The sequence below is a fragment of the Sciurus vulgaris genome (genome assembly GCF_902686455.1).
Source record: "Sciurus vulgaris genome assembly, chromosome: 9".
NCBI lineage: Eukaryota > Metazoa > Chordata > Mammalia > Rodentia > Sciuridae > Sciurus > Sciurus vulgaris.
This window is the reverse complement of record NC_136469.1, coordinates 143,764,194-144,007,986: the sequence shown is the minus strand read 5'-3', so window position 1 is coordinate 144,007,986 and position 243,793 is coordinate 143,764,194. Positions and strand designations below refer to the sequence as shown.

The 243,793-nt window shown below is 57.5% G+C and overlaps 4 protein-coding genes across 19 annotated transcripts; 3 read left to right on the top strand and 1 right to left on the bottom strand.

Moving 5' to 3' along the window:
• The first annotated feature begins 4,967 nt into the window (after positions 1-4,967).
• Positions 4,968-101,463, top strand: RGS12 (regulator of G protein signaling 12). 8 transcript variants are annotated; one of them, XM_079154379.1, is made up of 19 exons: positions 4,978-5,238; positions 24,549-26,502; positions 35,098-35,214; positions 54,300-54,344; positions 61,102-61,123; positions 81,688-81,857; positions 82,339-82,431; positions 83,090-83,233; positions 84,156-84,335; positions 84,609-84,762; positions 86,542-86,618; positions 88,310-88,504; positions 88,746-88,819; positions 89,344-89,470; positions 90,784-90,880; positions 92,257-92,336; positions 92,712-92,865; positions 94,334-94,918; positions 101,039-101,463. In XM_079154379.1, exons 2-19 carry the CDS (start codon positions 24,646-24,648, stop codon positions 101,266-101,268), a joined length of 4,401 nt encoding a protein of 1,466 aa, XP_079010505.1. In that variant the 5' UTR covers positions 4,978-5,238; positions 24,549-24,645; the 3' UTR covers positions 101,269-101,463. The 8 variants fall into 8 exon arrangements, with proteins under 8 accessions (XP_079010508.1, XP_079010509.1, XP_079010505.1 ...); XM_079154380.1 differs by lacking the exon at positions 4,978-5,238 and adding an exon at positions 22,937-22,958; XM_079154381.1 differs by lacking the exon at positions 54,300-54,344 and having other exon boundaries at positions 4,981-5,238.
• Positions 101,464-102,930: 1,467 nt separating this feature from the next.
• Positions 102,931-109,698, top strand: HGFAC (HGF activator). 4 transcript variants are annotated; one of them, XM_079154415.1, is made up of 14 exons: positions 102,933-103,116; positions 103,634-103,826; positions 103,946-104,042; positions 104,173-104,252; positions 104,835-104,957; positions 105,067-105,198; positions 105,381-105,491; positions 105,585-105,759; positions 106,014-106,099; positions 106,432-106,687; positions 107,793-107,932; positions 108,162-108,302; positions 108,371-108,519; positions 109,458-109,698. In XM_079154415.1, the coding sequence occupies exons 1-14, from the start codon at positions 102,937-102,939 to the stop codon at positions 109,635-109,637; spliced, it is 2,043 nt and encodes a 680-aa protein (XP_079010541.1). In that variant the 5' UTR covers positions 102,933-102,936; the 3' UTR covers positions 109,638-109,698. The 4 variants fall into 4 exon arrangements, with proteins under 4 accessions (XP_079010540.1, XP_079010541.1, XP_079010542.1 ...); XM_079154416.1 differs by having other exon boundaries at positions 102,934-103,116; positions 103,634-103,766; XM_079154417.1 differs by having other exon boundaries at positions 103,091-103,220.
• Positions 109,699-109,722: 24 nt separating this feature from the next.
• On the top strand, positions 109,723-146,138 carry DOK7 (docking protein 7). Of its 6 annotated transcripts, XM_079154456.1 has the most exons (10): positions 115,554-115,709; positions 115,780-115,825; positions 122,414-122,644; positions 124,353-124,553; positions 132,963-133,082; positions 134,857-134,976; positions 136,599-137,326; positions 140,817-140,859; positions 143,359-143,511; positions 143,839-146,138. In XM_079154456.1, exons 1-10 carry the CDS (start codon positions 115,656-115,658, stop codon positions 143,973-143,975), a joined length of 1,833 nt encoding a protein of 610 aa, XP_079010582.1. In that variant the 5' UTR covers positions 115,554-115,655; the 3' UTR covers positions 143,976-146,138. The 6 variants fall into 6 exon arrangements, with proteins under 6 accessions (XP_079010584.1, XP_079010585.1, XP_079010582.1 ...); XM_079154455.1 differs by having other exon boundaries at positions 143,359-143,958; XM_079154457.1 differs by having other exon boundaries at positions 115,584-115,685; positions 143,359-143,958.
• Positions 146,139-152,488: 6,350 nt separating this feature from the next.
• LRPAP1 (LDL receptor related protein associated protein 1) lies at positions 152,489-166,797 on the bottom strand. Its single transcript, XM_079154487.1, has 8 exons — positions 166,552-166,797; positions 161,556-161,700; positions 158,689-158,813; positions 157,609-157,729; positions 156,883-157,038; positions 155,256-155,338; positions 153,728-153,904; positions 152,489-152,822 (listed from the first exon to the last, which is right to left on the bottom strand). The coding sequence occupies exons 1-8, from the start codon at positions 166,765-166,767 to the stop codon at positions 152,760-152,762; spliced, it is 1,086 nt and encodes a 361-aa protein (XP_079010613.1). The 5' UTR covers positions 166,768-166,797; the 3' UTR covers positions 152,489-152,759.
• Between the last annotated feature and the right edge of the window lie 76,996 nt (positions 166,798-243,793).

Genomic DNA, 243,793 nt, shown 5'->3' with positions numbered 1-243,793 from the left:
TCTCAGAGGCTGCCCCAGCCAAGGAGTCACCTCCCAGTCCGCCTCCCTGACTTCGTGGTGGCCTGAACGCTCTGCTCAAGGCACATCCCTGCTCTGATCCTAACACACCCACCTTGAAGCACTTGCACACTCTGTGAGCTGGCGAGCCCTGCCTGCCACCCTGTGAGCTTCTCTAGGGGGGCCAGAGCTGTCGGTGGCTGCAGACTGGCCCTGGGAGGGGTGAGAAGCCTGAGGCTAAGGTTGGGACCACCAGCACTGGAGGTGCAGAGAGGAGGAGGGGGCAGTGGGGACTGGGCTGGAGGCAACGGGATGTGCCTCCTGGGTGTCCTGCAAGTGAGGCTGGAGCTAGGGTGCTGGCTGGGGACCCCAGAGACAAGTGGGAAGGGAGGGAGATGGCTGAGCAGGGTCAGGGACGGAACGCTGTTGGACTGGGGGTGGCGTGGCCTGGACTGACGAGGCAGACCCAGGGAAGTAGCCGCGCTGTGGGGCAGAGCTGGCCGGCCTGGCCCTCAGGATGTGAGCCAGCATGGACGGAGCGGCCAGGCAGCTGGGGCAAAGCTTTCACAGGCAGGAGCTGGGCAGGCAGTGCAGTGATGGGCCAACTGGTACCAGAGGAGTAGAGCCAGGAGGTAGGTGTGTGGGACTGCAGGAGGGACTGGCCTCCCCACCTGGTCACATCAGCTACCTGGGGTCTCAAACTTGGTCACACAAGGCACCACCAGGGGATCTGTCCCCATTCTGCTTTCTGCTTCAAGGGTCTGGGTGATGAGGGCATTGTGGTCTCCAAATACTACTGGGGCTCCATCGCAAGCCCTTCAGGAGGATGAGGAGAGATTAACAAGCCTCAATGAAAAGAACTGATTTCCTGCTGCTCCTGCTCCCTGTTAAGCGAACCCCTTTCTGTGCATGCACAGTGGGGTGCAGGAGGCCCTGTGTACGGGCCACCTCATCCCAGGGGGAGGGTGGGCACCAGGCGCAGTTTGGCACTGCTCAGATCTAGGTGTGGGCCCCGCAGGGCACACATGTACTGGGCTCTCACGACACTTGCGCACCTCGGGGTACTATTTCCACTTCTGCTTTAGAGGAGAGGAAGCTGAGGCAGAGCCTAGCCTAGGCTAACACCCTCGTGGGGACAGAATGAGGACTTAAAGGCAGGCAGTGGCTCTGAGGCCGTGCAGCTTGGCATTGACTAGGAGCATTGGTCTGAAGGCCACAAGCCTGAGACTCTGGGAGCCCAGACTTACACCCAGAGGTATGCACGTGTCACTCCCCACGTAAGAGGCAGGAAGAAGGGCCCAGTGCCCTGGAGTCATCTCCTGGGCCACTCAGCAACTAAGTTCTAATAGCACAGGTGACCAGTGCCTGTTGGTGATGGCCATGCAGCCCGTCCTTGCCCAGTCCTGGGCAACCAACCTCTGCTCTCTCGGAGTTCCTCTCTTGGATTCCTGAGAGTGAGATCACCTGGAAGCTGTCTTTCTGTGCCTGGCTTGCTTCACTGAGCACCAAGTCCTCCAGTTCCATCCATGTGGTTTCAAAGGACAGGACTGCACTCTGTTTCAGGCTGTGCGGCATGCCTCGCTGTGAACACACCACATTTTCTTTATCCACTCATCAATGATGGCCGCCAGGGCTGGTTCCACATCCTGTTTTCTATGAACAGCAGTGTGTGAGCATGGAGAGCAGGTGCCTCTGACGAGCCCATTTCAGTTCCTTTGGGTCTATACCAGAGCCGGGGTTGCTGGAGTGTATACTAATTCTGTTTTCAATTTTTTGAGGAACCCCCATACTGTTTTCCATGATAGCTGTACCTTGATCATTTTTCAGTACACAGTTCATGGTGTGAGGCACACAGAGTCATGGGACCGTCACCTCTGTCCACCTCCAGAATTTTTTCATCTTCCCTAACTGAAACTGCCCCATGACACACCGCCCCATCCCCCAGCCCTGGCGCCCTCCATCCTCCTCTGCCTCTGTGGACTCCACTGAGTGCTCAGGAACATGCAGGCATGCCATGTGTGTCCTTTTGTGACCCGGCGTCCTCCTCAGAGAACATTTCTTCATGCCAGGTGGCCATATACCTCATTGCTCAAGTGGGACCCCTCCTGGAGGGACAGCAGAGCGGGCTGCACCAAGCAGGGCAGGATCTGAGTCCCCTCCCGACCTAGTGGGGATGGAGTGAAGATTGAGACCTCCAAGTTACTGTGGTGGGGTTCCAGCTGCCTGGTGAGTCCACCTGGCGCATCTCATCCCTGTGTGCCAAGCCCTCCTACCACCCAGGGCAGGGTAGCTTATCTGCTCCAGTTACCAGTTTACCAGTGTGCCAGGCTTTATGGGCTGCCCCTCGGCTCCTGACACTGCCTCCTACCCGCACCTCATCTCAGCAACCAGTGTGATGGGCTGACAGATCTGGCTCCATGAGAATGTTACAGGCCAGACTCCATTTTGCTCTGAGACTCCATGTTACGCAGGAAATAAGTTTCTCCCATGGGAACACCCTGCCTCTGTACCCATCATCAGTTACTTAGTGTGACATGTTTAACAATACAGAATGACAATTCCTATGTAAAGAAAAATTGCTCTCTTTTGATTCCTATTGCTCCTAAACAATGGAACATGTGAACGGTGATTGTGTGGATGTTAGTGACCATTCTTTAGCTTGTACCTACATAAGGATCATTTTGACCCACTTCTCCCTCTGTTGATGATCTCATGATGTTAGTTTGAAATTTCAGATCATAACAACAGACACATGATTGATGTGATTTTTGGTATAAGAACCCCTACAACCCTGTGGTCGGGGCTGTTCTTCCAATAGCCATTTTTTGGGGCATTGTGTGAGACAGTCAGCAGCCGGCTTAATAAAGACTCTCAAATTTGGATTCTCAGTGGCGATCAGTCTGTTCTTAAGTTGCGCCCCGTAACACCAAAGGGGTCTTTGCAAAGTCATTTCACACCTACATCACCACCCCAACTCTGAAGTCCCTGCCTGACAGCTAGACACGTTAACCACAAGGGTGGCTGTCCTCTTGACCTGTCCCCAGTTTCCTGGCCTTCTGCTCAGCAATGTGAATCACTCTGAGCAGCCCAGCAATGTGTGAAATGGTGGTGTCCAGGGCAGCTAATGGCATGCAGGGGACTGTTACTATCTCTAGGGCTGAAAGACAAGGACAGGTGGCTACGGGAAGACAGAGTAAAGACACACATACTGATATGTAAGCCAAATGAGGCAGGTGACAGGAGAGGCTGCACTGAGTGTTTGGGGTGGGCAGCAGGTTTGCAGAGTGGACAAGCAGTGAGTGTGGAGAGATGGCAGGAGATGAGGAGATGAGGGCAAGAAGGGAGGGGCCAGAGGTCAAGCATTGGCTGAAACAAGCAAGATAATGAGGAGGTCAAAGATGGTGGCTGAGATAGGCTAGAGAGTTTCAGGAGAGGTGGGTGGTGGCCAGTGATGTAACTAGGAAGGGGCTGTGGTCTCAGACTGGGTAGGTGCTGCCAACCTGCTCTCCTGCCCTTGCCCTCAGATTTCAGGGGACAGACTGGGTTCTTCTGTAGACAGCTGGCCCAGCGCCCCAGGGCTCAGCAGAGCACAACACGCCCAGCACATCTGCCAATGCAGGCATGGCTTTTGGTAATCGCGGCTGATGCGCAGGATGCATATGACAAGAAGCCAGGCATTTGAAGAGCCGCCCTTGGTGGTCACCTGGGAGCATGGGAGGGAAATATGGAACCTAACTTACACTCATTGATTGTCTACAGTCAGCGGGAACTGAAGTCATGGCATGGCTTGGTGGTGATGATTTAATACACAGTCCAGAAGGTTCTATCTAGCCAGGTTGGAGAGTCGTTTGACTAACTGAAAAGATCAGGACCCAGCCACTAAGGATCCTGGACCTGATTTTTCCCAACATTTAGATATTACAATAAAAAGCCCAGAGGACTGTTTCCTGAAAATACTTTGAGCAGTCACTACAACTAAATGGGAACAGAATTTCCAAAGAACCTGTGATAGCAGAGGAAGAAGACAAGCGGGAGAGGGGATAGGGGTATCATCCACTCACTTTCCCTTCTAGATCTTTGGGTGAACGAGGCCACGTTGTCCTGGACAGGTCAGGGAGAGAGCTGAGAACTCAGCCCCAGCGGTGCTGGTGGCCTGGGCAGCTGCCCACCCCCTCCCCAGGCAGCTGCACGCTTCCTCCCCAGCCGGGGGCACCGCCCCGCCCCGGCGGGTGCACCCAGCCTCGCCCCTGCCCCCTGAAGGACGGGGCAATCGCCACGCTTCTGGCCGAGGAAGAAACCACGCTTTCCGTTCCGCTGCCCTCACTAAAAACTCGAGGGATTCCCGTCGTTTCCGGGGCGCGCGCGTCGGAGCAGAGAAGACCGCAGAACCAGGCTGGAGGCCGGGGAAGGTGAACGCTTCGCAGCCGCCAAAGCGCTCCGCCTCCGCGCGGCGGAAGTCCCACCCCTGCCCAGAGGCCCCGCCCCCCGCGGGCCCTTCCCTCTAACCCCGCCCCCCCGTGGCCCGCTGTCCGTCCGTTCCTCCCCGCCCCGCCCCGTCCCCTCCTCCTGAGGATTTCTGTCCCGGAGCCCCGCCTCCCTGGAGCTCCACCCTCACAGTCCCGCCCCCTCTCGGGCACCTCCCTCGTCCTGTGCCGGAGCCCCGCCTCCCTGGAGCTCCACCCTTACGGATCCTCCGCAGCCCCGCCCCCTCTCGGGCACCTCCCACCTCCTGTCCCTGAGCCCCGCCCCTTCCCGGGACCCCGCCCTCCCGGGCCCCGCCCCTCGCGGCGGCGACCGTTGGCGCTTTCGGCCCGGCGCCCGAGCGGGAGCGAGCGGCTGGCCCGGTAGGTGTGGGGCCGGCGCGCCGCCTCGGCCCTCCCTTCTTTCCCGGCGCGCGCTCGGGTCCCTGCCGCCGCCCGCTCGGCCGTTCCGGGGCCGCTATCCGCGCCTCCTTTGTTCCCGCAACTCCGGGAACTCGCACGGGTCAGGGCGCGCGAGGCCGGGGCGGCGGCCGCGGGCCTGAGTTGGGGGTCCCGCACCACCGGTCCGGGGCGGCTTCGAATTGGGGCTGGTCCAGGGTGGGGGGCCGGGACTGGGCCGGGCGGGGTCGGAACGCGGCCGGGAGCTGGCCGGGCCGGAGCGATGGGGTCTGGATTCTCTGTCGGACTTAGCGAGCGGCCGCATTGTTTGGGCAGCGGCCGTCTCCAGGGCCAACTCTGGAAGTGCACTGCAGGAACGCAGGTCAGCCGCGGCCAGCGATGTCTGGGAACTGTGGCGTGTACACGGAGGGGGCTCAGACTGTGCAGTGTAGGCAGAGGGTGCTCAGAGTTGTGCACTGTAGACAGGGAGCTCACAGTTTTGCAGTGTAGACAAATGGGCCTCAGAGTTGTGCAGTGCAGGCAGAGGGAGCTCAGAGTTGTGCAGTGTAGACAGGGGGCTCAGAGTTGTGCAGTGCAGGCAGAGGGAGCTCAGAGTTGTGCAGTGCAGACAGGGGGCTCAGAGTTGTGCAGTGCAGGCAGAGGGGACACAGAGTTGTGCAGTGTAGGCAGAGGGAGCTCAGAGTTGTGCACTACAGACAGGGGGCTCAGAGTTGTGCAGTGAAGACAGAAGGGGCTTACAGTTGTGCAGTGCAGACAGGGGGCTCAGAGTTGTGTAGTGCAGACAGAGGGAGCTCAGAGTTGTGCACTGTAGACAGAGGGGGCTCAGAGTTGTGCAGTGAAGACAGAAGGGGCTCACAGTTGTGCCTTGTAGACCTGGGGCTCAGATCTGTGTCCTGTAGGCAGAGAGGACTCAGAGTTGTGGAATGTAGACAGAGAGGAGCTCAGACCTGGGCACTGTAGACAGATGGTGCTCAGAGTTGTGGAGTAGAGTTAGTCCCAGACTTTTGGAGTGTAGCTGAGGAGCTGGCCGGCTGTTGGACCATCCGGCCTCTCACCTGCCTGGCCACCTCTTGTGTACCTCAGTTTCATCTTTGGCCTGCCTGTGGGGCTGCTGCAAGTGTGGAGGGGCTGTCCTGCCTGCAGCATGGTCCTGTCATATATTTTCATGGCATCACCTTGCAGCTCTGAGGCGTGGGAACCTGTGGGAGGGACCTGCACTGGGCTCCCTTCCACGTAGGCCTTGCAGGCCTTCCCAGGTTGGTGGCAGCTGGCAGTTCACAAAGAAGAGACTCATGTACAGGGCAGGCTGTGGTGCCTGGTGGCAGGAGCCCACCTGGGAAGAGTTCTAGAAACCCTGAAGGGAGTTGAGACTTGTACCCAGAAGCAATGTGGGGAGGGTAAAACCAGTTCTAACTGGAGGGGCTGTGTTTGCACCTTTAGAAACATTGCTGTCACAGTGAGAGCTTTCTCCCCCTGAGAAATCAGAATAAAAATGTGCACCTTTCCCAGTGGTTTGGGGACCAGATGATGGGTGTCAGGTGCACAGGCCTGGCACAGGACCTGGGTTTCAGGGACTCTTCAAATGGGGAGGCCGTGCTGACTGAGGGCAGGGCTTAGGCAAGGGCAGGTGTGCAGGGACACCTGCAGATGGCCAGGGCAGGTGCATGTGGGTCTGGGTCTTTTTCTTTAAAAGCTGCAAGTCCAGACTTTGCTGTGATATCTCTTGAGGCTGGAACCTGCCCTCAGGCAGGCTCAGACTAGCCTAGGTGACTGAGGATAAGCAGGAACCTTCTGTGACAGGGAGGAGTGGAGGCAGGTGAGACAGGGCAGCAAGGTCGGCAAAGAGAGGGATCAGGAAAGGTTCTTCACTTGTACTGGAGGAGTAGGGGGTTGGGAGAGGGCAGGGCTTGGGTGCCCGAGGGCGCCAAGGTGCACTCTCATGAGGAGGGTCAGCAGGTGAGGAGGGAGGCACTGTACCGGTCCTGTGGAGGGTAGGGGATCCAGGGACCAAGGTTGGCTCACTTTTTGCCCTTTATTTTAGAGTAGGGTCCCACAGAGGGAGGGGCTGTTGCCAGGTTGAGAGACTGTGGGGTTGGATGTTGAGACAGTTTGGTCCTGGACGCTGAGGGCCTGGAGGCATTGGCTGGGTCCCAGCAAGCCTGGCTGCCACAGGCAGGGACCTATGGGAACTCTGGAGGTGGGGGTTGAGGGAGTCAAGGCTGGCTGAGGCTCAGCTCTCAGGGTAAAGGAAGGAAGCAAAGGGCGCTGAGTCTCAGCCTACCTGCTGGGAAGGTTGGGCCTGTGGGTTTCTGATCCATTGTCTTTTGATGTTTATTGTTTATTGGTGCCAGGCATCAAGAGAGGGCCAAGCAAATCGGCCTGCTGAGAGGGAAAGGCTGTGTTAGTTGTTAGTTACCTGGTGCTTTCTGGGCATGGTACAGCGGAGGGCGTTTTGTGTTTTGTTTGAATTTGGTGGAATTCCTGTAAACATTTCATTGACTTTATAATTAGCACTTGTATTAGTTTGCTGTTGCTATAGCAAAGCACCACAAACTTAGTTGCTTAACACAACAGAAACTTTTTCTCTTAGATTTTGTTGGAGTCTGGAGCATGTTCCTGGGCCACTCCCTGACACTGACGGAATCCCTTCTTTCCTCTTCACTGATGGAGGCCGGCCTCATTTCTGGGCTCATGGCTGCTTTGTGTCACACGACCTTTTCTTCTGTTTTCAGCTTTCCCTCTGCCTTGTAATCCAGGATCCTCTCTCCATCTCAGGATCCTTAATTTATTCACATTTGCAAGGTCTCTGTTGTTTTAAGAGAGAACATTCCCAGTCTCAGGGAATCAGGACCTGGGTATTTTTTTAAAATAACCAATTTTATTTATTTATTTTTATGTGTTGCTGAGGATCGAACCCAGGGCCTCACACGTGCTAGGGAAGCACTATACCCTAGACCAAGGACTTGGGTAGCTTTAAAGGCTGCTGTTTAGCTCCACTCATGGCTCCTGATGTCATTTTGAAGGTTCCTGCAGTTTTCCTCATTCTGTGCGGAGGGAGTGTCACCTCACTTGCCTTCTCCAGATGGGTGGGTCTGTCAAGGGCCCTGCTGCTCCTGCACTGTCCTGCCTTTGAGGGGAAGCTGGAGACTTCCTGGACACTGGTGTCCCGGGAAGATAACCCTTGCTTGGGTTGCAGGTTCCAACCGTGAAGGTCTGCGCTACTCTTTTGGAAGGTGGCAGGGACCTTCTCCTTTGGAAGCTAATGAAAACAACCGTCTTTCTTCAGAAATAGATAGGGTCTGCCCCGGGCACTTGCAACTTGACCCATGATTTTCGGGGAGCACTATTTCAGAAGCTTCCCAGCCTCATCTGTGGAGCTCTGGTGCTGGCTCCGGCAGGAAACCTGTGTTAGAGGCCCTTTCCCTGCAGTTTTTAAGGTCTGTGGTTACAGGAATGAGAAAAGGAGTGTGTGGTTCGGCCTTTCTATTTCTCTTTCCTCTTTTCCTTTTCCATCTCCAACCCTGTACTCACAGGGCCATTCTGATGTGCACCCTTTGCCATCTTTCTCTCCTTCATGCAGTCCTCGAGAGACATGCTCACGCATGTGCACACCCTGCGTGCTGCCTACGTAGTTTTCTGTGTGTCATGGAGTAGCTGTTTTGGTTATTCGTCCAGGACACTTGGCAGAAGGCCAAGTTCATGAATTGAAAACCAAATGTTCCGTGTCACTTGCCCTAGCCCCTGGAGGTGCCATCCTGTGTTTTGTTTCCTTGGATATCTACTGGGGTCTGAGTTGCCCTTTTCGACCTTACTTGAGGCATTCATCTTTTGATTCCTCTCAAAGGTGGAGGGAGACATTAACTCTCTGCCCACCCTCCTTTCCCGTGTCCTACCTTTGTCTTATCACCTCTTTTGGTTAAGTCAGCCACTGCCACCCACATTTTCATGACTCTTAAGGACTCTCATCACTGAGCAGGAGCAGTCTCTTCTCACCCAGCTGTTTCATCATATCCCCACACTCGCCCACCACCGCCTGTATTGTTGGAGACCCTTCCTGTTAAGTCTGTTCCCAGCTGTCATCCAGGGTTGTCCTGTGCTCTCTTCCTCTGTGTTGGGTCTCAGTGTCCTGAGATCCTCTTTTCTGTCTTGGCTCACTCATTGTTTTGCTAAAGTTCTGCTCTTTTGATGCCTAAGAAACACCACATAGATTTTTTTCCCTTGATTTTGAAAACATCTTTATTTGACTGTCCAGTTACCTTTTAGTTTAGCTGGGTATAGAATTCTAGGTGGAAGGCTAGCTCTAAGAATTTTGAAAGTGTTGCTTCACTGTATTAGTTGTAGTGTTGCTGGGAAGTCTGAAGCCACTCCACTTCTTTGTATGTGACCTTTTCCCCTCCCTTCCACCTCTCCATGCTCATGGGAACATCTATTACCCAGCATCCTGAAATCCAATGGTTGCATCTGTTTTCCTTCATTGAACGGGGCATTTCAGTCTGAGGACTGAAGTTTTTGTATTATTTGTTCTCCTTTATGTTAGCTGCTTTGAAGTTCTTATCTGCTAATTCTGACATCTGGGTCAATTTATATCGGCTTCTTTTGATGATGGGCTACATCTTCCTGTGTCCTGAATATCTAATACTATTCGATTATATATTGGACATTGGGGATGATCAATGAAGTGACTTACTCTTTTTTCCTGAAGAGTATTGATTTTTGTTCTTGGAGTTAAGTAGGGCTTAAACTGAAATTCTGTTGCAGTTTCTCTGGGTGACCTCAGCTTTCCACCTGCAGCCTTTCACCTGCCTCCTGGCCTTGGAGGCTCCCTGTGCACGGACAGTTTAGAACTGCCTGGGGACCTAGGCAGAGTTTGCATACAGATTTCGGGGGACAGCTCCCCTCCCCCAGCTACCTCCTTTCTGAGGTGCTTCTCACTCTCTGGCTGCCCTACCATCCCAAACTCCAGGCTCCAACTCTTCAAGCTATGGGCGATTGTGGCCTCTTACCTGGGCTCCAGTTGGTACAAACACACTTCTCACCTGGGCAGTCCTCATTTGGAGATACTCCCTTCTAGTCCAGTTTCATAGTGTTCTCGGACCTTTAAGTGCAGCTTCGTGTCACTTAATGGGATCTGTTCTGAGAAGCAGGTTGTTGGGTGACGTGTGCTGCAAACGGAGTATACCTACATTGACTCAGACAACTTGTGTCACTTGGTGTTGTGATCTTATGAACTGCTGTTGTATGGCCTTGTGCTGACTGAGATGTTGTATGCCGTGTGTGATTGTGGTTGGTTTATATATTTTGTCCCTGATTTGAAATTGGTTTTGAACCTGGGAGAATGCATAAAACTTGTGAATTTACTGACAGACCTGTTGGCACTTTGGTTTGTAGGCAGGCCTTGGTCTTTGGCAGTTTTCTTGTTTCTTACCTGGAATGCCACATGCTGGGGACTATGCTGCTCTTGCCTTGAAGAGAGCACTCCCCCGCAGAGCTGACTTCCAGGTCCTCCGTGGGTGTGGACCTTCCTGGGTGTGGGTGGATCTGACTAGTGGCACTGTGTGTTCTTGTCTTCCTTGAACACAAAGTCCTTCAGGATAGGGACTGTGGGTAGTTCTTTGCCTTTCCGGATGCAGACAGCCCCTGGCTCTGACTCTGTCCAGGCTTGCTGAGAGCTGCTTGGGCAAACTACTGTCCCATGCCACAGTGTCTACCTAGAAAAGAGGACAGGCATGGTGTTGCACTCCTGCGGTCCCAGCTACTTGGAAGGCAGAGGCAGGAGGAACTTTTGAGCCCAGGAACTTGAGGCCAGCCCAGCAACAAAGCAAGACCCTGTTTCAAGGGGCTGGGGAAGAGAGGGTTAATAATAAGGTTGCAGTGGGGATTGACTGGGTAGTGGGGATTGAATGGAAGATGGCCAGGGGCGGTGGCTGACACCTGGGGAGCTCTTGGAAGGTTTCTGCTGTGGTGCCCACACTGGAAGTGGGCATGTACCTCCAGGGTGCCTGGGCCTTTGCTGAGCTCACTGGTGTTGAGTCCCTACTAGGCGCAGGCTGCGGGAGATGGCAGTGAGTGTGGGCTGTCCTGAGCTGCAGCCCAGGGAGCATTTTCCCAGGGAAGGACTTGGGCAGGATGAGGTGCCAGAATGCCACTAGCCAGAGCCCCTACTGTCCTAGGCACCTGGATTCCGGCCCTGGGGAGAGTCAGAGCCACACCACAGGCCACTGCTGTGGACTTAGCAGTTAGCAGCTGGGTGGCTTCCTTACCGTGGGGGTGTACAGTTGGTCCTGGGAGGAAGGGCACCCCCCTGAGTGTCCTGCATCTGCTGTCAGGAGGTGTCAGGAACTGGAGGCTTAATCAGTAGAAACTCACCCTAGTTCTGAAGGCCAAAGGCTGAAACCGAGGTGTCCCCAGGGTCGTGTTCTCTCTGAAGGCTCGAGGGAGGACCCTCCCTGCCTCTTCCAGCTCCGAGTGCTTCTAGGTGTCCTTTGGCTTGTGCTTGCACTTTTCCAATCCCTGCCTGTCTCCATGTGGCGTTTTCAGTGTGGTCTCCCCTCTGCCTCCTCTTTTAATATACTTGTGATTGTGTTTAGGGCCACCCTGGTAATCCACGGTCATTGCCACATCTTAAGCCCACCTGAAAGACTCTTTCCAAATAATGCCACAGTTTATCCCATTACCCTGCCTGGACTGGATCAGAGTGGGACAGGCCTCCTGCCTAAGGAGCCTCCTCTGGCCACTCATGTCTCTTGCTTCCATGGGGTCTGCCCCTGGCTGGGTGGCTGGACAGGCTCACAGCTTATCCTGCACACTTGTGATGCCTAAGAGGCACGTGGTGCTTTGTATGTTTGCAAAGATTTTGTTGCTGTCCTGAGAGTAAGATGCTGAGAGCTGGATGAGCCCCTTGGCCTCCTGAAGGCCCCCGATGAATAGCGGCAGCACCCCGTCTTTCCTCTGGGTTGTTAGGGGTGACCAGGTGCAGGCAAACAGGTGAATCGCTAGGTGGCAGGAGGCCTGATGTGAGACCCTTGTGTTGATGAGCACAACTGATTGGAGTCTGTCCTGGACATTCGGGCTGAGGAGAGGAAGCTGGGTGGTGGCTTTGCCTACCCCTCTCCTGTCCTTTGCTGGCCACTATGCCCTTTGTGCAAGGAAGCAGTGTGAGGTGAGTGGTGAGATTCCCCGACGAGTGACAGGAGAGAGGGTGACCTGGGGAGGCACCGCAGCACTGGAACACAGCCTTGACCCTTTGTAGCTGGACTTGGGGGGTAACATCCTGCCACTCACACTTACACTAAAGGGCTACTAGTCATCAATCTGAAATCAAATGTGATAGCATGTCCTGTGTTTTTGTTTGCTAAATCCATCAACTCCACTTATAGTCCCATTTTTTCACAGGTCTGAAAATCACAAATAGAAATAAAGAATGAATGGACATAAAAAGGGGAAAATGAAATAAAAATGAATGGAAAAGTTGAATGGTTCACCTTTCAGTATTTCAAAGATTTTCGAAGCAGTATTTGTTTCTGGGATCAAAAGTAGCACTGTGTCGATAATTTTAGGCATATTTTTTGTAAATATCCTCAACTTGCAGTTTGCGCCTACCATTTTAAAAGAAAAATCCAAACTACTTTCATCTAAAAAAAAAAAAGCACTGCAGTGCCCTCAGCTGTAGAGACTGAGTCCTGAAAAGCAATGGCTTCATGTCTGTCTGCCTATCCCAGAGCTCAGCAGTTGCCAGGCTGGGGCCCAGGCAAGTGTGAGGGGCTGCGGGGTCGGCGCCAGCATGGCCCGGCTGTCTGCAGTGGAGTTGGGGCCTGCTGCGGCCTTTGTGATCCAGGTCTGTGTGCGGCAGCTTCTGCAGGTGGGACCTTCTGCACTTTGTGAGATTCTGAGCCTTGGGACCTTTGTGGCTGGTATCCTGATGTGACCAGTTCCTCTGGTTTCTTGTGGCTGACGGCTCCTGTCCCTGCCCACAGGAACGGGTCCTCCTGCCCTTGAGGGTACCTGTGTGCCCACAGCACTGAGGTAGAGAGCCCTGGAGGCAATGGTTCCAAGCCACGCACAGCGCAGCACAGTGCAGGCCCTGCTCTGCAGGCAAGTGCTCAGCACGGGTGGAAGGGTCTCCAGGAGGGGGTGCTGCTGAGCTGGGGTACTGGGGAAGGAGGAGGAAGGGCAGTTTCAGAAGTCATGCAAATGATGCCCTCCTGCACATCCTTGCCCTAGATCACTGGGCATTATGGTCTTGGCCTGTTCTCTGAGATTCCCAGTGGTGACTGGCCCTGGGGTGGGTCATCCCTGGTTGTCTGTCTGGCGTGCACACAGGAGCCACTCGACAGTTTGACTCAGTGGGTGGGCAGGTAAGTCACAGGCCATGAGGAGAGAGTCCCCATGGGAGGCCTGGGAGGTATGCAGAGGGTGGAGGTGGTCCAAGGGGGAGGGGCTCTGGGGAGGGACAATAAGCAGTGGCTGTTCACCAGAGGGAAGGTGAGGGCAGGTGTAGGTGGCATCAGGTGTGGCCACACTCAAGGTGACGGGTTGAGGACCAGACCCCCTGGGTGACAGTGAGTGCTGATTGCCAGGGGCCCATCGGTCCTCTCCCACTTGCCTCCTCCCCGGTTCTGGCCCATGCCATTTCCTGTTAGAAATTTGGTTGCTGTCTTCCTGTGAGTTGCTTTTCTTGCCTTAAGGGACCCTTTGTGAGTCCTTGGTCTGCACGGCGGTGTTAGTAACTAATGTTACTAACCAAGTATATCATTTGGCTCTCTTGCCTCGGTATCTTTGGGACCTGGCACACTGGAGGGTGCTGCAGTGCCTGAGAGCGTCAGGCTGGCATGTGGCAGGAGGGCCTGGTTTACCCCTGCGTGTGGTCTGTTCCCGATGGTGTTGCCGTCTGACTGAGTGTGTGTGTGTGTGTGAACCTAGTCCAATGTGGCTGCCTGTCCAGGCCTTTTGTTTCTCCAGTCACAAGTGACCTTGCATTTGCACCTCTTTCTGTTGGATGGGGAGCTCGGGTGCGTTTGTTTCCGTGAATTGGTTAGCCTTTGGATCTTGCTTGATGTGAACGTCACATTATAAAGGATTAGAATCACTTGGAGAGATACAATATTTAAATTTTTTTGAATCAGAAAAACAAGACTTAGTAATTGAAGATAGTCTTTTCTGCTCAGTCTGGAATCTTGCCTCCACCCAAAGGGAGGTGCGGGGTTGGAGCTGCTGCTGGACACAGGGCCTTTGCTGGAAGCGAGGCACCAGGAGAGCATTGGGGCCCTGCCTCCACAGACCCTGCCTGCCAGGTCTCCAGAGGGGCCCGCCTTGCTTTGGGTCCTGTGCCGCTTGACTTGCACTTGGGGGAACTGAGCCCCCCCGAGGAACAGGTGAAAGCCACGAGATGTGCTGTCTCCGAGGTCAGAGGGGCTGGCGAGACTTGGCCAACGCTTCCCACTTTCTGTGCGGATGAGTGTGACCTCAATGTAACTGCTTCTTCCTCACTCTGCCCTTTTCTGAATCCCACTGCCCTGAAAGTCACTGGGCTGTAAGGATGGTGAAATGTTCCCTGAGAAGCGAGACCTGCTTAAGGTGGCCTGTCTTTGCTTCTCTGCCTCTGTCATCTCTTTCTCCTTTTTAAATTCATGTTTTCCATGCTTGTGGTTCTGCGAACTGCTTACTGTCTGGGTGAGTTCTCTGTAAACATGAGTCTCCGTGTTGCTGTTTAGCTGTGAAGGGAGTCTTTCTCCCTTTGAGACTGAGACTGACTGGGAGCAGGGCAGAAGGGGCTTGCTCTGGGAGACCAAGCTTGAGGCATCTAATGCACGTGTCCCTGATGCTTGGCCTGGAATATCAAAGCCTCAGAACGGACAGTTTCAGAAGGCCCATGGTGGCCCTGCGTGGTGAATGTGCTGCGCTGGAGCCTGCCTGCTCCCAGACTTGGTCACTTGTGTTCTGTTTGCAGACGCAGATTTGCCAAGGAGTTCAGGCAGACCCAGAGGCACAGGGAGCGATTCCTTTTGGTGGAGATTCTCAGGGAGCTTGGTGCATTTGCCCACGTGCTACCTTCAGGCCTGTTCTGAGCTGCGCTGTGGTTGGTTTTCTCCTTGGCCGAACGGGATGCGTGCTCTCAGCTGGTGAAACTGGTGTTGGAATGGACCAGGCAGCTAGCCAGTAGCACTTCTGGGGCCAGTTCTTCCATTCCTAGTTGGTTTGTTTCTGGTGCATGCGGTGCGTTGTCATCCTATTACAGACTTGATTTTGGGGAATGCTTTTTTTTTTAAATAGAGCTGTATAGTTATACATAGTAGTTGGGTTCATCCCAACAAACTCCTACATGCATGGAGTTCAGTCTCAGCTCATGATCCCCCTTTCCCTTCCCAGGGAAAATGCTTTTGAAAACACCCAATTATGCATTGCCACCTAGAAAGAAATATACTGCTATTTGTATGTGTTTGTAGTAGGAATGGTAGCATATCCAATGGTGGTATGCAAACTGGATGATCTCTTCTATACAACAGATGGCCCACTGACAGCACCTTCCAGCAGCTCGTGCTTATTACCTCACGGTAGTGGTCAGTGAGGCTAGGATCTAGGTGTTGGCTAGGCTGCAGTGGACGGGAGCCCTTCCAAGCTCACTCTGGGGCTTGTTGGCATTGGCAGGAGACCTGCCTCCAAGGTTGCTAGCATCGCTGTTGGCAGACATCCTGGCAAAGGCATCTGTTCTTCATCATGCAGGTGTCTTATCAAGGCAACTCATAGACCTTTGGGTGCGGGAGAGGGTGAGCAAGACAAAAGCCACAGTCCTCCTGTAAGCTGATCTTGTGAGGGACATCTTATCACTTTTGCAGCATTCAGCCTGTTGCTAGGTTGGCCACACCCACTAGGAGGGATGCCAAGGGCAGGACAACCAGGAGACTGGATCATAGGGCAACCCTCTCCACGGCTGGGCCTTACCACTCATATCTTTCCTTCTCAGATGCAGAATCTCTGCATCTGAGTCTGCTCAGGGGTGGACGGGTGCCTGGCTCCTGGAGAGCACTGTATTTTGATCTGTAGATGAAACTGAGGTGAGCTATCAGCCCACCCATCCACGCCCAGGACACAGTCACTGCTGTGACCGTGAGGCTTAAGTGAGGCACAGTGGGAGACCGACAGCAGTCAGGGTACAGGGATCCTGAAATCCAGACTGGCATGTTGGCAGTCCCTTAGGCCTCACGTTTTGTGAACAGTGGCCCCCACTCAACCTCCTAGCCTCCTGCCCTCCTCAAAGAGAGTACCTGTTTGCAACTGAGCTGTTTTCCCAGCTGGCTCTCTGCCAGGAGGATTTTCAGGATCCAGGGGCCACTTTCCTCTTGTGCCACTTGTGACCCTTCACTCACAGCTGACGGTCTTTCTGCAGACATAGTTTTCTCAACAGCCTTATGGGTCTCGCCCAGATCTCCTTGGCCTCGCTCTAATCAGACCGAGCCATGCCCTGGAATCTCCTCCAGATAAACTCTCACCACGTGGCCTCCTGCAGGGAGGAGTTGTGCCGAGAAGCCTGTGAGGCACGCTGGGCTCCTCTCAAGGCACTGGCCATCTCCTTAGCTTGTGCTCACATGGTGCTTTTGCCACCTTGGACCAGGCCTGCTGGAGCACAAGGGACCATTGGGGTGGTGGACGGCTCAGCAGGGTTGGTGGCAGAAGTCGATGATAGTACCATGCATCTGGAGAAGGGTGTGGACAGGAGGAGACATGCAGGTGAGCTTCCTGGGGGATGGAAAACAGGTCTGGTAACAGGTCATCCTCATTCAGGGTCCCCACTGTCCTCTCTCCTGTGCCCTTTAGATTCCTTTTGTGTGATTGGGTTTTAACTGGGGGCTTCTGCCCTGCCTTGCTTATATACTTGTGGCATCATATGCTCCTCATTTACTGGGAAGGCACTGCTGTCTGCACTTGTGGGTCACACACAGCCAAGCAGTGTGGGTGACCTGGTGGGGGCAGGGAGTGGTCTGGTTGTCCGCCCCAGCACTTATGCGCTGGCTGGGAGCATCCTGGGGGTGCAGGTGGATAGGAGCCACCCCTCGCTGGCTGGTTATCCTGGCAGGTGGGCTGGCAGTGTTCATGGGCCATTTGGGTCCAGCTAGGTAGAGGGATGATGGGTGATGGATGGGGTTCGAGGATAGGGAGTGAGGGTGGGTCCTAGTTCCTTTCTTGGAGGTTAAAGGTTCCTGTTACTGTAGGCTCCTGGAAAATGTGCCCTGGTGGGTTTTCATGTCAGTCTTCTCGTGTTTAGTTCCTCCTCCATCCTTCCGTCTTCTGAGTGTGCTGGTTAGGGCTGCTGTGGACTGACATGAGGATGTGGGGTGAGCCCTGTGCTCCCTGCTTCCAGACTCACACCCATAAGGCTTGGGCACCCCCATGGTGGCCACATTGTCCCTGCCCAACCTTCAGTACTGGGCCTTGGCCTTTTGTGAGCCTCCTGCACACAGACCTGTGTGGGGTGGGAACACAACTGAGTTTTATTGTGGCTCACAGTTTTGGAGGTTTCGGTCCATGGTTATCGGGCTCCACTGCTTTTGAACCTGTGGTAAGGCAGCACATCATGGCAGGGAGTGTGTTAGAGCACAGCTTCCACCTTACACATCTGGGAATCAGAGAGAGAGAGACAGGAAAGCGCTGAGGTCCCAGAGTCCCCTCTGAGGACACAGCCCAATGGCCCACTTCCTGAAAGTTCTGCCACCTCCCAATAGTACCATGGGCTGGTGGTCAGGCCTTTACCACATGGGCCTTTGGGGTAAAGGCACATTCAAGATCCAAACTATAACGTGAACAAAAACAATAAGTTCAGACACTTAGAGAAGTCTGTAAGAACATTGCGACTGAACTGGTTCTTGGAACATGCCTTCATCCCTGGCTCAGCAGCTGCAGATAAAGTGCTTACATAGTGCAGGGATTTGCTTGGCCCTCTCAGGATCATGCACTGCTGTGGGGCTCTGTCTCAGAGCCTTTTCTCCTGTAATAACAAAGATACCTGAGGCTGGGAGCTTTATAATTTTTTTTTAAGCTTTATAATTTTAAGAGTCTTATGTAGCTCACAGTTTTGGTGGAGTCTGAAAGTCCAAGTTCGAGTGGCCCCGTCTGATCAGCCTCTGGTCAAGATCTTTTGACTGTCATAACATGACAGATGACAGCATATGGCAAGAGGAAACAGGAATGGGGACTAGGCTAGCTCTATGACAGCCTGCTCCCATGGTTATGGCTAGCTCACTCCTGCCTGTAACCCATCACCTCCCACTTGGCCCCCACCCCTTAAAAGACCCACCACCTTTCAATACCATTGCCCTGGGGAGTTGAGCCTTAACATGAGTTCCAGTGGGGACAAGCCACATTCAAACTAGAGCAGGCCTCTAGAAACCCTGGACCACATGTGTGCGCGCCAGGGTTGGAAAGCCGGGCGCTGTGGTTTGGGCTTGTGGTGGAGGCCGTGCAGACGGGTGGAGAAGGTCGCAGAGGTGAGTGCAGGGGGGCACTGGTGATGTGAGCCCATGTGCTCTGCCTCGCCTGTGGCCTGGTTCTCACTGTCCGCAGCCGTGTGCTCCGCGGCTAGGGCCCTCAGGGCGGGTTCCCCAGGGCGGGCTGTGTCCCTCTTGTTTCCCATGTGCCTGGCACAGAGGAGGTGCTCACAGCGATGTGGGGTGGATGTGGGCACCACAGCTGACTCTGTCATTGGAACCCTCTGGAGTGCTCCTGGACGCTAGGGCGAGGCTGCTGCATTTAGACCCAGAAGCACTGCCTGACAAGAGGCCCTTTAGAAGCCTCTTCCTTCACCCCACAGTTCCAGGTCTTCAGAGAGGCAGGTGGTACTTTCCCTCCCTGCAGGATCTGGGCCCCAGCCCAGCCCCACTGGCTTGCTGGGGTACCGGGAGCTCCGTGTGCTGTGGGTGTTGATCAGGTTCTTGGAGTTGCACCCCTTGCCTGAGTACCTGGGGATTGGTTGGTGTGATCATGAATCGGCAGGAGGGCTGTCCTGGAGACAGTGTGTGTGGGCACCCGTCTGTGACTTCTAAAGGAGGGGCCTGTGACCTGGTTGAAGAATTGGTTCTGCTTCATTTGCTGACGCTTCATCTTCTCATCTGTGAGGCTCATGGGATGGGGTGGGCACTGGCACCCCGCCTCCCAGCTGCTGCAGGGCCCAGCCCTGTGCCGACAGGGCCAGACACAGTTCAGCGTGGATGAATAAGGAACAAGTGGCATCAGTGCGCTTCAGAATGGGAGCGATCTAATTCACTATCAGTAATCTGAGGAGGACAGGTGTGGGCGTGAGGAGCAGCCCGGCTCCATCTGCACTATTACCCTGATGGCCCAGGTGTGACGTGCCTAGGGAAGTGTGGCCAGGCCACACTGTGGGTACTGTGGCCTGGGCCTGGTGTTTGGGGATGTGCAGGGCATGCCCCTGCTGAAGTTTCCTGCCCAGCACTTTGCCCTTTGTATGTGGACGGTCTTGTCTGTCCTTAGCGCTGGGAGATAGGCTGCTACTTTTTGGAGCAACTAGTCAGGCAGGTGTTATTGGGCAAACACTAACTGTCATTCATGAGTTCAGTGGACAGTGGCCCCTCTGTTCTCTGCAGCTGCACAACTCGTTCCTCATGAGCAACCTGCTGTTGCAGGCCTGGTGTAACTGGTGGCTTCTGCTGCTTTTCTGTCCCTGGGACCTTCATGCAGTGGCCTGTATCCCTTGAATTGCAGGGTAGGGTCAGGGAGCCCCTTTGTTTTGGTGGCTACAAAATTCCTCCAGCACTTTGTGGGTTTTTCTTCCTTTTAGCCCTTCTCTCTCTCTCTCTCTCTCTGTTTCTCTCTCTCTCTCTCTCTCTCTTTCTTTTAAGTCAAATGAAGTCAAACTTCCTGCCATTTGCTAGAATCTGGCTTCAGTCTCTGCTGCTGCCAGGTTTACTCAGGGAGAATTTTGTGTTCACCATATAAGCTGCAGTTTAAATCAGACAACCCTACACATCCCTTCCCAGGTTGGGAGCTCTCCTCCTGCCTTTGCAGGTGAACAGATACCTTCCACCTCAGTAATGCCCAGGCTGGTCCTCTTGTTCTCCTGACTTTCTGTGATGTCCCCCTACTGCCGGCTCTGTGCTGTGCCCTTTACCTTCTTGCCCCATGTCTGGATCAGTTAGATCTGTGTTGCACCTGCTTCTTGTTTGGAGGGCCTCTGGATTTTTTGTTTGGTGCTGGGGACTGAACCTAGGGTGCTCTACCACTGAGCCACACCCCCAGCCCTTTTTATTTTTAACTTTGGGACAGACTCACTAAGTTGCTTAGGGCCTCACTAAATTGCTAAGGCAGGCCTTCAACTCATTTCCTGAGTTGCTGGGATTACAGGTGTGTGCCAATATGCCCAGCAATGCTTTTTTTCTTTTTGTTTCACTCTCTCTCTCTCTCTCTCTTCTCTCTCTCTCTCTCTCTCTCTCTCTCTCTCTCTCTCTCTCTCTCTCTCTCTCTCTCTCTCTCTCTCTCTCTCTCTCTCTCTCTCTCGTGTGTGTGTGTGTGTTTGACTGGTTCTGGGAATTGAACTTGACCTCAGGCATGCTAGGCAAGTACTCTACCATTGAGGTTCATCCCCAGCCCAGGACGGTCTCTTCTGGGGACTGTGTCCTCTCACATCTGTATGTCCTCAGGCTGGAGAGTGCTGTCTGGGACCACCCAGGGGCTGGTGCCTCCTCTGTCTGGGGAGATGTCCATCACCCACAGGTGGCATGGGGAGGGAGCATTTGGAGTCATTTGTGCTGTGAGCTGGTAGGAGAGAAGCTAAGGGAGACCTGGCCTTGGATGCCAAGATCCCCAGAGCAAGGAGAGAGCTGGGCCCCATACTAGAAACCAGCAGAGAAGGAGCAGCAGCAAGCCAGGGGAGGAGGTGGCTGCAGGTCAGCATGGGAAGGGCAGGGTGACTGCATTTAGGAGACTGGCAGGGTTCTGGTTGCTGTGAGGTGACCAGAGAAAGGTCTCAAGACTGATGGACTGATGAGAGTGACTTCAGAGGAAACCTAGGGCCCACTGGCAGGATACCCTGCAGCAATATCTGTGCCCAGTGCAGGACTGGGAAAAGTCATGGTCAGTTCCTACAGGGTGGGGTGCCCTGGGTGGGTGCAAGGGACATGAGGTGGATGGCAGTGTTCTTAGAGGAAGCCTGATATACTGGGGCTGGGCAAAGAGGGGCCTTAGCGTGGGAGAAGTAAAAGGGTTAGTGAGGGTCCCCAGGGTGGTAATCAGAAAGCCCATGGGGTAGGGGGCAGAGGCTGTGGTCAGAGAGAGCTGTGTGACCGTGAGCAGAAGACAGGTCTAGAGATGGGGAGTTCCCTGGGGTGAGGAGGCAGCTGTCTGGGTAGGGTGGGCTGTAAGTTAGGGCCTCGGCCAGGGCGGATGCTTCTGGCAGAAGGCCTTGGGTGCAGCTGCCTGGATGAGCAGACACAAGGCGGGCGGCAGTGGGAGAGCTCAGGGCTGGGGTTAGAGCCCAGGAGGAGCTCTTAGGCCTTGGGGGTTGAGTGAGGTCTGAGAATGACTGGGCTGTCCTGGGCCTGGGCCCTGGGGCTTCTGCTGACCTGCAGGAGGCTGGGAGCAGGGGCAGGCTGTTGCTGCTTTCAGGGTCAAGGTGTCGCTTGCCTCCAGGTTTTCCTGGCTGGACTGAGAGGTCTTGGCAGGAAGGGACCGTTTTCTTTGCGTTGTAGGCCCAGGCCTGGCTCGGCAACACCATCGAAGGGTAGGCGGCGAGCCTGCTGACAGGAAGGTGGGACCAAGGAGCTGGGCCCTGGGAGATCGAAGAGGACTCTCCACTGCAGGTGTCTGTGTCTGTAGGGATAAAAGTGTGCAGAAGGCATCGATTGTTGATGGCAGTTTAATGGCCCGGAAGTGGCCTTGATGATTTCAGGATCTGCCAGATCATCCCCTTTGGCACCATGTCGTGGTGTGTCCTGGAAGGTGTGGCCAGGTCTGTCTGGGCCAGAGGACAGGGTAGGAAGAGAGGCTGGGGCCTCAACAATGCTCTTCAGGACGGCCCAGAGGCCTGGGGTTGGGATCCGGCTGCTAGAGGGGGTGGTAGGTGGCAAGACAGCTGGACACAGGGATGGTCAGTGCCTTTCATGTGGGGCACCAGGGCATATGTCTTCCTGTGTGTGTTGCCGTGTGGGTGTCGGGTAGATGGCCAGGTGGATGTTCAGCAGCCCTGAGCATTGCTGGTGGTGGGTGGGATGTGGGTCCCGTTGGAGATGGTGACTTTGTGGCACCTGTGCTGACTGGGCCAGGCTGAGGGGAGAGACCACGGAGGCTGATGGCACCCTGTGTCTCAGGTCCACTGGCTTCTTTGCTCAGTTGACTCTTACGACCTGGTAGAGAAGCAACAGGCCTCCTGCCCCTGGAGGAAGGGGTCAGAGCCTGGACCAGTGTGCAGTAGTGACTGGCCTGCAGCACCAGCAGGAGTGGCAGGACTTTGGTAAATCATGACTGCTGAGCCGACTGGATTCTGGATGTTTTAGGCAGGCTCTTGTATACTGCTCCTGCCCCATCAGGTGCTGAGACAGCTCCCTTAGCTGGTGGCTGAAGCCCAGATCTGCTCTCCTCCAGGGCCCACCTCAGTCTGACCAGGCCCTAGTTGGTCTGGGCAGGGCTGGGCTTCTGCATCCCTGGGCTGGGGCCCATCCTTGGGTCCCTCCGCCTGCCTCAGTGGCCATCTCCTCTGATGGATCCTCCGACTCCCCCTCACAGAGACCCTTGGGTTACACCGGCCTCCTGAATGGAATAACCAGGGTAGTCTCCCCATCTCAGATGGTCACTTGATGGCATCTGCAAAGTCCTGTGGCCATGGGAGGGGATGTTTTTGGGCACAGGCCATTAGGGTATGGACCTATTAGGGAACATTATTCAGCTATCACACTGCTAAAATGTCCAGCGAGGAGGTCCTAAAAACATTTCTTGATAACTTTAATATATGTTACCTTTTTAAATTTTTTCTTCCATTTTCTCTCTTTTTCTTTTTTTCTGCTTCTGGGGATGGAACGTAGGGTCTTGTGCCTGCTAAATGAGTTCTCTGCCACTGAGCCACACCCCCAGCCCCAGTAGGTACGTTCTTACTGATGAATATGAATCCGTTAAAAGTTTAGTCCTAACATTTAAATTACTGATTTAGCACCACTTTGATATTAAGTAATGCAGTATTTATAAATAGATTGCTGTTTTCACACACACGTCTCAAAGGATGATTTATTCAGATGCGCACCCTGAGAGTGTTGTCCCCAGGGGCTGCTCTTGGAGGCGTCTGGTCACGCGCTTCCCACCTCACCCTGCTCCAGCTTCTCTGTGTGTGTGTCTGAAAATTATTCTGACTCTGTTTATGACTGTTTCCGGAAACTTTATCCCAAGATACGAGAATCCCTTCTAACAACAGTTATTTAAAAATCATGTTACTTATTGTTTTCTGGATCTTCATAACATAGCCACTGGCTGTATTGCTTTTTAAAGGGTCTGGTGCAGTGGAGAGTTCTCAGGGCGGTCAAGAGCCGTCTAGGACAGGCTGTGTGCCGGCTTGGCCCCTGGCTGGTGTCTGCACCGACTGAGAGGAGGCCCCTGCGCCTCAGTGGTCTGTGTAGACGGTGAGGTCTGTGTAGACACCTACCCCGCCTCTGGGAGTCTAGAGCTTTGGCACGGACCCTCCAAGGTGCCCAGAGGACCAGCCCCAGTGAATGCCCTGGACACTGAGTCCCTCCTGGGCTCCCTGGTTGGCACTGCCACACGTGCTGCCAGAGCTCCTTGCTGGGGAGTCAAGTGCATCCCCAGCCTCCACCAGGAGGGGCTCTGGACTCCCACCTGGGCTCCTGGACTTGGCCCCATGCATCTCCCACTGCTGATTCTGCTTTGAGCCCCTTTGCTGTGATGAGCCAGAGCTGTGAGGGTGCCTTGTGCTGAGTCCTGGGTCGCGGGCCCAGGGGTGCGCCTGGGGACCCTGACACAGATCTGTTTTCAGTGATATGCAGTAAGTACTTTAAATGATAAAGTCTTGCCTGGAATAATTAAATGAGAATTATATTTCCTTGCTCTTTTGGGTCGTTGTTTTATCTATCCTGTTGTGTGACCTCTGTAGCTTTATAAATTGAGGTTGTGTTCAATCTAATATGTTTTCTGCACACAACACTTTGTTCAAAAAAATTAATTGTGGGAGGATTGCGGGATATGAGAAAACATAAAGTGACCCTGTCTCCTGAGGGAAATGCTTCAAGGGGATTTGTGACCAAATCAAGTATTGGATGGAATGATCTTCAGGGCCTTTGACCCCAGGACAGCCCTGCTGTTCAGCTGGGTTCTGCCACTTGAGGGGTGCCTCTGGACACTTGTGACCTGTGGTGACTCCTGGGACTGCTCAGTGGGGCCTGTTGCTGTCCCCACAGCTGCGCATGGGGCTGCTCTGTGGAGTCCTGCTCATACCTCCCCAGGGCCGAGGTGGCCTCATCCCTGAGAGGTGCTTTCTGCTTGAAGGGAGGGTTCTCTTTCCACTTTGAAGTGCGGCGGATGCAGACGCTGCTCTTCCCTCCCATGGGCATTTACGTGGCAGCTGGGGTGGCGTTCCTTGAGAATCATCTTTTTATGTTTGGATAGTACCTGTCAGTGGTAGAGATGGGCCTACCGGTGACAAGCTGTTTTGTCTTTCCTCCTTAGGGCCTTGTTTCAAGAGGAACTGTGGTAGCCTCGAGCACCCCTGAAGCATGGATCCCCTGGCTTAGCGACATGCTGTCTATCTTGGGAGCGCTTCAGGATGTACAGGGCTGGCGAGCCAGGGAGGCGCGTGCGGAGTGTGGAAGTCGCCCGCGGCAGAGCTGGCTACGGGTTTACCCTCTCTGGACAGGCACCTTGTGTGCTCAGCTGCGTCATGAGGGGCAGCCCCGCTGACTTCGTTGGCCTCCGAGCGGGAGACCAGATATTTGCTGTCAATGAGATCAACGTGAGAAAAGCCTCTCATGAGGACGTGGTGAAGTTGATCGGGAAATGCTCTGGTGTCCTGCGCATGGTGGTTGGAGAGGGTGTCGGCCACCTGGAGTCGTGCTCCAGTGATGAGGAAGGTGGACTTTATGAGGGAAAAGGCTGGCTAAAGCCCAAACTCGACTCGAAGGCATTGGGTATAAACAGGGCAGAGAGAGTCGTGGAGGAAATGCAATCGGGTGGGATTCTCAATATGATTTTTGAAAGCCCAGGTCTTTGTGTGAGTGGTTCAGAGCCCTTGAAACTGAAGCAGAGATCCCTGTCGGAGTCTGCTGCCACACGATCTGACCTGGGCCTGGAGGGGCTGAGTGCGCCACATCCCGGAGTGCTTTCCAAGGAGGAGGTGGCAAAGGTCATCAACGAGGATTCAGTTTTCAGCATGGGGCTAGAGAGTCATGATGACTTTGGACTGGATGCGAGCATTCTGAACGTTGCCATGGTGGTGGGCTACCTGGGCTCCATCGAGCTCCCTTCCACGAGCTCCAACCTGGAGTGCGACAGCTTGCAGGCCATCCGCGGCTGCATGCGGCGCCTGCGGGCAGAACAGAAGATTCACTCGCTGGTGACAATGAAGATCATGCATGACTGCGTGCAGCTGTGCGCGGACAAGGCCGGCGTGGTGGCCGAGTACCCGGCCGAGAAGCTGGCGTTCAGTGCCGTGTGCCCAGACGACAGGCGGTTCTTCGGGCTGGTGACCATGCAGACCAGTGATGATGGGAGCCTGGTGCAGGAGGAGGAGGGCACCCTGCGGACGTCCTGCCACGTGTTCATGGTGGACCCAGACTTGTTCCATCACAAGATCCACCAAGGCATCGCGCGGCGGTTCGGGTTTGCCTGCACAGCCGACCCTGACACCAGCGGCTGTTTGGAGTTCCCAGCATCCTCACTTCCTGTGCTTCAGTTCATCTCGGTCCTGTACCGAGACATGGGTGAGCTGATCGAGGGCGTGCGGGCCCGTGCTTTCCTGGACGGGGATGCCGATGCCCACCAGAATAATAGCACCAGCAGCAACAGTGACAGCGGCATTGGGAATTTCAACCAGGAAGAGAAGAGTAACCGGGTGCTGGTGGTTGACTTGGGTGCCAGCTCCAGCAGGCATGGCCTGGGCAGCGGCCCTGGGTGGGAGGGGGTGGGCGGGAGGGGCTCTCAGCCCTGGGGTGTGCCCTGGAATGGGGCCTTCTGTCGGGACTCTGAGGCAGTCTCCCCACTTGAGGCTGGCTCCCAGATGGACAGGTTCTTGGACTTAAACAAGCATCTAGGCCCACCCTCTCACATGGAGGTGCCCCCGGCCTCCTTGCGGAGTTCCGTCCCTCCTTCCAAAAGGGGTGCTGTGGGTGCTGGCTGTGGTCTGAGCCAGCGGTGGCTCCCGGTCCACGTGCTCCAGGAGTGGCAGTGTGGACATGCCAGTGACCAGGAATCGTACACGGATTCCACTGACGGCTGGTCCAGCGTCAACTGCGGCACGCTGCCCCCTCCCATGAGCAAGATCCCCGCAGACCGCTACCGGGTAGAAGGCAGCTTCACGCAGGCCCCACTGAGCTCCCAGAAGAGGGACTGGGCCAGGAAAGCTTTTGGAATGCAAAACATTTTTGGGCCCCATCGAAATGTTAGAAAGAGCAAAGACGACAAGAAGGTAAGCCTGCTGGCAGTAATGTAGGGCAGATGCACTTGGTGGCGTGGCTTTGGCTGAGGCTCCTGGCAGGTGCCACGGGGTATCTGCTCTGCCCCATGCTGCAGACTGCCTTGCCTGGAAGCCCTGGCTCTCCATGGCTCTCATTCTCCTGCTGCCGTGCGTGGCCCTGACGTCTGGGTGGGCAGGTGGGGTGAGAGGGAAGGCAACTCTCAGCCTGGGCCAGGTCCTCCCCCTGCTCCTCCCCATGGGGGGCTCCTGGCTGCTTGGGGCCAGGGCAGGATAGAGCAGAAGCCCTGGCTGGGCTGCCTGTGGTGTGCTCTCACCTGAGGCCCCTCAGCTCTTGGGGCTTCCTTGTTACAAAGTGCTTCAGAGAGGGAGAGGATAGGTCTGCAGTTCCACCTCTCCACAGTGACCCTGCGAGTGCTCAAGTGCTGGTGTATCTGAGGACGGACCTTTTTTTTTTTTTTTTTTTTTTTTAAAGAAAAGCAGTTGTAATCCCATGGATTTCCAACCTGATTCTTTTCTTTTTATTTTCTAAAGGTAAAATGAAATGTATGTTTAATAGGTTGTTCTAGTGGGGTCTCACTTTTATTTTTCATGTTCCTGGCAGTTCTAAACCCCAACTGGGCTTCTCAAGGAGGGGTCCTCTTCCTTCCCTGTGGAGCCCACCCTGTGGAGGGGTCAGGAGCACTCTCACTCTAGCCTGGGGGCTGTCTTCATTGGGCTGGTCAGGGGGTAATGGGCTGGAAACTGTTACTTGAGATGGGACATTTGTGGTCTCTTGAGCACATATTTAAGAATGTGTTCTCTCCATTGTCTTTGTGTAAGTAGAGAAATACCCAGATCCTCCTGGCTCTTCGGGACTGTGGGGCCCTCACCCACGTCCCATGAAGTGTGGTGGCCTGGGCACCGTACAGTGTTGTGCTTTGCATGATTTACGGTGCTGGTTTACAGTCCTCAGGATGCCTGGGAGGCCCACAGTACCTTTGTCTGGTTAGCAAGTGAACTGACTGACCCTTGAGGATTGGTGATGTGGGAAGTTCAACCCGTTGGGAATCAGCGGGTCCTGAACTGCTCCTGGGGCTCTTTGTAGTGCTGTCTCCACTGAGGGCCGTTTACAGCCACAGCCAGGCTGGAGTGGGGCAGGAGGATGGAGTGCCCCTGGGGAGCTGGAGCATCAGTGCTGGACAGAGGCAAGCACCCGCTGCTTTATGACAGCACCAGGGCCCGATCTCACCTTGGCAGGCATTCTCCATGCCATCAGGCAGGTGACTTTATTTCTGTTTTCCTGGCAAGGAAGTGAAGCTTCATGAATGTCAAGAGCCTTGCCCACAGCCAGGTGGCAAGTCAGTGCTGGCAAGTCGCCCCCCAGGGACTACCCTACCATGAGGCAACAGGACCAGTTGACCTGGCCACAGCCCAAGTGTCCTGTTGTGGGAAACAGACTGGTCAAGAAGCAGCAAGCAGCACTCTGAGAGGAGAACTCGGGCAGGCCCAGAGGAATACAAAGTCCAAAATGTGAGCCCCCATCCACAGTTTCTCACAACATTCAGAGGCTATCTCTGCAGCATCATGAACTTTCTAGTGTGCCTCACACGTGGTTGTGCACAGGGTTTCTAACAGGAAGCACGTCTTCAGAAGCAGAGTGCATAATGGGAAAGAACTGGCTCTCTAGCCTTGAGTGGGCAGGCACTTCCCAGGGGAACTGATCTATAGTCCAAAAGGTAGGGACCCCTGGCCAGTCAGGCTTCCTGGAGTAAGGCTGAGCCAGGGGAGGGGACTGACCAGGTGACCAGCTGGGCTGGCTCCAGGATCAGAGGCTGGGCAAGGAAGGGAGGCCAGGCAGTCGGTGACTGGCATGACCCTCTGTTTGGCTACATGGTATGCATACCCCCTTCTGCCCATACTGGGTCTCCTATACCACAAGAGTGGCCCAGGTGGATCCCCAGACAGGACCCTCATGGTGAGGATGCTTGCTCCTTTCAGCTTAGTCCCAGCAGTTGGTTGCTGGTTGTTGTGGTTTGTTCTGTGACTTCTCTGAACTGATTCTGTGAAGTGTATTCTGTTATGTGTCCATGAGGTTGGCTAGCCTTGTGATCAGCTAGTGACTGGACAGATGTGTCCTTAGATGCTGACAGTCTCCCAGGCCAGCTGGGGACTCGGTGTGCGTGCAGGGGTGTGCCTTCAGCACTCTGCCCTTCCGTCACTTCCTTCTCAAGGTCGGAGGTGAGAACTTGGGGCCTTCTTAGGCATTCTCGAACACGTGGCTTCTAGATACCCAGGAATATGTTGGGGCTTCTTAACTACCAGGGTGTCTTATTCCCCAGCTTTATCTTGAGCCAGCCATGGCTAAGTTGTCTCTGCTTAGAGTTTATTTGCCTAGTAAATTCCGATGGGTGTTTTATGTACCCAGCACTGGGTAGGGGTGGGGGCAGTGTGGCCAGGACAGACATAGCCTGGCCCTGCAGGGGCTGTAGTCTAGGTTGGATTAGGGATTTTGAATTCTAGCAGTGGAGGCAACAAAAGAAAAAGTATACATAAAGCACATTACATCAACAATCTGAAAGTTGCGTTTATCGAAAGGCTCACCACCTGAGTGGAAAGCGGCACAGGGTGGGCGGCATACTCATGGACAGCACGGTGGGTGCCGGTTAGCCCAGGTGACGTAGGAAAACCCTACACTCTGTGCCAGTGGCAAGCACCCAGCTAGAAAGGGGGGATAGGACCCACACAGACGTTGCTCCAGAGAAGGTGTTCACGTGGCAGCAGCATGTGGACGCACGCTGGCCTCGCAGTCCACCAGAGGAGGACCAGCCCGGACCAGTGCAATGCACGCCCAGCAGGAGAGTGACAGCAGTGGGAGGAAGCACTGCTGGACATGTCAATGGTGTGGCCACCCCAGTGTGGTGGTTCCCTAAGAAATTCAGAGTAGATACCCAAGTGATCCAGCGATCCCACTTCTGACGTGTACCTGGAACCTGAAGCAGACTCGATGGGCCGGGGACACAGCAGCATCAGCACTACAGGTGGGACAGGGAGGTGCCCGGCGTCCACCCAGGGGAAGGAGCAGTGTAGAGCAGCCACCCTACCTGGAGCACCATGGTTCTCAGAAGGAGATCCTGAGGCATGCTGGCAGGATGGGCCCTGAGGCCTTCACCGAGCAGGATGAGCCGCTTCCACACACCCAGGACCCGGAGTCCTTGAGCCCATGCGCAGGGGAGGTGGTGGGCGCTGGTGTTCATGGGATGGAGCTTCCACTGGGAAGACAGAAAGCTCTGGAGACAGTGTGATGGTTGAGCAGCACCATGAAAGTGCCTGGTGCTACCCCAGTGGTCAAGATGGCACATTTTGTGTTATATTCATTACATGGCAGAGTTACAAAAGTATCCCAAAAGCACAGTGCAGTAGTAGAACAAGACTCACCTGTTATCCTAGTGACTCGGGGGACTGAGGCAGGAGGGTCCCAAGTTCAAAGCCACCCTCAGCAACTTAGCGAGACCCTGTCTCTAAATAAGAAATAGAAAGGGCTGGGAATGTGGCTCAGTGTTTAAAGAACCCCTGTGTTCAATCCCTTGTCTCTCCCACCGAAAAAAAAGGATCTGGACTTCAGACCAGCCGCCCTGCTCTGACCTTGGACAGTCCTCTGTGGCTTCTGTTCTCATCTGTCGCCTAAGGATTGGACTAGCTAGTTACCTGGTCACTTCTTGCCCTGCATTGGGGGTCCCAGGGGAGAATGTGTTGTTGGCCCAGAGAGGGGTTGATGGTTCGGCCCCAGGGCAGTGGGCAGGCGTCAGCAGACTAGGTTCCACCCTTACCTCATTTCTAGCTGTTTTCTATGGGGGGCCCGTGCCTTTTGGGCCTCCTGTGTGGTGGGCGACAGCAGAGAGGAGCCCTCCCTGGGAGCCCAGCCAGCACCTTTGCACTTTGAGATGGCACCTTTGCACCAAATGGGTGATTCCTCCTGGGGTCCTTCGGCAATCCTTGAAGCTGGCTGGCCTCCTGCCAACTTGGGCACTTGGGCTCGGGCCTTGTGTGGATTCTGGGCAGTGAGGTGATGTGGCTGCCCCAGGCGTCTGCCTCAGGGTGACTGTGCAGACGCTGCTGCTACTCCTGTGGGCCCTGCTGGCCTCTAAGGGCCTTCCCACCTTAGTCAGTGGTTTGCAGAGGAGCCTGTGTCCTGAGGCTGCTTTATAGGAAGTGCTGTCTACTATTTAGCCCTCAGGGGAGAGTCTGGACTGTGCAGGACCAGCAGGGGATGCCCACCTATCTGTGGAAGTTCACACCTTCTGTTTCCTTCTGCCAGGATGATGGACTCTCAATTTGAGAAAACAACGAATAATGCTGGTTTCCTCTGTTGGTTAATGTCACTTCAGTCACTTGCATTCATTCCCGGAGTTGATTTAGTTCTCTGCAGGAATGTCTTTCTCTTTGCTGGACTGTTAGATTTGTCTTTCTTCTTTCCATTTCCAAATCTCACAACCTGTCTGTGTGTAACTGGGTGCAGGCTCCCCCCTGCCTGCCCTGGGGTACAGGTTCTCAAGCCAATTGCAGCGGGGCGGCTTGGCAGGTGTGGCCATGCTGTCCTGCGCAGAGTCTCCTGTGCAGTCACCTGAGTTTCATGAATTAAGCTTTTTCTCATCACAAAGCCATGGGTTCATTACCCACTCCCCTAACTGCGGAAAGTACTGACTAGCTGTATAATTTGTACAAAATGGAGTCATTTCATACAGAGGTTTTGACCTTCTGGTTAGCGGTAGACTGTGGACGTTTCCTGTGTTCACACTTGCGCTGCGACAAAACCATGCCATCTGCACGGCTGCTGGGCCGACCTTGGACTGGGGTGACTCGCCCCCGCTATTAGGCAGTCAGCCCCCACGTTGTTTGGCTTCCTAAACACCACTGAGCACCTTCTCCTTGGTCCTCTCAACAAGTCCTGGGTGCTGAGCACTGTGCTGGGCGGCAGGTGTGAAAAGGGAACAGACAGAAGCCGAAGCCAGAGGTCCTTGCCGCCCTCATGGATGTGCCGGTCCACAGCGGGTAGGTGCAGATGCCAGCAGTGTGCAGTCTTGGTGGTGGCAGGAAGGCAGGGGAGGGACCCTGGGGAGTCTGCCTCGGTCAGGGCCTGACCGAGTGCAGGAGGGGATGAGGTTGAGGGGCTAGCTGGGAGCCCAGAGTCTGTGTGGCAGGACAGGCCCCACAGCTTCAGCAACAGCAGGGCACTGCTGGAGCCCCTGAAGGTGTGAGCAGGCAGCCAGGAGGGGAGGCCAGTCCTGAGGTGCTGGGCCCTCAGACCAGATTCAGTTTTAGAGTTAGAATCAGCTTTGAGCAAGTTTTTTTTTTGTTTTTTTTTTTTTAGTTGTCAATGTATATTTATTTGTTTGTTTGCTTTTATGTGGTGCTGAGAATTGAACCCATTGCCTCACACATACTAGGCAAGCTCTACCACTGAGCTATGACTTTGGGCAAGTTTTTGAACAATGAATTTCTCTGACAAGTGTGTCTTGAGAATCTCACATTCTTTACTTGATAGCAAGGACCCCAGTGAAGTGACCTGACGCGCTGTTCAGTGTGAGCGCGGGGGGAGGTGTGGACCTGAGTCTGCCTGCAGCTCACAGCCTGCGCCAGGGAGTGCGGGTTCCCTGGAGCCAGGAGTGTCATGTCCACAGCAGAGCTTTCTCGGTTGTCACAGCCAGGCCTGTGCCATCAGGGACAAGACACATGATGAGCCAGAGGCTCACCACCCCCAGCAGGAGGCAGGAACCCATGTCGGTCTGGATGCCTGGCCTCCGAGCACCTGGCGGGAAGGGTGCCCAGGCTCAAGCCTCAGAGATGCTGCCTGTGCAGATGTGCCCTCCTCAGCTGGGGATAAGCAGGTCTTCCCGCACAGCTGTCTTGGAGTGAACCTGTCTTGAGTGGCCATGGCTATGGAGAGGCCCTGTGGTGCTTAGCTCCACCCTGGCCCCTGCTGGTCTTGCTTTTGTGCTGCCTGTAACCGGAAGCCCTCTGGGGGGCTTTCCTCAGGGTCTGGCTGTGGTGGATGCAAAGAGGGTGCCTCTCCACATGGCAGCTGCAGCCTCTGGGCGTGGGGCCCTTGCCTGCCCCGAAGATGGTGCCACCAGCTCCACCTGCATCCAGGGCTGCCCTTTGCTGCTCTGTACCAGAACTGCACTGGCTTCCCAGAGAGCTGTTGCCTCTGCTTCCCCGGTGGGCTCCACCACGGGATGTGGTGGCTGTCCTCTGTGTTCTTGTTGCACCTGGCACAGGAGAGGGTGTCCAGTCTGGCTCCTTTCTGTGCGCCCAGCACATTCCGCCACCCTTTCCGTGGGTGGCACTCATGTGTGTCCCCGTAGTGGGAGGCTAGTGTGTGCTCAGGACCTGCTGGTTGTGGGTATTGGCAGGTGATAGCATGTGGGGTGCTTGCTCTGCACCCCCAGGTGAAAGGCGTGTTCACTCTGTTGGGCAGTGGGATTCTGTGGGCAGAGGTGGACTTGCCCCTGTCCCAGAACCTCATTCCTGGTGGCGTTGACATCTTCTGAGAGGAGGGCCTTGGCCGCCCCCTTCAGGCCCCGCTGTCCTCTGCAGCTGTTCTTGCCCCCCCTTTCCTCCTCCACCCTCCCTTCAGCTTTCCTTTGCTCACAGATCCCCAACTGCCTGTCCATCCAGCTGTGTGTTCTGATGGCCTTCGTCAAGTGTCCCCACAGCGTGGCCTTGCTTTGCCTGTCCCCTGCTCTGCAGCCTGCCTGACTGTTGCTGGGGTTTTACCAGTGCATGTGGGTTTGGGGATGTGAGAAATGGGCTCCCTGTCCAAATCCAATCCACAGAGTGGACCGAGAGGCACGAGCTATAGCAAAAATCAAGGCTTGACGGTCTTGCAAGAACTGCGTCCAGGGACGCAGGACACCCAGAGCCGTTATATCCAGCTGTCTCCTCGTGTGGGGAGTCCCTCCCTGGTTCCTCATTGACTGAGTACTATGGGGCACACAGTCTTCCCGATGTCACCTGGGGCTTACTGTCTCCTATTGGGTTATTTAAAGAAATGTACCTTTGGTTGTTCCCACCTCCCTGTTCTCCTGGTGGGAGTCTTCCTGGATCGAGTGCCCTTGGCACGGACACAGCTCTTACTTCTGTACCTCAGTTACTGTTTCTTAATGGAGAGGTCCTCTCTGTTGGTCAGGCCTTCCTGCTTACCTCCTGTTTGTCAAGGGCTGGTTCAGGGGCATGGGCTTTGGACCCGTCACATCCATAGGCTGGTGCTAAACACTTCTGTAACTTTCCAATCTCTCTATCTCCCCTCCAACTCCCTCATTACATTCCTGTTTTACAGGTAAGGCTGAACACTGATGTCTGAATATGGACCACCAAACTTTGTATTTCTTAGAGGGGGACAGGGGGACTTTGTGTGCAAGGTCTGTGGTGGCCTGTGGCCCTGTGCTGGCTGAGAGGACGAGAGGATGGGAGTAGGGGCAGGGACTCTGAGACTCCAGGCATTGGTGGACTGGAGATCCTGATAAGGAGTTTTGGGTGAGGTGCTAGGGGAAGAGGGTGGGAAGGCAGAGGCTGGTGGCTGGGGGGCATTTGGCATTGAGATGACCGAGGAGGGCGGGGACAAGTGTGGGGCTGGGTGGCCATGTGGGAAAAGGATGTATCCTGATGCTGAGGATGATGGAGGGGCCAAGGGTGGGGTCTGTGCAGGGCGTTTGGATCTCTAGAGACCTGGAGCCAGGAAGAGTATTGGGGCTGGGGGAGCAGCAGGAGGTGGGCCGGGCGCATGGGCCAGCAGGTGGACCAAGGCTGTACTTGGAGGACTCTGGAAGGCCAGAGCCTTGCTTCTTTGCTGCCTCTGTCACAGGTGGGGGTGAGAGGGCCAGTCCGTGGCCAGGATGTCACTCCTGTGTGGCTCAGAGCAAGGCAGCAGTGCACCAGAGTTCAACCGCTAGAGGTTTACAGGGAATTGCTGCAGGGGTTCCCATGGGTGGGCACCATCTTCAGGTGACCCAGAAACAACTTGGCACCCTCCTCCTGCCAGAGAGGGGTCTCAGGTTCCAAGGTGTTTGGGGAATCCCCTTGTGCGACTTTTGTTATTGGCATCGATGGCTTCCATGTTGGAAGTGTCTGGTGTGCTGAGCACCAGGAAGACGTCTCAGTCCACGAGAGGAGGAGCTGCAGTCTTGCCAGCTGCTGTGTCACACGTCAGTGCTGGCTGGTCCTTGGTCGGTGGTGTGTCCTGAAGTGCCGGAGCCTCTGGAAAGTGTGGCCTCTGCCCCATGCTTCCCACTCGCTGTGCGTCCCCGTGCTCTTCCTTTGGCTCTTTTGGGGCAGACGGTCCTGTGCCATCTTGGAGTTAGAGAGTGGGGCTGGGAGGTGTCATCGGGCAGACAGCTGGTAACTGGCAGAGTGATATCTGGAAGTCCTGAGACAACGCTTCCCCAGCTTTGTGTTTCTGTGGGTGTAAAACGTGTGGCGAAGCTCGCCCGGGGTGGCGCCCCGTCTGGTTGTGCCTCCTGGCCTCGCGCTCCTCTGTGCTCCTCTGCAGCCCCCGGGAAGCTGACAGCTCTCTGGGGGGACCTCCTGACACGCCTTTTTCTTTCTGTCTAGGGCTCCAAGTTCGGACGAGGAGCTGGGTTTGCCCAGACTTCTCAACGCGCCTCACTGCGGAGGTCGTTCGGAAGATCCAAGAGGGTCAGCATCACGCGTTCCCTCGATGACCTAGAGGTAGGTGGGTGCGTTCCTCTGCTCAAGGTGCCGAAGCTGAAAGTCGCCCTAGAGAAGCTTTCTGCTCCTCGTGGGAGCGTGGCTTCCCAGGGAGTTCCCCACATGCTGCTGCACCTTTGCCGCCCTGGACGCGCCTGTGGGCACCCCTGCCCCTCAGCATAGGGGTGCTGTGTAGACAGGGCTCGCCGGATCCCAGGGAGCTTCCTAGAGGAGTGGTGTTGGCCCTGAGGGCATATCCTCCTGGGGCCTCTTTTATCTTTTATTTCTTTTTAAAAAAATAGTGAATTTATTTTTCGAGAGAAATTTCGGTTTTACAGAAAACTCGAGTGGAAGTCACAAAGCCCCCACCCCCACCCTGTGCCTGCCCTCAGTCCACCGGTTGTCATCCTTACGTGGCAGGGACACGTGTCGCAGCCCAGGCGCGAGTGCTGTTGACGGGCGCCGGGAGCCGGTTGTGCCTTGGGCGTGTGGATGGATGGACGTCGCACCCCCACCTGGCGGCAGGGGCAGGACAGGCCCGGGGTCTGCCTGCTCTCCCATCTCCCACCCTGGCCCGGCACACCCCCTCTCACAGTCCCTTCGTGGGTTTGAATGCTAGTAAACGCAGCCACGCTACGGGTCTTGTCCTGCCACTGTCCAAACACGGGCCTGAGTGTTCAGGACTTCCCGGCGTGGCTGCAGCTCTGAGGGATACTGCGGGCTAGTGCGGCACTCTGCTTGGAGTGTGCCCAGTGTTTGGTCCACCCTGCAGTGGTGGACACTTGGGGAGTAGGAGCACGCTCTCCACTCCTGCCTGGCTCCCCAAGCACACAGTAGGACTGAAAGGAAAGGCCGCATGAGGGGCTGGCCACGGCCTGCCCGGCTACTCCGACTTGAGGGCAGGGCTGTTGCTGACGGCACCCAGCCAAGTGGCTGGTCTCCTGTCCTCAGGTGAGGCTTCTGCCAGGGAGGCTGTCTGGTTTGTCTGCGAGACGTCCTCGCAGGTCCGTCCCCAGGAGAGGGAAGCCCACGTGCAAAGCTTTGTGCAGTGGGGAGGTCGCAGGTCGCTGTGCCACCGAGAGGGCTTCCGCTGCTCTGTGCTTTCCCTTGCCTCAGAGGTGGTCACCTGGGCCCTGACATCCTCAGCGCTAGAAGGAAGCTGGCTGGCTGGTGCGGGTCTCTTGCCTCCAGTCTGGGGAAAATCCCAGCTGGGGCTTCCGTCCTCATTCCACACCTCAGGTGTGGCAAACCCAGGCTCTCCTGCCTGAGCCTCCTCTTTCTTAGGGGGAAAGGGGGATTTGAACCCAGGGTGCTCTACCATTGAACCACATTCCCGCCCTTTTAATTTTTTATTTGAGAGAGGATTTCACTAAATTATTTAGGGCTTTGCCAAGTTGCTGAGGCTGGCTGTGAATTTGGGTCCTCCTGGCTTAGCCATGCAGTTTTTTTTGTTTGTGTGTTTGTTTGTTTTTCGGTGCTGAAGTCTGGGATCGTGCAGTCTTCTCTGCCACAGCACGAGTGGATGAGAGGCAGCTGCAGGCAGCTCTCCACAGGCTTGCTCAGTGAGCAGCGCAGTGTGCACTAACCCCAAGTTCAGAGAGGAAATTCTGAGAAGTTAAGAGATATTTTGAACCAAATAATAATGAAAATACCACCTGTCTAAACTTGTGGGACTTGGCACAGCCATGCTTATAGCTTCATGGTGCCTAGATTACTGAGGAAAGGAGGCAGAAGTCATCACAAGCATGGACAAGGGCCAGAGTAATGACTAGACAGTAACTGGTCAGAATAGCAGCTTATGCAACAGAAAACAAGCCAACTCAACTCACAACCGAGCTCGTCTTAGGAGGTCACCATAATCTTGGTACCAAAAATCTGACTGAGACTTTAGAAGGAGGGAAAGTTACAAGCAAGCTCACCAACAATAGCCATGAGAATCCTAAACCATACATTAGCAAGTGGAGTTCAGCAGTTTATAAAAAGGGTAACAAACACAGTGTTTATTACAAAGATATAGTATTTTTTAATATTTGAATATCAGTCAATATAACTTACCACATTAGCAGAGTAAGGTAGAAAAAGTGTATGTTAATGTCAACAGAGGCAGGAAAGACATTTGGTAAAATTCAGAACTCCTTTATGGTAAAACAAACAAAACTTAACACAGCAAGAATAAAGGGCCCTTTCTTAATCTGATAAATGTATGGGAAACCCCATGGCCTGCATCCTGTGTCAGTTTGTCCTTGGAGATCTGGAGCAAGAGGAAGGCGTCTGCTCTTACTTTTCAATTTAAATTTTTACTGGAAGTCCTAGTTAATGTACTAAGGAGGTGAAAACAGTAGAAGCCTAGACAGATTGCAAAGAAGAAATGAGAATGTTTTTCTCAGATGATGTGATTGCAACCTAGACAGTCCAAACACGAGCACGAGTGAATTGAGCAGGTTGATAGACAGATGCTGGTGGTGCTGGGAGGAGCCCAGGGCCTCATTGGTGCTGCGCACACACTCCTCCACTCAGCTGCATCGTGTCCTGGAGCTGTGGCAATGCACAGTCAGTTATGGACACAGTTAGAGAATGACTGTATGCATTTTAATCAAAATGCCAACAGGTGTTTTGTGGAAATTAAGAAAATAACTCTAAAATTTTCATGGAAGTGAAAAAAAAAAAAAAAAATTCATGGAAGTGCAAAAAGCTGAGAGTAGCCAAGTAGTTTTTTCCATTTCTGACTGTGGCGAGGTACGCATGACCGGAATTGCCATTTTTACCACCTTTAGGCATCAACTTGGTGTTACGGAGCACTTCACAGTGTGCACCCCCCTCTCCATCCATCCCTAATGCTGTTTCCATCTTGCTGAACTGGAGCTCAGCCCCGTACACAGGAACTCCCTGGCCCTCTCCCTGGCACCTGACAAGCCCTCTACTTTCTGTAAGCAGGGGTTTTGACCATGAGAACAGTCTGCGGTATTCACCTTTTTGTGACTGGCTTATGTTGTGGCGTGTGTCAGAGTTCCCAGTGAACACTCAGATCTCTTCCTGTGGCTGGTGACATTCCTCTGCAGGGCAGACCTCACTCTGCTCATCCATTCGTCTGCTGAGGGAGCCCTGGCATTGTCGTGAACTTGGGTGTCCGACTCTTAGCAAATACGAAGACATAGCAGAAGAAATCAGGGATGAAATAAAAAATACTTAGAGGAAATGAGAATAGCAATACAACATATCAAAATCTCTGGGACTCTATGAAGTCAGTACTAAGAGGAAAGTTCATCGCATTGAGCTCATACATTAAAAGAATTGAAAGTCAACAAATAAATAACCTAACATTACATCTCAAGGCCCTGGAAAAAGAACAAATCAAAACCAAAAGCAGTAGAAGGCAGGAAATAATTAAAATCAGAACCAAAAATCAGTGAAATTGAAACAAAAAAATTTTTAAAAATCAACAAAAATTTGATTCTTTGAAGAAAAAAATTGATGAACCGTTAGCCAAACTAGTGAAGGAGAGCAAAAACTCAGATTACTAAAGTTCATGATGAAAAAGGAAATATCACGATGGATACTACTGAAATAAAGACAATAATCAGAAACTATTTTGAAAATGTATACTCTAATAAAATACAAAATCTTGAAGACACTGACAAATTTCTCGAGACATATGATCTACCCAGATTGAATCGGAGGACACAGAAAATTAAACAGTTCAAATTCAAGCAATAAAATTGAAGACACCATCAAAAGCCTACCAACCAAGAAAAGCCCAGGACCAGATGGATTTTCACCCAAGAGAATTAACACCAATAGTTCTCAAATTATTCCATGAAATAGAAAATGAGGGAACCCTTCCAAACTGATTCTATGAAGCTATTATCACCATGATACCCAAACCAGACAAAGACACATCAAGGAAAAAAGACTTTAGACAAACATCCCTGATGAATATAGATGCAAAAGTTCTTAATGCAATCCTGGCGAAGCATCCAAAAACATATTAAAAAGATAGTGCACCAAGATCAGGTGGGTTCATCTCGGGGATGCAAGGTTGTTTCAATATACAGGAATCAATAAACGTGATACATTACATCAACAGACTTAAAGACAAGAATCACATAATTATCTCAAGAGCTGAAGAAAAAACGTTTGACAAAATACAGCATGCATTCATGTTCAAAACACTAGAGATAGCAGGAACATACCTCAACATTGTAAAAGTTATTTATAATAAACCCAAGGCCAATATCATTCTAAATGGAGAAAAATTGAAAGCATTCCCTCTAAAAACTGGAATAAGATAGGGATGCTCACTCTCACCACTCCTATTCAATATAATCCTTGAAACCGTAGCCAGAGCAATTAGAAGAAAGACATTAAAGGGAATTGAAGAGGAAAAGAAGAACTGAAATGATTGCCAGTGACATGATTCTATATTTATAAGACCCAAAAAACCACCAGAAGACTTACAGAACTCATAAATGAATTCAGCAAAGTATCAGGATATAAAATGAACACCCATAAAGAAATTCTGTTCCTATACAAAAGTGATGAATCAACTGAAAGAGAAATTAGGAAAACTACCCCATTCACAATAGCCTCAACAACAATAAAACATTTTGGAATCAGTCTGTCTAAAGAGGTGAAAGACCTCTACAATGAAAACTATAGAACACTAAAGAAAGAAATTGAAGAAGACCTTAGAAGATGGAAAGATCGCCAATGTTCTTGGATAGGCAGAATTAATATTGTCAGTATGGCCATACTACCAAAAGTGCTATACGGATTTAATGCAATTCCTATTAAAATTGCAATGATGTTCTTGTAGAAATAAAAAAAGCAGTCACTAAATTCATTTGGAAAAATAAGAGGTCCAGAATAGACAAAGTCATCCTTAGTGAGAAAAGTGAAGCAGGAGGCATCACAATACCATAACTTAAATTATACTACAGAGCCATAGTAACAAAAATGGCATGGTATTGGCACCAAAACAGACATGTAGACCAGTGGTACAGAATAGAAGACACAGAGACAAACCCACATAAATACAGTTACCTCATACGAGACAAAGGGGCCAAAAACATACATTGGAGGAAAGATAACCTCTTCAACGAATGGTGCTGGGAAAACTAGCAGTCCCTCTGTAGCAAAATGAAATTAAACCTCTGTCTCTCACCCTGCACAAAACAACACTTAAGTGGATCAAGGACCTAGGCATTAGACCAGAGACCCTGTGCTTACTGGAAGAAACTCTTGATCATGTCGATTTAGAAACTGACTTCCTCAACAAGACTCCTAAAGCTCAAGAAGCAAAATCAAGGGGCTGGGAATATAGGTCAGTTGGTAGAGTACTTGCCTTGCAAGCACAGGGCCCTGGGTTCAATCACCAGTACAACCAAAAAAAAAAAAAAGCAAAATCAAGAATCAATACACGGGCCAGGTGTGGTGGTGCACACCTGTTAATCCCAGTGACTCGGGAGGGTGAGACAGGAAGATTGTGAGTTCAAAAGCCAGCCTTAGTAATTTAATGAAACCCTTAGCAATTCAGCAAGACCTTGTCTCTAAATAAAATACCAAAAAAGGCCTGGGGATATGACTCAGTGGTTAAGCGCCCCTGAATTCAATCCCCAGTACCAAAAAAGGAAAGAATCAATAAATGGGATGGTAGCAAACTAAAAAAACTTTTTCACAGTACAGGAAACAATCAGAAGTGTGAAGAGAAAGCCTACAGAGTGGGAGAAAATCTTTACCTCCTGCACCTCAGATAGAGCACTAATCTCCAGGATATATAAAGAACTCAAAACACTTCACATCAAAAAAACAAATGATCCAATCAATATATGGGCTAAGGAACTGAACAGATACTTCACAGAAGAAATACAGCCAACGAATAAATACAAAAAATGTTCAACATCTCTAGCAATTAGGGAAAACAAATTAAAACTATATTGAGAGGGCTGGGGTTGTGGCTGAGTGGTAGAGTGCTTGCCTAGCATGTGTGAGTCACTGGGTTCGATTCTTAGCACTGCATAAAGGTAAATAAACAAAATAGAGGTATTGTGTCCATCCACAACTAAAGCAAAAACAAAAAGCAAAAAACTACACTGAGATTTCATCTCACTTCAGTCAGAATGGCAATTATCAAGAATACAAGTAACAATGAATGTTGGCAAGGACGTGGGGAAAAAGGTACAACTCCTACATTGCTAGGTGGGACTGCAAATCAGCACAACCACCGTGGAAAGCAGCATGGAGATTCCTCAGAAAACTTGGAATGGAACCACCACTTGACCCAGTTATCTCAATCCTCGGCATATACCCAAAGGACTTAAAATCAGCTTACGACAGTGACGCAGCCACATCAATGCTTATAGCATTCACAATAACTAAGCTATGGAACCAGCCTAGGTGCCCTTGAACAGATGAATGAATAAAGAAAATGTGGTATATATATATATATATATATATATATATATACCCAATGGAATATTACTTAGCCTTAAAGAAGAATGAAATTATGGCATTTGCCAGAAAATGTATGGAACTGGAGAATATCACACTAAGTGAAATAAGCCAATCACCAAAACCAAAAGGCCAAATGTTCTCTCTGATAGGCAGATGATAAAACACAATAAGAGGGGGCGGTAAGGAAGAGGAAGAGTAGAAGTTCATTGGATTAGACAAAGGGGAATGCAGGTAAGAGGCATGGAAACAGGAAAGACAGTAGACAAGTTGGACATAACTTTCTATGTTCATACATGAATACGTGACCAGTGTAACTCCACATCCTAAGAATGGCAAGTTGCTCTCTGTGCATGTGTAATATGTCAGAATATGCTCTACTGTCATGTGTATCTAAAAAGAACAAATAAAAAAATTTTAAAACAAAGAAACAAATGTCCCTGCTTCCGGTTCTTTGGGATCTATTCTAGAAGTGGAATTGCTACGTCATATGATATCGCATTGGAAATTTCCGAGGGACCTCCGTCCTGTTTCCCACTGGGGTTCTGCCACTTGAGTCCCCTCCCACAGTGCACAAGGTTATGGTCAGGTCACGCCTGGCCAGCGCTGGTCATTTCCTACTGTGTGCTAGGAGCTGCCCTCATGTGTGTGGACGGCCTCTCGTTTTGATCTGCAGTTCCCTGAGATCAGTGATGTTGGGCGTCTTGCCTTGTGCTTATTGGCCATTTGAATATCCTCTTGGAGAAAGCCTCTGCCCATTTTTAATCGGGTCGTCCTGCAGAAGCTCTCAGCACGTTCTGGATGAAGCTTGGAGAGATGAGTCTGACAGATGCGAACTTGGGTGGGACTGTGCTGGCAGCTGTGGCCCTGTGCCTCCTGGGCTCCTGCTCGGAGCTGGAGGCGGGTGAGCAGACGGGCGCAGGGCTCAGACTGGGCTGGCACAGGCAGAGTGGCCTTGTGGCCCTGGGGCCCTGGCTATCCTGAGCGGCTGGTGCCGCAGCCGGGCTCCCTCCCGCTCCCCGCCTGCTCCCACTTCCCGGGGTGGATGGGAGGGAAGGCCAGTTGTTAGTTCCTGCTCCTTTCCTTGTCAGGGGGCAGCAGCTAGTCCACAGAGAGAACAGCTCGAGGTATTGCTTGCTAAGATCAGCTTCAGGGTTTCTCTTCCTTTGAACTGTTTTGAGGCTAAGTCCCGGGAGCCCAGAGTCTTGCCAGGCGTGGCCTCCTGGTCAGAGCCTCCCAAGGCTGGACACAGCTTGCTGATCAGTGAGAAGCGCGAGTGCGTGACAGTGCGGGTGCGGCAGCAGGTGTCCTGCGTGTCGGAGGGAGGGTCGGTCTGGGGCACCAACCTGTGACTGTGACCTTGGCTGCGGGGTCCCGACTTGGACTCTGTGGGCTCTGTGGCCAAGAGGGAGGGACACAGGTGACGTTGGGGGGTTCTCCCTGAGTGCTGCAGACACCGCAGCCTCCAGGATGCGTCTTCATGGTGCCTTGAAGACGCTTTCACGTGGCTCTGCTTTCTGGAGTGGGTGGAGAGCCCGAGGGAGGCGGATGGGGACACGGCGCAGACACGGGCCGCAGAGCCGCTCCTGAAGCCTGCCTCGGCACACTGCCACGGGGCGAGGTTCAGCCTGGGCTCTGGTGGCCACGGAGGAAAAGAAGCCCAGCCGTGGCTGTGAGTCCTACGGGAGGCCACTGGCTCCCTTCAGGCCCTGCCAGTTGATGCAGGTTTGGCAGGAGCCATCTTGAAGGCTGGTGGTGGCTCTGAGGGAGCTGGTGCTCAAACAGCAGAATGGGGTCGGGGAGGAACACGGGCCTGCGCAGGCCTGGAGGCTTGGGGACTGCAGTGCAGCCCAGGCTCAGCCATGCAGGCTTGTGCCCCACTGGGGCTGGAACAAGCCCGGGGTCTCCAACCCCTGATCATATTGCCCATGGTTTGAAATGTGGCCTTCTCGGGTTCTGCCAAGCACCCTGTAACAGACAGCAACCATAGCCTATTAACAATGGTGGTCTGTGTACTCACCAGGGAAATAAGCACGGGTCGTACTTACCCTCTCAGGCCTGGCTCCTCTTGAGGTCTCCTGGGCTCCTGGGAGTTGGTCAAGCCATGTCCTGAGAGCACCCCACTGCAGATGAAAGAACCCCCTGCAGAGCAGGCTCCGCGTGGGGTTTTGTTTTACTGCGGGAAGCATCCAAGACCACCCAGCATGTGGATGGCAGACCAGGCTAGCCAGGGCCAGGCTGGTCCTGCTGCTCCCAGCATCCTGCGTCGCATGCTGTTTCTGGGCATGGCAGCAAGGCCTGGGCCGAGGGCCCAGGGAGCTTGCTCCCCAGCTGTGTGAGATGAATGTGCGAACACCTCACAGGAAGGTGTCCTCCTGCAATGGCAGTGGGGAGAGCAGGGTACAGCCAGGAGCAGCGGCAGCCCCTCTGGGCAGCAGGTTACACCCAGCCCTCCATGCCAAGAGCAAGGCCTCAAGATGAGCCCAACTGCCAGGCGGGGCTGCTGCCGTTCCCTGTGGCAGTTGAGTGGTTAAGGCAGAGCGTGGGATTGCCCGCACAGCCGAAGAGGTCTCTCCTGGGTCTCTCCTCAGAGGTTCGCCTGTCCCAGTCTTGGCCCCCATTGCTTCTGCAGGAGGCTGGGCGGCAGGAGGCAGAGCCTGGAACGACCCCGGCCCTCCCCTCCCCTGACTGCTCTGAACTGTTCAGTGACCACCTGGCCCCTCTCTCTTCCTGGCTGAGATGCTCCCTTGGCTTGAGACACAACCCATTGGCCAAGCCTCCTGTCCCTAGGGGAAGCCCACATCCCAGACCCGATATACCCAGCCCTCACTGTCTTGGTCCTTCGTGACCTGGGACTTCATGTTCACTGGTAGATGTGGCCCCTAGAGTATTATGCTGGAGGAACTGGGCTGCTGCTGACTGGGAGTGTGTGTGCCAGGTGCTGTGCGCTGGGACTGGCAGTGGCAGGCAGTGGGCAGCAGGGGGCGCCCGGGCCTTGTGCGTGCTTAGGTCAGAACTTGTCTAGTGCTGGCTGCGTGTCAGGAGCAGTGGGGGAACCTGCAGGTAGAGGGGTGGGGACAGAGGGAGGACCAGTCCTAAGTGGATGGCTTTGACACCATCTCACCTGCTCTTCCTGCCCATCAGTCAGAAGCCCTAGCACAAAGCAGAGAGAACCAGGACTCCACATGAGATGCAGTTGCTTTTCTGCCCCCTGGCTGCTCTGGTTCCTTCTGTCCCTGTCGCCTGTTCACTTCCAGGGCTCTGGGCAGTTAGCAGCCCATTACCTTCTTCGGGGACGAATCTGCATGAACATTTCAAAATGAGCTCTTCTTTCCTTTTTTCTTGAATTTATGCTCTGCTACTCGGGAGAATTTACCTTAGAAGTTACTTGCAGTCTGCTCTTACACCAGAGGGCATCCTGATTTTCTCTAGTCTGTTGACCCAGAGGCACGGGGTAGGATTTCTCACTGCTCTGAGTGTTTTCTCGTGCAGTGACTCTGCTGGGCATCTGTTGCATGCCAGGCATTACTCTGGGTCTGGGGACACAGCAGTGAGCAGAACACCTGTGACCCCTGCCTCATGGAGCTGGCCTCCTGGGTCAGGTTGTAGGAAGCGGGAGGCGGAGGTGCCAGCTTTGGAGCAGCATCATGCTGGGCGAGTGATGGGGTGGCCTGTCACGCTGGGCTGCCATTGGGCAGGCAGGCAGGGGTTCAGCATCACTGGCCATGCAATGGTGAAGTGTTAGACTGACTTTAGTTGTCCAGTTGGTGACACTCAGATGAGGGATGGAAGGTGGGACACTGGGGAGACTTGGGGGCCACAGCAGCCATAGGGGAGTCACAGCACAAGTGCTGGGCTGAACTTCTGGCGGCTTCCTGGCATCAGCAGAGGGGTCCAGGACCTGCATGTAACTTGTAGGCAGTGCTTCCCGAGCATCTTCTGCTCCAGGCCTTGGCAGCCTCCCCCAGTTCAGGCCTCACATCTACTTTGCGAGCCCTGGGCATGTCTTGGGCACAGCTGAGTGTGCTGAGGTCTGATGTCCTCACCAGGAGGTGAGCCTGTATCTGGGGCCACCTGTGTGTCCCTGCATCTGCTGCTCTGGGCTCATCTCCCCACCTTTTCTTGCAGTATGGGGGTTTGAATCCAAGGGTGTGTGCTCTACCACTGAGCCACATTCCCAGCCCTTTTATTTGTGGTAGGGCCTTGCTAAGTTGCTGAGTCTGGCCTCAAACTTGTAATCTTCCTGCCTCAGCCTCTGGAGTCGCTGGGATTGCAGCACTTGGCTCCTCTTTCCTTTTGTTTGGAAACCTCGAGTAGAGCTGTGCCCGGGACTGGGTGGAGGGCCCAGGAAATCCCAGCGAGGCCAGGGCACTAAGGGGCCAGGCCCTCTGTCCAAGGCTAGGGGCGGTGGGGAGATGGGACCACTGCACAAAGCCCAGAATCGAGGTGGTGCTCCTTGGCAGGCCTGGAGACCCCATGCTCACAGGACTCCTGTCTTCACTAGAACCTCTGGCTGGCCCTGCTTCTGGCCAGGCCTCCGGCTGGCTTTGGACACGTCTAGCAGGTTCTCACATCTGTGCTCACCCGCTTCCCACTTGTGATGCCGCCACTTCCCCCGTCCCTGCGGTGCTGGCTTGACCCTTCGCCCACATCCCCAGCTTCTCCAGCCCCCTCATTCCCAAATGCTTATACTGGATTTCCTGGCTCAGGGCAGACCCCTGGGGGGCGGGTGTGGGCATCAACGGCCTCTCTAGCCCCCCAGTGCTCGGCAGGTGCCTCCTCGCTGTGCGTGTTGTAGGTGCTGGCGGCTGGTGCCAGGCCCCCGAGTGCTTGCGGAGTCTGCCATATGGTGGCTTTTACTCCTCAGCTTCCAGGTAGTGGAGTGGGAGGCGGCAGGCTGAGCCCAGGGGAGGATGACTCATACTTTCTGGCTGGCGCCTAGCCCGCTTTCTGAACACCTCCCCTTCTGGTCGAGGCCCACTGGTGCTGCCTTCTGGGGTTCTGTGCCTGAACCGCAGTGGGTTTGTGACTATGAGGTGCCCTGCTGCCTCCCAGGGCTCAGGGTCTGAAGCCCACCTGCACCGGGAAACACAGCCTCCCCATCGGGGGCAGGAGGGAGGCCCAGCAGTCTGTTAGCAGTTTCTCCTGGGCGTGAGATCCAGCGGGTTGCGAATCTCTGGGGCCAGGAAGTGAGCAAAATGGCTTGGGGCTGTGGTGTCACCTCCCTCTCTCCCAAGAAGAGGAGGAGGCCAGGGCAGCAGGGGAGGGAGGAGAGGGACCTGATTCTGAGGCTGTCTGAGGGCAAAGATGAGATCCTGTTTCCTGCTTTTCAGCCCTTGATTAACGTGCCTGGATGCAGGTTTTCTATCTGAAATGATTCAAATGAGTTAAGCTTGGCACTCAAGTGACTCCCCTGGAGGCTGGCTCCTGAGGTCGGAGCAGAAGGCTCCCTGTGCTCACTCGCCGCTCAGGCCCAGGGGGTGTTGGTCACTGGTGGCCGGCAGGATGCTGCTGTCGCTGCTCGGCCTGCAGGCCCCTGTCTCCTCCAGAATTCACAGGCCTGTTGGAAACCAGGATGAGGGAGGGAGATACCCGGGACAGGTCACAGGTCTGCTGACCCCAGGAGAACCAACACTGCCATTCCAGACCTCCAGCTTTCTTTACCAGTGTGTGTGCGTGTGTGAACACTCACGTGTGCCCTGGGCAGGGGAGCTGCAGGGGCCTGGGCCATGGAGGGAAGGTCATGCATGGACTCTGCAGGTTATAGCTCAGCCTTGGGACTCCTTTGGGGGTGGGCTGCAGTGTGGACTGGCTTTCACCATGTGAGGCTGTCTTGTGGGCAGGGGAGGTGACATTGCCAAGGGCCTGGGAACTGTGTGAGATGAGGCTTTCGTCACCCTGACTGCTGTGTGGGACGTAGGCTCTGGCTCATGGCATTTACAGGTGAGGCCCTGCCAGGGAGGAGGACTATAGGCCACTCCAGGCCAGCTGGGCCCCTGTGAGAAGGGAGCAGCTCTGCAGAGGGAAGGGTGGGCCACCGGGGCCATTCTTGCCCACGGCCCCCTGGAGTGTGGCGAGGAGTGCTGGCTGTGGGAGCCGGGCCCTGCTGTCCCTGTGAGCCCAGGCCCCGCACCGTCCCTCCTCCTGCGCTCAGTGAGTGCCCCTGCTGCTCCTGTGTCCACTGGAGCGCTGGCTGCAGGGGTTTGTCATGGTTACCTGGCAGGCAGCCGCTGCAGGTTTCTGCACTGTGGTGTGGGTTCACTCCCTAAATATTCCTGTTGGGGTTGAGCATTTTGCTCACGGCAAAGCACAGGTGTGCTGAAGTGGGCGCAGAGCGCATCTGGCTGGTGGCTTAACTTGCACCCAAGGCCCTGTCCCAGCCCATAGGCCAGTGGCACTGCCTGGCCACTCCTCAGCGTGCCCCCACAGAACAGTCTGGGACTGCGGCATTGCTAGAGCCTGTCCTGACCAGACCCTCAGGCCCTGCGTGGTGAGGGTGGGCAGTGAGGAGGCCCTTGGCGAGCTCCTCACCCCAAGTCCCAGGAGAACAGGAAATTTGCAGGGACACCCAGGTTCTAGAAGCAGTGTTTTTCTTTACTCCTTCCTTTTTCCATCACGGCTTTTAGGTTATTGAGCTGTTGGGGAGGCAAACAAAGCAGATCGCTGAGGGTTTTCAGGAATGTGCAGATTCCGCTGGCCGTCATTGAGGAAGCCAGTGCACGTGGTACAGGCTCATAATAGAATCCGTGGCAGCGGTGATTAAGGTTGCGAGCCGCACCGCGCTGCTAAAAAACAAATTCTCTGCAGCTGTTGTGCTGACTGAGAAATTACCCCTATCGGCCAAAGTGCTATTCTTCTGATTTGGTAGAGGAAATACTTTAAAAATGATCTCACAGCGTGATTTATATAAATGGCCTTTTTTCTGTGCATGAGACAATTGAGATAGCGTCTGAGTCCTTGCAGACCACAGCTTCCTCCGTGTCCCGTTGCTATGGGTTACGGGGGGAGCACATGGAACTTCAGCAGAGACGTCTGAACTTTACTGACGTGCATGGGCATGCTGCGGTGTCCAGGGGTGTATTTTAGATCCGGGTGCCTGACTTGTTACGGAAGTTTTCTTGTCTTGCAATGAATTTGGAAAAGGGGTTGTCACATGAAGCAGACATTTCTACTCACCAGCAGGTAAGTTATTCCGGCTGTTTCTTGCCATTTAAACAGGATTGTGGTAAGAAGGCTTGGCAGCCTGGTTCTGCTTTATTTCAGCCTGTTTTGTGAACAGTAGCTGTGGATTTCTCAGTGCTTTTAAGTACAAATTTGCAACCACTTTTCTCACGTCTGCATCGTGGAGATTGGAGAGAACCCTGGGGAGCCCGTGCAGGGCTCGAGGTCCCTGGTGGCACTGGCAGAGCTGGGCTGCTTGGTGGGGTCCAGCCTCAAGCCCCGGAGCCCGGCTGCGAGCGCTCTCATCAGCCTGCAGAGGGTCAGTGTCTCTTTCCCTGTAATAGATTTGAAAGAGTCCAGTGAGTTAATTTGTTGAGGTGTTAAATTCCAACTAGATAAATACATGGAAGTCATCGTACTCTTTAAATTACTACTCTGTAGCTTGGGTTTTTAATGTATCGAGTCGCTGTGTGCCATGCATTCGAAACTACCAGCACGCCTATTTAAGGATTAATCAGCATATGTGCTTTGTGAAGTTAAATGTGGTATAAAGGGTTTTATAGGGCTTGAGAGCAAATAAAAGGTAAGAAGAGTAATTTTTATTTTCCTTTCGTGACTGTGCCTTGTTGATGTAAAGGTAAAAATTAATTCATGTGTAGATTTTCACCACTCACTGGGTACTAGTTTTAAATTCATTCTTTTCTGGGAATTGCTTCATCTTGATCTTTCCCCCTAACTTCTGATTCAGGTCTTCTGCAGCGATCTGAATGAGAAACTCCTAGTTCAAAAGGGACCAGTGTGGGTGTTGGGTGTAGGGAAATGAACTGGCCCCTTCCCTTAGGTACAGAGTGGGTCTGCTGGGCAGGGTACAGGTCAGCCAGGTGACAGCATACGGGCTCCTGTGGGCTCTGAGTGCCCTGCACCAGTCAAGCTGCCTTCCAGGCTGGTTCCTGGGCAGGAGGAGGTGCTCCTGTGAGTCCCTGCACACCTGGGTGGGAAACAAGGCTTGGAGTTGGACCGTCTTTACTGGACTAGTTACTAGTGAGCTGTTTGAACACATGTAGGTAGCACTTTCATTTCAATAGTACATTAAGGCAAATTCTATGCAAGTTTGTTTTTTATTTTTAGTTAAGAAAAAAACAGTCACTGAAAATCTGCTTTAGTATTTGCTAATGTATATGATTTGGACTGCCTTTTCAAATTTTTGCAAATGCTTAAGACCAGCAAATGAGCTGTTCATGTGAGCGTGTGAAGATCTGGATGCTAGGGTCCTGTTTTAAGCAGCAGACAGTAGCCCCCTGCTGCAGTCAGGCGTGGGATAAGGGTGGTTGCCATGGGGCCTGACTGGGTGTAGGGAAGGGGCCATCCACTGGTCTGGCCCTGAGTGACTGCAGGTGCAAGGAGGTAAGATGGGAAGGACTATGTTAGAGAAGCTCCTGATGGCCGCTCTGTGGTCCTGCGTGAGTTTTCCCTGCCTCCTTGCCCCAGGTGGCTCACCTTTGAAGTTGGGGGCCGGGTCTCGCTGGTCAGACACACTGGCCATGGCTTCCCACCTTATGTAGACTGAAGACATACGTGCTCCTTTAGAGGAATGTGACCCATCAGGATTAGCTGTCACAGTCTTGGCCCCTGGGAAGAACTGCTGGAGGGGACATTAATACCCACGGCCCAAAAGAAATCTGAATTGTCACAAGAAAGCCTGCACGCACCCTTCCAGCACCCCTGAGTCCTTCTTCAGCAGTTCTGCTGTGGCTGGCTGTCTTGGAGAGGTAGGGGTGTGGCAGGGCTCAAGGCTCAGCAGCTAAGTGGGCCGAAGGCAGGCGCAGCCCTGGGGCATCCGGGCTTCCAGCCTGTTCTCCTGTTCTCATCAGGGACTCCTTAGCAGTCCCCAGAAGTGGGGCAGTGGTCTGAGGTGTACAGTCGGCACCAGGATGGGTGGCTGGTCTCTAGGCGTGGTTCGTTGGTGCCTCAAATTGTCCTTTTCTTCCTCACTCATGAAATATAAACCCTGCGGTGTTGGACACCGGGCAGAGGTTTGTTCTCAGGGCAGAGTCTCTCAGTGTTTTGAGGCTTATCAGGCAAAATATCGGTGTGTCTGTTGGGTTGGAAAGTGCCTCGGGGTAGCTAGAGTGTCAGGAAAAGAACCTCCTAGAGGCCACAAGCTTTCCCCTTTTAAGCTTTGGGCTTCTGTGATAGTTTGGAAATAAAGAGGAGTCATGGTGTGAAAGAGAGACTGGCTGTTCTTTTTTTCTTTTTTTTTTTTTTTTTTTTTTGCAGTGCTGGGGATTGAACCCAGGGCTTTGTGCTTGCAAGGCAAGCACTCTACCGACTGAGCTATCTCCCCAACTGGAGACGGGCTGTTCTTTTGGAGGCAGCGTGGAGTCTTGTCTCCTCAGGGCTGGCGGGCAGGACTGTGTGGGGTGACCTGTGGCGGTAGCTGCCTCAGGGCTCCCACCTGGAGCTGGGGATGCTGAGTCCTCTGTGCAGCCACGGCCATGCCCACAACCCAGAAAGGGAGCTTTGAGGCTCGGGGAAGGCAGAGGGCTGGCCTTGGGAAGGGTGGGGCCGAGTGGGGCCTGGGGATTGGGAAGGTGCTAGGGATGGTGGAAGGGTGGCCAGGAGATGTGGGGCTGCTGTGACCTGCGTGGCAGCCCTGGCTTCAACCTCCAGCTTCCCTGCATCATTCCATTGGAACCTTCTGCCCATCTCCTTTCATGGGTTTGCTGAGGGCAGCAGGGTTCCCTCCAGGAGCCAGGTGCCCTCCTTGCAGAGGGTGCCAGCTCTGCATGAGGACTGAGGCTGACAGCAGTGCCGGGTGCCATGGAGCAATGTCATGCCCGTGGTGACTGAGTGTCTGTAGCAGGTGGTGGCCGTGGGACGTGAGAGCAGCAGGGCAGGTGCCCTTGGGGCTGACATGTCTGTGACACCTCTGCCCCACTCTTCTCAAGCCTTTGGAGGCTGAGCGGGATCATGGCAGGTCACTGGCTGCCTCTCCCTTTACTTTCCTGCTCGGGCTGCTGTGGCCTGGAGCTGTGGCCTGACCAGTGCTGTGCTGAGGCCAGAGCACCATGTCTGAGGGTGCTCTTTGCCCCCGGTGTCTGTCCCCTTGGCCTGGTGGGTGCAGCCTCCCATGCAGCTGTCACTCCAACTACCTGTCTATCATCAGCACAGAGTTTGTCCCAGGTCTCTGTTGACCCTGAAACCAGGTCACCTGCTTGCTGCTCCTCCTCAGCTTCTGCAGCGGGCACTCCTGCCCTGGACCCCAGACCTGTCCATGTGTCTTCTCGCCATCTTCCCTTGAACATCCCAGAGGCTGGATGTGTCTGGATCTCAGTTTGATTCCTCCCCCATCTCAGAAAAGGGCAGCCCTGGTCCTTTGGCGCTGGCCCAAACTCCCTGATGCTCTGCATCAGCAAACCGTGGGCTCGACCTTCAGAATCTGCCCCACATTTACACTTTCTCAGTGCTTTGCACCAGCCTCGCCCACACTCTGAGTGCCCACCTTGTCCCTGGAGGCATTGCTCCTGGGAGGGCTTCCTGCCTGCCTCCCAGACCCTGGGTGGGCTGCCCTTGCTGGGCTGCAGCTTTGGGTGTGTGTCCAGAGCCTGGAGGGCTTCCCTTGTGTGTGAGGGAAGCATCCCCCCTCTGCCCATCCCTATGCATGGAGGCCTTCCTGCATCCTGCATCCTGTCACCTCCAGAACCCCGGGTCACACCTGGACCCAGCCAGAGCTGCTGGGGAGGGGTCAGAGGCCTGCCTGATGAGGCTAACTGTGCTGGGAAGTTGGAACAGGTGCTGGATCCTGGGCCCAGGCCTCACCCTCAGGAGCACAGCCTTGAACTTTAGGTCCCTGCACGGGCAAGTGCCTTTTGCACAGGAGGAGACCTGGCGACACTTTCCAGCTGGGAGCGTGCTCAGTGTTGCTTCCTGCACAAAGGCTGTAGGTGGTGGTCTCTGGAGCCCTGCCTTTGGGAGAGCAGCCTTGTGCTGAGACGCTGGTGCAAAAGTCCCGAGGCTCTGCTGCAGCTCACTGCCCCGTCCTCCCTCTGCCGACTCCCATCTTTAAGCTGGGCAAGCCCATCAGGAAAAAAGACTGCACTCTTTGTTTCAACCAAGAATTATCATAATGAGAACAACATTTCAAAGTCAAGATGTTTACACTGAACCCCTAGCCTCTTTGTGGTGGCAGGTGCCACCATGTCACAGTGTCCTTTGGACTTTTAAGTTTCTCAGTGAATCAGCTGACACTTCACCAAGGGCACAGGAGGGGTAGTCCATGTCAAGGTCTTTGAAAGACGCTGTCAGTGCAGGTTTTGCCCTGACTAGTCTCTTGTGTCTTACTGAAGGTTGGAAGCCCTGAGGCCGTGCACACACACTTTAGATCTCTTCCCTCTCCGACTGCCGTGATGCCAGGCTGTGCTGGCCACTGCAGTGCCGACTGCACCTTCACATTGGTGGTGGACAGAACCCAGTGACAGGCATGGCTAGAGGGTGGCAAAGAAAGTTTTACAGAGGACATCAGTGGATCTGGGCCCAGGCTAGGGTGCTCCATGCCGAGGTGGGAAAGATGTGCACTGCAGAGAGGCCACATCTTCCCTGCCATAGCCATCAGAGTCCTTGGACTGTCACCCACAGTTGGGGTCATACACCCTGTAGGACAGGTACACATGATGTGCACATAGACACAAGCTTGGAAGCAGGGTCCAAAAACAGCCCACACCCTGGGATAGTCTTTGTACTTTCTTTCTAGATTATTTGATTATTTGATATGCTGGTCAAGACCCATCAAACTCATTGGCAGCTCTTAGAGAAATGTGGCTGGAGCTGAAGACCGCGTACTCACGGAGCCAGGAGCAAGCCCTGTGCAGAGCCGGTGCTCAGAGCTGGCTGGCTGAGAGGGCAGGGAGAGTGCCTCCTAGCAGCCTCAGCCCAGCCTCCTGGCCTCCTCAGAGGGCCCCCAGAAGCCAGCGAGGAATTGCCTTGACTATAAGTGGTGAAGGGTTAAAAGGTGAAAGATACCCAGGCGAGGTGGCGCACCCCTGTAAACCCAGCGGCTTGGGAAGCTGAGGCAGGAGGATCTCGAGTTCAAAGCCAGCCTCAGCAAAAGCAAGGTGCTAAGCAACTCAGTGATACCCTGTCTAAATAAAATTCAAAAAAGGATTGGGGATGTGGGGTCAAGTGCCCCTGAGTTTAATCCCCAATACCAAAAAAAAAAAAAGGCTAAAGATATGTGTTAGACACAAGTTGGACCGTTTAGTTCTTAAGGCCTTTATCACTTAGATCACTTGTATTTCTTCTCTTTGTCAAAATCTTCCCTACAACTGGGCAACTTGCAGGCCTTTGGTCTCTTCTTTAGGCATATTATGTGATTATTTAAATGTTAACTGTTCAAGATAGGAAATTTTGTCAGTGGCTAAAAATGGAAAATTTGTATTACTTTATATTATTATATACCAAATAATTTTATATTTTCTAATTGTCTTTATCTGATATTACAGGATAAACCTTGGCAAAGGTTAGCTTCATCATCTAACAGTCTTCATGTAAGTCATGGAAAACGTTCAGAACGTTCATTCAAAATAAAAGATGTCCATGGAGCATGTGTGGTCCACACAGGTTTCCTGCCAAGGGTAAATCCAGTTGAGTCTCCACTGAACTACCGAGTTTAGGAGACTGACTCCAAGGAGTGGAGCCTAAGCTTAAATTAGACATCTAAAACACAGTGCTGGACAAGCAGACCCTCCTTCTTCTCCGTGGCCACGAAGCACCTCTGTGACCTTAGCAATGTGGGTTTCTCCCTATAGCCAGCAAGCAGTTCTGCAGTGGACATCAGTTGAGTGTCCTCTATCCAGTCTAGTTCTGACACTACCTGGCTGGAGATAGCATCAGATCCCACAGGTCCAGGGCTCAGTCCCTTGTACTTCTAACTGACCAGCTATAGCTGAGGTTTCTACAACTTCCCTCCTTGGGTTCATTTAATTTGCTTGAGTGACTCACACAACTCAGGAAAACACATATAGTGGAGTTTTGTTTGTTTTATTTTCTGTGTGCTGGGGGTAAGACCGAGGGCCTTGTGCATACGAAGTATATGTGTTTATTATTTTTAGGATGCAGATGAGCCCTAGGGCACAGCATGTGGGGAGGGACACAGCCTCCACACCCTCTCCTGGGCCACCCTCCTGCTGCCTCCATGTGTTTAGCTGTCTGGAAGCTCCCCAAAGCCAACCCTCTTGGGTTTTTATGAGGACTTCACTGCATTGCTGAGGCTAATAGACTGGGAGGGGAACCCAGCAAGGCCTGTCTGCTCAGTTCTTCTTGTCCTCTCTGTGGGTGTGGGTCAGGACCCTCTGAAATGAGGAGGGTCTTATGGCATATTAGATAAGGTGGAGTGGAGAGTTTCTTTATGAGCAGCTAAAGGCAGGGGAAGACTGGGGTTTCTATAGCTGCACTGGGCAACCTTGGATGCAAATACACATCTCTGTGTCAAAAACATATTGGTCAATCAATTGATAGTGCTCAACATCACTCATTAAAACAGAAGTTTATTTGCTAAAGTTCCAATCTTGGAGAAATTTTGAGGACTGTTTGATTATGGTCTGTGTTTAAATCATAAGCACAAAAACATGCTGACTTATTGGGATGCTTTTCATTGGTGCTTTTGTTTTTGTGGCTGTACATTTTTTCTAAGTAAAATGTAGATAAGGAAATTTAGGAAGAATTAAATAAGTATAGTGTAAGGAAAACAAGTTGCTAATGCCAATTGTCCTGGGTATCAGAAAAACATTAGGAATGGTGTGTTTCAGTTCATAAAAATGTTTATAGTGGTCCAGGTAGGCCAAGAGACTGGGGAATATCTAACTCAAAGTCGCATTGAAGAGTCCGGCCTTATCACACTGTACTCAGCAGTCAACTGAATGGGTGAAAGACTTCAGCGTTAGATCGAAGCGGTGACTCCGGAAGAATGCCTAGGGGAGGGCTGCGAACCGTGGGGCGCCAGAAAGTCCAGGCAACAAACTTAAAAGTAAGTAAGTGGGGTTGCACCAGTTAGCAAGGATTCTGCCACAGCGGGCGGTCTGAGAAGGCGGAGAGCGTTTGCTGACCCAGCTCCAGTACGGGGTAGTTCCCCCGATACCTAAGGAACTCGCCCAGTCAGATGGCAAAACCAATAGCCACCCAGGAACTAGCAAAACCACCAGATCCCAAGCCGCGAAGGCCCGAGTGGACATGCTGCCACAGGAGACGCACTGCCCTTCCGGGACTCAAAACCGTGGCCCTGGGGACGTGCAGTCCATGCCCTGATGGTGACCCCTTGCACCAGCTGCGACGGCTGTGTCTACTCTCACAGAGGCAAGCGCGCTAGCAAGAGGGGAGAAGGGCAAGCCCTCACCACTGTCCATGGAGGGACAGGCGGAGCCCCGTGGAAAAGAGCGTGGAGACTCCTTGAAAAAGGAATTCTAGAACTATTAGGTGGCCAGCAGTCCCAGCGCTGGGCTGGGGACCCAGGGGATGTCAGTCAACATCTCCAGGTCACCTGTGGCTCCACTTTTGCCTTGGCGTCGTGCACTAGCCGAGGACGGCAACATCCTAAGTATCTGTTGACAGGGGTGGGTGCATAAAATGCGGTGTGTGCACGGGGGATGGCATTCTGCCTTGAAGAAGGGGGGGCCCTGGTTGGTGACAGCCCCGAGGGCAGCATGCCAAGAGAAGTAAGCCCGGGCAGGAAGCGGAGGCTGCACGGTCTCACACACAGTCAAGGCACTGAGCTCAGGGAGCGGGGGGCCAAAGGTGGCTGCTGGCCTGCAGGGGTCCCGGGCTTGGGGGCGGTGGAGTCCTAGAGATCCAGCGTGTGGCAGGGAGATGGGCTGGCACACTCCAGGCCATGGGAACACGCTCAGAGGATCTCAGGCTCACACGCACAGAGCCAGCACTGAGGCGAGGCGCGTGTCGCCGTCTGACTGCAGATGTATCACTGTGTACATCAGACACATCGGAACAGTCACTACACACCTCAGGTCACAGCCTCAACACCAAGGACGGTGGACTGCCGTCATCCTCTGATGCCGTTCTTCTGTGGGTAGCATATCTTTTTAGTAATTGAGAGTGTTTTTTCCACATTTTGCAATTTTTTTTTCAAATTTATGTATTTGTGATCAACTCTAGAAATTATTTCCCAGTTACATTGTTGGTGTAACTTTTAAAATTGCTCATCAGCAAAGTGTATCTCTTCCAAATTAGACGCAGAACTGCGGGGTGCCCTCTCCTGCCCCTCCAGGTGCAGGAGGCCAGCCTCAGTCATCCTGGCTGCTCCTAACCTCCTCTCCCCAAGGGAGGCAAATCTAGTCCTGGCTGGGACCCGAGGCTGATGGTTAAGTGCCCTGCCGTCCTGGGGGTGGCACTGAGGAGCAGGGCGTTCCAGCCGCCACATAACGAGAAGTCATGCTGGACTGCAGCGGGCCCACTTACCCTCTGAGTGGTGTGTTTAGGGCTCTGGAGTTCCGCACCCCTGCCGGCCAGGCCGGGGAGTGCAGTCCGGCCAGCATCCGCGGAGTGTTGTGCTGACAGGAGTGGCTGGACTGCCGCCCTGCTCCCCGCCCACGTGCTCTCGGCACTTGCTTCCTGCGCCGAGCTGCGTCCTTCCCCAGCTGAGGTGCCCCCTGCCTGCCCTGTCCCCTCGCGGGCACCGAATATTTCATCCACATCACTTCTTGCCCACATGCAGCCCCTGAGATGTTCCTGAGCTGCTTCTCCTGCCCTGGTCCTGGGCGCTGGCGTGTGAAGCCACTCTGGCACTTCTTGTGCAGGGACCTGGGTGCTGGCTGGTGTGGTGCAGGGTGCATTCTGCCACTCCTGGTGCCTTCCCATAAGAAGAACAGAAAGCAAGTGGATGAATGATGAGTCTGACTAGTTTCTGCAGATCCACCTCATCAGGGAGAGCTGCCACCTGCTCTTCTGGGCGTATGTGAGCCTGGAGGGCACAGTGGTCTTCCAGGTGGTACTGGAATATGTCCCCATGAGTTTTCCTTCCAGGTGAAGTCTTGGTTGGGATGTAAACAGGTCCAGGGGTGAGCAGGAAAGTAGGAAGCCGGGAGAAGAGGGCCAGCCACTGACCCCAGAGGCCCTGCTGCTTGTTTGTGTGCCTTAGCAGCAGTTCCTGCAGAGTCAGCTGCTGGATGCAGACTTCAGGGACCCCGAGCAGATTGCCTCAGGGCGCGGGGTTCTTGTGACCTCGAGTTCTCACTGCCCACACAGAGTCCACCAGCCTGTGGCTCCACGGAGGTGGGCTTGGAAGGTGATTCTGGAATATCCACACAAGCTGGGGGAGGGCAGAGGCAGGGCTCAGAGACTTCCAGTCTCCTGCACATTGCTAACAAGACACAGTGACCCGAAGCCTCTTTGGGGACATCCTTGGTGTTCCCGAGGGCTCTCAGGGCTGGTGGGCTGTCCTCCTCAGGAGCTGTCCCTGGAGCCAAGCCTGCTGCTGCTCCCTCCCACAGCCTCCCTCGCCTGGGGCTCCTCCTGCTTGGACTGGCTGCGACTTGCTGCCGCTGCGCTCTGCTGCTCATGCTCTGTTCTTGCCTGTGGGCCTCGTCACTGCTGCCAGTGCCTGGGTTTCCAGCACCGTCTTCTGATTCCCCTGCCCTTTCCTGGACCTTCCTCCCGTTCAGCCTCTGCTGAGGCTTCCCCCTCGGCAGCTGCACTTCCCTCGTCAGACGCCTGAGCGGCTGGCTCCTTCAGACCTGCCCTCGCTTCCCCTGTGGCAGCACTTCTCCTTTCTGTAGTTGTGGTTGTCTGACAGCCGCATGATCTCCCCGCGTCTGGGCTGCATGGCTGCTCTTCTGCCTTCCCTGTGGGCTCCCAGGCGGCCTGCTTCCGTGGACTGGGGCTTTCCTGCCGGAGGGCTTGTGTGTGCTGCTGCCTGGAGCCATGGTCCCTGCCTGGTCCACACCCTCAGGGTCCTTTCGGGCTCACCTCCTTTATACCTGCTCCAGTCCCCTGTCCTCACCGCCCTCAGGGATCACCCTGACTTTTTTTGGAGCAGTAGTCTGCTAAAAACTTGTTTGTCTCTGCATTGTCTTTTTTCTATCTTTCTATAAACCTAGAACCATTTGAAAAAACACAGTTTACAAAAGTCCTTGTGTATCATCACCTGCCTCTGTGGCCCTGCTTTGAGCGCTTCCTGGAGGCTCTGTCTGCCCGTGCTGTCAGGCAACAGTGCCACTCTGCCCTCTTCCAGGCCTCTGGTAGACAGCACACCCCATTGCCCCTCACACCCTGTCCCTTGCCTCTCCTGGGCTTCCGAGTGCCCTCTGACTCTGAGCATGTGCAGGTTTTCCAGTGTACTGTGTTCAGTCCCCCAGAATCTCAGAACCTAGTGTTGCTATAAGGGACAGAAAGTGTCCCTTATTTGGGAAGTTTACATTTGCAGATTTGTCTTTCAGTTGTCGAAGGTGTTGCTGTCTGTGCACGGTGCTGCAGAGCTGCTTCTCTGTCCCATGGAAGCAGCTGGCTTTGGGTGTCGTGCAGGCTTATGCTGTGGGAGTAGGTGGCCCATAGCGGGCATGGAGAGGGCCAGGTTTCAGAGCATGTGTAGGTGCCTGTGGAGGAGGCCACCCGCAGTGGCCCTACTGCCTGCTGGGCGTCTGCTCTTCCTCCTTCCCATCTGACAAGAGGAAAGCTAGAAGCAGACACCTGCTGCTTGCAGTCAGGGCCCAGGACCCTCGGGACCTGGGTTTTTATGTTTCTGAATCAGGACCTGTGATGGCTTGAAGCATGATGGTTTGAAGGCCTGGCAGCCTGTTTTCCATGCAGGGCCAGAGGCAGGGTTTGGGGTCAAATAGGAAATGGAAAGCACCAGTCAATGTGTGGCACTTGCTTTAAAGTTTAAGCGGCGTGTGTACCCTTTGGTCCCTGTAGTGCCGTGGGTGGGGGCTCCTCCTGTTTTTCTTTGGTCTGACCTCCCTCCCCACCCCAGTGGGGGTCCTCAGGCTTCACTTGTTTGGATTTTGGCCTGAGGGGTCTTAAAACCCTAATACGCTCCACTGATTGGGGTGGCCCAGGATGGAGGAAGAGGCCCCACTCTGTTTTGGGCTGAACTGTTGAGTCTGGGTCTTCTTGCCCTCAGCCCTGCTTGCTGCTCTCTGGTCATTTGTCCTGAGTGCCCACCCTTCCCAGTCAAGCCCTGAAGCAGGGATGGCTGGAGCCTGGGAGGCGGGTGCTGCAGGTGGTGGGCAGTGGTGTGCTGGATGTGGCAGACCCTGCGGGACAGCCAGGCTCCCTGGGCCTCTGCCCTGGGCATTCTGCTTCCTGCCCACTCCCAGACCTGTGGCCAGTGTTGGGACTGGACACCTACCCAGGGGCAAGGCCCTACCTGCTGTCCTCCCAGCTCCTTTCCTCCACAGGGATCTTCCTGTGTCCCCCGGATGCCACCTCCCTCAGTCAGGCCCCTCTCTAGGCTCTCCTCTCCCTTCTGTCCCAGTCTGGGCTATCACTGCCTCCCTGACCAGCAGCCTTGGGCGTGGTGTCCTGATGGTCTTCTAGAGCACCAGCTTCCTCAGAGGTGCCTGCCTGGCTGGCCACCTTCCCTCAGAGAACCATTTGTGGCTTGTTTTTTGATGTCTGCCCTTCCTGCAGCACCCTGCTGGCACGACAGCCTCCCTGCATGACCAGCTCTCCTGCCCCAGCTGTCTTTGTCCCTGTCCCTTTAAAGCAGTCCTCCTTGCCTCCAGCCTCACACTCTCCCTCGTTCCCTCCCACACCCCCTCCGTGGAGGCTTCTCCCTCCTGCCTGAGGTGGCCACTCTCCCATGTCCTGGGGCGGGGGGGGGGGGCGACTGGACACGCCTTCCTCCTAGCTGTCACCTGGGGGGCCCTGCCCCCTTCGGCCCAGGTCCTGTCCCACGGGGAGATGGTTCTGCTGGGTCTGGAGGGGGAAGATCCCACCCTGCGAGAGTGGACCTGGAGGCCAGCGGGGCCCTTGGAGCCTCCTCCAGGGGTGTGTCGATTACAGAGCTCCATACTGAAGTGCAAATTGTGGTCACTGAGGAGGCCTTTACCCGGACTGTGATGTCAGACATGCTGGGATTTGTTCTTTCAAATGGAAATGACGGTGACTTCCCTCTGCTGGAGTCAGGCTGGGGCGGAGTTGGCTGGGGAGGTGGGAGCCGCCAGGCCTGACTGGCGGCTGCTGGGCTGGTCTCCACACCTCTGGGACAGGCCTCTGGGAGCCGTCCTGAGTCCCTCCCTGGTTGCGCTCGCTGTTGTGCGGCCTCATTAACTCATGTCTCTCTCTCTTTTCTTTCAGTCTGCAACTGTGTCTGATGGTGGTAAGTCACAATTTCTGATGTATATTCTTTTAACTGAACATTTCAAATTTTAAAAATGTATTTGCCATTTGCTGCACTCAAGAAAGATGTTTTCTTTACCTTTCCTTGTCCGCTTGTGGGAGGCTGTTGGTCGGGCTGGGGGGAGCTTTTAGGTGGCCGTGCCTGTGTTCCGGGAGTGACTGGCCGCAGGCAGCCGGCGTCTGTGTGCAACAGGTTGAAGCATGCCCTGCTGCCTCCTGGTTGTACAACCAGCTGTTAAACCAGCCAGTTAGGGTTTCAGTGTGCTTGTTGAATTTGAGCAATTCTGGAAATTTGAGGGAGACTCAGTAGCTAAACCTCCTTCTGAGAAGTTTAGCGGATGCACCGGGAGCCTGGGTGGAGAGGAATCGAGCACTCGCTTTCTGTCTTGAAGTGGGATTCTTTCAATGTGACTGGTCCAAAAAGGAAATGGCCAGAAATGTCTTGTTTCACTTAAGATTCCTCCCAGATAATCTTGTCATTTTAGTTCAGTGATTTTTTAAAAACTCTCCAAAATCGCCTAGAGAGCATCACCCCAGGCCCCCTTGCTTCCTGTAGTACCTGCAGAAACCCTCCTGCTCACATCTGCTGCTCTTTTCCGTGGTTCTGATCTAATCCTCGGCCTTTGAGAGTTGGGTTGCTGATGTCCCCAAAGGTGTCTACATTTTATGTTCATCTCTGTGCTGGGCACGATGACAGCACGAGCTGCCCACTCTGGGGCGGGTGCGGCAGTGAGGATGGGAATCACAGAGGAGCTACGTGCCATTTCATGGCGACTTCCAGGTGTCCCACAGCTGCTGGCTCCAGTCCTCGGCCTCAGAAAGGGCTGGAGGGCAGAGGTAAGGCTCAGAGGCCGCCCCTGTGTGGTGCTGGTGGCCCAGCCTGTGGCGGGTATCTGGAATGGCAAAGGTGCTAACACTGGAGCCAGGCCAGGTGGACCTGCAGCTCAGGAAAGGAATCATGTCCTGTGTTCTGTACAGGGAGGATCTGGCCACTCGGGCAGCCTCAAGCTGGGAGTGGGAACTTCCTTAATGACAGAAGAGAGGCAGGATGCGCGACAGACTCAGGCTGCACATGCAGCCTATAGGGTCCTCCACCTGGGCTCTGCTCTGCTCTGCTTTGCTTCTTCTGGTGGAAGACGTTCATCTTTGCAGGACGTGTATGAACTTGAGGGGCCTCCCGAGCATGTCCAGTTGAATCATACTGATGCTCGTTTCTGCAGACAGGAACCCTGGGAGTCTTGCTGGGGCACCCTTGCTGTAGCTTTTAGAAGCTTCCCTTCCCAAGTGTGGGAAGTCCCTGGCTTGCAGTCCCATTGCTCCCGGGGCTGTTTCTGGGGAAGTGGTGTCCTAGCTGGTGATGGCCCTCCTGCTGTCCCCTGCTCCTTCTCTACCACAGGCCCTGGGCTGTCAGAACGGCCCTGCTGCTTGGTGGAGGTGCGCTCTGGCCAAGTAGGGCAGAGGGGAGCGTGCCTGGACTTCAATAGCAATGCCACTCATCCATGTGTTTTATTTCATCACTTCTCAAACATGCAATTATTTTTCCACCTTCACTTACTTTTCTGATTATAAGAGTAAAAACAAAGTTGCCTGGTTTAGAATGCTTGTGAATTCCAGAAGGCCTTAGTACCTGCCACTGTTACAGGCAGGGACACTGGGCGGAGCAAGCAGTTGATGGAGGTTCAGACACTGGGGACCCTGTTGGGGCTCAGGCCTGGAGGAGTGCTGCGGGCAGCCAGGCTCTCTGCCTTCCCCGCCCTGGTCCTTTTCATCCTCCTCCTTGGCCTAGGCCTACCCCAGTCGCCTTGCTGCATAGTCCCAAGGCCCCCCACAGGCGCGCCGAGGCGCTTGCTGAGAGGGCCACAGGGAAGTGCTGAGATATTTTTACAGTCCTGGTCAGTGGTAGATTGAGGCTCGTGCAGGGGGCCTGGGAACCATAGTACCACACTGCTTCTGTGGGTAAAATGTGCTCCACGTGCCAGTAGGGCCAGGACCAGCTGTGCAGTGCCCTGCTCACGTGGCAGGGCAGGGCAGGGCAGGGCACCGCTGCCTCCTCACCACTGGCTGTGGTGATTATTGGAGTGCCAGCCAGGCCAGAGAGAGGCCTTGGCTCTGCTCCCGTGGGCCTTGTCCTGTGGTGCGTCCCTTGGGCCCCACCCTGCTCCCCACAGCTCTGCGGCTCCCTTCTAGGAAGGTGGACAAGGCTTTCCCTGCCATCTTGTCAACAAGGGTGTGTTCTACTTTCTCAGACAGAAAGGGGCCTATAAAGTCCACCCCTGAGGGCAGAGACCACCCTGGGGAGGTAGGAGAGGAAGGTGGTTAGGAAAAAGAACAGCACATTCTGGCTCAGAGAAGGAAGAACATTCTAGCATTCAGACGCTTCCCAGTGATCTGCCTTATGAGAAATTATCCAGACAGAAGGCGAAGTCGACCTGGAAGGACATCTTAAGTTGTTAAGAAACATCCAGTGTGTGACCCCGGTGTGTGGGGGCAGTGCCTTGCCTAGCACATGCTGGGCTCTGGGTTGGACCCCAGCTCCGCAGAGAAAGAGGAGGAAGAGAGGAAGAAAAGGTGGGGAGGGGAGGTGGAGGGCCGCCTGATGTTGATGCAAAAGAGAAACTGATTCTCTGGTTCTGGGTTTTAGCTCACAGTGCTGGATTGCCATGGAGCTCAGTCGACCCCAAGGGCTGGGAGTCAGTAGGTGGATGTGGCTTTCAGGGGACCATGGGACGTCTTTTCCTAAGCTCTCCTTGCTGCCTGAGCTTGTCCCTCGGCTCTCCCTCTGAGCCTGTGGCCCCGCAGTCTCCCAGCCCTGGCGTACTTGAGCCCGGACTCTGCCTCGCAGTCCTGGCAGCCCCTCCACCTGGCCCATCCCTCGGCAGTCTCCCTAAGACATTGGCATTTTCTTGCTGGGGTGCTGTTGCCCTGCTCTCCTCTCCAGTGGCCCCCCAGATAGCCCCTACTCTTTCTGTCCCTGGTACCTGCTCCTGCCAACTGCCCCTTGCTCTGAGTTGTGGCCCACGCTTGTCGTCCTCCCAGCACTACTGTCTGTGGCCCCTCAAGAGAGCGACCTTGATGAGGCAGCTCAGGGCTGGCCGCGGAGCTGAGCAAGGGGAGGCAGGAGAGCGGAGCTTGAGGACTGCTGCACTGCGTCAGCCAGAGCATCCTGGTGCCTGGGGTTGGCGCTGGCTCTCAAGAGTACAGGCGCAGTTCCTCTGGTTGGGTGGAGCCGGGCCTGCCCTGGCCCTCCTGGCCATGGCGCCCGTCTTCCTCCGGGCCGGCTGCTGGGGCTCAGTTGGCTGGGGACACCTGTCGGACCTTTGTTTCCACTCTTGGCTCTCCCTGCTTTTGCCCTGGTCTTACCTGGAGTGTGGCTTCCTCATCTGCAGTCAGGACGGGCCCTCTCCCTGGCTAGGGCTGTGTAGCTGTGGGACAGGGCTTGTTGGTTTAGTTTTGGAATGGAAGGTTAGCCGGAATGGAAAAAGAACAATAATGGGCTCACTGTCCTTCCTCATCTCACCCTCCTGCTGCACCCCGTGAGAAGCTGCTCCCTGGGCTTGGCCAGGGCTCTGCTCCAAGCTCCCGAGCAGGTCACACTCCTGGTCTCAGCCCTGGTGACCCCCATCGGGTGCCTGTGACTGTGGGGGTCAGGCTTTGGCCAGTGTGGAAATGTGTGCTTCCTATGCCCAGGCCTGGCCACCCTCCTCCTCCTAAAGGGCAGCCCAACCCTGTCTCTGGCCCGCCTGCCCAAGGCTGAGGCTGTTTACCAACTGCTCCATGTCTCCTGTTCAGCTTTGGTTTTAGAAGTGACTCATCTGTCAGGGGTTTGAGATTTGGAGGTCTCCCCCTTAACTTCTGTCCCTGTACCCAGACAGCCTCCTTGTGGCCCTTGGTTGTCCTTGGAGTGATCTGCCAGCTTTATGCTGGCCCTGAGCTCCTGGACTGCAGTTTAATGCCAGGCTGTGGGCTGAAGATCTGAGCTCCCCAGTATCCACAGCTACGGGCTCAGCTCTGGAGTCATCTCGTTCTGGCTGTGCCTTCCTCCGCACCCAGGGCTGGTGAAACCCTCCCGGCGGGCTCCTGTGGGCTCCTGCAGTGCAGCACCCTGCTGCTGCAGGCCCGTGTGCCGTGGAGATGGCTGCCTGGTGGTGCAGGGTGGCTCCTATTGTGGAGTGATTTTGAGGAATTGAGCGCGTTCATCTTTTCATCTTTAAAACAGAGTATTGAAGTTGTTCATATTTTGGGCAAGTGACTTTACGGTCTGTCAAATTATGAAAGATAAAGGGAGATGTAAAAAGTTTGAGAGCAGCACCACGGCTGTGTATATAGCATTATTTAGTGAATTAACATTATTTTCTCATTAGAAAAACAGTATAGCCTAATTACACACTTTTCAAAAAATGTCTGCTAAGTAGCAGAGGTGGACTGTTACTTTGTAATGGTGGAAGCTTGTTTCCCCAGAGCCCTGCGGCCTGGTGTGTGCACTCCTCATGCTTTGCTTCTGGACTTGACTGGCTTGGCACTCAGCTCACAGTGGCTTGGTCCCCACAGTGCATCCGGCTGGGTTTCTCAGTGAAGTGTGGAGGCCTCCAGCATTTCGTTTGTTTCTAGTTCTACAAGATTTTGGAGAGAGTTTTTATTAGTAGATATCATGAAACTTTTTTTTCAAGAGTAATAAAGCCAGTGAACACGTCCCTCCTTCCCTCCCTCCCAGACGTCATGTCTGCTCTTGGGGCAGGAGTGCTTCTGGACTTTGTTGTACAACACTAGAGTGACTGTGGAGTCCCTCCTGGCTTCTTACCTCAACCTCCTCCCCAGAGACCCCACCTGGATGCAGTGTGCACCCTCCCTTTTCCAAGGGAATTTGTGAGTGACTTCTTAGGGAAAACAAAACAAAGCCCTCCTTCATGAAGCCTTAGGCATGAGAAAGTCGGGTCCTTGCCCAGCAATCCTGGCCTTAGAGGTGGAGAGTGGCTTCCGGGGGACATCAGCTGAGAGGACCTACTTTGGAGTGGTCAGGGAGGAGGTGCTCAGGCCCCTGGCCTTGGCCGGCTCCTCAGGGCCCCAGCTCTGGGCCAGGAGGCACAGACTCCAGGACAACTGCTGCCCGCCAGCCTGTGCTGCCCTGGGCGTCTCCATCCCCTGCGTTTCTGTCACTCTCCTGAGACTTTGTTCTGTGGTGATCGCTCTCCCAGGTGCTGGATAACATGGAGGCACAGGTCCCGGCCTTGCTCTCCACTCCACTGCCCGGGCCACCGGCCTCCGTTCCCAGTGCTGGATGTCCCCCAGCAGGCTAGCCCTAGGGTTTTTCCGGTGACAGTCCTCCCTGAGTCTTGGCCAATTTGAATATGTCAAGTGTAGATAACATCTGGGAAGGAACGTGGATGACAAATGTCTAATTAGAACCCTTAATTTATGTCATTATGCAAATTACACCTCACGTAAGTGACACTAATTTAGGAAGGCCTGTCTCCTCCTCTTGTGTTCATGGTGCTGCCCTGTTTAGACACTCCAGATGCATTCTTGTTAGAACTTCCCTTCAAGCAGTGAAAATAGTTCATGTACTGCAAAGTGCACACACTATCAATGAGCACACCTGCATTGCAGCCCCCGACAAGAGGCAGGGGCCCCCGGGACCCCGCTCCTTCAGCGGATTGCTGGCCTGGGTGCTGACACCAGAGCTAGTTTTCGCCTATTTTTTAACTTAAAAAAAAATGATGCGTTGCATGCTCTCCAGGGTGTGGCTTCCTTCACTTAGCATTAGGCTCCTGGGCCGTGTGCACATGCATGAGAGGCCATTGGCCCCCATGCCTGTGCCCTGCTCACTGCTCAAGCAGTCAACTGTGCGCGTACCTCCTGGTGGCTCTGCACTGCGCAGGTCTTGGTGGTCATCTTTGGCATCTTCTCTGTGGTTGGCTGAGCCACGGGGTCATGTGGAGCAACTGGATTCTGGGCAAGCCGCGTCCCCCTGAGTCTTAGCATTGTCTGTGTGCACTGTGGCCCTTCAAATGTGAGTATGGGCCTTGAAGTGCTTTTTAGATTTGCAGTTCTCTGAAGACTAGTCCATTTCCACATGTCTCTGGCCATTGAAAGCCCCCCATTCAAGACTTTTGCTGGTTTTCTTGCAGACTGTCTGTCTTAGTGATTTGTAGAAAATTTAAAAATATAAATTCTGGAAACGATTTTTGTGTTGGGTTCACATAGGTGGGTAAGCCCTGCATTGGGGTTAAATGCTGTTCTTCAGCTTACCTTTTGTTCTCTTGGAGAGTGTTCTTTCCATGACCAGAAGTTCCTAAATAACCCCCTGATGGTTCTCCCTCCAAGCAGAGCTGGTATCCCTTCTGCAGCATTCTTTGGCCTTCCCAAGAGCACAAAGGTAAAACTCTTACTGCTTCCTCTTTCAAGCATGAGCTGTGGATCCTCCCGCAGTGGATTCTGTGCCTGACGTGAGGCAGGGAAGGATCGTTTTTTCATGTGCCACCAGTTGCCCAGTTAGCTCCCTTTATTGAAAAGATGGTGGTCCTACTCTACCGACCTGAAGCCGCACCTTGATCAGGCGATCTTTCTGTGGGTCTGTGCTGGCCTTCCTGGTTCATTTGGTTGGTGTCCTGTCTGTCGCTGGTCAGGACTTCCTTCATGATCACTGTCACTCTGTGCTGCACCTGCTACCTGCTGTGGAGCTTTGGCTCACGCTTCTCCTTACAGATTGTGGATTCCGTTTTTGAGTTCCTGGCAGCCTCTGGAGTCATCTGCTTCTATGAGCTGGTTAAGGCATAGTCCTTTTGGAATATATGTGTGTTGCTTTTACCAGAAATGTCATCACAAGCCGCAGGCAGCCACTGATGTAGGACAAATGGGTTTCTAAGATTGTGTAATGGTACATCCATAGTCTTCACTATGTAGCCACTCACCATCTTACCCTCTGCAAATCCTGAGGCCTGTCCCCCAGGAATAAATATTAAATTTGAATTAGTTTGTTCCTGTTTAAAAAAAAAAAAAAAAAATCTCTTCAAGATGAACAACCTCTGTAAAAACCTGAAACCAGCATGAACTGAATATATTTTAGGCCAGGTGTCACCCTCTGGTAGACTCTGGCTGTGGAGTGAGAGGAAAGTCAGCAGTGGACCAGACTCTGCAAGGGCTTGCTTTAAGGGGTCCTGTCACGTCCGGGAGAGGTCTGGGAGAGGCCTTGCAGGCATCTGGGTGACTGAAGCAGAGGGCGGTGGTAGGTGGTGCTGGGAGTGAACTGTAGTGAGGGCAAGGCAGCGTGGCCCAGCGGAGCTACAAGCAGAGCCAAGAGCTAGGCCAGCCCCGCCTGAGTGCGGAGATGGGAGGAACAGGAGTGCCAGAGGAGCCTGGGCAAGAGCGGCCGTGTGTCCGCGGTCGGACAGGCAGCTGGGGCCAGGCAGGAGAGTCCCCAGTTGGGTCTCAGCCTTTTGGAAATGCCAGGCAAGTGGGGATCTGCTGGGTCACCATGTTTGCAGAAATGACAAGGACCAGGACCAGCAGGGGAGAACTGGATGTGGCAGCCACGAGGATTCTGCCTCTGATTTGTCAGTCTTAGTTGTTCGTCCGTCTGTGTGGAGGCTGGAGACTGGCTGCAGTCTCTGCCTGGAGGTGTAGGCTGAGGGTCATCGAATGCCAACGAGATGGAATGTGCTTGTAAGCGTGGGAAAAGGCGAGTCTGAAACCTGTGAGGTGCCTGGAAAGCCAGGATGTGGTTCAGTGGCGGAGGGCTTGTCTGGGCTGCACAAGGCTCTGGGCTTCTCCAAGGCACGGGAAACCAGCAGAAGCCAGAGGGCAGATTAGAGAGTAAGATGATGGAACCAGCTCTGCTGCTTGCTGGTACATGCTTCAATCCCTGCCTCCGTAACACGGGCTACGGGATTCCACTGTCCTGCTCACCTGTGAGGATACAGGCAAGGTGCTGGGAACACCCCTGGTGCCTACAGCTGTGCAGGCATGGCTCTCAGTGTTACCGTTGCTGTTTTAGTTCATTCCAAAATAGTTGACCCGGGATGGGGAAACCATTGCCTCGAGAGCATGGTGGGTGTCGAAGAGAGCCTAAGACGGGGCCTGAAAGAGGATGACAAGGTCAGCGGCAGGGCAGAGGTCACAGGCAAGAGACAGGCTCATTAGCTGGTCAGAAGTCTTCTGGGTGTGGTGGCACACGCATGTAATCCTAGCGCTTTGGGAGGCTGATCCAGGAGGATGGCAAGTTCAAGGCCAGCCTCAGGAATTTAGTGATGCCCTATCTCAAAATAAAAAGGGCTGGGGATGTAGCTCAGTGGTAAATTACCCTGGGGTTTCATTCCTGGTACCAAAAAAAAAAAAAAGATTGTCCAAAATCCAATTTTACAACAAAGTAACACAAGAAGACTAAAGATAATTAAATGAAAGAAGATACAACAGGGAGATGTGGAAAAAGAAAAGTGGCATAGAAGTATTAATATCAGACAGAATCATCCAGAGTGAATGAGCAGAGCAAAGAGCCAAGCAAAGAACAGAGGGACCAATGGGGCCCTGCCTGACCGGGGTGCCAGAGGACACTGGCACTGGTGGGGGCTGGCGTGCAGCAGGCAGCAGCAGGCAGCAGACTTCCCTGCCAGTGGAGAACATAGTGTGTTTAAAGGCAAGTGGGACACTTACCAGATTTAAAGAATATTTAGAGCATGCAGATCACATCTTCTGATAGCAGCGTGATTACATAGATACCAGCCGCAAAAAGACATCAAAAAAGACCCATGCGTTTGAAAGTTTATAACCCACACATCTAAGTAATCCATGGTCAAGGACAAATCAAAATGGAAATTCTAGTGCAATTAGAATTGCTTGGGAATCATAGCACTTCATGTCCACACCAGTGGAATATAGCCAAAGTGGTTTTCAGAGAAAATTTTGTAGCATTAATTGTATATATTAGGAGAAAAGCTTGAAAATACTGGAAATAAGCATTCAACAAAAGGAGGCAGGAAGCCAGGCGTTGTGGCCACCCCCTAACCCCAGCTCCTTGGGGGCTGAGGCCGGGGATGCAAGGCGAAGCCAGCCTGGGAGACTTAGAGAGACCTCGCCTCACAAGGACCAGCGAGCAGCGGACGTGGCCTGGGGCAAGGACTTGCCTGCACACACAAGGCCCAGGTTCCATCCCCAGCCTCCAAAGAAAAGGAAAGAATGAAGTGAAGAGAACAAAACATAGCCAAAAGCTATGTCTTTGGCAGTTAGGAGTATGAAAATCAGGGAGAAGACAAAGACAGTACTGACTGTCCTCAGGACGAGTGAGGAGACCAGGAAATTCTGTGAGCAACCGCATGCTGACACACCGAGGCCCAAACGGTCGGCGGCTTATAGGAAAGCAGCTTATCAGTCGGCCCGGGACGCAGACCTGACCCTGCGGCAGCAGGCAGCATGGCGGGCAGAGGCCCTCCCCAAGGCTCCCTGCCCAGGTGGGCTGTGGCACGCGACATTGCAGAAAGCAGCCATCCCTACCTGTGCTCCAGACAGAAGCCTAGTGCGACTTGGTTTTCCTTTCCTTCCAGCGTTTCCCCTTTAGGAGCCCTGCTGTCGAGCCTGTCTGGATGGGATACGTGGGTCTTGGGGTGACGTGGCAGAACAAGACGAGGGTCCCCAAAGCTGCTGCTCTGCTGCAGCACATGGCGTGACAAAGTACGTGGTGTGCAGCCTGGCCTTGGGGCAGAGGGCAGGGTGAGGCCCACAGAGGACCAGCAGATGCCTTCGCTTCTCCTCAGCATGGAAGGCCGGGAGCTCGGCTCGTTCCACAAGGCTGCTGGTGTCTGGACTGAAACTCGATGGCCATGGCACAAGAAAATCAAGTTCCTGCCAGTTTCAGTACAAACAAGTATGGAAAATTTCTGAATGAATATTGGCAAATCGACCCCACCAGTGTTTTGAGCAGCACGTTCCTCAGAGCCGTGGGTCCCATGAAGAAGGCGAGTGCAGCTCGCGTTAGGAAGTCCTCCTTTTTGTCTTCACGAGTTTGTTCAACAGTTGTTCCTACTTCGCTCTGAAAACTGCTGTAGACCCCAGGGGCAGATGGGGGAGAAACCTGAGTCCTGTCTCAGGGAGCCTCGCTGCAGGGTGAGCAGGTCCCCACACAGCGAGGGGGCAGGCTGGGTGATTGTCAGGGGCCGTGAACTTGGGCCCTCGGTGGGAGGTTGGAAGCACTGCTGTGAGAGTCAGGAACAAGACTGTCGTGGTCTCAGCGACTAGCTAGCCCTGCACCACGGGAAAGGACCAGTAGGCAGGTGGACTCCGAGCTTGGAAGGGGAGAAACAGCCATCACTGTCCACCAGCAATGTTATCCTCCAGCCCCCAGAGCCGAGCCGGCGGGGCCCTCGTGCAGCCGCAGTGGCTCTCCTGGTGCCGGCTTCTGGAAGTGGATGAGTTGCAGTGTGAAAAGACACTGGGGAAGATCAGCACCAGATTAATAAGCTGGGTCTCCCTGGGGATTTTAGATAGTGATCAATATAGATTTTAGATCTATGTTAACTTTATTTATTTATTTATTTATTTGTAGTGGTGCTGAGGATCGAACCCAGGACCTTGTGCTTGTGAGGCAAGCACTCTACCAACTGAACTGTATTTCCAGCCCAGTGTTAACTTTTTAAAAGGAGAAAATGTTTTTTGAATATGTATCAAAGCTGCGAGACATAGGTAATTTGAAGTTGTGCCTTAGGCTTGCTCTGTCTTGCTAGCTGGTGTTTGGGACAAATGACCTGCTTGTTAGCTGACATGATTGAGTGCCCTCTGCGTGTGGATGCCGTCTTCAGTGTGGTCACGGCAGGTTTTACAGGAGGCCGCATAGCTCACTCGCAGCCTAGCAACCAGCAGCGTTCCCGCCACATCCTGTGAGGTCCCAGCGTGCTGTTATTACCACTCAGTCCTTACGGAGCCCTGCGGGTCAGTGTCCATTATGACCATGTTCCATAGGAAGGTGGCGTGACCCCCCCACCTGGAAAGGAGGATCGAGGGACTCAGAGCCCACATAATGGCCACCTGCTGGGCCAGGGGAACTGGCAGGAGAACCCAGTGCTTTGCACAGTGCTGACCATGGGGTAGATGCACTCGGTGGTTCTGGAAATAAGGCCTGCTGCTCGCTCCTCTCTGGCTCCCACCAGCGCTGGGAAGGACGGAGTGGCTGGCTCCCACCTGTGCAGCTGCCACAGAGCCCACTCCAGATCCAAGGCTTTGCAGCTCCTCACTCGGGGCACAGGCAGGCAGAGAGCCAGCCTTCCGGGAGCCATCAGACTCAGGCAGTAGGTCCCGGGTAGGGAAAAGTCACCAGTGCCCTGGGCCAGGTGACACAGGACTGGCAGATAGTTAGAGTTTTGGAACCCCCATTTAGGACAAATGACTTACATTTTATGTTTGACATTGGGAGCCATATGAAATGTGGCACATATATGGAATGTGCCAACAGCCGAGTGCAGGAGCACAGGCCTTTAGTCCTAGCTACTTGGGAGGCTGAGGCAGGAGGGTCTGGGCCAGCCTGGGCCACATGGCAAGACCATGTCTCAAAAGGAAAACTGGCACGAGGCTCACATTTCAGTCTTGTTTCACACCTAATGTGCAAAGTCATAACCACCCAGAAAATCTAGGCCCAGGAAGGCCATCGCTAAAGGTGCCAGAGTTGACCAGATATGCAGGAGGGTCTCTTTCATCTTAAAGTCGTGGCCTCTGAGAGTGGCCCTGATATAGGAGTCCCTCCCTCACAGGCAGCTGGCTTCGTGGCCTGTCCTCCCTTCCCTGTGGGGACACACCTCCCCTCCCTCCTGCCAGTGTGCTGTGAAGGGCAGGCCTCACGGCCACGTGCTTAGTTGCCTGTGCTGTGGCCACCCTTGGCTCTGGGCAGGGTAAAGACCACTGTCAGTCTTCCTGGTGAGCCAGAATTTGGACTCCTGGGCTTCTGCACTGGACGGTGTCCCCCATGGGGCAAGTTGTGCCCACAGAGCTCAACTTCATGTGTGGCCAAGGAGAGGGAATGAAAGGAGGATGTCTTCCCGTGTCAAAGCCATTTTATTCATGGAGACAAAAGAAGTCAATTTCATAGAGGAACCACCTGGTCAGCGAATCACGTAGTTCTTTTCTGTTCACTGGCAGAAGTGAATCTGGTCAGGGCTCGTCTTTGAAGTGTTCTGCCTCCTCTGTGCACGTCCAGTGCCCTGTGGTCAGATGCCACTCGGTCTGCCAGCCACGCATGGTCATGGTCACAGTTGTTGGCTCCGAGCCTGGAATCCCAAAAGTGCGGTGTGACAAGTGACAGATCTGTCTCTTCCCTGCGCGACACTTCCCACACTGACCCTTCTCAGTTCCCGCTCTGCCCACTCTGGCGGCCCCAAGCCCACAGCATTCGCCCATCTGCTTGCCATTTCACTCTCCAGAAGGGGTTGGTGTCGCGTCAGCACAGGGTTTGTTCCGCTGGGCTCTGCCAGACGGTTATAGATCAGACGCTCTGGTGCTAGCTCAGGACAGACCCAGGATAGAGTCCCCTACCTGGGCCTGTGGAGGTTTCATAAGTGTGTCTGGTTGTATGTCTTCCCGCAGGCTGTGAAGGCTGGCCGGTCCGGAGCTGAGTGAAGGGCAAGCCCCCAGGGGAGTGTGGGGCTGCCCTGCTCCATTCTGTCACTGTCTCCACCTCAGGCAGGTTGGAGGGTTTCCGAAGACCTCAGCAGCTTCACCTGGAAAATGGGCAGGTTGAATTCGACCTATGGTTTCTACGCTGTGTTCTGAAGAGGTGCTGTAGTGTTCAGAAACATTTCTTTTTAGTTACTCTCTGGGTTGTGTAATTATTAGCAGAGTTTTGTTCAGGTGAGGAGCTGGGTGACCTCTTGGGCCTGCCCTGACTGAGGGGGAGCTGGGGCCTGTGGGCTTTGCTCCAGTTTCCATCCTGGGTGAGCCTATACCAGTGCCCTCACCAGAATTCCTGGAAGATTTTCGGGGGGAAGGTCTCTCTGCTTTAGATATGAAAAGCATCACCCAGTCAGTAACTGGGGAGTGAAGTGGGTGCTCTTAGCCCCAGAGGGTGATGTTGGGGGAGTATGTGATGGGATTGGATATGAGTTGGTGAGCTTGGAGCCCAGGGAAAGCTCAGGGGACTGGGCAGCCAGGACTGCCCTCCCTCCACCTCCAGGTTTCCATGCAGAGCCCGGGCAAGGTCCAGATCTACATCCAAGCTGGCCAGCTGGTGTGTGACGGGGAAGGGGAACATATCTGCTGTGGTGCTGCATCGAGATGTTGGTAAGGGGTCCTCCTCTGTGCTCCAGCTCCGAGCCCCCAAAGTGTTGGTCTCTCCCTGATGAGAAAACCAAGGCATCAAGACGTGTGATGTGGTGTGAAGGGTCAGGGCCAGTAGGACCTGGGGCCTGGGCTCCATGGGCTCTCCCAGGGCTGAGTGTTGCCTGTGGCAGGCCTTCACACTTGGGACAGAAGTCTTTTAGATTTCAGATAATTTTAAAATCTGGAATATTTGCATGTCCATAACAAGATAGCGTGGGGATGAGCCTAGAGGTGATGTTATACAGTGTATTTGTGCATCAGCGTCTGAGTGTGACCCGTCACATGATGTCAGGCATGACATTTTCTGCTGTGATGTCATGTCCATGGTCAGAAAGTCTGGATTTTGAATTGTTTCCCATTTCAGATTTGGGAACTAAGGATACTCGACCTATAGTACAAGGGGAGAAAATGAGGGTGCCCAAGCCAGGACCTCTAGCCGCACGCTGGAGCAGCAGCCACCAGGGCGATGAACTGACCTCAGGCTCCTCCCAGGAGAGGTGGGAGCTCGCTCTGCCTCGCTTCTGGGTGCTCCCGCCAAATCACAGGGAAGCACCAGGCAAGTCCAAATCGAGACCTTCTTGAAAGATCACTGGCTCCCCTGAGGTCTAGAACAGAGAAGGGCTGGGAGCCCCGTCACGAAGGCGGCTGGAGACTGGAGGCTTGGGGAGACTGGAAGGCTCTGTTCGCTGGCCTGGCCTGGATCCTGTGCTAGCTCAGTGGCAGTAGGCAGTGCACGCAGGGATTCAGGGGTGAAGAGACATGCAGTTCCCAGGCAGCTTGGGATGCTTGCACCTATGGGTGTGTGGGGAGGTGGGCTGAGAAGCACGGGGCCAGCAGTGCCAGCCGTGGGCACAGCAGGCCTGCGGGGCTGACAGGTTCCTTCCACCACTCTTCTCACTGAGCTACAAGTTAGAGCTTGTCTCAGCATACAAAGCTGCCCTGAAAGCATGGCACAGACTGCCTGAGCAAGGGCCAGTTCCTCTGCGGGGGCTGCTGTCCCTGGCCCCGCCCTGGCTTCTTAACTCTGCCTCTGTGCCCCTCTTGCACCAACTGGGACAGGTGACTTGTGCTTCACTCATGTGGTCCCCCCAGACCCACAAGACCTCTGGGGACTTTGGGACAGAGTGCGAGTCCCCACAGCCAGCATGGGCCAGCCCTAGAGGGGGCAACCTTGGATCCCTGCGAGCTGTGAGTATATTCAGGTGCCTCAGAAGCTGCAGCCAAGAAGCGCGTCCACAGGAAGGAGTCCCCAGTGTGGAGACCGGCTCAGCAGCTCTCGATGCCGACACAGAGCTGTGTTTGTGGAGCGGGCAGGCAGTGTGCGGGTCGGCATCTGCCACGGCCCGATCCAGGCCAGTGCCACTCTGGACGGTAAGGCCGGATTGAGCACAGTCACCCCTCTCTGGAGTGGCGGGACTGCTCTTGTAATTGCAGAGACCTCGGCCCAGAGAACGGGAGATGGTTCTTGCCTGACCCTTCACAGAAGAATGTCACCATGTTCTCGCCTGCGGTGTTGTAGGGAGAGTTCTGACTCGAAGACCCCAGAGGTCCTCACAGGGGTGGACGGGGCCCTGGGCAGTGGGGACGGATGCGCCAGAGGCACCCTGGGGAGCAATGGCCCTGTAGACTGGCCTTTGAGCCGTGCCACCACTCCGCATATGGTGCTTGGAGAGTGTCCCTTTGGTACAGGTGCTTCCTACCTAAGTGAACACATGCTCTTCAGGAGGGCGTGGGTATGACCTTCTCGTGGAAAAGATGGTCTTGTGATCGTGGGATCAAGCTGTTTTAGGAAGCATACGTCCAGGAGTGAGTTTGACACACCCACCTTGAGCAGCTCCAAGTGCTCCTCTTTCTCCTTCTTTGCTGCGCATTTCATGGAGAAAAAATTGCGGAAAGGGGTTCCATCCTCAGCGCATACGCTGACTGCACGGTCACTGTCCCTGTGCTCTGCCAACCTAAATAATTCAGGCTGGGCTGGCAGCGGTGAGGTCTGGTGTGAATTATGCATGCAGGTTTCTGAGGCTTTGTGTGGCCAGCTCGGCCTCCTCTCAGGAGCCCGGGAAGGGCCAGCACTGCCTTTGTCAAGCGGCTGCCTGGATCCCTGGAGAAGCTGCAGTAACTTGCCCTCCCGGGAAGCTGAGCTAAGGAGCAATGTCCCCACGTGTGGCCCGAGTCTTTGCCCTGGGCCTCAGGGGCTGTGCCGGCTGACCCTGGTATGGATTCAGAGGGGTGGTTTACAGTGAATGGTTGGAAGTATTTGGTTAAATGGCATCACAGTGGCTCTTATCAGCTCTACCCAGGTAAAGTCCCTCATCCGTCTGTCACCTTGTCATGGCTGTCAGGGCAGGCTGACCTTCAGTTTTCAGGTATGTTTGCTGTGGGGGAGGGGGTCGCGTTGGCTGGTGCAGGGGCCTGCAGGTGCACCTGTGTGGTGATGGGCTTGGAGTTGAGATTTGAACATTTGCGGAGTTTCAGTTATGGTTTGGGTGATCCCCGGCGAGATCGTGATGGGCTAAGGCACGAGTTGTAGAATTAAGTATAAATTTGAATCTCAAGGTGTTACTGGAATTTGTAACATGTAACCTGTGTGTTTAACCCCCAATAGGAATGTGGTGGCTTTTTTGGTTTTGATAGATCTGAAGCAGGCTGTAAAACTTTCTTACCAGGAAAGCATTTCTTTACCAGACTGCCAATAGAAAGAGAAGCCACAGAGGTAACAGACACCAGAGGCTGCAGCATGCGTGTGCTGTGCAGGTGTGCTCTCCCTGGCTCAGAAAGCAAGCGGGTGCCTCCCCCAGGCTCAGCCCACAGGCCCAGCAGGTACCACTGGGCGTGGTGCGAGAGCTCCTGGTCTTGTGTAAGGGGGAGGCACGGTGTCCTCGTGCCCAAGTGCTGCTTGGTGCACCAGTCCAGGCCTGCATCCCTTCCGAGGGATGAGGACAGTTGTGGACTGTGGCAGTAGGTGTCAGCGAGGAGCTTGGCGTGTGTGGCCGAGCACGTGGTGCGTATGTGCTGGTGGTGGGGCTCTGCTTTCACCCGGGGCTCTTGCATTCTTCTGTAAGTCACAGGTACACAATTTGTCCAAATAGAATAAAAAATTTCAGTGTGAGCTCTTACGATTACAGGAGTTCTGCAGGAATCTTTTCATTGGGGTGGTAACTCTCTCTGACTTTGCACTCCACGCACGTGTGGGATCCTGGAGAGGTGCTGTCAGCACACAGTGGCCAGGCTCTTGCCCGGCTCCCTTCTGACCATCTCCCCTGAGGCTGTGATGCTGGTCTTGAGGCCCGTGCCCTGTTGCGCTCTCACATCAGGGGGATTTATAGAAGTGGTTGCCCGGTGAGCCAGTGCCTGCTCTGCCCTCCAGCAGCACTGGGGGCACCTGCCAGGGCACCACAGCCCTCCCCAGCCCTCCTGGTCCTGGTTGTGGTTGTGCAGCTCAGTGACTGCTCACCTAGGCAGGTGCCCAGCCTCATGTGTCTGCACCCTCGGACAGGATGCTGCCTGCACCCTTCTTGTGCCATGTCTGAGCCCGGGAGACCCCAAGGGCAAGGATAGTTGCACTCAAGTGTCCCTGCATGTTCCATGCTGTGGGGTCCCTTGGTGAACGTGAAGCCCAGTACACCAGGTGATGAGTGGTTTGCTTTTTCAAAAATGTTACCTTCTTTCTCAGTTAAGCTTGCAAAGTGTCAGTATTGATTTGTGAGTCAGACAGATACTAGTATTTGCCAAATCTCATGAAAGTGAGGTGAGTCAAGATGGGGTTCTCTTTGACCTTGGTATGAATCAGCCTGCATTCACTCATTCCCAAACAGCACATCTTGCACTCAGCACTGGGCTATGGCCAGCACACCCCAGCTAGCTGCACTCGTGTTGAGGAGCGAGGACAGGAGCCTGGACAGATGAGGAAGTGATGGGTGCTGAGCTCCTGCAGGCAGCGGGGAAGGACCGCAGTTCTTCCGTGGAGGCTCAGTTGCCCTCCGGTGGGCCAGCCCACCCCCACGCTTCCCCTGCTTTCCTGTCCAGGTCCCCAGCACCTCAGCTGGGCTTGTGCCTGGGCAGCCCCCAGCTCACCCTCCAGCTCACCCTCCAGGGGAGCCACAGGAGCCTGTGGTGAACAACAAGTTCCTTGTGGCACTCTTATCTGGGTGACACCCCACTGCCTAGGTGACTGGTGCTACCTGTGCTCCTGCTCCTGGAGCGCTGGCCTCCGGGGCCTGGTGGAAATCACGTACCAGTTTCTTCTGCCACACAGCCTCTGCACACGTGCACCCTGGGACAGGGGGCTCTTCCTGGCTCCCGGGATTCACTCTGTGCCCGCCTCTATTCTTAGTTCAACCTTTATGGCCTAAGGGAAGCAGGCTAGAGAGAAAGTGTTGGGCCACTCACACAGCACAGAGGGCTTTAAAAACAATGTGCGTTTTGTGAGGGTTACCTCTTTGATCAGCACAGAAGAGAGAAAGCGGGCGATGCCATCACCCCCATTCTGCTGGGGAACTGAGCTGCTGCAGGCCACACGCCCTCAGTGTGTGAGCTCTAGTCCTCCTCCAGGGCCTTTGCCTTTTGGGTTCTGGTCACTCCTCTTCCTGGGTTGGTGCTCGTGGAGCCCTGTAGAGCCTGGACACCACTGACCCCTAGTCCTTTGTGTGGTTTTTGCCGATCTTATTTTGTTTAAAAAGTAGTCTGTGCCCACAGGTCAGGATGTACACGGCAGGGTTCCTGTGGCAGGGTATTAGTGTCATTTCTGTCCCTGGGCGTGCAGTCCAGACTGCCCCTCTGTCATACCCCCTGGCCAGGAGTCTGAAGCCTTCATCTTTGGATGCCCTGTGAGTGCCTCTGGCTTAAATGCTGACTGGAGTGTGGGGACATTGCTTCTGTTACCCTTTGACGAACGGCCCCCAGCTATCGGCTCCTGCTCCCCGAGCACGCAGGCTGGGCTTCCGTGCACAGCCTCACTGAGCTCGTGCCCTTGGCCAGCCAGGTCTAACGTGATCCACCTTCATAAACTGCCATGAGGCCGGGCCTGTGTCCACTTGTCCAGGAGCCTTTGCCTACTGAGCAGCCAGCTGCTCTCCCATCTCCTCTTCCTGCCCCTAGGTGTCCTTATAGGGAAAGGAGTGAGCCCGCGGTGTGGGGGAGCCCACTGTCCCCCGCAGCTTTGCACCGTCCTTCATCTGAGCTTGTGGCTCTCCTCGTGCAGACTCAGATGCCAGCACAGCACCGTGGCTGGGTCTTGTCCGACTGGGCACCCTGTCTTCCCTTCAGGGCTCTTCCCAGCCGGGCATTTCGTCTCCCAGGCTCTCCCTCTCCGAGTCCATCCTTCGCATCTAAGTCTCTGGGCCATGTGGGTTGGCTTCAGGGCCTTGGAAGGATGGAATCCATCTTGAGTACCTCAGATGTGGACTGTTCCCCAGGACCTGACCCTCCTGCTGGCCCCAGGGGGCGTGGCATGTGCCGTGGCCGGTGGAGCTGGCCTGCCTCCTGGCCCTGCCTGCTTTGTGCCTCCAGCTGTCCACATGCAGTCCGGCATAGGCGTGGGCACACACAGCCTGTCCTAACTGATACCACATCCGTTAGGAAGTTTGGGGGATCACACCTGCATTTGCTGGACACGGGCCACATGTAGCGGGCCAGCCCTGCCAGGACCCCAGCCCCAGAGAAGGGTGGTGTGCGAGTGAGCTGAAGCCAGTGCATGTGCTTGTGCCCACGTGTGCGGGCAGAGCCTCCGCGTGGGAGCCTTGGCATTGGGACCCTTGGAGCGTGGCAGAGAGTGGAGCATAGCCACAGCCTGCTCGCCCTCGCTGCCAGCACTGACTGCCACCCTGCCAGCGTCCCTTGTGGTGAGCCAGGGCTCACGTGCCACGTCCCTGCTGCAGGCCTTCCCTCGTGTCTTTGGGAGCTCCGGTGGCCAATGCTACATGGATATTTATCTCAAAAATAGCACAGACAACATGATGGTTAAAAAAACTAAAATTGTGTGAATGCTGATCCTATTTCATAACTTCTTTTGAGCCTTTTTCTGTAGCAGTATAAATTACATGACTCCTCTTTGACTTTTTCTTTTCTTTTCTCATCTCGCTGTTGGTTGAGCTTCGCTGACAAACCCCAGCTTTGCTCCTGCCCTGGAGTTGTTTCCTCTGAACTGCATCCATGGCATGGCCTTCTCAGGCCCGCAGGCCCTGGGCTGAGTGCCCAGTGGGCTGCAGGCGTGGCAGGTGTTCTCCCTGGGGCTGCAGAGGACTGTGCAGAGGTTGGCGTCACCACCGCCCCTGCTTTCCCCATGTCCCGCCCCTCCTCCCACCTCTGGCCTGTCCTCCCCAGCGAGGGCATGTCAGTGTTGCCTTGGAGCTGAAGTCCATTAACTAATCCCAGGGAATTCAGCCGGTGGCCTTGACTGTGTGGCAGGCCAGCCTAGATGGCCTGTCCTGCATCCAGACTTGTAGTTCAGAACAGATGAGGAGCCACGTCTGAAGGACAACCTTTCGTTGGGCTGTGAGAGTACCGAGGAGGGTCCCCGAGTTAGTGGGCTTCGCTACACTGAAGCCCAGGCCTCCCAGAAACAGTGCGGTGGTGTCTGCCGCCGGGTGCCTGTGGCTCCTGGACATGGCTCAGGGCTGGGCTTGCCCGCCTTTAGGTCAGCTCCCTGTGGAACGCACCTTGCCTGTAGAAGGGGCACTTGCTGTGGCAGAGTGTGCGAGGCTGCTCCAGGGGGTACCGGGGGATGGATGGGGGCTTCCTGGGCACCTTCCGTTTGGTATCACCAGTCAGTGAGATGTCAAGTGACATGAAACTGAACACGCAAATCTGGACGTTGTGAAAGCTCCAGGGTTTTCTACTGAGCGGCAGCGGAGTGCTGTGGCAAGCATCTGCCGGTCAGGCTCTGCTGCAGGAGCCCTGTGTCTGGCCAGGACCTCACCTGGTGGACTTGGCACGTCCCCTCCCTGCTTTTGCTCCATGGTGCATCCTTCAGGTCTGCCTGCACGTGTCTGATTGCTGTTCTCATGCCCTGGCGTGTGTGCACCTTGTGTCACTCACAGTTGCACTGTTGAGGGTGCAGGTGTGAGGGCTGTGTGCAGCCCCTGGGGCCGCACCTGCTCTGCACCTCCGTGGGTCCAGTGTGCAGGTGCGGGGCGTGTTGCTGACCGAATGAGTGTTGTGGAGAACAGAGCAGGTGCAGGTGCCGTGGTCACCCAGGTGGGGAGCGTCTGGGCAGGAGAGGGCAGGGGTGCAGGTGTGCCTGTGCTGGTCTCACAGAGTTGACGGGCGCCGACCTGAAGGACTGTGTCAGCAACAACAGCCTCAGCAGCAATGCCAGTCTGCCCAGTGTGCAGAGCTGCCGGCGCCTGCGGGAGAGGAGGGTCGCCAGCTGGGCCGTGTCGTTTGAGCGTCTGCTGCAGGACCCCGTCGGTGTTCGCTACTTCTCCGTGAGTAGGGGCATCTGCACTCTGCTGAGGCTGCATGGGTGGGACCCATCACCCAGGGTTCGGCCAGTTGCCTCAGACCCCAGAGAGTTCACCTCCCTGCGGGTCCTGAACACCCCCCTGCATGTGTCCCCTCATTCTGGCCCAAAGCGGGCTGGATGCAGGAAACCAGCCCACCTGCCCTCCTGCTCTGCCCTCCTCCCCCGAGACCCCAGGGTCTGGGGTGTCCCCTCCCTGCCTGAGACATCTACAGCAAGGGGCGTGGGGGTGTCTGAATGCTTGGAAGGCACGTGTGTGGCTAGGTCCAGCCATAGAGATCCACGTGGCTCCCCGGAAGGTCGCTAAGGACCAGAGGCGTGGTCCTCGAAGTGCCCAGGGCTCCCCAGTTTCCTCTCGAGGCCCTCCAGTCTGTGCGAGGCCAGGCCAGCGCCGAGGGGAGCCGGCGTGTGCCCTCCCACCCGCTTACCCCCACTGTCTTTCTTAGGATTTCCTAAGGAAGGAGTTCAGCGAAGAAAACATTTTGTTCTGGCAGGCCTGTGAATACTTCAATCATGTTCCCGCACATGACAAGAAAGAGGTGGGTCCACAGCCGGGGGCTTTGCCGAGGGTGGGCTGCAAGGGTTGGCGTCTGAGGAGGGAGTGTTTTCACAGGATCTGGAAAAGGCCACTTCTGCAGAATGAGATTTTAAGCATGTGTGACATTTAATTCGCCTAAACACGCTTTGCACAAAGGCCTTGAGCTGCGAGCCCTGCCACAGATGCTCTGCACCCATGTGGGGCGGTTGCAAGGAAGGGACATGCTTCAAAGGGGAATTTGAAGGGACACTTGCAGCAGTGCCTTCGCGGGCAGGCCCAGACCTGTGCCCTGGTGCCCTTTCCCGTGTGGGTGAGGGTCACCTTACTTGGAGGCCTGTGTCTGCTGCTGGCACCCTCCTGCTCCACTGTGCCAGCAGCTCCTGGGCAACTCCCACGTGCCATCCTCAGGGTGTGGGTCCCTCCCTGGAGCCACTGAGGCCTGGCGCCCTGAGAACAGCCGCTTGGAAGCTTACAGGGGAGTAAATTCTGAGGCTTCTCCTGGCCTGCCCTTTATTTACTTCCTCAAGCCAGAAATACTGTTGGGGCCCAGGAGCATGGATCCTTGTCCCCAGGGCTCCTCAGGCCTCGGAAGTGCCACAGGGAATGTGGGAGACGCTTGGCAAGTGCTGTCCTCCTGCTCAGGCTCTGTGCCTTCTCAGCTTTCCCACAGGGCCCGGGAGATTTTCAGTAAGTTCCTGTGCAGCAAAGCCACCACCCCCGTCAACATCGACAGCCAGGCCCAGCTAGCTGACGACATTCTCAACGCACCTCACCCAGACATGTTCAAGGAGCAGCAGCTCCAGGTGATGCCACAGGGCCCTGTCCTGGAATCCTGGCCAGGATCCCAGCCAGCCCGGAGGCAGGGGCTGTAGCTCTTGCCAGGGGAGCTGCTGACGGGCCTGGGTGTGGGTGGGTGGCTTTGGCCCCAGGGGAACACAGGTGGAAGTGGCGGATTTCCTTTGGGCCATGAATTAAGAAGTCTGCAGCACAGAGGCCTGGTGCTTACACTTAGGCCTGTGTGCGTGACGCAGCCAGACACGGCTGACCGCAGGGTCGAGGCCTGATAAACCCATGTGAGTGGAAAGCCAGCCAGTGCACCCCACCTGCTGAATGCCTGTATTTGGCCGCACAGCACACTGAGGGTCCTTGGCCGTTGGCCTGTGACGGTGGGGGCAGACAGGCGCTGCAGCTTGCTGCTGCCATCCAGCGTCCAAGAGAGGATGGCGCTGCAGGCACTTGACTCTGGAAGCAGGTGGCTTGAGCCCACCTCCCTGGAACACAGCTCCCTTCACATCATCACAAAGTGTCACCAGGCCACCCTTCATCAGCTCGGGAGGGTGTGCGATGGGCCCCGGGGTGACCCAGCTGTATGCTCCCTGGTGCTGTCAGAGGCTGTGCGTGGGGTTGCCGGAGTCCTGTCAGAGACTAGAAGGAAGCAGGTCTTCTCCAGGCAGCTCTCCCTCTGTGAGAGCTCCAGCTGCCGGCTTTACATGGCCTGTTTTGAGAGTGAGAAAGGAAAAGCTGTCTTGGTCAGAGTAGGAGTGAGCTATGCAGGAGTACTGGAGAGTCAGCCTGGAGCGCCCTGGGGGCCTGCGCGCTTGGGCTAAGATGCCACCCTACCCAGACCGGGCGGGTGGTGGGTCTGGGTTTGTGGCCACCTGGGACCTGGTCAGGGATGAGCATTCAGTTCCTTCTTTAACTGTGTGACAATGCATTTGCTCACAGATTTTCAACCTGATGAAGTTTGATAGCTACACTCGCTTTCTGAAATCCCAGCTGTACCAAGAGTGCATCCTGGCGGAGGTGGAAGGCCGTGTCCTCCCAGACTCGCAGCAGGTCCCCAGCAGCCCAGCCTCTAAGCATAGCATCAGCTCTGACCACTCCAGCGTGTCTACGCCGAAAAAGGTGCTGGGACCAGCCTCAAGCCATTGGCGCATGTCCTGCGAGGGGCTGTTGTGTAGGAAGTGAGAGTGAGGCCATGGCTGCCTGGCCCCTCACCAGTGGGAGTCGTGGTGACGGACTCCCAGGGCTGAGTCGGCTCAGACCTTGCCCTGCTGAGGGACTGAGACCACTCCGTAGAGCCCTCGGGCTTATCGCTCAGTCTTTAGCCCCTTTTGCATTTCATGCAATACTAAAATGCTTTGCGTTGTTTTAACTGAAGTTTCCATTTGCTGACAGTTAAGTGGAAAATCAGAATCGGGAAGACCCCTGAGTGAGGACGTGGGGGACGAGGACAGCGAGAAGAAACGGAAAGGAGCCTTTTTCTCTTGGTCAAGGAACAGGAGCACTGGGCGGTCCCAGAAGAGGAAAGAGCAGGGGGACCATGCCAATGGTGCGTGCGTGTCTGAGGCCTGCAGTTGCTGTCTGGAGCGTCAGCCCTCGCGCCACACAGCGAGGGGCTGGGCTGGGGGCGCAGGCCTGGGTGAGGGCCAGTTCCAGCTCCGGAATTTGCAAAGATTCTGTGTCCCTCCCCTGCGGCTTCTTGCCATCAGTGATAGGTGTTTTGGTAGGAAATTCAGAAAATACAATCACGTATGAAGAGAAGCCAGGCGTGCTGTCCTCTGTCCACCCAGTGGCAGAGACTTTCTGCCCCGCCGTCTTCTAGGCCCGTGCGGTGAGCAAGAGCCTTTCATGTGTGTTAGGGACGTGAGGCCGTTTAATGTCAAAGCACTTTCCAGTCATAGCTCTTGGTCATCGTGGACCTTAAAACTCACCCCTTCCAATCGCTTTCACCTTTGGCTTTTCTGATACCTGATGAGATTCCTGTGGCCACTGGAGTGTGAATGGCAGGTTCATTGATGCTGGGTGGCCTCAGAAGCCTGCTCTGCTACTGGCTGCTGGCCACGCTCCATCCCTAGCACCATGGACGGGCAGGCTAGGAACGCCCCTGCGGGAGGCAGAGAGAGGTGGAGCTATCTGTGCCAGGCACAGAGGAGGCCAAGAGAGCTGCCGGACCCTTCCCTGGAGTTTTTTGAGAAATGGATAATTTTTCAGGAACCAGGGTTCTGCCTGAAGGCACGGGGCTGGCAGTAAGCCTTCGGACCCTGTGTCTAAACTGGGCAGTAGTTTTGAGTGAGCCCAGGGAACAAGACAGAGTGCCCGAGGGAGACCACAGGAAGCCCCTGTCCTCTGCAGCTATGCCAAGTGGCCGGTGCACTCACTGCCTCTTCCCTCAGAGCAGCTGCCAGAGCTGCCCTACATCTGTTGTTTGGAAGACTCTGGCAGGGTGCAGACCTGGCCACCCCCAAGTTCCTGGTCCTGCTGGGAGGTGGCCTTTTCAAAGCAAAGGCAGTGGGACCTCAGCAAGGGGGACAGATGCTGTTAGTAGGTGGTGCTGGGTCTCCTGGGTTCCTGGGATATGGGGAGTGTGTGCCCCATATAGTCCATTGCACACCTGTCAGGCCGTAGAACCATCTGGAAAGGGCTTTTAAAATCCTGGTGGCTTGTACTCTCCAGAGTTTAGACATTCTGATTCAGCCTTGCCGGGGCCTGAATGGAGCCTGGGAGTCCACTCCTTTGGGGTCAGCCAGTGGCTCAGGGGTCTCTGGGACCCACTATCTTACTGACCTCCAGCCCTGACAACCCTCGAACCTGTGCTCAGCAGCCTGACTTGGGCGCAGGGCTGGGTTTCGAAAGCCCTCTCTGTCTACTTACCTGGTGCACAGGTCAGTCTAAGATGTGTCAGTGCAGGTTAGCCACAGTCGGTTCTTGGCTCCATGGGACTTTTGCAGAAGATGTGAAATGAGCCACTGGTGAGACATGGTGGCGGGTGGGCAGAACTGCTGTCCACAGGGAGATCCATTCAGGCTCAGAGCTACATTTTGAGAGCTGCCCGTGTTCGCATGTAACTGAATGCACCTGGCCTCTCTGCGGGGTGCCTGCCATGAGCTGGGCATAAGCCCTGGAGCAGGGCACAGTGGTGTCCCCACACCACTGGGGGGCTGTGTGACCCTGGCTTTCACATCTGAGATCAGGAAGTGCTGGTATCCCCCTTCTGTCCCGCTGTCATCTGTATGGCCTGTAGGCAAGGGGTGGAAATGGGATTTCTGTGTTCAGTGAGGAAAACAAACCTGTGGCTTTGGGTTCATCTGAGTCTGTTTCCCTCGTCAAGATGCCCTTCATGCCAATGGAGGCCTGTGCCGCCGCGAGTCCCAGGGCTCTGTGTCCTCGTCAGGGAGCCTGGACCTGGTGAGTTACCACTGCCCCTCGCCGCAGGGACACAGGCTGCGCCCACCAGTTATGGATGAAGTGTGTCTCATGAAAAGCCCAGCAGCCATCTCATGAGCAGGCACGAGGCTTGTGCCTCTGCAGAGCATACAGCAGCGAAGAGCTGGCCCAGGGTCCCCCAGGGTGGCTCCAGGCCTCATGGCTCTCCAACCCCAGTCTCAGGCTTCTGGAGGCAGCATGGGACACTTTGGTAGATGGGAGGAGGGCTTCTGGAGGACTAAAGTCAGCCTTGGTGTTATTTCTCAAGTCCTCTTGTTCTAACTTAGTTCACACTTTTTGAACTCCCACGAAGAGCAAGCCAGCTGCTTTGAATCCAGGTGCTCTGCTGCCCTCCCGTTAACATCGTCATGCCCGTCTGTGCCTCTGCCTACAGGGTCCCCAGGGCTCTGCTCCCCACCCCACCCAGGGAACCAGGCACAGCCTGGGGCCCCCTCACCCTAGCTGTCCCTCACACCCTACTGATGTGCTCCGTCTAGCCCCAGGTTCCTGTTGTGGAGGGCGCTGTGTGGCATGGGGTTAGGACCTGCTAGTTTCTTAGCTTCTGTCTGATAAGAATTTTGGGAAACCTGGGCTGGGGTTGTGGCTCAATGGCAGAGCGCTTGTCTCATGTGTGTGAGGCACTGGGTTTGATTCTTAGCACCGCATATAAATAAATGAAAACATAAAGGTTCATTGACAATTAAAAAAAATTAAAAAAAAAGAATTTTGGGAAACCTTATTGGTTGCCAGCATCCTACCATTCAAAATCATCAAGCAGAATTAATTAATATAGACTATCATTTCTTCTTCAGTTATGCTAAACACGATTTAAGTTAGCAGTTGCTGCCAACCCAGTGGTTGAGACCAAGAATCGTTCATTACTATGCTGTGTCTGTGGGTCAGCTGGGTGGTCCTGCTGACCTAGCCTCGCCTCACAAGTCTCTGGTCCCCTGGCCTACTGGCCGGAGCTGCTGATCACAGACGACCGGACTCTGGCCCTTGACTGGCTGTGGGGGCTTATGTTTGTGGTCATTCAGCAGCCAGCCCATCCTTCCTCCTGCGGGGTTTCCGGGACCATGAACGAGCCGAGCAGGGAGGGCCCTGGAGACCTTGATGGAATTGGTGCTGTTGGTCCTGCCCCATTCTGCAAGCCCTGGTTCCAGGGTGGTGGCCCTCTTCATGGGAGGAGCTGGGTGGGTATGGGGAAGGGAGTGGCTCAGCAGTGACCCCAGCTAGCCCATGTTCTGAAACAGTGCCTAGGTGAAAGGGACTGGAGGGCCTGAGGCCAAGACGGTGATGATGAAGGGATCAGGGCACCTGGACCGGGTCTGTGGGGCACGCTGATGCAGAGGGCCTGTGCCCTCAGGCCCCCTGTCCTCATGACTATTGCCACACATGTGGCTCTGTCGGCTTCTGGGTCAGGATGAGGTGTGGCCAGTGGCCACATCCATGTGGAGCCCTGTGTCTGCACAAGACAGTCTTGCTTAGATTGACAGGCTGTGAAGAGCATTGCCCATGTTCTGAGAGGTTGGTGCCCTTCCCGCCTGTGACCAGAAAACCCAGTAGCACAGTAGGGGTCAATCCTGTGGTTTGCATGTGTTGGAGCTGCACGTGGGATGGACAGGGGGGCTGGGTCAGCTCCAGGAGGTGCTGCCTGTCTCCCTGCCCTGCAGCCGGAGACCAGCAGGACCTCTGCCCCTGAGAGAGACAAGGCTGCCAAGCACTGCCGTGTCCACCTCCCAGATGGGACATCCTGTGCCCTGGCCGTCAAGGCAGGCTTCTCCATCAAAGAGGTCCTGGCCGGACTCTGTGAGCGACATGGCATCAACGGGGCTGCTGTGGACCTCTTCCTGGTGGGCGGGGACAAGGTACAGGCCACGTGTACCCTGGGCTCCTCTCTTGGACAATGCGTGTGGTGGGCTGGCTCTGCCCTGGGCGTGTGTGGGAAAGGCTGCACGTGACCCGGGCTTGTGTCTGGAGAGTGCCATGTACCCCGTGCGGGGCTGTTTCCGAAGCTGCTCTTCTGCTCTGTCCAGCTGTGTGCCCACTGCACATGGTTCTGTGCTCCGGGCCCACATGCTCCCACTCCGACCTGGTCTCTGTCCACAGCCGCTGGTGCTGCATCAGGACAGCAGCATCCTGGCCTCGAGGGACCTGCGCCTGGAGAAGCGCACTCTGTTTCGGTAAGAGAACACGCGCATGCCATGTCCACAGTTCTCTGGCATTCAGGGCTTTCCTCACAGTCCCGGCCACGCTGTTGGCCTCTGCTCCTCCCCACTGGATGTGCCGCTGTCCTGACAGGCCACGACCGTCAGGTGATGGAGGGGTACGGGTGGGGGCGCTCTCTCTTCCTGTGCTGCAGATGGGCTGCTCTGGCTGGCTCGCAGGACGAGAGCTGTGCTCCTTGCCCGGCCTGGCTCTGCAAACAGGACGGTGGGCTGGGCTGGGGCTCTGTGGAGCACTTGCCTACATGTGCGTGGCACTGGGTCTGACCCTCAGCACTGTGTGAAGATAAATAAGTGAGACAAAATTGAGTCCATCTGCGAACAAAAATAAAAACAGAGAGAGAGAACTGGGGCCTGTGTCCTGTGGGCCCAGTGGCCAGGGGCCAACCTGCATGCTGTCCTGGTTCTGCACTCATGCTCCTGAGATGCCCCAGCAGGGACAGATGTGAGTCTTGTGAGAATGTTTTCATGCTCCTCCCCAGGCTGGATCTCGTTCCAATTAACCGGTCGGTGGGACTCAAGGCCAAGCCCACCAAGCCCGTCACGGAGGTGTTGCGGCCAGTGGTGGCCAAGTACGGCCTGGACCTCGGCAGCCTGCTGGTGAGGCTGGTGAGTGCAGGCCTGCCATGGCCTCTGGGAATTGCTCCTTGGTGACGTGGGCAGAGTGGCCCATCTGGCCTCCCGCTGTCTTCCCTAGTCGGGGGATGGTGCTGGTGCTGCTGTGGTCATTTTGGAAAGGTTTGATATTTGCCCTGTGGTCTTACTCCAGGGAAACCCAAACGAGAGAGAGACAGACACACAACCACCTGCAGGTTTGACCAGAAAGCAGAGGGCTCCTGCCCTGCCGGACCACGAGACCAGCCCTCTGCTAGGCGGCAGTACATGGTCCCTGTCCCGTCTGTACCTAGGACAAGGAAAACTCCACCCGCCCCATTATTATGTGAAGGAGGATAGGAAGGGAAACACTGGGCAGGGGGACAGCAGCACCCCTTCCCCAGTCCTGTCCCATGGACGCTTACTGGCCAGCAGCAGGGTCCGTGGGCTGGCTGTGGGGTGCTGTGTTGGTGAGTGCTGTGGTGTGGGGCAGAGTCTGCCTCCGTCTTTCCAGGCCAGGCCGCGGCTGGGGCTCACAGTTAGCCCATCATGCATTTGGCGCTCTCCGTGCTCTCCTGCCTGCAGGAGTTGGGAATGCCCAACTTCAAGCTCAAGTGCCCTTTTGTAAGCAGTGGTCTTGGTGGAGCAGAAGAGTCCTGGCCAGAGGCGAGAGTTGGGGTCTCTCGGGTTGGCTCCTGTGGTTGCCTGTCTTCACTTCCTGCTTTGCAGTGAGTGCTTGCTGCTTTCAGCACCCAGAGCGGTGTGTGGGGATCAGCCAAGTGGTTCTAGGTCAGCATGCAGGCTGTGAGTCGTCGTGTTGAGACTGAGGCCAACCGAGTGTTGTGTTGTTTTTCTTTTTTTTTTTTTTTTTTGTGGGATTGAACTCAGGGGCACTGGACCACTGAACCACAGTGCTATATTATATTTTAATTTAGAGACAGGGTCTCACTGAGTTGCTTAGTGCCTTACTAAGTTGCTGAGCCTGGCTTCGAACTCACCATCCTCCTGCCTCAGCCTTCCAAGCTGCTGGGATTACAGGCGTGCACCACTGTGCCCTGTGTCAAGAGTGTTTCTCGGGTACTGACAAACACTCCAACTGTGGAACAAGGTGTTCCAGCATGTGCCAGGGGTTTCCTGCCTCCCCTCTAGTGACTGGTGGGCAGAGCCACATGCTAGCTCCTCAGGTACTGTGCTCCCATGTTCTACCCTGACGGGCAGCCCTGACCCCAGGGCCCCTGGAGCAAGAAGCTGTCAAGTCTGGGTCAGAAGCAACTGTCCCCAAAAGCCCCCATCTGGTCAATTATCCAATGCACCATCTCTGCCTCTAGAGTGGAGAGAAGGAGCCCCTGGACCTTGGTGCCCCGATATCAAGTCTGGATGGACAGAGAGTTGTCCTGGAGGAAAAGGACCCTTCGCGAGGAAAAGGTGAGCATGGGCAACATGTCACCAGCCTACTGGACCCCAGCTGCCACCCAGCCGCTGAGCACTGTCGACTCTTAACGCTCCCACCTGGTCGGCCCTAGGCTCAGGCCTCCTGGGCTGCTAAGCCTAACACGGCAGAGGACACTTATGGCAGCTTCTCCCAAACTGAGGCTGGTTCAACCCACTGAGGAGGAGGAACAGACCGCTGGAGAAGGCCTGTGGCCTGGGTGCATCTTCTCAGCTGTAGGAAGGGGTGACGGTCCCTGCCCCCTGCCCCAGGATGCTCATGTGTCAGAGCACTTTAGCTAGAAAGGGCTAGAGGGTGCGCTCTTCCTGGGAGGCCTGGGAGTCACTCCAAGACAGGGATGGCGAGGGCCATGCATCCTGGTCTGGGCTTCTTGTTCCTTCACTGAGTGCCTGATCTGGGGCCTGTCCCTCTGGCCCTGCCCAGCAGGGGCTAAGGCTGGCCCTCTGGCTTGTCCTGCTCTGCTGTCTGTATGTGCCATGAGGCAGGTGTTCACAAAGCTCTTCCTCACTGGCACCTCAGTGCCACGTCCTCGCCCAGGTGCCTCCCTCCTGGACCACAGGAATTAATGAAAGCCACTTAGTCCAGGTGGGCGAGGCCTGCTTGTAGCAGCTGCAGGCAGAGGTGTGGCCCAAGGACTGTCCAGATGTGGGGAAACCATGGGTGCTGATCTGGGTGGAGCAGATTACTTTGTCCACAGCTGCTCCAGGCAACTAGGCTATGCGTCCCTCTCTGGGACTTGGGCCCAGGTGACTCCCAAGGGCTGCATCTGAAGTGGGTCACACAGGGCCTGGTGCAGAGCACTTGTCCCCACCCCACGCTGTCCAGGTGGAAGAGGCTGTGGCCTTGGCTGGGTGCTCCAGCCCCTGCCCTAGTCCCTTCCTTGCAGAGGTCCCTCAGTCATCCTGTGCTCTGGAGTGCCATGTCCCTGCCCCAGCCCTGGAGCCAGCTGTGAGCAGCCCCCTGGTAACCCCAGACTCACCTGGTAGGCTCTGCGCTCCCTCTGGGGCTGGGCCACATGGGCCCTGGCATTGCACAGCCGAGTCCTTTGGGGGAGCCGTGTGCACAGAGCAGGAGCGCCCAGGGCGCCTGGGTCATGCTGGCTGCCACTGTGCCCTGCCGCTCCCGAGGGGAGAATGTGCTTGCTGAGTGGCACGTGGGCACGACCTGTGTGGCTCTCTCATTCCGCCACGGCCGGTGGTGGCAGGCCTCCTGTCCTGGCTGCCCCTTACATGAGGGATGTGAGTGCCTCCTGGGCTCTGCAGCTTTGCTCTCAGAGACAGACGCGGCAGACGGTAGGGCGGCACAGGGGCTCTGTGGCTGGTGCCACCCGACACTCACCTCTGATGTTCAGCGTCTGCAGATAAGCAGAAAGGCGTGCCCAGCCGAGTGAGCACGGCCGTGAACTCCAGTCCCAGGAACCACGCGGCTACGGTAATCCCCACATGGCTGTCCATCCCTGCAGCCCCTGCCCCTCTTGGGGCAGCTCTTGGCTCCCACCCCACTGCTGCGCACCTGGCCCCGCCTCTCCCAGAGCCCCCTTGTCACCCTGGCGCAGGCTGGTGCTCAGGGGCCTCCTCCTACCCTGCCAGCCTGACCCACATGCTATAGCAGCAGGCTGGGTTTCCACCCTGTGGTGGGCGGCTGGGCCTCACCGCTGCCTCTCTGTGCTCTGCCCCTGCTCTTGGCCCTGCGGTGCACCCGCGCCATGTCCCACGCACTGTCACAGAGCCTTTACCCGTACCTGATGAATGCTGTGTTGTCATGTATTGGAATGTAAGTAGAACTTTGACTTTCCTTCTAATGCAGGGAGAGGAAAGAACACTAGGCAAGTCTAATTCTATTAAAATAAAAGGAGAAAATGGAAAAAATGCTAGGGATCCCCGGCTTTCAAAGAGAGAAGAATCTATTGCAAAGATTGGGAAAAAAAAATATCAGAAAATTAATTTGGACGAAGCAGAGGGTATGTGTACTTTTTAAAACTTGCACGTTTTTTAGTAAACACACTATCAGTTTCTAGTACAGCCATGGAGCCCACTCTACCCTGTCCACAGCTGACAACTGCAGATCCTGTCACACTGAGCTTTTGCTATAGCTCTGCTAAAACCCTGGTTTTCTCACTGAGAGCCAGGCCTCCCGAGGTGTCAGAGAGGCCCCGTTGTGCCCAACAGCACTGCCTGTGCAGCCTGCTCCCTGACAGCCGGACCCCTGACAAGAACCAGGGTCCTTGCTCGGGCAGTGGAGAAGTCAGCATTGGGGTCCATGTCACCGAGGGTCACCAGGCAGAGCTGGGTGCCAGCGAGAGGGAGGTGGGGTCCCAGGTTGGGAGGACAAAGGGCTTGCTAACCTCTGTTGGCCATTGGAGGCCCCGAGGAAGGTCTGCCACTCCACCCTGGGCCTCCAGAAGAGGCACAGGAGGCACCTGAAGGCAGCCTGGGAGATGAGCATCCCGGGGGGCTTGTCTTCACTCCCAGGGCTCCCGGCAGAGGATGGCTGACAGCGACCACCACCAGCAGCTGCTGTGGGGCCTGAACTGCAGGCTAGGGAGTCCTTGCTAGTCAGTGGCTTGTCCCAGCTTGCTGTGAAGTCCAGCCTCACAATAAAACAACAAAACACGACTCCTTCAGCCTCCATGGACACCAAGTGGAAGACTCATGCCCTTTGAACCTGTGCACTTCTGAGAAGGATGGAGATGTGGGACTTTAAGTCTTAAAGTTCACAAATGCAGGGTTAATTTAAATACTAGAGAAAGCTCAGTTCAGATACCCTGTCTCTGAAAGGTGAATTTGAGTTACAGGAAAAAGTCCAGCCCAACTAGGAAGGTTCTGGAGGAACCAGTGAGCAAGCCAGGGCTGTACACAGACCCTCCACAGAAGCGGGGCAGGGGCAAGGCCCAGGACAACCATCTCTGCCCTGAGCCAGCTTCGGGCGGGACAGGGAGGCCTTACAGTGCCTTCTTCCCCACACTCAGAAGCCCCACCCTCTGCTCAGCAGAGGTGGCCCTGAGAGGCAGGTACTTGGAGGACTGTCCTTTATAGCCACCCGCTGGTCTCAGGGTGTGCAGCTGTAGCTGGGGCCTCTCGCTCTGTTGTGCCCTATTCTGGCCGTCACCTCTGCCTTGTCCTCAGAAGGGAGCTGGAGTGTGGGTGTCCAAGGGCCCTGGACGTTAGCCAGACACCCACAGCAGGGCAGCACTGGCTGCCTGACCCTGGGGAGTGCAGGCTGTGTGGGCAGGCCTGGTTGAGTGGTGCTCAGGGCCCGCATCCTGAGACTGGCTCAGCTACACACCAGGCATTGGCCTCCAGCCTGCAGGGAGGCAGTGAGGGCCGCTGGCCTGTGTCGGCCTCCGGGCCCCCTTGAGCATGCTGTACTGTGGTGTGCATCTGGGAAAACCTCTCTAAAGAGGGTCAATGTGGATTTTCTTCCAATAGAGTTTTTTGAGCTCATTTCCAAGGCTCAGAGCAACCGAGCAGATGACCAGCGTGGGCTGCTGAGGAAGGAAGACCTGGTGTTGCCTGAGTTCCTTCGCTTACCTCCTGGTTCTGCAGAGCTTGCCCTCTCCACCCCAGCCCCTGCCAGAGGCTTTAGCAAGAGACCTGTGGCGGGCCGTGGCCAGGAGCCAGCAGCCCAGCCTCATGAGAGCTGGGAGCCAGCACAAGACTCCAGCGACAGCCCCACCACCAGCCCTGGCTCCGCCCACAGCCCCAGCTCTGCCCACAGCCCCAGCTCCGCCCATAGCCCCGGCTCCACCCACAGCCCCCCTGGGGGCTGTGGGACCACCCCACCTGGGCAGAGTCCTCCTGGAGGGCCCCTCTGTGCCCCCCAGGGTCAGGAGGGCACTGCACAGATCTGGAAGAGGCAGTCAAGGGACGCAGAGGCTGGGGGCATCCAGACGGTGGAGGATGAGCATGTGGCCGATCTGACCCTAATGGGGGAGGGGGACATCAGCAGCCCCAACAGCACGCTGCTGCCACCATCCCCCAGCCCCCAGGACACACCCGGACCTCCGAGACCAGGTACCTCCAGGTTCTGACCCTGCACCTGGTGCCGCCCTGCCTGCTCCCTCCCTGTGTTCCACTCGAGTGTTCAATAGGGAGACAGTGGTGGGACACGTCTGTGAGGCGGCCCTCTCCTCATGTTTATGCCTCCTGAAGGGAGGAACTGGGCAGCAGCCAGGGTCCGCTCCTGACAGGGTGGTCACCGAGGAGACACAGTCCCCTGGTGTTGGGTTGCTCTGAGAGGTGCCTCGGGAACAGCTGCCACGTTCAGTGACGCGCTGAGCTGGGCGGGGACTTCTGAGTGGGTGCTATTTGTAAGGCCGACAGAGCTGGTGTTCCTAGTGTGTCAGTCTCAAGGTAAAGAATGGCCTGAGCCTGTGAGCCAAGGCCCTGTGGCTTGCAAGAGGACCAGGGCTCTGAAGGGCACTCGGTGGGCAGGCTGGGTGCACCCACCACCCCCTGAGCCATTTGCATGTGGGCACCCTGCTTCGAGGTGCTGGCTGCCCTCCAGCAGCCGGCGTCCCTCAGGCGCGGCGTGGAGCTGGGGCGTGTGGAGGTGAGCAGCTCGGCCTGCTGGTGGGATGCTCACAGCTGCGCATACTAGGCTGGAAGCGAGGCCGCTGTCACCCGGAGCCAGCAGGGAGTGTGGGCTGGGCCTGCTGTGGTGACGTGTGCCCACACTAAGGCCTCGATCATGGTCTGTCCTCTGGGTCCCACTGCCCAGGCCAGGACACCCAGGATCAGGTGCTGTCGACCTCTACTGGGGCCGGGGGCAGCCTCCGCGGGTTCCACGTCCGCACAGCGGGACTCGGGAGGCCTGGGTGCTGGGGCTGGGCCGCGGCACTCTGGGCACCAGCCCTCCCTCTGCTCTGCTGCAGACGTCTCTCAGTCCACCTGTGTCTGTTCCTCCAGGAGTAATAAACTCTAGGTCTCTTCGCTGGACTGGCTTGACTTTCCTTTCTTCTTCACTTGAAAATGTGCTTCCACTTCAGGACACTAGAGGTGTATTTTAATCTAGGAAAAGTATTGCACATGTTGAGGAAATTAAGTGGATTTACCTTAACAGACTTAAAAAGATACCATTCACTGAACAAAGCTCCTGAGCTCCTCATGCGTGCCTGCCAAACGTAGCCAGTGACGGGGTGGGAGTGGGCTTGAAGGTGGGGAGGAGCCCACCACCCCACGTGGCCTGGTGGGCAGAGTTCCTCTGCCAGAGAGCCCCTGGTCCTCATGTCTGCCTCTGGCCCTCTTGCCTAGTCGGTGGCGGATGCCAAGTTGTCCAGTTGTTCCTGAAGCCAGAAGCCAGATCCACCCCAGCTGACCGAGGCGCCTCTTCCCCTCCACTCACACCTCGGCGCACAGCTTGGCTGCTGGGGCTGGCTCTGCGCCCCGCGTCTGGATTGTGGCTGGCTGCTGTGCAGGACCAGAGCGTGCAGCTTTCCCACCCCAGGGGGCCATAGCACGGTGCCCGGCTGGGAGGCTCTGCTGGCTTGTCCCTGGTGTTTCATGGCAGAGCGGGTGGTGTACAGTCCATGTAGAGGGCAAGTCCCCGGACCCTGGGGAGAGAGGAACCCAGGGTGACCCTGTAGCAGTCCTGGCAGTGACAACTGCAGGAGAGGGCGTGGGGGACTTTGGCCACAGTCCAAAGGCCTGCAGCTTCCACCAGCCTGTCCCCAGCGGTGCTGGACAGCTGTAGGCACCAACGGCCTGCCCAGTCTTCCTGGGCAATGGCCCCCATCAGGGGGGCCTGGGGCTCCACTCCCCAGTGCCGCCCACTCTCTGGAGAGCCCTTTCGAGCCTGAACAGCTCTAGCAGGGGTGCACTGCACTGAAGTCTGCACTGGTGACGGAGGTCCAGTGTCCTTGGCCTCATGGCCGGGCATCATTCTCCAGTCGTGCCGGGTTGGTGGGGGCGGTTGCAGAAAGGCTAAAGAAGGTCATAGTTTGCCAGGAAAGCTTACAAGAGGCCAGGGACTGCCCAGGAGTTCCGAGGCACAGGCTGACGGCTCCTGTCCCCCACGGGGCTTCTCCATGCAGCTCCTCCTCTCCCTCACCGTGTTGGTGGCTGGCTGACAAGTGACACGTGCCCCCCACAGCGCCCCAGTCCCACGCCGTCCCCACTCAGGGAGGGGCTCTGTAGGTCAGGTGTTGTCAACCTGAGCTCGCTCCGCCTGCTCCTCTGAGTGGCCTCCCGGGAAGTGGCTGTGCTGCAGAACTTGCGAGAAAGTGGCCTTCTCTGTCGCCCTGGGCCCCGGTGCATAAGGCACGTCCTTCAAGATGGTGTGTATCTTGCCCTTATTTTCCCTTCACTTGACTAGGTCTGGAGGATGGAAGGGCCTTGGGACACGGTGTTGTCCGTCCTTCTTAGGGACAGCCCTGTCATCGTTCTCACTCACGGGCAGGTGGATCTGCTCCTAGATCTGACCCTCTTGCTCAGGCTCTTGAAGTCCAGGTTCCACCAAGTGCTCTCACTGATTCTAATGGCTATGACTCCTCTCTTAGTGACCCAGTGGCCATGTGGCCCCCGGGCCCCTGGCAGAGCCCCAGGTCTTACCTCCCAGATCCTGGGAGCTAAGCTAAGCTCCTCACCAGGACTCTCCACCAGCAGGGTATGTTCACCCACCAGCAGGCACTGAGACCTGAGGTCAAGGTTCAGGGGTCATGCCCTCCCCTTGCTCCACCTGGTCACTTCCCTGGCCCTGAGGCCTGTGTGAGGACAGCCCTGCCTGGCTCCAGCTTTGTGGGAACTTCTAAGGGAGGTGCCTCCCTGGCAGACCCTGTCCAGCCACTGTCCCAAGCACTGTGTCTCAGAGAGAGGTGGTTGGTGCCTAGATGGCCCCCCGACCACAGATGCAGAGCACTTCCTGTACCTGAGCCTTGCCCCGTGGTGGACCAGGACCCTGTGCCCACCCAGCCCATTCCAGGGGCTTTCCCATGGGTTCTTAGGGCTGACCAGCTGGGCCACTGTCCCCAGTCCCTGGCCTGAGTTGTGACTACCTCGTCCACTAGCGGCTCCCACTGCAGCCCCTCCATCTGCGTTCAGAAATCCTGGACAGATCCCAAAGTGAGAGACCCAACCTGCCAGCGGCCCACAAAGCCACCTGCCCTCCAGGACATGTGCTTCTGGCCCTGCAGCTGGCCACCGCAGCCCCCTGAAGGAGGCCCTGCCAGAGCTCCCGTCTGTAGCCCCTCCTCAGTGTCCACTGGCAGCCAGCCTGCTGGGTGTCCCCCCTCAGCCACACTGTGCCCTCTCTGCACGCTGCCCTTCAGGGTCTTGCCTCCACACGCTGCAGCTGAGGCCCCTGCAGGTTTGTGAGTGAGCAGCTCTCATCCCGCCCCCTCACTGTCACCACCCGAGGCGGGGCCTCCTGGGCATGTGGTGACCTCGGGAGTCCTGAGCCAGAGTGGGGGTTTAGTGGGGCCTCTCCCACGGGCACAGCAGGAGCTGGCGGGCCTCAGTGAGTGGCTTGCCATGGGAGGGCCCGGGAGGGCCTGGCCTCGCTTCCTCCACTGGCCCTTGCCCCTCTTTTCTTGTCATGAGTGTCTTCAGCCATGCCGAGGCCTCCTGTCCCCTCGGGCTGATGGGGCACATGGGGCACTCGACAGAGAAGGTGGCAGGACCAGGCTGCACAGATGATTCGGACCATGGGAGCAGAGCTGAGGGTAGTGTCTCCTGGGGCAGCGGATGAGCAGTGCAGCTGGACCCTGGGAGAGTCTGGTAATGGAGGCTGAGCCTGCACCCCAAGCCTGCCTGGCCTGCTGCCTGCTTTCCCTGTGAGGAGGGGCCTGCCCAGCGTTGGGCCCGGAACAAGGGGTGGGAGCAACCTAGGGCCAACCAGGCAGCCGTGGGCAGCACATGCCAGGGAGAGCAGAGGGGTGCGGGGCGACACAGCGTGGGGGCTGCCCCATGGGGCTTCCAGGCTCCTGGGCCAGGGCTGAGCACTTCCCCAGAAACTCCCGGGGAGGGCTATGTGGACGACAGGCGGGGCCAGCCCGGGGCAGGGAGAGGTGGAGCGGGCTGCAGGGCTGGTGGCGAGGGTCTGGCACGGCCTTGCTCTGGGCCAAGGAAGTGTGGGCGAAGGTTCTGAGGGGCCCCCGGAGGTCCTCGTGCTGCCTGCCTGGGAGCTCTGAGGAGCCCAAGGCTGGGCGGACCCTGGCGTAGGCTGGTGACAGTGACGGCTGCACGGCTCAGGTGGGCACTGCCCTTGTGCACACTTCCTCGGTCCCTGCAGAAGCTGCCTGTCCTTGTCCTCCCATCCTAGCACACAGGACTGCCCGGGGCCGGCGGGCCCCTCCTCCCAGGGTACACACAGGAGAGCGGGCCTCCTGCTCTGTGGGGCTGCAGGCCCTTTCAGAGCCCAGCAGTGCTCTAGGCAAATGCCCATGACCATCTCCTGACCCTGTAACCTGGCATTTAGATCCATGGGGTCCCGGTGACAGGCAGGGGACAGGTGGGGCAAGGCTGGAGCCCAGCTGGCCCTAACGGAGTGTTGGCAGGACTGGCTGGAGAAGCTTCCGATCTCTGCTCTGCCTCCCATGGGGGAGCCCCAGTGCTGGCATGTACAGAGGCCAGGACGAGCCTCTTCTGCTGCCTCGACTTGTCTGAGAGGAGGGCTGGGCAGCCTCAGAGGGACACACACCCTCTGCCCACAGGCCAGGACTTGCTATGTGAGGCCTTCAGGAAGCTTGGGGCAAGGGTGAGGTGGGCGCTGTGCAATGGGGCAGCACGGGTCCTGGACCTGGGGGCTCCCGTGGGCTCACCTGAGGGCTGGGGCTCCCCCTTCAGGTGACAAGGGGGTCGTTGGGACTTCCTGCGCCCTGCCCCATGTGGCACCACACTGCTCTCAATCTAGGGGTGCTCAGTGCAGGGAGTGATGCCAGTCTCAAACTGAGTCTCACCCATGAGCCCTGTGTCCACCTGCTGGGCCTGGAGACCCATCCTGGAATGATCACATCTCTATCTTTGAGGGACCAGCCAGATGCCAAAGGGTAGCCCCAGGGCAAGGTGGTTGGCAGGGAGATGGGGCCCGCCCATCTCAGGGTCCAGAAACTTCTAAGTCAATATTGGGCAGCCAGAGCCTGCGGGGGTGGGGGTAGGGGCCAGGCTGGGGCTGATTTTGCTGAGCAACTTGGAAGAGGGTCTCAGCAAGGGAGGACTGATGACGTGGGGACAGGGACACTGCGGGCAGAGGGCAGGTGGCTGGAGATATTGGAAATGGCCGAGGGCACTCTGGACCTTGAGGAGTCTGTGAGTGCAGGCTGCCCAGGCACCGGGCTGGCCAAGGTCCCTGTCCACCCTGGCCTGTGAGCTGCCTAGAGAGCTTCCAAGCTGAGCTGTGAAGCCTCCTTCAACCCAGGCCTAAGGACAGGTCCCCAGGAGGAACTGGGGCACCACACTGGCCCCAGGAGGGGGTGGACAGCCAAGGCAAGGTGACAGGGACCTCAGTAGGTGGCCCAGCCTTCTTCCTGAGCTGCCTCAAGGCCAGGGCGGGCCGTGGGGGTGTGAGTGGAGCAGGCAAGACGGTCAGGGTGGGGCTTCTCACGCACACGCCTCCCTCGCTCTGCTGCGGAGGCTGGCTGGACCCAGGGCACCGCCACCCTCTGTGTTGTGCCGCCGTTCCCCCTGCCACCCTAGCCCCACACTGGCTGTTCCCACCTCCCCACTTAGTCCTGGCAGGGGTAGTTCTCAGGCAGGGCATCGAGGCAGAGCTCGGGAAGGTGTCCCAAGCAGAAACAATCCCCTGGCTGCTCAGCTGTGTGGGCAGGGCCCAGTGTGGCCTGGCAGAGACAAGAGTGGGATGCAGGTGTTGGAAGGACCTGTGGGCGAGGACTGCCCGAGGTCCAGCAGCACCCTGGGCCCTCCTTGCAGACCAGCCTCGGGCCCGGCTGGTGCTGCACAGCGCCGCCTGCCTCGGGCATTTACCCTTGCTGCCCACAGGGCCTGTTTGTGTCAGGCTGGTGTACAGAGTGCTGGCAGGTGGCACCTGGCACCCTGGACAGTTAGTCCTGCCCCCAGCCCGGAGGCCCATGGTTGGAGGTCCCCTGCCCCTGGGGTGGATCTTTGTCTGTGCAGGGCCATCAGTGGGTCCTGGAAGTGGGGCAGGTCAGCAGGTGACAGCCTCTCTCCTCCCCATGACAGGAGGCAGGGCCTGCGGCAGCCGAGGCCTCCCAGTCAACAGGACCGTCGACGCGGACCTCGTCACTGGTGTGGCGCCCAGGCTAGGCGGTGGCATGCTGGATCCCCGGAGGGTGAGGGCTGCTGGGCCTCTGACGTCAGGGGCCCCAGCGTCAGGACGCCCTGGCCTGAGCCCTGTCCCAGGTGAGCCGGTCAAGCCCCAGGCTAGCACACACCGAGCCACCTGTGTCTGAAGCTGCCCCTGGCCTGGCCTCCCACGCATGGCCACCACCTGGCCCAGCCGGAGCATGTGCCCCTTGGCCACCACACCCTCGGAGCTGCCCTGGGAGAGGGCAGGGACACCCTTGTCGCAGGGGCTGGCCTCAGACGCCACACCAGCGCTGAGCCCTCTGCCCCACTCTACCCAATAAAGCATCGTGAGGACTCGCCACGTGTCGGCTCTGTGCTGGGGGCTGGGGACACGGTGCCGGGCCTGGGAGCCTTGTTCCTGTGGCCTCCAGGAACATACGTGGGAGATGTCGGGAGGTCGGCAGAGGGCTCGAGAGGGCGGGCGGGCGGTGAGGCGGGCGGCGAGGAGAGGGAGCTTCCAGCACCAGAGGAGTGGAAAGCCCTCGGCCCTCTGATGTGCAGAGAAAGGTCATCTTGGGGCCCCGGTCACCTGTGGGTAGTGAGAAGTGGCCCTGCCACACCAAGTCCCCGTCAGGGTGCCCCGCACCGCCCCTCGCTGTGGGTCCAGGGTCCCCGTGTCTGTCCCTCCATCCCCTCAGGGTGACTGCTGTCCCTCCATCCCCTCTAGGGTGACCACTGTCCCTCCATCCCCTCTAGGGTGACCGCTGTCCCTCCAGGGTGACCGCTGTCCCTCCATCCCCTCTAGGGTGACCGCTGTCCCTCCGTCCCCTCTCTAGGGTGACCGCTGTCCCTCCGTCCCCTCTCTAGGGTGACCGCTGTCCCTCCGTCCCCTCTAGGGTGACCGCTGTCCCTCCATCCTCTCTAGGGTGACCGCTGGTGGAGCCAGGGCTCTTCTGGAGGCTGTGCTCAGCTGACCACGGGGTCCCCTTCCTGGCACACTGGCCCAGTTTCCTGCCATTATTGGCATTTGGGGGTGGCCAGGGGGGCTGCGGGGAAGCAGCTGAGCCTGGGCGCCGGGCAAGTGGGAGGCCCGAGGCCGCGGTGAGTCTGGGCATACAACCGAGGCCCCACCTGGCAGGGCCCAGCGAGGCGGGAGGGCCGGCTGCAGGGGGTGGCAGTCGAATCAGAGGAGCAGTGCCCTGGATCAGGTGGCCCGGGGGAAGTTCCGCACTGACCCTCGGGGAGCCGGAGGTGCCCTGCTGGCTGCTCAGGAATTGCAGAAGAGGTTCCAACTTGTCCAGTCTCTTGCCTGGCCCAGAGACTCCCAGGGACACCTGCCCGCTCAGGTCATGCAGGCAGCCTAGGGGCCGAGTGACTTCCTGGAGGAAGTGCCCAGCCTGTCCAGGAGAGGGCAGGGAAGGCCTGTTCTGGGGTCATTGTTGGTAGCGCTCAGCCTTCTGTGGTGTGGGGACAGTGTTCAGGCCCCTCAGGCGGTGTGGGGCTGGCCACAGCCCTGGGCCTCAAAGCGCAGTGTAAGCGTCAGCTCTCATGACGAGTTCACCAACAGGAGAGGCCAGCTCCATGCAGGTCTGGCCCAGTGCTGGCCAGGGAGTCCCATGTCCACCTGCCTCTGTGGAGATGACTTCTTGGAAGAGACCTTAAGCCAAGGCCTAAGGACAGTGTGGGGTCCAGGACCCGTGCAGGCTGAGTCTGGTGGGGGCAGCTGGCCCCCAGGCAAAGGCAGGGGACTTGGCGGCAGGGTGGGGGTGGGGACACGGGCTCCCTCTGCAGGGCCCGGCACATGGGAGGCAGCCAGGGTTAATCATTCCCACATGGCCTTGACCCCACCTATCCTGGTGGCTTTGCCTCTGCCTCCTGCAGCCCCTCACGCCACCTCAGGAGGAGCCATGGGGCGCTGGGCCTGGGTCCCCAGCCCCCGCCCCTCACCTGGGCTGTGTACCTTCCTGCTGCTGCTGCTGGTGCCTCAGGGGACCCAGCCCCAGGCCAGTGGGGTGAGCACCGCTGTCCCCAGGCAGTGTTTCAAAGGGCTCCCTGAGTCCACTCCAGGCTTCTGGGATAAGGCCAGAGGGACAGTTCCCAGGGCAGGAGGAATGGGGTAGGGGCCCAGGGTGTGGCCTGGGGTGAGAACCGGCCCTGGGGGGCGGGGGTGGAGCGCGAGCTGGCTGGGCGCTGATCTTGGAACCTGGGGAGTTGTTCCTGGAGCTGTGTCGACTGGCCTGGGCCCTGTGGGTCTGGCCCCTCTAGGCCTTGGTGGGTCCCAGTGTTTGCTGTGGGGAGGAGAGGCCTCTGAGGGACTCCGGCTGCCTCCATCCTCCCTAGAACTGACCGGGGTGGTATGCCTGGACCGGACTGTGGCTTGAGCTCAGGATGGGGAGAAGGCAGGCCCAGCAGAGGCTTCAGGGCATCCAGTGTCTTCAGACCCTGCTCCAAGATGCTTCCCAGTACGGAGCAGGCTCAGGACTGGGACTTCCCCACCTACACTCTGCCTGCGTATTTGGTTCCTCCTAGAATGGTACGGGACCCCCAGGACCTAATGCCACAGCCAGCTCCGGGGTCCCCATGATCCCTGTGACCTCTGCGACTCCCAAGACCCCAGCACCGAGTGCTCCGGATGCAGAGGTGGAGGAGGCGGGACCCCAAGGTGCAGAGCTGCCGTCCCCAGCCAGGGTTGCTCCCTCTAGCAGCAGCCCTGGGGGCCAAGGTGGGTTGGGAGGAAGCTTTGCACTGCACCTGGAGGAAGTGCAGGGGGCCTATGGGCGTGGGGTGGGCTGGCTCCGTGGGAGGGTGGAAACAGGGCCTGACCGCCTGCCGCCCCTGCAGTGCTCACGGAGGCCGGGCGGCCCTGCAGGTTCCCCTTCCGCTACGGAGGCCGAATGCTGCACTCCTGCACCCTGGAGGGAAGCGCCCGCAGGAAGTGGTGGGTCCCTGGCTGTGGGCCCTGCCCAGCCTGCAGGGCAGGTGGAATGAGTGACTGGAGCTGCGTGGGAGGCCGGGAGGGGGCCTGGGGCCTGGGGCTGGCCCTTGTCACTCCCAGCATTGCTTCCCAGGTGTGCTACCACTCACAACTATGACCGGGACAGGGCCTGGGGCTACTGTGTGGAGGTTGCCCTGCCTCTGGAGGACACAGGTGGGTGCGGGGTGTGTCTAGGTGGGGCTGCGGTGAGGTGTGTGAGCTGGGGGTGCTGGGGTCCAAGTGCTGAGTGGGGTAGGGCCAAGGGAGGCTGCTGACCTGGGCCGGGTCCTGCCTGGAGCAGAGGAGCAGCTTGGCTCTGGCCCTGGAGATGGCTTTGGGAAAGGAGCCATCAGCCCTGGGTCCAGCAAGGGTGCCTCTTCCAGCAGGGCCTCACCCTCTCTGGGGCCGGGGCGCCCCCTAGTGGTGAGAGCCGGCCCTCTGGCCACAGACAAGCCAGGTGGCCCAGGTGGCCCAGGGAGTGAGCTTGTGGGCCTGGAGGCATGGTGGCAGCAGCCTTGTCCTCCCGGAGCTCTGGGGAACACAGTGGGGGACTGCACTGCCTGGCAGCTTCTAGGCTGCCGAGCACAGAGCCGTGGGACCATTTGCCCAGGTGCCAGGTAGAGGGCTGGGGAGAAAGGGGAGGGTCTCAGGAACCCAGAGGGAGCAACTGGGAGGTGGAGGGCAGTGGAGGTCCTTGGCAAGCAGGAGAGTCATGGAGGGACCCCGCGGACTCTTGCCTCTCCTGCTTCACCCTAGCTGCCCTTGACCCCTGCGCCTCTGGCCCCTGCCTCCACGGGGGCACGTGCTCCCGCACCCAGGACCCTGTGTCGTACCATTGCACCTGCCCCCTGGCCTTCACTGGCAGGAACTGCAGCATAGGTGAGCAGCTCTGGGGCTGTGGGCTGGGCCGGGACGGGAGGGTGGGAGGAGGCAGGGCTCCTGCATGGGGCTGTGGTGGGGGAGCGGGGGCTCACTGCGTGACCCCCAGAGAAATGCTTCGACGAGACCCGCTACGAATACCTGGAGGTGGGCGACCGCTGGGCCCGTGTGCACCAGGGCCGTGTGGAGCAGTGTGACTGCGTGGGCGGCCAGGCCCGGTGCGAAGACACCCGCCACACAGGTACACCATGGCCAGCTCCGGGGAGGCCTGGGCACCACGGTGAGGGGCAGCCATGCCCGTGAGCCCCCACCCAAGCAGAAGGGACTTGCCCGAGGCCACCCAGCAGCAAGGGCACAGGAAGGACTGGGCCCTGGCCCCTGCAGGTGCTGGAGGCTGGGCCTAGCTTCTGGGCCCTTCTGCAGCTTGCCCGAGCAGCCCGTGCCTGAACGGGGGCACCTGCCACCTGATCGTGGGCACCGGGACTAGCGTCTGCGCCTGCCCACCAGGCTATGCTGGAAGGCTCTGCAACGTGGGTGAGTGGGCTTGGCCTTCCTGCCTCGTGAGCAAGCCTGGGGACAGCGTCAAGGTGGCCCACAGCAGTGGCCTCATGCCTGTCCTGTGCTCAGTGCCTGCAGAGCGCTGCTTCCTGGGGAACGGCACCGGGTACCGGGGCGTGGCCAGCACTGCCGCCTCGGGCCTGGGCTGCCTGGCCTGGAACTCCGACCTGCTCTACCAGGAGCTGCACGTGGACTCGGTGGGCGCCGCTGCCCTGCTGGGCCTGGGCCCCCACGCCTACTGCCGGTCAGCACTGGAGGCTACCCCAGGCACCTCGCTCTGAGTGGGTGGGTGGCTCCCAGGACCCAGCTGGGGCCAGTCCTGGGCAGAGAAGCCTCTGCCCAGGAGGCTGCCCTCAGGAGGCTGGGCTGAGATGCTCTGACTATGATCTGCCGGAGGAAGCACCGAGGCTGAGTGAGGAGCCCCTGGCCTGTGTTCCCGAGGGCTCCCCCTCTCCCAGCCCTCTCTGAGTGGCAGTGTGACCTTCCTGTCCCCTCCAGGAACCCAGATAAGGATGAGAGGCCCTGGTGCTACGTGGTGAAGGACAGCGCGCTCTCCTGGGAGTACTGCCGCCTGGCGTCCTGCGGTGTGGGCTCGTGGAGGGGTGCAGAGCACAGCGGGGTGGGGCTGGACCCTGGGATCAGATCTGGGGGCAGCTCCCCAGGTGGCCCAGGTGCTCATGCTGGGGTCTCTGACTCTCCTTGGGTGGGCTGGGTCACGGGCCGCAGGGGAAGGCAGGCGCACCCGAGCGAGCGGGCGGCTTGGCTGTCGTGGGCCTGTGGCTGGGTACTTTCTTCCTGTCCTGCAGGGCGACCCTGAGGCTCATAGGTGAGCCCGATGCCCAGAGCAGGGCTGGGCTGAGGAGGCCCTCCCTGCCTGTGGAACCCTGTGGTGTGACCTGGTGACCTCTGCCCCTAGAATCCTTGGTCAGAGTCCAGCTCCCGCCTCCTGAGGTCCTGGTGACCCTGCCAGAGCCCGCCCTGGCCGGCCGCCCGACCTGTGGCAAGAGGCACAAGAAGAGGACATTCCTGCGGCCTCGGATTGTGGGTGGCTCCTCCTCCCTGCCTGGCTCCCACCCGTGGCTGGCCGCCATCTACATAGGGAGCAGCTTCTGCGCTGGAAGCCTCATCCACACCTGCTGGGTGGTGTCTGCTGCCCACTGCTTCTCCAGCAGGTGAGTGGCCCTGGCTCCGGGCCCACCCCACAGGGCCACTGAGTCCCAGTCCCCCCAGCCCTCGCCCACTCCATTCAGCACTGCACCTGCGCCCTCGCCGGCCTCCATCCATCCACTGGCCCCACCTCAGGCACATACCGGCCTGCCATCACCACATGGCCCATCCTGGGGCTCTGTGGACTGTCTCACGTGTCCTTGTCACCTTGTTGGGACTGAGCACTTGGCCCTGTGCTGGGCACTGAGGCTCCAGAAACCCCGGCTCTATTTGGGGGGCCCTGGGACAGTGGAGGGGCTCCTGCGGAGGCAGTGGTCGGCACATCCTGGCCTCCAGGTGGACCCCCTCCTGGATCCCAGCTCTAGACGGCAGGGTGGGGAGGAAGGAGAGGACGGGCCACACATCTCTCTTGCCAAGGTCTTCAGCCACCCAGCTGGGTGTGGAACCGGGGGCACTGGAAGACACCCTGCAGCCTGTGGGTCTCTGCCAGCCGGGAGACTCTGGCCTTCTGCCCAGGGACACTCAGCCCTGGTCTGAGACCAACCGGCCTGGGAAGCAAAGCTGGATCCCACTGCCCAGCCTGGCGGGGTGGTGGGAGCAGATGGGCCTGAGAGCCACTGATTCTCTCTTCTGTCTCGTCTTCTGCCAACGGGGCCCAGGGAGGACCCTGCTCAGTCCTGCCCTGCAGAGGGACGCCGAGGTCCAGATGGGGCAGAGAGACTGACCTGGGCCTGGGCTCTGTGCCTTACAGGAGTGAGGGCCTGTCTCAGGCCAGGCCAGGCCCCGATGGGAGAGGCCCTCGGGAGGACAGGTCTGCACCCTCCGGACCCAGTCTCAGCACAGGCGCCTGGGCGCCCTGGGGTGTTAGTGGGGTGGCTGGAGGTGGCACAGCACTTTGGCTCCTGGGCCTAGGGCCTGGGGCTGCTGAGACCCCCACCACTCCTGCCCCTTCTTCCTGCTTTTCAATGGACGAGGCCCATACCAGACACCCCGTAGGCCGCTCCCTTGCTGAGTAGCCGTGGTTGGTGGGGCCCTGTCCCTGGTGGGGTGCTGACCGAGTGGCCTGAGGAGAGGCCAGGTCCATGCTGCCACCAGCACCCGGCCCCGCAGTCCCCCCAGGGAGAGCATCTCCGTGGTGCTGGGACAGCACTTCTTCAACCGCACCACAGACGTGACCCAGACATTCGGCATCGAGAAGTATGTCCCCTACTCCCTGTACTCAGCGTTCAACCCCAGTGACCATGACCTCGGTGAGCCCAGTCCCGCGGTGGGCGGGGCGTTCCTGTGCACCCCACGCCAGAGCAGGGCCAGTGCAGGGGCCAGGACCCGGGCAGACCCTGGGGGCGGGAGGAGGCAGGGTCTGGGGCAGGGCAGCCAGGGGGCCTGGTGTGGCCTCCTTTGGCCGGAGGGAACCTGGCCTGTGACTTGGTCCATCCTGGACCCCTCCCAAGGCTGACCTCTGACCTCTCCCCTGCCCAGTCCTGATCCGGCTGAAGAAGAAGGGGGAGCGCTGTGCCGTCCGCTCCCAGTTCGTCCAGCCCATCTGCCTGCCCGAGCCTGGCGTCTCCTTCCCCCCTGGACACAAGTGCCAGATTGCAGGCTGGGGCCACGTGGATGAGAGTGAGTGGGGACAGCCCCAGGGCCGGCCACAGTGGGCTGGGCCCTGCTGACCACGCTGTGTCCTGCAGATGTGGGCAGCTACTCCAGCTCCCTGCGGGAGGCTCTGGTCCCCCTGGTCCCTGACCACAAGTGCCGCAGCCCCGAGGCCCATGGCGCGGACATCAGCCCCAACATGCTCTGTGCAGGCTACTTTGACTGCAAGTTGGACGCTTGCCAGGTGAGCTGAGCTGCCCCAGTGGGCTGGACAGGTGGGGTCAGTGGATCCACTCACCCCTGGGAGCTCAGAGCTGGAGGGGCCCCGACCCACAGGGCCAGCCGGGGACCCCAGAACAGAACTTATACCAGCCCTGTTGGTGGCCGGCACCCCAGGATGGCTGCCTGGCCCCTGTAGGGAGGGCGGGTATCCTCACAGAGCCCCTTCCTCAAACATGGGGAAACCAAGGCAAAGAGACCTCAGAGAGGCCCCTCTGATAAAGCCCAGGTATCAACCCGTGGCTAGCGCTCCACCATGTCAGGCGCTAAAGGCCGAGCCCCTTTGCCCAGATGTCTCTCAGGCAGGCTCACTGGCCAGCCCGCGGATCCCAACAGCCAGGGTCTGACCCCTCACTGCCGACAGAGCGTCTTGGAAGGACTGCTGTGCACACCATTTTATGGGTGGGGAAACCACCCCAGCAAGGCCAGATCACTCTTCCGAGTTTGCCCTGCTCAGATGTGGGGGTGGTCTTGACACTGGACCCCAGAGCTGTCAGGGAATCGGAGGGCTTCCTGGTGGAGGGGGCGTTCGCCCTGACCTGAGACCTGCACCGGCCTCTGTCAGGATGCAGGGTGACCCTCAGTCCACGTGGGTATGCTTCTGGGCAGGAAGGCGGCCAGTGGACAGTTGTGGTGGAGGTGAGGGGTGGCCAGAGGCTCGGGAAGGCTGCGGTGAGGCTGCTCACCTGGCCTGGCGCAACTGGCCCCTGGTGGCCAGAGGATAAGGCCTTCCTGTGCGGCCTCGTCTTCAGCATGCCCTTGCTATCTGTCCCCTGCTGTCGGACAACCTGCCTGGGCAGTTCTGTCACTGGCAGAAGACACCTCGGGGCCCCAGGATCCACTCTCCTTGGAGGTGTTTTGGGATGGAGGGATGGGGAGCCCTGAGCCGTGTCTCTACCCCAGGGTGACTCGGGTGGACCCTTGGCCTGTGAGAAGAACGGGGTGGCCTACCTGTACGGCATCATCAGCTGGGGCGACGGCTGCGGAGGAGGCAAGCCAGGCGTCTACACCCGCGTGGCCAACTATGTGGACTGGATCAGTGACCGGATCCGTCCTTCCAGGCGGCCTGCAGCTCCCTCCTGAAGCCCTTGGGGACACCCACCCTTTCTCATTGCCTCGCTGACAATAAAGACGTTTCTAAGCACCCGCCTCCCTGGAACCCCTCCCAGGCCACACCCTGGGCCAGGGGCTGCAGATGGGGTGGCCTGGCCAGCGGCCAGCAGGCTCCTCAGTGGAGGTGGGAGCCTGCAGCCCCCAGGAGTGGACCCATGGTCCAGCACCTCCGGTGGGGGTCAGGGCCAGAGCCTCACCCACGCCCACTGCAGGGCCTGACACAGGCAGGTATGTGGTCAGCTCCAGGCACCCTGGGCTGTTCCAGGGCAGGACGTGGAAAGTAAGTCCCGGCCTCAGGTCAGGGACAGGGCCCTGGGCCAGTTGGGAGATGCTAGACCCTCAAGCAGACAGGCCACCGACACGCTGCTGGTGCCTTCCGGCTTCAAGGTGCAGCCTGCCTGGGTTTTCCCTGGCCGTGACCCCTCTGAGGGAGCAGGGGAGGAGGGCCCCTATCCAGGTGTCATGGTTGGTGGGCTGCTGCTGGTCCAGAGTTCCTGGCGCTGGCCCCTGACTCCAGCCAGGCAGGACACGGAGGCTTACCTAGTGGCGAGGTGGGCCCGAGACGGGGCGGGCAGGGGGCGGGGCAGTAGGGAAGGAACCAGGCTGTGGGCTGGGTCTGTCCTTGGTGTGAAACCCCCTGAGTGGGGGGCAGGATGTGAGGTGTGGTGCAGCAAGTCAGGGTGGGGTCCACGTGGCCAAGGCTGGGCTGAGGCCAGCAGTCGCCTGGGAACAGGACCAGAGGCCAGGGAGAGGCCAGCGTCTTGCCCCACACCCGTAGCCCTGGGAAGGGCAGCAGATGGTGCTGGGCTCAGTGCTCGACCTGGGCCAGTGCCCACTGGTGCCTGGCATTGCCTACCCTCCTGCGACAGGGGGGCTTCTCTCCAGGCTGCCACCAGGGTCCGCCTACCCCTCGGGGCTTCTGCCCACCCTGCCCTTCCTGTGCTGCAGCCCACCAGCCTGCTCCTGGGCCGGGCCTGCTTCTGTCCCCCAGCGCCGGGATGCAGGGGCCATCTTCTGTGTGCCTCCGCTGCTGTGCCCGGGGCCTCAGGAGGCTCCTGGTATGTCCGATGGAGCCCAGGGGCCTGCCAGGCACCGCAGCGCTGGCCCTGCCTTGGTAGGCCACAGCCAGAGCAGGAAGACAGGCTGGCCTGCTCCGGCAGCAGAGTCCAGCAGTAGCTGCTTGCTGGCCCTGACCTGCGCTGTGCCGCGGGCCATCCAGAGGTGGCGCTTGGCTCCTGCTTGCCTAGAGGGCCCACGGGGCCACAGCTGGCTGCAGAGGAAGTGAGGCAGGGGCCTCAGTGAGCTGGACATTCGCTGCCCTGGAAAGTCAGAGTCCGAGCAGAGGGAGGGTGCCGGCCCTGGGAGGGCCGCAGCGGGGCAGCCATGGGCCTGGGCCTCCTGTGCTGATGAACAGGTGCTGCTGCTGACCACCCCCCAACCTCGTGCTGGCCACGGTCCTGGTGCAGCCGCAATGCTCAGGGAGAGCGGCCCCCAGCACCGCACGGGGTCTGTCCTCCGGGGCTGCCTGCCTGGTGCTCCTGCCAGGCAGGAGCTGCTCTCCTGAGGTGCCTCATGTCAAGCCAGCGTTGCCCTGGAGCGGCCGAGTGGGGCTGCCGGCGACTGGCACCTCACCTCACCTCAGGCTCCCTCCACGCCTCCTGTGCGGGCTCTGCCTCGGACTGACCTGGGGCCAGTGCCACTGGCCTCTGTGCCCTTCTGTGTCCTTGGGGTTGCTGGGGAGCCCAGCAGGAGGTCAGAGGAGAGGGTGTGCTGGAGGTGTTTCCGGGCCCCTCGGCGTTGTGGGTTGGGCTGGGTCTCTGTCCCAAGGCCTGGACTCTGACTGAATTTGGAGGTGGAGTCTTTACACAAATGAGGTCACCAGTGTGGGTCCCGATCCAGGCCCATGGAGTCCTCCTAAGAAGAAGGGATCAGGACACAAACATATGGAGGGGACCATGTGACAAAGCAGGAAGGAGACGGCTATCTGCAGGCCAAGGCCATGGACTGCAGAGGGACCAGCTGAGCACCCGGAGCCCAGCCTCCAGGCCTGTGAGACTGTCCACTGCCCGCACGTCCTGGCAGTAGCTGCAGCAGGTGAGCACCCAGGCTGGCCGCGTCCCTGCTGAAGGCCATGCTGCTCCAGACCTTGTGGCCTCCTCCGGGGTCCTGGACCGGCCAGCCTTCAAGCCTGGCAGGGGTGCCCACTCCTCTTCCATGGCTACCCAGGGTCACCAAACTGTCCCTGTGGCCTTGCCTGACTACACCTTTGTGAAGAAGTCCCTGATGCTCCCACCACACGGGCAACTCACTGGGACCCTGGTGGACACAAGAGGCATCACTTTTTGCTCACTTTTGATTTACTTGTTTTGTTCAGGATTTTGCATTTGTGTTTTATGAGTGAGATTGACCTACAATCTTACATTCTTTGAGTGACTGTTACCATGGCTCATGTAATAAGTTTGAGAGATTCCTTTTCTAACCAGAATCCACTGGGCAATTCCGTCTGAGCCCGGGGTGACTGTCCTTTGGACACCAGAATGCACCTATGCAGTCTCCTGCCTGGTGTTTTCTTTACAGGACGATGGTAACTCCTGGTTCAGAGTTGGAGGGAGTCCTGGGACTATGACACTATTGAACAGTTTAGGCTGGGAATTTCTTGAGCCGGTTAAAGAAAGTGATATTTTTATGAATTTGTCTCGTTTTTCACATGTATTACATAAGGTTGTTCATAGTTGTCTTAGGCAGTTTTCTGTTGCTATTACTGATTCCCCGAGACCAGGTCATTATTTAATAACAGAGGTTTGTTAGCTCATGGTCCTGGCAGCAGCTCAGCAGCTGGCGAGGCCAGAGCCGCATCCCAGCCTGGCACACGGCCCCCAGTGAGACGGGCAAGCTGCCACAGTTCTCTTCTTTCTCTCCTGTGAAGTCATGGAGGCCATGTGGCCTGCGCTCAGGGCCTTGTCCAGCCTCCGTGTGGAGCTGTGCTCAGCTGGCTCCCTTGGCTTTGGACCTGTGGGTGCATCAGAGCGTGGGGGAGCCGCCCGCCTCCTGGTCGGGCGGGGGAGGAGGAGGGGCGGGGGTCCCACCCAAGAGACCCAGAGACCTGCCCCTGGGCCCCACCTCTTAGAGTCCCAAGGCGGCAGGGAAGCTGGAAGGTGAAAGAAGGGCCCCCTGAAGCAAAACCAGGCCCTGGCAGGGGAGGGGCAGCAGGGGAGGAGGGCAGCCCGAGGCACCAGGGAGTGAAATGGGCGGAATTATGCTCCACGTGTGTACCAAGCGACTGCAGTGATGCCCCACTCCCAACAGTGCCACAAGCTGGGGACCAGGACACAGTACATGGGCCTTGGGGACCATCCAGGCCTGGGCTGTGGCAGTTGCCATAACAGAAAACAGCAGGAGTGTGTCCTCGCACGGTTCCGGGGCTGGAGGCCCACATTCGGGGTGCGGTGTGGCTCCTCCTTGCCGTGTGCCCTGGAGGGAGGGAGCTCCCGCCTCCCTGTCAGCTCCGGAGGGCCAGGCTGTGGGCCAGGGTCCACTTGGGACCCCGCTGGCCTTCGGCACCCTCACACTCGTGCTGGGGCCAAAGCACGGACGGATGCGGTGAGGGGACACTGGTCACCCTTCATCTCCCAGGTGACCCGTGGAGAGTGGACAATGGCGTGGGGTGTCTCGCGGCCATCACGACCACCCACTCCCCACTGGCCAGACCTGTTCATGCAGCCTCTCCCAGCGGAGGGCAAGCGGACGGGTGAGTGGGCACGGCACCTGGTCAACCAAAACGCCCATGGTGCCACCTGTCCCTCGAGCCTCCTTGCATATGTGGAGCCACGGTGATTGTGGAAGACCCTCGAGCACACGCCGTCCGGGGCCCCCAGTGGTGACGTCAGCCCGGGGAGGCGCGGCTGCGCGGGGTGGAGGTGCCGGGGCTGGCGTGGGTCCATGCCACAGAGCCAACGAGGCGGCAGTGCCCCCGGCCATGGTCTCGGCTGCAGTGTGCCTGTCCCTGATGGCCAGCAGCAGCGCTGTGGCCATGAGCTCAGCAGCAGGGTGGCTACTCTAGGGTCCCCCCGGCGTGCGGGCTGGGTAGTCATCCTGTCTCAGTGTGACCCTGTCTTCTCGCTCTGCCCCTCCGGAAGCACCCAGTTCTCCAGCTTGCCCTCTGCTCCCACAAGGCCCGAGGCCGGCCAGCCTGTGCAGGGGCAGGAGGGCTTCACCACGTGCGCCACAGCCCTGGCAGCTCTGGGAGCCGAGGTGCCAACTGGGGCAGGAGCCAAGTCAGGGTCGTGTAGGCCAAACAGGGAAGGGAGCCAGCCTCTTCCTCCTCCGGGCAGGTAGCTCTCCCTGCGCAGCAGCCCCCGGCGGCCACAGAGCTGCCCTCGAGGCCACAGGAGTGGGGGAGGGGTGTCTGTCCCCATGGGTCTGCGTTCCCGGGGCCAGCGTGCAGCAGGTGCAGCGGCCAGGCGTGGCTGGGGCCTGGGCCAGGGCCAGTGCTTGGGAATGCAGCCCCTCCCTGCTGGGAAGAGCAAGTGCCAGGCGCCCAGGGCGGATGTGTCCGTGGCTACAGCCCCCGTCTGGCACCTGGCCCGCACGGCTGTCCTGGGCCAGCCCCTGGGGGCCTTCTGGGCAGGGAACGTGAATGGCGCTCTGTGGTCAGCAGCTGTTCCATGGAGGGCGCTGGTGACTGGGGGTGCACAGGCCATGGGGGTGCAGGGCTGCTGCCTGGGCCTACAACCCCTGCTTGCATGAGACCCCAGCAAGACCTCTGGCTGGCTCAGGACCAGCCCTATGCTCACCCGAGACCTGCCCTCTTAGATCCCAGGGGCAACGGGGAGGGGACACCAGGGCTGAGCCCGGCGCTAGGGTGGGCAGAAGCGGGTCCCTGCTGGCTGTGAGCCTGTTTCTTCTCCCCTGTGTGAGGCAGACAGAACCCAGTCTGCGGCCTGGATGGACGAGATGAAGACCCACGGGGTGGTAGGCCACTGTTCGTCCTCGCTCCTACCAGCACCCACCTCCAAGGACGGGGCCCGGCCTGCGCGTGCAGTCCGCGTCTGCTTGTGTGGGAGCGTCCCCTCCACTGCTGTTCCCTGGCTCCCTGCTGCTCCTGAAGTCCTTGGCTGTCTCATTGAGGGGGGGGGTCCCATGATGCAGACCTGCCAGGTCCCCAAAGAACTTGGGCTCCAGAAGAATCTGGGTGAGCATCAAGAGCTCAGGCTAGCCCCTGAGAGCTGCTGGCTGGACCACGGCAGCCTTTAGCAGGCCCAGCTCTTGGACAGGGATTGGGGGAGACCAGACCTGGAGACCGGGGCCAATGAAGTGGCAGAGTGTGTCCTGGTGCTGCTCCCCACCTGGCAGTTACCTGCCCCAGGAGCACACTGCCTGAAGCTCAGCTTGTGTGGGAATGAGTGATAAGGGACAGGGAACCAGAGAGCCCTGCACCCTCCCTACCACTGTCTGGCCAGAGCTCTCTGGGCGTGGGGGAGGCCTGGGGACTGGGGAGCGCCTGGGCCAAGGCGGCCAGTGCTCATCTGTCCTCAGGAGTTCTGGTGATGCCCTGGGTGGGGTAGGAGCAGGTACCAGAGGGGAAGCCAGAGCGGCTAAAGACAAGCTGAAACTGGGAGCAGGCTCCCTGAGTGCCGACTACCCCTTCTGTCGGGCAGGTCCCCCTGCTCTTGGAAGGGAAGCCCCCAGTCTGGGCTTGAGGCTGCCTCAGATGGCCGCAGGTGGCCACATGGCGGCAGGCAGGAACTGTGGGCAGCGGCCAGCAGGGTGGGGAAGCCGCCCGGGCCAGGCTCCACAGACTCCCACCTGGCAGCAGGGGCGCGACGGGGCGCCGCCTGCCGCCAGGTCCCTGGCCGCCCCGCCCGCGGCGCCGAGGCCCGCCCTCCTGGCCCAGCCCAGGCCCTCCCGAGCTATTTTGAAAGTGACCCTGGGCTCCGGCGCCCAGGGCGCAGGGAGAGGGCGCGGCGGGCGGCGGAACCATGACAGAAGATGACCGAGGCGGCGCTGGTGGAGGGCCAGGTCAAGCTGCGGGACGGCAAGAAGGTCGGGGCGTGGTGGGGGCGCGGGGCGGGGCGCGCGCGGGCGGTCGCTCACGCTGTCCTTGTCCCCGCAGTGGAAGAGTAGGTGGCTGGTGCTGCGCAAGCCGTCGCCGGTGGCAGGTGAGCGGGCGGCGGGCAGCGGGCGGCGGGCCCTGCGACCTCACCCCGGCCGGCGCCGCTGGCCCGAAATAGCCGAGTCGCGGTCCCTGAAACCCGGCCTGGCGGTAACTGGAGAGTGGTGCGCGGCGCGGCGGCCAGGAACCTGCTCCCGGGAGCCCGGTGGCCAGGAAGGCCGCGTCCCGGCCCAGGGCAGCCGGGGAACAGCCCGCGGCCTCCCTCGCTCGGCGCAGCGGTCCCTGCGCCTGGGACCTCGGCAGCGCCAGAGCAGGAGCCCCCAGGGCCCCTTCCCCGCCCCAGCGGGCAGGGCGGGCCAGGTGGAAGAGGGCTGCTGTGTCCCAGAGAAGTGGCGTTGACCTTGTTTGGGATGCACGGGCCTCGGGGCAGAGGGGTCCCACGCGCAGCGGCACCCGGGTGAGGCGGAGCCGGCAGGAGCCCGGTCCTGCCCTGGAGGCCCCGGGTCTGTGGGGTGTTGGGCGGGGCCTCGCGTGAGGCCAGCGTGTCTTCCAGGAGGCGGCATCGCTCCTCCCTGAACGCGAGTGTGTGCGTGGGGGGCCAGCTGGTTTTTGCGGACCCTGGATTCCTGCCTGGGCCTCAGCCCCCTTTCCAAGGGGCCCAGCTCTGTGGGCTGCTCATTCCTCAGTCCTTCAAGTGCAGACCTGGTCCTACCCCAGCGCTGCCCCAACCCTGCACTGTCCTCAGGAGCGCCAGCGTCTGGTGGAGGAGGTGGGGGTCTGGGGGAGTGAGGGCCCCCAGCAGACCAGGAGTGGAGGGCCATGGGGTGAAGGCCACGTGGGCAGGCATGAAGGCCTTGGCCAGCTGAGGCCAGGAGCTGGGGCCTGCTGGGGGGACAGGTGCTCCTGTGGCCGGGGCTGGCCAGTGCCTGTGCAGAGTACCCAGAGAGAAAGGAAGTCCTGTCCCAGGCGCCCTCCTGGAGGAGCATCCCTGGGGCACTGTCCGTGCCTCCTCAGACCACAGAGCTTCCCAGCAGGCAGGGCCGGCGGCATGGAAGGGGTACCTGGGGCTGAGGGTGCCTGGGGATCCCCAGCTCTCCCAGTGTGCACAGGCTGCCAGGCTGGGTTGGCAGTCATGTGCCCGGCAGTCAGGAAGCAGAAGGCCCCCGTGGCAGGATGGGAGGGAGCCTGGGGAAGAAGAGCTGTCCCCAGGGGACTGTGCAGCAGGCTGGGACAGGGTGGGAGGTGGTGTGCACCTCTCTGGTGGACCTTGGCCCTGCCCGCTGTCCTATTGTTCTGGAGCCTGGCTCTCAGACACTTTCTGCTCTGGTTTCTATGGCTGCCCTGATTCCCACCCCAGCTAGGTGTCCTGCTACAGATCCCAGCCCACTACACTCTTGTCCAGTCCTCAGTCCCCACTGGAGACTGGGGTCTCCCCACCCCAGCCAGGCCCCTTCCTCAGGGTCCCAGACTCCCCTGATCCTGGCGTGGCGGGAGAGGACGGCCAACCCTGCTTTCTGTCATAAGACATCCAGGGTCCTTCGTTTTTAGAATCGTGACATCCCTGTCAGAAAGGCCGTGAGCCATGGTTAGGGGCAGGAGGTGGGGTGGTGGCACAGGCCTCTGCACTGCAGCCCCTGGGTGCCTCTCCCTGAGGTGGCCCCCGTCATGGTGAGGCTTGTGGGCAGGAGAAAGGAAAATACCTCTTATCAGAGGTGCGTCCGGTGGTGCCCAGGGAGGGGTGGGCCCAGGAGGCAGCAGCACCAGGCCTGTGGCCACAGTTTTCCACAGACGATGAGGAGCTGGCTCCGGCCCTGCTGCCACTTAGCGTGCTGTGCTCCTCAAGGCCTGGACTGCATCCTGGCTCGGGGCTGTCCATCTCCTCTCTGGGCCTCTGGGAGGGGGATCTGATCCAGTCCTGGCTGGGGTCTCACTGAGACTGGGACTGGAGGGGCATAGCCTGCTGCCCGCTGGGCTGCCCCTGGGGTTCTGTCCTGCTTGGAAACTGAGTCCTGGAGCTGGCAGGGCCTTGGGGGCATTAAAGACTGGAAAGTTCAGGACCAGAAACCTGGAGGATCTGGCCCAAGACACGGGCCTGTGGAAGCAACCGGGCTGCCCAGGCTGCTGGAGCATCCACCTGCCTGTGGACTTGGCGCCATGTGTCCCGGGGCCCTGTTCTCAGTGCCTGGAGGGCTGGGTCCCCAGCTGGCCTCACACCCAGGCAGCCTGCCAGGGGCTGGGGCTTGGGCAGAGAGGTTGGGAAGGCCTGCCTGCAGGAGGGCACCCTGTCCACATAGCCTCGAACCCCTGCACAGGAACGAGCGACATTGGGCTGCCTGTGCAGCTCTGCTGGGGACCCCTAGCCTTGCTGACCAGTCCCTCCAGGAGTTGGGGTCTGTGGGCCCTGGGGGTCCTTCTGGAGTTGGTGCCTCTTGCTTTGCTTCTGCACTCTGCTTGCTTCCCTGTGGGGATGGGGTGACACCTCAGCCTCTGGCTAAGGACGGAGTGGGTGGTGGCTAGTCTTCCTTTCCCATGGCAATGACTCGGGATAGGGCCATACCCAGGGCCCGACTTCCTGCAAGCCCCATCTCAGGACAAGGACTTGGGTCTCCTGGGCCCCGCGCCTGCTCAGCTCCCGTGTGCTGTGCCCAGGAGAGCCGCACCCCTCCCCGCATCTTTGTCTCTGTCTAGCAGCTGGGACCAGCCCCTGCCTGGCCTACTCCCAGGTCTCAGGAGGGAGGATGGGGGCGAGGCTATGGGCTGAGGGCCTGCGTGCGGGGCCTGGCGCTGCTGCTACTGTCCATGCTCAGTGTGGTATGAGCTGCAGCGTGGGGTGGCTGCCGGGAATGCAGGCAGGGTGCTGTCTCCAGGGTCAGAGGGAGCGCAGGCCTGGGGCTGCCCTCATCCTGCCCCACATGTCCTGGGAGGCCCCAGCCAGTCTGCCAAGTCAGAGCCCCCGGCCCCGCCTGGCCTCTCCTTGGGCTCCTCCAGGGCGCTGCCTCAAGGTCACTATGACCTCTGGGAGCATGTCCGGCTGCTGCTGCCTTGCCACAGCCTCTAGCTGGCCACTGGTCCCTGTGCTTCTTCTCCATGGGAGGCCACGGCCTGCCTCTCCCTGCCCTCCCGGGCTCTTGGCCCTGGCTGCGAGGCTTCTGTGAGCTCATGACTCCCAGTTATTTTTACATCTCCAGACGCCTGTCCAGCTGCTGCCCCATGTCCAGTGGGTTTCTCTGCCTCTCTCATCCAGGAAAGACCTCCCCCCTGGCTCCTGGGAGCCTCCCCAGGCATCCCTTGCCACCCAGATCCACAGAGTCCCCTTGAATATTTGTGTCCTCCTCTCCTCTCATCCCAGAGGGCCTGTGGCCTCCTGCTCAGAGGGCAGGGGTGAGTGACATGGCCAGTGCTGTGGCTGGTGCAGGCCTCTCGCCCAGAAGGGCAGGAGCCTCCAAGGCTGCACTCACTTCATGCCCATCCTCCATACAGTGGCCACATAGGCTCAAAGACAAACCAGCCCAACCTCTGTGCTCAAAACCCTTTGGGACTCTCTGGGGCACAGGAATCTGACCCTGCTTCCTGCAGTGTAGAACACTCTGCTTCCCTGCCCTCATGTTGCCTGGTCCTGGGGTCCTCCAAGCCTTTGCATTGGTCGGTCCCTCTAATACAGTGTGTTCCCTGTGCACTGCTGAACTGGATCTTCAGTCGTTCCCTCCTGGGACAACCACCAGCCCACGCACACCCTTAGGTCCCCTGTTCCCTCCTCCTATGACACTTTGCTGATGGTTGCCTTGGTTGCTGGCTAGTCTGTCACTCCTGGGGCGACTGGGACACCTGCTGGCTGCAGCAGGCGCAGTGTGGGCAGGGCTGAGCCCACCTGAGGGGCTCTGGGGCCCAGTGGGCAGGGGTCTGCCATCAGCCTTGGGGGCCCACTCAGCCAGGCCCACTCAGCCTTCCTGTCTTTCTTCACTCTCAGCTTCTGCTGGGGGCCCGCCTGTTCCACCTGCCCAGGGCAGAAGTCATGGGACGTGAGGAGCACGGGCCCGGGGTCTGTCACTGGCCATCCAGCCTCGTGTCCTTTGGGCTTTCGTGCCATTACAGGCCTGGCCGTGGCGCTGCTGCTGGCTGCACTGTGTGCTCACTGAGGTGGGGAGGCTGGGGCCCCTGGTAGCAGGTGTGGGGCTGGGACCTGGGCAGCTGCACAGGGGGTTCAGTGGCCTGGGAGCCAGCAGGGGTGAGTATGGGCACAGGCATGACTGAGCATGTGAGTTTGTGTGTTTGCACATGTGCACACGAGTGAGCATTTGTGTGTGTAAGAGTGTGCAGGTGCGGGCATGCCCAGGTAGGCATGGGAGTGTGGTCCTTGGGGGCGTGAGAGCGTGTGTGCCGGCTGAGTGCGTGTGCCTTAAGCCGCCTCCTCATGACAGGCTCGAGTCCAGCAGGGCCAGCTCTGGTTCCTAGCTGTCACCTCCTTGCTGCTCCTCACCTGGAGGGCCTCCCGCCTGAGGCTGCACCTTCATGTTGTCAGCTCTGCCCAAAGCCTAGCCCCCAGTGCCCCAGGGACACACGGATGTTCAGCCCCACGCGCGTGCATCTGTGAGCATGAGTGCACACCAGTGTGGGCGACCCTAGCCTCAGCAGAGTGCCACTGAGCTGCAGGCTGGCGGAGTCTGACCAGGTGGGCGAGATCTGGGCAGTGTGGATGCCGTGTGCAGCCCATGGCCCATGTTGCCAGCTTAGATGTCCAGGGGAGGTGGACCTGCTAGCAGCCAGCAGTGTGGGCAAGTTCCACTCATGAGTGGGCAGATGCCCCTCTCCGGGCCAAGTCCATCACCACCCGTTTCTGTACACAGTTTTATTGAAGTGGCACCGGGACGCAGTCCCCGCTGCCTGAGGCGCGTCTCGAGTGGGGTGGTCCAGAGGAGGCTGAGCACCCATGGTGCCCGCAGCAGGAGCAGGTGGGCACCGCTCTGGCCTGTGACTAGGAGCGTGACTTCTTTTGGACAGAGGAGGAGCTGGTCTCGTGGCACCGTGCTGGCCAGCGGCACCCAAAGCAGCACCTGTCACCGGGCAACAAGTTCCTGCCTCTGTAACCTCCCTCTGTGCCCCTGTCTGTGTCCATGCTTGTCCCTTGACCTTTCATTTCTTGGTGCTCTGGTGCCCTGGCAGGGGAGGTTTCAATGGGAGCTTGCTGGTCGCTCCAGGCCGGGCTTCGTGGCCCCTCTTGCGGGCCTGCAGCTCCCCGGGCTGCACAGGGCAGGGGTATCTGTGGCTGGTGCTCCTCCTCAGACTCCTTTGCTCTTCTGTGGTCGTGAGCATCAAGTCCCAGCCATGGATTCTCAAGTGGGTGGCAGAAGCCCCACTGCCCACAGGCCCCTGTGCTCCTGCAGGGCCTCGTGGCACAGGGCCTGCCACTGGCCAGCGCTGTCCATGGCTCTTCTCCCACCAGGAGGGCACCTCTGAGTCGCCGAGACAGACACCTTGTAGCCTGCAAAGCCCAAACTCTCGCTCTGGGCTGGGACTCTGGTTCTGGTCCGAGGCACTGGGGTGGGAGGGAGGCAGAGCACAGGACTCTCCTGGGTCCTGCTACAGCTCCGTGCGCATCCCACGATGGGGCCTGGGATCTCGTGCGGTTTGCTGGGCCTGTTGGAAGAGCCGCGTCTGCTTGCCAGGGCTGAGCTCTCACTTCACCATCCTGGCCGGGACCCCCTCCCTCCCAATCTCTTGCAGGTGGACGAAGGTCTTGACTGCTTCAGTTTCATGTGGGATTCGGCGTTGTGCCACCCGTGAACGTATTTGGGTGTCTGCACTAGGTCCCCAGGCCTACACCCTCCTCCAAGACAGGGCACCTGGGGTCCTGGAGCTGCAGGGGGCCTGGGTAGGGGGGACCTGGTCAACAAGGCTGGCCACGGCGTGGAGCGGGTGGAGGCCAGGAGCCTGGTGCACCTCCTCCCATCTTGCCTCAGGGCAGGAGATTTGCCCAGGGCAACCCAGGGGCACAGGCAATACCGTGCTGCTGAAGCTGCCCCTGGGGCTGAGTGGGTAGCAGTGTTCAGTGACCATGTCCATGGGAACAGGAGCTTGGGATGAAGACCTGAGGCTTCTGGAGGGGCTGGGAGGTGAGACTTAGGCTTGTCCCTGCAGCCAGGGGGCAGAGGGGCCTGCCACGCTCCATGAGTGGGACCAAGGCCTAGTACACCCCTCTTCCTCCCCAGCCTGGGAGCCAGGAGAACAGGAGGAGGTGAAGCAGGTCTTGCTGTGTCAGGCCCGAGGGTGCAGCACAGGCCACAGGGTGGGTGGGAGGCCTGAGCTGCTGGGCAGGCACTGTGCCCGCTCACCTGACCACGGACCATAGCTTCTGCAGCCTGAATGTGGCCAGGGTGGGCTCGCCTGCCTGGGCAGAGTGGACACCCTGCTGGAGTCCAGGCCCAGCCACAGGGTAGTCAGGTGGCTGGTGGGTCATCCAGGTTGTGCACACATCCCACTTTGCACACAAGACAGGGTGGACGAGTGGCTTTCTTGGGTCACAGCTGGGGCTCCAGTCTCTCTCCAGCCATGTCCTCCCAGAGGGTGCTGGGGAGGGGGCAGTGGGCAGTATCTGGCATCCTGGTGGATGCAGCACAGCCTCCTGCCTTCTGTGCAGATTGCCTGCTCATGCTGGCCTACAAGGACAAGTCTGACCGTGCCAAGGGCCTCCGGGAGCGCAGCAGCCTGACCCTGGAGGACATCTGTGGCCTGGAGCCTGGCCTGCCCTATGAAGGTCTGGTCCACACACTGGCCATCGTCTGCCTGTCCCAGGCTGTCATGCTGGGCTTCGACAGCCGCCAGGCCATGTGTGCCTGGGATGCCCGCATCCGCTATGCGCTCGGCGAGGGTGAGTCCCTGGGGCAGAGGCCTGGGTGAGGGCCTCCCTGGTGGTCTTGGGGCCCCTCTCCCATGTGGACCACAGAGGCAGGTGAGACCCCAGAGCCTCACAGAAATGAAGAGAAGGTAGTGGACACTCCAGATGGTGACCTGCTGGGCCCTGGACTCCGTGCTCCAGATGAGTGGTCAGGGCGAGTGGGACCCTGCCTGGGGTGTTCAGACGAAGGATTGGGGCGGGGTTCTCTGGGCCGTGGGGCTTGGAAGCCCTAGCTCAGCCCTATTAGTTAAAACGGGCCCGGAGCCCAAGCTGCTACCCATCTATCTCCCAAGTTCCCGCCGTGGCTTCCACATGGGCCATGGGACCTGGGCCGTGCAGAGCCAGCAGCCACTGAGAAAGAGTCAGGGCCAGAATGCCTGGACAGGGAGGAGGTAGCGGCTGAGTGGCCAGTGGACAGGCAGGGAGCTCTGTGTGCCAGAGGCAGTAGCTGCCCACAGAGGTGTTCACAGAGCCCGGCCGCCACACAGCGTGAAGGGGTGCGGAGGCCCGAGCTGGGGCCCACTGCCAGGCAGAGGATGGCATGGCTGGGACTCAGCCAGAATGAGGCCCAAGCCTCGGGTACTGGAGGTATGAGTGGTAAGAACAACAGGGTCTCATGCTGTGTTTTCTAAAACATTAAAATGGGTGCCTCCGATCCAGGATGAGCCAACTGTGGGGATGGTCGGTGATGGCAGGCTCTGGCCTGAGCCTGACCTGAGGTTCTTCCTGGGCTCTCTCTGTTTTTAAAATGCCATATGGAGCATCATGGCCCACCTGCTGAGCTAATTGGTTCAGGAGTGGGCTGCTTCCCTCCCTGACCTGAGGGATCAGAGAATGGGGGGTAGGAAGGACGAGCCCTGCCTTTCCAGAACGTTCTCCAGTGAGGTTCTGGCTTGGCTATGCTGGAGCCCATTTATCTGGGTGGGGTAGTGGGGTGGATTCAGGGAGGATGGCCACGGCCACAGCCTGGAGATGCCGGGGACCCTGTGACCGCAGGGGTAGCGATGGAGTGGGCTGGGGCAGGGGTGGGCACGGCAGGCAGGGGGCCATGCACTGAGGGCATAGTCTACCTCCCGAGGTGGGGTGACCTGGGGAGAGATGGAGGCAGGGAAGTGCTCACGGCCATCCTCCACTAAGGGGCTTTCAGGGGAAGGGGCCCAGCCGAGGTAGTGGGAGTCCAGAGCACCCAGCTACCCCCAAGGGGAGCAGGGGAGCCACCGTCCAGAGAGAGGCGTGTCCACAGCCTCCTGAGCACCCTGTAGCCAAGCTGATCTCCGGCACAGGCTGTGCTCAGACGGGGCCCCGCCTTCCACACGCCGAGCCTCGGTTCCCCGTCCATGGAAGGAGCTCCCAGGCTGCCAGGGTGGGCAGGTGCTCTGTGCAGCCCTGACCCAATGCTGACCAGCCCTTGTCCTCCACTGGAGCCCCCTGAGGCCCTGTCTGTGTGGCTGGGCTGGGAGCGGGTGGTCCAAGATCTGATCCCTCAGAGAGCCCCCTCTCCCAGGCAGTCCTGAGGGATGGGAGGGGAGGTGGGGGCCGTGGCAGGCAGCATCCCCACCCCAGCACAGGTGGCCATGTGGCCCACTGGCCAGGCGAGCAGCTGCCAGGGCCTCCCCAGCCCAAGCCTGGGGCCACTTGCCCTGCCTGTCGCGGGTGATGAGCTTCACCCCTGCCACCCCAGTGCACAGGTTCCATGTGACGGTGGCTCCCGGCACCAAGCTGGAGAGTGGCCCGGCCACCCTCCACCTCTGCAACGACATCCTGGTCCTGGCCAGGGACATCCCTCCGGCCGTCACGGGGCAGTGGAAGCTGTCCGACCTCCGGCGCTACGGGGCCGTGCCCAGCGGGTTCATCTTCGAAGGCGGGACCAGGTGTGGCTACTGTGAGTATGCCGGCCGTGTGGGCCGCTGACCCTCCGGAGCCGCGGGAGGCACCTGCACGCTGTGGGCAGCACTGGGGGCACCTGGCCGGGGCTGCTCCCTCTTCCTGGGGCTGCCCGGGAGTGGGAGCAGAGGTCCTCAGTGTCTCCAGAGCGAGGCCCAGCGCCACAGCCGTTCCTGACCTGTGTGGGGGTCACCAAGCATCAGTGCCTCCTGCTCAGGTGGAATGAAAAGCAGACAAAAAGAATAGGCGCGTTTTTGAGGGCCAGTGAGCCCCCGTGGGGCCGACGTGAGGACACACCAGCCTCTGGCCCTGGGCCACTCAGAGCTGCCCTCTGCCTTGGACAGCCCAGTTGTGGGAAGGGCCAGGCCTGGGCCCTGGGGGTGTGAGGCCTGGGACACCTGGGCCCAGATTCTCGCCAAGTGACTGTCCAGGAGGGAAGTGAGGCCAGTGTCCAGCTGCCAGGCCTGGGAGCCGGTGGGTTGTGGGTGCTGCGGAGAGCCCAAGGTACCCACTGGGTGCTGCAGGGACAGGGCCGAGGTGGGCAGTCATGTTGGCACCTGTGGCCCCGCAGCCCTGCAGGAGCCCTGCAGGAGCCCCTCTCCAGAGGGGCTGCTGGTCTGCGCTGGCTGTTGTGAGGCGTGGCCCCAGGACTCGGCCTCCCGTGGGGCCTAGGTGACCGCCGTCAGTGTTCCGTCGGAGGAGCAGGCCTGCTGGCGCCCCATGTGGCGCCTGCCTGTGCCTCCCAGGGCCCGAGTGTCACCCTCTGGGGTGGAGGAGGGGCTGGAGGCTGCCAGCCACCAGCCAGGACTTCGGAAGCCTCTTTGCAAGGGCCTTGACCGAGGCTGTGTGGGGAGCAGGTTGGCGTGAGGCGTGGGTGGAAGGGCTTTGCCCTCCCCTGCTGCTTCTCAGGCTCTGCATACCCGGCTGGGTCCTGGGCTGGTTCACCAGGCCACAGGCTGTGGGCAGAGCAAATGCAGGTGTGAATGCAGGCGGTGCTGGGTGCTGCCCGTTTGGGCCCTGTGTGAGGCAGAAGGCTGGGGGTAGGAGGTGAGTACAAGCCCGTTTGGATTCCGGGGTCTCGGGTGGAAGCCAGTCCTGCGGGGCCTTTGAGGCCCCACAAGTCATGACCCACAAAGGTGTTTGGCAGAGAGGTGGGTGAGGCGGTGGGGGGAGGGAGCAGCTGGTGAGCCGGGGCTGGGGGCAGTGCGATGTGGCCCTGTCGTGAGTATGGCCAGCTCCCATGCCAGCTCTGGTTTGGAGGGAGGGGCCGGCTGGCAGGGGAGATGGACGTGCCGATCCTCTGCTGAGCAGCGCCTGGCCTCAGGAGCAGGGGACTCGGGCAAACCTATGGCTGGGTGGTGGGTGGGGTGCTGGTTCTCCCACTCAGGATGACAAGCGTTGCAGGCCACAGCTGCTCGGCCTCCTCTCCTTGACTTGGGGCTTCCTGGAGCTGCTCCCAGCTTCTGAGAAGGGAGACAGTGTCCTTGCTTCTCTTCAGTGGAGTTCCCAGGCACAGGCTGCCCATGGTCAGGGGTGGTGCTGGTGAGGTCACCCTCCCACGCAGGCACAGGGGACCTGTGTCCTTGGAGACCTGTTTATTTTGCCTGGACAGAAGGAAGTAGGGCTCAGTGGGCAATTTTCCTCTGGGCCTCAGAATCGGGACGCCCATCTCTTGGTGTGGTGGGCTCCTTCCTGCTCTAACTCACCCACAAGGAGCAGCCGCTGTCCTGGGAGGACAGAGGCCTGGTGTGTGCTGCTGTGTTCCCTGGGTGCCCAGAAAGCCAGGGTGAACTCTGAGGGAGCATCACTCCTACACAAGGCCCTGGGTGAGCTCCAGCTGCAGGGATCTGCTGCCACTGTGGTACTTGGTGCCAGGGAGTTGGGCCCGGCTTGGACACCCTTGAGATTCTGTCTCCCTCCAGTGCCAAGCCTTGCTCAGACCTATGGTCGCTGACTGCTGAATGCTGGAGCGAGCAGCTCACCAGCTGGTGGCTCTGAGGGCAGGCTGAGGGCCTGGCTGTGCTGGCCAGCCCCCATCCCTGCAAGTCTGCTGACTCCTTTCTCCTACCTGGACAGGCTTGGTGACAGCTCTGGCAGGTGGGGTTGGGTTTAGCCGGTCATAAAGCCCCTCAGCCCAACCCTGACATCTATGCAACATGGGGTGCTGGTGGCAGCTGAGGGTCGGTCACCTGCCACCCGTGGGCAGACCTAGGCTCTCCTGAAGTCCAGATGAGGGTGGTACCTGGGCAGTGCTACTGAGTCCTGGGGCTGCTGTAGCACACTCAACGGCTTAAAGCAAAATTGTGGCCAGAACAACCTGGCTTTTGTCTTCTCTGTCTCCTACAAGGACACTGTCACTGGGTTTATGGCTCTCCTGGATGACCCAGGATGATCTCCTCTCAAGATCCTTACCTTAATGACATCTGCAAAGACCCTTTCACATCTTTCAGGGGCCGCCAGTCAGCCACGATGTTTCTAGAAATCGGACCATCTTGTCTGTGTCCCTGGAGAACAGAGAGTGGGGGAGGAGGGAGGAAGAGTCATCAGAAAGTTCTGGAAGAACTTGGGGGTTTATAATTAATCCTCTTCCTCTTCTGGTCCCAGCCTGGCCCTGTGCCCGTCCAGAAACATGCCCTCTGATCCCCACCCCAGACAGCAGTTCGGAGGGCAGAGGGGACCCTGACCCTGAGGCTGCTCTTTTCCCACTGCACGTGTCTATCTGTTCCATGGGACTGGGGTGCCCTGGTGGTGGGAGGTTCCTGGCCACTCCCCTGGGACAGGCTTAGTGGTGGGCAGCAGAGAGGTGGCCCCCCCAGGGAGGTGCACCAGTGGGGGAAGGGCTTGGGAGGAGGGGACCTGCGAGCCAGGTGCTGGCGGGGGGAGAGGTTTCTGCAGAGGCCCAGCTCAGGAGCCCTGCTCCTGGTCTGCGCACCCCGGGAGTGCTGCGAGCGCCTCTCAACACCACGGGAGCCCCGCCCAGCCAGTCAGCGCCATCCTTGGATGCGATGTTCAGAATCCACCCACCAGGGCAGATCCCAGGCTGTTCCGAGCCCACTGTCAGAGACACCTTGGTGACCGCCCCTTGGGGACGCCACCCTGACACTCCTCGCCACCTGACTCCTCCTTAGAGGGTCCCCTGATGAGTTCTCTGGCATGGGACAGGGAGTACCTTTAAGAGGACATTTGATCCATTTCCATTTCTAAGTATTGACCCGGTGCCAAGCACCATGTTGCTAGGGTTACCGTCACTTGGGGGTTTGTGGCCCCTTTGGTGGCAGGTTATAAGGATATGATCTGGGCCCTGTGGCCACATGGGACTCTGACATAAAGCACATCTTCGTGGTCTCCATGGGCAGTGCAGGAAAAAGGTAGCCTGGAGGATGGGTGGCTGGCTGCGGCGGGCCCTGCACGGGCCGAATCTGGTGGTGCTGAGGAGTGGCACCAGCAGGTCTGCTCAGGACGCTCGCTGTGGCCCCAGGGCGCAGACAGGTCTGGAGGAAGAGGTTGGGGGCCAGGGAGGCTCTGGTTGAGGTCCAGAGCGAACAGGTGAGGCTGACCCCAGCAGCAGCTGTTGGGGCGTGACGGCCTCATGGGTTCCAGGAACGCTAACCAGGCGGTGACGGACAGGGAGAGGGCGGGTGGAGGGGACGGGCCCTTGCTGAAGTGTGGGTCCAGGATGGGGGCCGGGGGAGGACGATGTGTTCCCGTGGGACCCCCGCCCAATTCTGGTGCTTTGCTCCTGGGTGGGGGACAGGAGTGCTGTGCAAACACCCCATACGAAGCCCTGTCCCCTGTCTCCTTGGACTTGGCAGTGGAATGACACTTAACTGTGGCTCTTTGTGTAGACCCCTGCAGTTTTGTAGAGTAGACCCTGGTTTAGTCGCCCCTGCTGACTCAGGGCCCCTGGGTCTGGACCCCTGTGTTGTCTCCATGTGTGACTTCCCTGCTGCTCAAGTCTCTACCAGGCCTGTGCCTGCCAGGAACTTCCTCCCTTAGCAGACATGCTGTGGGCCTGTCAGTGTCCAGGGAGGTCTTCAGAGCTGCTGTCCTACAGGGCGGGAGCCCAGGCCGGCCAGGGCCAGCCTCCTGGGGCCATCCCCACTGCGCAGACGAGAACACTAAGGCTAGGGCCGCAGTGGAGGGTGCAGGGGTGCTGGCTGACATGGCCGGGCCGTGGCTGCCCCAGGTCTCTGGGATTGCCCTGGAGGCTGGCCCTGGGCCCAAGGAGGGGCTGCAGCTACTGCCCCTTCCCCAGAGTGGCTCCTGTCTGTGGTGAGCCTGTGCTGGCAGGGGAAGCCAGCCCCTCCTGTCCCTCTCGAGGAACAAAAGGCCCTGTTGGGCAGAGTGGGCAGCAGGCCGGGGCTCCTTGGAGCAGGACCAGCTGCTGGCAGTGCGGACACCTGCCAGCTGTCAGTGGCCTTCCCTGGGGCCGGTTGCTGCAGTCTGTTTGCTCTGGGTGGCAGGCAGCCTGAGGAGCAGGCGAAGTGCCTCCCTGCCCTCCGGAGAGGGGCGTGTGTATCTCCCAGTGTGGGGAATCGGGCGCTGGATTTGCATCCGTTGCATCGGCTTCCGTGCTGTCCTGCAACTGATCTGAAAATCCACCGGCTCTCTGGCCTCTCCGAGCTTCACCGTGCCTCTGTCGTGGGTCCTGCAGGGAATGAGCTGTGCCCACAAAGTGCCGCAGGGTCCTAGCCTTACGCTGTGCGGCAAACCCTCCGGCCAGCCACCCTGGGCAGGAATCGAGTCCACTCGGCCCCTGGGCTGCTCGCACTGCAGAGCCACCTTGCAGCTTCCTGGGATTCTGGAGTGGCCCTCGGCGGCCTCTGGCTGAGGGGGTCTGAGCCCCTGCAGCACTCCCACAGCATGGTGGGGCAGGCCCACGGCCTCCGTCCCACTGCAGAGCAGCACCCACCCCTGGCCCAGGGCAGCACCCTAGTCAGAGGGTCCACAGAGGCCTGGAGAGGGGCAGCATGGACTAGGAAATAGGCATGTGAGGCAGGTGGAGAAGGGGCCACTGAGGAGGGGTCTAGCTGGACCCTGCAGGATGAGCAGGGCATCCCTGGGTGGACAGGGACATTGTGAAGAGCCCAGCTCAGGGATGAAGCCGGGCAGCATGGCTGTGTCTTTGGCTGGCACTCCCAGGCTGTGCTAGGAAATAGGCACGTGAGAAGGAGTCACTGTTCCTGTGGGTGTGAGGATGTGCTGGCACTCAGAGGGGACACCCAGCCTTTGTCAATATAGGGTGGCCATTACTACATGTTCTCTGAGGACTGGGACAGGGTGCGTGCCAGCCAGGCTCCTGAGGCCCTGGAGCCTGATCTGCAGCAGAGAGCGCCGGGCTCCCTGGGTGCCCTCCTGGGGAGGAGAGTCTTGACGTGCAGCTGTGGCTTTCTGCTCGGTGTCTCTGGGTCTCTCCTCACTCCGTCTGGCTTCCGCGTTCTTCGCTGTGTGGTGCAGACTCAGTGGCTGCTCCACGGCTGCAGTGATTCTGCTGGCCAGGGCTCTGGGCAGGGCTCTGCAGCACTGGTGTCCCTGGGTCACTTGGGCGGTGGCGTCTGGCTGCTGGTGGCTGGAAGGCCAGGGTGACTGTGGGCTGGCTCAGCTCCCTAGAGGGGCTGCCCCTCCAACACTAGCCTGAGCTACTCCGCAGGGCAGCTGGTTCCAAGAGGCAAGAGGAAGTCACTGGCCTCCGTAAGGCCTCAGCCCAGAACTGGAAGAATGTCACCCAGGGCTGGCAGACTGCGGGGCGGGGGCACGGCCTGGCCTCTCGGGATGGGCAGCTGTCGTGGACAGGGGCGGAGGAAGTCAGTGGCCACAGGTGTACAAAGTTGACATCAAGGCCAGGCTCCATCCTGCCTCCCTTGTGATAACCCAGCAAGTGAAGGGCAGAGGCTGCTCCCAGGAGGGCGGGCGCCTTCCCCAGCAGAGTGCAGGGTCTCTGGGCACTGAGCACAGGTGGACGCTGGGGGACACATACCACTCTGATGTGTCCTCTCCACTAGATGCTTGGCTGGGGGCTGGAACTGCCGACAGACGAGGAGCCTTGTGGGAGGAAGCACCGTGGAGTCCCGAGAGCACTTGGGGTGACCAGCTGGCTTCCTGAGAAGGAACCTGGGGTGGGGCAGGCCTCAGACAAGGGGCAGTCTAGGAGGCCAAGGGGCGTCAGGGAGTGTCCACCTCCTGGGGGTGGTGACAGGAGAGCTGTTTAGGGCGCTCGGAGCCTGTGGGCGTGTGAGGAGAGGGAGCCTGCAGGGTGCCTGGGGTGGTAGCTGTCCTGGGAGGCTGTCCTGGGCTCTGATGGTGCAGGCTGACCAGCCTTGGAGACAGAGGTCCTCCAGGGCCCTTGAGATCGGCCCTGCTGAGGTGGTGGGTAGCACCATATGGGCAGCTGCTGTGCCCCAGGGTCTTCCCAGTGACCGTCTCCTGGGAGCGGGACACTGCAGACGCCTAGTGGGACGCAGGACCGGTTCGCTCCTTCTGTAATGTGGCTTTTTATAGTTGGGGGACTGATTGTCCTGTGGCCGCTGCCAGCTGTCAGTAAGCTGGGGATTAGAGACCGCGTCTTTGCAGAGCTGGCCGGGCTGGCCGAGCCCTTCCCTTGGGTGGGGTGGCGGCGGGCAAAAGGAGCCACGGTAAGGTGCTTCATGTGGGCTGGCTGGCAGAGACGGCCTGCACGTGGCCTGCTTACCTGCCCTATGGGTGCACGTCCTGTCCAGCTGCCCGGCTTGCAAGCCCCACTCATCAGGGCCTTCCTGAGCCAGGCAGGAACCCTGGGTGGGCATCGATCAGGTACCAACCTCCACTCCATGCTGCCGCTGCTTCTTGTCAATGGCAGCCCCCTTGCCCAGAGCAGGACTAGAAGATCGTGGTGCCAGGTAGTGCCCAGTGGGCCCAGCGACCTGGCCTTGAGTCCACCCGGACTGTGTGACTGTGCATAAGTAGCTTGCTCTCTCTGGGTCTCAGCTGCCTCATCTCTAAAGCAAGATGGACACTGTCATGTCTCCTGGTTTGGGGGTGTCATGCTTCCCTCCCCTGCATACCCTAGAGTGGCCACCCTGAGGCATAGCAGCCTTGGCGGGCAGGCCGACTCCCTGGACCCCACAGCCCACATTCCGTGAAGGCAGAGCGTGACTGGGAGGCAGAGCCTTTAACACGGAGGTGTCTTGACCCTCCCTCCTCTGCCTGCTCCTGGACGCTGCCTGAGAACTGGCCTGCATGGCCCTGTGTGCCTTTCTTTGGGCAGTGGGCAGGAGCTCCAAGGGAGGGCTCCTCATGTGCTGACGCAGTGCTGAGTGTCCATCCCCACGTGCCGGCTCAGCAGGTGGGTGCCCCAGGCTGGCCTCCCCATTCACGCGGCCAGGGAGGGATTTCATTCACCCTTGGCCGGCTGGGTGCCTGAGCTGGGGCACGTGGCCGGGGCACGTGGCCTGGGGGCCTCCCTGCTGACTCACTGCCCAGGCTTCTCCTGGGTGTGGAGGCCCGAGGAAGTGCCTGCCCCCAGCCCTCTGTCCAAGTGACCCTGGGCTGGTGGCATGCAGGTCTTCCTTCTGTCAAGTGGGCAGCAGTGGGCAGAGGTGCCTCAGGAGGCACCTGTGACTTCAGGGTGCATCTTTGCATGGTGACTCCAAGGAGAAGGGAGGCTGCCTACTGTGGGGGGCAGTGCTGGCCACGGTGAAGGTGGCCATTTGTGGGGTGGATACCATACTTCCAACATCTGGCCAACATCTGCATGGGTGAGGAACTGAGGTCAGGGCCCCAGGGTGACAGGGGTCTGAGGTGGCCACGCTGGGATGTGACGCCATCCTGGAGACCTGAGGAACCCTGACAGTACCAGCCTCATTCACCTTAGAAGGGCCTGTGGGAAAGGGGCCTGTGGGAAAGGGGCCTCTGGGCTTCTGGTGCACCTGAGGAAACCGAGGCCCAGCAGGCAGGAGGGGACCGCAGGTGGCCTGTGGCAGAGGCACGTGCGGGGCCACCTTGGCAGTGGGATGCACTCTTGGACCGTGTGACCAGGCAGGCCTTGTGGGATGCAGGGTCTCCATGTGCCAGCCACAGAGTGAGGCCTGGACAGGCCCCAGGCTGTAACTGTCCCTGAGCTGCCCTGCCACGTCCTCAGGCATCCTCAGCTGCAGCTGCATCCCCCGTGCATTGGGGAATGGTCCACGGGGAGGCTGGTGCGGGCGTCTGGTGTGGCTGCAGTCCCGTGGCCACTGGCCCATGCATGCGTCTGAAGCGTGTGTGGGGTTCCTAGGGTGCATAGGGGTCAGGTCCAGGACTCTGGGGACGTGGTTTCACAGGCCAGGTGAGTTGGGGCCTGTGGATTCTAACTGGATTTGCACCCCACCCACTCTGCAAGAGCCCGCCTCACCTGTGCCAGCCAGGCTGACCCGTCTCCATCCTCCTTCAGGGGCTGGAGTCTTCTTCTTGTCTTCCACCGAGGGGGAGCAGATCAGCTTCCTGTTTGACTGCATCGTTCGAGGCATCTCCCCAACCAAGGGCCCCTTTGGGCTGCGGCCAGCCCTCCCAGGTTTGTGCAGAGTGTGGCCTGGTGAGGCCCAGGTGGGGTGGCCATGCTTGGGGATGGGGGCCATTCAGTGTCTAGTGGCCACCCTGACTCATCCACCAGTTAGGTGGCTGCTGTTTCCTGGTCTGTTCTGTGACGCTGCTGCTGGGAAGCCCGGGGTTCTGAGGGATCAGCCAGTGTGTCTTGGGGCCTGGCTCACATCCCTCCTGCGTGGGGTCTGAGCCACTAGGACACTCGGGGCTGAAGCCTTCAGGTTGGGGTGGGTTAGCCACAGCTGCCCTGGCTGTGAGTCCAAGGCTGTGGTCTTGAGGCCTCCCCCATGGTGGATCAGGGGTCTCTCCACGGTTGCTGACTTGTGGGCAGCTGACCGACCCTGGCTCTAGGCCCTGCGTAGGGGCAGGAGCAGCCTCGTGGGGTTGGCTGGTGTGTGGGTTTCGGGGTGGGCTGCTCAGCAGGCCTCTTGTCCCGTGTGCTCCCTGTGTTGCCAGGGTGTCCTCTTCAGCACTCTAACCAGGAACGCGGCTGGGCCCCTGTGGCCATGTAGTCCAGGTACTGAGGGGCGCAGAGGAGGGCTGGGCTCCTCCAGGACCTGGCGGGCCTGGGCAGGGACACAGATGAGCTCTGAAGCTCCCCTCACCCATGGGACGGCGCTTGTCCAGTCTGTGGGCAAGCGGACAGGGAGCTCACCGGCTGCTTCCTCACCTGGGCAGGCCGGTGGAGGCTCCCCAGGAGCTCATCGTGCAGCACCAGGTCCTCCACACCCGCTGCCTACCCCAGAGCAGCTGCAGGTGGGGGCAGCGGCCAGGCAGGGTGGGTGCCCAGTGGCCAGAGCCCTTCCTGCAGCTCGGGCCCCCAGACGGTGCAGCAGCGCCACCTGCTGGTGTCCTGCCCTGAGGCTGCACGCCGACCCGAGTGTGTGCTCAGGGCCTGGGAGTGGACGTGCGTTTCTCCCAGAGGGTCCAGCTGTCCTGCTCACAGGCAGCACATGTCTGCCTGTGAGAGCTCTCAAGCCAGTGGACATGGACTTTGTGGCTGCTAGGGTCCTAGTTCAAGAGGGACTTGGTGGTGGCTGTGGGTGGCAACTGCATGGGACCAGCGAGGGACAACACCCTGCATGGATGGGAAGAGGTTCCCGCCTCCCAGGCTTAGAAAACATGCAGGTGATGGCCAGAGAGGCTGCACTCCCTGAGGCAGCTGCCATGTCCTACGGGCGGGGCTGAGGATCACAGGCGACCAGCCAGGCCTTGGGTGCCACTCAAGGCTCAGCCCAAGGACCCCAGCATGGCTGGCAGTGACGGGGTTGGGGTGGTGTTTCACTCAGACAGGGGAGCCCCATGGGAAGTGGGTGCGATAGACCAGGTGAGCAGACCTCTCCTGGAACTGGGGACAGCAGGACCAGAGGTCCAGTTATCTGGGACAGAGCCTGATACCTTGGTGGGGGTGGCAAGGGGTATAGCTGGCTTAGGAGGCTATTCATGGGCAGGGCACCCAGGCTGGAGACTGGGGCTGTCCATGGGCACAGTGGCCCAAGAGGGGCAGATGGAGGACTGTCCGCAGGGACGCAGGATGGGCAATGGGGAACCCATGTGGGGCATTCTGAGTATGGTGCCCAGGAGCTGGGATTGAGGGGCCCGGAGTGCTGGGGTGGCCAGTGGTCACCACTCACCTGAGCACTGCATTAGGGTGTGGCCTCAAAAAGGTGTCCAGTGACATCTGGCAGCATGTGGGCTGGGGCTGGAGGTGGGGAATGTGCACTGACCCCCCCTCTCTGCCATAGACCCCAGCCCCGGGGGTTCCTCGACCTTGGAGGAGCGAGTGGCCCAGGAAGCCCTAGGAGCCCTGCAGCTGGAGAAGCGGCTCAGCATGCTCTCACACTCTGGCAGGCCAGGCAGCGGAGGTAAGGCCAGTGGCCTGACCCAAGCCATGGGGACCAGGCTCTAAACTTGCCATTCCAGCCAGTGGTCAGGTAGCCCTCTTTCTTTCTGTCCTGTGCATGTAGCCATCTGGCCATTCATTCACTTTCCACTCACACTGTCTCCCTCCTGCCCCTTCCTTCTCCCTTTATCTAGCACCCATCCATCCACCCACCTATCCATCCATCCACCCACCCATTCATCCACCCACCCATCCATCCATCCATCCATCCATCCACCCATCCATCCACCACCCATTCACTCATTCATCCATCCACCCACCCATCCATCCACCCACCCATCCATCCACCCACCTATCCATCCATCCACCCACCCATCCACCCATCCACCCACCCATCCACCCATCCATCCATCCATCCATCCATCCATCCATCCATCCATCCATCCATCCATCCACTCACCCATTCACCCATCCATCCATCCACCCACCCATCCATCCATCCACCCACCCACCCACCCATCTATCCATCCATCCATCCATCCATCCATCCATCCATCCATCCATCCATGCATCCATCCACCCATCCGCCCATCCATCTGTCCACCCACCCATCCATTCACCTGCCCACCCATCCATTCACCCACCCATCCACCCACCCATCCACCCATCTATCAGTCCATCCATCAGTCCATTCACCCCGGCCTTCTCCTGCTCATTCATTCGTTCTCTCTCCTTTCACTCACTCACTCACTCATTCACTCACTATTGCACAGATGCTTATTAAATGCTGGCAACAGGCGCTGAAGGGCGTATGATTCAGGAGTGCATTCCACCCTGCCTGTGAGCCACGAGTGCAGGCCTCCTGCACTTCGGTTTGAGGTCTGTGCTCAGACAAAGGCTCAGGGGCGGATGAAGCTGCTGTGGCAGGAGAAGGACAGAGGGGGTTAGCCGCCCAATGAGGGGGGCCGGCTCGGCTGGTGGTCCTACCAGCACCCTCTGCTGCCTGTCTTCTGGGATGCACAGAGGGACAGTAGCCCTCTCTCCTCCAGTCTGGGCCCTCCCCCTGAGCAGGGAGCCTCAAGTTTGCAAGGAAACTTCCCACCCTCCTGGGGGTGCATGCTGGTTCCCCTCTGGAGCCCTGGAAGGCAGGCTGGGCAGCTGAGATGGGAGAATGGAAAGGCAGACATGGCTTCCCAGGGGCACAGAGTCGGGGAGACAGGGGCTGGCCGTACAGGAGGGCAGCAGGGTGGGAGTCCCCTGAATGTCCTTGTCCTCAGGGGACTTCTGGTCCAGTGGGAAGGGGAGGCCAGGAAGGAGGCATGGCAGCGGGGTCAGCCAGGTGCTGGGCAGACCTGTGAAGCTCTGGGCTGAAGGTGGAAGTGGGCTGTCCCAGGCAAGGGCTGGGAGGGCGGGGCCCGGGGGCTGGAAAGGGTCAGGGTGGCTGGGCACATCTCTGGGGGTGGGGGCAGGAGGAGAGATGCCAGGGGCCAGGCCGCAGAGGGTGGAGGACCCCTGCTGTGCCAGGGGCTCAGGGGCAGGGTGATGGGGAGGTCCAGGCGGGGAGGCGGGAGGGTGGGGGGTGCCTGGAGGGCTGCTTCTGCCGACCTGGGCCCCCGGCATCCTCAGAGCCCCCCTCTGTCTCAGGGGACGACCACAGCCTCTCCAGCTCCTCCTCCGAGGCCAGCCACTCGGACACCAGCGCCAGCAGCAGGCTCACCGCGTGGCCGGAGCCATCCTTGTCCTCAGCAGCCATGTCGCAGGAGGGGCTGGGGCTGGCGGCCGCCCAGGCCCCAGGGGAGGCCGCGCTGGGTGCCTCGAGGCTGCCCGCCAAGCCGCTGCGCCCCCGGCAGCTGCAGGAGGTCGGCCGACAGAGCTCCTCGGACAGCGGCATCGCCACGGGCAGCCACTCCTCCTACTCGGGCAGCTTCTCGTCCTACGCGGACAGCAGCCTGGACGTGTGGCGGGCAGGCGGCGACGAGTTCGGCTCGCTGCTCAGCCTGCCGCCGCCGGCGGGCGTACCTGAGCCCAGCCTGTGTGCCTGCCCGCCCGGGGTGGCTGAGTACCAGGTGCCCACCGCGCTGCGGCACCACTACGACATGCCCCGCAGCCTGCGCCAGGCCCCCCGGGACCAGAGCGCGGCCTCGCAGGCTGGCCCTGACCATGGCGCCACCACGGACTTGGGCAGCCAGACATCGGCCGGGTGTCCTTCTGGCTGGCTGGGCACAAGAAGGCGGGGACAGGCGACAGAGGCCCCCGGCAGGGAGGCCACACTGCCCAGCCCAGCCCCCAGCGAGCCCTGGGAAGCAGGCGGGCCCCACCCCGGGCCGCCTCCGGCTTTCTTTTCGGCGTGTCCAGTCTGTGGAGGACTCAAGGTAAACCCCCGCCCTGACTGCGGACCAGCCCCGCTGCCGTGAAGCGGCGGGATTTTGCCCCTCAGGAGAGAAGGCGGAGTTGGCCTCTTTGCAGACAGAGTGCCCTGGGCTATGTTTCAAGAAGCCCTGGACCTGTGGAGAGGGCCCGGGGTGGGCAGCAGCCCCAGGCTGCCCTCCCCCAGGGGGCGCTCTGGCTGCGGGTGGAGGGTCTGACTTGGGTGTTCTAGAAATCGGGGCTCTGGTGGGCAGGTCGGGGTGGGTCAGCAGAGCCCCCAGGCCTGGCTTCTCTGGCGCTGTCTCACCCCGAGTGAGGCCTGAGCGCTGGGGACGTAGGTGGTGCTGGGCCCCCGCTCGGGCTGACACAGGGCTGCAGGTCGCCATGGGCCGGGCCAGGCCTGAGAGCTACTCGTCCTGGCCCAGCACGCCCTCCTGGATGACCACCGCTCCCACCCGCTCCTGGTCGTCTCTGCGGTGCACACACTTCCCTCAGAGTCCACCCCTGCGGCACCTGTGGACACCCAGTTCTGGGGGCCTCTCCTCCACAGGGGAGCTCCCCTGGCACTGTCTTGCGTGATCAGCTTTTCGTATTCACCCCGCGGCACCCACGGTGGGCTCGAGGCCGCACCCCACGGGGAGGAAACTGACGCTCAGGAGGTTCCTTGGCTTCTGGGATCTGAGTCTGTGGCCCAGCCCCACTGCTCCCCGCGGCCGGTCTTCCCTGAGCCCTGCAGGCAGAGGCCAGCAGAGCCCTGGGTTCTTGCGGTTGGCTCAGGCTCTTGAGGTCGGCCTACCACAGGGTCCCTTTTAAAGGTCCGCATGGGGCTGGGGGTGCAGCTCGGTGCTAGAGGACTTGCCCGACGTGCCCCGGGTACTGCAAGACAAACAAACAATAAATGAATCTTAAAAATAAGTGCAAGAATAAAAGAAAGGCTCCCCAGTGCCCTCTTGCTGGGACCAGGAAGCTGGTGGCCAGGACTGGGCAGAGGCGGCTGGGCTCCGAGGACTCCGTTGCTGTGGTCGGACGGCGGCCTTGCCTGTGGGCCCCTCAGCTCGGCGCCGTGGCTCCCCGTCCCAGCTCCACTCTCCAGCATAGGCTGCCTGTGCCCGCCCTCCCTGGACGCCCTGGTGGCTCCATCCTGCGGGCAGCTCGCCTGGGAACCCTGGCCCTGCGCCACCTGTCGGCTGACCTGTTGCTCTTCGGCTGTTTGAAACCTGACACTGTTTGTAATACGTTCTCAGACTGGAAATAAAACTCTTCTCTTACCGCCTCGTTCTCTTCATGTGGCCAGCCCTCCCACCTCCCCGCTAGGCCTGGGGCTGGAATGGAAGCCCGCAGTGCAGCCTGAAGCCCAAGGGTCATGCGGACCACAGGGAAGGCGGCTTCTGACAGCTGGGGCGTGGGCGTGGGCGTGGCACGCGTGCCCGGAGTGTTCCTGCGGGTTCCCTGGCAACCACAGTGGGGTCCTCAGCAGGCCCTTGGCTCAGGCTCGGGGACCCAGCACCCAGGCGAGGGAGGCGCTCGCTCTGGGGCTCCTCAGGCCCTGCCTCTGCTGCTGTCCGTCCGGCCTGCCCTTCTTTGGACGTGGGCTGGGCTCCAGCAGCACGGCCACTGGGGAAGGACAGGCGTGGGGAGCTGAGCTCAGACCACTCGTCGCCCACTGTCGGGGGCCCCACAAGTCACTGCACCTCCCTGAGCCTCAGTTTCCTCTTCCACTTATGGGCCTGCCCTGCTGGGCTGTACTGAGGGTCCAGTGGGATGACAGGTGCAGGTGCCCAAGGTCCCCAGGGGGTCTTCCTGCAGAAAGAACTGGACAGCAGCTCCCGGGATGGGGCGCTGGGGCCCTGGAGGGTGAGGCCCCTCTGTCGGAGCCTCATCCGGCCTCCTCTGCCTCTGGAGCCCCTTCACACATGGCGGGTGGTAGGCAGGGAGTGGAAGTTTGGAACCCAACTCCCAGGACCTCAGTGTCCACCCTTGGCCAGAGGACACATGTGTGTGTCGAGGACCTGGGCAGGTGGTGCTGGGCTGGAGGGCACTCAAAGGAGGGAGGGGCTGCTGACACTTGAGGCCCTTGGAGGCTGCAGTGTCTCATGGGATGGGGTGGCCTAGGAGGACCCAGGTGCCCACTTCAGTTGACCCTCAGTCTTCTTGGGACCAGTGGAGCTCCAAGGCCAGGGCTCTGCCCTGGAGGTACCTGGGGCCAGGGCTGGGGTCTCCGGATGCAGTGGGGACTGCCACCTTTATTCACTCCCTGCCTGTGTGTGATGGGCAGGCCTCTGGCTCAGCCATCCCAAGGTCCTGCCCACTGCCCTGCAGCAGCCCAGACCCCCTGCGGGCTGGGATGGGTGGGCTGGGGCATCCAAGGGGCAGACACTGGTCCCCTGCACTGGTTCCCCACTGAGGCCCAGCTGTGGGGAGCTGGTGGACTTCCTGTACCTGCCCCAGTTGCTCTCTGCCATACTTGGGGTCTGGATGGACCCTGCAGGACTGGCCCCCTGAGCAAGTACCATGTCTGGGTGCTGCTGGGGACTTGGCCCTGCCCGTTGATGGGCCCCTGGGGGCAGGTGGCCAGCGGTCTGCATTGAAGTGACCTCAGAGGCCAGCTTGGGTCCACCTCTCACCCTGAGACCCCAGCCTGCAGCAGGCTGCTGTAGAAGGTGGTGTGCTTGGGCCAGTTGGCTTGGTCAGGGGCACACTTGTCTTTGGCCCCAGCCTGGACCTATGACCACCCACCTGGACAGGCCTGGGCCAGTGCCGAGTGCCTAGGGCCCCTTTCCAGCCCCCGCCACCAGGTTGCCCACTTAGAGGTGCGAGGGTTGTGGGACCTTTCCAGCCACTTCCACCGGGGCCCTGGACTCTGAGGGGACCTTTTCCTGGGGACTCAGGGTGTCTGCAGCTGCAGGCGGAGCCTCTGGTGTGGCGTCAGACGCACCTGCTGGGCCTGGCCCTCCGGCCCCACCTGTGCACCTGCTGCAGATTCTTCCCCGTCAGGCACTGACTGCTCAGGGCTTTGAAGGGGGTGGCCGCCCACCTCACCAGGGGCTCCAGGTGGGCTCTCTAGGCCAGGAGCTGCTGAGAGCAGGGGCCTTGGGCTAAGGCTTCTGTGGACCCTGTGCCTGTGCCACAGCTGCTCAACTCTGCACACATCCCATGTGGCTGATGTGACCCAGTTGTCACCTGCAGCGGGCACTACACTTGGCCTGGGGGCCCTAGCGGGCCAACCGGCTCAGAAGGCCCCTGTCCCTGGGCATCTGCAGCCTCCAGCCTCCTGTGGGCTATCACGTGAGGCCACTGCCCATGGGACAGTCAGGGCTGTGGGCAGCTGGATCTCAGGGCCTGGAAGATATGGAGTTGCTCGCAGGCTGGTTTCCCCCATAGGTGGCCCAATTTCCCCTGACCTGCTCCTCTTGGGGTTTCCGTCCTGGTTCTTGGGGCCCAGGGAGAGGATGAAGGAGTCAGATGCACACACTGACAGTGTTCTCTTTGGCCTAGGGAGCAGCTGCTTCGCCCCCTGGACCCATGATGACCCACCCAGGTAGGCACTGGCTTTGGAGTCCAGCTGCTCCCAGGGAAAGGGGAGTTAGGTGGGGCAGCCGACAGGCCAGCTGGAGGGTCAGGCTCGGCGGCCCTGGACAGGGGGTGAAGTGGGCAGCGGGGAGCTCTTGCACAGGTGGGCAGGGGCCAGTGGGTGGGGCCTGGTAAGTGGCTCCTGTGGCAGGGCTGGGGACAGCCTCTCTCAGTAGCATCTACTGGGGCGGCCAGTGGGCAGCTGGGCCATGGTCTGAAGGTTGGGACTCACAGCCTTGGGGCAGTTGGTCCCCAAGCCCTGAGTGTGGACAAAGCAGACAACAGATGGGGAAGCAATGACAGACTGAGGGGAGGCCATGTGCCTGGGCACGTCGTGGGGGGCAGAGGAGGCCTGGGGTCCTAAGGCTCTAGCCCAGGCCTGGCCTCTTGCAGACTTGCCCTCAGGTCCCCAAGCACTCTCTCCAGGTCCCCTGGCCCCTTCTGCCTCCACTGCCACCTAGCCCTCCTTGCCCTCCACCCTTAGCCCAGTCCCCTCCTCCAGGACCCCTGCCCTGCTGCAGGTAGGCTGTGTCCAACCCCTGGTGTCGGGTGCTATGGGACTATGCTATGGGAGGCCTGGCCTTTCCTTGAAAACAGGTATTGGCTGGCAGGTGGCAAGGCTGTCCCTGGCTCTCCCTCCCCCTGGCTGCTGGCCTCCCAGGAGGAGCTTTGCTTTCCCTGTCACGGAGTCTCTGCACCGCAAATGCAGGGATTTTTTTACAGAAATCCCTCCCCTTGGACCAGAGGTTCTTCTGAGACTGAAAATATCCAGCCCATCCTTGTTAAGCAAGGACGAAGGACGCTGAGCTGCCATGCCAAGCAAGCCAGCTTCCTTATCTCAGGCCCCGTGCAGCTGCTAGGATGTCACGACCACTGGGCAGTGTGAGTGCCAGTGTGTCCCTTCCCTGCACCCTGGAGCAGGTCTCCAGCAGGGCACCACTGTGCTTAGGCCAGGACTCCCTGGTGTTAGCACTGGTGACCAGGAGGTGGCCACCTCATGAATAGCAGAGGGCACCCTTCTCTTGCTGAGGCCCCAGCTCAGCCCAGTGCAGCCACCTCTGGTTCTGACCCAGGTGCTTGGTGCTCACTGCACACACAGGGTGGCAGTCTGCTCTGCGCTCTGTCCTCCTGCTCTCTGCTCTGGGACCCTGGGTGGGCCATGGGCAGATCTCTTCCTTGCTGTCTGGCCCAGGGGTGATGGTCCTCGCTGGAGGCCAGGCCCACCCCCTGCTCTCCTGGAGACCAGTACAGGCTGCATCTGTCTGATCAATACAGCTGGGTGGGGACTGAGGTGCTCGGAGCCCAGGCGTACCTTGGCCCGCTGCCAGTACCGGTGTAAGCAGCCCCTCCCTGAGCTGCCCCAGGAACACACATCCTCCAGCGGGGGCTGCGTCAGGAGGAAGGGTCGGGGGGAGCGCTGGGCTCGTGTGTCCTCCTAAAGGGGTCTTGGCGTCCTGAGAGGTGGTCAGCCTGCATCAACATCTCGGCCACTGGCTTTGTGGCCTGGGGACCTGGGGTCTCTGCCTCAGCCTCCCCTGAGGAGACAACACGCTCTGCCTGTCTCGCTGGGGGCAGTAACCGGGAGGGGCAGGACCCATGTGTGGACTTTCAGGGGCATACAGGGGACTCCAGCATCCCTGGCCAGAGATCGGCACATCCAGGCCCCCTCTGTGGGAGAAGGGTCAGAAACAGGCCAACTGTGGGGGCTTTCAGTCCCCCCGCTGAATCCCAGCACCCACCTGAGTCCTGTGGTGCTGTGCCGTGGGCAGCCACAGCGTGATCTGTGTCCCAGGCCTCACCGTGACTCTGGGCACTGCCCTCCAGGAATGGGCAGAGCGTGCGGCTTCACCTACCACCCCTTCAGGGGTGCGTTGCTCCCCCGACCCCTTGTGGCTGACTTGCCCCACAGGGACAGGTCTTCTGTGGCCAGGGGTCCATCCTGTGGGACGCTGGCCTGTGGAGAGGGGCCAGTACGCAGCTAAGCCTGCTAACTTGGGACTCTACCACAGCCCTGCCTTGCCAGGCATGGAGAAGCCCCTCCGTCCCTGTGGGGACTCACCGTCCAGAGAGGTCCCAGGAGCCTGTGGCAGGCAGGAGGACTTGGGAGGCCATCAAAGAGAGGGTCGATGAGCACAGAACAGGGCATGATCCTGGCCTGGGAGGGACCCAGGAGGAGGAGATGGGTTGCAGGGTTTGGAAGGCTGGGAGGCTGGGGTGAGGGCCGAGGGACCCGCAGAGAGCAGGTCTTGGGGATCCATGGAGGGTGGGTGGTCTCAGGACGGGGCAGTGCCCAGCCAGAGGTGGATGGTCCAGGAGAATGGGGGGGGGGGGTCAGGGAGGGTCCACGACCAGGGGAGGTGGGGGGTGGGAGGCGGAGCTCGGCCATGGTGGGAGGGCAGTTCTTTGCGGACAGCCTTCAGGTTGCACAGCCCTGGCTGCCCCTGGGGACTCATGGCCCTCTCCCCAGGATCGCTGGGGCCCACGGCAGCTGAGGGCCCAGGGCTGGACGGACGGTGCAGCGGCGTGCCTGCCTACGTGAACATCCCGGTCAGCCCCTCCTCCAGCCGCCAGCTGCACTACATGGGCCTGGAGCTCCAGGAGGCCGGCGTGGGCGTCCGAGGTGGGTCCATGGGAGACCCCACAGGGCTGGGGCCACATCTCAGGGCCTTGACCCCAGCACATCAGCCCCGTCAGGGAGCTCCTGCTACTAGTGCCCAAGTGAGAACTCCAAAGGCAGCCCCTGACCCCCAGCGACATCCACTGAGTCCCCTCTGAGGCTGCAGGCCCAGGGCCAGGTGCTGTCTGGCTGGGGGACTGGTGGGGACAGGAGTTGGCGTCAGAGCACCGCCCAGCCCGTCACTAGGGAGGTGAGCACCTGCAGGCTGTGCTGGGCGGCTGGGCAGGTGCCAGCACCTCCTGCGCTGTGCTCACAGCGGGCTGCTCGCAGGGGCCGGCACCGCCCACTACGCCCAGATCGACATTGCGGCCACAGAGACGGCGCATCGGGTGGGGGCCCAGCACGCGCAGACCCGGGAGGAGCGGCTGTCGGAGCTGGAGCAGCGGAGGAAAGGGGCCCAGCAGTGAGGCCCCTGACCTGCACAGCTGGACTGTCTGGCCCCGGCCTCTGTGGTGGTCTCCACCACATCCTCTGCTGGCCTGGCGTCGAGGGTGACTCCTAGCCACCCAGCTGTGGGAGGGCACGGCTGGTCTCGTGCCCCGGTGGCTGGAGGACTCTGGGCCCACGCTGGTTCATTCCGGTTCTCTACTCCTGCCGGGGTCTCCCACCTCACTGGTGCCCAGGGCTGACCCTTTCTTCGGCCTGATCACGTCTCCCTGGACCACAGGCCTCCGAGGGGTTAGGCACCTGACACAGCACCTCCGGCATCTGGGGCTGGAGTCGCCAGGGTGAATTTGAGAGCGGTTTCCACGGCCTGGGATGAAACTGCCCTCCCCCTCCTGTGTGTGACCACCCAGGTGACAGCTGTGTCCTCGCATAAGGCATGTCTTTAGACGGGGCAGGCGACTCCTGAGGCCTGGGCTGGGACGCCACAGCCTCCCCACAGTGTGGCCTCCAAGCTACCCTGGGGCTCCCCCTGCTGAGCCACAATGCCCCGTTCCTTGGGTTGAAGGCCACAGCAAGGACAGACTGTCCCGCCGGTCAGCCACCAGTGTGACTGCTGTGCAGGACCGTGGCTTACCTGAGTCCCGCTTCTCAGGACTCAGGGCGTCACATGAAGTGCAAACGCCCCTGTTCTGTGTTTAACGTGTGTGATTCTCTGCAGGGGTGCGGACGAACCTGCGCTTTCTGCCTCTGGACTGGGTCCGGCTGATGTCTCAATGCTGGGCCTGAGGCTGGGGGTCCTGGGGGCAGATGGAGTGCCGCCCTTGGTGGAGCTAGGTCGGGGTCTCCATGTGGGAACTTCTTCCAGATGCATTGGCCTTCGGGGAGCCTGTGGCAGTTCTGTGGCTCGGACAAGGGATGGGAGGTTTCCGGGTGGTGGGTTTCCTGTATGCCCCAGCCTGGGCTGAGGAAGGCTGGCGTTGGGGGCCGGGGGCTCTCCTAGGCTCCAGCTGCAGACCATCTTGGCTGTTTCTTCTTCCGTCTCCCTCCCCCACCCCAGGAGCCCAAGGGTCCAGAGGGTCCATGCTTAGCTGCTGATGGGGATCAAAGGAGGCTGGTGCTACTCTTCTTCTGGGGTCCCTGGTGTCGGAAGGTTCCAGAATACCCGCCCTCCTTGCTCTGCTGGCCCCACATGTCCCGTGAGCTGACATAGGCTGATCAAGTGTGACTGCGTGGAAACCCAGGAGAGGGAGCAGCTCGACTCTGAGCCAGCTGGGGGTGGGGGCAGAGGCCCCCATGGGAGGACAGGCCCTGGCTGCCCCACCAGTCCAAGGTGGGACAGGTGTCCAGCCTAGCCTAGAAGATCCCCTCTTGCCCCCTTCCTAGATTTTCTTCCAAGCCAAAGTGTGGTCACCGCCAGTCCCAGTGGTGTCCAGGCCCTCCATGGAACCCCTGCTTGTCTGGGGCCCGTCAGAGCTGCCTCCTGGTCCAGTGCCCTCACCTCATCGGTGGCCTTGTGGTCTGGTGGTCACTGAGCGTTGGGCATTTGATTTAAAGTTGTTGACTTTCACCCTTCAAGGCAAGGCACCAGCCCTGATGCTCCTGGACTTAGCAACGTGAATCCCAAGCCAGCAGGAAGGGCAGGTGCAGGCACAGCAGGGCCCCGTGAACCTCTGGGCTGAGCTGGGGCCTGCACCGGGGGTCTGCGTGCACCTGGCCTCAGCACCCAGTCCTCCCATGGCACAGGCTCCACAGAGACCAGGCCTGGGTCTGCAGCCTTGGGAGGGACCTCGGGAAGGAAGATGAGGATAAGGTGACATAGAGAGACATAGCACAGGAGGCAAATGTGGAAGGGCAGCTAAGTGGGTGTCACTGTCAGACAGGCATCCGGAAAGCCCAGGGGCCAGAGAAGCCATCTTTCAGCCCAGGACCCGGAGCCCATCAGTGCCTCCTTCCCAGGATCAGAGCAAAGGCCAGGGCCCTGAGACCGACACGGTCACCTAGGAGCCCTGCCACCACCTCCTCTTGGCTACCAGAACTTTGCAGAGGACCCTGAGGTCAGGTCCCCGACACCCACCCAGCTCTGAAGGGAGGCCAGGCAGTGGGCCAAGTGGCTCTGGCCTCAAGCAGCCATCCTGCTTGGCAGAACTCCCAGCACCCCTAAGTCTGCCTGGGCTGGAGGCCATCCTCCCTGCATAGCTTGGCCTCATGGGAGTCCCTGCTGGAGGCCACGTGTGCCCGGACCTCCCTGTGGCACGTTGGCCAGGTGGCTGAGCCTACCCTCTGGCCTGCTGCTGCCGGGCCGGGCTGTGTGTCACACTCTGCAGGCACAGAGGGCAGGCGGCCCACACTTGGCCGACACCAGGCCTGGTTGGAACCTCTCTTACCTGACCCCTTGGGCAGCACGGAAACTGGCCTCCTGCTCCTTTCCCAGTAGGAACCTGAGGCTCTGGGCAGCCAAGGCCGCAGGGCTGTGGGGCTGGCACGTGCTGCCTATAGGAAAGGCCAGGAGGGCCTGCGGAGCGTGGTCAAGACCCTGGGAGGGGATGGGGGCCACAGCTCTTGCGGGGAGGCTGCCAGGCAAGGGGAGGGTGGGGAGCTTTCTTGGAGCTTTCTCTAACGCACTCAGCAACAGAGACAGGTCCGAAGCGTGTGCTCAGGGCCCCAGAGCCGGCGGGAGTGAGGGGCTGCCTCCTGGCCCCGTCAGCGGTGACTGAACCTGGGTAGGTCCTCAGTGCCATCGTCTCAGCGGGCTGAAAGCCACCACGAGGGCGTCATAAAGGAGGCCCGTGGTCTGTCCTCTAGTGTGGCTGGGCTGCAGCTGTGGCCTGGGCGCTGAGGTGGTTCCTGCTGCAGACAAGGCCGCTGAGCGGAGCCTCCTCACGCTGCCCGTGTGGGCAGGCGGCTCGTGCTGCAGGGCTGGGGAGAGTCCCATCTTTGAGGTTCCTAGATTTTTGCCAAACTCTGTATTCCTAGTCGACCGTAAAAGTGACAGTGCCAGGGTGCGAGAGATTCCCAGAGATGAGGCCAGGGGCGGGGGGTGATTTCTGCCGCCAGCTTTAGGTTCTTCTGATTTCCTCAGGACTGGTGAGGCCCGGCCTGTGTGCAGAGCAGGACTGTGCAACACTCATGGCCAGATGATCTCTCCTGTGCCCTTGCTCTCTGGTGCTGGCCGAGGCCACATCTTTGATCCTGGCAGCTCAAGGGCAGAGGCAGGAGGACCTCAAGTTGGAGGCCAACCCCCAAAATAAGGGCTGGGGTGTAAGTCAGTGGTGGAGCATCCTTGGTTTCAATCCCTAGTACCAAAAACAAAATTAAAAACCAACTGAGCGACCCACTGATGGTTGTGATTTGTCACTGTGCGCACCCTGGCCTGGGGACTGAACCCAGGTGCTTGGCCGCTGACCTGCATCCAGCCCCCTTTCCATTATTCCAGACCACAGGCTTGTCCGCGGCTGGCCGTCAGTGTTCTTAACTAGACGTACTTCTCATGGACCAGGAAGCCACAGGTCTGACCAGTGTGGCAGGGGCCACTCCCCAAGCCCCACCCACACACTCGGTGGCCTCATGGTCCTTCTGGCATTTGCATCTGTCACTACATAAATGTGCTCATGCCCGGCCAGTTGGCCCCTTGGCCGGGTCCCGATCCCTGCCCCCGTGGTGGCACCCTGCCCTGGTGCTTACTGAGCCTCAGCGGGCGCTGTGCCCTCTGGTGCCCATGCTGGCGGCCCCTCCTGGCGTGGCTCTCCCCAGAGCCAGTCCCACAGGCTGCCCTGCGACTCTACTGTTCAGTCTCCTGGTGCCTCACGGCGGCTCCAGGCCCCGGTGGCCCACGGCCCCTCTTGGGGCAGCTTCCTTTTTTGGTGGGTCCCCAAAACTTCCCTTCAGTGAGCACTTCCTGTACATGAGTCTGCGATTGCACACACTCGGAAGTACAAGCCAACTCTTCCCTGCGACCACTGGCCGGACGCTGCTGAGGGCTGGCGTGCATCTGTGGCCCCTGGAGCGCTGCCCTGCAGGCCTGCCGCCCTTGCTGCGAGCTCGGCCCGCCCGTTTGGGAACCATCTCTGCCTCCACTGCTCTTGACCCCACAGCTGTGACTTCACGCCACCTGGGGCCTTGCATTCTGGAAACTTGTTTTCACGGTGACTTGGAATCCACCGTGCAGATGGCAGGCCAGCCACCCTCTGAACTTCACCTCCCCTGTGTGGCTGGCCTGTCTGCAGCACTTCCTGTGTGACGGCCTGCTTACTCTCTAACCTCGGGGCATCTTATTTCTCTTCCAGGCTTTTGAATATCAAGAGCCAACTGTTAGTGAGTTTAAGGTTTTTTTGTAGTTGTAGATGGACAGGATGCCGTTATTTTTTTATTTTTTATGTGGTGCTCCCATGTGCCAGGCACGTACTCTGCCACTGAGCCATGCCCCAGCCCTAGGGACACTGGCTATGGCGCCCTGACCTGAGGACTCCTCGGTTGTGACGTACAAACAGCAACTTCTTCAAGAGATTTGTCCATGTCGTTGCACTAGCAGGTCGTCCACTTTAAAAGACGGCTGGATGGACGTCCAGGCTGTCCCCACTTCTGGCTACGAGAAGGCCGCCACGGTGGCCTCTGGTGTGGCAGTGGACCCCCACCGCTGCACGTGCCCCCACCCAGGGAGCGTCCGGGCACAGCCAGGCGGTGGTGCTGACTGGAAGCACCGCCTCTGCCCAGCGCCTGTGGCAGCGAGTGCCTCTCCACATGGTGCTGGCCACATGGACGTGGCTAAGGGCCCATGCGGTCCTTCTGTCCACCTGAGCATGGGCAGCAGAACCCTTCCGGGAGCCGAGCCCTCAGACACAGGCCTGGAGGTCGTCCTTGTTCTCTGGTTCCCCACTTTCTCAGCCATCTCTCTTGATGAGCAGAGTTGAAGTTTTCATGAAGTTGTTTTGATTTTCCTTTGTGACTGGGTTTCCGTCTTGCTTCCTCGCGTGGCCTGTTGAGACGGCTGCCTACGCTGTCCAGGAGCGCCGCCGTGCTTTCTTCCAGAAGCTCCTGTGAACGCGGCCTCGCCCTGGGCGGTGCCCTTCTTGCATTGTTTCTGGGTATGGTGGAAGTTCAACTCCCCAGGCACGCCAAGTGGCTCCAGCTGCATTTGCTGTGGACGTGTCCAGCCCCGGCCCAGAGGTCTCTCTCTCCCCTCTGCAGTCTAGAGGGGCCACCTGGGCCTGCAGAGCCTCCAGGACGTCCTGTCTCTGTTCTGTAATGAACATGTTCAGCATGATCACGTTCGGAGCCGCCTGTCACCTGCAGCTGTCTTTCCCGCCCGCTCTCGCGGCAGGGCCGGCTGTTCTGTTGTTCTTCCCAACGAGCTGCCACTCAGGACTCAAGAGAAGCTCCTCTGGGGTTTAGGCGAGAACTGGGACACAGACCATTCTTCCAGAGGGTTGTCTGTGGCCACTTTTCCAGGTGGCAGAGCACGGCCAGCCGAGTACCTCCGCTGGGTTTGTGTCCAGGTCCCCTAGGCCACGCGTGACGTTTATCCAGGTGGCAGCTGGGGGCTGGCCTTGGTCAGACCTATTGGGACAGCCTTCTCCCACCAACACTTGGGGGTGAGTGAGGGGTCTGGTATGGACCCTCAAGGCCTGGGCTTCCTATGCACAGGCCTGTCCCTGGACTCACCTGGGGTTGGCTGGGACCCAATGTGCACCTGTCGCAGACAGGCCTGCCAGGCCAGAGCCTGAGGGTGCTTGGATGGGGAGCACCTCCAGAGGCAGGTGCCCAGGCTCCTGCTAAGCCCCACCCCACAGTTCCCACTGCCCCGGATGTGAATCGCCCGCTGCAGCCAACAGCTTCTCCAGTGGGAGTCGGTCCCTGTGACCTGTCCAGCATCGATCCTTCCTGCAGCCTCTGAGGTCAGCGGCCTCCCTCCAAATGCCCCCACAGGTCCCCTGTCCTCGGTGTGCTCCACCAGACACTTGAGGAGCTTCTTAACTTCAAAGATGATGTCTTCTTAAGTTTCTAAAGGCGTCTGTCGTTTCGCTTCAGACTTCCTGAACTGCCTGACGGCCAGAGCAGAGCCGGGACGCGCTCTGCATCACCCGTGCTCAGGCGCTGCACTTCACAGGCACATGTGCCCCACCAGGGCCCCAAGTGCAGAGCTCCGTGTGCCTGAGCTGCAGGGGCCCGGCAGGCCGCCACCCTCCACCCCAAGGGGCCGAGCTCCCATCTCAAGAAGAGCAGCCGGGGACCAGCGCAGGCAGGAAGCAGGGAAGGGAGCCCCGGCGAGTGACAGGGGCCTATGTCCACAGACCCACCAGAGGTGATGTCACCGCCCCGGCCAATCACTGAGAGACCTGGGATGGACTCCTACAAATCCCGCGAGAATGACAGTGGAGGAGAGCGCCTGGACAGCCTCGCGTCCACTTCCACAAGCCGGGCAGAGCCCGGGGCCATCCCTGGCAACACGGCAGGCGGTAACGCGACCTGTCGAGATGCCAGCAAGCTTGGCCAGCAGACCCCGAACACCGATCCCGAAGAGCACCTGGAACAAGGAAGCGCACAGGCGCGGGCGCCGGGGAGGGCAGCTGAAGGCGCAGGGTCAGGCAGGTCTGCCCAGCAGGGCCCCAGACGGTGGCCGGGGAAGCTGCAGAACCAACGGGCCCCGGTGCGTGAGGCGGGGCTCCTGCAACACGTCCACAAGGAGCGTGGAGGCACTGGAGGCAGCGCTGCCTGGTACAGCCTGGATGCCACTGCATGCGCCATCCTGCCAGTCCAATCTTGAGGCCAGAGGCCCAGCAGAGCCTGCAGTGGGGAGAGCACAGCCACCTGGGGTGGGGGCCGGCTTGCCAGCTGCAGGGCAGCTGTCCTGCTCTGGGTGGGGGTCACGCAGGGTAGACCCCAGCTCACTGGCCCGGGCGTGTGGGCCCCGGGGGTCTGCACTCCCTGCCCCACCCTGTTCCCAGGCCCAAGACAGACAGACCACCGTCAGATACTGCTGAACACACCAGGGCTCCCCCGAACAGGCCGCCAGGCCTTGGCCTCAACTCGTATCCCAAACTGTGCTGCTGCTGAAGCAGAAATCCGTACCGCCACTTCGGAAAGCTGTTTAGAATCACCTACCATTTGAACAAATGCACGCTGTAGGAGCCACCAACATCACTCCCGGAGCCAGACAGTGTGCACAGAAAGCCCTGATGTCCAAAGCTGGGTGTCTCACCCGAGTGGAGACAGCTCGAATGTCAATCAACAAGACAAGATTGCACAAAGGAGTAATATAAGGCAACGAAAAGGAACATATTCCTGCTAATGGACAACAAAGATGAATCTCACCAACTCTGACTGTAAGAAGCCAGACATGATACCACACACAGGCACACAACATGCAATTTTACCCGGGAAACCCTGCCTGGTCAAGGAGAGGGGAGTGGACAGCTTGGGGAAAGGGGTAGTGGCAACATTCCACTCACCCACTGGGGAGACTTCCCTGGGTGTGTGTGATGCTGGAGTGCTTTTATGGTTGTGTGCTTTCCTTCGGCAAAATACTTCAGGAGTTAAAAAAAGCACCCAGACAGCCCTGGCCCTAGTGGCAGGGCCACAGGACACCAAACCTTGGAGAAGCAGCATCTGTTTCTCCTACACACTTCAAAGTGTGCCACTGACTGCAGAGGGTGGACTGACCCTGGTGTCCTCTGTCCCTTCCATGCCCTGTGTCTAGCCCTATCTTAGGCCTTGCACCCCCAAACCCTGGACTGTGAACCCCATGAGGGTCATGCTCTGCATTTGGGCCCCTTGCTGGGTACCCAAGTATGTGGCCGGGCACTGAGTGTGGAGACCCTGCACACAAGCACTTCCTGGCCTCAGATGCTGCTGCAGTCTCTGGGTAGTCCGTCACCCAGCTGGGGGACACACCCAGCAGGCCTGGACGGTGGCAGATGCTCTGTGGGTGGGGAGACCGTGCACTATGCGCTCTGCTCTGCCACCGCTGTGCTCTGACTTGCAGGGCACAGAGCCCCTCAGGGTGCGACCATCGACCTTGGTGTTTCTTACGTTGAGGCTGGATGACCCTCCTGTGGGGCAACCTCAGCTCTCAGCTGAGACCTGGACGCTGCCAAGCCCAGTGGGCCTCTTCCAGGCTCAGGTGTGGGAGCCACACTGACCCCGCCTGTGCCAGGCCTGACTGTCAGCTGGGGGTAGAGAAGCCTCAGCAGCAGCGCTTCCTGGGATGGCGAGTGAGTACTGAGGCTGGGGGTGGAGACCTGTCAGGGTCTCCCAAGTCCCTAAAGCTGCAGAGGTGAAAGGAGAAGCCTCCCCTGACCACAGCCTCTGGCCCTCCTCTGCGATCTGCCCTGGAACCTCAACTCTCCAGGCCACAGGGGTGGACAGAGTGACTGCAGAGACCTGGGGGCAGAGGCCATCAGGGGCCAGACGAGGAGAGGACAGGGTGCTCGGGAAGCGCCTACTGGAGGAAAAGTGCTAGCTCTGGTCAGCGTGTGACCACAGATCCCGAGATCCCGAGATGAGGCAGTGACGGGACACTGAGACACCACACTGTGGCTCTTGGGCTCCGTACTCCATGTTTCCAGGGAAGATTCACAGGGCCTTGATGTGGACCCAACTGTCATCTGGACTCCAGTCCTCGCTAGGGTGGTGATGGCCACCTCTGCTTGAGACACAGGAAGCCATTACCCAGAGGCCAGGCCAGATGGTGGGTTGAGAATGCTGGTTCCAATGGGCTTGAGAAACATCCTCCCTGCCACCATCACGGCCAGTCTGTCCTCGCAGGTGACACCACCGCAGCCCCTGGGCAGCTCCAGGGGGCTCTGCCCTCAGAGCTCATTGTGCCGTGCCCTCGAGATCCTGCTGGACAGGTCCTGCAGATGCTTCTTCACCTGCAGATGGAGACACTGGTCAGTGGGCACTGACAGGGCAGGACTGCTGTGCGCCACCGGGACACACTGAAGCATGCCTGGCGCCCTGCCTCCCCTGCTGTAGCAGGTGCCCTCTAGGACGTGCCCCTCCAGAAATGGGGACACTCTCCCCAGCGTCCACTGAGACGCTGTTCTTAGAAACTGTGATCGGGAGTCCCTGGCGGGCTGAGTCTGCAGGGCAGGGCGAGTTTGCCTGGACCTCCACCAGCAGGAGGGCCGCAGGACCCTCCCCGGCCTTCCAGGAGCAGGGCCTGCACGTCCCTGATCTTCCTGCCTCAGACTGTGCAGCTGGGTGGCCGGCACGGGTGTGCCCCACGCCTGGCTAGCGACAGGCTTTCTCAGCCAATGCTGCACTGCTCTCCAGGACGCGGGAAAGCTGGCACTGCACGGGCAGGTGAACCCTCTCGGAGGCCTGCACTCCCACCTCAGACAGGAGCCACGCGCCAGCCGCTAGGTGCTGGCTCCCCCATGCACACTGCTGCCTGTGGGTGCAGACCCCGGATCCCTCCTCCTGGCCCTTCTGCACGACTCAACTCGTCAGGTTTGGCCTAGTTTTGAGGGGACAGTCCAGCCCTCGGGTTTACGCTGAAGGAGGGAAGGCCCTTTCCCAGGCCCGAGCCCCAGCCCCCACCAGGTGGAGACTGCCCACAGGTCTTATGGGCCCAGTGCTGGATCCTCGGCCACAGTGCCCTGCCCCTGCTCACTGCGCTGGCCTGGGTGGCCCCGTGGGAATGGCTCCTGGGGGAGGCCAGGTGCCCACTCTGCGGGTCCACCACCAGCAGTCCTCCACACTGTCCTGGTCACGCCCTGGTGTGGCCACTAGAGGACAGGGTAGTGGCCAGGAGTCCGGGCTCCACACGGCCCACCTTGTAGCCCAGCTCCTGGGTCCGCCCCTGCAGCAGCGCGTGCCTTTCCCTGCTCCGGCTGAGGTGCTCGCTGTCCCCGAGGCTCTCCACGTGCTGCAGCTTCTGGTGCGAGACCTCCAGCTGCTTCTGGTAGTGACTGTGCTTCTCGATCTTGGCCTCGAAGTGTCTGAGCTCCTCCTGGAAGGTTTCCGCACTTACTCTTCTGCAGTGTGACCCGGGCACCCGAGGGCCTGTCTCTGCAGGGATGGTCCTGCCGGGAGCCAGGCCAGTGCAGAAATGGCTCAGGCCACTGTGGCCAATAGTCACAAAACAGCAAGCTTGAGGACAAATGGCGGTGCTACTGCTAAGGGTCTCCAAAGGAAGGGGTGCCCCACCAGGGCCTGACAGTCTTGGAGGACCTCTGAGGACCTGGTGTTGGCCCTGGGCCCCTGGCCACAGTCCGTGCCTCTTGACTGCACCGACCCCCAGCCCCACCTGCAGGCCGACACCTGAGCTCTGGCTCTACCAGTCGCCTCTGCACCTGCCCTTCTCCCTCCCTGTAGCCCCTGCCCACTCTGGGACAGCACCCCACCGGCATTGCTGTCCCAGTTCCTGGTCACCCTCACCCTGTCTTCGACTGGCCAAGGCCCTCTCCAGTTCTGCAGTGCCCCACTGGCCCACTCCCACGCAGGTGCTGACAGGAAGCCCGTGACTCATCCTGCACGAGCTAAGGACTCTTCGCAGGGCCACGAGTGAACACGCATGACCCCTGCCGCTCCCCTCCTCCTCCTCCCAGCCGTTGGCCCTCCCTCGGGGCTCCTGCTGCTCACATCCCTGCCAGGACCCACTCCCTCTGGGCCCAGCACTCACCGGGAGCTCAGGAGGGCCTCAGGCCTAGTCACTCACCCTGATGCACACAGGAAACACATCCCCAGTGTGCAGAGGGACACTGAATCCTGTGGGCCTCACACATCCCCATGCTGCCCAGTTCAGGACCAGCAGCACTCCCAGACTCTGGTCCTCCCGGGCCCATCCTCCACCCGTCAGGTGACACACTGGCATGCGGTGGCGCTGCTAGGACAGGCCTGGAGCCAGGCAATGCTCAGCTTTCACGGCACAAGAGAACCAGAGCCCCTTTCCTGGTGAGTAGCACTTGACTGTCTCTCTGGACACCTGGCCCCATCAGTATCCCACAGCCCCTGTCCCACTGGAGACCCCAGCACCTCCCCTCTCAGTGCCTAGTGGTTCCTCTCCTCACAGCATGGCCAGCCAGGCAGACTGCCCAGGTGCAGATATGGCTCACCCTAGGTGATGGGCCATGCTGGCTTGAGAGGCACGTCCATGTGTGCACACGGCCCCACCTGGCCACCAACCAGGACACAAGGGTGTGCAGAAGTCAGCAGGGAAGGCAGCCAGAGGGAGCAGGTGGGGATGGAGACATGCCTGGGCTGGCTGTGTGACTGGGGAGGCGGCAGGCCTGCCCCACACCAAGCTGGACGGGCCCCAGGAGGCACACAGCGGGGTGCAGTGGGGTCTGGGGCCTCCTTACCCGGAGTGCTTCCAGCTCCTTCTCAGTGAAGTTGGCAGACTGGGCCAGGTCCCACAGGTCAATCACGCGGGGCTCCTCGAACTCTGCAGAAAAGCAGGAGCCATCTGTTCCGTGGGCAGCAGGGCAGTACGTGCCCTGCTGCCGGGCCACCTGGCCTGCTCAGCCCCCGGGGGTGGCGTGTGCCTGCGCACATGACTTCAGGCTGTTGCCGCGGACAGGGCCGCACATGAGCTGGGGATGCATGGTCTGTCTCAGAACCGGCTGGGATGTGGTCTGAGCGAGGCGGCATGGTCCTGAGGAAGGTGTTTCTCCTGGGCTTAGAACCTGGGCCCACCCATGACCAGGACCACCAGCCACTCCTGGCTGCCTGAGGGGCAGCGTGGTAGGGGGCTGTGCAGAAGTACTCAGCACCTGGTCAGAGCTGTCCATTACAGACAGAGGGGGTTGCTGTTCACCGTTTCACTCCTGAGAAGACCGTGGGGCTTCTTGATCCCACTGGGCTCACGTGTGGATGCAGTGAAGCTGCCCAGTGTGGGTCACCGACCTCTGCCCATCTGGCCTGCCTGTGAGCCACAGTGGTGCCTGCTAGTCCTCCCTCGGCTGACCTTCCGCCAAGGACCTAGGGACCCTGGCTGTGGGGAGGGACGGAAGGCCCTGCATCCATCCTGATGGGGCGCGTGGCAGGTGTCAGTGTCGCCACCGGCCACGCTCACTGTGGCCAAGCTCTCTGGCTCCCATCAACCCAGGAATGCCGAATCTGCCAAGTGGTGCCATCACCTCCATGGGAGGCTGAGTTCGGGTGGGGGTGGGAGGGTGACCCAAGGGCACATAAATGGCAGAAGCAGAATACAACCGAGGGAGCTGGGACCTGGCCCTGCAGGGCACGGATGCCACTGTGTCCTGGGAGGCCCTGCAGGTGCTGTCTGGGAGTGGCAGACTAGGTGAGCAGGGCCAAGGTGAACCAGGGCGGCTGACCTATTGCCCCACAGCCCCAGGCCAATGAGCAGCACGAACAGCAGGAGGGGGCAGACCAGACTCGCCAGACTCTCAGGGCACCCAAGAGCGCTGGCGGTTTCCAAGACCTGATTAGCAGGAATCTGGACCAACAGCAGTGGCCAAGCGCTCTGCAAACCCCCAGGCGAGCACACCCAGGGGCAGCCCTGCCTGGTCCCCGCCTCTGGGAGCCCTCTCTGTTCTTCCCACTTGAAGGAATCCTACTCTGCACTCACTCTTCCCTGTCTGTGGGTTTCGTTCTTTGGATTCATGAGGCAAGAACTCAGAATGAAGAGACTGGCGGTGAGCTGCTGGGGTCTGCTGTAACACTGGAGGGCACAACCCCCACCAGGAGCTGCGACTTGCCACTTGACCTGCCCGGGAGGGCTGTCACCTGGGGCCACCGCTCCACTGCCTGAGTCAGGGCTAACAGGGCAGTGGGACAAGCGCTGATGGAGTAGCTCAGGGAAGCGGGCCCTGGCCAGCCTTTCTCTAGCACAGAGGAATGCACATGACAAGGGCCCCCATCCCTTGTGCCCGTCCCCAAGCACTGAGGACACACCCTGCCAGTTTCACTCTCAACCGCCACAGCGGGGCAGACGTGGGCAGGCGCCCATCAGCGTGTGGAGCTTACCGGCCGTGGGGCTGTAGCCCTGGTGGCTGACCCTCCTCAGGCGGTCTAGGCCCTGGTGGATGCTTCGCAGCCTGTCCTTCAGCTCCCCGTGCTTGCTGTACAGGACGTCGTCCTTGACCTGGCTCAGATCAGGGCTGATGGCGTTTTCATAAGACTCTGTGAACCAGAAGCAGAATGCCTGATGAGGGCCTCCCGAGGACCTGGTGCTGGGACCCCCGTGGCCAAGGTGCCCTGAGCTCCCACTGGCCCGAGGCACAGCCTAAAACCACACCCCTTGGAGTTCAAGGATTCTCTCCTGAAGCATCCGCTCCTCGGCCACCTGTGAGGGCAGTGACGGTCAGCTGACATGCCCTTTCAAACAGGACACCTGGGTTCCAAGGTGACTGCAGGATGGACGGCAGGGCACCCCGTGCCCTGGAGGCTCACCCCAGGCTGCACAGCCCCTCCAGCCTCCAACCTGCTCTCTCTCAGGATCCCATACCTAGGGGAGGGTCTGTGGGCAAAAGTCCTTGCCAGTCAAGGCAGCAGGTAACTAGGGGTGAGGACAGAGCTGCTGTTACCAAAGCAACGTTTCATCTGACTGGTGGGTTTGCGCAGTTAAACTACCTGTTCCCATTGGCAAAACTGGGTGGGAACCTGAGATGAGGGCGTTGGGTGGTCCCCCCAGGCAGGTCACTGCGCAGAGCAGTGTGGCGCCAGCCAGGGAGGGGCAGCTGGGCGAGGCACCTTCGGTCCTGCTCAGCGTCTCCAGCAGGACATTGTACTCGGCCACCTTCTCTTTGTGGTGCAGAAACTCTTTCCATAGCTTGTCCAATTCCTCACTGGAGAACTTCCCCGAGGTCTTCGCCTAGGAGGGAAGGGGCTAGCCACGAACACCTCTGGGGGGCGTGTCGCCCCTCTGCCCTCCATTGCTCTCCCGACTGCGGTGGGTGAGCACAGCAAGGCCATCTCCCTGGGGACCCGGGGCCAGTCACCCTGCCGTCCCACCTGCCTCCCGGGTTGGGCAGCACACGAGGCCCACTCCACAGCACCCTCTCCCTTGGCCCTCTTCCCACCTTCCACCTGCCCCCTTCCCCACAACCCGGACAATGGGCTAGTGCAGAACTCCAAGGCTCCAACCCAAATCGGCGTGATCCAGATAAGCTGCTCTGGACCAGGGTGGAAGACAAGGGGAGCCAAAGTGAGGGAGCCTGACACAGGCCAGCCAAGCACCACGTCCTGACATCTGACCCTCCCAGCACCCCACGCTGAGGTCCACAGCCCAAAGAGCACGCCAGGCCCAGCCCAGCATGACCAGACCCAGCAGCGAGAGTGCAACACACTCTTGCGTGGGCATGTTCACACACGCCAGGCTGCAGGCACAACTAAACATCGACACGAGGCAGAGAATCCAGCCGTGGGGTGGTAGCTGCTTGGTGGTAGAGGGCTTGCCAAGCAGCTGAAGCTCTTGGTTCGAGTCTCAGTACCACCATAAATAGATAAATAAAAAGAATGCTGTTTTAACCCTGTGCAACTAAACTTATGCTGCTAGGCACATTCTTAAAATTTGACGGTCTGATAGCTGTAAGCCAAAGAAATCACTTTGTAGAGAAAGCAGGAATGTTCCAACAGGAAGCAGAGGCTGAGTTGCTGGAAGGAGAGAACGATCACCAAAGAGCAGCACTGTCCCAAGAAACCAGAGAATCTCACATGGTGGATGCCGTGCAAGGGAACAGGGGTCCTGCAGGGGACAGCTGAGATACCCACCACCCAAGCCTTCACTCTAGACATATAAGTTCCAGAGGTTATGGAAAAACTGAGGGGTACCTTGTGCCACAGCTTTTCCAGCCTGGGGTCCCCCAGCCCGTCGTCCTGGGTGCTGTCACTGAGTGAGTTGCTGTGCACCAGCTGGGCCTCCTTCCTCCCGTCCAGACCATACCTGGCCAAGATAACTAGAGAGGGGAAGGTTTCACTGAACATGGTTCTTTAAGGGACTGTTGGGAGTCCACTCATCTCAGAGACTCAAGTGCTTACTTTCCAAAATTTTCCTTTCACCCCTGGTTTCCTGGGTGACCAGACAAGATGTAGTGGGAAGAATACAATCCAGCCCCTCAATGTTTATGAACACGCCCAGGGACCTGAAGGGCAGTCCTGGTTTCCACCATGAACACATCCTGCTTGTGTCCTCCTGAAGGCAAAAGTGGCTCGTAGGAACGCCAGGTGTGGCCTGCATAGGCCATCCCATGGGCTCTCAAGGACCAATGGTGCTGCCCCGGTTTCTGACAAGCCCCAGTGAGGACAGACAGTCCACTAGGGGTCAGGCGATAGGTGGGGAGCCTGACAATTCTGACATGTGCTCATCTGCCAGGGACAGCAGTGCCAGGACTTCCGGCAGACTCTGAGGCAGCTGGGAGGAGAGGCAGTCAGCAGCCTGCTGCTGCCCAGCCCAAGGGACACGCTGGCCCTGTGCACCAGTCCTTCTGCACCATGAGGACTCAGTACCTCTGGCCATCAGCACGCAGCAGGGGCAGGCCCAACAGCTGACCCTGTTGTGGATGGGCTTGGTGCTCGGCACGTGAGCAAATGGGGCGCAGGGACTGGTCTCTTCTTGTCCCAGGAAGCAGTCTCCAGAGGCCAGGAATCATCCAGCTGTCCGACAGCTTGGGACAGCCGCTCGCACACGATGACTCTGGAAACTCCCTTCCCCTCTGGACCTCAGGCCCACGGCTCTCACTGTGTCTGGAAGCCTGGCTGCTGGGGCCTCTGGCGCAGGCAGTGAGAGCACTCCTGGCTTCCCTCAAGGGTCAGGTCAGCCTACAGACTCAAGTGCAGGCCGTGGTCAGGAGAGGCCTGCGGCAGGTGGGGGTCCCATGGTGCACACTCAGCAAAGTCCGTCGAACTCTGGGGTAAGGTCTGGATTTCATCACATGCAACTTATCTCTTAAAACACAACTTTAAAAGTCAGGTCCAGACTACTTGGGAGGCTAAGTGGGAGGCTCACTTGAGACTTGGAGTCCAGGGTCAGCCTGAGTAACACAGGTAGGGAGAGCCTGTCTCTTAAAACAGAAAGACACAAAAAGCTGATTTAAGTAAAGGGTGCACAGCCACCCCAGCAGCAGAAGACCAGTGCCTGGCTGTCTCCAAGGTCCAGCCTGAGCCACCCACTCTGCGAGTACCAGGAAGGGCCCAGTCACCCAGGCCTCATGCTCCTGACCCATCTGGACAGCTCTGGCAGTCCACAGCCAGAGAGGGGGAGGCTCAGAGCCGAGGGCACAGGAAGCACCCGACTCCTGATCACAGCGAACGGCCCAGGGCTGAGCTCAGCAACCAGGACCCAGGACCGAGGGGGTTTCTGGATCCTGGGTTCTGCCTCGGGTGGAGTCCCAGAATGCCGAGGGGAGGAGGCTCACAGCATGGAGCCAGCCTCTCCTGAGGTGGCACGGGCTGTGTGGGGTGGGCGTCAGGCGCATCCTGAGCAGACAGCTGCGGAGGCAGGACCCCTCCTCTCAGGATGGAACCACGCGGGCTTTGCCAGAAGAGCCACCGTCAGCGAGGCTTGTGCTTAGGTGCCAGGCAGAGCTGGGGTAGAGGCCCGAGGGCTCCTGCGTCCTGCCCTTCTCACCCCAGCCCCGTCTGTGTGACACAGTCCCCTGGGTGTGCCTGGACATGGCACAGGGGATGGGGAGGAGGGCCACAGACCACACCTGGAAGACAACGGGCCTATACAGCTTTGTGGGTGGCATCGGCGTGCACCCACCTCCTGGACCAGCCCTCTCCAGAAGTGCTCAGGTCAGCTTCCAGAGTTCCACTCAGTCTGCTGCAGGCACCGGAGACCAGTGTCACTCAAGCAGAAAACTCTGCCCTACTTGGGTCATGGGCCTGGACTTGCTAGGCTGGAATAAGCTACTCCCAGTGAGGACACTGGCCAGCAAGAGGGAGATGATCACCAGCCCACTTCTCTGGCAGCTCCAGGACCCTCCATCCTACACAAGCCCAGTTCCTTCTGGTGGGGTGGGGTGAACCCCACACAGGCTCCTGCCCTGTCCATGGGGGTGGCCTCCCCAACATGCTGCATAGGGGTGCAGGTGTCCCAGCTCATCTCAGTGCATCTCCTCTAGCCTGGTGGTGCCCCTCTGCCATGGCATGTGGGTTTTATGTTCCTGATACACAATTTGAACTTGGTCATGTAAAACGGGAGAAGTGAGGTTGGGCCTAAGTCTCACCTGGACACTACACTGAGAGGGGACGCCTGAAGCAGGGAGAATGGACGGCTAGGGACAGAAAACCCCACACAGATTACTCGCCTCCGAGCCTGTCAAGTGGGGACTAGAGTCAGCACTTCAGTGAGGTCTGAGGAAGGGGATGGTCCTGCGTCAGACACAGAAAGGGACCTGCTTCCTCCTCTGGCTGACTGGGTGTACTGAGTCTCCAACCTGTTCCTGGGCTGCGCAGCTCCGGGACTGTCAGACGCCTGAGCAGCTATGTGCCCAGAGCTACGGTCCTGGTCTTCCTACAGCGTGCCAACAGCACTCAGGAGACAGACAGGGCGGAACATGGCCAAGGTGTCCTTGGGGGTGACCACCATGCAGGCCACGACACCCTCTCCCTCGTCCTCGCCAGGAACTAAGAAGCTAGCACTGCGAGGCTGGGAGCCACCTCCCCATTTTAACAGAAAGAAAATAAATAAAAAGCACCATTGAGATTGCGAACCAGCTTTGCCTCTTTCTCCCCGTCCTCATCGAAGCCCTCGATCTTCAGTTTCTTCCAGTTCAGCTCGTCCCTTTCCTGAATCTTCAGGTCAGCATGGAGCTCTGCCAGCTTCACAGGAGAGAGGTGGAGCTGCCCAACAAGAACAGAGCGAAGTGTGACCAGAGGAGGGCAGAGCCCAAGGCTGACGTGGGAGGCGAGTGGTGACTGGGAGACCCTGGAGACGAGGGGGCACGGAGCTGGGGCCACGGGCAGGAGCTCCAAGCTCCAGGCACATCTGGGGACGTGCTCTAGAAACCCAAGTCCCCCGGGAGCCCGCCCCTCGTGGTGCTTCCTGGAGGCAGGCGCTCCTGTGATAGGCATCCTACGAGCCACCTCCTGGCACCTGGTAAAACTCGCCAGGTAAACAGGGCAGCGTGGATGCTGGGCACCAAGGAGGGGCCGGGCCTGGTAAAGAAGTGCATTACATTTTGCACATGCCACACACTATGAAAATAATAACTGGAAGTGACCACAGAGAATAGAAGACTGAATTTACAGAAAATAAAATCTTTATTTAACTTGCCTGTTCTGATGGGCACACAGCATCCCGGCCGCCCGGGCTGCACTGCTTATGACCGAAGCCTGCATTGACTTCGTTTCTGTTTGTGCCACAAAACCCTGGAGCAACAGACAGGTCTGCTTGCACACAGCGCGTCTTACAGGCACTGTCTCACTGGCTGGGCTGTGCTGCAGCAGGGCAGCACCACGGGGGAAGGGCTGAGGCCTCTGGTTTTGCTTTCTGCAGTGAGAGCTGGCAGTGCCCTCACCCCAGATCTGCCCTCTCTGGGGCTGTTGGGGAGGGTCTAGGTGTTCACCAATGGCTGGTTGGTACCTCGCTGGAAGGCAGAGCTGAGGACTGGCTATAGTCTTCCTCCAAGGCTCAAGCAGGGCACTTTCACCTGCAACCTGTGGTGGCCTTCATGCCCCCTGCCCACCTTTCCAGAGCCCTGGGAGAGTCAGTGGGTGAACATGGGAAAGTGTGCTGTGAACTGCAAAAGTAGAGCCACCATCTGCCCCAGAATCACCTGCTCTCAGGCCCAGACCTGGCTATCTAAACCCACCACCCACATCTCTCAGAAGTCACGACATGCCTACCATCCTCTGAGATACTGCTGCCTACAAGCTCAGGGCTGAAGATGCAGAGCCCAGAGCCACAAAACCAGCAGCCATCAGCTCTACTGGGAGGGAGACAAGCAGGTCATGCACAAGCACCTGGCTCCCACTTCCAGATTCCTTTCTCTCTTTTAAGTTAGAAGTTAATGCACCAAGTTAGAAGTACTAGTTAAAGAGAGCCAAATGAAAAAAACCAATCTATCAGGGCAGGGGTAGATGTGCCCAGCATGCACAAGGTCCGGCACTGCAAAAATAATAAGTAAGGCAAAGCAGACTCTGTCAAATATTAAGCAGTTAAGTAAATCACTGACGACCAGGAGACCGGCAGGCAGAGGGGAAGCTTGTCTGGAGCACGGGGTAGCCCAGAGCGTGGAAGGACAGCATGTGTGCTTCAGACCCCACCTCCAATGGCTCTGGCGGTGAGCGCGAACCCTAGGAGCTGCCTAGCTGCCTGCCACCCTCCCTGGAAGCCCCAGTGGCACCCAGGACCCCCTGTATGCCTGGGAGCCAGTGGGACTCTGGAACTTTCCAGTAACCCTTCTCTGCTTTCTCAACCCTCTGCCCCCAGAAACCCAGACCCAGAATGTGTGGTCTCTGGTGTCCACCTGAACCTTGGCCCCTGGGGCCAGGGCTGTGGCCAAGCAGAGCTGTGCAGAGCATGACCACTGATCCAAAGAGTGGCAGGTGAGGCCACGGGCTGGCTAGACCACGTGGCAGCCTTACCAAGTGCTGGCTGAGGCAGTCGCCAGCCAGGCAGCAAGCTGCCGCGGCCCCCTGACTCGCAGAGTCAGTCTCACGCCGCTCCGTCCCTCAATGTGCAGCGACTGTGACCACCTTCTCTCAGCTGAATGCAAGGACAAGAGCAGGGGCTGAGCATCCATGAGGCCATGGGCTAGCTGGCAGGTGGCAGGCACCGTGTGGAGGCAGGAAGGCCATGGCTGGTCCTGTGACCAGCCTTTCCTCAGAGTCCCTGGAAAAGCGTGACACAGGTCTTTCTAGGGACACAGAGAACAAGGAAATGGAAACGCTCGGTAACAGGGATGGGTCTCTGGTGTCCTCTGCTCTGCACACCTGACCTCTAAGGACAAGAACTACTTCTGTCATGTCAGAGGTGAAAGATGTTCATCTGGGTCAGAAATAGGAACTCTGAGCTTAAAGACCCATTTCCCAGGTCGAGGGTGACAGAGTACCCTTGCTGCAGGACCTAGGGGGTCTGCTCCTCAGGAAAAGGAAGAAGCCCCAGGTATCTGCGAGCATGTGGCTACTGCCATGGAAGCACCCCTCCCCCACGCTAAGGACGGCCCTGGGCTCCTTGGGTGCTGGGAGTCTTGCATCTTGCAACACATTGGGTGTGTCACAACACTGCATGGAACTCAGCTTGCTGGGCATGGCTGGGAAAACGTGGATGGGGTGATTTGAGTCAGGGTATGAAGACGGGATGGACTGTCCCCTGGGACGGAAACAGTCTCAGCATCTCCTCAGTCTCTGCCCCACTGGAGAGGTCTCACCTCCTCAAGAGGAGGGTCAGAATGAGGAGGAGGCAAACATCTTCATCACACCTGTCTCTGATCCTCAGATACTGAGACACACTATATGCTATTGTCTGCCATGATACAACTGTATTTTTAGAAAACAAAATGTGAAATGCTTTTGTCAAGCAAATCAGAAAGGACAGAATCTTCCTGGCTGTGAAGGAAGGTCATGAGGCTGAGAACACTGGTCCCTAGAGCTCCCGCGGATTCTGCCACAGTTCTATTCAACGAGATCCCGACTCAAGAAGGGCCTTGCAGTGCCCCTCGCTCCCACCTGAAGCAGCAGACAGGTGCTAGGTAAGAAGTGACATGAGCTTCTGTCCACATCAACAATCCTCTGCAAGCCGACCACAGACCCACCTGTCCCCTGTCCACCCCAGGATCCAGTGCTCTCAGTAGCAAGAGCAGAAGCATGAAGCCCACGTTGGACAAAATGTCCCACTTACGCATTTCTAATAGAGAGGACAGCCACCCAGGGGCCATGCCTCCCCAGCTGGGTCACAGTTCCTACCACCACCATGCAAGCCTCCAGGTCTAGAAGGAAAACCAGCAAGAGTCACTGTGCCCTCAACTACTAGGCTCTCTGGAAGTGGGAAGCCCACCCTGGCAGAACTTCCCACTCAGTTCAGTGGAAAAGGCTTGCACACACGACTGCAGACCTTCAGGGCTAGAGGGACTGGAAAGGTCATGTGAGGCAAGGCCTGCACAGGGCCTAGGGGAGCCAGCACCCAGCAGTGACCACAGACAGTGGAGAATCAGACTGCCTGACATTGAAGTAGATCAGGTGTGGACGGAGCACAGGAGAACCCAGGGATAGTACAGTGCAGAATGTGGGCAGGTGACTGCCAGAGGTCTGAGAAAGGTGCACAGCCTGACAGATGCAGAGGGCTGGCCTGGGGGCAAGTTTAGATGGGCAAGAGGAAGGACTGGGACAGTTCCCAAAGCAAGGGGAGCCTCTGGGCTCATGGGCACCAGAGCACATTCCCCAATACTGCCTCCAACTCAGGCTAGTGTCTTCCTGTTGCCCGACTTCACCCTGTGGGAGAAACACCTGATCAATAGCTGCTGGCTCAGCACACCCATCACAGTAGACAGTGGGGGACAGTGAGGACACATGCTGAGCTCTAACCACTCCTGGTCCCTGCTGCTCAGAGGATCCTGCCACATCCAACCCCAACTGTGCCCCTGGCCCCTTCTTCTAGGAAACCACCTTGCCTGTCCAGCCTACAGGGCTGTCTCCTGTCTCCATCTCTATCTCTGTAGGTTAAACATTATATACTGGGATCCTCTCCAGCAGAACCTCAAGGACACTGGCTGGGAATGAAGCTGGACACAGGAGCACCTTGTGAAGGACTTATAGGGCTATACTCACTGGACACCACTCCCCCTTCCCACAGTGCCCCCTGCAGCCAGCCTTCCAACCCTCTCTCTCCACATTTTTACCTGGGCCAAAGATTCTGCACTCTTCCAAAACTTACTCTTATTTTGCAAATCATTTACTCAGAAATGCTAAAACTGGACTACTTAAGGGAAGAGCTAATTGGACTCCCTTCTACTTAAAGATGAAGATACTGAGACTCAGAGGGGTGGGTCTTGATTTGTAAATAACTATTTCCATAAATATGAGCCCATGCCAAATAAATAAAGTAATCATTATGTTAATGTAGAGTGTGGCTCGCCCAGGGTCATTCCAGTTAGGAAGCTGGCTGACCTTGGGATGCCCTTTCCCCTCTGGGCTTTGGTACCTTTATCTCCAAAATAAAGAGGATCAGATAAGATATCTACTAACTCTCAGTTTTGCATTCCCTGGGTCTTGTGTTCTAAAATGACCTCTCCTCCACCTCTATATCCCTCACCCAAATTAACCAGCAGCAGCCTGCTTCTGGGACTTCTGCTGTCCCTAAAAACGTCTGTGTCGAACATCACCTGTTTCCCCATAAAGGGAGAGGTAGGGTGGGACAAATGGCAAAGTCCTGCAAAAGGCAAAAGCCTAGCTCTGCCTCACTTTGGGTAACTAGCTCGCTGGGCAGAGAAGGCAGGCGGGCGGGGGCCAAGCTGATGGGTATCCTTGGGGGGGGGGCCTTCAGCTGCTCTAAGGCAGCGCAGGCTCTGCACAAGGTCTCCGAGGACTTCAGCAAGTCCCGCTGCCCCCGGGTCCCCTTCCGGCTGCAGGTAAGGTAGGGGTGACCGCCTGACACTTGGGGGCTGCAGTGCCTGCGGGCCGCAGGAACTCGGCCAGGGCAGTGCCAGGCACCGCCGCCCCTGCTCCCCGCTCCCGGCCCCGACCCCCGCTCACCCTCCGGGCCTTCTCCCACAGCTGCTTCAGCTTCTCCATGCGGAACTCCTCCCCGGGCTCGCGCTGCGCAGGCGGCTCGGGCTCATTCTTCTCTCGCGAGTACTTGCCGCCATGGGCCGCCGCAGGCCAGGGCCGGAGCAGCAGCAGCGCCAGCAGCAGCGGCAAGGACAGCTGGAGCCCGCGCGGCCCGGAGACCGTCTCCCTCCGCGACGCCATCTTCCTCTGCGGCTCCCGGCCCCGCCTCGCCGGGCCCCGCCCTGTGCCCGCCCATCAGGGCTGCAGGCCCCGCCCACCTCCTGCGCGGCCTCCTGGGAGCTGCCAGAGCGGCGGGAGTGCGCTGATTGGGCCACACGCGGGCGTTTCCTAGCGACCCGCCGCGGCCGGGCCGGGGTCCTTCGCCCACTGCCCGCTGGAGGGCGGGAGAGCTGGCGGTCGGGCGCGCCCCACGTCGCTCGTCCGACCGGAAGCTGGTCCCCGCCTGGCCCCGGCGTAGCTGGCTCGCGTGGGACCTGGGGTCCTCTCCTCGCCGGCCGGAGGGTGCGCGGCGGCCAGGGGTGAGCCACCTGCCGCAGCGCGGTCTCGGGGCTGCGTCCCTCGCCTTAGTCTCCCCGCAGATTCGTGCGCCTGTCCCGCTCCCGCAAGTCCACCCGCAGCGCGAGCCCGGCCTGCGCGCCGGGGCAGAGTGGGAGCCGGAGGGAAGGAGGGGCGCGGATGACGGGCCCGCGCGGGGGTCTAGTAGGGGCGCCGGCGCCATGCCGACCGAGAGCCCGCAGGAGGATGGCAGGCCTGGGTGCAGGGACGGGGAGGGCGAGCGAAGGGTGGCCTTTGGAGGCTCATTTGTTCAGTGTTAAGCCGCATCCCGCTTCTTTCCGGCTTACCTGTCTTGAGAGTCGTCGTGAATTTCGTGCAGCTGCTGATTTGTTTCGGGCTAGGGGGCGAGTTCAGTCGTGGTCACTCCACGTTAGCCGGGTGTGCTCCAGCTGTTCGCTGGTGCTTCGTGCATGGCCGCTATCACCTCGGTCCGCCCGCCTGCGTGGCAGCAGCCCCGGTGAGCAGGGTGTGTTTCGCTCTAGGTCTGAAAGATGGCGTTCCTGATCAGCCGCGGTTGCCTCTGGTTCTGGGATCCAGGCCTCCCCGTCTTCAACGCACCTTCCAGGACTCCGTCCCACAGCAGAGGGGGATGGAGCATTGAGGGCAGCCTGTCACCGCTGCTCAGAGGGCCACACCTGATGCAGGAGCCTGGGACCGCCCTCGAGCTGATCTCCCAGGGGGAGGGATGTGGGTGTGTGGACACCCACTGGTTTTTATTTTTATTTTTGACTGCCTGACTGAAGAGCTGATCCAAAGTGTTCAGGATACTGTGGCAGGTGGCTTCCCATCAACTTTTTAAGCCTCTCCTTATCGTGAACAATCAGCTAAGGATATTTTAATATTCTAAGGGAAGCTCCTTGTGTGAAAGAGAGAAACCGAGACAGACAACAGCAAAAAAGCAACAGAAACCATGTAGGTAGGGGTTGGGGGTGTAGCTTGGTGGTGAAGTGTTTGCTTTACAGATCCTGGGATGGATCCCCAGCACCACAGAAAACAACAACAAACAAACAAACAAAAATAAACTAAATGAAAAATATACGCAGGGTAAAGAAATTGGGAAAAATAGCCATCATTATTATCCTCACAGAGACCCATGGAAAACACACACACAAAATATATGTATAAAATGTATAATGTTATGCATAACATATAAGAATACTATATGTAGGTTAGAGAACAAGAACCAAATATAATGATAGGAAGATATTTGAAGAAAATGCTGAATAAGAGGATTGAAGTAATGAGATGGTAAATAAGAGAATAGATAAGGACAAAAAATTAGATTTCCATTTCAGGAGAACTATTATATGATTAACATAAGTTTCACAAAGGTCAGATAAAATGGAGAGAGATAAAATATCAAATAAATAAATTATGACATTTCCAGACCTAAAGAGGATGAGCAGCTGTCATGTTGAAGGGACCCACCAAATGACTCACAATGAGCCAAAATAGACCTCCAACACCCGGATATATTATTGTGCAATTTCACAATATTGGAGGCAAAAAGATTTTATAAGCTCTTAAAGAGAAAAATAACTACATGAAAAAGATAGAAATGTCTTTAGGCTTCACAACAGCAACAATTGAAGTGAGAAAGCAGCAGAGTAGTAACTTCAAAATTTGGAAGGAAAATGACTTCCAATCTAGAATTCTATACCCAGCCAAACTATCAAGAAAATATGAGAGTACTTACTGAGAGTCTCTCAATAAAAGACATTTCACACACACAAATGGTCCACCAAAGAAAGGAAACAAACTAAGAAAGAGGAAGATACGGATACAAGTACAAGATCCCATGTGGAATATATGGGGTGGGGAGAGGGATTAAAAGAAATCCCTCAGGGGTTTTGATCCAAGATGGCGGACTAGAGGGAGGCTGCATTCCTTGTCACTCCGTAACTCCAGTTTCAAGCAGAGGATATCTGTTTCTTGGTGAGGCAGTTTTTGCTGCTTATTGATCCCCTGCTGTTTACCCCATTTGTCTGCTGTGATCACCTGCAGTCTGCCAGCATATCGACGCCTTTTTTGAGTGCAGATTGCTCACTGTCAGGTGCCTATCATCCACCATTTGCCTGCCTTTTGCCTGTCCATCACCTGCCTTACACCTGTCCATCACCCAATGCAGGAGGTTCACTTCCCAATCGTCCGACAACAGTGAGCAAACTGATCGCTGACCGCCAGTGGAGCAGCAGCTGCCTGCTGTTGCCTGGAAGTTCACTGTTACAGTACCTGCAGGTTTGATTACACATGGCTGCTGCCATTTTGAGACATCAGCCAGGTCCCATAGGACCCCTGGTCAGACTGACTGAGCCCCGTCTCCAGGATCCCTCAGCCTGACTGATCACTCCCTGCCTCTGGGGTCCTCACATCGGCTGACTGCTCCCTGCAGCCAGGACCCCCAGACCAACTGACTGCGCCCTATCACTGGGACCCCAGAACGACTGCACCTGGCCTCCAGGATCCCGCAACCACACCAAACACCCGACCTCCAGGACCACTGCCTGACCAACTGCATCCTGTCTCCAGGACCTCCAGCTGACCACGTCCACCCCTGAGCTGCAGCTCCCCATTTGCCAACACATTTGGAAGCCAGAGCAGCCATCTTGGATAATCCTGGAAGCCATAGCTCTGATCTTTAGGTGGGGCAAATCCCATCCTGAGACGCCTGCTGGAGACTTGAAGCTCATTGTCAGGTACCTCTCAGGCATCAGGCTACTGAAGACAGTGAGGTTTGAATACTATATGACTGTTATACTGTAGATTTTCTTTTCTCCATATTGAAAAATTTTTTTATTTCTTTACTTTTCTTGCTTTTTCCTTTTGTTTACCTGTTCCCTTAGAGTCTCTTTCTCCCTTCTTTGCATGCTAACATCCAATTTCTTTTGATTACACTCTCACCCTTTCTATTATCTAGAACTTCTGTATATTCTTTTTTTATCCCATTAACAGCCACATTCTACATCCCTCTGCATCCTCTTTGTCCTCCATTAGAAACTGCAGACTTATTGTAAATCTGTTTGTTTTACTGAAGATAATATTTGAACTCATTCTGTTTATTATGACAATATTGTTATTGTCCTCATAGAGGCTATTTGGTCTAGGATTGCATAGTGTCGGAACTGGGCACTGCTAATATTGATCTCCCCTTAAAGAAAAGGTTTTGGAAACCTATAGGGCCACTATAAGCCTATAGGGGAAATCTGCAATATCCCAAATCTGCACTGCTGGAGGGGAAGATACATGTACAACATGAAAAAACAAGGAAAGAAAATGATCCAAACAAATCTAGGTTCTATATTAATAGAATCCAATGACAGTATGTTAGAAGAAATGTCAGAAAAGGACTTCAGATTATACATGATTAAGATGATTCGTGAAGCAAAGGATGAGTTAAGAGAGCAACTGCAGGCAATGAATGATAATACCAATAAGCTGAAAGAGCAACTTCAGGAAGCAAAAGATCATTTCAGCAAAGAGAGAGTCTCAAAAAAAAAAAAAAAAAAAAAAAAAAAACAAAAAACCAAAAAAAACCAACAAAACAACAACAACAACAAAAACAAAACAAAACAAAACAAAAACCAAATGGAAATCCTTGAAATGAGAGAAACAATAAACCAAATAAAAAACTCAATGGAAAGCATCACCAAAAGACTAGACCACTTGGAAGATAGAACCTCAGACAATGAAGACAAAATATTTAATCTTGAAAATAAAGTTGGCCAAACAGAGAAGATGGTAAGAAATCATGAACAAAATCTCCAAGAACTATGGGACATCATGAAAAGAGCAAATTTAAGAATTATTGGGATTGAGGAAGGCACAGAGGTACAAACCAAAGGAATGAACAACCTATTCAATAAAATAATATCAGAAAATTTCCCAAACCTGAAGAATGACATGGAAAATCAAATACAAAAGGCTTATAGAACACCAAATGCACAAAATCACAACAGATCCACACCGAGGCACATGATAATGAAATGCCTAATATTCAAAATAAAGATAGGATTTTGAAGGCCGCGAGAGAAAAGCATCAGATTACATATGGGGGAAACCAGTACTGATAGCAGCAAACTTCTCAACCCAGATTCTAAAAGCTAGAAGGGCCTGGAACAACATATTTCAAGCTCTGAAAGAACATGGTTGCCAACCAAGAATCCTATACCCAGCAAAACTAAACCTTCAGATTTGAAGATGAAATAAAATCCTTCCATGATAAACAAAAGTTAAAAGAATTTACAAATAGAAAGCCTGCACTACAGAATGTTCTCAACAAAATATTCCATGAGGAGGAAATGCAAAACAACAATGGAGGTCAGCAAAGGGAGGAACTACCTTAGAGAAAAAACACTCAAAGGAGAAACCAAGCCAACTTAAAAACCAAAAATAAGCCCAAATGACTGGGAATACAAATCATATCTCAATAATAACCCTGAACATAAATGGCCTAAACTCATCAATCAAAAGACATAGACTGGCAGAATGGATTCAAAAGAAAGACCCAACAATATGCTGCCTTCAAGAGACTCATCTCATAGAAAAAGACTTCCACAGACTAAAGGTGAAAGGATGGGAAAAAACCTACCACGCACATGGACTCAGTAAAAAAGCGGGGGTTTCCATCCTTATATCAGATAAAGTGGACTTCAAGCCCAAGTTAGTCAGAAGGGATAAAGAAGGACATTTCATACTGCTTAAGGGAGCCATAAATCAGGAAGACATAACGATAGTAAATATTTATGCCCCAAACAATGGTGCATCCCTGTACATCAAACAAATCCTTCTCAATTTCAGGAATCAAATAGACCACAACACAATAATTCTGGGTGACTTTAACACACTGCTGTCACCACTGGATAGATCTTCCAAACATAACCAGCCAAAGAAACCATAGAACTCAATAATACAATCAATAACCTAGACTTAATAGACATATATAGAATATTCCATCCATCAACGAGTGGATTCACTTTCTTCTCAGCAGCACATGGAACCTTCTTAAAAATAGACCATATGTTAAGCCACAAAGCAGCCCTTAGGAAATGCAAAAAAAAAAAAAAAAAAAAAAAAAAAAAAATAGAGATACTGCCTTGTGTTCTATCAGATCATAATGGACTGAGAGTAGAAATCAATGACAAAATAAAAAACAGAAATTACTTCAACACCTGGACACTAAATAATATGCTATTGAATGAAACATGGATAACAGAAAACATCAGGGAGGAGATAAAAAAAATTCTTAGAGGTCAATGAGAATGATGATACAACATATCAAAATCTCTGGGACACTATGAAAGCAGTACTAAGAGGAAAATTCATTGCATGGAGCGCATTCCAGAAAAGAATGAAAAGTCAACAACTAAATGATCTAACATTATAGCTCAAAGCCCTAGAAAAAGAAGAGAATAACAGCAAAAGTAGTAGAAGACAGGAAATAATTAAAATCAAAGCTGAAATCAATGAAATTGAAACAAAAGAATTCAAAAAATTGACAAAAGTTGGTTCTTTGAGAAAGTAAACAAAATAGACAAACCCTTAGCCACACTAACAAAGAGAAGGAGAGAGAAAACTCCAATTACTAAAATTCGTGATGAAAAAGGAAATATCATGACAGACACCACTGAGATACATAACATAATGAGGAGCTACTTCAAAAATCTGTATTCCAACAAAATAGAAACTACCAAAGACATTGACAAATTTCTAGAGACATATGCTCCTCCCAAACTGAACCAGGAGGACATATAGAATTTAAACAGATCAATATCAAGCAATGAAATAGAAGAAGCCATTAAAAATCTACCATCCAAGAAAAGCCCAGGACCAGAAGGATTCTCAGCCGAGTTCTACAAGACCTTCAAAGAAGAACTCATTCCAATACTTCTCAAAGTATTCCAGGAAATAGAAAAGGAGGGTATCCTACCAAACTCATTCTATGAAGCTAATATCACCCCCATACCCAAACCAGGAAAAGACACATCAAGGAAAGAAAATTTTAGACCAATATCCTTGATGAATATAGAGGCAAAGATCCTTAACAAAATATTGGCAAACCATATCCAAAAACATATTAAGAAAATTGTGCACCACGATCAAGTGGGGTTCATCCCTGGAATGCAAGGATGGTTCAACATCCGTAAATCAATAAACGTAATCCATCATGTCAATAGACTTAAGGATAAGAATCATATGGTTATTTCCATTGATGCAGAAAAAGCATTCAACAAAATACAACACCCCTTCATGCTCAAAACTCTAGAAAAAATAGGGATAGTAGGAATATACCTGAACATTGTAAAGGCTATTTATGCTAAGCCCATGACCAACATCATTCTTAATGGAGAAAAACTGAAACCATTCCCTTTACAAACGGGAACAAGACAGGGATGTCCTCTTTCACCACTTCTATTCAACATTGTCCTCGAAACTCTAAGCCAGAGCAATTAGGCAGACCAAAGAAATTAAAGGGATACGAATAGGAAAAGAGGAACTTTAGCTGTCACTATTTGCGGATGACATGATTCTATATTTAGAGGATCTAAAAACCTCCTCCAGAAAACTTCTAGACGTCATCAATGAATTCAGCAAAATAGCAGGCTATAAAATCAACATGCATAAATCTAAAGCATTTTTAATATGCAAGCGATGAAACATCTGAAAGGGAAATGAGGAAAACAACTCCATTTGCAATAGGCTCAAAAAAAAAAAACCTTGGGAATCAATCTAACTAAAGAGATAAAAGATCTCTACAATGAAAACTATAAAACATTGAAGAAAGAAATTGAGGAAGACCTTAGAAGATGGAAATATCTCCCGTATTCTTGGATAGGAAGAATTAATATTGTCAAAATGGCCATACTACCAAAAGTGCTATACAGATTCAATGCAATTCCAATTAAAATCCCAATGATGTACCTTACAGAAATAGAGCAAGCAATCATGAAATTCATCTGGAAGAATAAGAAACCCGGAATAGCTAAAACAATCCTTAGCAGGAAGAGTGAAACAGGGGGTATCGCAATACCAGAACTTCAACTATACTACAAAGCAATAGTAACAAAAATGGCATGGTATTGGTACCAAAATAGACAGGTAGATCAATGGTACAGAATAGAGGACACGGACACAAACCCAAATAAATACAATTTTCTCATACTAGACAAAGCTGCCAAAAATATGCAATGGAGAAAAGATAGCCTCTTCAACAAATGGTGCTGGGAAAACTGGAAATCCATATGCAACAGAATGAAACTAAATCCCTATCTCTCACCTTGCACAAAAATCAACTCAGAATGGATCAAGGACCTTGAAATCAGACCAGAGACCCTGCATCTTATAGAAGGAAAAGTAGGTCCAAATCTTCAACTTGTTGGCTTAGGGTCAGACTTCCTTAACAGGACTCCCATAGCACAAGGAATAAAAGCAAGAATCAATAACTGGGATAGATTCAAACTAAATAGCTTTCTCTCAGCAAAGGAAACTATCAGCAATGCAAAGAGAGAGCCTACAGAGTGGGAGAAAATCTTTGCCATTTATACTTCAGATAGAGCACTAATTTCCAGAATATACAAAGAACTCAAAAAACTCTACACAAAGAATACAAATAACCCAATCAACCAATGGGCTAAGGAAATGAACAGATACTTCACAGAAGAAGATCTATAAACAATCAAGAAACATATGAAAAAATGTTCACCATCTTTAGTAATAAGAGAAATGCAAATCAAAACTACACTAAGATTCCATCTCACCCCAATTAGAATGGTGATTATCAAGAATACAAGCAACAACAGGTGTTGGCGAGGATGTGGGGAGACAGGTACACTCATACATTGCTGGTAGGGCTGCAAATTAGTGCAACCACTCTGGAAAGCAGTGTGGAGATTCCTTAGAAAACTTGGAATGGACCCACCATTTGACCCAGCTATCCCACTCCTTGGCCTATACCCAAAGGACTTAAAATCAGCACACTACAGAGATACAGCCACATCAATGTTCATAGCTGCTCAATTCACAATAGCCAGATTGTGGAAGCAACCTAGATGCCCTTCAATTGATGAATGGATAAAGAAACTGTGGTATATATATACAATGGAATATTACTCAGCTATAAAGAATGATAAAATTATGGCATTTGCAGGAAAATGGATGAGATTGGAGAATATCATGCTAAGTGAGATACGCCAATCTCAAGAAACCAAAGGATGAATGATCTCGCTGATAAGTGGATGATGACATATAATGGGGGATGGGAGGGGGACAAGACTGGAGGAAGGAGGGACTGTATAGAGGGAAAAGAGGGGTGGGAGGGGTGTGGGGGAAGGAAAAAATAGCAGAATGAATCAAACATCATTACCCTATGTAAATGTATGATTATGCAAATGGGATGCTGTTACTCCATGCACAAACAGAAACAACATGTATCCCATTTGTTTACAATAAAAATAAATTAAAAAAAAAAAAAAGAAATCCCTCAGGATAGTAATGGAAGGGTGACCTGTGCAGAGATTACTCAAGGGATAGACAGACCAAATGTTGTCATTATCATTATTTTGTATTTTTAAACCTCAAGAAAATGCTCAAGTTGGTCTGGCCAAAACTCTCATATGCATGTGTGCTGCGACCAGCATGGCCCTTAATTCAGAAAACCAGCAAGGGGCAATGGGGGAGTGAGAAAAGTCAAAAATATAGAAAAAGCTGGGGCTCGAGGGGACATTACCCTCTGGTGGAGGACTCATGACCAAGAGCTAGCTCAGCATGTTTATTATGTAGGTTTGTCATCAAAACGTTATTTGTGGGAGTTTCGGCAAAGCAGGCAGACCTGAAGTTCGCAGTGAAACTTGAGAGACATGGAGATTGTCTTGTTATGCCCAGAATTCTCTATCCCTGGGAGTTGTGCCTGAGCTCAAGGTTCAGATTGACAGAGCTCTGCACCTTGCGTGAAGCTTTCTCAGACTGGGTGCCACCAGAGCAACTGGGCCATCTTGACCTGCACCTTTGTGCAGGAAGTTGCCAGCACGAAGGCAGCCGTTAGACACCAGAGGCTAGGCCACGTCACCACTGTCCACACTTGTGTTCCCCAGTTCCTGACGCTTGGAACCTCAGAGGCCACCCCTTTCTCCCTGCATAATACTTTTCTTGACTGTACTCCTGAGAGCTGCAGGAGAAGAGGCTCCAGATTGTCACCCCCATGTGCACATTCCTGCTGACCACCGGGTGCCTTGTCTACACCGTAGTTTACAAATGTCCTGGCTTTGACAGACCCTGTTTTCCCTTTGCTCCTGCTATCTTCAGAAAGGACCCTTAGAAACTCACAGAGAAATGGAAGCCAGACTGGAACCAAAGCCACTTCCTTGGCACCTGGGTCTCCTGGTGGTGTAGGGTCCTGCAAACCCTTTACAGGTACAGCCATCTTTGCATGCACTGCTGAGGATTCCAGAGCTAAGCAATATTGTGTGGGAGACACGGAGGCAGAGATGAGAATGTGCATGAAGCAGGTTGGAGTAGTGGTCACCTGGCCCAGGGGAGGAGCAGGTGTGAGGGGAGGATGTGGGGAGAGGCTTCTGAAGTCCTGCCCATGTTCTCTTTCTTGACCTGGGTGGTAGGTACACGTGTGCATTCTGCTGTTCTTCCAGTTGGATGCTCACATTGTGTAGATTCATTTGTATGCATTTATATATATATATATATATATATTTATTTTTTTTTATCTTAAAAATATCACCTTAGTTAATGAAATGAGTAGAGAGGCCTGACCCACGGCAGGGTCCAGGTGAGGGCCCACGCTCTTCCTGGGCTCATCCTACAGGGCTGAACATTGATTTTCACTTTCTCAATTCAGTCAACTATCCCCAGGCCCCAGCCAGCCCCATGCCCAGCCCCTGCTGGATGCCGAGGATCCTGAGCAGAGACTCTGTGAGTGGTAAGGGGCTGTGAAACAGACAAACACAACCCCAAGGAGTCCTGGAGGGCAGATGGCGAGGCTGTCCATTTTGAAGGAAGGGTCACATGCAAGCAGAGTTTCTTGCTGGAGCAGAGGAGTGGGCTGCGGCCTGTCTCTGGGTAGAGCGCACTGCTCATCCTGGGAAGCGTGCTGCTCAGGTCTGTCCAGGCTGGCTGACTCCAGCTGTCGAAGGGCGCTCAGGCGAGCGGCACCTGATCTGCAGCTCTCGGAAACTCCCAGCACTGGTTGGGGTGAATGAAAACTGACTCTGAATTTCATCGTACTACAGCCAAAGAGCAGTATTTTTTGTCCTTGAGTTTGGAATATAGATTGTCATTCTCACCAAGCAAAGGCAGGGAGGCACAGTGAACAGGTGAGCGCCAGGTGACTACAAGGCAGGTGGTGTGGTGGGAACACAGTGCAGGAAGGCAGAGTAGTGCTAAGAGGCGGGCAGGCCTGGATGAGTCGAGAATGCTGCTGCGGAGAAGACCTTGCTCACAGGAAACGGGGCGTCCTGTGTGTAGAAGGCACAGAGACCAGTGAGAACATGGTGCTGTCAGCCAGGTGGGAGCTGATGGTGACCTGGGTGAGACATCTTGGCAGAAGGTGTGGTAGAGGAACGTTGTCAGCTCGTGGCAGCCGGGGGAGGGGTGGGGTAAGGACCAGGGACAAATATGCTCCAAGGCCACTACCTTGGTCACCCATTCCTCCAGTCATGCTCCACCTGCCTACAGTTACCACCCAGTAGTCCATTCAGCTTCAGTGGATTAGTCCATTTGCTGGATTAAGCCCTTGGTGCCCAAACCTTCCCACTGTGCCCTCTTGAGCTTGTGACCATCCGCGAGCAACCTCCTCACACCCGGACCTCTGAATGTGCCCGTGGCCTTCCTCAGGGCAGCACCCGGCACTCGCTCTTGCCCTTGTGGTGGTTCCAGGCCCTGGGGCAAGCCTCTAAAACCCGGCGTGCTCTGCTTTGGTGATCTTAGCTTCCAAGCTCCTCAGCCATGACCGTGCGCTAGACTTTGTGGCCTGTAACCATAAAACCTGCCGGGAACACTGTTGCACACAGCCACCCAGCAGTTACCACCTCCTTCCTCCACTGTCCTGAATGCCACGCCTCAGCAGTCCTTCAGCTTCTGGGACTGATGGTCACTGGTCTGCTAGACCCCCACTGAGGATCCCTCTCAGTCTTCCTCTCCCCTTCCTGCTGTTATGGTAGACACCAAACACTCTCAGTGGCAACTGCGAATTCCCCCAAGTCTTTTCTCCATCAGACAGACATTCCTGGCCCTCAGTTGTCCCCCCTGGATGGGCAGCACCATACTAGCCATTGTTGTGCATCTTTCTCTGGTGCTTCTGCTCCCGTCTTCTTCCCCCTAGACTGTGTCTTCTCTGAGAATGACGACTGTCTTTCCTGCATCTGGGTCTCCTTTGCCTAGCACAGGGTTGACTCAGAGTTGGTGCTCAATGAATATATGTGGAATGGATGGATGGGCAGGTGGGTGAACGGGTAGATGGGTGGGTGGATGGGTGGGTGGAGGAATGGTGGACAGGTGGGTGGGTGGACAGATGGAAAGATGGATGGACAGTGGGTGGATAGGTAGAGGGGTGCGTGATGAATTCCTCCGTTTCCTGTCATAGTATATGCTGAATCTGCCACAAAGCCTCTGGTGACATTGTGGTGGAGGAATAGATGGTGAGTATCTCACACTGTCCTCAGATTTGGAAGAGGACCAGGAGACACCAGGGAGAGTCTGCTGCCACTGAGGAGGATTGGAGTTGAGGCTGGGGCAGAGGTGGCTCCAGACTTCTCAGGCCAGAGGGCGTCCCTTCCTCATGTTTCTGCAGATAGACACGGGGGTGCCAAGGCACAGGGGTGGGCCTGAAGCCTCCCTGCAAGGTGTGCAGCGTGGAAGTTGTGGTGGCCCTCGCCCAGAAGCCCCACGCTCCTGCCCCTGCTCCCTGGTCCCCGCTGCAGCCCTTCACCCCGCCCAGCATCCCTTCCCCTGGTACAGGGACCATGGCTCTGTATCTCGCCCCTACACAGGTGATTAACTTGTCTGTTATGAACTCCTACTTAGTAATTCCGACATGAAACTCCCACCAGGCTGAAACTTGACACGGAACAGCAATTACTGAAAACACAGTTTTGAAAAAGTTGCTGTCTTTGTAAGAGTTCATCCTCCTCCGCTCCCTTGCCTCCCCCGCAGAGACAGGTATGTGGGTCCTTCCTGAGTCTGACTTCGCGAGCTGCAGCTTAATGAGCTCTAGCAGCCCTTTGCTGGCTGCGGGCAGGGGGGTTCTCAGGCTGTTGCACCAGGAACTGTCCTTGGAGCCCGTGGTGCTGCCCATAGCCCCCAAGCTTTGCTAAGGGGCCAGTGCCCAAGTCCTCACTTCCGACTGGAGTAGCCCAGGTGTTCCACAGCCCCTTTTTGGATGACAGGAGTGACGTTTTGTGGCTGCAGGAAGGTCACATGGGCTTAGCAGCCCTACTGAGTGGCAGTTGCAGTAGGCCCTCTGTCTACAGGCATGGGAGTAACGACAGGTGCCCTGGAGCTTTGGCAGTCTACACTCCGCGGGAGCATCAGGTGAGGGCGGGCTACACCTGCTTCTCGGGGGAAGCTAAGGTTTGAGAGGGGAGGTCACTCCTGCAGGTCAGGAGGCTGCGAACCCCAGGCTGGGGTCAGCGTGGCAGTGTGGCCCTCCTGTTTAGGTCCCATTTCTAAGCCTATCTCCATGTCTCAGGGTTGGGCTGTAGGTCACATTACTGGGCACCTGCTGTGTGTCAGGCAGAACACCAGGAAGGCCCTGCCCCAGGGGCTCGCATGCCAAGGTAAGTATAGACAACACGCAGATGAAGGACTCCACCGAGCAGTGGCCTCCCTTGGCCTGGATGTCATCTCATGGTCCCTGTGGCTTGCTTCCCCTGTGTGTGGGTCTGCTGCAGGTTAGAATGTCCCACTGCACAGCAGAGGCATCTCACCTCTCTCCTTAGGAGTGCTTGAGGTCACCTGTAGGCCATCTGTGACCACCCAGGGCTGCATGTAAAAGCAATCTATGAACAGGTGGAGCCCTGCTTCCTAATACAGGTGAGACTCTGTAAAGGCCCAAGGGTAAATCACTAGATGGAAGGTAACATTAGTAAAATATGTTCCAAAGGGTGGCTCTTGGTTTGGGGCAAGAATTAAAAGGACTATGCGTGGGCCTGGGGTGGCTCAGTGGTGAGCACTTGCCTGGCACGTGTGAGGCCCTGGGTTCCATCCTCAGCACCACATAAAAATAAATAAAATAAAGGTCCATCAATAACAACAGCAAAGAACTACATGTGAAGCCAGGCGCAGTGGCGCGTGCCTGTAACCCCAATGGATGACTTGGGAGGTTCAGACAGGAGGATCACAAGTTCAAAACCAGCCTCAGCAAGAGCAAGGTGCTTAAGCAACTCAGTGAGACACTGTCTCTAAATAAAATACAAAATAGGGCTGCCGATGTGGCTCAGTGGCCAAGTGCCCCTGCGTTCAATTCCCAGAACCAAAAAAAAAAGAAGAAAAAAAGTAACTCTACATGCTTATATAAATCCATGAGCTACATGCAAGATCTAGGAAATAATCACAATACTGACAGTGACTGGTAAGTTAGAATTGCATTTTGAGAGAGGAAGTGACATGCTCTTGAACTAAAATACTCTTTAATATTAAAAAAAAAAAAAAAAAACTATAAATGCTGAGGTGCACACTGGCACGACTCTCTACGGCCTGTGTGGCCTGGCCCCTGAGCCTCTTGTGTTTAGCAAGAGTCCCCAGACAGAAAGGCGATGGGACACCTGGCTGGGGTCCGCACAGCTGCCCTGCCAGGGTGTCAGCCTTGAGAGTCTGAAGCAGCTGCCGAGGGCCCTGAGCCCAGGGAGCCCTGCCGTGCCTGCAGCTGTCGTGGGCTGCTGTGGGCAGTGCCCAGGGCACTCACTTCTACAGGGATGCAGAGTGTCTGGCTCCTCACGCTCAGAACTGCAGGAGCTATTTCTACCTCTGGATGTCACACAGTGTGAACTGGGAGAGTCTCTTGGACCTTCCATCAGGACACAGAGGTGGCCAGGTGGAAGTTTGGCTCCTTGCCCAGAGCACTGGCATGGGACCTGGGCCCAGGGAGGACCAGCAGGCAGCAGGCAGCAGAGGGTCTTCTTAGGAAGGTTAGGGCCTGCCCCAGGCTCACCCCTCAATCTGTCTTGAAAAAAATCTTGAGTGATTTATTCCTCAACGAGAAGCAAGGGGTGGGTGGACCCTCCAGGTTCAAGCAGGTCTTGTCCAGCCCATGGTGACCACGTGAGGACCACGGAGAGGCTCAGCTGTGGCCTCCTAGAAGTGCTATCATAGCAAAGAATACATTCACGCCATGGAGAACACGGTATTGGAAGTGGGCACACAGAGAAAAGCACAGAGCACGTGCGTGCAGACAGGTAAAATAGTGGGTGTGTGCCGGCCTGACCGCCAGCCAGGTGAAGCCTCCGAGCGTCCCCGGCACCCAGGACCCCAACCCTGACTCTCCTGTCCCCTCAGCAGTAGTCACCATTCCAGTTTCTATTGTATCACTTCCTTGTGTTTAAATAGCTTCGACTGCCTCCCTGAGCCCCAGGGTTTGGCTGGAACTTTGTACAAATGGACTCACTCTGCGTGTGTCCTTGATGCGTTTGGGCACGCCCCGCCCCGCCCCCCAGTGCTCTCTTGGTGAGGCAGCTGTGTTAGGTGCAGCTCTGGTCCAAGCACTCTGCAGCCGTGCAGGTTCCTCTGTGTGAGCACACCGCAGTCTCGTAGCCATTGTTCTGACGATGGGCTTTTTATTTTGTACTGGGGACTGAACCCAGGGGTGCTTAATCACTGAGCCGCACCCCCAGCCCTTTTTATTTTTTATTTTGAGACAGGTCTCACTTGTGCTTAGGGCCTTGCTTAGTTGCTGAGGCTGGCCTTGAAGTTGCACTTCTGCTTCAGCCTCCCAGGTCACTGGGATTACAGGTGTGCACCACCATACCTGGCTTTGTTTCTGATTTTTGGAAATTGTCAGCAATGCTGCTAAGAACAGGTTCACATGAGTTTGAATTTCTTCGGGTATTTATTTACCTAGAAATGGAATTGCTGGGCAGTAAGTTTTGCATTTCTTCAGCTTTGACAGTTGAATGTTTTTTTCCAAAGTGGCATTGTGTGGAACTGTCCACCCTTGCTGCCCAGCCTGCTGCCCACTGGGGTTCTGGAAGAGCATTTCACTGTAGGTTAATTTGCAGTTGCTGGTTTCCAAGTCAATGACCAGTACAGCAGAGCCCTTTATCATCTGCGTCACTGGCTCAGATTTGCCCCCTGTGACGTTCTCAGTGACGTTCCTTGGCAGGCTCTCTGTTAGGGCTCCTCCTCTTCCATCAACTTCCTGAAGATCTCCACACATCCTGATCGCCAAGGTTTGTGGGTTGCCTATTGCAAACGTCTCCTCCCAAGGTGGCTTGCTTTGCACTCTTACCAAGGTCCCCTTTGAAGTGCAGACTTGTTAACATACTTGGCGTCATGAGCAGTCTCCTCTCATTGTCCGTGCTTTCCTGTCTTTCTTAAGAAATCAGCTCAGGAGCAGAGTGCGTCCTTCGGGTCTTCTTCGGACACTGCTCTCCTTGCCTTTCCTGTTGAGGCTCTGATGCACTTGACACTGGTTCAGTTCCACTCTCCCCTCCTATCTACAGCCTGTCCACCTCACGGCCACTATTGGAAAGTCCCTTCCCAGAATGGACTCCCGCTGCTGGGTGCTGTCCTCCAGAGGCAGCATCCACGCAGACGAGGGTCTGCTGCTGAGATCTTTACTCTCTCTCTCTTCTTGCTTCTTCTTCCCAGTGCTGACCCCACTGTCTTATTATGGAAAGAGTGTGACATTCTCTGTATTTGACTGGGCATGTTCCCACCTCTTATCTCTTCAAGACTGCCTTTGCTGATCTTGTGTTTTGAAAATGCCCACTTCAGTGGGCCACCTGCTTATTTTGCAAACTGCCCCACCCTGCTAGTGTCCTCAGTCTTTCTCCCATACCGGATGATTGCTTACTTATTGCTTATTGTTCATTGTGTGTCTCACTTGTGAGAATGTGAGCTCCATCAGGTAGAGAACAGTTGGACTCTTCTCTCAGGCACTTGAGGTCTGACAGTCCCAGGACTGGACATGGTGTGCAATCAACGTTGACTTAATTGGACTCATACTTCCATACTAATTTTAAATTACACAAAAACTAGGTTGGGGTTTAGGTTGAAAATTCTTTGGTTTGATAAATCATTTTGGAAAAAAATAGTTTGGGGAATATCTATGTTGAGTCTTCTAATCCATGAACATGGTATATCCATTCATTTAAACCATCTGTAGTATTTCTTAATAACATCTTATAATTTTCCTTATAGTGATTTGGTGCATTGTCTGGGTTTTAACTATCCCCTAATGGCCATGTATTGAAGACTTGCTCAGCAGCCTGTGGAGTCACTGGGGATGGGGTGGGAGGTGGGGCCCAGTGGGAGGAAGTTAGGTTACTTGGGGTGCACCCTCAAAGGGGACATTGGGACCTCAGTTCCTTCCTGTCTCTCTTTGCTTCCTGAGGTGAGCAGGCCTCCTCTGCCATGCGCTCCAGCCACGATGAATTGCGTCACCACAGGCCCAAAGCAACAGGGCCAATTGACCATGAGCTGAAATACATGTTTGCTCCTTATAAGTTGGCTATTTCAGGTATTTTGTTACAGCAATGGAAAGCTGACTAACATATGTGTTTTTCCTAGATCTTTGATATTTTATGCTATTATAAAGTGTCTTTTTGTAAAATTTTATTTTTCCAACATTATTGAGAATACATAGGAATGAACTGAATCATACATATGGATTTTGAATCTGATAACTTTGCTAAACCCCTTGTAAACTCTCATAATGTCTCTATGGATTCTTTGTACACTTTGGTACTCGCAGCCATATCATCTGCATGCAGGGAGTTTTGTTTCTGTCTTTTTCTGTCTTCAGACTCCACTAGCTCACTTGCCATGCTTCTGCTGGGCTCAGACTGACCCCAAGCAGCAGTGGTGCTGCTGTGCATCTGTCTCCTTGCCAAGGTCACAGGTGAGCTTTCAGCACCTCCTCATTAACTACCATCACTTAGTTTTGCTGGCCAGCCTTTATGGAATGAGCAATGTGCCCTTCTCTTCCCAGGTGCCCGAGACTTTTTCTTAAGAAGAGAAATGGGGTTTCATCAAATGCTGTCCCGTACCTGTCGGGATGTTCCCAGGACCTGAGTGCGGGAGAGTGTTTGTGGCTTCGGTGGAAGATCACTGTTTACTCTAGAGAGGGAGAAGAAGAAATACCCAAGTCGCCCTCCTCCCTCCAGCCCCTCTGGCTCTTCCTCCTCCCATGTTTTCTTGGAGTCGGAGTTTCTCTGCTTTGTATCCACTAAGCACAGGCCAGAGTTGCTCTCATCTCTCCAGTAACCCAGAGCCCATGCCCGAACCACACAGCGCGTGCTTCGACTCACACAGCGGCACCAGTTCACCCTGCCCTAGATTCTCCAGTCAACGAGGGGACAGCCCAGTGCCCACTAGAATGGTCCAGCTATGAATCTGAGCTGTTTCTCCGCCTGCCCTGCCTTTCCCCCAGGAATCCCAATGAAGGCTCCGGCCGGTACTTTCTCCTCCCACCCACCTCTTGATGGACTCTGCTGCTTCCCTTGGAGCCCTGTGGGGCCAAGCCTCTCATTTTAGGGGAGCCATGAGGAGCACTAAGCTTTCCCTTCAAATAGCACTGACCTCTGTCAGTCACCTTACAGGTTATGACCAGGCACAAATCATCTCTGTAGCATAATGACCCAAAAGTGCAGGGCCAAAGCTGGCCAGCACCCTGCAGCACCTGGCACCGTAAACCAATGGGAGGGACAGGAAGCCTGACGTAGAAGGTACAGGACCCGATGCCCCTGTGAACCCTGGCGGTTCTCAGAGGTGCAGGTCCTGAGCAGAGGCTGCAACCCCCAAGGACCCAGCAGGACTGGAAGTGGCTTCTGCCGTGGCACACAGACCATCATGAGCGTGCGCCAGGCGCGGCTGCCTTTTAAAAGGAGACACTCATAAACAGAGTCGATCAGGGCTCCTGTTGTTCAGAGTGCAGGGACCGTTCGCTGTCTAGCAAATGGCGTGTATGCTGTGCTCAGAGCGGCACCTGCGGTGACCCTGCTTCCGTGCCTTCCGTAAGGGAGGTAGGGCTGGTGCAGCTCAGAGCCAGGAGCTTGCCGAGCATGAGCAAGGCCTGGGTTTCATCCCCAGAAATGCAGAACTGTCATGGAGATGGTCAGTCTGCTAATTAATGAAAATATGCTGTTTTTTCTAGATTTTTCATGTTTGTGGTATTTGTCAGCTTTTTAAAACGTTTGTCTTAATTTTTCTCATTCTAAACACTGCTAGGCCTAATTTTGTTTCTGTAGTTTGTACAAAACCTGGGTCAGCCTTGCCCACTGCCCGTGCCCACCCCTTCCTCCAGGGTGGGCACTGTGGTGTGGTATGAGGGCTGGGGCCCGGCCGGAGCAGTGGAGTTGCTGGGCCTGGGAGGCTGTGCCTCGGCCCTTTTCTGGGTCTAGCTTGGCACCAGTGACCCATGAGGGCAGAGCCACTGTGGAGTGTCCTGTGAATCCTGAGGTGCAGGAGGACTGGCCCCCATTCTGGAGCATGGAAGGCAGGCTGTCAGAGGCAGGGGGTTGCTCCCTGTGGCGCTGTTTTAGTCAGCTTTTGGCTGCTGTGACTCACTGACCCGACCAGCAGAGGAGGATTTATCTGAGGGCTCACGGCTTCTGAGGTCCCAGTCCATAGAAGGCCGGCTGCATTCCCCAGGGCCAGAGGTGAGGCTGGACATCATGGCAGGAGAGGGTGGCAGAGGAAGCAGCTCACCTGGTGGTCAGGAAGCAGAGACTCCACTCTCCAGGTATAAAATATATACCCCAAGGCCCTGCCCCCAGTGAACAGCCTCCTCTAGCCACACCCACCCTGCCTCCAGTTGACACCCAGTTAATCCCACCAGGGATCGATCCACTGGTTAGGTCAAGGGTATGACAGCCACTTCTCCAGACCTTGCATTTTCTCACAAGTGAGCTTTTGGGGACACCGCATCTAAGCCATAGCAGGCAGAGTGGCTCTGGTGTCCCCTCCTGGGCTCAGTGGGAGGAGGGCAGGGATGCCCACTCGGGCACCAGCTCTGTTACTTCGTTTCCATTGTTGTTCTGAAGGCAAAGAGACCGACCTCCATGCTGTGGGCACACATCTGGGCAGCCCTGTGTGGCCACGGACAGCACCTTCTTCCTTGTCCTGCACAGTGGCCCAGGAGCAGTGGCTGCTGAGGTCTCCAGCTATTTGGACAATTCCCTTCACTCTCCAGTGTTGAGAGCTCCTTGGTACCAGGCGTCCAGAAGCTGGGCCTCGAGGGGGACTCAGGGGGAGGCAGAGAGCACAGGCAGAAGGCCCAGAACTGGCCCAGCTGCCCAGGGAAAACGGCCATCTGGAGAGCTGTTCCAACGGCCCAGAGGTGACTGTGAGTCGGCCACCAGAGCATGCCCCCTTCTCACTCTGCATCTTTCCTGACGGGAACCCCATGTTAGTGGCCTGAAGGCAGCTCCAAGCCGGGCTGGGTGGTGCTCAGAGGGCTGGAGGTGGAGAGGGGTGGCTGGCAGGGGGCATCTCCATCCCTCTGAGGCCTGGGCTGGCTCTGCCCACTCTCAGCTCCCTCTGGCTCCCAGGGAGCCCTGCCTGATGCTGGTGATGTGGGGCTGACTTTGGCCGAGCCTGACCCAGGGAAGGAGAGCTTCTGGGGACGATAGACAGCCCACGGGTCTGTTCTGAGTCCCTAGTCATGGGGAAAAGGGCAAGGAAGCAGTCGGCTGGAAGCCCCCACCACCTTTACTGGGACCAATTGCCCCATCCGCACTGGAGGCTTGGCACCAGGGTCCATAAGACTTTTAGGAGCCACAAAAACATTTGAATTTCCTTTAAAATCAGAAGAAAATACGACACAGCCTGGATTATATTCACCTTTGTACCAGCACAGTGGTGAAACATGATTTTTAATGTTTTTGCACAGTGGGAGGTGCCCTTGGAGGTCACAATACAGCTCAGCCCTCGTTCCTAACAGCCTGGTTGGAGGTCATAACTTGGAACGAAGGCCAGGCTGGCAGCCTCCCAGCTCCAGAGTGGGAGGGACAAGCTGGCCCCAGGTGGGGCTCTGGAGGAGCCCAGGCAGGGAGGGCTGCCCGTGCTGGCTGCAGAGGGAAGTGAGTGTGGCGCTCAGGTGCAGCCCACCCGTTCGCCACCCCTCCAGGCCACGGCGGCCACAGATGGTGGGCCAGAGGTGCAGCAGCAGGAACCACGGCGCTGGGCAGAGTGCCCCAGCTTCCCTGGCCTGTTACCCTGCACCAGCCCCTTCGTCCCAGCCTTCCCAGTGTTTCCCAGGTGTCCCTTGATGCACCAGGCAGTCTCTGGAGGGGCAGCTGTCTGCTGACTGGCCATGGTGTCCAGGTTGGTTTTCCTGCTGTCCGGTTCCGACGGGTGTTCCCGCTGCAAGGAGGGGCATCCGCTCTCTGTAGGCATGGCCTGGCCTGCTGTGGTGAGCACCGGTGCCCCTGGGCTGGAGTAGGGTGCAGAGCTGGTGGGGCTGTGGTGGGGGGGCAGTCCAGGCTGCGTGCTGGGACTCTGTTCGCGGGATGGGGATCTACAGGGGCTTTCCAGCAGGAGATTACTTTAAAAAACCATTTTGTTTTATTTTATACCCTACTTTCTAAACTTAGAATTTCAAGGAGAGCCTGTGAAGATGGGGCAGAGTTCCCCATTCCCGCTCTGCTTGTCCTGCCGTCACCTTCTGTTAGCATGACACTTTGGTCATGCAGACGAATCCCACTGCATGTCTGCAGCTGAGGTCCAGGCTTTGTCCCGGCCTCCTTTCTTGTCCCTAATGTGCCTTTTCCCTGTCCCGCCTGGGACCCAGCTCCCTGAGGTGTCTTCTGCCCGAGATTCCTCCAGGTTGTGCCTGCGCGATGTTCCCTTGACCAAGACCCCCTGGGAACAGCGCAGGATGCGTTCATGTCCTGGGTGCCGGTGTCCTTGGGGGCTTGTGGCTCTGGGCACCCAGCATGGCTAGAGGCTGACCATGCCTGGGGACTCGGGCTGCTCCTGTCTTTGGCATCTGATTGGCATGTGGTTTTCTGGCCTCCAGTCTTAACCCTGCGGGGAGCAGGGCAGACAAGCAGTGAGACCCTGGATCTCCCCGTGTGGCCCCCTCACTTGCATCTTCCACTTTGCCCCGATCCTAGATGGGGCGTTGCCAGCTTACAGGCTGTGCTGATTTTCCCCGAAGAGCAGCCCTCACTGGTCCTTTACTGAGGGTCCGTGGGTGGTAGGTGCTCTTGATAGCTTCCATGAGTCTGGAATTCCAGATGGGCCTTTATCTTCCCAGGACTCCGAGTTGGGACTCCAGCATCTCTGGCTTCCATTGGCTGTTGAGGAGCCACTGAGGATCACCGCTGACCAGTGGCCACTGCTCCACCCTGGGTTCCAACACCAAGGTGGGCTTCACACTCTGGCGCCTCCTGCGAGATCCAGCTGAGGAATCCCAGCTGTGCCTGGCTTCCCCTTTTCTGTCCTGCTTCCCCACCTCCCTAGCCAGTGTCCCCTGGGAGCTGCCCTAACTGGGCACTGCTCAGGACTCCTCCTCGGGGGTGTGCAGCCGAGGAGGGCATAGGACTTGCCGCCCGGACTGCTCTTGATGTGTACCATCCATTACAACTCACTGGACAAACCCCAGAAACTCTGTAGGAAAGGACGCGGACCACTTGCAGACACATACAAACAAATCACTCGGAAATCCGTGGACACGATTGAGAGATGCAGACGAAAGCTGTGAGAGGCAAGCTGCCTCACACCAAGCTGGCCACCAGCAGGAGTGTGACCCGCAGGCGGGGGCTCTGGGAAACGCGGCTGTCCACAGCGAGACATGGCCGTCCAGCCCAGAGGGACCGAGGCCCAGACGTCTGCCGGTCACATGGGCCTTGACCTTTAGCCAGGGGGTTCCCCTACTGGGAGCTCCCAGGCAGCCTCTCTGCGGAAGGGAGGCCAGGCTGCGAGGCACGGCAGCCTGGGGGATCCCAGCTGAGGCCCGGCATGTGGGGTCTGCCTGGGGGAAGCCCTGCGTGCCCGAGATGCGGAGACCTGGGAGCTGAGGTGGTGAGGCCCCAGCAGAGGCCCTCGGGCTGGTGGCAGCGCAGGTGCATCTGGGGGCCACCCTCTGGGAAGAAGAGCTGTCGCAGGCTGGGCCGTGCGAAGGTCCTGCTTCAGGCTCTGATTTTTGCCATCAAATCAGAAAGATCTCAGACACGTCCCCCAGAGTAGCAGGCAAGAGCTTATTAGAAAGGATGGGAAAGGGAAGAGGGACACTCTCGAGGGAGAGAGGGGGCCTCTCAGGAGAGGGACGGCACACCCCTCCTGCACTCCAGTTTTATTGGGGTCCCAGGGAAGTTTCCAGAGAATTCTGCCCAGTTCCACCTCTTGGCTTTAGACTGACAGCAGGGTGACATCAGACTTTCAAGTCCCCACTGCTATGACCTCTCTAGGTCACCTTGGCCCATGCTGGCAAGTTGTAATTGGACCTGTTCTTACAGATTTTATGGTAGGGGAAACATCCTTATCTCTGAGTTTCAGGATCTGGTCTGTCAAGGATCATGGAAGTCCCCGCTGGGGTCACTTGAGTTCCTCTGACGACATTACCTAGGCCTGCATTTCTCCTGCAGGCAGCAGGTAGTTTGCTGAGGAATGTGGCATAGCTTGTCCACTGAGGCCAGGCAGGGCTAAATTGCTTCTTGGGAAAAAAAGCATGTGGGGGTCGGCACAGTGGACCCGGTTTGTAGAACTGTCCCCTTAACCTCCTGTTCCCTCTGCAGGTGGGTGTGTGCATACGCACACTCTACACACCACACACACACCACACAACCTGAAGTACACCCACTATACACACCCCACACACCCACTGCACACTGCACACACCACACACACACACAAACCACACACACACACACAACACTCAGACCATATACGTACACTACACACAGAAACCACACACACATAAATCATATTTTTCCACAAAATACACACATGAACCACATCCTCAAACCACAAACACACTACACATATGAGCCATACTCACAAACTACAGGGAAAAAAAGACACACACAAACCACACACGGACAAACCAAACACACAAACCAGTGCACAAAAATTGAACACATAAGCTACATGCACATAAGCTATCCACATACACAAAATACACACGTTTACCACATACACAAACTATATACACGCTAAGCACAAACACACAAATCATACACACAAACCACACACACAAATGACACCTATACAAGTAATATACACAAAAACAATACAATACAAACCACAGAAACAAACTATATTCGCAAACAACACATGTCACACAGACAGACTACATACAAACTACACTTGCAAACCACACAACCACCACATATAAACCACACACAAGTCACACATAAACTATGGAAACACACCACACACGCCTCACACACAAGCCGCACCTGCTGGTGGACAACACATGTGCGGGTCAGCAGTGGGCAGGCACGCCCTGGGGCTGAGACTGTGGCAGACAGGAAGGCAGGCGGAAGCCCGGCACCTGGGGAGAAGGGTGCCCAGCACCCCAAGCAGCTGGGGCTGCCCTCACTTTTGACCTGTCTCTGTCTGTTCAGAAAATCAACCGAGATCACAAGGACAAAAGCCCTGACACTGAATTCAGAAGCCAAGAAGCTGATCACGTGGATAGGAGGTGGTGGCTTTGGACGCCCCGCGTGAGAGGCTGGGCGGTGTCCGGTCGCCCCGTGTCAGGGCGCAGAAAGGTCCTGGGCCCGCACCTACGTGGAGGTGGCGGTAGGAACTCACGGCCACAGGATCGTTTCCCAGCTCCTTGCAGGGAACCTGCTGCGGGAAGGGTCCCCAGGGAGGGGCGTGGCTTCTGCAGCTGCCCTTCTTCAGGGCCGGCCTCCTTGCAGGGGGCCACCCCCAGACCCCGCGGGGAGAGCACAGGGTGAGCTGGGGTGGGGGAGTGCGAGCTGGCCACAAGGTATTGGAGTGCCACAGGATGGGCAGGGACCCTCAGGACGCCGGCCCGAGCCCTGGGCTTGCAATGGTCAGATTTGGGTTGGAGGTGAACACTGGATGGCGTGTCCTGAGCCACCGGACTCGGGGCAGGAGGAGGACTTCTGTACGGAGGGCCAGGGGTGAACGGTGGGCAGCACGGTTAGACAGACCCCGTTGGCAGTCCCGCCTGGTGATTGGCAGTCAGGTTAGGATGGGTGGTGGGTGCCGAAGTCGGCTCAGTGGTGGCCCAACATGCCCCCTCCTGACCCCAGGACCTGTGTCCACAGGGCATTGCACGTGACGGATGCGATCTGCAGAGAACCTCGAGCCGGGAGGTGATCCCAGGTTACCCAAGTGGCCCAGGGTCATCGCTGGGACCTTGTGACGCACCAAGAGGAGCACAGGAGCAAAGCAGAGGTGTGAGGAGAGGCCTTGGAGAACCAGGGAGGTTGCCAGGACCCCCAGCCCAGCCAGGAGGGAAGGGCCCTGCTGCCACCTCCCCCAGCCCAGAGTGACCCCGAGACACCCTCCCTGGGACCTTGGCTACAGGCCCCAAGTTGGTGGTGATGTTATGCAGCCACAGGGAGTTGACTGAGGCGCTAGACCACTAAGGGAAAGAGTGGGGGCAGGGTATTCGCTGTCCTTGGACATGGGTCACCGGGGCACAGAGGACTTCATGGTGGGACAGCTGGCAGCCCTCCCCTGGGAGGCCATTTAGCGTCCACCATGCAGGCCAGGCCAAAGCCAGGGTCCCAGGAGTGATAAGCTGGGAAGGGTGTGGTGTCCCTTAGGATCAGCGTGGCTCAAGGTGCTTCACCTGCGTTGCGCATGGGGCCATCCCGACTGGACGGTGTGCTCCCAGAACCACGGCCTGACTCCTCCCAAGCTGGCCGTGTCCTTAAAGGGCAGGAGCTGTTCTAAAGTGGAGGAGACCAGCCAGCCCCGATGCTCCAACACAGTGCATGTTCCTTGATGGGGTTCAGATTTTTAAAAGTCATGTTTGTGTAACTGGAAAGGACATTTAAAAAGAATTGAAAATGATCAGGGAAGTTATGTGTGTGTCTATCTCTGCTCACAGACAGTGGTCTCTCAGCACCCTTGGGGGTTGGGTGCAGGAGCCCATGGATACCCAGATCCTCAAGTCCTCTTCCCTAAGGGTGTGGCTGTGCACACGCCCTGCACGCTCCTGCACACTTCACACCACTCCGGGCTACCTAGTACCCCATGCAGTGTGAGTGCTGTGTGAGAAGCTGTCACACCATGTTGTCCAGACAATATGCCAAAGTCTGTGCATGTTCAATACAGGTGCGAAATTAGTTCCCAACATGTTTTTGCACCAAACTCTGTTGAGTCCCCAGATGAGGGCCAGCTGCACGTGTCAAGGGTCAAGGGCAGAGCAGGGGCCCGGGTGGTCGCCGTGCTATTCTTGCCCCTTTTCTCTGGGTTGTAATGCTGAAATGTTCAGGAAGCGAGCTTGGGAGCCCCTGCCACAGACTCTGGGCCCCCGGGACTGGCGCTGACCCTGGTGGGTGCTGCGAGCTGTGCACATCGCGTTCTCCTCTGGGCCCTCCCTGTCCCCTCCCTGTCCTCAGTGTCCTTCGTCCCGTCCTGGCCTCAGCCAGGGATGGTCATAGGATGAGTCGGCGGCCTGAGCCTGGGAGGTTTGGGGACAGGACAGCCAGGACGAGGAGGCATACGGGGGCAAGAGTGCACCTGAGTGCGGAGCTCCGTCCTGGCCTGGGCTTCCACACACCCTGCCACGGCCAAGGCAGGCAGCAGGCAGGTCAGCAGCCTGCACCATGGGCCCCGACCTGAGGAGGAGGGGTGGCTGAGTCTTTGTCCCGGGCTTGGCCAGCCTGAGCACACTGCGTTGCCAGCAGCATGGCTGTGGGGTGCCGCCCCTCTCCTCCTGCTGTTCCTGTGACCTTCCTCTTCCATGGTTTCATTGAAGAGCAAGGAAATGAAAACCTCCACACATCTGTGCCTCAGCTGGAAGGCAGGGCGGGATGTCAGACGGCAGCACATCGATCTACTGCCACTTGGAATTCTTCAAACCAAGCAAACCTGTCAGCTGGTTCTGTCACACCACCAAGGAGCGCAGCAGCCGAGCTGGCGGCTGGCGGCTGCAGCACCCAGGCTTCGACGAGCAGGGCTCCGGGGTCAGGTTCAAGCCTGTGAGCCGGAGGAAAGGTGCTGGCAGCTCTGGCTGCACAGAAGGCTGCCCAATCTTGGGCAGTCTGGGGGCTTGACGGGCCTCCTGACCTGTTTGGCTAGTGATTGGACCAAGTGGGAGGCTGCTCTGGTCTGACTGGCTGGCTGGTCTCTGCCCTCAGCTGATGGCTCGGCTGGAATGCTTGCTTAGATGACCTCCCCGTATCTGGGCTTGAGGTCAGATGGTGTGGCTGCTGTCTCCCCCTGGGGGCCAGCCATGGCATCTTCTCTCCCAGGGAGCCTGCCCCAGGGCGCTGGCGCTTCCCGAGCTTTGTGGGTGGCACATTTGCCTGCACCTAATTAGCTACAGTGACCCACACAGCTGAGCTTCCATCCAGGGGTGGAGAGACTCCGTGCAGCCTGCTTGCCTTCCTTCCTTCCTTCCTTCTTTTTCTGTCTTATGCTGGGGATTGGACCCAGGGCCTAGGCAGGCTAAGTATGCACTCTACAAATGGGACCCTACGTTGGTGTGTGCTTGTGTTGGGAGGAGGGAACCCAAGGCCTGTGCATGCCAGGCAAGTGCTGTACCACCAAGCTACCCCTTTAGCCCTTTGTATTTTATTTTGAGACAGGCTCTTGCTAAGTTGCCTGGGTTGGCCTTGAACTTGTGATCCTTCTCCCCCAGGCCCCTGAGCAGCTGAGATTACAGGTGTGCACCACTGCATCCAGCTGATACTACCTTTTGAGGCACAAAATTCTTAACTTTTCAGAAAGTTCAGTTTATTTATTTGTTCGTTCGTTCGTTTTATTGCCCGTCCCTTTGGTATTATCTAAGAGGTCTCTGCCGGATCGATTGCATTGAGGAATTTAGGCTTCAATTCATGAACCTTTGGGGCCAACACCTGAAACCAGAGCAAGAAGGAGAGGGATCAGGCCCAGCTTGGGAGCTCTGTGCACACATGCAGTGAGCCTTCCGGAGCCCCTTATTGGTGGCAGCCTCTGCTGGCCTGGGAACACCACAGGGCACAGTACAGGTGAGGTGGTGCCAGGACCTGCGGCAGGCGGGCAGTTCTGGCTTCTGTTCCAGCTCTGCCTCTTCTGGCTGCAGACCAGGGCAAGCTCTGGTCGCTCAGCTCCGTCTGGCGACTTCCTGTCTGTGCCCCCGGGCTCTCCCCACCCTTGCCAGGCAGAAGCCAGTGGTCTACTTGCCTGACCTCATGCCGGGCCTTCCAGGGCTGCAGTCTCTGTCCTGAGGCTGCAACCAGAGCCCCAGAGGGAGGCTCAAGCTGACTCCATTCACTAATCTCCTTTGCTGTCGTGATTGTCCTTGATTTACAGCCCGAGGGGCCGGGGAGGTGCCTCGGGCAGGAGCAGGCTGCATCTCTGGTCTGTGAGCCTCCAGCAAGGCCCAGGCAGGGGCGTCTTCCAGATGGGCCCCCTGGGTGGGCTGCAGGGTCAGTCAAGCTCTGGCCCAGGGTGGAGTCTCCCTGAGGTCACCCACAGCCCCTTGGCCTTAGCTCACTGCCAGGAAGCCCCTTCTAACCCTGCAGCAAGGCCTGATGCTGGAGCACCTGGGGCCCAGGAGGGAGGTAGTCGCTGTTCCCACTGCATCCTGGATCTCATGGACTGCTGAGCCCCTCCAAATACCTGGCCCCACTCCCTGACTTGCCCTCGGGCCCAGAGGGAGCTGTGGAGCCTTGCAGTGGCCAGGGCCGCCAGGCAGCGTCACTGCCCCACCTGCTTCCCAGTGGGGCCCCAGGACCTGCTCCCTCTGACAGGCAGCCGTCTCTTGTCATGTGGGCCCAACAACTCCACCCTGGGCGATCCTGGGTCGGCTGCTGCTGTTCGGCTCCAAGTCTGGACAGTGGGCCAGGGTGGTCCTGGAGGCCGGGGGCTGTGGGCTGCAACTCACACAGTGTGATCTGTGTCAGGCCTGCACGCTCGCCTGCTGCCCCGAGAAGAAGCCTGTCCCCTCAGTGAGGTGGGAGTTTGCTGAGAAGTGCCTTGGTTCTGAGGCGAGGTGCCTGAATCTGCCCTCTGCTCACCCCGTCAGAAGCAGCGGGTGGCAGCCCTGGCGGCAGAGCCCTTGCTTAGCTGGGCGTGTGGGAAGAGCAGCCGCAGCCCTGACTGGGCTGTCAGGGCTGGTAGGGCACTGGGCAGGCTCGGCCACTGGCCAGACTCACGATCAGAGACAGGGCTGGCAGCAGGAAGCTGCCTGCCGCTTGGTTCTTCTCCCCTGGGCAGGACCCTCCCATGTGCACCAGACTGCCCAGGCCCCCGCAGGCCCCGCCATGCTCCCCGTGCCCTTGCTGACTGGGCTTCAGCAGCCCCTCTCTGAATTTATCACCTTGTCCTGCCTGAGGCCCATCACGATGCCGTTCCCTGTGCCTTGGATACTGTTCCCTCAGCTCTTTACTAGATTCCCTCTTCTCATTCTTTAGGGGTCGCTGAAATTCCACCTCCTCCTGGATGCCCTCCCAGCTGCCCCGCTCTCGCTGCCTCGCCCCTTGACAAGACAATGGCTGCCTAGTTCTCTGCTTCCCAATCAGAAAGACCCCAGAATCCAGAACTCTGTAAGAGCATCAGGGTCCCAGACGTGGAGCTGGGAGGGAGCTGCCGAGCTGTTGCCTTCCGTGTCCAGGGCCAGTGCTCGCGGCTCCCGGTGGCTGCGGTCAGCCGCTCTGCTGGGAACTGTGTCCTGGGGTCAGGGAACAGTTTGTTCTCTTGCCTGGTGACCATTATCCGGCTCCCTTGGGTCCCGACTCCTCTGAGACAGGACCCTGGCCAGGCTAGATCCCCTTAGGGACCCGCATCAAGCTATTTGCGGCAGGAAAGGTCAGCTGGCTCTCGGGAAGTGTCGGGATAAGTCAGAGCTGGCCCGTGGCAGGGCCCAGTGACGTGTCATTTTACAAGCCTCCTTCCTTCATCAGCCAGGGAGAAACACACACCATGAAGGGTTTCCACAGCAACCAGCAGCAGGGACAGAGTGGCTCCCTGTCTGAGCTTGTCCCGCCCCAGACCCGGGCGGCCAAGGGTGCCGACCCTGGCTTCAAAAGTAGGAGGCAAGTGTCCCCAGTGTGACTCCAGGCACCTGGCGAGGGCTGGCGGGGGAGCCGTCTCAGTGAACCCGTCCGACGGCCCTGCATTCGGAGCAGTGGAAGAACTGAACCCAGAGGGGAGCAAGTCAGAGCAACTCTGCGACAGAGCCCGTGAGAGGGCGCTCAGACGGCCCTGGCCTTCCAGACTGAAGCGTCTTCATTTCTGCCCCAGCCGGCCTGCCCTCATCGTCCATCCGTCTGTCCGTCCTCCCGTCCGTCCACTTACCCACCAGCACCTGTTCACCCGCCAGCGTCTGTCCCTGCACTTACTCAAGTGTCCCTCGCTTGTCTGCCTGTCTCTCAGGCCCACTGTCTCCTTCATCTAGCCATCTATCCACCTGCCCCCCACACCGCCGCCGCCCTTCCTCACCGCCGTCTAGACACCTGCGGGCCGTCTGCCTTTCCTGCGTTCACACAGCCACACATGCTCTCATGTCCCTTCCCACCCGGCATCACGTCCTGGGTGCCTGCCCACCTGCCCGTCACCACTCGGTCCCCACCCACTCATACACCTCAGAGACCTTCGGGCATCCACACGCGTGCGTATCCATGCAGTTGCTCCCAGCTCACCGACCTGCAGGCGGCCCACCCACCCGTCTACACCCCACCCAGCAGCAGTCCACACCTTCCAGCTCAGCTGTGGGATCGCAGTGTCCAGGAAGCATCACCTCACATCTCCAGCGTGTGTCTCACCAGGAAGGTCGTGAGAGTCACAGATGAGTTCACTGAACACGAGTCCAGTAGAGCCCCTGGGAAGGTGGGCCCGTGTGCCTGAGGAACAGGATGGTGTTCTGCCTGTGGCCAAGGGCTCCAGACCCGCCTCCAGACCTGAAGCCCCCATAATGTAGTGTGGTTAGCGTCGCCTCCCTCGGGAGTCCCAGGCATGGTGGGTGGAAATACCACCTGCTGGTATTTCACAACCTCAAAGAACCCTGATGTGCCCCCTGGTGTCTTGGCCGTTTGGTGAAGAAGCAGGTTTGACCTGAAAGGCCATTTGCAGTCAGTACAGGCGGGCTTCACCTCCAGGTGCTGCTGGTCTGTTGAAGGTCGTCTGCTGCTGTAAACAGCTGGGATGCTCCAGAGAGTCTGGGTCAGAGACAGGTCGACCTTTAATTCACGACTTTAAATACACGTAACTGCTTGACTTCGGCTTAGGAATTCCCCTATACTGAGAGTGGAACCCAGGGTGCCCTACCCCAGCCATACCTCAGCCCTTCTTATTTTTTATTTTGAGATAGGATCTCACTAAGTTGCTTAGGGCCTTGCTCAGGTGCTGAGGCTGGCCTTGAACTTGCCATCTTCCTGCCTCAGCCTCCCAAGTGGCTAGGATCACAGACATGTACCACCACGCCTGGTTGGACTCAAATTTTAAAAAAAATGTGTGTATATATATATATATAAAATATATACATATTATATATATACACACACATACATACATATTTATATATACACATGCACATATAAATATATTTATTAGTTGTTGATGGACCTTTATTTTATTTATTAATATGCAGGAAAATTGAACCCAGTGCTTCACACAGGTTAGGCAAGTGCTCTACCACTGAGCCACAACCGAGCGCCTAGACTTAATTTTACGTTGAAATTTCATCAGGTATCTGATGGGTGCTGGACACTTAAGAGAACCTAAGTTCCATCATCTTAGATAGTTACATTTTTAGATTTCTGAGAACTAATTTGGAAAGTTTTGTGAGGCAAAATATAACACATTAGATCTGCTAATGTAATTAATTTTTTGAAAGTGTTTTATTAAGTAAGTTTGAAAGTGGGACTTAATGTTAATGAAAAAACCCTTTAGAAATAATTTTGAGATTTATTAGATTTATACATACAAGAAGATTTGAAGACTCAACTTAATAGCTCAAGGGGAAAAAACACAGTTTTCTGACTTTTTAACAGTAATAAATGAAAATTTAATTTTTAAAAATCCGAGATATTTCTGAATAATCTTTTCTTTGTACAAAAACATAACTTTGAGGACATGCAAAGCCCGCATATGCCCACCCACCCGTTACCCACCCACTTGCCCACTCACCCTCACTTCCCTCTGGCTCCTGTCCACCCACCTGTCCCTCCTCCCCTCCCTTCTCTCCACCATCCACCTGGATGACACTGCTCTGTGGAGATTAAGAGGCCCTGGGGTCCCCATGTGCCTGGCTCATGGCGAGGTCGTGGGACAGCCCTTGGCTGTTGCTATGCTGGGACCACAGCCAGGTGTCCTGGACGGGCTGATCTGTGGGGTGAGGGACACAGCGAATGCCAGACTGTGGGGGTGATGTGGGGTAGGGGGGCGAGCACGCGGCTCTGAGACTCCAGATCCAGAGGCGGCTCTCCCTGCAGCACTGGACTTCCTGTAGCTGGGCAGGAGCTGGATCTGGGGGCAGGGCTTGCCCAGGATGAATGAGCTGGCCTCCAGAGGCAAGTGAGGCAGCCTTGCCCACAGCCTGTGCCTGGTGCGCACCAGAGAGGCCGGGGCAGCAGCCCAGACCAGTCCCCAGGCCAGTGGGCTGGTCTGTTGAATGTTGCCCACCAAGAGTGGCAACAGGAGCAGACACCGCTCACAGGTGCCCACACCTGCTGGATGAGGGCAGGACGAGGGGCCCACCTCCCCAGAGGCCCCAGGGTCTGCTGGAGGGGCGGGCTGGGATCCCCGACTGAAGTGCGAGTGTGCAGGGCACTGGGCAGGCCCCCTGGAGGAGGCGCGCCTGTGCAGCTCTCGAAGGCACGATGTGCACTGAGTGGTACTGCGGCCGCTCGGGAGCGGCCTGGTGGGGTCTCCTTCCCCTCTGGATCTGCAGTCACTGGCCCAGGGCTACCTCAAGGGAAGCCTGGGGCTGAGAGGTGGAGGAGGAGAGCAAACGGCCTACAGGAAGCCCAGCCATCAGGTGGAGGACAGTGCGTGGCTGACCAGCTACCCGAGGAGAAGCCCTGGAGCCCTCCTGTGTGCTGGGGAGCTGGCCGGGTGGGGCAGAGCAGGTGGAGGGCACAGGGCCTGGTGAGGCGGCTGCTGCTCCTGGTCCTCCAGGTGCTCTTGTCCCTCTGAGAGGGCAGGGAGGCGAGGCGTCAGGAGTCTGCCTTCTGCGCTCTCAAGAGCCCCTAGGAAAAGTCAGCCAGGCCACCCTGAAGGAGCTCCCTTGTCTCCTTATGTGGTCCCTGGGACAGCCCTGTGGCCTCTGGAAGGGGTGAGTGTCCCCACAGGGTTTGTGAAGCTGGTTGCCCTGCCCCGCAGCCCTGGGGCTCCAGTCCTCAGAGTGAATATCTCCTTCCCAGCATGAGGCCAGCCTGAGGCCTGCCCGACGGCTGCAGGGCACAGCAGCCACGCAGGGACACCCGCTGTCCTTGTCTATTGCGATCTGTTGACCTGGGTCTGCCCTGTGCGGAGCTGTCCTGCCCCTCGTCCCAGCCTTGCCTCACCGAGTGCCTCCACTCAGGTCTCATAGGTCAGCAGGACAGGGCTGTTCCCACCTTGCATCTTAGCACAGGGCCAGGTCCAGGCCGGAAAGCCGGGCAGCAGCACCTTCCTAACCTCCCGCTATGTGCCTGGGGCAGGTGTAGAGCCGACTGAGCCTCAGGCTCTTGCTTCTGCCAAGGGAAGTGACTGAAAAGCCCCCAAGGGGACCTGGGTCTGAGCTTGTGGTACAGGCCTGGCTGACATGAGATCAAGACAAAAGGGTCCCTCCCACTTCTGTGGCCAGGATGTGGCCACACCTCAGGCTGGAGGGCCTTGTCGGGGCTCCTTCCCCCTTGGCCCCTTAAGAGAAGATACCAGAGGAAGGGGCCTGATTAGACTGGTGGGAGCCTCTGCGTCTGGCCCAGGGACACTGCCTGGCCACCTGAGCTTCCCAGGCACTGTCCCGCTGGCCGTGGTCAGGCTGGGTTAGCATTCTGTGCTCCTGGCCTCCCAGCAGTGCCTCCTGGACGGACTTGCTCTGCTGGCCCCCTGGGACCTGGATTCTCTGGCCATAAGGACTGGGTGGTCTCTCCCAGTCCATGGGCAGAAAAGGGGAGTGTGGTGGATGTTGATTTTATTTTATTGTTGTGAAGTAATTGCAGACACAGGAGGACGGTGGTGTGAACCTGGGCTTCTCCCCAGCCTGGAACCATGCACTGGACCTGAGTGACGGTAATTTCCTGTCTTCCCGTGGCACTGTGACCTCCCGAGCACACGCCCTTGGCGCGTCTCTTTGAATTCTGTGTGCGTGGATTGTCTGGGGTTCTGCTGTGACTCACTTCCTCAGATAGCCTTGGCTGGGGGAATGGATCTCTGGATGCACGTGGCTATGGCCCGCTTGTTCTTGCTGACGTAGGTCGTCCGCCATCATTTGCCTGGCCTGCCTTTAAAACCATACTACCATGAAATCTGACAGTGACCTCCTGCCTGGGTGTGGTGGCTTGCCCCAGGTCCCAGCTCCTCAGAGGCCAAGGCCAGAGGTCCACGGGAGCCCAGGAGGGGAGGCCCAGCCCAGCCCAGGTAGCAGAGTGAGGACTCTTTTGCCTCTCAAAGCAGAGGGAAGGAAAGAAACGCTTCTTCCCAGCGTCCGCACTGCAGAGAGCAGCTCACTGGAGATGCTGAGGCGGAGCTGGGTTTGCAGGGTCACTTGCTGGTGCTACTGGCTGCATCCTGCAGTGGCGGCTGCCACGTCCCCACCCCGCGAAGGGCTAACAGCTACCAGAGGTGCGATAGCACCACGCTGGCCTTTGCTGGATGGTGACTTCTTTCCCGGGGAGGAACAGGGTCTGCACGCTTTAGGCCAGCCCTGCTCACTGAGCTCTGACCCTCAGGTCTGGACCACGTGCAGGGAGCTCGCTCCTGTTCTGATGTGTGTGTCCCTGGGTGCCAACGGGGCTCTGCAAACCACTTATTTTGATGTGCCATTTGAATTTCCTTCTCTGTGAAGCACCTGCTCAAGTATTTTGTCCGTGTTAAAAAAAAATGCTTTTGTTCTTTTCCACAGTGAATAGCTAGGAGTTCTTTATATATTTCCTAAATGAGTCTTTGCCAATTATCTGCACCGCAGAGTCTCCCAGCTGTGGCTTATCTTTTCATTTTGATGCCGTGATGATCAGAAAGAAGCACTAAATTTTAATGTCGTCCAATTAATTCTTCTTTTCCTTCCTGGTTTGGGTCCTTTGTGTTCTGCTTAAGTGATGCTGCCCTCCCCCGAGGCCGTGTGAATTTCTTCTGCATGCTTTCTAGAAGATCTATGCGTTTATCTTTAATCCACCTGGTGCTGATTTTTAGTTGATTCATTGTTTTTTTCCTGGCATTGATTTTTGGGGACAGTGCGAGTAAGAGTCTAATTGATATTTTCCTTCTCTATGGATGATCAGTTCCCCAAAATGATTTTAGGTGTTTGTCCCAATTGTTGCCTCTCTTGGCCAGAAAGTAGTCAAGGTTCTGATTCCATCTGTGTGCAGGATACACTTGGGCCACACTGTGTTTTGTGACAGTTTTATGTTAATTAGACATTTTTTTGCAGTGCTGGGGAGGGACCTGGAGGTTCCCACGTGCCGAGCCCTTGCTGGCCACCCAGCCAACCACCCGCCCTGGCGCCTGCTCGGAAGCAAGTCTTGGGCTCCTGCAGGCAAGCCTTCTCACTCATTTCCAGGAGGGTCCTGGTTATGCCTGGTTTTTTGTAATTAATTCCACAGAAATTTTAGAACTGGTCGTCAAATCCCACACAGGTGCACACACCCACCCGCGCCCACGCCCACGCACACGTGGGTGTGCTCCACTGTGAAGGCCTGCCCTGGCTCTACCCATCCAGGGAAATGGCATCTGTCTCCCCCTCCCTTTCCTGGGTCCCCTGTGGTGACACGCACTCGCATCTGTGTTTCTTCTCTGTGTGTCTTGCACGTGTGCTGTGGGTCTCATGGAGACTTCACGCCATCAGTACTGAAGAAGTGCGCTCTCTGAGGTGGAGTTTATGGGCCGCTTGGCGTTTGGTCAGGATGTTTCTGTGAACTCTGAGCAAAGCACATGGTCGTCTGTCAAGAGGTGGGTCACATCAGCTGAAGGGCTGAAGAGAACAAGGTGACCTCTCCAAGGGAAGAAAGAACCTGCAGCACGAGGGCTTTGGCTCATGGCAACTGTTCCCTGCGTCCCCAGTCTGCGAGCCTTCCCTGCGCAGGCCAGACTCACCACCACGCCACCATCCTTAAGCAACTGCCAGTCTGCTGACTATCATCTATTACCTATTTATCATCTGTCGATCATTTATCCTCTATTATCCATCATCTATTATCAATCTACCAATCATCTATCATCTATAATCTATCATCTATCACTCATCTCTTATCTATCATCTATTGTCTATCATCTATCACCTACTGTTAGCTGTCAGTCCTCTCTCATCTATCATCTACCTACCTACCTACCTACCTACCTACCTATCATCTTCACATCCTGTTGATTCTGTTTCTCTGGGAACCCTGAGGAGTCATTCTGAACTTTGTACAGTTTTTCCTACACATGCATACCTAGGTAGTGTAATTTATAAACCAGGCATAGTTGAGATGAACAGCAATAATAAAATACAGCAATCAGAACAACATCTTGTGATTGTAGTTACATGAATGTGCCCTTTCTTAAAATATCACGCTGCCTGCCTGCCTTCCTCGACACACATTTCTCTCCTTCTTCATGGTTTCACAGACAGACTGGTTCTTACTGTCGACCTTCGCAACCTCAGTTTTTGGTCTTTTTTCTTTCTGTATTAAGTTAGGAACTTTCAACTTTCCACTTGCAGGAAGCAATTTTTGGCTTCTCTTTGGCATGTCTGAACAGCCAACATCTTTGCTCTTGAGTTTTAGGGTCATTATTAGGTAAAATAAGGCTCACTTGGACACGGGGCTGCAACAATTGATCTGATAGCTGAGGTGTGGCCAGTGTCGTAGGGCGGGTGCAGTACACAGCAGGGGTACTGGGAGTACAGATGATTTGAAGTCTGGTGGGATGTCACAGAACATGCTGCTCAGTCAGTGAACAAAGTAAAAATTATCAATTTTTATTTCTGGAATTTTGTATTTAATATTTTTGGAGTACAGTGACCTGTAACTGAAACTAGGGAGATGGCAGTAGTACATGTAGGGTTTGGTACTTCCTGGGCCTTCAGGTGTCCACTGTGGGACACGTCTCCTATTGATACGGGGTAGTGGGGAGACTCTATCTATTTAAACGTCACTTTCTAGCTCAGTGCGGTGGCGCACACCTGGCGTCCCTGCTACTTGGGAGGCTGAAGCAGGAGGATTGCTTGGGTTCAAGAGTTCAAGGCCAGCCTGGGCAACCTAGTGAGGCCTATCTCAAAACCAAAAAAGTCCATTTCTAACAGAGTAGGCAGATGCTTGCTCTGCACCCACCAAGGCCGGTACCTCTTCTGAAGACTGTGCTTCACCTGCAGGCTCGGCTGAACTGTCCTGGACACAAGTTACAGTCACATGCTGATCCTCTACCCCTTCTGGGGGTCCCAGCAATCACGTCAGGCCTCTCCCCTCTCCCCTCGGGCTCCCTGTGCTGTGGTCAGGTGGGGTCTTCAGTTGTGCCCTGCTCCCTCCTCTGCTGTGCCTGGTCTGCAGTGAAATGTGCTCCTTGAGTTCAGTTTCAGTTGTCATGGATTTTCATTCTAGAAGGCTTTTTTGGGTGTATATTTTTTACTTATTTTTGACCTTTTGGTTTCTTGCCCTCTGTGTGTGATAATGCCATTATCCGAAGTTCTTGAGGGTCTTCCTTGGCATTGACGTTTTCCTTTCTGTTGACTAATTCCGGTGTGTTTAGGTATTTTTGATGGCGAGGCACTCATAGAATTGAAATTGTATTTGTGGAAACCCTTTAAAGCCTAGAAGCAAGCAAGCTCAAAGGGGGCTTTGTATGGTCGTGAGGGCTGTGCACTGCCCTACTCCAGGGGCACCGCGAGCATTCACTAGGGCACAGTGAAGTTCTTGGGGTGCAGAGGGATGTGCTTCTCTTCCACCGGTGTCTGCTGAGCTCTGCCATGGATTCTAGGACCATCAAACTCTTGGGAGTCCAGCCTGCTTACCCACTGTGGGACGAGCTTGCAGTTCCTGGTGCTGGGTGGTCGTCTCCCCATGCCCACTGACATGTCCTTGTTCTCCTGGTGGGAATGGGGTGTCAGTGGGGTGGAATGGTGGGGGGATTGGCAGCATGGTCAAGGTCTTAAAGGGCCACACACGATGAAGCTCACTCTTGGTGGCTCTTGTGCACTGGACATTTGCATCACCCCCACGTGCCCGCTGGCACGCCAGCCTCCAGTGGGACCGTGTTTGGAGAGGGGCTGCCTGGACCCTGATCTGATAGGACCAGTGTCCTCGCGGGACGAGGCACCGTTAAGAGCTCTGTTCCTCTGTCCCCTGGGGGGACACAGTGAGAAGGCAGGTGGGAGGAGTCCCCATCAGGAACCAAGTCGCCCGCGCCCTCTGGCCTCCAGCACTCTGGGAAATGTTTCTGCCGCGTTATGGCAGTTGGAGCAGATTGACGCGCCGCCACGCGGGCTCTGGGTTTTGACGACCCCGCCAGCCTTAGGCACCAGCAGGTTCTGCACCCTCAGTCAAGGACCCATGCCGGGAAACCCCTGGAAAAGGTCTCATGGGCAGTGAGCGGGGAAGCTTTATTCTCCTCCTCGTCTCTAACAAACCAGCCTGGCAGCTGTTCATAGAGCAGCTCCAGCTCCTCGCCCAGACGTGCTGGGAGGTGTGCAGGAGGAGGGCGGAGGCCGAGTGAGGGGGCGGGGCCGTGTGAGGAGGGCGGGGCCTGTGTGCGGGGAGCACCTTTTGCACAGGGGCTGGAGCGTCTTGGATTGTGGGTTGGGATCCAGGAACAGCCCCCAGACCCTGAGGGATCACTGGACATGGAGATGTGTTGCTGCCATTGCTGTGGAAACAGAATCGCTGCATTGTCCCCTAGGTTCCCGTTCACAGGTGGACGTTGGGTTGGGCAGTCGCCACAGCAGAGCCGCAGGGACCCGAGGGCTCTCAGCTCCGTGCCTGCCCACGCCTTCTTCCCATTCTCTGTGTGCGCGGAGCTCGGAGCCGCCTGTCCAGGCACAGGCTCTGCTGTCGTCCTGAAGGTGCGGGTGCCAAGACAGTGGGGTAAAGCTTGGGGCAGCAAGGTGGCCACACCCATCAGGCCAGGCCACTCAGTCTCCAGCAACAGCTAGGGCCCTATGGGGACCAAATCCAAGGCAGGAGAGAGGCACACGTCCAGGGAGGTCCCCCAAAGCACAGGGCCCTTAGCAACAGGCAGAAAGCCTGGCCCCGTGACTGGTGCGACCTGGAGTAGGCAGCTTCCATGGCCTCAGCGCTCTGCCAGGGGTGGGGTGAGAGCTGGCAGCCTAGGCACGGACCTGAGGGGCCGGCCGTGACTCCAGTCCTGGAGACCTCCCGCGGCACCAGCTCGCCCAGGGGGCTCCCAGGTGAATGTGGGCAGAGGGATCAAGGCTGCGCTCTTCCTGGGGCCAGCCTTTGTGGCCTTTGACCCTGAGCACGGTCAGGGGAGGAGTGGAGGGTGGGTAGACAGTATGGAGGTGACAGACGCAGAGGAGGAGCCTGCAAAAATTTGACATTGGAAGGAAGAGGGGACAGGGCCACCTGCCTGGAGCTCTTCCCACTCCACGTTCAGCCAGGAGCCCAAGAAATGCAGCAGGGGATGCCAGTCCTGCTGTGCCCGGAGAGGGGCGCTGGCGGCTGCAGCTCACCGTCCCACCTGATCTGGGCTCCAGGCTGCCTTGGCTGCACGGCTTGTCTCAGGCAACGCAGTGTGGCAGCATGGTGGCCTGGCACTCCGCTGGCCCGGGATGGGTATACCCTTGTCAGCCCTGCCCTTGAGGTGGACCCAGGGTGCCTGTGGGAAGTTCTGGAGAGGTCAGGCCCGGAGACCTTCGAGGGGGATGGTGCTGAGCAGCCATGGAGGGGGGCACCAGGTCAGCCCTGGCCACTCTAACCCAAGGCATAACCTCGGCAGCTGTCGCCGGCACGCGAATGCATTGCATTGACTATTTTGGAGACCTTCCCGCAGCACACCACGCCGCAGGCTTCTGGCCTTCAGCCCTCCTTTCCTGCCGGTGGCTGCAGTCTCTTGGCAGTGGTGGCTTCTAGCTGGACCTCCGTCTGGTTTGCTGGATGCCACGACTGTCCCTTAGGTTAGGGGTCTGTTTTATTTAGTGCTATTGTTCCCTGATTCTGTGCATGTTTTTCCTTTCTTGTCGTCCTTCGGATTCCTTTTCCCAGCTGTGTCTGAGGATCTTTAAGCAGCAGAGGAGTAGAAAGTACTGAGTCCTGGCCCCTTGCTTGCCCTGAGGATAGGACTGCCCATCAATCATCAGCACTGCACTTATTTGTGCCCAGTGCATGTGCACCTGCTGCCACGCACACTATGCACACGCACACACCCATGCAAAATGGTCGGGTGTGCTCCACGCCTGACGCCGCGGCAGCGCCTGAGCATTGTGGCTATCAGACACTTTGCCAGCACTTGACACCATCCTGCGTTTGAACTTCTGCCAGCCTGGTGGGCGGGAGGAGGATGCTTATCTGGCTTTAATTTGCATTTCCCTGGTTGTGCTGCGAGGCAGGGTGTCTGGGCGACCTCGTGAGGGGCCATCTGCTCATGTGCTGTCAGCTCTCCCTGCTCCAGCCTGCCTGCAGCTGTCCCCCTCCTCTCAGGTCTGCAGGGCCCACACTCTTGAGTTGTGAGAAGAAGATGCAGATTAGAAGAGTACTGTTTCCAGCCTACACGGGAGGGCCGAGGAGTGTCCTGTGGAACTCTAAGACATCACATCTTTTGGTCTCAACCGACAGAAATGCAACAGATCAACCTGGTGGTAGTGACGGCTTCAGGTGAGGCTTGCTCCAGGGGTTTCGTGCTGCCCTTCTGCAGGCTGGGCTTTGTCCTTGGTCCCTGATGTCCCTGAGCTGTGTGCCAGCACCTGTGGGGGCTGTGGAGTTCATATTCATTCCCACTCTCAAGAGACTGAACTGGTTTGGGTCACCTGGGTGTCCTTAATCTCTGGTCAGAGGCATGAAATGTCCAGATTGTGTTGGAGTCTCCTAAGCCACACAGATCCCCCAGTGGAAAGCAGAGCAGATGGGAAGGGGTGCAGATGGTGGGCTCCATCAACAGATGCCCAGGTGGAGCTGCCGGCTGGAGGCTGGCTGGGCCCTCCTGGTGGCCCCTCGGTCCTTCTTGCTTACTTCTGTGCCTATGCCCGGCACCAGACGGCTGAGCTTCCTGGAGACCTGATCTGGGGAAAATTGGAGGATTTTCCTTAATTATGAGAGAGCGGCAGGGTGAGGGGCACAGCAGGCGCCAGCCTGTGGCCAGGTGGCCCTCTCCTCCCTCCCTGCTGGCCCTCCCTTCTGACTGAGTCTTGGCCGAGGGCTGTGGGCTCCACAAAGATCACTCCTACTCCTTCACCTGCACCTGCTGGACAAGACGCTCCACGTTCCACACCTAGGAAAACCGACGGCCGAGTGTCACCGAGTGTCCTCTCCAGAGTCCAAGTGGCCAAACACCCTGAATCCCTCTTGCCCTTTAAGGGGACCCAGGCGTCCCCAGTGTCCGCCACTCACCGCTGGCTTATCTCCAGCATCTTTACCCAGGGAGCTGCGTTTCCTGCTGGACTCCAGGTCTGGGCCAGCTGGGGTCCACCCACGTTTGATGCTGTTGGTTCTGAGGGCTGGTCCACTGCCCCGTGGCACGGCTCGGCGGCTCCTGCGCCCTCCGTCTTCTCTGTGAGTGGAACTGAGGCCTTGGAAGGCGAGGGTCTCCCCTGGTGACAGTGCCGGGCAGCAGCAGGGCCCACAGCTGTCTCTTGGGCCTTCCCCTCTCCGTGGACCTTTTTGATTGTTCTGTTTTTTCTCCGGCATGGCTCACTGATGCCTCTGTAAACAGCGTTTCTCTGGCTTTCCCACAGTCCAGCCTGTTTCCAACAGTCCGAGCTACCTTCAGATACTGCGAGTGGTGCCCCCTGGGTGGCGTGCGGGCGGGCGGCGCCAGCCCCGGGCCTTCCGAGCCACTGCTGGGGCCCTTGCTCTGCCAGGCGTCTTGCTGTGATCGGCCTCCCCCGGCCTGTGGTCCTGCAGAGCAGACAGAACTAACCATCCACGTCGTGTGGTTCACGTGCCGCCGTCCTGTCCTGGGCACCTCTTACGTCCTTCTGCCTGAGGATCCCGCTCAGCATCCTGGCTTGCTGGGCAGGCCAGGCAAGAGGCCTCAAGTCTGCTCGAGGACGAGTCACTTCCGTTCAGTTTTCGAGCCATCTCCTCACCACCCCTTGCTGCAGGCTTCCCACCAGAGGTCTCTGAGACCTTCCCCAGCTCCTCCTGGCCCCTTCTCCAGGTGGCTTCCTCGTGCGTCCGTCTGCAGTGGTCTCTGGGCTTCCTGGCCGAGACCTGGTGTCCACCCGGAATCACTTCTTCCCCCTTTCTCCCAAGCCCTGCGCTCTTTCCTGGCTGGCCAGTGCCCTGCGTGCTAGAGACCTGGTGTCCCTGGTCTTCCCAGGGCTGCCGCCTCCTTGGACATGGCCACCCTGTGGGTTGAGCCTGCTCTGTCTCTCTTCTCCCCTTGGCCCACCTGACGGGACCTCTGCCCACGCTGCTGATTTTCCTCTGCTTTCCCAGGATTCCCCGGGAATTCTCTGCCTTCCAGTCTCTCCCAGTTTTGGCCTGGTGTTTTTCCTGTGACCTCAGGCAGTTGGTTTAGCTCTCTGCATCTTCAAGCTGAAACTGGAAGTCTCTGTTTAACTTTTCTTTTATTTTTGAAGGTATTTTTGCCAGATTCCAGGGTGATAATTTATTTCAGAACTTCAAAGATGTCACTCCACTGTCTTCTGTCTGACGCAGTCTCCCAGGAGAAGGGAGGGGCATGTTTCTTCCTCCTCTGTGTGTGAAGTTTTTATTTTCCTCTGGCTGCTCTTAGGATTTTATTTTGACCACTTCTATTCAACATCATCCTGGAAACTCTAGCCAGAGCAATTGGATGAAAGAAAGAAATTAAAGGGATATGAGAAGGAAAAGAAGAACTCAAGTTATCACTATTTGCTGACGACAAGATTCTATATTTAGAAGATCCAAAAAATTCCACCAGAAAACTTCTAGAACTCATAAATGAATTCAGCAAATTTAACAGGATATAAACTTAACCCTTATAAATCAAATGTGTTCTTATACATTAGATGAATCCACCAAAAGAGAAATTAGGAAAATTACCCCATTTGCAACAGCCTGAAAAAAAAAAAAATACTTGGGAATCAATCTAACAAAAGAGATGAAAGACCCCTACAGTGGAAACTACAGAACACTAAGGAAAGAAATTGAAGATCTTAGAAGATGGAAAAGATCTCCCATGTTCTTGGATAGGCAGAATTAATATTGTCAAAATGGTCATACTACCAAAAGCGTTATAGAGATATAATGCAATTCCTATTAAAATCCCAATGACATTCATCATAGAAATAGAAAAAGCAGTCATCAAATTCACTTGGAAAAATAAGAGACCCAGGATGGCCAAGGCAATCCTTAGCAAGAAAACTGAAGCAGGAGGCATCACAATACCAGACCTCAAACTGTACTACAGAGCAAGAGTAACAAAAACGGCATGGTATTGGCACCAAAACAGACACGTAGACCAATGGTACAGAATAGAAGACACAGAGACGAACCCACAGAAATACAGTTGTTTCATTTTAGGCAAAGGGGCCAAAAACATACACTGGAGAAAAGATAGCCTCTTCAACAAATGGCGCTGGGAAAACTGAAAATCCACAGGTAGCAAAGTGAAATCAAACCCCTGTCTCTCACGCTGCACAAAACTGAACCCAAAGTGGATCAAGGACTTAGGCACTAGAACAGAAACCCTGCACCTAATAAAAGAAAAAGTAGGCCCAAATCTTCACCATGCCGGCTTAGGAACTGACTTTTGTAACAAGACTCCTAAAGTGCAAGAAGCAAAATAAAGAATCAATAAATGGGATGGAATCAAACTAAAAAACTTCTTCACAGCAAAGAAAATAATAAACAACGTGAAGAGAGAGCCTACAGAATGGGAGAAAATCTTAACCACACACACCTCAGATAGAGCACTAATCTCCAGGGTATATAAAGAACTCAAAAAACTTAATGCCAATAAAACAAAGAACCCAATCAATAAATGGGTTAAGGAACTGACCAGACAGTTCACAGAAGAAATACAATTGATCAACAAACATGAAAAAATGTTCAGTATCTTTTGCAATTACAGAAATGCAAATTAAAACTACTCTAAGATTTTATCTCACTTCAGTCAGAATGGCAATTATCAAGAATACAAGCAATAAGTGTTGGCTAGGATGTGGAGAAAAAGATACCCTCATACATTACTGATGGGACTGCAGATTGGTGCAACCACTGTGGAAAGCAGTATGGAGAGTCTTAAGAAAACTTGGAATGGAACCACCATTTGACCCAGCTATCCCCCTCCTCGGTTTATACCCAGAGGACTCAAAATCAGCATACTACAGTGATGCAGCCAGATCAATGTTTACAGTAGTTCAATGCACAATAGCTAAACTATGGAACCAACCTAGATGCTATTCAACAAATAATGGATAAAGAAATTGTGGTGTATATACACAATGGAATATTACTCAGCCTTAAAGAAGAATGAAAGTATGGCATTTGCCAGTAAATGGATGGAACTGAGGAATATGTTAATCAAGATAAGCCAATCTCAAGGAACCAAAGGTCAAATGTTTTCTCTGATATGCTGGTGCTAGTTCACAACAAGGGTGTGTCTAGGGAAGAATAGAGGTAGTTTGGATTGGACAGAGGAAAGTGAAGCGGGGGAGGAACATGGGGTAGGCAGGAGAGTAGAATGAATCGGACATTATTGCCCTATGTGTATATATAAGGGCTGTTGTGATCCTCCGTCATGTATAGCCAGAAGAATGAGAAGGTGTACCCCATTTATGTATGTCAAGTGCGTTCTACTGTCATGTGTAACTAATTAGAACAAATGAAGAATAATTCAAAATTAAAAAAATTAAAAAAAAAAGATTTTACTTTGATCTTTGCTTTCAGCCCTTGATCACACAGTGCCTTGGTGGGGTGTGTGCCGAGTGGGCCTGTGCAGATAGAGACCCTTGTACCCTGTGGCCCTCTCTCCCCTCTTCCAGAACCCCAGGGGCGCCTGATGCTCTTCCACCTTGGTTGGACCACTTGGCGTTGCTGCGTCTCTGGTTCTTGCCGTCCTTCCTCCTCTTCCCAGGGGTGACCTCCGTCCCTCTGCGGGCTCCCGGGCCCTTCCTCCTGTGGCTTGCCCAGGGCATGCCCGCCACGGCCGCTGCCTTTCCGCTTTGCTTCCTTGAGGGTTCCACCTCACCGCGAGCTTCTCTTCCGCTCACTGCTGGTGACCATCTGCTTTTCTAAGTTCCTTGACAGCGGTTTGGTGCTGTGAATCGACAGCTGGTAACTGCGTTCTTGAGCGTGGCGGTAACGCGGCTTCTCTGCCCCGGCTGCAGCGCCAGGCTTGGGTGTTTCCGTGGACTGTCGGTCCCCTTCCATGCCGTGGGCCACGTTTTCTCGATCATCCACATCGGTGCTTGTGCTGAGGCTGGTGTGAGGGTGCTGCCCGCAGCACGTGGGCTTGACGGGCGAGTCCTGGCCAGGCTCCTCTTCCTGGTGGGTCAGGCGTGTTCCTAGGCTCCGCTGGGCTCTGGTGCCACTCGTCTCTGGGGTCAAAGGTCTGCTCCTCGTGCCTGGCCTTCTGGCTGGTGCCCAGGTGCCCAGCAGTGCCCGGCCCTGGCTGGTGGGATGCAGGTGACGCTCAGCACTGGCAGCCCTTGGCTCTCGGCCGCCTGGGTGCTGTTCCCTGAAGGCCCACCGTGCCCTGGCCAGCTTGTCAGGCTCCATCGAGATGCCGCTCTGTGCAGCACCCTCCTCTCCAGTCCTCTGCCTGCAGAGCCCAGCTGCCTCAGTCTCCCCAGACCCCAGAGAGCGCGGTGGGAACCACTTGCTGGTCCAGAGGGTGGCCCAGGCGGAGATCCGGGCAGTGTGGGGCTCCTGGGCGGCCTCCTTCCGTGGGGCAGGGTCCTGCTTCCTGCTGCAGCTTCTTCTCGTCGCTGTGCAGAGGCAGAGCCAGGCCAAGGTGACGCCCCCCCATCCCCGCCCACGGCTCGGGCCTCACACTTCCCACTGGGCAACCCTGTCCCACCCCAGTGCCGCTGGAACAGCTGGGCCCTCCCTTCCCCACCGCCTGGCCCCTCGAGAGGCTGCTCAGAGATTTACGGGGCCCCCACTGACGGGATATGGCGCCCACATCTGCACAGACGCCTCCGGGGAAACCACACGGCGGGGCACAAGGCCACTGCAGCTCTCGGCTGTGTCCACAGAGCTGGCTGCTCCAGGGGACGTTTGGCTGTGGCCCCGCGTGGGGGGAAGGTGGCTCCTCCATGTGGCTCTGCAGGCTGTGTGGCTGGCTCTGGGCAGGGCCGCAGGGGGCCGGGGAGGGCCTCCTCCAGAGCGCAGGTGTGCTGTCCTCTGTGTGTGCGGGAGGCAGGCTGCGGCCGATGGGCGAGGCGCCTGCGTCTGCGTCCTCTCTTGACCTGTCTGTCCCATCTTTGGTTCTCTGGTTTTCCATCGGCTTTCGATCCCCACCCCTTCTCACCAAGAGATCACCTGCGCAGGGAGACCTGCCCCTTGTGGCATGAACTGCAGGAACCACCCCTGCTTTGGGCCCGTGCTCTGCTTGCTGGCCTGCTCTCCAGTTTTCCAGGCTGGGAGAGATTCACACCTGGCTGTCAGGACCTTCCTCCGTGGCTCGGACTTGGGAGCCACACGTGGGAGGCTTGCCCGTCCTAGGTCACAGGCGAGCCCAGTCCTTGCGAATGCCTCAGGATAATCTGCAGTTTCATTTTCTACTCTTAGTTTCTGATCCTTTTGGAGCTTATTCTGTGATGCGCCATAAAATTTGGATCCACTTTCTTTTCTGGAATGTTTATCCAGTTGTTCTAACAATACTGACCTGAGCCCTGGGCTGCTGGAAACCTCACCCTCTGTGTTCTGGAATCTGCTCCCTGCAAACCTTCCTTTTCCCTGGTGTGACTTAGAACCCACTCACAAGGTCCCCTGCTCACCTGGGACAAGGCCACACACAGACCCTCTGAATTCCTACCCCTGGCCCTAGGTGATTAGCCAGGCTGTGCGTCCCCTGACCATCAGAGCAAAGTGCCTGGAGACCACACTCTTGGGGGCTCTCCTTCTGCAGGCCCTGAGCTTGGGCCCACCCCACCCAAGGACAGCCCCTGAGGACTTCTGGCCTTGGGGAAACCTCTAAGTCCCACCAGGTGGGCATGTGCCCACACCCTGCTCCTAGTAGCCTCCTCTGTTCCTCTCTCTCCAAGAAAAACTGTCCTAACCCCAAGGAGTTTGCGAAGCCCATGGTCAGAGCATTTCCCAGGCACAGGCCCCTCCCCCACTGCAGTGGCCCCTCCCCCATGTCAATTACTCTCTCCTACTTTCAAATAATCCCTTCTCACAAAGTCCTTCCTTATTAAGTCCAGATTCAACCATTTGGTACCATTTATTAAACAGTCTGCTGCATCCCAGGAACCTGAGGTATCCCTTCCTTGTATGAGAAATCCCCTCCCATGGGGCCCTGTTCCTCAGGTCCAGTCCTTGCAATGCACTTCCACGCCCGTCTGCCCCGCATGCTCAGGTGCTGTGCCACTCCCATGTTCCGTTCCTCAGGGTTTCTGGCCACCTCCTCTGCTTTACAAATGAACTTTGAACTTGTCTAGGAAAAGTTGGTGCTATTTTAATCGCAATCGTGTTGAATGTAGGTCTTGGTTTGTGGAGGATCTGCACTTTGTCCACGTGAGTCTCTCCATGCCAGATGTATGATGTACTTTTAATTGTTCAAAGTTTCTGTGTTCACTTGATCATCTTTTTTTTTTTTTTTTATTGTGCTTGAATCCAGTGGTATGTAACCACTGAGCCACATCCAAGCCCCTTTTCCATTTTTTATTTTGAGACAGAATCTTGCTAAATTGCCTAGGGCTGTGCTAAGTTGCTGAGGCTGGCTTTGAACTTACGATTCTCCTGCCTCAGCCTCCTGAGCTGCCAGGATTACAGGTGTGTGCCACCATACCCATCTTCCTTGTTCATCTTTAAAAGTTTTTAAAAGCTTTCCTCTGTTAAACAGAGTTTACAGGAGGCCACAGTTTTGGACTGAGGTCACAGGAGAACAGACCAAACCAGAATGGAGTCACTTTTGTCAAGTGCTACCTCATCAAACTGAACTATGAAATGACCTGAGCTAGAAACTTAGGGTTGCAGAGAGAACACTGAGTCTTAGAAGGGAAATGCTCATAAACGGTTGGAATGCAGAACAAATGGCTCCTGGGCAGCCCACCCCACGTCCTGGTGCCTGCAAGCCTTACCCCACGGCTTGCCAACTGGCTGATGAGAAAGCCACGAATCTGCGAGGTAACCATAGGCATCAGGGAGCCATTCCTTTGCATGCACACTAAAGTCTTCAGTGGCTGAGAAATGACCCCAGCCTCATTATAGAATCATAAGATGTGCACCCCCAGCAGGGCATTTAGGATGCTAATGAGACATGCTGTAGGAAGTAGCAGGATGAGGACAAGCCAGGACCAGGCAGGAGGGCAAGAAAGATGTGAAATTACGTAACCAGGCACCAGTCCCACCTCTAGCTTAGCCCCCAGTCATTGTCCTCTATAAATGCTGAACCTCAGGCCAAGACAAGGTGATGTTTGTGCGCTTTCCCTCTCTGTCCCTGATTACCTGTACTCCCTTTCTCCAGAGTGTGCTTTCGCCTTGATAATAAATCTCTTGCTCTGCTCTACATACCTGATATGTCCTTAGACTTTTTTCTGTGACATGTTCAAGAACCTGGAAGTTCTGAGAAGAGGTCTCCTCTGCTCCTAGACACAACCTCACCCTGTGCCTTGATATCTTTGGCGAGCCAACCAGGAGGTAAATTGAAGACAGCAGACCCTGGTGAGGGATCTGCTGGGTCTTTCCCACACTCTTATAAGAAACTGCAACTTCTTCTGTCCTCTTTCTCTCTCCTGGGCTCTAGAACACAATCTCAGTCTACCTGCCTGCCACATCTCCCCTGCTTGGAGGGTGGTGGAAGACCAGTTCCTTATGCAGAGCGATTCCAGGGTCCACCTGGGTGACACCTGCCATCATCCTAGAGTTTGACTGGTCCCAAGTTGAGTAGGAGCTCACTGGCTCCTTTCCCTCTTTCTTTCTCTGCTCCTGCCTGGCTGCAGATTCCTTCCTCAACTTAGGGAGACAATGTGCATCTGATCATAAAGACACCAAAGATAAGAACATTGCTCCCTTCAACCCAACCGAGTGGAGATGTCAGGGGAACACTTGGGCTGTGCAACAGCCTCATAGGGAAGAGTTCAAATAGAGTGACCCATTGCCGGGCCAGATGGAACTCAATGAGCTCATCAGACAGAACACACATAGGGGCTGATCACCAGTGTCTTGGTCACCCTCACGTTTCATCACACATGGGGGTCCCGACCAAGACCCAGCCTTGGGATGTAAGAAGGCCCCCTCCCAAACCAGCACCCACAGGTGGATCCAAAACATACAGACTACTAGACAATCTGAGGAATGGCATGCAATCCTTCCCTACAAACACTTTCTCAGGCTTGCCCTCTTCCTTCTCTGCTGCAATCCCGACCTCGAGTCTATTTTCAAGGCGAGTTGAGCTCTGCCTGGAGAGCTGGTTCCCTCCCTAACTGTGCCCATATGTTCACCACATTCTTTCCCCACCTATCTCTAATCGCCCCTTTGTCACCCTCTTCCCACGAGCTCTCGTTTGTGGGTTGATGTGGTTTACCAGGGACCCCTCCAGAGCTCCCTCAGCCCTCCCATGTCCCCTCCTTTTTTGCTCAGCCCCTTTATATAGGCAGCCAAGTTGTGCCTCTGCCTTGCCACTGAAGGCAGCCATTTTCATTTCATCCATGAACACTTGCTCTTGCGGAATCATCTGGTTCCACTTTAGAACTCTGCGGAAGGACACGTCTTGTTGGAAATGTCTTTCATCAGCCAGTTGGTCTCAGACATTGGTGGAGAGCTGCAAAACAGATTGTCCAAAGAGCGCACAGGTTTGGGGTAGCCTGGGGGAAGATGCTTTGTGGCTAGCCTTTGTCTCTCTTTAAACAGGGACAGCTGGGCTGATACAAGGACAAGGGGTCACTCTTGCCATTGCCAGCGGAGCTCTTGACCCTATGCAGGTCTTTTTATTCATTCTCATGAGGGACCTACAGCAGGCTTGATGGATCCTGGGGCTCTGGGACACCCGGAAGCAAAGGTGTCTGCCAGAGGTGAGGATGTGTCACATTTCTGAGGCAGGACACCAGTTATGGTAACATAAGTCACACCTGGTGATCAAAACTATACTTCTCTCTCCCTCCCTCTCCCTCTTTCACTTCTACCTCCAGACCAGAGGGCAAGACGTGGTGGAAGAGCATGAACCCCAGATGGGAGCGCTCTCTTCTTCCCAGCCCATCCCTCTGTGGGTTGCATTTTAAATAATTGGGATGCCACGGAACAGAGGTCGATTCTCTTTTGTAACACTGCAGGGCCTCAGTTCAAGTTGGGAAGTAAGGAAATTTGGTCCAAAAATGGGGCCTAAATTTTAACGATTTTTTGCAGTTGGGTCTCTTTTGCAAGAGAAGAACAGTGGATGGGAGTTCCTTATGTCTAGGCCTTCATGGTTTTATGCCAGGACCCAGAACTCAAAGGTCTCTCCATGCCCACGCCCCTCACCTAGGGTCCAGGAGGAAGCAGACCCCCTGGAGGACATGGCCCTAGAATGCCCAAGGGGCCCCCCTCCATTGCAGACCCTAATTGGACCTGTCCTTCAGGACACACCAAGGTCGCTTTGCATGGCTCACCTAAGATGTAAGTTGTGAGAAGGTCAGAGAAGCAACCAGGAGAGGGTGAAAGTCCTGCTCTGCTCTTAGGACGACCGAGGCCCTCACAGGTTTACTAACATTGACCCTAGCTCTGCCGAAGGACACGTCTTACTGGAAATATATTTCATCAGCCAGTTGGTCTGACATTGGCAGAGAGCTGCAAAAACAGACTGATTTTTCCAAAGAGCAGATCTCAGGTGACCTGGGTCAACCAAATAAGGAACTCTGGTGTTTAATCTTTATGAAACACTTACACTGAAGTGTCCAGCCCAGGGCTGCCCTCCAGCCTGCCTGTCTGTAAGTCCGGTCTCCGGGCTCAGAACACTCAGGCTGCTTCACAGAGTGAGGCGCTGCCTGATTCTGGAATCGCAAACAAAACCGAGATCTTTAAACTCACTGGTTGTTCCTTTGTCTCTGACGCCTCCTAACACACCTCTCTAGGTGAATTGCCATGTCGCCCTGCTAATGGCTCTTGGACACCGGAAGGCCCTGAGTGTTAGGTTGTCACCTCCTTCCTCTTGGAGCTCTCTTGCTGCTTTCTGATGGCAGTTTCACTGATTCTCTGGCTTCTCCAGAGAACGGTCTTGCTTTTAGAAATGGAAGTGGTCCTGCTCTTTCTTTGTGGACTTGAAGCTGAGGCCCTTCCGTCTGTGTCTGCAGGGACAGACTCTTGGGTCCTCTGATGTCACCCTGCTGGCTCCACCTCCTTCCCACCCTGCCTTGAGCTTTCTTTCTAGCCATGCAGAGGCTCCTTCCCAGGAGCACCAGCCCTCTTAGACCTTCACCTTTGTACAGACCAGGTCCTCAGCAGACGCTGTTCCGCTGTCCCCTGCATCTCCTTCCTTGGCAGCGAGGAGCAGCTTTCCTTCCCAGCAGCCTTTCCTCTGTGCCTGCTGCATCAACCCTGGAACGGAATGGGTCTCTGAGCACTCACCATCCCACAGTGCATGACGGGCCGCCCTGACTGTCATCTGGGGCACTGGAAGTTTGGATGAGCAGGGAGAGAATGGGCTCTGGACGTCATGTGGGACGTTCCTGGGCTGTTCCCAGGGCAAGTGGGTCCAGGACACCTTGGACGTTCCTGCCTCAGCTGAGGGGGTGCCCTACCCCATCTCACTGCAGACAGGAACCCCCAGGGCCATTGCTCACCTGGGACACCTGGGGGCTGCACCTCTGCCTCTCAGTGGAGCCAGGTGTTGGGAGGAGCACCATCGCTTCCAGGACCCCATTAACATGCCTCGTTCCCATGGGTCCCCAGGCTGGCTCCGGGAACACGAGCTCTTGTCCACCTGCTTTGTAAAGGAGCCCTGGGCATCATTAATTAGCCAACATAATAAATCGATGAAGCAAAGAGAGAGGGCGTTCTGGAAAGCCTATAATCTAGAGCCTTTCCAGCATTATCGACTGATCAGGTAAGGGGGCTGCGTCAGCCTGAGGGTCCAGGACTGCCAGACCATGGATCGCCGCGTGATCACCAGGCCGACGCCTCCCCACAAAGTGTCTTCTGGAAGGAGAGTCTGAGGACACCAGATATCCTGTTCAAGATAGCCCACATGCTCCCTTGATGGGGTTTTTGCTGTCCTGACTGAATCTGACTGTGCCCCTGACTGATGTGTTTAAATTCATTCCTGGGACACCTGCCAACCTCACCTGTCCTGAGTTGAGGCCTTCTGCCTTGGAGCTCCTTGGGCCTCCTCTGGAGACACTAGGAGGCCAAGGGCCAGGTGGACTGTGTTCCCTCGCAGGGCCAGTACCTGCCCAGAGGCCCTGGCCATTCAAAAGTGGTGCTGGCCAAGCCCTACTGCTGTGCACAGTGGCGATTTCTGCCCATGGCAGTAGGTGGGTGGGCGTGGGCTTCCCTGTAGCAGGCACAGAGCCGGCTGGGCCAGGGCAGGGCCTGGGCTCAGGGAGGAGCTGGGGCGGATGGATCTGGGTAGGGGAGGGGGTCAGGGCTACAGTGGGGGCCACGGTAGGGACATTGGTGCCAACCACCCTTGGCCAAGCAGTGACACCTGTTTCCAGAGCTGTCGGCCAGGTGTGAGGTGGCCAGCAAAACTGAGGCTCCGCTGCACCCAGGATCACTGGGCCACGTGCCTCTTCCCAAGCAGGCAGGCCCCCTGTGCCAGCTCTGCCGTGGCACCCTGCCCAGGATGACACGTGGCGTGGTGCCCTTCTTTGGGCCCCAGGCCAAACTCTCCCATCCTGCCGTGTGGACCGCAGCCACCACCCCAGGTGGGGGAGGCTGCAGTCGACCCTCCGTGCGTGCAGGGCTGACCTCAGCATGCCTAGCTGGGATCCCCGAAGCTGAGGCTCTGGGAGGCTGCGTCCTCCGGGCAACAGGGTCCTGGGGTCTGCTAATCAGCCCCAGGTCCCCGTGGAAAGCGCCACCTCCCCTAGAGCCATCAGGACGCGTGCAGGAGGTTGCCAAGGAAACCGGCCAGAGAGGCGCTGGCTCCCGTCCCTTTCCACAGCCTGCGGTGTAGGAGCCAGGGAGCCCAGGAGTGCATGTACGTGCCCACGCGTGTGGCGTAGGCCCGCGTGTGAGATGCATGTGGGCGCAGCTCTCCCAGACACGTGGCGTTGGGGTCCCGGCCGCTCAGGGCTCTTCCGTGGCCAGGTTCTGGGAGGCAGGAGGCGGCTGGTGTGTGAAGGCTTGAGATGGACCCCTCCCCACGTGCTGGGGGGCCACTCCGCAGGGACAACTACGGGGACCTAGACAGAGGTGTAGCTCCTGCCTGCTCAGGGCCACTCGGGTCCAGCTTAGCCACCTGCGCACGTCACATGTTGGCCCTTTGCTTTCCTCTAGCTCAGGGCTTGGTGTGCAGCAGGAGATCCATGCTGCCCTGCACGCTGCCTCAGGAGAAGTCAGAGGCGGGAGGGACGCCTGTGGGAGCCCAGCCCTGTGGGGCCCGGGGAGTGTGGTCTGAAGCCCAGAGTCGGTCAGGAGGGACAGGTCATCAGGTGGACCCCAACTAAAGCACATCTATTCTATCGGTGGCATGGACCCCATGGGGCAGAGCCTGCTCCCGCCCGCCTCTGTGTGAGGTGCTGGATCGCACCTGCTTCTCTGGGGGCTTCTGGTGCGGAGCTGTCCCCTGTGAGTGTCCCCACGTGTGCCCCAGCACTGGACTGCTCACAGCACCCTTCCTGTCTTGGGGGAGTCTCTGGAGCAGAGGCCGTTGTCACTTCTAGTTGCTCCAGGGCCCTCAGCAGTCCTGGCATGAAGTGACGAGTCTGTGGTGGACAGCATGGCACCTGCTGAGGGACGGTTCCCAGGGTAGCTGGGTGTGGGGAGCCAGCAGGGGTGGGAGGCCCCTGGCCTGAGCCTGGAGGAGCTCAGCAGAGTGGCCAGCCTGGTCCCTGGCAGAGGCTGGTGCTTTGCTGCCCTGCCCTTGCAGGCTGTGCAGTTGTGCTGAGTGAGGCTCTGGGCCTGGCCTGAGAGCACTGAGAACCAAAGGCACAGGGACCCGTCGGGACTCAGACCGGCACGTGGCTCAGGGCCAGCCCACAGCCCCTTGTCTTGGGGGGGGGCAGTCACTTTAGAAGGACCCTGCAGCTGTCTTGGGGAACTTGCTCAGGGGCAGGGAGGCCTGGAGCCGCGTGACCAAGCTGGGAAGTCCCATCCCTCCAAGGCTGGCAAGGACACGCAGGGGTTGGTAAACTCCAGAGTGCGGGGTCGATAATATTAAACGCCAAGCAGAAGAGCCAAGGAGAAGCCTCTCTCAAGTCCCTGCAGTGGCCACGAGTCTGGCAAGTCGGTGCAGCTCTGACCCCTGGCCCCTGGACCAAGGACTCGCCCTGCTCCTCTCTGCCCGCTCTCTCCTGTCCCCTCTCCACCAGGCACTGGATCCTGCCCGGCCCCCACCTCAGCCTCAGCACAGTGATGCAGTGGCCACCTCCCCACCTGCAAAACCCCACCTCACCTTCAGGACGTGAAGTGGGGGGCCGGGGAACAGCCAGCCCCAGACAGGAGGCCCTGGGCCTCTTGGTGGCTGGTGCTCTGCATGCCATCTGCCTCCAGCTGCCCCCAGCCCAGGCCTTCGCCTCGGCCTTCTGCGCAGTGGCCCAGCTGGGGACATGGCCTCGTTCCACCCATTCCCCTGGAGGCCTGAGCTGCTCATCTCCCCTGACCCTCTGTCAAGTGGCTAGGACACGAATGTGCCCCAAGTATTGAGCCTCTGCGGCTCTCAATGTCTCTTTCCTTATCCATTTGCCTTCCTGGCCTGGGAGCAGCTAGAACCTTCTAGGGCCTTACTGGTCCTCATGTGCATGTGCAGACTGAGGCTGGGGTTGGACCGGACATTCGGGCAGTGGTTGTCTAGTGAGGGAAGGATCAGAGGGCAGGGGATCCAGTCCTCTACCACTTTTGGCCACCCCTCTGCCCCGTGAGCTTCCCCAGGGCACTGGTGCCCCGCCGGGCTGGCAGGAAGGAGCTGCCCGGGGTGCTGTGGAGGGTGGCAGGGTGGCAGCTTTGGCGGGCTTGCTTCTACCCAAACAGGCCTTTGTTCCTGGCGGGGGTCTCTGGGGCCGTCCCGCACTTGAGGTTAGTCCCTAGAGATCACGCACGCCTCCCAGCAGCACGGCTCCTCCCACCCCGTCCGGGCCCCTCCTCTCTGAGCACCCTGCAGAGCCGTCAGTGCCATGGTGGCGTGGGGGGGGCACCAGGGCCGGGTGTCGGATGAGGAGGCGCTCTTGACATGTACGGCCAAGAAAAGAAGTGACCCGTGCTTTTTATTTTTGCACCTTCTTAAAAAGAAAACAGCAGCATCAATATGTTAAAAATAAACCATTTTTACTTTAAAAGGGCAAAAACAGCCCAAACAAACACAGAACTAATGAAAAGATGTTGGCCGAAGGCTCCAAAGGCTTACTCATGACTCCCAGGGACAGATATAGCAGGGCCCCAGCAGAGTGCCAGCCCACTGTGTGCAGGGGGCGGAGGGGAGGCCCAGGTCCCACAGGGTCCCTGCACAGAGTGTCTGACAAACCAACAGGGCTGTCCTTGGAAAGGAGACCCTGCAAAGCAGCCTGGCGGACAGACAGTCTGGGAAGGCTTCCTGGGGGAGGCGGCCGTCAGTGCTGTGGTCTAAAAGGCATTCTAGCAGAGGGAACGCCTGGAAGAGCCAGGAGTGTGCCTGGGGACCCGCGCAGTGGGCCACAGCAGCGCCCTCAGTCTGAGCCGGGGGTTCAGACTCTGCCCCCTCCCCAGGCAGCCCGACCTCTCTGGGGCCGCTCTTCTCAAGGTCAAAATGTGAGTAGCAAAAGCACATTTGAGGCCAAGTCCTTAGCACAGGGAGGCCCCGTGACTCCAGAGAGGGGTGTGGAGCACAGAGCAGGGGTGACAGGCAGAGGGCCCATCGGCCGCCTGGTGGTGCTGGTCAGCAGGCCTGTCCGTCGAACCTCCTGGCTGGGAGGCTGTGTATCACGCATTCCCCAGGAAACATCCGAATTGGTTCTGCCTCCTGTTTGACAGATGATCTCTATCTCAAACAACCGGGGAAACACATGAGGCTTCCAGACCAGAGAGGCTGAGTTACCATCTCAAGGGCACACAGAAGCAGAACAGGCCTGTTAACCGGTTGCTCTGTCTCTGCCAGTTTTACCTCCGATGGCTTTGATCAGGACCGAGGCGGGGTGGCATGGGAGGAGGCTCTGAGCAGGAGGGAGGGGCACTCGGGTCAGGGGTCATGCTCTTCCAGGCAGGCAAGGATTTGCTCGGGGCTGCGGGGAGCAGTGCCAGCTCTGAAGGACAGTGGGTCGGCGTGCGTCCTGGCCCCTCACTCGGAACTGCCCGGTGGGGCCTGCGGACCCGGGGTCAGCAGCTTCAGGCCAGGCTCTGGACTGACTCTGCTCTGTGGACAGAGGTCTCCTGAGGCAGCTGCAACCCTGGGGACTGGCCCTCCTGGCTCACCGTGTCCCCTGGTCCCTAAGGGTGGCCTGCATACCTGGAAGTGCACATTCACAGCTCCAGCAGGACATCTGGGGCAGCAGGGGCTGGACCTGTGTTTAATGTCCTCCCTGGACTGCCCTGACCGCACGCAGGGGGCCCGGGGGTGGGGCACGGGCAGGACCTGCTGAGGACGGCACTCGCGGCTTGCGGGCCTTTCCCCAGGTTTCCACCCAGGGCCTGGAGTGCTAGGAAAGGCGGGCTGCCACTGGCCGTCGTCGGCTGGCAGCAGCCAGCGGCAGGGCCAGGACTTCCAGTCTTTCCACACTGGTCCCCACTGTGTGGAGGGTTTGGGAGCCCCGCTGGCCCGCTGCCCTGCCTCCTTTGCAGGCCCTGGGAGCACGTTAGAATGGCGGGCTTGCTGGGACCCTGAGGGCCAGAGGCTGGGCTGTGGGAGGGCAGAAGGGGCCTGGGGCCTCCGGGTGGTCAGAGGGCCTGAGGCTGGGGAGCCCTGCGCTGTGGCAGGCCTGGAGCCCCATCATGCTCATAGGCAGGCCTCCCTGCAGGGGAGGGCTTCTGGGCCCAGCCTGGCATCCCTCCAGGTCTGGGGCCCAGGAGGCCATTGTCCTTGGTGAGTGGCCTGTGTCCCCATCCCAGGGGGCTTGGAGGGGTCCAGTCAAGGCCTCCCGGCTGCCCTCCGCTGGGGACCCTGGGCCTCTCCAAGCCTCAGCCACGGTGTGTGAACCCTGAAGACCTCACAGGTTGCAAGGAGACCCGAGTGAGCTGAGGACGAAGTCCCGGGGTGGACAGGGAACGTAACTGTGCCGTCACCCGAGCCCATGCGGATGGGAGCAAGGGCCGGACAAGACCTGAGGCTCGTGCCCCTCTGGGCTGCCCCCATGGCTGCAGGGCTCCCTGACTTCAGCTCCTCGTGTCTGCCATCCGGAACCTCTCGGCCAACAAGGATCCAGCCCCTCTTGGCAGCCCTTGTCCTTTCCGCTGGCCTGAGGCCAGGACAGGTGGCCCCTTCCCGTTTCCCAATCTGTCGTGACCCTGAGGCCCGGCTCCAGGCCCTGCCTGAGGTCTGGCTGACCAGCCCCTGCTTGTGTCCATCTGCCCAGGCCTGCCAGGCTCGACAGGACATGGCCCTGGGCCCGTCTGCCAGCCTCTCGGGCTCAGCAGTTGACAGAGCGTCTCGTGCTGGCTACCAGACGAAGCCGCATGAGCTGTGTCCTGCGACCTCACTCTGCAGCCAGGGACATGGTTGGGGGAAGGCTGTGGGGCGGGCCCAGTGTCCCTGCAGCACCATGAATGGAAGGAGTTGTGGGGTGTTCATCACACGTGCAAGACAGCAGGGATGCCTTCCACTCTGCTAGGCCCAACGAGTCGGGGGGAGAGAGGTTGGACTTACTGAATAGATGGAGAGTGAGCAAACGGAGTGAGAGAGTGAGAGAGTGAGCGTGTGTGTGAGTGAGTGAGTGTGTGTGTGAGTGAGTGAGTGAGTGAGCGTGTGTGTGAGTGTGTGAGTGAGTGTGTGTGACTGTGTGAGTGAGTGTGTGAGTGAGCATGTGTGTGAGTGTGTGTGAGTGTGTGAATGAGTGAGTGTGTGTGACTGTGAGTGAGTGAGTGTGTGAGTGAGCGTGTGTGTGAGTGAGTGAGTGAGAGTGAGCGTGTGTGTGAGTGGGTGAGTGTGTGTGTGTGAGTGAGTGAGTGACTGAGCCTGTGTGTGTGTGAATGAATGAGTGTGTGTGACTGTGTGAGTGAGTGAGTGTGTGAGTGTGAATGAGTGAGTGCGTGTGTGAGACTGTGTGAGTGTGTGAATGTATGAATGAGTGAGTGTGTGTGTGAGTGTGTGAGTGTGTGTGTGACTGTGTGAGTGAGTGTGTGAGTGTGAATGAGTGAGTGTGTGTGTGAGACGAGTGAGTGTATGAATGAGTGTGTGTGAGTGAGTAACTGAGTGTGTGTGTGAGTGTGTGTGACTGAGTGTGAGTGTGTGTGAGTGTGTGTGAGAGTGTGTGTGACTGAGTGTGAGTGAGTGTGTATGAGTGTGTGTGATTGAGTGCATGTGTGAGTGTGTGAGTGAGTGATTGAGTGTGTGTGAGTGTGTGTGATTGAGTGAGTGTGTGTGACTGAGTGTGTGTGTGAGTGTGAGAGTGAGTGTGTGTGAGTGTGTGTGTGAGTGAGTGAATGTGTAAGTGACTGAGTGAGTGATTGAGTGAGTGAGTGATTGAGTGACTGTGTGAGTGTGTGAGTGAGTGTGTGTGAGTGTGAGAGTGAGTGTGTGTGTGAGTGAGTGAATGTGTAAGTGACTGAGTGAGTGATTGAGTGAGTGAGTGATTGAGTGACTGTGTGTGTGAGTGAGTGTGTGAATGTGTGTGAGTGTGAGAGTGAGTGTGTGTGAGTGAGTGAACGTGTAAGTGACTGAGTGAGTGAGTGACTGTGTGAGTGAGTGAGTGAGTGACTGAGTGAGTGACTAAGTGAGTGATTGAGTGAGTGAGTGACTGTGTGAGTGTATGAGTGAGTGTGTGAGTGTGTGTGTGTGAGTGAGTGACTGAGTGAGTGACTAAGTGAGTGATTGAGTGAGTGAGTGACTGTGTGAGTGATTGAGTGAGTGACTGTGTGAGTGTGTGAGTGAGTGTGTGTGTGAGTGAGTGACTGAGTGAGTGATTGAGTGAGTGAGTATGTGTGTGAGTGTGTGAGTATGTGTGTGAGTGTGTGAGTGAGTGAGTGTGTGAGTGTGTGTGTGTGAGTGTGTGAGTGGGTGAGTGAGCGAGCTCTGGAAACCTGATGTTCCTGGACACAGGTGCCTTTTGTTCCGCATGCTCCTGGCTGGTCTCTGAATAGTGCTGGGTGTTTTGCCATTGGCTGATGGTACACAGCCCAGATGGGGGTGTCCCCTCCCGCGAGAAAGCCCCTGTCAGGGAATCGAGCCTTGTGTAGGGGTGCTTAGCAGGTGACTCCAGCCCACGGGCTCTGCCCTGGGCCTGCAGTGTGGCCCTGGGCAAGTTACTCACCTCTCTATGCTTCTACCACGGCGGCGGCAGAGCTGGCATCAAGTGTGTGCAGATGGCGAGACGCTTCCTAGTGGAGGAGGCTGTGGCAAAGGCCATCTGACCTCTCTGGATGTGGAGGACTGGGCAGGCCTCCTGCGTTTGTGCAGACTCTGTGGCTGGCCCCCACCCAGGGCTATGCCTGCGGAAGGCAAAAGCTTCTGCCTGCAGCTGAGGGCTGGGCACTGTTTCCCATTTCGGTGGGCAGTCCTGGGCAGCGGGAGCAGAGCCCTGGGTGAGAGGGAGATGGCAGGGGAGGGGCTTGGCTGGGCAGGGCAGTTTTGGGTAGCCTCCGCTCCTGCAGGTGGCTGGCTCACTGCTGGGGCCTGGGGATGGGGTTGGCGTAGGCAGGCCTGAGCCCTGGCCAGGGCTAACGTGCCCCTGTTGGGCATCGTCTCTCCTCCCAGGGCCAGGCCAGGGCCAGGGCTCAGCCGCAGGAAGGAAGGAGGCGCAGGGCTGGGGGCTTGTAGGGGGCAGCTCTCACTCTTGGCATCCAGTGTGGTGCTTGGGACAGAGTGGGAGAGAATGAATTTTCGGTTTTAGAATGCACGAATGCATGGCACCACATTTCTGGGTTTCCTGAGTCCACGCAGCACACTTCACCGGGGGACTTGAGGATAGATGTGCTGCTCTCGTGAAGTGGAGGGTGGGGGTGCTTCCTGCAGGCAGCACGCGGGGAGAGGTCCTGGGGCACCGTGCTCAGAAGGTCAGCCTGGCTCCAGAGTTGCATCCAGCAGGTGCTGACCTTGGGGGACCCCTGACTCTTCCCTGCAGAGACTTGCTCCAGCCCTGGATCCCCACTCAGAGTTCTGCAGCCCAGTGTGCCAGACAGGACTGAACAGGACTTTCCAAGCTGGCCCCAGATTGCGCAGAGGGTCAGAGCAGGGGTCCCAGGCCACCATGGGAGGCACCCAGACCAGGAACTAAGTGGAAGGGGGCAGAGCCTCCTGGAGCCAGCCCACACCAGCTCTCAGGAGCTGGCCACGCCTCTCGCTGCCCTGCCTTCAGTGCCCAGGGCTTGCACCAGCTAGGGGCACCCCCACCCCCGGAAACCAGCTGGCATGAGCTCAGGCTCCTCAACCTGCCTCTGGAGCCCGTCTTTGAACGTTTCCAGGACAGCACTGAGACCAGGGAGGGAATAAAACAGGAAGGGTCCCTTTCAGAGATAGGAAGAGGGCACCCGACACACACACACACACACACACACACATGCACACACACACACGCAGCTGTCTGTGTCTGCCCCTGCTCTCTCCTACAGGGTGTGCTCTGACAGCTGGCCAGCCCTACTGGGGTTCTGCTCTGGCCCTACTGTGCCAAGATGGACAGATGGAGCCAAGACCCAGTCAGATCCTTTGACTGACTTAGCACCAAGTGTTCCTCATCATCACTTATTGCTCAAGCCCCAACACTCCCACCCACCATCCACCTAGCCTGCCGTCCACATGCTCTAACCAACCACCCACCCACCATCCATCATCCGTTACCCACCTACCCATTCGTTCACCTAATAATCCACCTACCCACACATCCATCCATCCATCCATCCAGCTACCCACCCACAATTTCATTCACACACCTAAACATCCAACCATCATCTCATTGACCCAAGTATCCACCCACCCATACAACTAACCAGCCATCCTTCCAGTTACCAGCTGCCCACTCATTTATTCGTCCACCTAACCATCCATCCATCGTTCATCCATCATCCATCCACCATCCATCATCCATCTATCCATCTATCATCTATCCATCATCCATCCCCCATCTGTCATCCATCCCCCATCCAACCACCCACCCACCCATCCCTCCACTTGAATGCCTACTTCCCTCCTGCCCCACACTTCCCCTGCCACGCCCTGGGTCCTCACCCTAGGAACCCTCTTCCCTGGCTCTGCCCTGTGCTGTGTGTGCACATGGCCCCGGTTGCTGAGCTGCCTGAGCACAGACAGGCAACCGACGGGAGGCTGCTGCGGCTTTCTCAGGTGGAGCCTGAGCAGGAATTGTGTGCCCAGACCCTGCTTCCTGTGTGAGCCTCGAGAGGTCTGTGCCATGTGTGCAAAGCAGGCCTGTGGGAGGTGTGTGCCATGTGTGTGTGTTGTGGATGGAGCATTGCGTGCAGTACCTGTCCTGAGTGTTGAGTGTTATGCATGTGTGTGTCGTGGGAGTGAAGTGATGTGTGTTGTGCATGCTCTGTGTTGTGTGTGGTGTATGTGTGTTCTGTTGTTGCTTGTGTGGTGTGCGTGCATGCTGTGTTATTGTGGAGCACGGAGTGTTGTGTGCCTTGTGTCTGTGTGATGGTGTGTGTGTTGTGCATGCTATGCTGTTGTCCTGGGCAGAGCTCTCTGGGAGTCCACACTTGGGAAGGACATTTGGGGTCCGCTCCACTGTCCAGTGCCACCCTCCGCCTCCTCCCCTCCTGCTGGACCTCTGCCCAGCTCTGGCCCTCACTGTCTCTGCCCAGTGCAGGCTGTCCTTGGCCCCCACGTGGTCATCTGTGGCTGTGCAGTGCAGAGGGATCATGGGGGCTGCCGGCTCTTCTGACGGTGCTGCCTTGGGACTGTCCAGCTGAGCAGGACAGGGAGGGCCCCTCCGGCCAGCTTCTCTAAAGCCGGGGCCCGGCCTGGCCCAGCCCACAGAGCCTGTTTGCCCTGGCGCGACGTGGGTAGGTGGGCTGGCCTGGTGGGCAGCACCCAGGACTGGAGCTCCGCGGGCTGTGAGGCCTAGAGTAGAAGGTGAGGGGTCCAGAGTCCCCCTTTCTGCTGGGGGTTCCCAAGGGATGGGGCCGGGCACCGACCTAGAGGCTGGAGAGGCTGCCGGAGCGTAGGGGGCCGAGCTGGGACAGGCGGGGTGCCCTCACCCAGGCCCACCTGGGGAGGCCTGGCTCCTGTTCAGCACTGGCCTGTGTGCCCTGGGGGGCGGGCGGGTGGGCGGGAGGGCAGCTGGTCTCGCTGACCTTCCTGAGGGGCAGGGTGCTCTGGGCACTGCACCCGCTCTGCAGTGGGCTCCCTGTCTGGGCTCATTCAGGCAGCGAGGGAGGTGGTGGCTGTGGGGAGCAGGCTTGGGGTGGCACCTGGGGCCGGACACTGTGTGTGGTAGAGCAGAACAGGGAGGATGATGCCGCTGTCCCCGCTGTCCACCCTGCTTCCTCCGGGGGTTCACTGGTCGCAGAGGCCCCAGTGGCCTGTCCAAATCCCTGTTCCCAGGGGCTGCGGGTGCCAGGGACCCATGGGCTCTGCCCCTTCTGCCCGGGACCCAGGCAGTGAGGACACGGTCGGGCCGGCTGGCCTTCGGGCTGCTGTGGAAACTGGCTGCTTCTTTTCCTGCATGGTCCACTGAGGAGATGGGCAGCCTGGGGGCCCGGTGACCCCAAGATCCTGCTGGGGCAGGCACACCCCACCCTCATGTATCGCCCCCACCGCGGGTCAGCACAGCACAGCCCCTCAGGCCCCGGGTGCCTCACCTCCTGTGGCTGCCTCTGTGCCCTGCCCCTGGCGTCCCTAGTGTCTGCGTGCCTGTGGCCTCGCCTGCCTCACCAGCGGGTCTCCAGCCAGTCTCCAGTGCAGAGGATCCACCTCCAGCCCCTCTGCTGCTGTCCTTCACCCTCTCCTCTGTCCCCTGCCCAAGAAGCAGGCGTCCTTGTCTCCCTCCTAGATGACAAACAGCAGCAGCCTCCAGCAGGCCTCCTGGCCTCCAGCCTACAGCCCTTCCTCCATGATGCTCGCTGCCGGCTCCCTGTTGCCTCCCGCTGAACTTTCTCGGGCGGGCATGGTGGGGGTAGTAGTGGTGGCAGTTCCCTCTGTCCTGCGTCCAGGCCTTTCGCCAGGGCCTATTCGTCCTACTGAAAGAAGAGTACTCTGCGCCCTGGACTGGCCGACCACATGGAGCCTGGGCAGAGGAGCAAATGCGCGAGTCCCAGGCCTGGGAGGAGGAGTTGCTCCTGTCCCCTACCTCTGTCCCTCTGCCAGAAGAAGCATGTCCCTCCAGCCTGGGGTCCAGGAAGGATGAGAAGTGGCAGAGTGACCCCGGCCCACACGTGGGGTCCAGCCAGCCTGCGCTGACCAGCCAGCGCAGGTGCTGCCCTCACCAGCTTCTGCAGATGCTCGTTGCGCAGCCGTGGCTGATGGACGCAAGGTGCCGCACTGCTTTGGCACCTGGCTTCTGCTTCCTGGGCAGCCTGCACATCCTGGGCACCGCTGACCACCTCTGCCCTGGTGCCCACCACACCACCACACATACGGGAGTCTCCGAATGCTCCTCCCTCCACACCTCACTGTCCCTTCCGGGGTCTGTGGCCAGCATTCTAACTGTCCAAGGGTTTGGAAGCTCCCAGTGTGGTGGTCGGGCACTGCTACATCGGCTGCCTGGCCGTCGGGGCCGGGGTGGTGGAGATGCGGGGTCTGGCTGCGGGTTTCCTCGTGACTGGGCTGCAGCAGGGGGACCGAAGCTGGCAGCGGTGGGCAGCAGTGGCCAATTCTCTCCCTCTGTGGGTCTCAGTGGCTCAGCTGTGCAGGGGCAGGGCCCTCCGCCCTGGGTCCTGCATGGGCGCCGGTGGGGCCAGGCGGGTACTGGCCTCATGAGGCCTCCCCCAGCTGCTGCTTTGGTCCTCCTGTGCCACCTGAGGTGGGGGATCACTGCCCCAGCTTTTGGTTGAGAAACCGCGGCTTAGGGAGGTCCAGCGCCTGGCCCAGGGTCTCTCAGTTGGGAAGAAGCAGAGTCAGAAACAGACTCTCGATCTTCCCGGGACCACCTCTGGCCCCAGGCACTGTTCGAGGGCGGGCTGCAGGCTCATGGCCAATGAGCTCTGACTCTCCGACCTGCCCAGCTGCAGCTGGACTGGATGCAGGTGGTCAGCCTAAGGATCGTTCCCTGGGCCTAGGGCTTGGGCCACTCAGCCGGGTGCCCTGGGGCCTCCCCTGAGTCCCTCTGGAGGCCCCATGGCTGCTCCTGGCCTTCCAGCTGCCCTTCCTCCTGTCCACGTCATGCTCTGGCCTTTCATTTTCAAAGTTAAAGCCAGGGCTGTCCCCTCTCTCCTTGACCATCCCCATCCTAGTCCAAGGCCTCTCTGCCTGCTGCCACCCCATTTGGAGTGCCCAGGGTGGCCCTTGCAATCTCCAGCCCTGCTCACCTCAGCTCCCACCCCAAAGCCTGCCGAGGCTCTAGCTGGCCAGAGTGGGTAGCTGCCAGGCCGCCTGGCCCCGCCTGGGCCCCGCCATGTGGGCTCCGAAGGCGAAGGTGCCGCTGCTCCTGCTGGCCTTGCTCCTGCTGGCCTCCCTCCAGATTCCCTCCCCTCCTCCTCCTTTCTCCTCAGCTGCCTCCTCCGGAAGCCGCCCTGCCCTCGCCTGCTGGGCAGCCCCGGTGTGGCCAGGGTCAGGCGAGTGCGGGAGGCGCTTCCTGCAGAAAGCCGAGCCCTCGGCTCTGCCTCCCACACTCTACCTGCAACCCGCACACTCGCTCCTTTCTCAGACCTGCTCACCCCGAAGCCCCAGCTGTCCTCTGCCCCTGTAACCCACAGTGTCCAGTGGCTGGGTGAGCCTTTGGATGAGCGAGGAGGGCACGTGGGTGGGGTGGCCCCTGGGCCAGCTGAGGGCACAGAGTGGCCACACATCGGAGCTCAGTGTCAGCAGGTGGGGCACAATCTCCAGCTTCTGCAGCAGGACCGGCGTCCTGGGTCAGGGCGCTGTGGCCGTGGTCGGAGGGTCTGCGTCCGTCCTACTCCTGGAGGGAGATGGTACCAAGAGGAGGGGCCCACGGGCGCAGGGGGCATGGTGCCCTGACCAGGGGCCTGGCGGGAAGTCCTTGCCTCCTTCCTGGCCCTTCCACCATGTGAGGATGCTTTGGTCCTGGACTTGAGCCTCCAGACGCAGGGCAAGTTTCTGTCCCTGTCCCCACTGCTGGCACTTCTGCTGCAGCAGCCTAAGGGGCCACCTCTGCCCGCTCCCTTAGCCTCTGTGAGGCGGGCCGAGTGAGGGTGGAGGGGGCCAAGGCCTCCCTGTGGAGGCCCGAGCCTCAGCAAGGGCGGGGCCTCTGCAGCCCAAGAGTCAGCAGAGCTGCCCTGGTGTGCCAGGGCCCAGGACACGGGGCTCCTCGGCCTCCCTGGGTCAGAGCCGCCCGCCAGCAGGTGACACTGGCCCTTCCTGTACTGGAACTGGCTGTGTGTGACTGCACGGAGGGGGCCTGTCGGTGGGAGGACCTGCAGGCCTTGGTGAGGGGCTGGGGCTGGATCCGGGCAGGGGATTCTTCGAGGGTCTTTGTGATAGTTTTTTTTTTTAATGATTTGGTGGGTGCCCTCAGTTTTGGCTCGGGTAAGATCTCTTCCCAGGGTTATTTTTGCTGTGAGCCAGCGGCCGGCTTCATTTAAACTCCATTATTTGTAGCTTCATTGCTGTGAGGGTTGTGTTCTGCTGTTTGTTGAGGCTGACTTTGCACAAGAGTGAGTGGGTGCTGCTGGGCAGCCCAGCGCCTCCTCTCTCCCTCTCTGTTCCTGGAGCCTGATCACTTCAGCCTTGGGAGCAGACTTGGTCCTCATGGGTTCACACTCAGTCTCCTTTTCTGGTGTCTCCTCGCCTCTCTGCTCCCAGATGTTGGTCATGGTTGGCAATCTCCATCTTCATTTGCCCGTTTTGGGGAAGTGAAACGTTCGTACAAAGTGACCCCAGCGGATCGAGGGTGGTTTTGGCTCCGTGTTCAGTTGCCCACGCACAGTTGAGGCTGGGCCCAGCCTTCTTGGATTGCGGCTTCTCTGTGCCTCCATCCTCTCTGATGCCTCTCACGGGTGGCTGACCTTGGAGCTCCCCTTTTCATGACCAGGACGGTCCCGCTTCAGTGCCCCGAGGGAGCCGGACGGGGCTGTCCTCTGCCCTTGCAGAGTGATGGCTGACTTTTCGTTGGATTTTTCCGTCTGACTGGCAAGGTAGACGTGGCATTTTGATTCTACACCTGGTGCCTTTCTGGAAACACAGTCTTAAACTCCTATTTGTCTAACGATCTCAGTCCAAGCCTCTCTGAGGCTCCCTGGAACGGCCAGGCGCGTGGTGCCGCGCCTCTGCCCTCCGGTCCCGCGGCCCCGGTCGGCTTCCTGGGACCTCAGACCCCGTGCTTCTCGCCTTCATTTCGAGTCACCCCGCGCTTTCCCTGCAGCCTGTCCCTGAGACTGAGTTTGCATCCTGCCCGCTCCGCCTCCTCTCCCAGTAGCGCTGAGTGCTGTCCTCTCTCCGTCTGTCCTGTGCTGTTTCGTGACGCAATTCCACGTGGTCGGAAGCATTTTCCCCAGGCTCCTGACCCCACTCTTGGGCTGTGCCGCTGGTAGTTTAGAAGCTTGGTGCTGCTGTCTCCACCCCAGCCTCGGAACTGGGGATCGGGCCAGGGGCGCTCTACCACTGAGCGGCATCCCTGGCCCCTTCTATTTGATTTTGACAGAGTCTTGCTAAGTGGCTGAGGCTGGCCTTAAACTTGTGATCCTCCTGCCTCAGCCTCCTGCTGTTTTGTGGACTTTGCTCCCAAGGAGGCCTGGTTCTCTTTTGCCTCGAGAGGCCCAGCCCTGCCCAGGATGACCGAGGGGTGACCACAGCTTGCTCAGCACAGGAACTGCTCTTCCTCTGTGCGTGTGTCTCAGAGAAACCCTGGGATGGCGGAGGGATGGCCCTGGCAGCCTCTAGTGTGGTCAGTGGGAGAACGTCACCGTAGGTCTCTGTGAGTACTGGGTTCTCCCATTTCTTTGGAAACTGACACTAGAGCCCAAATCAAGGGGAGGATCCTGGCACGTTCCCTCCAGAGCAGATCTGGGCAGAGGCGACTTCCCTGTCCGCTGAGAGCCGTGTCCTGGGCAGCCACCTTACCGGGTCCTGGGGGCGATCAGCCTGGCTCCTCTCCTGCCTCTGTGCCCCGGGTTCTGGTGCCCCCTCAGCCTGCCTGCCTCTTCCCACGGATGCTCTAGCTCAGGCCACCCCCTCTCTCGCTGCCTTGCCTGCCCAGGGCTGTCGCAGTGACCGGCGATGGTGGCCAGAAGCCAGGTGGCTTGGGTGCAGGAGGGAGCAGGGCAGGGAGAGAGAGGGAGGGAGGGAGAGGAAGGGAGAGAGAGGGAGGGGGAGGGAGGGAGAGGGAGAGGGAGGGAGGGACAGGGACAGAGAGACACTGAGACAGAGAGAGCGTGAGCGCGCGTGCGCACCTGTGTCCGCCCTGTGGCCTCATCTTCCGTGTGGCCTGGGCTCTAGCAGCCGTCCTCAGGGCCAGGGCACCGGCATGCCGTCCATGGCAGTGGTCGGGATGGGAACAGCAGCTCCTCCAGGGCCTCCCGGCTGGCAGTCCTGGTCCTCACCTGCCCAAGGTCGGGCCTCAGGAGCCCCTGCTCACCTCCTCCAGGCCGCCCCTGCCAGCCTGTGCTCCAGGGTAGGACTGGACCCAGGAAAGCCCTGGACAGACTGCCCGCCCTGCCTGCCTCGTGACCTTGGCCTGCCTCGGCCTTGCTGGCTGTTCTAGGCAGGCTGTGGTTCCTGGGAGGCACCACACGCCCCCCCAGCCCTGCGGTAGAGGAGCTGCTGCCCAGGCTGCTGACCCCGGTGTCCCTGGCGTGCCCCCGCAGCGTGTGGGGGCTCTTGTCCCCCTGTCCAGTCTCCCTGAGGTGCTCTGGAAGCGTTAACCCCTCTGTGCCCGCGTGCGAGGAGACGGGATCTCAGAGGACGGAGCTCAGACACGGCCAGCCGCGCCAGCCGCCGCCTTAATTAGGACGATCTCGTTAGGGAGAGACAGCTGCTCGCTGACGGCTTTGGGTTCACAGCTTCATGTATTTTTGAAACGATGTAAGAGAAATATGAAGCAGAGAAAGCCAAACGGCCAGGGGTGTTGGTGTGCAGAATGGCCTCTGGGGCTTCTGGGACCCAGGAGTGGGCACAGGGACAGCAAGGGGCTACTTTTGGTGACAAAGGAAGGACATGTCCACAGAAGGGGAGTGCGGGGCTCGGGGCCAGATGTGTTGTTCCTGGCCTAGGCCCAGCCGAGGCTGTCTGCCACCTTGCCAGGCGGACGTCAGGGGGCCCCTGAACCCCTGGCTGGCTCTACCTCGCCTCACCTCCTCGCAGGCCGCTGCCCCGACACCCAGAGCTGCTGAGACACCCTTCTCTGCTCCATTCTTGTCCTGGACTCCAGGCGCGTGCCGGCTCGGGCCTCCACCCGCAGAAGCCTGTGCCCTCTAGGACCTTGTTTTAGTTCCTGTGTTTTTGTGCTTCTCAGGTGATGTGTGTGTGTGTGTGTGTATTCCTTGCTCGTCTGCCTCACCCACTAGAGTGTGTGCTCCTGGTAGACTAGGACTCTGCCTGCTTTGTCCTGTGGTATCCCTGGCACCTAGAACAACGCCTGGCACGGTGGGTGCTTGAGAGGCAACTGATCACAACCCTCGACCAGTGCAGGTCGGCCGAGTGAATGGATCTGTGGGCGGAGGAGTGGATGGAAAGAGGAGCCAGAGATGATGAATGTTACAAAGAAGGTGGATGATAAATGAATAGACAGGTGAGTGGGGCATTCATTAAGCATGCTTGCCTGGGTTTTTGGTGCATTGTAACAAAAGGACAGGTGGTCAGAACGGCGGTTTGGTGGGTAGATAGACGATGTGTTGACAGGGGGATGAGCAGGGTTGGGTAAATGGATGGGTGACAGCAGGTGAGACAGATGTGTGGAGGAGGGGGTGGGTACTGGCAGGGTGTAGATGGGTGGCGGATCAGTTGGTCTGCGATTGCATCGTTGAGCAGGAGGTCATAGGGAGGTTAGAATTCGGGTGGACGGATGGACTGTGGAAGGGACGGGTGGTCTGACGGCTGGGTGCGGAGTTGGACGTATGGTGTTACGGATTGGTAGCTTAATGCTGAATGTTACGTGGCGAGTGTTACTGGACCATCACTTGCGAGGTGTGTTTGGTGGATGGATGGCACCAGTTGGTGGTTTGGCAAGGCGGGGCATATGGCTGGCTGAAGAGTGGGCATGCAGGTAGGTGGTGGCTTGATGAAAGGAGGGCGTGATGTGGAAAGACCGGACTGGGCTTGTGCAAGTGTGACCGGGGGTGAAACGGGCTGGTGGTTTGGGAGGTGTGTGGTAGGTGGCCAAGTTCTATGTCGGTGGAGTTGGGTGGGGGAGGGCTTGATGGCCAGGTGAGAGGTGTGGCTGGTTGGCTGGACGGAGCAGTGTGTGGATCCACTCGGGATTCTACCCGTTCCCCGCCTCGGGGTTCGTGGGACCTGGTCCTCCTCCCGTCTCCTTTCCTGGCTTCCCAGGACACGTGGTTCTGTGGGTCTGTGACTTTGCAGGCCATTCTTCCAGGGAGCTTGGTTCAACCCTGACCTTAGCTGGGCCTCCTGCGCGGCCCTCGGTGTGAGGTGGTTCAGCACGCTTGCTGCAGGAATCTCAGGGGAGCAGGAGGTGGGCAGCTGCCCGTCAGGGCTGCCCAACAGGGAGCGGAGTGAACGAGGAACCCGCACGCATTTCCTGAGTGGACCCTCTCTGGATAATGTGGCCAGGCTGACCTGCAGAGGCTGCTGACCAGATGGAAGACACCCGCCTTCAGCTTCCTGAGCCAGAACCAGAGTGGCCCCGAGAATCCAAAGGCAAAATCTGGTGAATTTTTGGGAGCTGGAATTCACCCCTCCTAGACTAGTGGTAGCTTTAGGCTCTGTCTGGAAGGTTCTGAGGCTTGCCTGGCTGCGTGTCGGGGATGTGGCTGAGCTGAGCCCCTCCCCGCTTTCCGCTGTGCCCTCCGCAGTCTCTCCTGGGGACCAGGAGGCTTTGCTGTGGCAGGGGCAGCTCCAGGGCCCGCCTCCTCCCAAGCCGTGTGGGCTGGCTTTGCCAGGGCAGCAGACACCCTGAGGCCGTGCCGGGACCAAGGGCTCAGGACGTCCCTCCCGAGTGCCCATTCTAGGCTGGCAGAGCACAGCCCCGTCTGAAGGTGGGCCTCGCCTTATCAACCACGCATGTGTGCCCTGTGCACTGCCCTCGTCTCTGTCTGTGGGCTCCTCAGGGCCTGCGACGTCTCAGAGTAAGGGGACCCTGTCTCTGTGGTGGCCCTGTGCTCCTGACGCTGACGAGGATGTCTACACAGGGATTCCAGAGCTTTCTCCTCACTCCCTCCTCCCACTGGGGAGGCACTAATAAACTTAATGTGCAGCTGGAGAAACCAGGGCTCAGCCAGGGTGTGACTGCCCCAGGCAGGTGACTGCCCAGGCCAACGGGCGGGGAGGCAGGGCTGGCCCGCTCTGGGCTCTGCGTGCCGCCTTTGATGCCCGCAGGCTTCCTCTCATTGTCCTGGACACCAGGCCCTGCTGACCATTGGGGAAGTCAAGGCGCTGCCCCAGGCTGCAGAGGTGGCACACGAGAGGCAGGGCCCTACATCATGGTGTGGGCAGGGGGTGCAGGAGAGGCCTTGGGATGGGGTAGGGAGAAGGTGCCTGCAGGGCAGCATGTGTGCGAGACCCCGCCCTGGCCTGCCCAGCCGTCACCCTTGGGACGATGCTCGGCTACTCTGCCCAGAAAGCAGAAATGTAACAGCCACGGCAGAGCGTGAGCTACTCCCCCAGAGAAAGTCTTAAGGTGCATGTCCAGCTCAGGGACACTCTGAGTCAGTGCAGAGGCGGCCCTGGAAGCGGACCCAGGGAGCAGGCATGCACAGGGGCCTGGATGGCAGGGGCTGGGGACCCGATGGGCAGCCAGACCCCTGTACCAGGAGACAGACAACCCAACCCAGAAGCCACAGTGCTGGTGGGAGACACAGGCAGGCCCAGATACTGGCAGTGGCCATTTGGGGAGGTTGGAACTGTGCCAAAGGGACACACAGGGCTGTGGGATGGGCAGGGAGTGGGGAGGGAGGAGGGCCAGGGAGGCCAGGGAGCACCCACAGGGGAGGAGAGGAGGGCAGGGGTCCCAGGTGAAGGGAACTGCACAGGAGGCTCCGAGTGGCCAGCAGAGGCCAGAGCCCTCGGAGGCCCCCAGAAGGGCACCCCCAGCACGTGCGGTGTGGCCAAAGCAGGGCAGAGCCCGCGCGGAGCCAGCCACAGCCGGCCTGGAGTGGGGTGGAGCCCCCCGTACATCCATCAAGGCCCCGCCAAGCGCTCCACTTCCTTCTGGAGGCTTGATGCTCCCAGAACCAACACAGTTCATCCAAGAAAGGGGCCTATGAGGACCGGTTCTGACAGGCCCAAGGAGAGTGGCGGGGCTGACTCAGGGGGCTCCCAGGGCTGCGGCCATCGCTCGCTTCATGCCTAGCAGGTCCTCCTGGCTGCCTGTCCCCTTCTGCTCATGGGAGGCCTGCCCCCAGGGCCCGGGGGCCCAGAGGATAGTGGTGTGCTCTCCAGGATGTGTGAATGGCCCACGATTGGTCTAGGAGGGGACCAGAGTGGGGTTCTGGGCATTTGTAAATGGGATGACGGCTTCCAGCACAGCCACTCTGGGGCCCAGGGAGAGGAGTCCTGCCCTAGGTTAGAGGGTAAGTGACACCAGGGTCCTGTGACAGGGTGGCCAGGACCCCGACAGAGTGGGTTCCTGCTCAGGAGGTGTGAGCCGCCTGGAAAAATAGGAAGTCTGAAAGGACCAGTAAGAAATAGGACAAAGCCAAAGGTTAGATTATAAAGCGGAGCGCCGGATGGGTCTTCCAGTCCTGACAGGAACTGGCACTGAACAACTAAAAAGGCCCCATTCTTATTTAAAGGGGAGGACATCAAAGGCAGGGTGAGGGTTCAGAGGGCAGAGTCTTGTTCCGGAGCTTGCTTCTCCATGTGGGAGGGGTCTTGCAGGAGACAGGCTGACAGGCGCTTGGCAGGCAACTCCCATCCCTGGGAGGCTGCGTGACCCTAAGGGCGCGAGCTAAGGGGGCCGCGTGATCTGGGCATTCTCGGACTGGGGGATTTCAACCAGCAGTTCCCAGAGGAGCGGCCTCCCTGCCTTAATGGCTCGAACGGACCATGATTTATGTATACGGCCCCCAACAGTCCGGTGTCAGAAGACTGGTGCGATGGGGGAGGGCAAGAGGGGCCAGGGCTGTGCAGCCGGTATTGCTCTGGCTGGTCCCCGTGTAGTGGAGGAAGGTGGGTCCCCTGTATGAAAAGGGTACAGTACCCCATGGTCTCCAGAGCTGCATAGTCTCCATGGTGGGGCTGCAGTGTCCGGCCTGGTGGACAGGAGAGACTGGAAGCCACCCACGGCTGCACACTGACTGTTTCTCTGCACAGGTGTGGGCAGCCGAGCTGGAGGTGGGCGGGCTGCCCCTCTGCAAGGAAGCTCACCCTCCACCAGCCCTCCAGGGCCCTCAGGAAAGCATCCTGCCGCCTGTGGAGATGCCCAGCCTGTTGGGAGATGGTGGCTTCCCCAAAGGCTGGGGGCACTGAGTGTTGGGGTGGGGAGTCTGGGGTCAGAGGTGAGGCTGGGGAGCAGGGTTCCTGCTTCGTCTATGTAGGCTGGCCTGTCCCGTGCGTGCAGCCGCTGGGGTGTGAGAGAGCGACCCGCCAGGCAGACGGTGACTGAGTGGGGGCAGGGTGAACTGTGGGGTCCGTCTTGCTGAGTGGGCTGGGGATGCATGTGGTCGAAGGCCCACATCCCTGATTTACAGCGTGACACAGACCCTCGTGGCCGTGGTCACTGCTTACCCAGGACAGGTGAGGAAGTCAAGAGTGCCAAGGATGCCTGCCCTCCAGACACAGGAACTGTGTGCCCAGAGAGGTGGAACGGCTTGCCCAGGTGGGAAGCCCCTGGCAGGACGAGCGAGGCACGGGTGTCGGCTTGCGCTTCTGATCTCGCCTCGTGACCCCCATGCTGCAGCTGGGAAGTACCCCGACGGGGCCCCAGGCCCCCTGCCTAAGGCCTGGGCCCACAGGAAGCCAAGGAGTCTCCAAGTGCAGGCTTGTCCAGCTGGCGTGGAGCGGGGAACACGCTTTTCTTTACTGGACAGTTGGGTCTTGGTGGGTTCTGAGCAGGCTGGAGACGTCTTCTCAGAGACGGCCCCCTCCCGCCCGGTCCGCCCCGCTCCACGCGACCCTCCAGAGCCAGCTGCAGGCTCTCCTCCCTCCTCTCCTACTCTCCAGAGTCATTTCCCCAGCAGGGACCTTGCTCACCAAGGGTGACACCCACCTGGAACTTCTCCCTGGAGGGGGAGAGCGAAGGGGGGGAGGCAGCTGGGGGAGGACCAGCAGCAGAGTCCCAGAGCCTCCCTGCCTACCACCCTCCTGCCAGGGCCACTACCCAGGGACCCTGCTTGGGGTCTAGGCTAGCAGGCACGTGGGGGCTCCCTGTGGCACCCAGGTTGGCCTCGGCTCCTGGTATTGCCTCCAGAAGCCGCAGGTCCTGGGTTGAACGGATTCCCCCAAATTCACGTGGCCTTATTTTGAAATAGAGTCTTGGCAAGTGTTAAAATTTGATCCTGGATTGGGGGCACCCCAAATCCAATGGCTGATGACCTTGCAGTGGGAGATTAGGACACAGGGAGGGAGGAAGAGGCCACATGGAGACGAGAGCACATGCACAGGACACCTGGGGGAGGCAGGAAGGACCCTCCTGGAGCCTGAGAGGGGAGGCGGGGCTGTCCCGCACACCCTGATTCCTCCCCCAGCCGGGCCGGGCGGAAGACATTCCTGTAGCTCTAAGGCAACTGTCCCTGCAGCCTGGTCAGCTGCCCAGGCCGGCCAGCACCTGGGCCTCCACGTGGAGGATGTGGCCTCTGGAGGCCAGAGTGTCATCGGCCTTCAGCCTGGGGTCACTGCCCCTCCGGGTGCTCCTCAGCCTCGCTGCTGAGGCCTTCTCACCTTGAGCCCGAATGTGAGGGGTTTCCCAGGCAGAGGGCATGGGGAGTGCGGGCTGGGTGGTGGGGCAGCGGGCCAGCCAGGCGGAAGGACAAGGGGCCTGAGCCCCTGGAGAGTGTGTTGGGCTCTGCCTCCCGGGCCTGCCTCGCACTGCGGAGTGGTGCGCAGAGCCAGCTGTATCACCCACTCGACTCCCTGACCTGAGGGGCTCTTAAGATCTGGCCCGAGGCCCAGGCCCAGGCCCTTCAGGTCATAGCAGGAGGGGGCTGTGGCCAAGGCGCAGGTGTGGCCCACGTTTTCTCTGACCCTGAGGAAGTGAGGGTCCTTGTAAAGGCCAGGAACTGACTTTCCCCTGTCCTCACACTGGCCACTGAGCTGGGCGGCATCAGCTCCTGCAGCGTGAGGTCAGTTGCACAAGCACAGAAACAAACCTGGGCCCTCGCTGGGTACTTTCTAGGGCGGCCCAGACGCTGGGAGCCCCTCACCCTGCTTTCCCGCGTGCCCTCCCGTCCTGGCTCCCGCGGGCCTGGCCTTCTCACAGTGTGTGGCAGGACAGCACGCCTGCCTGCAGGCTTGGTTGCTGGGCTGTCCCTGCAGGTCTCCCTGTGGAGCTGAGAGGAGGGGGCAGCAAGAACAGAGTGCCCCACCTGGCCATCTAGTGCCCAGGAAGGGCAAATCAGCTGACTGATAAACAAGCCACGGTCACATGACAGGCACAGCACCAGGCCCAGGGATAGTCCTGCTCTCCAGGAGCCTACGGTTTGGTGGCGAGGCAGGTGGGAAGCAGGGCATGAGGAAGGCTGGGATGGAGGTGGCATCATAGGGGCCGTGGAGACAGAGAGGCGCCCAGAGGAGCCGATGTCTGAGAGGCACGCGGACGAGCAGAGGTGGCCAGGCCTTGTGTGGGGTCACTAGGGGCCTTTGGTGGGCAGGGGAAGCTGACTCTGAATCAGTTTTAAGAAAGGGCTTTTCAGGACTGCACTTCACCCACCGAGGACCACGTCACCAGCGGCAGAACTGGCAGGGAGCCAGCTCTGCCCAGAGCCAATGTCCAGGCACCAACCTGGGCTGTTCCTGTCGACAGAGCAGCCAAGGAGAGAGTGGAACGAGAACACGCCCTGAGCTCGTCCCAAAGAAGGCAGCAGAAGAGGAGAAAGAAATGGGAAGACTCGCCGGATGAGGGCCTAGAGCCCAACCATCGACAGCCAAGTCACAGCACTTGGGTGTAAGGGCGAGGCTAAGAGGGGAAGGGACGGCCAGGGCCGTTTAGAAGGAGCCTCGAGCAGGAGACAGGCAGGATCCAAGGAGGGATCCGGACCAACGGCCGTCGAAGGGCAGCCCAGTGGGTCACCAGATGGGGCCGGCTCAGGGCAGAGGGTATCTGCAGGACAGCGGGGCCTTCCCCCACCAGACAGGGCAGCTCATCACACGCAGCACAATCCCGAGTTCATGTGCCTTGGAACTTCAAGCCACGCGGAGGGGAGTGGAAAGGTCCCAAGACGAAACAGAGAGATCCGCATCACGATAGTGCTTCAACACTACGGCTCCTAAATAGATACGGGTCGACAGGAAGTTAGCGAGGACAGAGAGGCTTGACTGATGCTCCGCCCAGCACAAGGGAGATGCTTCTGGTCAAGCGCAATCAGGTCTCTGGCCAAGAGAGACCATATTCTGAGTCATGAAATAAGACTTAATAATTTAAAAGGACTCAAATCTTTTCAAGTATGTTCTCTGACCACAATGGAATTAAATTAGCAATTGATATTGGCAGCAGAAGGCGATCTGGAAAATCCCAGATATTAACCCCAGAGTCACAGAAGAAATACAAATGAGAATCAGAACTCATGTGGAACTGGACAAGATGTAAGCTCCGGTGCACCGTGGGCAGCAGCAGAGGACACCCAGTATGGACAGGCTGGTGTCAGGAGGAAGGAGGTCCCACTTGTGAGCTGAAGAGAGGCTGGAGCCAACACAGACAGAAGGAGGAGGAAAGGAAGGCAAGCGCAGCTCAGCAGAACAGCAAACAGGAACCAGAGAGGAAGCGGAAGAGACGAGCGGGCTCCTGAGATCAACAAGGCCCATCAGCCTCTCGCTATGGCGATCAGCACAAGAGGAAGACGCCCAGTCCCCGAGCCAGGAAGCAGCTCCCTGGGTGATGGCGGGGAGCGTGGTGCGCAGCTCAGGCTGCAAATCTGACAGCTCAGATGGAACGGACGTCGCCTGTAAGACGCGGCTGCCAAGCGTCCCTGGAGGAGACGGAGACCTGAGCAGCCACAGCCGCGACGCGGAGATCCAGCCCACAGCAGAAGCCCTTCCCCAGCCCTTCCCCAGGCCCGGGGCCTTCCACGGTGACAGGTGTCTAGGGAGAAGCTATCCACCATTCTCCACTTTCTCTTCCAGAACATTCAAGGAGCAGCGCTCCCCGTCTGCTCCCCACCTTCCTGGGCTTCAGCCACGCTGCAGGCTGTGCAAAGCCCTCCTGAGGGTGGGTGGCCCGAAGAAGGCGTATGGTCCCTTCTCCAGGAGTTTTTGGCCTGTCAGGGGCTCTGGGCCCTCGTGCAGGTCCACAAAGGGCCCTGCTGAGTCCTGTTCACTGCCATGT

Excerpts from the sequence above, each read along its gene's own strand:
- RGS12 (XM_079154379.1), top strand. The coding sequence starts at position 24,646 with ATGTACAGGGCTGGCGAGCCAGGGAGGCGCGTGCGGAGTGTGGAAGTC. Across the intron at positions 26,503-35,097 it reads AGAGCAAAGACGACAAGAAG|GGCTCCAAGTTCGGACGAGG; the intron begins GTAAGCCTGCTG and ends CTTTCTGTCTAG. Across the intron at positions 81,858-82,338 it reads TCGGTGTTCGCTACTTCTCC|GATTTCCTAAGGAAGGAGTT; the intron begins GTGAGTAGGGGC and ends TGTCTTTCTTAG.
- HGFAC (XM_079154414.1), top strand. The coding sequence starts at position 102,937 with ATGGCCTTGACCCCACCTATCCTGGTGGCTTTGCCTCTGCCTCCTGCA. Across the intron at positions 103,827-103,945 it reads CAGCAGCCCTGGGGGCCAAG|TGCTCACGGAGGCCGGGCGG; the intron begins GTGGGTTGGGAG and ends CCGCCCCTGCAG. Across the intron at positions 108,520-109,457 it reads GCAAGTTGGACGCTTGCCAG|GGTGACTCGGGTGGACCCTT; the intron begins GTGAGCTGAGCT and ends TCTCTACCCCAG.
- DOK7 (XM_079154455.1), top strand. The coding sequence starts at position 115,656 with ATGACCGAGGCGGCGCTGGTGGAGGGCCAGGTCAAGCTGCGGGACGGC. Across the intron at positions 133,083-134,856 it reads GCTGCGGCCAGCCCTCCCAG|ACCCCAGCCCCGGGGGTTCC; the intron begins GTTTGTGCAGAG and ends TCTCTGCCATAG. Across the intron at positions 137,327-140,816 it reads CAGTCTGTGGAGGACTCAAG|GGAGCAGCTGCTTCGCCCCC; the intron begins GTAAACCCCCGC and ends TCTTTGGCCTAG.
- LRPAP1 (XM_079154487.1), bottom strand. The coding sequence starts at position 166,767 with ATGGCGTCGCGGAGGGAGACGGTCTCCGGGCCGCGCGGGCTCCAGCTG. Across the intron at positions 157,039-157,608 it reads GACGCTGAGCAGGACCGAAG|AGTCTTATGAAAACGCCATC; the intron begins GTGCCTCGCCCA and ends TCTGGTTCACAG. Across the intron at positions 155,339-156,882 it reads GGGCTACAGCCCCACGGCCG|AGTTCGAGGAGCCCCGCGTG; the intron begins GTAAGCTCCACA and ends GCTTTTCTGCAG.